Here is a 288,358-nt window from a genome sequence, read left to right as displayed (position 1 = left end):
GCCAACTCTGTTGCAGGTAAGGAAATCAACTGTAATCAAACGTATGGCAACAGCCAGAACCACACAGCCATCTGGATATACAGGTGTACAACACTGATATATAACTAGTTAGGGGTCCATGCAAACGAAGTTGCAGGATCCCTATTGATTTTGTTGCGATTTATATTCTTATTATTATTATTATAATAATGATTTATCTTTTTCTGCGTTGCTGCGTGTCTGCCCAGGACAAACTGCAAGGGCGAAAGGCATCAAACCTGGCAACTTGGTAGAAGTCCTAGCATGTCACTTTGCCAAGGTGTCATCAACTCCTCCTAGCCCGTTCATCCAATTCTCACCAAACTTGGCATGTATCATTTATGGACAAAGATAATGAAAAGTTCTCAAAAGAACTTTAGCAGGGTTATTGATTACAAATTTAATGACTAATTAATTTTTACGGCGTGGCGAAGTATAACTCCCAAGCTCATATTTTGTGAAGTATATACCCAAACTTAATCAAACTTCATATCATTGATAATAATAAGATTCTGTACAAGCACCCCAACTTTTATGACCCTTAGTCTCTAGGGGGCGCTACAAAAGCAGCATTTCAATATCTCCAAAACTGCAATAGCTAACTTCATGACATTTGGCATACACAATCTGTAACATATTGTGTAGACGCCCATCAAGTTGCGTGACATTACGTCTACAGGGGGCGCTACAGGTGATATGGAAACATTTCATATGACTTTAAGGCCTATGACTTTGGAAGTATTCACCCAATCCTCATGAAACTTAGCAACCGTCATTATAATATGCTTGCGTACAATCATGCCAACTATATGTTTATATCTCACAAACCACCACAGTAAACTGCTTGAAATTTGACAATAATAATCTGTGGATGACTCCTTACAAGCCCACCAAGTTTTGTGCAATACAGTCTATAGGGGGCGCTACTGGTGACTCATGCTTCTGCGTCCCGCTTGGGGATGACTTCGCCATAACATGGACCCTTTATGATCATTTGCGATCATCTAGTTTTAAAGAGAGATTTGCAGCAATGTGGTGACAGGACGAGACCCAAAGAGGCAGCTACCTTGTGGAGCTAATCTCAACTTTGTGGCAACACGTTTGAGGCAATCTCTTGGAGCTGCAGTGTCATTGACGGAATTTCCTTTTCAAACATGGAGCGGCGGCAAGAAGAGCCTGCTCCGTCCGTACGCCAGCAATATTTTTTATGTTCTGCATGTTTCACTCGGAAACATCTGGCGTGGGAAACGTACAGGAGGGTTACTAAGGCAACCGGATCCCGGAATGCTCCCCAGCGACCCCCTGTCAGCTACAAAGCTATGGCCTACGACCGAATTAGTTTATATGTGGACAACCTTAAGGTTTACTACTAAAGCTGGGTTCAGATAGGTGGAGGCAACGCCATCAATTCTGACACAAACCTGGACGTTCATCATGTCGTTCCTGCGGAGCATATCTCATGAATTTATAATGTAAAGCTACGTATGTGTTCCTGAAAAACAACTGTATGTGTACAGTATCTGCACATATGAGTTGACTTCTGGAGCAGCTACAGCAACCATGCCGAAGGAAGGAATTGGACTGTGGGGAGAGGAGGAAGGAAAAACATTTGCGCGCATGGCGCACACATTTCATGCTTTTACATAATTAGATCATTTATATCTTATACAGTATGTAATTTACAGTGGGTTATTGGTGTGTTTTTTTACCATACCATACGCTCATGGGGCCGTGAGGAAGTAAACCCTATGCAGTAACTATTGCTGCCGAATGCAAGCCTGAATGCACAGAGGTCAGCGTGCATCCTGTCTGTGTTTTTTCAGTCTGTACATGTAGCTGTATAACTTTTCTTAATGTGTGCAAACCAAGTGGAAACATCCAGAGCTGAATAAAGAAAGACTGCAGTTCCTCAAATGGTCATTTTAGGCTGGCTCCAGAAACAAGTGTATTTCCATAGGCTTCCATGTTAAAATGCCTGACTCTGCAGCAGAACTTAGCATGTTAACACCCTGGCACAAAAACCTTGTTGTTTCTATAGCTAAGTTACTCAGACATTTATTGCAAATGTACAGCTGTTATGCATAATTAAGGGTATAGCTGCTTTGAGTGACAAGTGGGTGCATCGGTGTCATCTGCCCACCTCATCTCCACTCAGACTTCAGCTCTGTGCCCGTTTCTCATTTGGCCATTTCACGCATGGACGGCCCTCTTTATATCCTGTATATTTCATGATGCAAACCACAGACATGTACGTGTTAAACCGTGCGCTCACTTTCTGCACCATGCTCTGGATTTACATCACCGCTAAAGGACTGCACTCATTTAAGGCTCGGACTTTATTTATTCACGTGTTCTACATGATGAGAATCGCATTTGGCAACGTGTTTCTTCTAGATAAAGATTTGTATCAGTGTTGTGACATATGCACACAGGCGTATACGTACGTGCACACAGGCGAACGCATTCCTAATGACTACATGTTTCCCTAAGAGCCGTATTACCTGTTTTACACGGAGACTTGCGTCGCAGTCTGACATTTTCCTTTTCATCACCTCATACATTATGAATGAATCATAACATAAATAACAAATGTCTGACAGGCATTTAAACATGGCATTTTTCATTTTATTATGGATTAAACCGACTCTGCGAGCTTGTGGAGACAGTGGCAGGATTTCGTGTTCTCATTTCATTTGCCTTGTATTGTATTTTTCTTACAACTCCTGACACGTACGTATACAGATAGATGTTCTGTCGTAGTAAAAATTTAAAGATGATCCACAAATGTAGATGCCTTAATGAAATTGCATCTTTATTTTCTAAAAAATGGATGTACATTCAGTCACTCCTTACAATTACCAGATTATTAATTCACAGCGTATTGACAGCAAGGCAGCCGAACATGTTAAGGTCACCATGGCAACAGCAAAAGAAGCCTGAAGTTCATCCTTAGTCCTTTAAGTAGTTCTTGGCTTTCATTGTCGTCCCTGGCTTTCTGTGTTGCTCTGTGGCCGCCGTGCACAGCTACGCCTTCCTCATTAATAGCAGGGTAAATGCCATTTGCATTAACCAAAAATTGTGATGGATTTTCCTTGTCAAACATGCATGTATTCTGTCCCGGCATAATCAAATATTTATTCAAATGTTCCTGAAATAGTGCAATAGTTAACGCTTCACTTAGTGGGTGGGTGTTGTGGGGGTCGTTGGGTTTCAGTATTGATTAATATTCCTCGTTTCATTTGCATGCAGCCTACTGCGTCCTGACTGGTGCAGATATAATTTTAAACTGAATCCTTTGAGCTGGTGGTGGGATTATTCATCATGGAAATAAATGCGTCAACATTACAAAGTTGTTTTCACAGACGACATTTATAACACGAAAATATTAGCTGAACTCACAGTGTCACTTTTGTTTGCACTGTGGTTGTCAAATTACCTGTCTGTGGCATCCTTTATACGAGATGTGCTCTCAGTTGTGAGGGCATCCTTCATGCACGGCTCCTTGAAAATTTCAAATTAGAATCCAGCCGGGACACCTATTCTTTCAGCGCAGCAGGGCGGTCTTGGCTTCACAATAGTATGGAGATGTCAGTGTCTCACGAGGCCAGTGTTGGAGGGGATACACAGAGCCCTTCCTTTCAGTTCAGGGCTGTCTCTCTGTGGAAAGAGCTCCTGCCTTGTCACATTCTGACTGATGGATGGCAGGTCAGAACAATCATTCAAACTGAGTCCTGTGCCTGCCAAAGACCTCAGACCTGCCGGATCACTATCCATTAGTCACATCATCGTCTTGATCATAGCCAACCAGGCTCTTAGGCCATCTAAGGCATCACAGAGTCAGTGGAAAAACAAACAAACAAACAAAAAAACGATGTTGTTAGAGCTTCCTTACATTTGGGGAAATTGTAAAATGTAGCATCCATATTTTATTTGGGTTTGTGCCTTGTCTGCAATCCCTTGGGTCTCTCTCCGTCCAAGGAAGTCTAAGCAAAGTGAGGTCATCCTGTGGTTTTTCTGTCAACAACTGTTGTTGTCTTCTGCTGCACATTCTACTGACATTCAGCGTAGCGGGCTGAATAGCACAGGTGGAGGGACCTGATGTCAGATTGACAGTCATAAATAATGGAACCAAGCAGGGTTCACACCGCCCAGGGACAGCCAGCCACCCAAGAGTGATGAAAGCAGCTCAGGAGCCCAAGGACACTCATCTAATGGGCCACAGTCACCAGTGCTACTGTCGCATATCTCAATCAAACCACACAGCCACCGCCCACACACGCAGATAGACTTGGGGGGGAAAAATATCCTGTCGTGTACATTTGACTGAGATGAAGATGAAATGCCCCCCCGGACATGTATGTTTTAACACCGACCACCTCACAGCTGTAGACGACAAAGTTCCTTATCAAAGAAGAAGGAAAAAAATTTCATGATTAAAGGCCTAGCTAAGTAGACACTGGTCAGTTTTCAGTGACAGAGCACCGGGTCCTTGAGAGGGAATCCTGCTCTGTGATCATTAGGAGGTCCGTGTGGTGAGTCCAGATGGAGCTGTCACTGTGAAGCATGCCTACACATGTCCTCGGTGTCTTTGGGATCCATTGCTCTGGGCTAAATCGGAAGGAAGGAAAACCAACATAACCTTGCGCCAAAGGATTTGCTCATATTGAAAGAATGATTGCTTATTGCAGGAAACGGTGTCCTTCAGGAGTCTAAGACAAATAATACTTAGGCACACAGCCCCAGTCAAGTGCCTTTCCCTATCAGAGGAACATCTCTTTAGTTATTGGTTAAAACTGGCTGTACAACAGTAACATCCAAGGCAAGACAAGATGATTGTTGATTTGCTGTAAGTCTTAATAACACATTATAATGTCCTGTACCTGGAGTCATAAACCATTAGATGTGATTTCATTTCTGTACAGTCAGGTAATTCTGAAGCAGTCAGATATTACATTGACATGACAATATGTTTACATTGTCATTACACAATTGAACAGAGAATTAGTAACTACTTGGTTAATAAAAAAGATCGTGGTTTGGGTTCAGATGCACCGTTTCAGATTGACGGTCACTAAAACTCAGTGTACCACATTGTCAATGTCCTAATGAAAACATGCTCTGTAATGAGTGTAAGGAAATTAGACTCTAGAAAAGAATCCACTCCCCCTTGATTTCATAGTCATTAAATCCAAAAGCCTACCAAATTGCACTGATAACTGGTTGCAGCTGGACTGGACACACCCAGGCCTGATTACTGCCGCCCTGTTCAATCAAATCCCAACGGAGCATTGTGAGCCACATGAAGTTGGCTAAAGAGTCTCATCAAAATGGAACTAGACTGAAATAAAAATAGTAATAATGAGCGATAAAGACTCTGGGACCCTATAGATACACAAGGGGAGACATTATCTACAAATGGAGACAACTTAGGGCAATAGTGACCCTTCCCAAAAGTGGTTGACCTTCCAACAACTCATCATGGAAGCCCCAAAAGATCCAAGGAAATCCCTCGGACAGTCCAAGGAACTGAAGGTTTCTTTTATGTCAGTAAATTTAAGTCTTCTTTCCTTCATGACTTTCTGAAAGACACCATCTAAGGCTCATCTGAATGTTGCCAGAACACACCTTAATCAGCCTCAAACATTTTTGAGAGACCTTTAGGCTAAAGTTGAACTGTTTGGAAGATTCGGTCAAGTGTAGAGGCTCTGGTGTAATGTGTGGATGCTTTTCTGCTTCAGGACGACTTGCCATAAGACGGGGAAAGAATGATCTCTGCTCTCTGACGGAATATCCCGGGAAGATGACGTAACCTTTATCAATCCGAGAGTTGAAGCTCATGCACAGCTGGGTTATAGAGCTACACAGTGAACCTAAGCCTTAGAGTAAGCCCCCCCACTGAACGGCTCAAAAGGAATTAGATTAAAGTTTCCGAATGGCCTAGTCAAAATCCAGACCTGAAGCCGGTTGCGATGCTGTGGGACATGAAAAGAGCAGTTCATGCTGTAACTGCTCCAATGTGGCTGTACTAAAGCAGTTGAGCAAAGAGGAGTCCACCACAGCGTCGTTACACACTGGTCTCCAGTTATGCAAAGTGATGGTTTCAGTTGTTGCTGATGAGTGGCACGAGTAGACTTATACTTTTTTTAAGTAGGTCCCATTAAGAATTGGATATCCTGTTTGATTTAGGAAATACTATTTAAAATTGTGTTTACTCAGGTTGTGTTTGTTTTATTATGATTATGGTTTGAAGAGCGTTTAGTGTGAGATACACTAAAATAGATGAAATAATGCTTGTCCGCCCTCAGTTCAGTTAATGAGAGACGTTCTCTGGACAGGGCTGTGTGTTTGTTCTGTTCACTGTACAGCTACATTTCCACCCCAGTGTCATTTATTTATATATATACATAATATATACAGTGCTTTCTCAAGGTTTTGAACCTGGACTCAAGTGTCAGGATCAGCCAAGTACCTGCAGTGACAAACAGTGTGATGTTCATGTCCTGCCTGTCAGAGCTTCGCAGAATACCTGCTGGAGGTAAATCCACACTTTGCTTACCTGGTGCCAACAATAAGCAATGTGTAACCACAGTCTGTCCACTGTACACACAGAAAGCACCAATATACTTACACTGATTATGTAATAACATAATCATCTTTTAGATAAAATTGTGAAACCATACTTCATAACACATTTGAACCCTTATGTGTCAGATGTTTTTACTACTATAACAGTAATTTCCTTCCATCCATCTATTATCTATTACCGCTTATAGAAGGTCGTCGGTGGGGTGGAACATATTCCAGCTGTCACTGGGCGAGAGGTGCAAAACCCTGGACAGTCGACCAGTTTAACAAATGCGTAAATTAATATATTTGTCATTTATTTTCAAAAACATTCAAAAGTATCTTACATCGTTTCTGTTCTAGAATTGCATAAACAGTAAACAAGCCTTTAGACGTAAACTGTGGACTGTATTAATCAAAATTACTGGTCAGGAGGGATACATACCTTTTCGTTACTTCCTCAGTAGCATATTTATTCATCCGGCTTCGTAACGCCTGCATTAATTGATTAGTTTTGAAGGTGCAACAAGCCGACAGAACCGCACCAACACTGACACATTATTCATCCGTCCAAGACGCACACAAAACAAAATTTGCATTGATTTAGAGTTGCGTTTCTTGCCATCTGTCAAAATGTCCAACAGCAGTCTGGTTGCAGAAATGTCCGCAGGTCTACTACCTGACTAATATTAGACTTTCTACCACCCCCTGTCAAATTGTCAAATGGTAGTCAGGTGGTAGAAAGTCTAATGTTCGCCTGGCCACAACATACGCCGCAATGTTATAGGGATAGTAATAGTATAGTATAGTAACTTATAGTAACGTACGTGTCTGTTGTTGGACAGACGGTTTATTGGTGCCCTTTCTGAAACTGCCCATTGAGACTGGATTGATGAGGGACCAAACCAAAAAGGCTACTTCTCACAAAAACAAAAACAGCGAGTGGAGAAAGACTTCACTGAGAGAGTTGGAGGATAATATGGGATATTTCAAGAGCAAACCATCACCAGGCAGTCATAGAAATATTTAGAACACAGTCTGAACCGAAGGGCACAGATCTCAGATGTCATTTTTGGGTGAAATTTTTCATTTTGGAACTTGGTTTACTCCAGAACACAGTCTGGACAAATTATAGCGTATCAGAATGACAGCTAATAGCGCTGCTTGAATAACCGTGATACGTAGCCCTCCTTTTTAGCTCATTTCAGAAGCATTATGCATTCTTCTTCACTCCTTTTATTTCCAAACGTAAGTTATATGACCGTGTGCTTTGAAAGAAATGAGATGGAATTCTAGTCTTTGCACCCACACTTGTGTATTTTGATATGTTAAGTGGTTCATTGCATAAATGTTTTATGGATAAAGAAATGCAGTATGTATGATGTGGTTCTCTCTTCTTAGCCTTTCAGATACCGTGACCGTATGAGAAACTGGAGTCTCTGATCTCATTGTTTCATCACTATTTGTTTGCATAATTTAATAACACACTATAATTAGTTTGCCGAGTTGTGCAGTATAGCTTGATTAAGTAACTCACGGGTGGCGTATATCCTTCAGTATCCTACAAGTGTTTTCCAGTGTGAGTGATGTTAATCGGCGGTATGTTCAGAGCAGAGATTCACACAGGGATCTTTCCTAGTAGATGCCGTAATGAAACCATAAATCACAGCATCATTGGACATCTTCCCAGCCTCTGATATTTCCCCAGACACTTTCAGTTCAACCATTTCACTCTGCTTACAGTGTTAAATAGATTGACCATGGAAGATAAAGTTAAATGTGACTTTCTTCCGGTGCCTCTGACTCAACAAGAAATGAGGAGGAAAAAGAGCAGTTATATACTCCACGAGTGTGGGCTTTAATACTAATATTTTGGTACTGCTGAAAGCGAGAAGCAGCAGAATAGGCAGTATTAAACACATTTCCTCTGCATTGTGCTGGATGATAGGGATGGAATGGTATTTAAATGTCAATGAAAGAGCCTTTTATAGTAGAACATATTATCTGCCTAAGTGGCGGCACAGTCGCTCCCTTTGAAGATTTTCACCTAACGTTGGTTTTGTGATGCGTAAACAGGCAATGATGGCTTGCAGGTTGGGCCTGAGTGATATCTTACTCTCCCTCAGGTGCTAACGAGATGAGGGTAAAAGGAAATGGACTACATTCAACATGGCAGGAATTTGTGGCATGTTTCCACTGTTAGAGAGAAAACATCATACTACATCATTCTTCTTTCACCTGACTCTGAGGGCTTTGTGGTAATGGGCCTTTCATGAATGAGGAGCAGATAGAAAACCGGGCATGTGCGGTTGTAAGGCCCACAATGAATACAGGACCTGCCAGTCCAGTAATTAGTTTAGGCTGTGGTTGGCTGTGGCTGTGATGGAGGCCGTTTATTACCCCTGAGACACAGACTGCATAAGAACTGCCAAAACAAGGCCGTTTTTTTTTTTTTTTTGGTTGTTTTTTTTTTTGTGCTGTAGCTTTGGAAGCTAAAATGGCTCTCCGAGGCATCGTGGGAGTTAACTGTCAGATTTTCACTGGCATTTCCACTACTGTGTGTCTCCTTAACTCGAGACAGATGAACAATATTATAGCACAGGGTCAGTGCTGGTAGTGGCGTTTGCTTCATTTGCGACAGATAAGGGCGATATTTCAAGTAGTGGGTGAATGGAGCAGACGGCAGAATGATTTTTCAAATTATTCAACGGCAAACCTTGATGGTTCTACAACAAAAAAAACCCTCATGGTGCACTTGAACACACACCTATTACTAACAAAGCTACATTTGTCACTAAGCTACTGACTGTCCTACAAGACAGTCGCGAATAAGTACTCATGGGATCGGTACAGAAAACACATGCATTGTACGGCGGTGCAGGAAATGGTGAAAACGTCTAAAAGCACGGGCGGATTTTCTTTATATGATCACATATTATTGTGTGGCTTCAGGGAATTCTGGTCATGTGATAAGAAACCATCTCCATGACAACCGTGGAAGGCCAAAAAAGTGCAGACTTTATTGTGAAAAAAAAATGGAAATTTCCAAGGTTGGAAAGAAAAAAAAAAAACCTTCCGGCGCATCTCAAAGATAAATTTAGTCCTCTACCACAAATAGCTGTTATCACACTCATCGTCACTGGTTATCAGTTTATCAGCTAACAAACAGATCAGCTGATAACGTAGCCTCCTCGATACGTATTGGATAAGTGTCTAGTAATGAATTTTAATTGCAGACCGTGTAGAGTCTACACTGGGCGCACTCTTTCACGTGAGCCAGGGATTGTACATTAGACCATTTGCTGGATATGGTGCAATAAACCAATCACGGATTAGAACTTTAAAGGACCCACTGCATTATAAATCATGAAATTAGATTTGAAGCAGACTCCACTTTTGCGCCCAAGCTATTCAAAGCCTCACGCCTTAGGGGAGCTTCGGTGCACAGGATGATGCAGAGGCAGAGAAAGGGCGTTTGACACAGTGAACTGATGTGGAAGAAACAAGTCAAGGTTGTGTGACTGCTGAAAGGGCTGCTAAGAAATGAGAAGCAGAGACTTTTGCGAGCATACCTTGCGTATGTGTGATGGCAGGCCTATGTAGCCTTTTTTTTTTTTTTTCTGCCTCGTTAGAAATATTAGCTTTTGAAATATGTAGACAGGAGAAGCTTTTTCACCCGTCAGTGAAAATGAGATGTGAAGTGGCCCGATGCTGCACTTTTGATCGTAGTCGCCCGGTTTGTGATCTATGACTGCTATCTTCTGACCTGCACGGTCAAGGCCAAACAGTTTGAAGTCTTTCTGGACAGGACAGTTAACCTTTCCCCTTGGATGCAGAGCAAGCATGTTATGTCTTGGCAATCTGCCACAGCCATCTCTTCAGCTTCCTTGCCAATCAAGTGATTTAATCCAGTTCCAGAGGATGGACTAGCCTTGACCCTCACACTCTAATCCAGGGAAATCCACGTTCTTTTCTAAAAGCCTGAGCATCAAGTGTTGTCAATTATAGCCTGAAAAAGCTTAAAGAAAAGGGGAGGCTTTTTGAGTCTCAGCCCACGCCCAAAAGAGCGAAAATAGTCTCCTGTTCATCAATGACTGAGCATGTAAAATGAACATTTACTGTCATTGTGCTTCAACAACGCTTTAATTACATGAGCTGGCCAGCTGCTACTAATCTCTCTGTGTTTACCTATGTAGAAGACTTCTTTTAATAGATTCTCATTGGGTTGGCCGTGTTAAAGCTTTGTGCAGGGTGTCCAGCTGTGTCCATACAAGTAGAATTACAGCTCATCAGAGAATAGTGTGTGATGTAGTTAATAATAAATGTGGAGTCAGTTCCTTGGTCCTGTCACTGTGGCTGGCCTCGGTTTACTGAAAGATAAAAGAGCTAAGTAGGGTGCAAATCTATAATCATCCTTGAAATCAGCTGTAATAATGCTATATGTCAGATTACAGTTCACATCACGGTTGTATTTTTAGAAGTGGGTTAACTCTCAGATCACATGCATGGTTTAAATAATGCATGTCGATGCTTGATACTGATCTGGGGCGTTGAGGTCTTTTGGGCGTATGACTCAACATTAAAAATGACAACGGCTCATTTCTGGTATGTCTGGTCCGCACTTTGGAAAGTGACTAGAAAGGAGCAAACGTGTCACATTTTGAGATGGTGGAATGGAGGCGGTGAGATTGCTGGAATGATTACTCTTTCGGTCCTTTCTGTGTTCACTCTTGACCGCGTCCACGCCTCAATTTAGATGACTGCAGCTGAAAGCAAGTTTCTTTTTCAGTCCAAAAGACCAAATCAGTTCTAGTGCAGTGGATTTATAGACATCCAGTCTGCAACGAGCGTCCTATTATGTAATGGTACATTTAATTATTGAAAACCCCTGACCTGTATTTCATATTTATCGACAAAATGACGGTCTATTCATCCCGACAGCAGGTAGTGAGTTTGTGCCACACAGCAAGAGAGTGCTGATTATCTATAGGCAACAGCATATTTGTTTGAAGCCAAACCACCGCCTCTCTCTAAACCTGTCAGAACCTGATGCAAATGAACCCTGTTTCTGGCTCACTGCACCTCACAAATTAATAACTGTGCACACCCCGCATTACAGTACAATTAGATTGTCCATTATTTTGTAAACGCCAGCAGAATCATTCCATCCTCTCAAGCATATTGTCATGTGGCTGCATTTGCCTAACAAACGTGAGATCAAAGGCGTATTTTTGAATCCTAATCAAATCTATTTCAAGTCCCATGCTGGCGCCGGATGGCAGGATGCGGTCGGTGGCTGGCACGGTTTGAGGCCCTGTCTGAATACCTGCAACCATAAATAGATGGGCGGGAAGGATGATTTGCATATAAAAAGGAGCAATGATAAAAGAAAGTACTTAACCTGGAGTTTCTCACCATCCAACACTCTGGCACCTCCAACAGAATGACAGAAGACGGCTTTTTATCAAAGGGGATCCCATTAGAAGATAATTGTATTTATTCTGGATGGAGAGTAAAAAGAAAAGGAGAAACAAAAGAACTCGGTCGGCTGCGCTGTAGACCAGGACACGCACCTGTAAGAAAGCAAAGAACCACTCATGTTAAATGCAAAGAAGTGGGAGTGCAGAGATGTCTGTAGTGTCAATGTGCATTTGTTACGGGCCCTGTTTTGTACCAAGATGGCTGCTTTGAACTTGTTGGAATCCTATAAGGTATAATTCACGTCGTGTCAGTTACTAAGCAGCAGATGTAATGAGGTGAACAGAGGGAGTCCCAAACCATAACTCTTCAAACGGTATACCCTCACTTCTCCACCCTGTTAACACTCCTCTTGTCAGTCATTGCAGTTAGATCAATGCTGCAACACTTGAAGGTTTCGGTCCTGGTTTGGAAGATTTGTTTGTAGACTCTGAGAGGGGGCGGCAACCTCATATTAGATGCACACTTCTAGTTCCACTTTTCTTTTTTTTCTCTCACAGCTTGTGTTAACAAGACTAAGTTCCTGCAACCATGCTAGCAGTTCATTTAAGGTCTACTTAGGCACAATGCATAATCCACACAATGCCTGCATTTCTAAGGACACGTGTATTCCACTAATGACTGGAAAAATAGCCCCATGAGAATGTAAATGCAACCTCAATCAAAATATACTGGAATAATCCAATCAGGTCAGAAAGAACTTTCAATCGGAAATGCAATTAGGGTTGAATTCCTCTAAGGCAACCCTAATAACTTTGCGGCCTTTTGTCTCACGTTGGGAGAAATGCATTCTTTCTGTTCACAATTGCCCCGCATAAGGTAAACATACGGTCCAACTTTCTGTGAGGGGGAAAAAAAATATATATATCGTGGTAGCAAAGCAACAAGTTTTCATGTAAAATCGTCATGGGAAGTTGAGATGAAACGTAGGTTAGTCTTGGTCAACATAACATCATATAAAACCAGACAAATCCATGGATTTTCTCTTCTTAAAGATTCTCTGCTGACCTATTTTCATCTTGAAACCCTTTGTGTGAAAACACGAATGCTGTACTTATCAGTACACTATATACCATGTGCTTACTTTGCTCGGCTGTGAGTAGATCCATGTGACATTTCAGTTGCTGTTCAACAGATGACCAGCATTATGAGCATGTCATCAAAACATCTCCAGGCTACATTCAATGTCAAAGTCTGCACATATCTACCGCCTCCCCAGAATGAGGGACAGCTGGCTGCTCGTGCTGGAGGGGATCACAATGAGCCGCGTGTCCCTGAAGGCTTCGAGTCGGTCTTCAAGTAACCACAAGGACATTTGCCTGATCTCTCATGGGTCTCTTTTAATGAACCACAGTCCTTATGTGTTGTGGTGAAGCCTTACATGCGTCTAAGCTCGTGAAAATGTCAACATTTCTAAACGGGAAGGAGCGAGTTTTGCCTGGTTTCCTTTGGACAGATCTTCCTGTGTGATGTTCTTCAGGTTGGTGCGATGCATCACATAATCGCTGTGGCCGCGAGGTGACCTTGACGATCAGTGCTGTTGCAGCCTCCCCTCATCTCAGTAACAGCAGTTAGGCAGAGCAAGCCTCCAGGGAGCCGTTCATCTAGATAGGAGACCCATCAGTCAGGGCGGCCATTGATCGGCACGTCAGATGGCTTGATTTCCTTGTGTAATAATCGGCTCAGTTTTGACACCCTCCCTAATGTGTAAACAGGAAGAGAAGAACAGGGCAAATGGATTGTGAAGGGCAGCCCTATCCATTGTCTACAGGTGCATTAATACAATGGAAATCACTCTGATATGTGTGTCCTGACTAATCGCACACGTGTGTTTAATTTCCTTGTGCGTTGGAGCGCGGTTCCTGTTGAGACGTTGAAGAGGATGGTCAAATTAATCCACACTGCGTACAGAGCTGGGCAAATACACTGTTATTGCCTTCTGCAGAATAAGACATACTCTCAGCAACCTCATGTGAGTGCTGCAAATGCCAAGCAATTGTTCAGGATCCATTTTGAGACCGCGGTGGATTAGTGCGTTCGGTTCCCTGTTGTGGTCAGTGTGCTACTAGGACAGTTAGAGGCAGGCTGACATGTGTTGGGCATTGATAATGACTGGTGAATCACAACGGACCCACTGGAGTGCCGGGTAAAATAAAAGCGCACAACCGTATCAGTCCCAAGCATGGCAGCAATCGCCCACAACAAAGAGCAGTGTCTTGCATGCAGGGCTAAGCTGATGGGTTTTATATTCAAATAATGAGGACAGGGAGGAATACCAGCAGCATGGGATTTCTTCCTACATTAGACTATCTTCAGCTACCATGTACTTGGTTACAGCGATATTATAGGCAGCATGATTCATAATTTCTCCATGATCCTCACCAGAAAGAAGACGGTTTCCACAAAGCCACCGACTCAAAGATGCATTCAACAATAGCGAGCAATTCAAGTTTAATTCCTTTAAGCTGGCTGTTTGGCAAGATGTAACATGTTCCCATCAATAAGTTGTTGATTTTCAATGGACTCAGTATTTAATGAGGGGGACGTGTATAACATCTTGTTTTGTTTACCAGTGCTTTGCTATCTGCTTGGTCAATAGGTTCAATTTGATTCAAACTGTGGGTGGGAAAACATTGGAATTGTAACGGGGGTTGCGTTGGACACGGTTCAGTTTGTTTCCGTGCTTATCGCTCTCAACAAGTTGATGTGGCCGTACCATTAAATTACCATCTTTAATTACATTTCAGAAGCCAGCTAGGGATAGAAACATACATACAAAGAGAATATTCGCTGAAGAGATTATATGTCACGGTCACCCAGGCTCAGTGCGTGAGTCTTGGAGATGCAACATTTTTATCGTTTCTCTAAATAAGTTGCCTCACTTCCTCCTCTGCTACCATCATTAATACCGTGTCCACTGGTGGATTCAGTTGAAATGAAACACAACTATAATTAGGGCTGTTCAATTACAAATTCAGTTGGGTCAAATTTTAACACAAGAAATGTGGCCTGGCCAGACAAATTTCAAACCAATACAGATCTATGTGATGAAAAATATGCACTTTTTATCCACAGTGGGATAAATTAAAGGATTTTCTTATCTTTTAAAATTGGTAGCATGACAAAGGCACATCCAAAAACACAATAACAGAACCGAACCCGATGTGGTAGAAATATTTTTTCTCTTGAATAAAAATAAAGTAAATAGAATAATAAATAAATAAAATTCTGTATATAATAATTTTGGTCACATCTTACCCAGGCATATCTCAAAGTGCATAAAAACTAAATATACGCACTTTTAGCAATAACATTTGTTTCTGGTCATATCTGAAGTGCGTTCAACTGAATAAAAATACTGTAGCCCCCCCAACCCAACAGTGCGTTGAGTTGGGGGGGCTCATGGCAAATTAAACACATAAATTTGGCATTTAAACTTGATTGTAAAATAAAATTGATTGTAAAATTCTCTGTTTCAGAGTTTAAAAGGACATGTTTTAGCCAAAACAACACGGAGGCTACGCGGAGTGAAACAAGTAGCCCTCCACATGCTTCAATTCAATTCAGTTCAGGTGTGCGGGACCACAGGCTGGGCCACTCGGGGGTTGGTTCTGTACCGCATGTGACCTGTGGGACACGCCGTGGGCTATGTCATGAGAGGCTGCTTGAACAAATGACCTATGTGTTCATTTATTTAGACAATCTCTGATCAATACGTGGCTTATCTGAAAACTGACTTTTCAAGGTATGCTATTACTCAAAGGCTCACTAGAACATACAAACATACAAGCCTAGATTCAATATTAGCCTTCACATTTAAAAAGACATTGGCCTTCAAGGGTGTAGTCAGTAGTAAATATAATGTGTGTGTTTTAGCTGGTGTTTTTAACTGACCATGTCCCTCTCGTCAAACACCACATATTTTGCAGTATTTAGAGGCATCTGTAGAAAATCTCTCCCTGTCCCTTTCCTTTTTCTCCCGACTGTCCACTTTGCTGGGCAACTTGTCTATAGGTTATCAGTAATCGGTTGCTATGTGTGTTGCCAAGAAACATGATGTCATTTTTGGTTTGTGCACCCTCGGGGAGAGGGAGAGTCACGCCTGGTGTGTGGATTCAGAGATAACCATCAAGCCATTCTGGCTTCCTATATTGACGCTAGGCAAGTTTACTGTTCGTTGCATGTCAAAACGACCCTCGGGGTAGCGGGAAATGTCCCGGAGCTCCTGATGGTAAGATTGCACCAGGGTGAAAACTAATGAAAGATCAATTTTTTCTCTCAGATGCTTAATTACTGTCATTTTTCAAATGAGAACAATATGAAGGCCCATGTATTAAAGAGAATTGTTCCTTATCTCAGTGATGACAAGTTTTTTTTTTTTACCCTGCCTTGTGAGTACAAATGTGTTTTTTTTATTTTACCATAAGCATAAAATCTTTCTTCAAAAATAAACTGGTTAATTTCACCTTCAGTTATTAATCTATACAAACACTGCCAAAGCTGACACCTTTGGATACATCCCTGACTGTATCTCTCAAAGATAATCTTGAGAATCAATAAAACACAGCGCCGTCTCAGGCAGGTTCTGATTGCCATCATTTGGAAAGAGCACCGTGTTTCCTGGAACAAGCTCAGCAGCGCCCTGACCTCTTGTTCCTTTCTCTTTCCATTGTTCGCCGCTATTTCCCTAGTTTAGCTCTGACAGGCTGATACAATGAATTGGAGGCTCCACAAAAGAGACTTTTACGCTACATTAGGCAAGGGTCCCACATGTTTCTCCGACGCAAAAAATACAATTTATTGAGACGGACCTGTTCATCTTGGCAGAATCTCTGCTGATATAATAGGCTCCGTCCTAAGCACTAACTGCTCTGTTGAAGATGAAGTTAACATTAATTCTAAGCATGTGGTCTTATCAGAGACATTCAAAGAATGTACGACAATTGAGAGGAAGCAGTTTTGCAGAATTAATGACTTCTCATGAATTACCTGTGACCTTATTTCACTGAACTATTAACCCAACTACAAAGCAGGAGATTTTGAACAGTGAAACATACCTGCTGCAGTAACATCCTTTTTAATAATTTTTTTAATAAAGTAGGTTGTTGCTCGTGAATTTCTGTTTTTTATGGGATATGTCCGCTCTGTACCTGTCAAGCTATGCGAAGCAGCTGATTAATCACAGCTGTAGAAGTGACCCAAACGCCACTGGTGGGCTTCCAGGTCATCACGTCAATGAATCAATTCGCTGTGTGCTCACTCATGAAATAAGACCTAATGAGAAGAGCCTCAACCTCAATCACAGGGCAACAAAGGAAATCACTATTGTCATCCCCATGCCCCCCCCAATGCTGAGTGGTCTATAGAGGAGCAAATCTTTTATTTTTTTCTCCGTTCCCTAACGCGTTGATTATCTCCGTTAGAGCTGTTTTCAAAATGGTTCTGTCAGAGATTTGATGAATTGAGCATGAAGTTGCCCCGCTTTACAAACTTCTTATGTTTCCACTCCGACCACTTCTACTGCGCAATCAACAGATCTCCATCACACACACCATGTTCTGCCTGTATGTGCTGACTGGATAAGTGCACCGTGGATGCACAACACGCAATCTGTACATAAAATTGCAGGCCTCGGTCTTTCTGTGGGAGTGTAACGTAAATTGACTTGTTTTGATTGAAGCTGTTTGGGGGACATTTGAGAAAGTTTACTGGTGTATTTTTGTTCACCAGTGAAGCCTTTGAAATTGATGGGCAGGTGTGTCGAGGGTAATAAGTAGCTGGAGAGAGAATGCACTGACAGAACCCATTACCTCGGCTTGAGAATACTTCACATATCCACTCAAATCGTGAAACATGAGGATATAAATAGGAAAACGCTCGTTGGACTCAGTGTTGCCGCTGGAAAATTGAACATTATCTGGCTGCTATATGTCTTCTAAATGGGTCTGTGATATTCTTATGTTTATGCTGTTTGCAGAAGAAAGCTGTCAATCAGCACAGAACAAGATGGCGCCGCTTTACTTCAGGCTGTTGTTTCTAGACCCAGCAAGATCATTACTCAAACCTGACGATCCATATGTCATGACGTAAATTGAAGTCTAGTGAGCCAAGTGGAGCAGCAGGACCGCAGACAGAGCCTGTGGGGAAGCATTGCTCATTATGATAATTCAGCTCGTGGTTTTGCTTCAAAAATGGACTCACTTTACACAAAGAATTCAAAAATGCACAGGGGCAACAAATTCAAGAATGGTACTATACAATATACTAATGGTGGGGAATCCATATTAATGCAGAGATTCTTCTCTGTGGTGGTTAATACTTGCAGATTAAAAGTAACACAGTTGTGTTTTGGCTCTTTCATTTAAAAAACGGGAGTGGCATCCACGCGTCGGCTTGCTTAATTCAAAGGTCCTCATATCGGCTCTTCTGCGAGCCCGCGCGACCTACAGTAACCCATATCACTCCTCTCTTCTCGCATAGACTGAAACATTTATGTGCATCTGTGGAGGCCTGTAATTTCACTCTTAGAAGCCGAGCGATCGCCCCCCCTTTAAGCAGGTCTTTTTCTGGAAGTTAATCAGCCTTTGCTGCATTTTCTCCCAAATAATCATGTCGCTGTGATGGCGCATTTAATCACCCCCATGTTCTCATTTTAGATAATTAAATAATGAAAGCCTCATTATCAGTGGTCAGCTGCAACCTCTTTGAATTAAGGAAGCTCCCTCTACATCAGCGCCACACTTTGTAGACTGCCTGATGCAGCTAAGTTGCCCAATTAATTAAAAGTCTAATTAAAAAGCAAGTCTCCACAATTTAAAAAAAAAATATTTTTAAATACAAAAGAGTCTAAACGTAAGATTATTGCAGTCAGCTTAACTTTCTACAGTTGTTGATACGTGTCGGCTTTGAAATGTGAACAAGGCCTTCTAATGTAAAATAGTAAAATAATATCCAAATGAAAGGGACAGGGAATAGAATAAGATGCAAGTGAAGTCTGTTTTTGGGTGGGTTTACTCTTTAAGTCTATTCTGGGAACCTGAGATTGACACTCTTTAAGGTTGCAAAACATATGGCCCAATAAACAAGCACAAACGCTTGCACTAAACACAGCTCTTCTGATGAGATCTAACCTACTATCAATCTAAACCAGAGCTTAAGGCAAAAATTAGAACTCCTGAAAGGCTATTTCCAGTCCCCAGATTGTTAACGTCTGAAAGGGTAATTCCAGGCCCTCCGTTTTTTTGGAGTTTCAGTGAAATTTGATGAGTTCTGATGTGGTTTCTGATCAGTGGGGTTTTGAGCAGGAAACTCCCTTGGTGGTTCTTGGCTTCCTCAGAGAATCGGAATGAAGCTCTTAAAAAATTCCTGCACCACAATTACAAGGCAGACGTGCAGCAGGTCAGAGAAAGGACAGACATGACTGCAATATCCGAAACATGAATCATATTTTCATCACCGCAGACACTGACACAGAGGGATAAATAAATCACAATTACAAAGTCAGCCGCAGACATCAGGCTGTCTCTTTTGGCCATAGTTTGACATCACCGATTTATATTCACTCTTCAGTTTTCAAAGATAAATGGCAACGAGCAAGAATCCCGGCGAGGCAAAACAGTGCACAAATTGCAGGAAGAATTGCAGTTTGAAAGTTGCAAAATATAACAAGGGACATGATCTTGTCTCGGAATAAATGAAAAAACAATACACAGTTTAAACTTTCAGTACAACCGTTTCCGCACATTTACACAGCAAAAGCAAAAGTATGCCAACATCTCACAAAGTCTCACCAACTAATGCGCATGGTGGTGGACCTGCGGTGATATACGCAGCCAGGGGAAACATTAGGTGTGATGATGGCTCTGTGAGGTGATATAACAGCCAAGGAATATGATAGCATTTAATGGAAGCACCCTGTGGTGCAAAACCTGTTCTCGTATGACATGTCTGGTATTCCGAGAAGGTAGCGCCTCAATACACTCGACAAAATCAATGCAGTGATAGTCTGCTGAACAGCAGAATGGTGTCACATGCAGTTCAGTCCTTTTACAGTGGCCAGATTTGAATAAAATAGATCTGTTATTGAAAGCAGATGCCACGCTTTTTGGACATTCATCCTGAAAGATTGGTCCCAAACTTTTACCCTACTGTTTGCAAGTTTTAAGAACAAACTTTTAAGCTTGGATTGTTTTGACTACGCTGACACATAACACTTGGAAAATGGATTAGGGTTAAGGTTAGGGGTTACTTTGTCAAAATAGAATTGTGTGGGTTGTTTTTGTGCTCAGGATATACACCGCTCAGCCACAACATTATGACCACTGACAGGAAAAGTAAATAACATTGACCATCTTGTGACAATTCAGTGTTCTGCTGGGAAATATTTGGACGTGGCATTCGTTTGGATTATACTTAGACATGTACCACCCACCTAGACCAGACCAGGCAAAAAATGGTTTAGAAACAACTCACTTCACTAGATCCCAAACTGATCAAGTATCTGTGGGATGATCCACAGAGGCCCCTCCCCTCAACCCATAAGACCCAAAGGCCTCCACTAACAACATTGTGTTACCAGACACCACAGGACACCCTCAGAAGGCCCATGTCCATTCTCTGATGAGTCACAACTGTTTTGGAGGCACAAGGGAGACCTACACAGTATTATCAAGGTGGTCATAATGTTGTGCCTGATCGGTGTACATTATTATAGCTGCAAGTCTTTATTTTAAATATAACGGATTTGGTCACAATGTCCTCCTATTTACCTTGTGCTTTGCCAGTCCTTTCCCTTACCTGGAAGGCTTTTATTGTGAAACAGTTCATCTGCAGGAAGTGTCAAGCTTCATTAGCTTTTAATTCACCATCTCTAATTCATATCTTCTTTTCTCAGCCCACCACTACATTCTTCTTTTCTTTTGCCCATATTTCTTTTATTCAGTCAGAAGATATGCGTCTTGAAAATGTTAACTTGGATCTTTTCAGGGCATTAGGCCAAATTAGCTCATCTCAGATGCAAAATTAGCACACAGATTCCCTGCCCGAGTCGCTGGTAGTGCATCATATTCATCATCATCAAAACTGGAGAGTGAGTGAATTTAGGTGTCTAATCAGCAGGAACAACAAACAGGAAACACTTTACAACAAACCGCAGAATTTCTCTCCAATCAGACGGTTAACAGACCTTCTAATCAGCTTTGCATACTCATCACATCTTGATGATCTACGCTGAAGGCTTAGAGTGCCGCGCATGATATGAAGTACATGGTCTGCACTCGAATGCCGGCTCTAATTTGTGGGTGATGGGTGGGGCAGAGAGGCTGTGGTTGGAGGGGTAATAGAAGTGGTCTGAGTGCAAACAAAGCTCTCCAAACCAAGATAGAAATGACAGAACGGAGGGGTGGAAAGGTGGATAGGTGGAGGGACAGAGGCTACATTCACAAAGTATTGATTTTTCCTTTGAGTTAGAAAGAACAGGAGCGTGTCACTGGGGCCAATGAATGGAGCTCCTTTGTGTTGCATTTTACATGCTTTCTCTGACAATGAAGACAACACAAGCCTTTTCTTCCTTCTCAATCTCTTGCCTTTTGTCGATAATCCAATTGCTCATCAAGTTGGAAAGAAAAGACGACAATGTGATTATGTCTCAGAGCCATATGTCACCTTGGCAAAACAGTTTCTTCTAGTCTCCGCAGGACAAGGAATTCTTAATACAACTTTTTTTTAAACTGTTGAGTTAGTATCTGGCAACCAAGCTTTTAATAGGTCCCTCAAAGGGTTTTTGACAACATCTGTGGATTAGAACTTCCCTCATTGAGCAATCTGCCTGCTTAAGACGGTGAAACCGATAAAGAGGTTCCCGTGAAAGTGGACACAGAGGAACAGTGTGGTAACTGTTGTCATCTCTTATGGCGCTCTGTTGCACACAGGCCTCATCCGTAGGGTCAACAGCTGGTAAATGTTTAGCGGGCCAAACCCCAACTGAGCCCTGTTGACTTGCAGATGCTGCGGAGGAAACTTAAAATTCACACCTCGTAAAGACAGGAGGCAGATGTTTGCATATTAATAGAGATGGGATGTGGAGGGTGTCTGGTAGAGGGAGGCATTACAGCTGCTCCATTACAGTGTACAGTGTACAGTGTATGGCACAGATGGATGTACTCTCGTTTCATCTCAGGAGCATTTTGATCTGGATGCCTTTACATGCCAGATATAAAGACACGTTCAAAAAAAAAATCCTCACTGCAGTCAGAAGACATTTTCCCTTGAAACTTAATCCTTACAAACCACAACTTCTGAAGTAGTGCTTTATATTTTTCGAGCTTATCTTTTAAAAGAAGTACCGACGTGACTTTATGAATTGTTCATTTAAAGAGTCAGTGGTTGCAATAATTGTTCCTCTTTTTCATTCTTAAAACCGTTTCAATCTACTGTACGTGACGGGGACAAAATCCACAGCCCGAATTCATTCTAAATTTAAGATGAAAGTAATATTTGGCTTGAGCAGTCTGTGCTAGACAAATCAAGTGGTTTTCTTTCGAAGTTGTAATCTTTTTTTTATTATTATTCTCAATTCTGTCTTTGTGCAGGCTCAGATATTTTACTTTTTGTAGCAGATATTTGGTTCCAATATGAATACAAGTGGGAGGATACACACTGGATTTGTTAAAATCAAACTGCATAATCCACTAAAGAACTTTTAGGATGCATATTTAACTATGAATTAGGACAAGGAACCCTTGATGGTCACCACTGAGTAGAATCATTAGAGATCTTCATCTTACAAGTATCGTATAAAGTTAAATTTAGAAAAGAAATATGGATGCATCGTCCAGCAAACCATTTCAATTCTTCTTTTTTTAATCATCCGGCTAAGTACTAACATGTATGGCTTTGGCGATCATCTGTCTATTATTGATTATTACCTCCTCAGTAAGCATGTATATAGTTTGTGAGTATTTATATATTTCTATAATGTAGGGGGTTTCGATAGTACACCGATCATGACCTAATGTCCTAATATTGTGTAGGTCTCCCTTGTGCTTCCAAAACAGTTGTGACTCATCAGAGAATAGACATGGGCCTTCTGAGGGTGTCCTGTGGTGTCTGGCAACAGGATATTAGTGGGGGGGCTTTGGGCCCTATGGGTTGAGGGGAAGTAACTTATTTAGAGTTACTGATTAGGATTTCATACAATTCGTGAAGAAAGTTTGTCTCAACACCCACTAAATAAAGTGACTGTCACTCAAATACAAATGACCAATAATTAATTCATTTCTTTGGTGCATTTAATATAGCTAGTTGCAGAATCGTCAATGCAGCACTTGTGTTAATAATATAACTCTAAACGCAGGTGGAGAAATGACTGTTGTTATCTGGATCAAAATCAGTCACCTCATTGTGTTTTCGGGGATTCAGAAAAAGGCACAAAGGCCCGTTATCAGAGGTGTGCTGTGAATGTCATGTCTCACATGAGCTTCCTCGAATGACTATGAGGAATTGTCTTTCTTGGACGTGGAAGGAGAACAATGGTGCATGGAGGTGTTTCTGAATGCAACACACTATATCAGACACAAATCTATTGATTTGCTCATTCAACACCTTTACTAGGCCATAAATCTCACTTCGCAGACGCACCAACCACAAGGGCAATCTGTTACCAGAGACTTTGCTTGATTGCTGGAAACCGTGAATGGGATATGCACTGTAATGTCATTCAATTAATTTTTTTCAGAAATGACTCTGAATTGTAACCAGTCTTTGCAGTGATAGTGTGAAGTGGTCATTTGAACTGCAATCAGCATTCTCTAAGTGCTATAGTTGGGAACAAAATCAGTGCAAATCAGACCGAGTGAAACTTTGGCATGCTTCGGTTCTGAATGCAAATTTCCACATATAAAGACGAGAGGGGACGCTGAAAGCAAGATTAGGCATTGTCGGCAGATAGACGGTGTTAAGGCTAGCTTCTTTTACTCTTGAGTTTGGCTCCATGCTGTGTACACACTCACTGACAGACACACAGAGGGAAAGCATCACACAGCAAACATGGACTGAGGGAAATGGGGCCCACCCATTCCTAGAAGCTGCAGAGAAAATCTGAGGTTACAGGCTAATAACCATGCAGCTTCTTTGTGAGTCAATTGTCAACAAGTCCACCAGTCAACAAGATTAGAGGAGATGAGATATTGGTGTTTGAAGTTTGAATGCTTCCAGTGCATTAAGCCCTAATGGTTTTTCTTCTAAAACAAGATTTGCATAGGAATTACCAGTCTGAATTGACAGCCGCACGGCATGTGGTCCAGTGATGGCCTCAGGATTGCTTGTGAAACATGGAGTATAAAGATTATGAATAAAATAAAAAGAAAGGTAAGAAAATCAGCAAGAGCAACACAGAAAAAACAGATAATCAACATATATAAACATAGTTAGACCAGATCTCAGGGCAGAGGGGTGGGGGGTGGGGGCTCCTCTGCAGTCTATATTTCCTGGAAACAGTGGAGAATGATGAGAGAGCTGTCATTGTGCCAGGCTGGGAAATGAAATGCAGTGTGTGAGTGTGTGTGTGTGTGTGTGTTTAATCTGTGATTAAACCTTGAGAATGGTAGTCAAGGCACGTCCACTGTGTCAGAGCTACGGCTTCATACTCGGCTCACTTTGGCTCACTTAAAAAAAGACTGTTTCATTCGGCACATTTAGCAGCGATTGGGTAGTAGACTGGGGGAGCGGGCACAGCTCACAGGGTCGCAGATACACTTGAAGGAGGGTTGGTGACTGGATTGCTGCAACCCCCCCCCGCACTCCACATCCACCCTTTTCGACCCCTCTTTTCCTCGGGGGAAGAAAGAAAAAGGGCTCAAAAAAAGGCCCCTTTTTTTTAATGCTTTTTTTCTGAGCAGTGGGCGAGAAAGCGTGAGAACAGTTGGCGCAGGGCTGCAAGAACATTGTATCTGTCTGTAGGATGAAAAGCCTGGCAATAGAAAGAGAGAATGAGAGGCCTTTTACCAGAGACCATCTCATTGAGAGGGGGGAGAGATGACGTGAAAGAGTTCACTACTTCCCACTAAATTAGATTAAGGTGAGTATCGATCGGGTAATAAATGCCAGTAGGCCTATACTACAGCCCCATCTACAACAGAAGCTGTGTCAGCAATGAAGACAATGGAAGTGGTAACGAAAGTCGAGGGCAACTATCTTATTACAGCACATTTCCAACGATGTATCGCACACCAGTAAAACAAATGGAGGCAACAAATACAGCCATTGGTGCCCAGTTCAAGGCGTCGCTGGCCGGAGAACAACACGGAGATAAGTCAAAGGAGCGGTGTAAGCAAACTTGCCGTCTCAGCAGTGTGGAAGATATGTTGCTGATAAACGGGACTCGCTGCACGCTGGTCCCGGTGCCAAAATTCAAGCCAGGACTTCGGTTTTGTGCCCTCGTGGCAAGAACTCTAGGACTCTCCATTAATCTGTGCTTAAGCTGCCTGGCTTCAAAAACAGATGCTTGAGGAGGATAAGGCAACTCAGCGGGAGAGAAGGCACCTAAGCCTTGGCTAGATAAGAAAAAAGGTGGCAGCTTTGCTGTGCACTCTATCTGCTAGATGGGACTTTATAGGAATTTTTATTTTTTTTTAATAGCGTGTGTGCGCTGTCATCTCAACTTTGTCTGCATGAGAACGGCATGTGCTACTTTCAGACTCAACCACTCCTTCGTGTTGATGATGTGAGATGATGTCGGCATTTCATAATCGCCGAGTTCAAATCCAAATAAGCCATATCTGTCAGGAAGAATGTCAGTTGCTGGGATTGCTCATCTTCATGCAGTGATTAAAACTTTTAAACAAAGTCTATTCACAGTTGCATTTGTTACATTTCGCATAGGAAAGATGCACTCGAAATGCATTCCTCTTATCGGGTATTCATAAAGGATGGAAGGAGACTGTGTTTACTTTTCCTGGCGAGGGCCTTTTGTGGTCGTGTAAGTAATGGCCGTTGTCAGTCAAAAGCAAAGGCCGGAGACCTGTGACATTTTGAGGCAGTTGTTTGTTTCTTTCCCCTGCCAACAGTCATCAGTCATTTCTTTTAATTACTATTGCCATGACCCTGGATACACAGCTTCGTGTAGCCTTAACCCAATCCTTTCAGTTGATTTTAAGGCTCAACACAAGGGATTTTAGGAGTTCTTTTGGCAGAAATGAACTATCACTGGTGCATATTCACCTGAAAATAAGCCCTTTACATCTATAGAGTGAGCCAGTCCTACATACAAAGTCCGCCATGTTGCTCTGCTGCCGTGCTTGAAAGGGGAGCGGGCTACAATCTGCAACCTCACCGCTAGATGCCACTAAATTCTACGTACAGGACCTTTGACTTAACAAAGCTCGAACCGCAACGTTGGATCTTAAAATAATCCTTAAACAATCACAGTTCTATCTAACGGCAAAAGCTTTTCTGTGTGTTTGCTCACAGTACGACCCCATTCATGTAGAGTGCTATGAAATCTGTGCGTACCCTGGCTCGGGTTGGCTTTCCTTCCTCTTAGCAGCTAATGCTACCAGCTCCATTGTTGTCCTGTGCACGATCAAGGTCAAGAGAATTTGATAAACCGAAAACGTCACCCCATCAACGGATCAACGCTCTTTTTTTTTTTTTTTCTTTTTCATAGGGACACGGGCCCCTCCGCTCAGTTGTGTCGCCAATGGAGCGTAAGGCAATCTGTGCAGATCATGTGATAATCTACGGGTCATATGACAGATGTAAGAGGCCTAATCAATAGATGTCCTCATGCTTTCAGTTTAAGTGCATCATTTATTATTCAGCAGCGTTATGTATGCATATTGTATTGAATAGCCAATGAGTGGGATTGATGTCTCGTCTTGCCCATCCCTGTAATAAAAATGTCGTACTGCTCATTCTGAGCATGAAGTCTTCTTTTGCGTCCTCCGCCCAGTGTTAGATTGTTGTCACTGATTGCGTTGAATGTGCATCATGGCTTTGCACCTCTAGTCAGTGTAAGCATTTGCATTTTATGTTTTCGTCCCCCTTAGTAATCAGTGTCTGAGGGATCTGCTTAATGGTCTGAGACAATTTAGTCAACAGATCCCGTGATGAACAGCCTATTTCTGCCCAGTCGCTAGATTATGTTTTTTCCGGGAGCGGTGCATCAGCATTCAACAATATGCTATTTCTGTGTGTGTGTGTGTGTGGAACTGCACTGGTGACTCTGAGCATTTAATAAAAACTCGATAAAAAATGATGGTGGTCACGGCGCGGAAGGCAGAGCCGCTAAATCTCGGCTAAAGCATATTCAGATCCGCCCGTGTGCTTGCCCGTCTTCCCGTCATGAAAACACTATTATGTTTAGTCATTGAATTTTATGATTACACATAACAACTGGCCTGAAAGGAAAATATAACAACAGAGACAAAACCCAATTACCGGAGGCCGACACCTACGTTTGTTTGCTTTAATTCATAGGCGGATCGGGCCGTTGGCTTGCTGATGGTAGTAGAGCATGGCAGACCAACAGCTGATATATGCAATAATGTTTGTAGTCAAATTACAGGGTGGGGTGTTCAGGGTTTATTCATATCTCTGACCAGCCTCTTTTCTTTCTTCCCTCATGTATACATAGAATATTGGCCTCATAGTTTAGATAGTAGGGGCGTTGGATGTTTTCTTGTTAAATCCAGTCGCCAAGGTTTTTCTACCTGCACATGGAGATACTTTTTACCTTTTCCACTTGTAGATAAGAGCTCAAATTATCTGCTCTCGCCAAGAGTGGTGTTGGTCTTTAGTACAGCTGCCTAATCTTGTCTCTTGTCAGGGAAAGTAGAAGTTGAGCCGCAGGGATAGCAGGGCTTTAACCTCAAGGGCAACACATCTTTTTTTAAGTTTGGGCTGCATATCACGGCGGATTAAACTGTGTCCAGTATCATTTCGGAGTTTTGTCTCACACTTAAATTAGACACTTGTAATCACGGCTCAGGCACATTCTCCGTGCCTCCCCGGTGGCTCCTAGCAAACCATTTACACTCCTAAAACGGGGCCGAGGGGCCGATGCTGCGGCGGGTCGACGTTTTTTTTTTTTTTTTTTTTCTTTTTTAATACGTGATGAGCAAGGGGGAAAAAGTGATGAGGAATTCAACACTTCCCTCGATACCCTGGCCGTCGTACAAAGGAAACGCTGCAAACTGCGTCCAACCAGACAGGCACGCACACGTACCACGCACAAATGCACACGGAGGCTCCCAATGGAATGTGTGACCCTTAACCCTGATACTTCCAGACAGTAATTAAAGGCAGACAGTGTATTATGTGACCGTGTGCAGTTGGTCAGATGGAGATGGAGTGAGACACAGGGGTAAGGGGCCCTTGGGGACCAATGCGATGTCCAAAATAGACCTTGGAGATTAGGGGCCGTGCTAAAAGCACCCACACTTGTGCGAGAATGTCACAGCTCGTGATAATTTTGTATTAAGGCTGCCGGCATTCTTTTTCCAAAACGACTAAATTGCAGACTGCCTCTGTGAAGGTTAACAGGCGTCTTCATTAGTCGGCCCTCTGCCAGAAAACGTATTACATTCCTATGGCTTCATCTCGATTGGCTCCAAAGGTTCTGATTCACCTGGTCTGGTCAAAGATCAAGAGTAGCGTAACTTGGAAGCTGTCAACAGCATGCATTTTATATAACTCGCTAGTGAAACTCATCCAATTTCGGCTTTCTTTTATTAATGATGTTTTCTTTTTCCTTGTTCTCCAGGAGAAATGTAAGAAGAATTGTTTGACATTTCTCATTTTCTGAGTACCGCGAGTAGACTCTTTCTTTATTGTTTAAATTACATGACAGAGATGGATACTACAAGTATACTCGCTCACTATGCGAAGCCGACGATTTGTGTATCAGGTCACTGTTGTGTGAGACAATGAGCTTCATTATAACAAAGGGTGTTATTATATCTTTCACTCCTCCCTTGACTTGTGTTTGCCAGCAAGCATTATTAAAAACTCACAGCTGGCCGTTTTATCAGCTGTTTGGCAGACAAGGAATCATTTTGGGCGCATTGTTTCAGAGGGGAAAAAATGACGGGTGGCTCCTGTTGGAGGATAATACAGCGCAGAATTGTATTGGCACAAGAGAGTGTGGTTAACTTCTGAGTCATGCTGCAGATTTGGAGGATTAGAGGAAGAACAATGAGAATCTTTCAGGGACTGAGATAAGCATATTGTGAAAGTAGATGTGCAGCGATGGTGCCAGAAACTTTCTCTGGACTTAAAGATAAGAGACTAAGATATGGTCTTAGAAATTTGGGGAACTGAAAAATTTAATTAAACGCTGAATGTGTAAAATCCCTCTGAAGAACAAAAACATCTAATTCCGACTAACAATCTGATACATCAAAAGTCAGGGCAGGAGTAATTGCAGGAGAAGCTGGTAGCGTTTTCTTTTTATAGCACAACTATGCATTAGTAAGTAAGAGACACTGCAGTGTCCAGGCTCAGTTTAAATGAGGAGCAGTCTGCCCGTCTTGCAATGCTGTGTGCACAGTATGCAGTAAAATACATCATCTCCAAGCTGCTACCTGGGAAATGATATTCATTACGTGTGAGCTCTTCCTGGCACCAAATACATCTCTGTGTCTCGCAAATTAACTGAGCGCCAGCCTGCAGACTTGTTTTGACGCAATTTGTCATGCCAGCTTCATTTGCCCTGTTTAAAGCGGCAATTAGAAATTGGCTGCACCGGCTAAGCCCTGGGGTAAGTCACACAGATACAGTTCTCGACCTTCGCACCCCCAGACTCTCAGCTGCCAGTGGCCTCGTTGATGATCAAGAGCGTTACATTTCTGCACCCTGAAGGACGCTCAACATGTTACTCCCTTAGGTGTAATCCAGTGATACATTCTGCTTCATTACCATTTCAAAATGCAGAATTACCTGTCACGGCTCTATTGGGAGCCAGTGTTGCCAGCACTCCCACACCCACAGTAACAAAGGGGACTGCCTCTTAACACATAGATTGTCATTAAACGAAACTGGAGCTATTTGTGGGTTCATTAATTACACCCTTTCACACACCACTTCCCTCTGCCTGGAACAAAGGGAAGGTGAACGAGGACTTCCATTTTTGCTGTACATCAATGTCAGATTACAGCCGTCCTGGCTTCAGCTTGCTTCTCTTGGCGCTCCCTGTGTGCCCCAGAGATATGCGATTAATTATAATGAAAGGGGGGGAGAAAAAAAAGTGACATTGATGTCCACGTGTATACACTGTCAACTTAAACTTTATGCAAGAGCCACGGCCGTGAAATTGAAAGAACTCGCTCAGAATTTTTATGACTGCCACATGTCTGAGTCCTGAGCTCATGATTTCATGGCTGGTTCTGTAACGGGGAGGTTTGATATGTCGTACAAAATGCTGCCCATTTCCTCCAGACGACTGCAATTACTTTAAAGGGTGATATTAGGATCGAGTCATCATCGCAGTGTTGTTCGGTTTTAATGAGTAACTGGAACGTATGTGGTTGTTTGCCGTGGAATGTGATCCTTTACTGTACATTAGGCACTCTAGGCAATAAAGCACTGCAAAGTGAAGCAGTAGGAAAATGGGAGAGGAGTCCATTTCCTACTTTTCATAAACATAAGCTAACGAGCCGCTGAGAGATTGGCCGGCAAACATCCCTCTCTCTGCAATATGTTTGTGCTGAGATTGGGCCGATTGTAAGAAAACGTTCGGTTTGCTCTCAGAATAAGGGGCTTTAGAGTTTGCCATAAGATCACACACACATTGCCTATGGGCACACACATCTGTGGGCTCACCTACCATCCTATACATATGTTCAGATGCGCATGTAATTGCCATGACTAATCTGCCACATTTAACATCTTAATTGAAATAATAAATCATAATACCCCCATGTATCACACTCTTTATTACCACTTGCAATCGCCCTCCAGCGTAACAAATCACAAAGCCAACAAAGCTAATGAAAGTATATCAAACTACATCCCCTTGTTGAACGAGACAAATTTGATCTGTATCTATCAACACACACCAGCTGTCTAAATACATCCCTGAAATGTCGCAGCCTCTAAATTGAAACGGCCGAAGACGGGTAGGCATAAAAAGAATAAAAATAGCTAAGAGTCTATATTATGTCTGCACACATAATAGGTCCCCCCCTTTTTTTTTTTTTTTTTTTTTTTTTACTCGATAATAAACAAACAGAGTGTTTCAGAGGTCGTCACCCTCGGTGCATTATGGGAGAAGTGCTGTGCTGAAGTAATAAACCTCAGTGTGTCTACATCTGATAAGACCTGCGGTTTTTACCTTCGATTTATGGCTTCATTAATCCGCAAGCCTTGTATTTTTCCAGCCTCGCCGAATCTTGTACATTTATCTTGGTCTACCCAGGTGCAGATGTGCGTTTAACAGTGTCTTGATCCATTGTCGCTCAAGTCAAAGAAGAAACGATTCAATCAAGCCTTTGTGCGACTGTATGTTTTCATAACCTGCAGCAAAAGAAGAAGGCACCTCGTCTCATTTGCATTCAACACCTAAATGTTTACCGACACTGGAATGTTAGATGATAAACGGGCAGAACTGAAGAGCGCACTTATTATGTATGCTTTAATTAAATGATACCTTATCTTTGCATGGTTGGATCCTGTGATGTGAATATTGAAAATGACATGTGAAAAACTGCCATAGTGTTCCCTCGCCACCCAGACTTTCTAGTAAGCAGACTAATAGATGGAACTGCAAATCACAGTACTGTTGTGATGATTGCACAGCACAAGGCACAAGTCCTCCACCCATTGCTAGCCTTTTTTTTTTTTTTTCCCCGAAGCAATTTTGACTACAAGAAATGCTTCACATTCTATAGAGGCAAAATAACTTTGATAAAAACACAAACAAAGAAAAAATGAGCAAATCAAAGAAAACAACACCCACAAAAAAAGCAAAATGTGACTGAATTACCACCAAATATCCATAAAACAAAAAATTCTGTCTTTACAAGAAAATATTCTAAGATGGGTACGCCGTTTTGTGTTTGATTTTCTGATCTCCCCTGGTAGGTCTCTGCTAGCAAAAGCTGGGTCACTTTTGTTCTTCAAAACTAGATGCTGGAATAACCCAAAGGATCACATCTGAGGTTCTGCCTGTGAGTCATCCAACATAAACCCAGCTCTTCTTTTAGTGCTGCCAGTAATACAATCTTGTAGATATGCTTGAAAACTTGACGATGACCAGTAAAAGGATACAAAGATTCTGGATTATTTGTTTGCCACAGTTGGTTTAGGTGCATCTTGTTTTAGGTTCAGCCAGTTTTAGAGTTACACCAAGATGGAATAGATGAGCGGTCTTTGATGGAGGTCTCAAAGAAACCAAGTGGCAACAAAGGTACAGCTGGGAGAAATAAACATGCTAACATCAGCATCAAATGTAGCCACATACATACACCGATCAGCCACAACATTACTAATACTGTGTAGGTCTCCCTTGTGCCTCCATAACAGTTTTAATTCATTGAAGAATGGACATGGACCTTCTGAGGGTGTCCTGTGGTGTCTGGCAACACAATGTTGTTAGTGGGGGGCCTTTGGGTCCTATGGGTGGAGGGTCCTCTGTGGATCATCCCACAGATACTTGATCAGTTTGGGATCTAGTGAATTTGGAGGCCAGGTCAACACCTTGTGCTGTTCTTCATGTTTTTTTTAGTTGTTCCTAAACAGTTTTTGTGTGTGTGTCTGTATCAGGCTGCATCCTGCTGGGGATGGCTGCTGCCATCAAGGAGTGCCATTGCTGTGGGGTGGGGGTGCCTGGTCTGATCTAGGTGGGTGGTACATGTCTAAGTAACATCTACACGAATGACAGGTCCCAGCAGTGAAACACTGAATTGTCACAAGATGGTCAATGTTATCAACTTCTCCTGTCAGTGGTTTTAATGTTGTCTCTAATTGGTGAATATGCTTATAGTTATAACACCAAAGCTTACATCAAGTGCATCAGCAGCCAGTGTTAGGAATCAGTAGGATGAAGCAGGATGAATGCAGCGGTAGGGGTTGTGCTGACTAGTCAACTTCACTGCTGTGCCATGACGCTTTAAGCAGGAAGTCGACTAGTCGCTGATCACGTGACCATAACAACACGCACGCCTCGTAGAAGACCGGTGAGGAGCCCAGTGGGTTGTTACAGCAAATTATCAGTTCATCAAGTGTGTGGAAATAATTCACTTAAGATGATGCCCATTCTACCGTGACATGTAGAATATGTAAGTCAGTCCTGAAGTACAACAAGTGTACTACTGCAATTCACACTCATCTGAAAAGGCACCCAGCAGAGGAATGGTCCAGTCAGTTAACAACATCACCTGCAGTAACAATTTGCTGGTGAATTTCATTGTCTAAAGTTGTTAGACTTTTAGCTGCTTAATGCGGAAAACGCTTCAGTGAAATACCACATTTTTGTTTTTTGTTTTTTCCCATCTTACAACACACTGTGAAGTACTATTAACACTATTGACGGTGCCAATTTAAATATATTATACATATCTGCATCGCACAGTATTGATAAGCTCATGTGTTTATGTTCAGTTCGGTTGTCTTCTATTAGTTGACATTGTTGCTGTGGTTGTGAAGCATGTTTTTTGTCCGAGATGTCAGTGAATGCACCATGCGAGTGATGGAAGTTATGGTAGAGCTGAGAGTTTGCCGAGCAAGAGCGGAAGTGTCAGGCTGACGGTTTTTATGGTGTTGGCGTGGACTACAGCCGACAGTAGCCTGTGTTCAAGCTTCAGTAAACTTACAGAAAAGCCTCCGTAGCTTCCTTTCTGTGAGATACTACAATATGTGTTCAGGTCAAGAATATACGGTAGATTTTATTGTTGCAAAGCATTACTTTCTACAGTGTTTTTAGGTTTGTTGACACGACTTTCACAACATATTAGTCCACTTTAAAAAATCGGAAGTCGTTCAGCGCCTGAGAAGAGGCAAATTATAAAACCTCCTGACCCAAACAGACTTCTTTCATTCTGCTTCACCTGGTAGTATGTAGGGTGTTTCTAGACTTAAAAGTATCAGCACTGCACATCCATATTAAATGTGATCTGTCTCTTGCGTCTGACCTTAAAGTTGATGTGAATTCATACACGCTCCATTGAGAGAGCGAGAGAGAACAGGTAGTCTGCTACCTGTTCTCTCTCTCTAGCTGGACCAGTGCTCCCTTTTTTTTTCCTGCCCGCACCAACACGCCGTCTGCCAGCAATTCCCTACTTTGATCTCTGCTATCTGGCTCTCATCTTTTTAGGTGTGTCTTCGGTGGTGATTGAAGGTGATGGGTTGAATATTAGAGACTGACATTTCTCTGTCATCTGACATCACAGGCGGCACCTTTCAGTGTTGGCACTACAGGTGTCGTGTCCTCTGAAGCTCTCCGTTAGACTTCGCGGACACCGATGGCAGACTAAGGACCTTGAGAATTACTTTCTCTATTTTACCTTCCTATTGATTAATTGATCAATCCAGAAACTAATAAAAGGGCACCTCTTCCACACATCTGAGAAACTGGCACCAAATGTTTGGCATTTTTTGCCTGATTTAACGAAATATTAGTTGATTAACTTTCTATTTGATTAGCTATTCAATTAATTGACTTTCTGAAGGCATTTCTCTGATGGATGATCATCGAACCACTCACCGGCTCTTTAACTTTGATTGATGTCATTAGGATTATAATTAATGGCTTTCTGTATTCATCAATTAATGATTGTTTAAGTGCTCCGTGATTTATTTGGAGAAAATAAACTGATTTTATCGCTCAGACAGGTAAACTCTTGAAGGGGGAAACAAATAAGCACCACTCTCACAAAATAAGACTTAGTTTTACTCAGCCTGGTTTAATGAGGCCTAAACCAGGCCTATTTCTCTTGTCACCTTTATCTAGTAAAACGTCCACGTTACATCTTTGCTGACCATGACCGCCCCTGCTTTTTCTCCTCCTTTTAATCTCACTCTAAAGCACAACTGACCCTCCCAGGCTTTCTTCTGCTTGAGGATTCAGATCTGTGTCTTGTCATCTAAAATGGAGATGTATGGGCTTGTGCCGCCAGCCTCGATTGAGGCTTGACGTGTAGCAGGGTCTCAGGTGTCAGGAGCCATTTCCCAACCAGGGTCCCGACCAGAACGAGATTAGGTCCATTTATCTGATTTCAGATTGCTCTAAACCTATTTCAACTGTCATTTGCTCTGCGAGTGGGTCATTAGTCCTACATCTGTTTTGTTTTCTGTCGGGCCTGTGGCTGTGTGTGTGTGTGTGTGCCAGCATGTGTGAGTGTTTGATCAGATTATACTGAGATCAGCAGCACTGCATGAACATATACAATAGAACTAATTTGCCTGTCATATTCTCACCGAGATGAAGCCAAGAATGACATTAATTGCAGTAAACTACTGACTTCTATTTGATGGCATTAAAATAGTGTGTGGGATTTCTTTTTATAAACTTACACGGCATAATAATAATAATAATAATAATAATAGAAAATAGTGCTGCAATGTAAAACCAATACAGATATTAGTGAATATACACAGTGCAGCGTAATAAAAGCTGTATGTCGTTCATAGATGTCACCTTTCTGATGGCTCTTTCTGCTCCTTTTATCATTTGCTGAATGACAAAAACTCCCGAGCTGTGAAGTGAAAAGTGATCTGTGCCGATGCCGGAGTGAAACATTGGTGTTTTGACCTAGCAATTCAATCACACACCATCTTTTCTACTTCACCGATTCTTTTGGAAACGGGGCAAATTGAACCGAGAGCCCCGAAGAAACACTACATAATGCCTCACTTGCTATCCAAAATATAATAGAATACATTGGAAATCACATTGATTTCTTTGGCTGCGCTCGATTGTTCTGCAGTGAAATTCAATTTTGTAAGAAATGAAACCGACTTACTGTTGTGTTAGATTTTCTTTTAAAAGATTACAATGACTGAGTCTTTTACAAATGGCTCTGGAACGGTTTCCACTGCTTAAAGTGGTATTGAACTTCTTTGTTTATACTGTCACATCCTGTCTGGCTGAATTAGCCTTACACTTGATGATGGGTTTCAATCCGGATTTAACTCAAATGCTAATGGTAAACAGCTATTGTTTTGGGGGCTGCTCGCCTCCCATGCAGTCATTGTGGAAGGGTAACGTTTTGATTAATCTGACAAGACTTTCCCGGTGGGATAACAGCAAGCTCGTTCCCAGAAGATTATAGAATTATCTATTTCAGCCAGCAATTACCTTTGCCTGCGAATGACGTAAGACGGCGATCGAGCCAGAGAAACCATCCTTTATTGAAACCAGGTTGCACACATCGCTGGCTAACAGCCTGATAATCTGCTCGCGTAACCAAGAAACAAACAGACCTCATGGGAGCGACCACTGTGAATCTCAAAGACTCATGTAGATGAGTCGATGAATATGGGTCAGAAGGAGCACACTTGTAGGGACATTGCAGGGAGGATAACCACAAAAATGAAATGTTTCTAATACGGACCAGGTAATTGTTTCTAACGTCTAGATGAGATGAGCTTTTTCTGCCAGGTCTGCGGAACATTATAATGAGAGTCCTTGTCCACATATATTTTCGCAGGTGTCCTTGCTTTTCAGTTGTATATCTCTCTTTCCAACTCAAGCATACTGATATTCCCATGTTTTAATTACATTCTGGATATAACCTTTTCCTTTGGATAAGTCTGAGGTGCATCACATTATTCGGCAAACAACGAGACCCGGTCTTAAAGGAAGCAAAGTGCCCATTGAGCTGGTTTGAAAGATCTATGAGCCCAATTAAACCCAATTCACCGTATGGTCGATGCAACCGATTCAACGACCATCTGCCTCAATCTGCAGTTCTGCTTTTAGTGAATATACTTATATTTACCTAGGTTGTAGAGATATTGATGCACAGACCTGAGACCCATGGCACCACTCCACCTGGTCTCAATGTGACTGAAAAACAGTTGGACTTGGCCCATCTTAGTCCTTGTCTTTATTGTTAATGTGAACCAACAGGATCCACTGAAACTTTTCATCCTCCAATATGAGCTTACGCTGAATGCTGTCCATAGCAGAGTGACAGACACCATGAAATAAAATAAGCTCAATGTTAAAGCTAACCATCAGAGTAGAGTTTTTCAGCATCTGCTCACAGTCTTAGATTTCCAGACCACAGGCTTTCTCATCAACCCATTTTCGAGCAGCAGTTTTCTATGCTGCTGTAGTTTACAACTATTAAGCTTTAATAAACCCCACTGTAGGCTACATGCTTGCCACACAACTCCTCTACCATCTAGCAAGTAAACATAGTGAAGCATCAAGCAATTTAATGAGTTGGTGAAGGCCAAAATGGATCTTAAAATGCTGATGTTGCCCCTATGTTGCTGTTAATAATAGTGCCATGATCAGATCTGTTTACATTGTGCTGGTATTGCAGCAGAATGGTTAGAGCTAGAGAAAATGGAGCTGGACTGTAATACAAGCTGGAACATGTTGTACTTTTTAGGCAGCACTGCCCTTGCCTGATTGCATAGAAGGAGTTTTAAATGAACTGGGGAGTGTTGGGTGCTGCAGAACTGTATGGAGTTCCATGTTGTTCTTCGCTCATGTTGTTTTCACAGCTTTGGGGTTAGAGTGACAGAAAACCAATTTGTTGTTAAAGAAATGTGCATCTGTGTCAGTTTGGTTTCATGCTGATTTAGCCTAATTTCCAGCTGTGAGTGGATGTCATTGCCTTACTTAGAAGCTGTTCATCTGGGAGTGAGCTTGCCAAAAGCCTATGAGGCACGTATTTTCTTGTTTGTTGTTCGTTCAAAGAACAGCTCGATGTTTTGTAGAGTTTTGAAAGAAAAAGTTTTACAACTGTTTGAAAATGTACTTGTGTTTCTTCTCTGCCTTCAATTCTAGTTGCAGTCTACACGTATTGTTATTTTCTTCTAATACGAACGAGACTTCCACTTTGTAATTTCAAGAAGATCAGTCTCCGGCCTGTTTCTTGGTTCTGTGGTGCACATTAATTCTCTTTCCGAGCATTCTCATTTTTGTGTGCACATTTCTTCCTTGTTCAGTGTCCAGCTTGTGCTCTTTCTTCCACCGCCCCCCACTCCAAGAGCCCCCAGTCCTTCCCTGTAATGAGGACGTTCTTCCTGTTGGAAGGTTAATGGCAGACAGAGAGAGCTACCTGACAAATCCAAAACCTCATGACTCCTCAGGCAATTTCACACAGAATCTCTCTTTTTTTCCACTGGAGGGAGAGTCCATTCACTGTGTGAATGAGTCAGGTAAATCCAATTCCAAAAGGCAATGGGATTTGAGATGGGGAGCAAATTGCACCAAGGTAATGCTGGACTGGTCAAGAGACCCTTGAGGAAAAAAAAAGTTAGCTGGTTCCAACACAATAGAGGACACTGCTGTTATCTTTGCTGTTAGTCGTGTTTTTATAATTGATTTCCCCCTCTGGCACAATGGCTGGGCAATAAAGAAAAGCCTGTCATTCCTGTTCTTTTGTGTTGTACGTTGATGAGGTCATTGGCTCAAGGTGGCCGGAGCCATCGGCTGCATGGTCCACACAGAAAGTGGTCAAAGGGGTTGAGGACATATAAGCAATCTAAATTCAGAATATCTGGCAAATGTAGAAATACTGTAAATTCAAAATAGCCTGTAGACTGCGGATTGGTCACTCTGTGGTCAGTGGAATGAAGTCAGAGCCCTGTGGTCATGACCTTTGCACAGTTACTGTTGCTTTGTAGTTTTTTTTGTCTGAAACAATATGTCTAAAGTTTGACTGTATTCCCTGCAAGCTCATCCAAATAAAAACATCAGCTAAATGTCTAAAATGCATAAAGGAGGCGCCTATTGTCGTTAGTGAAGTTCAAAATAATTCAGAAGATTGCAGCACTGCGGCATTTCTCCCTAACACCTGAATCAGGGAAATAACAATAAGCTGCATCTTTAATGAAGCAGAAATGGTCATTGAAGGTTTAATTGTTCATAGTAGCACAATTTATCTCAAAGGGGATGCATTGTAAAGTCTTACACTTTGATTGACTAATTCATGTGATCAGAATAGAATAATTAAATTAGCAGTTCTATAGATGGAAATAAGTGAACAGCGTTTTATCTTCTGATGTTCTTTACCCCTGTAATTGCCTCAAGGCAACTTGAGAAAATGTCATTTCGTAGTCATTCTGAAAATCTGTCACATTAATACACTCCAGCCTGTCACATGTCAAATCACTTCAACGAGAGAACTTATGTGATGCAGTCACTAAACCGAAGGTGAAGAGGATTTTTACTGAGAGTGCACATTCGGATGTTAATGTTAGTAAAAGGTTTCTAGTGCTACAAAGGCATCACTTGGCTAAAGGCCTTAATTCAAATCTCGTCGTGATGATTCAAGTCTGGGCTTTGACAAGGCCATTTCAGCTATTTTGCTGGTGTGCCCAGATCACCATCCCATTGAAAGAATCACTTCTGGTTTAGCTTCAACTTTCAGACAGATGCCCACACATTATCTTCAAGTGCTCTTTGATATGATGCAGAATTCATAGTTTAATCAGCAACTTCACAGCTGCCCAGTCTCTGTGGCCATGAAGCGTCCACCGCCGTGATTCACGGTTGGTTCTTGAGGTTCCTCCCTTGAAAATCTGTCTTTGGTGATGCCTACTTTTGCTGTTGCCAAACAATTCTTTGATTCATCGGTCCAGGGCAGATTATGCCAAAATGCCTGGTGGTTGTTTTTGTCATTGTTCTTCTATCAAGCAGTCTGCTCTTTGGTTTGTCCAAATATGTGGCCAGTGTTGCAAAAACCCATTTGAAATCTATTGAACTTGTGGATCATTTTGTGATCATTTAGCAGGATTGGGATATCTTTTTAAAGACTCATGGACGCCCACAAGTTTTTTTTTAAGGCGTTAAGCGGAGTTTATGCCTCTGTGAGACTAGACGGCGTAACTTATGTCTTCAACAATGGCGACTGAAACTTTTGCCGAAATTTGGCTGGAGGCGAGTCACGTAGTTACATTTCTGGGGAGGTACACGTCAGGTTACGCCATTAGGTTCTGCATAGACTCTGGGTAGGCATGACAGGGTTCTAACTGTCACTCCCTAAGGAGGTTCTCATCATTGGCACCTAATATCCAACTAATTGTAATTTTATGGATTTTAAGATATGATAAATGTGTGATTCTGTTTATTTTTTCCCATGTGACTCATCTGTTTTGTTTTTGCATATCACCATTATTAATAGAAACTGCTTCAAAGATGATCAGATGTTTGCTTGCCCAGATATGTAAAAAAAATAGTAATAATAATAATTCAATTCCCATAGGCTGTACTTTTTCCACATTACTGTGTATGATATAGCCTATTCTGAGGAAAAACATGCCCCTAAAGCCACATATCGGCTCATTTACTCCTGGCCCATTTTATTTCTGGAGGCATGCTTAATGATGTCCATTTCCTTCTGCAAGAGAAATAATAATTTAGCATGAAATTTATTGTAGATTAAATTTCTGTGTTGCAAAGGTGACCGACGATGCACTCTATAATACGGCTGGACAGCACGAACGAAGCCATTTTAATTCCATTAGTAACCTGCAGCCTTAATAGCTGATGACACCAGTGCTGGCGAAAGACGTTACAGGAACATTGCATTTTTCAAATCACCTCAGTGGTATTCAACACCATTTTTCCGTCATTCTGTATATGCACTGTAAAAGTTATTTTATTTTATATCATTACATCATGTAATGACAACCAGCAGTGCATTTAGTATGTTTTTAAACACATATTTAATGCAGTTTAAACTCTTTTCAGCAGTTCGTCCCACTAATGGAAAAAGTACTAGCTAGAGTCGCTTAGAGGAGGTTGGGGTAGATGGTGGGTGAAAAAATTGTTTAAGAATTCACTGACACATGGTTCAGGAAAGTTTGTGGATTTAAGTTACTTAAGCCACCGTGACCTTTAGCAAGTGCCAAAAAAAGCAACCAAAAAAAGAAATCTGTGGGTTCAATCAAGATCAAATAATTTCGTAGAAAAATCAGTATGGTATGAACATTTTTGTGACTTGCCAGATACATAAATTGCCAGTGTTTACTCATTACATTAATAGAAAACATAATCTGGCCGCAAAACTAAATAGCTCTTTTAGGTTTTTTAGGGACAACACACATTTAGTTGGCACTTGAGTGAAAAATGGTGCCATGGCAACCAATGTTTTGTCACCTTATTGTCGTTGGTCTGGGGGGGGCGCCTAAGTGTGTTTGCGGGATCTATCAATAATCTAACAATCAAAGGCAGAAAAACACAGTGGTAGTTTCTTCACCTGCGCTTGTTCACCTCATGTTCACCCCTGGAGCTGCAAATCTTTGACATGTCTCTGGGATTATCAGTGGAGTGAAATGATTGTAGCAGAACTCAATACAGCAGTAGAAAAATGGCGGGGGTGGGGCGGGTTGGTGGAGTGCGAAGTTTGCAGTGTACCCTTTTCCATTAGATGAACTGAACCCATCTCTGGAAATCTACAGAACTTGTGGGTGACAAACAGGAGAGTGGATGTTGTTCTGCCTCCCCGCAGAGATACATGGGACACTGTGCCTTGCTAGCTCCACTGTGCAGAGTAGTCACAATATAAGGGCAAAAAAAGTAGTTTGATTTAGTGAGACATTCCATAGCCGGGAGGTTCTGATCCACAGTCCAGATTGTGATGCACAAATGATGCAGGGTTGTGGGGAAGTGATGGGTTTTCCTTGAGTTTTATATCTCCCTCTTCTCCTGCGTAATCTTCGCACGTAATCACTCTCCATGCTGAGCAACGGCACGCTCAACAGTACTGTACGTGAAAAATGAGGAGGTAAAATCATCATGACAGCTTGCAGCTCACTTGTGTGCATGGAGGCACGGCGCACCCGGGCAAGCATGAACACTGATACGTATATTCATCTCGTTCTCGGTATGGCTCACATCTTTCTTTCAAACCGACACGTGTATCCCTCCGACCGGGTCGTTCTGGAGACTCCAGCCCGAGGTGACTGAGGACTAAAGTGACTGAGATGAGAGCAAAATCGCAATTTTCCCTAATGGCTGATGAAGCTCATTTAAATTCTGCCTCACATCTAACATAACGGCTCAGTGGGATTTAGCTGAGGATTGTTTTTACCCTCCCACATCTGTCGTGTGACCCACACAAGACTTTCCCTCCCTTCAGAGGACCTGAAGCAGGTCAGTTCTTTGACTCTCTGAGAAGGGGGCTGGCTAGCATTCTTGTGTATGACCTGGTTTATGACGGCCGTGATTAATTGTTGAAGAACATAAGTCTTGTTGAAACATAGCTTGTGTAATTAACTATCCACTCAGGCCCTGCCTTGAAATTAATAACTGTGATGTTTAATCAGGATTTACATCAAACAGCGGGAATGCTGTATGAATATTTGCTCATACTGTGCCCTATCAGTTTGATGAGAGGCTGTACTCTCTATTATGTTTGTGCCGTATTCCCAGTGGTGATATTACTCAAAATTATGGAAATAAGCCGAACTTGATCAGTTATATGTGGTATCAGCACCTGCCTCTGAGGTACCAGTTCTTTAATTAATTGAACAATAATTAACAGTAGAAGTCAGGATCCTGAGAGAAAGTGAACTTGAAAGGCAAATCTAAACTAATGAGGTTCTACTTTGAAGTAATGAACTCTGGGTTTAGGTTAATCATAGGCTTCTGGGCTTTACTGGATTTATCTAGAAGACAGTGAGCTATATGAGGATGAGCAGTTTTGTTCTGTTGGACTGCTTTAAGTTACGAGCTCAGACTTTCACTTTCTGAGACTTTATAACATGACATTGTTTTTGAGGAGACATCAGCTGCTGAAGGCGAATGTATTATATATTTGAAAATAGAATAAAATAACAACAAAAAAAAAGAATTTGAATCATTTCTGTTTTCTGACAGACTCCACACACTTCAGTGAAAACATGAACTCTTGAAGGAAAAGAATTTGCAGTCTTGCCAGTACTGTAGGCTAGAAATACTGAGACCAATTAAAGTAGCAGCAGTAATTTTAAAGCAGTGGTATAAAGTAAGTAATTGTATTCTGATCGTTATTCTGATAGTTTCCAGATAAGGACTTTAAAAAACACATCATCATATAACAGATTATTTAAAATACATTTAATCATTTTAAAAGCCAATTAACAATACATCAAATTAGTCAAATCTGCTGTGCTGTGAGCACCTACATTACATAAACGTGGCTTGCGTGTTAATGTGTCAGTAATAATAAAGCAATTAATTTTTTTTTTTTTGCAGTGAATACTTGGTACATTTAGCTGATTATAGTTGCGTAGTTCAACTTTGGTAAGGTTTGCAGTGTGGTCAAACTTTTGAGTACTTCTTCCTCCACTGTTTGGAGGTCTAAATAAATGTTAAAAGTCATTTAGTCAGAGGTAAAGTCAAGTCAAAGCTTATTTCTGTAGCACATTTAAAAACAACCTTAGCTGACCGAAATGCTGTGGGCTTCGTGTTTTCGATGATTTAGATATGAGGTCATATAAACTGAGTTAAGTGCAGACCTTTCCTCTTTTATTTGTATCTGGGGTGGCTGGAATAAGATGTGCAAACAACTTTTGTTAACATTTCCAAAATATGTGTACTTTTATTGCATTTCAAAAGCATGACTGCGCTGAATACAGTTTACTTTTAGCTTTTCCTAAAACACCCAGTCGTTGCAGTCGTTGGTGTTTCTAGGACTTTCGTTGCCTCTTGTTGAATATCTTTGTTTTCCATTAATTAACCAGTAAACTCGCAGGAATGGTTTGACATTTTCTTAGCAAACAACAGCTGGGTGCAGTGAATTCCCCGGGTGATGTTGTCACTGTCTAGGTTGTCAGACAGCCAACAGACACATGGCACCAAAGTGACACGGGGCAGATGAATGACTGCTGTTTGGCAAGAAATAGTGAAAACATATTCTTGCACTTGACTTGCACTTTAACCACAAATTACATTTTCTGTGTCTCGATCGATTTAAACAAGCTGGAAACTGCGTTATTAATCGATTAAAGAGTCCAACCCGTATGCTAAGTTGTGCTAATTGCTTCTGATGTCACATAATGTCCCGATATTAATATTCTCATTTAGTTCAGCCAGAAAGACTGTAATCATTTCCCCAAAATGTCAAAGTGTTCCTTTTCAGCTTGCGTAAACTAAGCAATCCATTCCAGGGAATTTACTCTGGCTTGTTTTCCGTTTGGTGGAACATAATACAGTTGAAAATACCAACGAACTAGAAGAGAAAGTTGTTATTTAAAGTCTGGCTCTAGATTTAGATGCACAGCATTACTTAGCACCACAACTTGCAAGAAATCTACATGACAAAAATTCTAATGTGTATCTGACAGCTGTTTCAGATGGTGCATCTCATGTGTCGCTGATGAACTGTTGTTCTCTCAATGCAAGTTTATTTTTTCCTGCCATGGCAATATGTGGGTAGGGAAAACCCTAGTGTGCATGGTAGAAATGTGTTTTTGGGTTATGCAGGTGCAGACACACATGTCCACACATTCACGCTTGGCACTCCCACCAGCAGCCTGTCCACCTGCCTTTTCCAGCAGCACAGAAGAGAGTGAGCAGCGGGGGTTATTATAGCTCTGCTGTCATTAATATCAGGTGTACTTTCTCAGCCATGCAGAGGTGCTGGTGGGTCTTAGTCATTGATGGTGGGGGTCATTACATCTCGCTGGCTCTTGTCTACCTGTCTCTGCCTCCACAGGACACTAACAAACCCTGCTGCCTCCAGTGAACCATCCAGCACAGGAGCACCCAGATAGAAAATAGGTGTGTTGCCAGTCACTGCGGTTACTGACACAGCTCCGGGGGGAAAGAATAAACAGCTCCCTCAACCACTGTAGCATATGAATAATGGTTATTAGACCTGCTATCGCCATGGGACTTAAACTTTGCGGTCATTACTTCTGACGATATGACCGTAAACCATGCCAGCACGTCACTGGGGCTAACTATGGCCAATAAATTTTAATGTTCAACAGCATCTGTGTTGGTCTGTTGTTAAATATCAAAGCTGCGCCGACACTGGAGCTTGTTGTCTTCGCCAGGGTCATCGGACAAAGTGGAAAAAAATTAATGCTGAAATAGGATAAGCGTGCAAGAAAACGATTATGCCTGCAGGATGAACTAATTAATAGCAACTGTTGAAGAAAAACTCTTGTGAATATTTTTTTCCACATAATCACATCCTTTACATTTATAACAGGTTTATGCAACATCAAAATGTAAAAGTTGAGAAACTGCGTCTACTTTCTAATGGATACTTTCAAATTTCATTCTCTCACCATTACACAAAAAAAATCCAGATATACACAAAGTCACCATAATAGAAACACATTAATACAGTATATACTTAGGTATACAGTTCATGAAAACAAGATAAGACCGCATTTTATGTTTTTCAGTTACAATTCCCCTTAAATTTCTGGTTTGGACTACAGAATTTTAAAAAGTTATTGCGCAGTATAAGATTTAATTATGTATTCAAGTTGTTTGTTTGTGTTCTGGAAGGGGGCGACATAAGCGAAGGGGATGGGACCCCTAATTAAAAAAGGCAGAATAACTACAAAGAAGGAAACGTTACAGTATTTGAACAATTTATACAGACTAACTAACACCATGCCATGGGACAGCAGGGTTTGAGAAGCTAGGAACGATTTACAGTTTACCAATTCCTTCTGAGAGGTCTGGACGCATCTAAAGGCTATGTCACTGAGAAATAAATACAAACTTCATTAATAAATGTAGGAAAAATAAAATAAGAGGAAGAAAGTAATGCGGGGGAAGGGATGGCTGAATAGAAGCTTTAAAACTATATATACATACTGTATGTTGCTGTTTATGCACATACATATGTATTTTCTTGTCTACCATCATTTTATTTTATTTATTCCTTTTTACTATCTCTTTCATACATACTAATGCACACATGAATATGTATATTACCATATTTTAACAACACACATTTACATGTACAGATGTTGCCATGATAATAACTCCCATTAACATTACCAACAAAACTCTGTTGCAGCTTGTTTCCTCCATTTGCCAACTCTTACTAGTGTTGTGTTGTCAGTGTACTGTTTTCAGTGTCTGATTAGTTTGGGAAGCCTGAACATCCCCTGCCCGCTAAGTTTGAAGTTGGTCTGGAGTTCGTCCGTTTGGAGTGATCATGCCCCAGCAAAGATGTGACTGGCCAGTCAAATGGTTTGGGTGGGCTTTATGTGGTGAAGAACAGAAGAATAACAGTGACACATCATCTGAGGGTTGTATGAATTTGCTCTGACTGGTTGAAGGACTATATAATTGCTTGCAGAGATATATTTTTTCCTGTATTGGTTGAAACATGCCTCATAATGAAATCCAAATGGCATCTGCACTAAATTAAAGTATTAAAGTGTAAAACCCATCTACATAAACATGCACCACATACATGTTTACGTCCTCACACAAACCAACACGGAGCCATGCGGTGGAGCCCCCGCAGTAGTTCATTGCAGGTGTAGCATTTTTATGGCCTGCCGACAGATTGCGTAGACTTGCGGTTTGCTGAGGAAGGCAGGGAACGGTATTAGTCTCCATCCCCTTACGTCAGTGGTCATAACATTTGCCATTACTTCCCCTGCAAGATTCAATCACAAGTGCACGAAGCCATGCTTCACGCACAATGAAAGGCGAGTGCTTTTTGTCAGGCATTCAGCAGAGTGAATTGCATATAGAGTGACTCCGAGATAGCATTGTTTCTGGCTGCCATAAAAAATCTATTTAAGGCAAATCTAATCTTCATAATCTTCTCCCTCAGAGGTGGTGAACGGTGATGGGAAAGATTTCCATCCAAGTTCTGGGTGTCTGGTTGGCAGCACAGAGGGCTCGAGGATGTAGGAAATTGCTGGGAGCGGAGGATATTAAACTTCAATTTGAGAACACTGATAAGCACAGAATTGGTGATTTATTTAGGCGTATTGTCAACTAAATCAGTCTTAACCACTGGACACTACTATATTCATAAACACAGCCCTCCTGCTTTTTTTACAATCCTGTTTTTTTGTTGTTGTTGTTGTTGTTGTTGTTGTTTTTTTGTCAAATCTTCAATCTGAGCTGTAGGCTAAATACTGTATGTCCTCACAAGTTAGAGATAGGGTTTTGAATGGACATCATTTTCCCGGTGATTAGTTGTGGTGTAGCCTAGCAACTATGAGTGTAAAGCAAGATGGAGAAAGAAAGCAAGATGGAGCCTGCTATCTTTTCTCTTTCCCTTTGTCCTTTCTTTCTTACAGTTTGAATGCGAGGGCCACAGAAGCGGCGCTGAGCGTTGCTCCACCACACGTCATTTTTTGGAGCGTGTAAATGGGCCAGTGTGGTGCAGTAAGGAGAAGCAGGCCCTCCTAAGTCCGCAGCAGTGAATGAATTATTAATGGGTATAAATCTCAAACAGAGGGATGGGGCCGATACTAATGTCCACTGGCATGAGTGCCGTAGAGATGGGCAGCATCTCAAGGATAGCCGGGCGGCCTGGCAGCTTCACACGGCTGTCAGCTGAGGACACTAGATCACCGCAGAGGCAGGGGCACTCAACAACGATCATCCTCACCTCAATGCCGCACTGTAAACTTTGAAAGTGTATGTGTATGTGAGCATGTTTGGGATTCAGGTATAACTTGCGTAATGGGGACCTAGATCTGTTAGCCCAGTCGCATTATGGGGACGTGTCCTCCCTATGATGTAAATTGATGAATTAATTGTTGGGCAAGTAGTAGTTATAGTTAAGAATAGAATTAGTCTCTAGGAAGTGAATATAAGTGTATGTAATGTCCTCTGAAGTCATGGAAGCATCATTGTATTCCTTTATTTTTCTCCTTGTGAGTTTGAAGAGTCCTCTCAGGCATTCTTTAAGGGATTAATTTATGCCCAGGATTAGTTTTGAGGTTAACTTTAGAAGAGGGATTAAGTTGAGTTTAAGGGGTGGTTAAGAGGTCAAGGAGTGAATCTAACCAATTAAGCTATATGAGTAAGAAACACAAGCTATGAATGCAAATTTCCTCCCGTCGTGGACGTGCCTTTGACTGTATATGTGCAGCTATACTGTACATCTGTTCCTGACTCTTCCAGTGTGGGTCTTACTTTAAGTTTATATAAGAATAATGGGGAGAAGGAGTGATGTGTTTTCCGGAAAAATCTGCTAAAATGAAGGAAAAGGAATTTTGCTACACCCGCTGTTTCTGTTAGCAGAGAAAAGCACGGCTATATCCTCATGAATAGTCTCGGCACCTCAGGCTGCCAGAAGCAACCATTTACAGCCCATCCTCATGACTCATCATAATGAAAAATCTTCACACCAAAAAGTCTGTGGTATTGAAAAGAGGAAAGTTTCATTACAGGGTGAAATTCGGAGGAGCGATGCTCTTTTCTTACAAAACTGTTACTGAAATAAAAGTTAAAAACTTGGATTAGATGGATTATAATAAAGTAGTTAGCCGTTGTACAACCTTTAGTTGGAAGATAACATTGGTAAAAATGAAATCATCCATCATCATCAGTTTCAGGGTCTGCGAATATAATTTACTATTATACTCCTAAAATGCTATTATATTTATTGCAGTTTGTGGCTTCTGGTGATTAAATAACCTAATGATATTGGACTTAAACTCTTCCTGTAATATAGATCTTAATTATGAGAGCAAATGGAGCAAGTCCTGTATATGGAAAACCTATTATGACTTTTTTCGTAAAAAAACATCATTTTAAACTAAGTTATTGACTTATATCTGTTGTCACTTTGGAGGATGGATGTTGTAAAGCAAAACATTAAATCAGTCATTATGTAATGACACCCAATACAACACTACAACAGAGCTCTGACTCAGCAATGTACAATCACTCGAAACAGGCTTTTATTTTTGCAACGCAGTGTCCTCCAACAAGGCACTGCAGTGGCCAGTCAAATGCATCCAAGTACACATTCCTGTTGGATTGCGTTGTAACATGAATATTGTATTTCCACTGGAGAGATAAAATAGCTGCTGCTGTGACTGCTTTCCACGCGGCCCTTTCTGTAAATCCACAAACCCATGTGTAGTGTTGTGGCATTTGCGATAAGGCTTACACGTTAATCTGTTAGTCAACCTGGACTTCCTATGTTGTATTTAATGTCTTGCTGATATTTTAAACAACATGCCTTCTCCCAGTGTTGTTTTAACGTGGCACGCTTTCCTGTTTGAATCCCCAGTAAGACCAGACCGATTATAAGTTTGTTGACATAAGATTTGTAAGACTGAAACACCTCATTGAATCATAGAGTCGAAAGTCACTGGAGAAATATTAATAAGTAACCATTTGATAATGTTCTGTTCTGGTTAGGTGTAGGGACAGATTGCAGCTTGGATTAAAATAAGTAAATTTTTAAGGTAACCGCCTCCTATGTTTGGATGACCCACTCGTCCACCCTGACATCCTCCTGCAAACTTTCCTCTCTTGCTCTCAATTTGACAATTTGACACTAAGATGTAAGTTTAGACTGTAATAAGCTAGCAAGGTAGACATCAAGTCCTTGGAGATATTCTTTCAAGGGATGGCAGTGATAGGCAGCCATCCGTTCCAGGCCTTAATATATCAGGAAATTCTGAACTGACATAAATTGTATCCACGTATACACATATAAAATCCATCCCCGCGGCTTCAGCTGTATGTCCAATGCAACTTTGCAAAGCATATTTACATTGTTATTGGGACAATGTTTATCATGTTGACATTAGCATTTAGCTCGAGGAACACGTATGTTGAGAACCAACAGCCTCAGAGATTGAAACCAATGGAGAGTGATATAAATAATCGTTTATCTTACATTCAGTTGTATGTATTGTAATACTTCCTATCTATTGTGTATGCACGGTATACAGTTGTGCATTTTGTATCCTGGTCACTGCATTAAATTTAGCATTAATAGGACAGGCCTTGGTAACAAGGCAAACAGGGAAACCAGCTGTGCCTTTGGGGAGGTTTGCTTATTAACAGGCAGGGAGTCAGAGCACACACTGAGACACAGAGACAGGGATCACTATTGAGCTGTCTGTCACCAGGGAAATTGCTTCTGTCCATACACTGTAAAAATGTCCATCTCTGCAAGTGATTCTATTTCATCCAGTTTTTACAACCACTCCCAACAAGTGTGACCGCCTGCGAGAACCAGTGGGGGCTGTTTATTTATCTGCTCATTACACACTTTCTGTTTTTGTCCTTCTGTCCGTCATGTGTAATAGCCCAGGTGCAGCTGATCGAATCGGAATGAGTCATCACAGCGTTACCTCTTACACAATATCTATAAAAGTGCTCGTTTTAAAAATGTACTCGCAGAATTACGTGTTTGTCCTTGCCATGTTTAATTTTGTTTTGTATCTTCAGGCTTAGCTTTTCTGACTTAATTCTGACAACAGACACAATTCGAAAGCGCTTTCACACGCCTCTTAATTTTTAAGAATAATCAGACAAGTCTAAATGATTTGTTTAATGTTTCCACTTCCACATTTTCTATCTTTTACATTCATCTGAAATACTTCATATTCGACTAAGCATTGGACGTCCTCTGTTTCCTCGCAGGCAGTCATCGCACTGGACCAGCCGTAGGAGGAGAATAATGAAGCACATTGTTTGCTCTGAGAGCTCAGTGGAGATCTGTCACAGCAGGTGAGGCCCTTCCTTTCCAGCTGGTGCTAATGAAGCCTGCTAGTTCTCTCTGTGGCTTCTCGTCTCCGCTGTCAGAACCGGCTTTAGAGATTAAGTCACATAGAGATCGGGTTCTCATTTTGAAGCAAAGTTACATAAGAACACGAGGGCCAAACTGCACGTCACCATCCCACCCTGCTCACCCCGTGTACTGGGATTTCCACGTCATTGTGTGGAATTTTCTGAAATGGACGGTAACTCGACGCGGCACTGACTTCATGGAATGTCGATTAGAGTATAATGGAGGTGATAATTAGAAAATTTCTTCAGAAAAAGGACGTCATTATCTCAGCAGGTGCAGCACAACTTGTGGACTGGTCTGTAGCAGCTAGTTTAACACGAAGAGCAGGAATGCAGCCGATCATTATTTATCTCGACATGAATCCAACAAATAGTCCAAGGTCCAAACATTCGCAGAGATATAAAACAGCTCTCATAGATTTAAGAAGATGGAATCAACTTTTTTTCCTGTTTGACAAATTAAAGACATCACTTTATTCTTAATGTCCATAATTCCGCAACATTTTGCTTTATTAATCCTCTATTCATTAATTTTTCATATTTAATATTATTTAAATGTTCACTTGACCTGTTCGTCTAGACTGAAGATTATGAAAGTAACTCAGTGGAAGTAGTTCATCAGCCATCTGTTTAAAACGTGGTAAATTATTGTGTTTGTTGCACTGTTTATTTGTTTATTTGATCTGTTTCTGGACTGACTAAAAGCAGGGTTCCCTGGAATGAATTCATTAGTGTACTAACTCAACACTTCTCTTTAATTAGTACCAACTGAAATAATTATTTCTGGTCAATTTACCAGCTCACAGAAAAATAAAACGGTAAAAGAAAGCCTTAGCAGAGTGATTGTTCGGTTCAATTAGTTTTGGATTTGTTTTCTGTAGATCACATTGAAGTGTTAGCACTTACCCTGGACTGCTCTTAACGCCTTATCTTAATGTCACTTTAACGTGTTGGGTTATCTTAGGCAAGGTCATTGCATTGATTAATTTGTCTTTTATCAAGAATATCTTCTGACTCAAGGGATCCTGCTCTTGTCATAAAGCTATGTTGGCTAATGGAGGCCTCAATTTAAAAAAATGGGGGTGTTCTGATTATAAAATGACTTTCACGTGCTTCAGGTTTAGATTAGTGCGGTTTCAGCGCCCGTGAAGGTGGAATAATGTGTCTAAAGGTTAGCTTTATTATGTAGGTCTAGGTTTCACCATCCTCTTAGCCTGGACAATGTGAGGCCCAGTTTTGTCACTCTCATGCCTTTGTCTGCTCGCAGGCAGGCCGAAGGTGCAGGGTGAAATGAATCTTGGGTAAAGGCTCAATTAAAAGGCGCGATCCCTCGGCATGCCGGAGGCGCTCTGCGGACTCCCTGGTCTGAATAGAAAGTGTCAGGAGGCGCTAAAGCATTGAGCAGTGACCGTCAACTCAGACTGACAGCGTGTCATCTCTCCTTTTTCAGCTTCACCAAGCAGTGGCCCCTTCTTACCCCCCATTATACAAACCCACACACTAATACACATAATACACAGGCACCGTCCATATCCCCGTCCGTACATACTGTACATACCAAACGCACACAACGAGAGCCTCCCACGCTTTAGCTCTGAGGCTTTTAGTAACTCTGGTGAGTAAGTCATTGACTCAGACAAATATTATCATACTCTCTCTCTCACTCACTCTCCACTGCTGCACACACAGGCACACACACATCTGTGTATCCCTAAGCACATAAAAGCATGCACACACACTCATGCAGAGGAATGCACGTTTACACACATATGTGTACACACACTCACAATGTAATTAGTGGGTAGGAGTTCCGAGTCCTGGTGGTTTGTGGTCTGGTCGCAATAAAAAAAAACTTCAGTTAGCCTCATTAATCTTGGTATCTGCACAGGGGAATTTAAACCACCATCTTTTTTATTTTTTTTCTCACCTGCTACTTTGTACAAAACAAGCATTCAAAGCGCAGACTATCAAATATCCTTTAGAGAGCTCATCCAAAACGCTTGTCATTGTACAATGAGCGTGCCATACAATATAAACGGCCTTGATTCGAACAGGTTTTTATCAACTTCTTTGCGTGGTTTGGGTGCCGGAAGAAACAGAAGCGCTTTGTTAATGCGCTCATTCAGCGAGGTGAAAGCGTTCAAACGGCTGACCCAAATGTGCCCAGCTAAAGCATCATTAGAAAGAAAGCAAAGTGGATCGAGTGGTGTAAATAGCGCAGTCGCTTCTAATACATGAATGTTCGGCGGCGGTGGCACGCTGCCGAGCTGGGACCGTCTCTATTCAAATGGCAGGAGTCACGTGTTTCAAGTAGTTCACGCTTGACTGAGCGCGGCTCCCTGGATTGGATCGCCAATATAAGGCCCCTGATTAGAATGCTAAAGTGGATCAGAAGATGATTCACCTTCCCTTGGCTCTAGCACGAAGCGGTTTGTTTCTGCGGCCCATTCAACACACTTGGCTTATAGTTTAGGCCCGGATGTTGGTCAGTATGATGATGTGTGATAATTAGAACCCAATACTCAGCAGAAATTACTTAAAATCTGGTTGTTGTGTTGTGAACATACTTGAAGTGTCTGTAGATGAAGATGTTTTGTTTTGTTTTTTTTGTCTTTTTGTCTGGGGACAAGACCTACATGGTGACCATTAGTGTAATACTATTGATCCTAACGCCACTGAGGATGTGTTCATTCCTCATTTTACTTCCCAATCAGAAGTGTGGTTACCGTTATGGACACTAGGGTCATGTCCCCAATATTTGTTATGGGACTCTGGGAGTTTTAGCAACTTTGAAGTCATTATTTTTCCATCAGAACTTTATTACTTTATTACCGGCAGCGTGGTGAAGGCTTTGAAACAGAATTAAGATCTTTATTTTACCTAGGCCAGGAGAGACTGTCTTCTGAGTGTACACTACAGATTTTATTTAATAACGTGCACAATAATATGAGAGTCTTTGGCGATAAGACCTTATCATGATGTTATCATATTTGCTAAGTACATTAAACCCCCCCTGACATGTTTGGCTGACTGAGATGACAGAGGTAATGCGAGGTCAGTTCCTTTAGACGTGTCGACTTTATGAGTAGTTTTTTCCACATATTCCCGTTCCAGTTTAAAAAACAGAGACATGTGGAAATGTAGAAATAAAAGCCAGTGAAAGTTGTATAATAGTTGAGACCAGATGTTACCGAGTCCTGACAATGCAAAACAATGCAATGTAGGCCACCGGGTTGTTTTGCAGGGAAGTACCTGGCTGGAATCAAAAGTGTAATATTACAAGTGTGTTCTAACAATCTGCAACAGAAAAAGCGGTACAGTGTGAATTTATTCATACAAAAATTTTGCAGAGCATCACTTCAATAAAGGCAGGCCACCTAAATTCTATTTCATAGTCCAACGAACTGGGAGAGGTTACAGGAATCTGTTCTGTCAAAGCTTGGAGCTGTGAAATGTATTTTTATGAAAGGAGAGAATACACGTTTTGTCGCTCATTTCCAGTCCAGCCCTGTAATTGTTGACGTGCATTCATCTGACCCAAGCACCAGCAATGCATCGTCGATGATTGACGCCTGTAGACAAAACTGGTTTTGATATACTCGGCTGAGCTCACTGGTATATTTTACCCAAATGTATTTAAAGCCATTAATTTTTTATCTTACATTCTGAAATAGTTTGACATGTGTTCGGCAGCTTGCACATGGCCGGCTGCCAAAGTTGCTTCAAATCTCTGTTGGATAGCGCTGATTGGAAACTGGTTCACCGCTGCTTCGCTACGGTTTAGAAACCAATAACATCACTTCCTTTCTAGAAACACTGAAATCATGTGAACGACCAGAGATATCACACGCTCTTTTATTTTCTGCAGCTGCGTGTAACACATTGTGGCAAGTAACATACAAATGTTTCTTCAGCCCTTCACATGTGTTTTTGTTTTCACATTCAAAACTGAGAAAAGAGCCACGCAGCTCTGCATCTGAGGCAGGAGTCAGGTGAAGACGTATTTTATTTAGGATTTAGGTTTGATATCATTATCCGCACGCAGGGCTGAGGAGCTGGTGTTGGTATTCAACTGATAATTTCTCTGACCCACAATCCTCTTTGGTTACCCAGCAACAGGCTGCCTGACGACGTCCCCCAGGAGGGAGATTCGGTTTAGGAAGCGGAGGAAGCAGGAGGAGGCTGGCCCATGGCAGCAGACTGAGAGAAAAGGAGAGAGATGCTATCTTTTATCAAGTACGGCCGTACGAGCCAGCCAGCGCCTACCCCTGTTTCGACTTTATCTAATACAGGTGCCACAGGATGCCTCCCGGTCAGCGTCTGCACGGTCTAAAAAAGAAAGAGGCATTGCAGAAGAACTTGTGCACTGTGCCTAATGGGGGAAAATATATAGCACAGGCAGCTTGGCAAGAGGCTGTCCACGGCCTTCAGTGGTGCCATAAACATTCCACAGCTCAATATTCTTTGTGCAAGAATTTCATGCCGTTATGAAGAAACTTTTTCATGCAATCCAACTATAATTCCTCTTTCTACTCTCAAGGTAATGTTGACAGCGTAAATGCATCACCTGCCCGAGGGCTACGTGTTGCACCGCCGAAATTAAAGTGCATGCAGACGGTGATTTGGAGGGAGGTCTGTGCATACCTGTGAACAACATGCCACTGCTCCGCATTGATCTGCTCTTTGAGAATAGTACAACGTCTGATCGATCGGCTGAACTCGTCGGGACTGTGCTCATCGTGTGCGTCTGAGCAGAACGGGGGGGAAGTCAGAGGTGTTATGGCCGCGTGAGTCAGCAAAGGCAGGCTTTTATCGCGTTTATCCTTACCTGACAGGAAGCAGCATGTAGGGGTGTAAGATCAGTGGATCAGATCATTTTCTTAATGCCACATGCAAAATACTAGTCCATGCGTAAGCGTACCAGACGTTCTAATCCTTTTCAGCCCTAGCCAGTCCTTTTATTTGCTTTCTCTAAAAACATAAAGTAGTTTTTGTGTGTTAGTTGAGTCATATGGCCTTTGCACAAGGGATCCACACGAAAGGATGCATCTATGCTGAATAATTTAACACGCAGTCATAATTTTACCTCATTGATAAGGTACACACCTGCGGTTTAGGGGTTAGCTACCGTGCTTGAGGGCATTTCAGCTGTGGAATCTGTTGAGAAAGGCTTGTTTATTCGCTTATTCATTCAGGCATTTTCTTTCCAGTAAGTCAAACCAGTGACCCTACAGTTCCACTTCTCTCACCCCTAAAACACTCCAAACACTAAAAGTACTAAAAGTAAAGTACACTTACCTCAAATTTGCTCTAAAGCACAGTTCCTGAGTTCATGTACTAAGTTGCGTTACATCATCAGCTTCTTTGTGGCAGTAGCTTTCGCTGTTGTTGTTTGCAATCACAACAACGACTGACTTCAAGTCATTTTGCACTCATTATGCAAACTCAAAAAATGCTTGACGATGCCTGCATCCAAAGGAATCCGCAGGCAGACGTCTGTATTGACGTGCACACCTTTCCCATTGTTGCGGCTGCCCCCAGAACAGACACTGATTCTAAATTCACCCTGCAGACGACTGAGTATTGATCCCTTTTTGTGTCGCCTAGATCTTCTGCCAAGTACAAACCTGGCAAATGTCTCCCTTTCAGCGGCGAGAAAACGACTTTGTGAAAAACGCACGCACACCAACAATGAAGGCAATGTTTTGTTTAGGTTTTTTTTTTTTTGGTTCAGCACCATAATTGAATTTTTTAATAACGCTCACCAGAAGAAGATAGCGCTTGCTCCCTCTCAACTCAGACTCACTTTTGGATTTACAAGGCATTAACATTCTGGAGAGAATGGGCCGCTCTCCTTTGAGAGGAAGGAAAGAAAACATTGTCAGGAAGCAATTGTCTGTAAATGAATGACGGGGTCACCCACCACAGTGAAATGTTAATGAGGAATAGTACACTGGTTCAGAATGCAGGAGGGCTTGAAAGAGGCAGGCTTGAATACAACTAGTAATTGAGGCATACACTCTTTGCCATAAACCGCTGAAAAGAAATGATCAAAACACATTTGGAACAGTTGGTTTTCCCAAAGAAGCCACTTTTATAAAAAAGTTTCAATAAAATTACATTTATATTTTAACATTTAGACTCCTCTGAAGTGACGTGCTGAAGGCTATAATAGAAAAACCTCAACTCTAAGATTAGCAACACCATAGCTAATAGAGATCAGGGCCAAGGTTGAAGCTGTAACCCCTCAACAAAAAAATATAAGCAAGATATTCTTGTGTACCCAGAACATTCATATATATGACAGAAATGCCAGAGAAGAACTGCCAGCCGGAAAACCTTTTTATGCAAGTGATTTGATCGTTTGATTTTCTGTGAAGCTGCACTTGTCAAGGTTACAAAAAGTAAACTTCTTGTGAAGGTTGTGCATCCTGAAGGACGAATTCGCTGAAATGTCACGTCATAACTGGCTTGCAGTGCGGTATAGCTAAAGAAGCGTCACTGCAAGGCGTTTGATCAGCATTTGACGGACACTTTGTAGAAGAAGCACGACCTTTCTGAGGCTTCTCCGGCTATCAGCAGTGTGTGGAGGTGGTACACGACTGAGTTCCTCACGTCCACTGAGCAGATACTATCCTCAGAGAGAGATTCTGTAAAAGTCTCTATCTTGATTAAAGCATGCTACAGACGATTGCCGCCTCAGTGAGAGTATCACTTGTGATTGTGGCTCCCCTGGTCGATCTGTCAAGGCGAATTAAGATGAACACTGGTAGAATAACCATGGATCATAAAAATACAGAACAACAAACACGAAGGACAGCATTTTCCTGACAATAAATATTGCTCATGTAAGCAGAGAAACTAAAAAAACAAAGAAGAAAGGAGAGGGGAAGAGATTCAGTAGATAGACAATGACTGGAGGCCCACATAAATAAAAAGAAACGCTGCAGTTTGAGCCTATAACCAATCACGGACAAACTAATATAGCATAGTCCATTACACATATACAATTTGTTCCTAGATATTATGTGAAATATATTGTTCCTGATGTCCAAGATATATACAGCATATTAATGTCTTCTACTCCGATCAGCCACAACATTAAAACCACTGACAGGAGAAATAAATAACATTGACCATCTTGTGACAATTCATTGTTCTGCTGGGAAACTCTTGGACCTGGCATTCACTCGTGTGGAGGTTACTTAGACGTGTACCGCCCACCTAGACCGGACCAGGCACCCCCACCCCATAGCAATGACACTCCTTGAAGAACAGCACAAGGTGTTGACCTGGCCTCCAAATTCCCTAGATCCCAAACTCATCAAGTATCTGTGGGATGATCCACAGAGGCCCATTTCCTCAACCCACAAACCCCAAAGGCCCCCCACTAACAACACTTTGTTGCCAGACACCACAGGACACCCTCAGAAGACTCATGTTCATTCTCTGATGACTGTTTTGGAGGCACAAGGGAGACCTACACAATATTAGGAAGGTGGTCATGATGTTATGCCTGATCGATGTATTATCGAAACCCCCTACATTATAGAAATATATACATTTTCACCATTAAATATTAGATTACATTGCCATTACGTACATACACAACTCAGAAACATCACATTTTTCTGAAAACAAGCACTGGTCACGGAAAAAGAAAGTGAGGCTCTCTTATACAGGTGGACGAACTGTTAACATCTGTAGAAGCACACAAGTGGAAGTACTTTAAACTGATCCAACCCTGCCAGAAATTACAAGTTACATGAACAGCCCTTATTTAGATGTTTCACAAAGTCAAACTTGCTTATAGTGGGTGAGGGCCAAACTCAGAAATAGTAAAAACAGATTCACTAAGATAAGATCCTTGCACACTCTGCTCCGGGTTGCCTGCACTATACCAGAGTCTTATTGGATTATGAACAAAAGGACATTAAAAAATCAGCAACTATATATATATATTATTCTCTTTCAACTATACCACGTTTTTATAATTATTACTTTACATCGATTCACGTGGGCCGAAACGCTTCCTTCACATTAAATCAGGACATGTTCTTCTGTTGTGTTATGCTAATTAGGATGAGGCAATCGTACCTTTGGAGGTTGTTCATTACCATGACTTGTATTTGTTTCACAAAGTCAAACTCGTGGAGCGTTGCGCAACTCACTCCTGGCAAATATCACAGCTTGTTATATTATTAGTTATCGTGATGTCGGAAAATAAGAGTCAGTCTGTGCACATCTCTGTAGACTCCTGGCTGAAATTCTTGCCGCCGGGTAACCATATTTCTTCTCCTGGCTGCTGAAGTCCACTCTCCATGTGCAGCACTTACCTCACGGGTGGTTGCTGTGGTTACCTGGGGTAAGACACTGCACCTGCAAAGCTGATAGATGTATGCAACACGCGGCACGTACTGCTAAAGTGTGCGGGGATAAACATCTAAAGTAGCGGGATAGGAACATGCTCCTGATGCATTAGTTTCTTAGTTTGGCCCGTGTTAGTAGAAAAACACCAGGACACAACATAATCTCTTCTTCTTCTCCTCAGATAGTCCTGCAGAGCCACATTGTAGATCACTATCAGCCTTGTTCCGCTTAGCTTACAGACGGAAATATCTGTTCCCAACCAACAGCTGTAAAATGTTCTCCAAGGTGCCGTACAGTATGTGGCACGTTAATTGTAAAACCTTGAGGTGGAGGTTCTCTCAGCGAAATCAATCACTTTCCAAAAACGAGTTATTCAAATGTGGTTGCTCTTAATGAACGTGATATATATCATCTGCGGCTCATTAAGTTCAGCGTAAGCACAGTCCATCATGGACTCATATTTAGATGATTCATGTCCTCATAAAATCGGGGAGTGCATCGTTATCTTTGCAGAAGAGTTTTCCGTACTTTGCAGCACAAATGACGATACGATCCTTAATTAGATTAAACTGAGTCTGCGGCCGTTCTACTCTATTTCCTGACAGATGTGGAAAAATACAATATTTGTCAAAAAGGTAGATCTGCACTTATTTCATATTTCAGAAGAACAAACTACATCTTTGAAACGTAATCACTTGCCTTTAAAAACCTTGTTTTCATCTTCAAGATCCACAGCTGAGTCCAATTCTGTTAATGTTTGCAGGCGCCTAAAGCAGGTGCTGTTCAGTTTATACAACCATCTATGCTCAAAAGTGTTTTTTGGAATTTCTTTACTGTTTATCTTGAAAAATATGTGTTTATATACACAGATCTGGAACAGCTTTATGACCACTTACAGGAGAAGTGAATAACACTGAGCATCTTGTGACAATTCAATGTTCTGCTGTGAAACTTTTGGACCTGGCATTCATTTCTGTGGATGTTACTTAGACATGTAGCACCCACTTAGATCAGACCAGGCACCCCCCACCCCATAGCAATGACACTCCTTGATGGCAGCAGCCATCCCCAGCAGGATGCAGCCTGACGCAGAACAACTCAAAATACAGCACAAGGTGTTGACCTGGCCTCCAAATTCACTAGATCCCAAACTGATCAAGTGTCTGTGGGATGCATTGGAACAAGCCTGATCCACAGAGGTCCCTCCTGTCAAGCCATAGGACCCAAAGGCCCCCACTAATGACATTTTGTTGCCAGACACCACAGGACACCCTCGGGAGGCCCATGTCCATTTTCTATGTTCATAATGTGATGTCTGATTGGTGCATGTAGTTTCTCTTTCTTAAAACTGCTGTAATGAATATTTTATATTAACAATTTCAAATTGCAGTGCTTAATGTAAACACAGACAATTGCTGAAATCTACAATTCCTCTCAGCTCCACAAAGTGTATATTTTTGGTGGTTTGACGACCTCTCCTCCTACACAGTCTGACAAAGTAAGCAACTACCTAGCTGAACCTAAAGCATATATCATGTAAAGTTTATAGGTTTATATATATATTTTTTTATTATTACTGAAGCGAGGAAGATATCTTTCACTCGCAGAATGAAAAGCAAATCTGCACATTTTCCAAAACTTTTTCCTAATTTATCCCACTGTGGGGAAATGTTCAGTGTTGCAGCAACAAAAAAAGTATTAAGGCCAGTGCACACAAGACAAGGAAAAGTAAACATTAAATAAATACCAAAAATAGCTAATTAAATGCAACAGTAGTTATCCATATGTGGTCTGCTGGGAGCAGGCTTGGTTGTACAGTCTCACAACAGCAGGAAGGAAATTAGTTCACACAATACTATTTAAGCTAATCAGGCCGATCTCTGTTTCCTGTGGTAGTAATTCCCATGCTGGTGCAGTGATAGTGATGCATTTCACGTCAGCCAGCAACGATTGCTGGTTAAAGACGAAAAGGGAACTAGTCAACAACCTTTTAGGAGCATGGTGGGATCTGTGGCGGGGAAATGGGAGCAATGTAAGAAAAGTTATATGACTTTATAACAATGAAATCAAAAAGTCCATAAAGTTTCTCCACGTAGTAAAGAAGCTGTCTTTAAAGGAAGGATGACAGTCTGAAACATAATAAAAGAAGTAAAGGGGAGGAAAAGATAGATTACTGTTGCTTCTCTTGGTGGGAGATGAAAGAAGAGAATGGACTTACAGGCATCATGCCAGAGACAAAAGCTCCTAAGTGTAACTGTAGGCTATTCCTTTAAATACGTTATACAGTTTAATTTACCTAAAGATGAGTGTAAACTTTGTTCTGCGTTATAAAGATGGGTCAAGACACTTTAGGCTTTGGTTTACGCCCCCCCCACCTCAACCACCTCACTCCAGACGTATGAAGCGGTGTGTATTGGAGGAGACACTGGAGAGCCGGTCAGGTTGTAAGTGCTTTGGTCTGTAGCGTGTGCCATGACCCCTGGCAGGGCCTATTAGAGGAAATGTCTCTGTGGTCTACATGCCTCCAACCTCTCTGGCAGCCACCGAGCAACATCAATTACACCCACAGCAGCTCCAGCCTATAGCTACACTAGTATATTGCCATCACCACAGGGGTAATTGGTCCTCTATATACTTCCAATTCCGAGCAAGTCGCAGCCTATTTTTCCAGTCAGTCGACATTGGTCCATGTTAAAATTGCCATTATAGCCTGCAGCTTCACTATGGGGTCCTGAGATTGAACAAGGAGGAGGGAGGAGCGAAGTAATGTACCAGCGGCGATGACAGTGATCAACTATGAAATATTGATGCATGTTGGACTGATGCGGTTTCTTTTTTTGGCACATGAAACTCGTTTTTTTTACTGCACATACAGACAGACAGTACAGTTTTGTAATGAGGAGATTTCTTTGCACATTCCTCTGAAATGGACGTACATGCCCTCGGCAAGTATGACTTAAATGTCCTCCTCTTCAGCCATGCGCGGATAAACTGTTGTTGGGACTGAACCTGCGACCTTCCCCTTTTCAGTTTCTCTCCACACCAGGCCAGTGGTGCCACTTTAAGGTCACAGGGCAGGTCGTCAACACAACACGATGACAACAATAATTAAGCCGATTCATTAGAGTCCAGGATAATGTAAATGTCTCAAGTCATCTCTTTTTATAATCCTTGACTTGACTGATATTATTCCTGACAGCAAGGGCACACACACACACACACACACACACACACATATATAACAGTACAGTCAACACAGCAGTCGCACACTGCTTAATGGCACACACACGGAGTGAAATGATTTATGTCAACTTAATTCAATGACGCTTTATAGGCATTACATTTTGATCACATTCCGCGCTCTGCATAATGACGGCATATGGTAGGGGGATGAATAAATGTGGCATACATCTACTCGTATGCAGCTAAACACAATTAAAAACCCACCATGTGTGCTACGCGAGTGCGTACGCGCTCAAACTCTGCAGATGAAAGGTCAGAGGAAGTACATCCCGGCCCACAGCGCTGTATGCGGCGTACATTCACAAGATGCGGAGCCACACACACGGCACACCTGAAAACAAACGACACACAAAAAGCAGTTTAGGAATGCAGATGAGACGCCGATGCATGGGGGTTAAAAAAGATTTAAGAAAGAGTTTTTTATATTCTGCACCCAGGGAGAAGACAAACACATGCGCAAACACACAAGGGTGCACACATAGAGAAACACCACGTCCCCTGGCTGAGGCACTGGCTGAGGCACTGGGGCCAATTAGGATGCCAAGGCCAATGCATCATCTGAGGGAGCCAGCTGTCTGTGGGCTGCCCTGATGTGGCTGTCCTCACTGCGCTCTGCAAGCCCTCTGCTCCTGGGGGCCTGGACCAGATCTGACACACACACACACACAAACGCATGCAATCTCGCCCTCGCTCTTTCTCTGTCTCGAGAAACAGGTTAGCTGCTTAACTCATGAAACATTTCCATTTTCCCCCGCTTGAATCATTAATGTCGCAACATTTTGAAACGTTTAAGCCGCGGACAAGGTGATCGGTCTCTCCTTTCTCGCTGCCGCGGTGTTTCTGGTGGCGATGTTTTCAAAAACCTCGTTTCCCATGAATAATGTTACTGCTTCTTCTAGTAAATGTCTCTTTCTTTGTCAGCTTGCAAGTCAGAGATTTTCTTGTTTTTTTCTTTTCCCCCTGCATTTTCCCAGAGTTTCCTTCTCCCTCATCCCACCATCTGCTGTTCAAAAATCTTGAATTTTTTAACCTTGTTTGTGCTGGATAAACATCAGCGACCCACTGGCACATAAAACAAAAGGCGGTATAGAGGCTGGTGGAATGTGGCAGCTCAACGGTTTCCTTTGCTTTTGATAATTATGCTGAAGTCTCAAACTATGTTCAGGCCACAGCATCTCAAGATTTAAGAAAATGGTGACATTTATTATACAATAGGAATGCAGTCAAAATTATTCACACATACTCCACGGTGTGATATTAATCCAAGGGAGGCTGTAATACATTTTTATCGTGACTTAATTTTCAAGACAAAGACACAGTTTGATGTGCAGCTGAATCCAGTTAAGTGCCCAACCTTGACCATCTGCTGGGTGGGAGAACGAAGGCTCCCTGAGGAGATGCAGAGGTGCTGCTGATAGTGAAGGAGAAAGAAAAACTGAACTGACTGACGAGAGGGAAGGGCAAATGCAAGTTGGTTTTTAATACAAAGTATGGCGATATTTAATGTTAAAAATAAATGCAACTTTAGATAAAGCTTTTTATCATGTCAGGGATGAATGTGCATGCAGCGGTTGTACAAAATTATGTAATTCAAACCATTAAGATGCATTTAAGACACTAATGAATGCGCGGTTTATACTTCAACCCAGACCCTAACGCTGTAGCCTGACGTGCACCTCCACAGATACGTAACTGGAGCTGTGATTGGTCCGCTTGGTAGTTGCGTATTTACGCTTTACTATTTCCGGCTGCTTCTTCAGCTCTGCAGTTTTTTGAACTGTGTTGGATCAATACAGTAAAGACGGACCACATCTTGGTTAGATTAACTGAGGAGGTTCGGAGATACAAAGAATATTATGACTCGTCTTGGGCGAAATTTCAGACAAAAAGGTTTCGGTTGCCATTGTTGAAAGTGAAGAAGGATGTAGAAACAAAAAATTAACCCAACTGGCAAAAAAGACACAGCGCTGACTAGCGTTTTGGTGGCGTTTTTACAGAACGAGCCAGACTGACGAGCGCGCAAGTATTAATGGCTCGTACCGGCGTAGGCTATATGCATAGGTTACGCCATCTATGTCCCGCAGAGGCATAAACCACGCTTAAAACATAAACTGCAAATGCAATAATTGCAACATTTGTTTTAAAACCTTTGGATTAGTAAGTAAAAAGTTATGTTGCTTATTAAATAAGTTACATAAGTACATGGTAAATTGCTGTTGGAATTGGTTTGGCTTCAAAAATGAAAGCAATGAAAGTCAATTCCTTACTATTAAAGTTGTAGTTGTTTTTGACCACTAGTAGCACAGTAGGGTGATGTTTTGATGTGGTGTGGCATTTCAGCAGGTACTGTCATCCTATCCCACTGATGGGCAGGTGGCAGTACCGCCAAGAAACACAGCAATGCTCAAGAAAAATCCAAATATTCAAACTAGCAAACATGGACACACACCACAGGGTCCAGATGATGTTGCAGTTTTAATGCTTTCAGTTCAGCAGAGAGGGTTTGTGAAGAAATTGCCGATGTTTTTTGTTATTTTCCCGAGCACTTTAAGCACTTACCATCCAACGGACTTAAAACCTTAGATTTAAAGTTTAGTTTTTACCTTGAAAAGTCTTTAAATAAATAAGTACAAAAGTCGATGGTATAATAGGGTGAGAAGCTCCAGAAGAGCAAACTTACCTTGTTGTAAATCATTTTCTGACAATCATTTGTTTGGCAACGATGGTGAAATCACATCAACCAGCATTATGTGAATGCCACATATGTATTTTAATATGTGGTGTTAAAAATAATATGGGGGGGTTCTTTATGACATAGTATAGGGGAAACACAACAAGCTGCAGTCTGAGGAGCTTCAAAAGACAGCAGGTCAGAAGTGTAGTTCTCAATGGAGTTAGCATATTGGTAGATTTTCACATAAAAGAAACACGCTTCAAAACAGTCCAGTTGAACAGTTGCTTCCTGCTGCCATCACCGTAGACCTTCGTTAAAAACCTAAAACACGCCCGTAGCTCTTTTCTTGGAACCAGGCGAAGTAAGAATCCAGCTGCCTTGCAATATAAGGAGAAAAAAACATCCTCTTTGCAGTTTTATTATATATTACTTGAAAATGTTGACGTAGTTCAACATCAGACTAGCAGATCACAGCTGAATTGTATTTCAAAATATCTCTGTCTGACATTTAGGACACCATAAAAATGCTTGGCGAGCCGAGACAGTCGCAGTAAAATGATTTGAAACCGCTCTGACGTACTGTTCGTCACCTTCGTATTTCTCCCTAAAAGGCAGAACCAACTTTTGAACTCCACCCGTCACCAAGATTTACTCCACTGGCTCTGAACTAATTCTGGCAATGCAGCGCCACTTGAGAGGAGAAACCAGTCCGTTAATGACACCCACTTCTGAAATTATATATTTTGTACGGCCTTGAGCAATTTAGTACTTATTTGAGTTGCTTCCAGGAAAAAAAAATAAAAAATAAAAATTTCTCCAGTATGTGCCAGCAAAGGAAAAATACTTAACAATGAATAAAGAGGCAACTTTACAGTTGCAGTGATGGCCAGGGTAGTTATATGGACACTTTTCCCTGTTAACAACTGTTAGCACTACAGTGAAATCATTTGGTTATAAAAGCTCAGACAAGCGCTCTGTGAGCCAACAGAGAGCAGGCACCAATTAATTGTCAATGGAGTAGCTCCAGGTTTTGTCACAGATCACAGGCTTTCTCGCTCAGTTTCTTGATTTAGTCGACATGTGTTCACTTTAGCAGTTCATGATTTAACTCCATCCTTTATACTGTTTTACAGCTAATATATCTGCAGATTTATTATTTATTTTATTACTTGTTCTTTTTTAGCAAGCATGACTTAAGGGAGATAATCCCTCAGAGGGTTCGTGTCTTTCACAGCCTGTTTATGTGAATCACAGCGCTGTGTTGTTGTGCAGAAATGGATTTTGGTCAAGGTACAGCAAGAGAGCAACGCTGATAAAAAAAAAAATAATAAAAAAAACACGCTAGCTGCTGTGGGTGCGACACAAGTTCCTCTCGAGGGCAAACAACGCAGGGGCCTGTTGCAGAGGATGATAATTGAATGAAATAGAGATTGGATTGGAAGCTCCTGTCAGTGCCAGAAATATCGTCAGGTTGATGACTCGTCGCCCCGGGGCCCCCAGGGTCTGGCTGGTGAGAGAGAAACAGCCTGTTTGGACTGCGCTGTGCTTTTGCCTTTAAACTGTCCTGCTCAGGCCAAGTTTGTAAATACACAAGGACAATTATATTGTTTTGCTCGGCGCAAATGCACGTCTGCAGCCTTGCCTCTTTCAGATATGCAGATGCTCACATAAACTGAGGTTTTCAGTTAAGTACAAATATATATACATACACACACACACATACACACACTGAGCAAAAACAAAGGAGGGAATGGGAACCCTTTCAGTTTTAATTAGTCGCCACTGCTGTGTTTTGGAGGCGGTGCAGGGGTCAACAGTAATTGGGTTGTTTTTTATATTGAGGCATTCAGAGCAGAACGGAGGGATATGGGTCACAGCGAAGTGATCCCAGAATCCCACTGCCTGCTTTCCACTCTTCCTGCCCCCCTCTCCTTCCTGCCCTGGCACCAGTGCGTTAACTGGAAAGACTTGTAGATCCTGGCAGGCCTGGCAGCTGGAGAGGATCCACGGCGCCTCCCTCTCAGCGCAGCTCCAAGTCGGTTCTCACCAAGACCAAATGGAGGAATCTGGAGAGTTCAGCTGTGCCATGAAAGAACAGGCTTCTGGGAACATGTCTGGGAAAATAGAAGGAGTCGAGCACTTAGAACGAGGCGGTGGAATTGAGGAAGCGGTGCCAAGATTTTCTTCAACCAGAAGAACCAGGAGCGCCGAAGTGCGGAGTGCCAAGCCAAACGGAGGGAAGCCAGTTTGGGAATATAGAGAAGGAAATGGGGAGACAACGGAAATGATTCAGTGAGAGCACTGCTCTGGAGGATAGACACCGTCCAGATGGTCAGCTCAGTGGCTTTCAATAAATTATTTATCGACTTCCTTCGTTTTATGATGCCCAAAGCATAAAACTTTGCCTCCACTCAGTATTCATGGATCAAACGAGAAGAAAGAGTATTCCTATGAACTCTTATTTTCTCACAATTGCATCACATTAATACTGAGCGTTAGCATAAATTAGACGCAACAGTGAATGCACATAAGCTCCCCGAGCATTGAAGTACCTCTGAGGGGTATTATGATGCAGTGCGACAATTGCTGTGGACTTTTCTAAGTTGATCGTACTAGGCAGGTTGGAGGGCTACCAAAATAACGTTGGAAGGACCACACTCTGACAGACAAGTATAAAGATGAAATGTCTTGTGTATTGTAAGGATAGTTGTGATAAATTACGAGTCTTTAAGAAGCTCTGCAGTCGGACTGTACCCCTCATGTACAGTAGCTTTTACTCATTTTGTGTTTTTTGCAGATGTACATCACAAAGGACTCCCAAAGGATCAGGTTCTATCAAATTGATAGTTACTCTGATTTGATTTCCCCAGGCGCCCAAACTTCATAGCGTTTCCACCAACTAGACGTCGCTACCTTCCACTGAACGGTGTACTTTTGACAAAAAAATACAAATAAATAAAAATAGGAAGAAAAGGTGGATGACCTGCTGATCAATTTTCTTACAATCATCCCTTCGTGGCAGTTGTGCAGTTGTAGCCTAGCAATCACCAAACCAGATAGGACAGGCCTGCCAACTTTTGGTTTTCTCCGCGAGTTGATTTTGACAGCTGTACAAAACAAACAAAAATAAAACTAAATCTCTGCTGGAGCTGTAGATGTTAGCATTTTTCACTTAAAGATGTGTACCAATAGCAGTAACTTCAAAGTAGATAAAGATTTAGGAATATATTAGCTAATACGTCGTGTTATAGGTTCAAATCCAGGACTGGGGGATGAGAGGAGAGGATCCTTTATTTATCCCACAGTGGGACAATTTGCAGTGTTGCAGCAGCTGACAGTTTAAGGACAGTGCACACAGGAGATAAAAAAGTAAATATTACATAAGTACTCTTTAAAATAAAGCACACAGTATTTAAACGTAACCACAAAAGTAGAGTTTCTGTTGTTTCTGTGCAATATTTGGACACATCCTGAGTCAATGAGCCCCTGGGCATTTAAAGAGTCTCCCAAATTTCGCCCAGAGCTGAAAAGGCTGTGTGGTTTGTCGCCATATTGTTTCTCTTTTTGATCATTTTCCTTCTCTTTGTGGCAATTTTCTATCCACTGTTATGTGTCTGTAGTCATTCTGAAGCAGGTTTAATGGTTTTTCCAACTATGAACGTTTACAGCCACTTCAACTAGAGGCTCTGGGCAATGGTCGCTTTGGCCCGTATGCTTGTGCCAGTATGCCTGCGACCACTAGTGCTTCAGAAGCCTGTTCAAGAATCCATCCCTGCAGGTGTGGCAGCATTAAGCCGGTGGAGCTCAGGAAAGGGTAAATTGTGCAGCAGCTTGAGAGCTTCAAGTTCAAACTCCTCCTGAGAAGTCCACGTTACAAATGTCCTTATGAAATCTACATTTCACACGATTTTTGTGCAACTGGTGCTCTTCGGTTAATCACATTCACATGTTAATATTCTCTGTGCATCAAAAAGAGAGAGCGAGAGAGAGAGATGCTGCATCAATTTCATGTCACGAAAACAGGGGTATGCCACTGCACAGCGACCCTCCTTCCTGTCGTGTGGATGAAAAACATCCATCAGTCCATGCCATGGATGTGACATCTCAACATCTTTCTACTCACCTTCAATCCGTAACAAAGAGAAACTACCGCCGCAATATTCTCACATCCCTCACAGCATCCGCTCTCCCCTCCGCTATATTTCACGTTTGGAGCATTATGTTTGCAGGGAGCCACTCAAAGAGACCCTGTTGCAGCTGGCCAGATTTCAGTTTGAGGGGGGAAACCAGAGGAACAAGCGAAAAAAACTAGAGGAACAGAAGTGATTTTTGCATTCTGCCGGAGTTCACGATTTGAATCATCATTAGTGTGATTAATTTCCCCTCCGGTCCTGCAATCCTCATTGGTGATTCCCCTCCAACACTTTGGCGTGCTCCACAGAAGTGACAAATGCGTTCCCATGGAAACAGACCTGTCATGCCATTGTCACCGCTGGCCTGTAAAATGAAATCCAGCTCCGCCAGAGAGGAACCAGCTGGTGACCCGACTGATCTCACATCAGCACGACAGTGTGACTTTTGACAAGCGAGTTGCTTTTAAACTACATATGAGCTCTCGCTGTCATTGTTAGACACATGTCCATAACAGTTTCTTTTGGTTTCTTTGTCTTTCAGTCTCTGCTCCCACTGCGTCCCTCGCTTTCTCTCGTCACACCCCTCTTTTTCTTTCCTCTCCTACGGCTCGTCCTCTACAAAGGCTCGGCAAATCTCAGTTTGATGGTCGGTTAAAATGCTGCTGCCAAAAGTTTTTCTTTCCTGTTTGGTCTGAATGGTCAGGAAATGGCTTTGAGCGACTCGGAAAGCTTTGAAACCTCTCGGTGATCAGAAATAAAGTGTAACAAGGCTATGACAAAGACAAATCTTTCTCCTTGGAGGGCTGCTCTGACCCCACTTGGAAATTTCTTTATCCTTTCAGACATGAGCCACTGTTGTAGCTACAGGTATTAATTATAGCAGTAGATGTGATTCACAAAAGTATGTAACTTACACCTTTTCCCCTCTCTGAATAATGTAACTTCAGACTCAAAAACACAGTGGTGCACTTATGAAGAGAAAGTAAAATGTGGCTTTGTGAAGGTGAGGAAGAGGTAGATTTAAAAGGAACAAAAAAAAAAAAATGGCCTCCTGCTAGTTTGTATTTTTTATAATTTGATCAAATCCAAATAGACTGGCGACCCGTCCAGGGTGTACCCCACCTCTCGGTGAATGAATAAATGAATAAGTGATTAAATTCAAACCTTGATGGCAATTCTGTTATTAAAAGAATATATATATTTTTTAATATATTGATATTATTAAAATTGTTTAAGTTCAGACAGTGATTGGCTTAGCTTAGCATAAAGTCTGATTGGATAATTAAACACCAAAAGTGCCAATTTTGGGGTGGCACAGTGGCGTGGTGGTTAGCACTGATGCCTCACCGCAAGAAGGTTCTGGGTTCGATTTCAGTCGACCGGGGCCTCCGGCTTCCTCCCACCGTCCAAAGACATGCTCATTAGGTTATTTGGTGATTCTAAATTGCCCGTAGGTGTGAGTGTGAATGGTTGTCTCTATCTCTGTGTTAGCCCTGCGATGGACTGGCAACCTGTCCAGGGTGTACCCTGCCGCTCGCCCAGTGACAGCTGGGATAGGCTCCAGCCCCACCGCATCCCCTTGCTGCAACAAGTCAAATAATTCTGATGGCACTAAAACATTTTTGAGAGCAACTGTGGTCAGATTTTTAATATCGGAGCCTGCAAACCGCAGGACAGATTGAAGGGATTAGAAGGTGTGTATGTTGTCGGCTGCAGCTCCTCATCTAACAGCTCAATGTGGCTGCTCCCACTTGTTCCATTTCTCCGTGCAATATTTCAAACTGATCTGCTGTCAGAAAAAAAAAAAAAGCAATTTGAATTGCTAAGCTCACTGACAAATCACACTGCGTTTGCTGTGACTATTTGATAATAAAAGATAAAAGTCTGCGATTGCTTATGCTGGAAATGTTCTGTTTGAATTAACAGCAATCTATTGGCCAATTCATATCCATTTAAACAGATTACAATAGCAGCAATTTAATACATACACTATTTTTTTCTGGGAATTTAGCCACAGACATAATAGTCTCTATTGTGTTGACTCATTCGATGGATGCACTTAACAGATATTTATTTAAATGATCATCTTTGAGATCACCACTAAAGATTACTAATTAAAAAGACATATCAAGTGGAAATGTAACCCTTGCAAGCAGAAAGGGGCGCCTGAGTGCTTGTTCAAGTGCTGTATACATTGCTGGCTTTTACATAAACATATGGCATGGCAATGTGACAAAATCATAATGAAAGCAATTTGGTTTTAGTGACGAGGTGCATCGCTTATGTATAATATTCTGTGGCTTCATCACACTAGCAGTAGGCAGCAGTTTATATCCTGCACAACTGGAGTTATGATATGAACACCTCTTCCCATTCACTACTGTTTTAATCAGTCTTATTGTGCAGTGACTGTAGGCTGTTTATCTGCGGCTAACTGAGTCTGCCCACAGCTCAGCTCAGGGAGATGCCTCCAGCATATCGACCTCACTCCCCTCTCGTCTTAATCCAACCCTCGGCGAATGTTCCCCTGATTAGACACGGCTTTCAACATACATATCTTTGCTTTGACGAGGTAGGAGGACGCAAATCGATAGCCTGAAAACTGTCTCTGGATTGAAGAAATGAAAGCTCCGGGGAGTTGAGTGTGAGTTGAGTGTGTGCATGTGTGAGGTACTGTAAAATATTTTTTCTCTGACATAAACTGAGCGCATGAGAACGCATAGGCCAGCTCCACGGACCGTGTTTGCATCTTTCAAAGAGACAAATATTGGCGATAGATAGATATTCTTCTCCACAGCTGTCTTTTTCTCTTTTCCCAAAGCAGTTCATTAAAATCGTACAATAGAGGGTACAGCAGTTCCTTTACGAGCTACCGACATTGCTGTAATACCTCTTTTTATTTTAATGGATATGCTGTATGCATCAGCTTACATTTGAAAAACTTCTACTCTGCTATGTAATGAATTGATTAGGAGATATGGACTATGAATTAATGAAAGTCACTTAGAAGATTGTTCATATATGAGCGGTACTAAAGCTCAAGGAGTGGTTACATTTATATGCATTATGCAGAGAAAATAAACCAGATCTCAAACAGGGATTTAAGTTATAAAACAGAAATACTTTTTCTGGTTTCTCTTGCCTCTCTCTGATGACTGTCTGGAGGTCATAGATTACACACCATTTTACTGCCACTACATGACTTGGAAAAGATAGATGTACGACTGGGGCAGCTCGACAGTGGCTATCAGGGCTCCGTCTGCGAACTGCTGTGGACTTGGCCACGGAGATAGGACACGGGACATATTGCTTTGGTTAATGACTGGTGACACTTGTAAGATTTGTGATCTTTGAAGGTCGTGCCCCCGCTGAAGTCACACGAGGAGGGGAATAAGTCGTGGGCCGATCCCCGCTGAAAGCTGCAGGAATGGACATCGTCGTGATTCATCTCTGTCTCATCGCTCCTACTGCTGGGAGATTCCATGCTCGGCCGCTCTCTGTGACACTTTCTTCACTGGCCAGCTCTCAGCCAGTGGCATGAGCGCTGTGCTAAAATGTGGGCGAGTACAGTGTGTTAGAAATGGAGGTACTCTGTCTTTCAGAGATAGCCATAGAACCACTGTTCCACTGCTCCAGTGTATTGACAATCAATATGAAGTTAAGCATTACATTTGTCAAACTGACCACGATTCATATTAATAAAATTATACTCTGCTGTGCTTAGTGAGCAAGACTGATGGTGATTGATTTAAGCTGCTGAGCTTCTTTTTAACTTAATTCTGACATTTTGTGTTAATTGTCTTTCAAAGGCAGCAGCAAGAGGGTTCTGGGTCCTGCAGGGTGTAGAGTTTGTACTCTGTTCAAAAAACTTAATGAAACACTTTGAAAACACATCAGATCTCAATGGGAAAACAAAAATCATGCTCGGTATCTGCACTGATATGGACTGGGTAATGTGTCAGGAACGAAAGGATGCCAATGGAAATAAAAATGATCAACCAACAGAAGGCTTAATTCAAAGATACCCTGAAAATCAAAGAGAAGAAATGATGCAGCAGGCTAGTCCATTTTGCTGATATTTCATTGCAGCAACTCAAAATGGTACTCAGTAATTTGTACGGCCCCCACGTGCTTGTATGCATGCCTGACAACGTAGGGACAACCTCCTAATGAGACGACGGATGGTGTCCTGGGGTATCTCCTCCCAGATCTGGACTAGGGCATCACTGAGATCCTGGACAGTCTGAGGGCCAACCTGGCGGCATCGGATGGACCAGAACATAATGTCCCAGAGGTGTACTATTGGATTTAGGTCAGACGAGTGTGTGGGCCAGTCGATGATATCAGTTCCTCCATCCTCTAGGAACTGCCTGCATACTCTCACCACATGAGGCCCGGGCATTAGATATGCCTGCCCAGACCATCACTGACCCACCACCAAACCGGTCACGCTGAAAGATGTTACAGCATAACGGCTTCTCCAGATCCTTTCACGTCTGTCACATGTGCTCAGGATGAACCTGCTCTCATCTGTGAGAAGCACAGGGCGCCAGTGACGGACCTGCTAATTCTGGTGTTCTATGGCAAATGCCAGTCGAGCTCCACGGTGCCAGGCAGTGAGCAGAGGGCCCACTAGAGGACGTCAGGCCCTCAGGCCACTCTCATGAAGTCTGTTTCTGATTGTTTCGTCAGAGACATTCACAGCAGTGTCCTGCTGGAGGTCATTGTGTAGGGCTCTGGCAGAGCTCATCCTGTTCCTCCTTGCCTAAAGGAGCAGATACCGGTTCTGCTGACTGGTTTGAGCTCCAGCTCTCCTGGAGTAACTGCCTGTCTCCTGTAATCTCCTCCATGCTATTGAGACTCTGCTGAGAGACACGCAAAGAGAGAGACACGTAGAGACACTGACCCTAGCCACACATGCATGTTAGGCTAACTGGTGATTCCAAATAGGCCATTGATGGGAAGGGGGGGGGTTGAAGATGATGGATAGATGTCTTTTGTAGGCACCAGTGAGCTTAATGCCGAGTGTCACAGACCGGGTGGGAACATTGTACCCCTTATGACCACTCACAGATGAAGTGATGGTGCATGTCCAGGTCTGGGACATAGTGGACGGGACATTGATTCTCATAGTCCGAAGTAAAGTGCTTTTGAAGCAGGGTAACATATTCATAGTTCTTTGGAGGAAGTCTCCTTATTGCGGAAACTGAGAATGACCACACACATTTTTTAAAAAGGGTAAATATTGGTTTAATACGATACATAGAAGCAATAACTTATAATGTTAGTCTTATAACAAAAACAACAGAACAAAACACTGAGAAGTAAACACACTGACGTCCAGGCTTTATGGAATCATTATGCTAAGAAGTATGTGATGTTGCCATAACAACTGCCGGCCATCTATTATGTCATTTCAGCATTTTACGACCGCTGGCTCAAATACAAACAGAAAAAATAACGAATCCCTTGAAGGTGTGTAGTTCCTGGGGGATCTCCTCAGCGCGGGTCGTTACCCCTTAGGGAGTCCCTGCAACTGTTTGTTCTGTTCTGTGTTAGATGCAGGAGATATGCGTTGGCGAAAAGATATGAGCGGCTTTGATGAAGATCCAAATCATTATAGCTTTTTACTACTCTGTCGGAGCATGTCTGTAAAAACACAAGTGGTCCACAGCTGTATTTCAACAAGGAGACATCAAATGGGAGTGAGGACTGGACATTTATTGTGGAGTATATGAGCAAGTGGTTTGGCGCATAGACTCCGAGCACCGTCTGCACCGTGGAGCTTAATCCCAGTTCATGAAGGAGGATAGGGACAGGACCCCCCGGACTGTAGACGCTAATGACGGTGGACAGCAGATCAACTTAGCAGGTGGCTGAGGGAGACCTCTCTTGAAGTGTCCTCGGACACCCAAGAAGAGGTGGAGATGGGGGAGGAGTGACAGACATAGAATTAATTTAAAGGCATGGGGACTCCAGGGTGACGTAGGTATTGAGAATGACGTGATTCGGACGGCATGGGAAAGTGGAAGAGATGAGGAAGTAGAGCAGCAAGAGTGGTCCTCATCAATTAGAGAAGATTGACCTTTTACCTAAGCCTCATTTGATGACTTGGTTTAGTTATGCAGTTTGTAGTTTACCAAGCAAAGATATATTACTGCCAACATCTCTGGTCCATTCACATAAGGATTTAGCCCTAAAGTTAGTTGTTAGCAATGGTTCCTCATGTTAAATACATAAGTCATGATTAGAGTATTATTATTACCGATAACAGAGACAGCCAAAATTACCAAAATAAGACCCGAGTTGAAACAAATTGGAATCATTCTTTAGCCCTCCTTTAACTACACAATTGGGTACGAGCCATAATCACCCATTTGTGTGCCAGCTAGTTCTCATTTTCAGTTTCCCCCCCACAGACAAAAATCTCTTTATAATTCTCATTTGTCCCGTTCGCGGTAAATGTATTAAGATTCATGCTGGGATTCCGAGGAATTAACCATGGCTAATTTAAGCACCCTATCTCTTGTGTGCTTTGTCTTCATTAACCCGAAGATCAATATGTCATTGGCTCAATTACGACAGACATTGATGACATTGAGCCCACCGTTCTGTTTGTTCCGAGTCACTTCATCCCACCCTTAACCCCGTTGGCGGGCGATTCCTACGCCGACATCTGCGTCTCCGACGATCCTGCAAGACGATTTTCATAATGGTGTTTGTGGAATAAACAGACCTAGCTAAGATTGTGTTTATGCAAAAGCTTACGCACACACCCCATAGGAGAATTGATAGTTAATAGAGATTAAAGTATGGCAGAAGGAGTGCTGTGGCAAGTAGATAAGCCATTACTGTGCAGGAAATAACCAGTCGGTACTACTACAGCTGTGTGTGTGTGAGGTTTTAGCTGATATTAGCTATGCAGATAAATCAGAGCTGTTAATGGTTTTGCAGTCCAGCACATTCTCCTACTAGCACCTTGATGCAAGCAAATTTACACACTTAAAACATTAGGGTCATTCAAGGTGTTTTTTTCCCAGTCTGGAGAGTCGGTCTTGATAGAATTGTAAGGACCCAAAGAAGACTTCTTAAGAAAATGTGGCAAAAGACAAGTCACAATAACAGACTTTTTTATTTTTTTTTTCTGGATATTGCAGCTTTTGGACGGCCGTATGCATTTCAAAGGATATTTTTTTTTTTTCCCCATTTTCCTTTCTTCCATCGTAGAGCCACTTCAGCCCAGTTCTATAAAGAACCATTTCAAAAGGGCTTTACATTACCCCATTACGTTTTTCAATTTTCACCACGCGGAGGCACAGACAGAAAGGCTCTGATGTAGGATCACAAAAGTGCAGACCGGGGGCTCCTCGTGAAATTCTGGCTCCTCTCCGGCACGTTCGCCGAGCGCCGCTCTTCATCTGCGGGACGACAACGCGGAAAAAAATAAAAAAATAAAAAATGATTCACGCTCGTGTGATGAACATGCAGGTCAGCAGAGCCAGCCGTTTCCTGGCCGGAGCCAAGAGCAGCAGGTGTCACGAAGCTGTGTTTAATAGGATCTCACCAAGCCTCTTAGATATATTCCATGACTCCAGAGCTGTGTCCCACTTTCTGGATGATATTACACCGCATATCTGTCGCCCGTCTGGATTGTTGCTATGAGCTAGTCAGCTGTGTAAACTGTCGTATCCTCTGCCTTTAACTTGCTCTAATGGCACGGCAATTTCTATTACCTTTGAAGATCACGTTTAGCAAGTGTGCTTAGAAAGATTTGACTGTAATGATATGTATTGAAGGCAAACAGGCCAGGCATTTGCAGCAATGAAATATCAGCCTTGTCATACCCTTGCGTAACAGAGATTTATTCAGTTGCTCCATTACATTTTGAACGTATTTAATTAAAGACTCTTGACGGCAAAACAACTTCCCACTTGTTTGCGCTGACCTGCTTTTTTATCCAGCAGTTTAAAAATACAAGCGGCACAAGCGGCTTGTGTCCGACGGCCACGACATAAACAACAAAAATGGACATGCCACATGTCCAGGACCTTAAGAGGCACGTACACAAAAGCGCACACATGCCCGCCCAGCTCACGACCTGCTCAGACGGCCTGGCACACTGAGCCGTCTGCCGATTGTGTGGTCAGCTGTTCATCACAAAGCCTCTTGACAGCTTTTGTCTTTATTTAGTTCTGTCACCTAGCTGGCTGCGGGTGAGCTCTTGCTTGCAAAAGGGCTTATTTCTCTGCTTAGGTTGCCACAGCCTACATCCCCGGAGAGACAAAGGCCGCCATAGACTTTCTGTCCTCACTCGCCAGACTGCCTGCTGGTTCTTGTCAAAGATATGGCTGGGGTTAAATTTAGATTCAGAAGGGCGCTGTGCAATTTTAAAGCTCACAATACCATAGTGGACACTCGAATGCATGCTCAAATATCGTATTAATATCACAGGGGAAATTTAAAACAGATTTTAGAGGAATAGCTTGAGAGTGTGCCCTTAACGATAGTACTCGCAGCATGCAGTAATGAACATATGGGATACCTATATGCAGCATATATGTAACTTAATATTTGCACAGTCCTGAGCTGCTCCATACAGCACTTACTGTAGAGGCGCCTGACCCCTGCATTAACCCCTGCTCTGCTGCCACTTTGGCAAACAGGGAGATAGATATATTCAAGGCAAACACAATTAAAGCTGTGGGTTGAAACACATCAATAGAGGCGATGTGAGGGAGATGCAAGCATCTGTATCCTGACATGTTGTGCAGCTTCCTGCCTCCTCTCACATAATGCTGCACATTTGTCAACCCCCACCACCCCAACTCACCTCCCCCCCCACCCTGCTCCCGCCTACACACTCTGCTGCTGATGTGCAGGAGAGTTCGTGTTCTTTGGAGTGGCAGCCGCACTTTTATAGCAACAAGGTGGCGCGGGGCGGACGCCATCACCGGCGGACGTATTCATTATTCAATAAACATTTTACATATTCCCAGTTATGAAAGCACAGTTCTGTCTTGGTGTGATTATCCTTTGTGGCGGTGTGCCCCGGGCTATAGGGAAAGATAAAGTCGGCATACCAATCATCAGTGGCTCCCAGGAAGGGCAATAATGATGCATTAAGTAGGATTTAATGGAAGCGCAGGGGGGTTTGAATATTTTTCAAATTGCTCAAAAAGTTTTAGTTGGCTGTAAATCAGTGCTAGATATGTTATAGATAATTTATTTTTCAGTGGCTTGACCAACTTCGCTTTGAAATCAGGTCATTGCCACGGCAAGGATACATAGTCTGCATTGCTGTAAATCAGAATTAGCTCAGGTGTTAAGGTAAAGGTTAAGGTTAGGCATCTAATGTTGAAGGTTAGTGGTTCAGAAATAAATAAACTGCATGCCAACAGAGTATCCTCACATAGAGTGACTGTGTGTGTACGTGCTTGTGTGATAGTTTTATATATATATATATATATATATATATATATATATATATATAAATATATGTGGATATGTCTGTTTCTGCGTCGCTGCGCTATATTGAAAAGATAATCTGTGTTTTTGTGCCATTCCTGCCAAAAACAGTAGACTGATAACCTGATTTGCTGGTAACCTTACACTAGGGGGACACAGATGACAAATATCTTCCTGGGAGGCCTTGGCAGCCGCAGCCCATATATTACTGAAGGGTCACCTTGGCCCGGTCCCCATCTCATCACAAAATAGCGTTCAGTACCTTCTCACTGTGGACAAGGCTATACTTCATGCTGCCATATATCTTACCTGCAGGAGCATCTCTGGGTGTATCAATATGAATAGTAGAAAACTGATAAACTCAGACCGGATCCTCGCCGTGTTCTGCAACAGCAATAATATTTTCTACAGCGTTCCATAGATAAAAAGACAAACTGCTCGCTCTCCGGTTCGCATGAGAGATTGGACTCAGTCTGCACAGCTCGTGTAGACACACATAACGGAAATCTTGGAGCCAGGCATACGCGCAGACACGAGGACAGTCATGCAGAGCATCATCTAAGACAAGTATAATGCGAGATTAAGTATTGATGTGTCACAGCACCATAGCCCGAGGTACGAAACTGCATCTGGCGTGCGTTACAGTTAACTACAAAAGACAATATTCCACTTGTGGAACAGGCCTTGGAGCAAGTGTAGGATGCGGCAACTTAAGACGTGCAATAAAAGTAAAAAAGTACAATAAAAATAGTAGAGGGGGCTTGATAAATGCCGGTTACCTAGCAACAAGCTGCATTAGAGGGAGAACTCAAACACTAGCTACGGCTCTCGTTCTGTGGGCAAGTGTCGAACCATTTTTCATGATTAAGCTTACGGAGTCAAGTCAAATTCAGAGACAAACGGTTGGCGTTAATGCCTCGGCTGCTCCTGCCAAACCCCGCCAAACCCCCTACGACGCAAAACCGAGCGCTATTGTTTTGCGGGACCATTTGTGACCCCTGACAGTAACCGAAGATTGTTACTAATTGCGTTCGGTATTCGGCGTGTTTGTTAACATGTAGCCTGTGGTCATTTTCATAGTACGGATTTAATGAAAAGATTGCCCGTGTAATTTGTTTATGCGCGTGTGAGTAGGAGGAAAAGTTTGTGGCTTTACTCGCATGCTAATAAGGAGTGTGTGCGCGTAAACAGTTTTTATGAGTTAACTTGGGTTTGTGTGTGTGTGTGTGGGTGGAATCTGATAGGTGCTCCCTTTTTCCTCAGTGTTTCACCTCCGATCAATGCCCTCCCACAGGAGACCCCATGACTTCACTCACAAAGAGATTTCGTTACCTCCTCCTCCTTTTCTAGGAAACAAGACCCTCTTAAAAAAAAAAAAAAAAAAAGCTTTTTCAACCATTTTCCTTTCGAGGAGCCTCCATTTCATTATCCACTCTTTTGTGTTACCTGCTATCAGATTGGAGGACTCTACAGTTCTGTGCGTACACGTAGAAAAAGGAAAAAAATAACAAAATGCAGAAAATAATCAATGAAAGGCCCACTTGTCTCCTGTTGTCAAATGCATTTGGTCCATTGGTTTGTGTAATAATTTTACATTTTACTGAAATCGGGCTTTGTTACCAACCCGAGTAACTGAGTGATTGTTTGTGTTTCTAGTCCCGTCTGTAATTAACCCTTCATGGGGTGAGGAACTATATTTGGTAACATCCACCCACATTATAAATTGCGTCCCTGTGCCTCTCGGTGAGGTTTAGAAGCATGTGGCTTTCACCCAGCCAATCAGAGAAGGTCATGGCAACATCCTCAGGTCACATCAGGGTCTAATGTGGTCTGCGAGGTCCACCTCTGCATGAACGCTGAGCTTAACTGCTTTATTAGGTACCATGAAGAAGTGGCCTAATGTTGTCTAATGTGATAATGTGCATGTTGACAAGTGCCTGAATCAGCACTAATGCTCTAATGCTCTAAATACATGTTTACACTTGTTTACCACCTCAGGGCAAGGAACCGTATGTGGTAAATTCATTAATCTTGTTTTTCTGAAAATTTCACAAAGTAAAAAAGTCTTCTTATGCCCTACAATAACACTCTAGGGTTGAAATTTTGTGACTCATCAGAGAATGGAGGGTGTCCTGTGGTGTCGGGCAACAGAATATTGTTAGTGGGGGCCTATGGGTTGAGGGGAGGGGCCTCTGTGGATCATCCCACAGGTACTTGATCAGTTTGGGATCTAGTGAATTTGGAGGCCAGGTCAGCACCTTGTGCTGTTCTTCATGTTTTTTTGAGCCATCCTGCTGGGGATAGGGTGCCTGGTCTGGTCTAGGTGGGTGCTACATGTCTACGTAACATCCACACGAATGCCAGGTCCAAAAGTTTCCCAGCAGAGCATTGAATTGTCACAAGATGGTCAATGTTATTTACTTCTCCTGTCAGTGGTTTTAATGTTGTGGCTGATCTGTGTGTAGAATACGTATAAGGGCCGTGACAAACCAAGACAAACAAACTCAGAGGGTGGGCCAACCTGCTAAATCGGGCGAAAAGCCACCAACAGAGGTTTGATTCAGCTGTTGGGCGGTACCGAGCAGACGGTGAATGTCTAGGAGCCTAGAGATCTCTCTGATTGGCTGAGCAGCTTAACAAACCTGTACACAAGAAGAAAAACATTAGCGGTGAAAGTGGATAGTAATTTTCCAAAGTGCTTTCACAACAACATGGCCATCTGAACAGCATGATTCAGGAGAGTCAATGGTTTGTAGCTCTTCCTAGACTCCTAACTAGTACTAGCTCTTTCAGTGCCCCCATCTTAGAAACCAGCACAGGTCTCTGCCTCACCATACTTGCTGCTAAAGAAAGTTATTTCCTCTAATGCAGGCGCCGAACATAGTTGCACGTTGACCATTATCTGTAGTCTTTTTGGTCCGCGCTCACGCGACATGAGGCATTAGCAGCCGGTTGTTCTTTTAATGAGGATTTTTTATTAACTGTGAATCATGCAAATCTACTCTGGAGGACTCCTAGAATAAAAAGAGAGTATGTATTCATGTTGTAATGCATGTTCTTGTTAAAACCATTACTAAAGCGGTGGTTTAGTCCAAAACAAAGTAGAAATATATATATATATATATATATATATATATATATAACAAAGGCGCAGAAGAAAAAGATGGATAAGGAGTGGAGGATTGTTTTTGTGGTAGGCCTTTGTTTCACCCCTTCAGTGAAGTATTCAAGCCGCCTGTAAAAACTAAGTTTGTGCTTACGGTGGCATTTTTAGGGACGCCTGAAAGTGGCTGCCGACTCATGCAGAAGGAGCAGGTTGACAGAATGATGATTTCCAGCCTCTCAGTGCTTAGCAAATACAGATGGTACAGTGTGTAAATGGAGGCTTAAGGACGGAGACAGGGAGGGAAAGCTAGGCGCAAGATGCAATGAGACGTGTTCATCCAAATTGAGACAGTGAGCGGGCTCAAATGAAAGCCGAGCGTGCCTGAATTAAAGGGGAAGATAATGGGTCACAAAGAGGGAGAGAGATGAAGAGAAGCAATCGAGGTGTAGTAGTGAGAGAACTGGAGGAAGATACAGTGAATGGGCAGAGAGTGGGCTGAGCTGAGAAAAAGAGGTGTTTACCGGAGAGAGGAAGGCAGCGAACGAGAAAGAGACTGCAATAGAAGAGAGATAGATAATCGACGTGGGTGAGAGGGAATGAGAGAGGAGGCGGTCGAGAGTGAAACAGACAGTGACAGAGTGCACAACGGGGAAAGAATAAGATAAAGGTAAGCAGGGAGCGGAGGTTGTGAGGGAGAGATTTCGAACACACGGGCAACAGTTGTAAAGAAAAATGAAAAAAAAAGGGTAAAGGAGCGTTCCCGTGGTGCCTCCTGGGTGCAGTCCTTGAGCCGACCAGAGGGCAGCCAGGACGGATGCAGCCCTGGTCGGGGCCGCGGAGGGCATCGGGCGGGACGAGCTCTCGCAATGGGGACATTAACAAAGCGTGAAATTAAAGCTGCCATGCTGCAGGGACCCCGGGCCCTGCCTTAACCCGCCGTCATCATCGCCCCTCCGAGGCCTTCTCGGGGGCTGGAGGGAGGCGGTAGCAGCGGGGCTTTGACAGGATGCTGAGGGGGTAATAGAGCTTGGTGTATTACCGTAATGATGTGTGGAGAAAGGACAGAGGAGGGAGATTATAAAGGGAGGCTCTAATCACTCCTGCGTGACAGCATAGCTCTATCTGGTACCACAGGCTGCAACGCTACCACGCACAGGTGTCCACGGAGTGACAGCCAATCTGAGCTGTGTGTGTGTGTGTGTGCGAATTAAGAAATGCTGACGAGGCGGGTGCATGTGTGCGCCCATGTTTCCCCAATTTGAACAACTGTGCACCTTGTCACTCACTGCACCGCACCTGCACGTCTGCTGTCTGGAGCGGAGCTCAGCTGACAGGATGAGGTGGCATCCTGGTAAACACGCTATTCAGCATTTCGATTTATAACTGACACCGTGACGTGAAATGGCAGCAGACCTAACCTTGAGCTTGGCACATAGTTGTCACTTTTTTAGAGAAATCCTTAAAAAAAAAATAGGAGTAACAAACTCCCGAACATGCTTATCTAAAAATAAAGGACGTACATTCACTGGTTTCAGCAACTAGAAAATAAATGCATGGACTTGTTAAAAGACAACGACAACAAACATTAAAAAAAATGATCTGTTTCTACTGTTGTTTTTCCCACTCACCATTAAAACACGAATTATGTTATTTCCTCAGGTAAACCGTGCACCTTAAGCCTTTTGCATCACTAGATATAATTATGTAGCAATTTTAAACCCCTTTAAAATCCACAGCAGATAACAAAATATGTGTAAACTATACAAAACAGATTTGCACATTGCACAGAGAGGGAAACTTAATATGCATGCCACAGTTATTTATCTGTTAATTTCCTGCCTCGCAACTCCTTGAATCTAAAACTCCCATCTTCCCCCCCTCGTTTTTATCTCCCCACTTGCACCCACACTCTGTTAGAGGAAACTGTGGACAGTATTAGATTTTTGTCCGTGTATGCATCACTGTCAGGGGAGCGCTGGTGCTCTGCTGCAGTAGCGGCCAGTTAATAACCCTAGTGTGAGGTCTAGTGACGGGGCATCATCAGCCGGCTCTGTGCTGCTGTCAGGAGCCATTTTCCCCAAGCAGCTCCTCGCCTAATGGAACATCTGAGTCAATAAAAACAATCATCACTGCCAATTCTTCTGAAAGCAAGGAAATTATTTTAGGTCATCAAGGAAAACATGGCTGAGGTGTTTGGATCTGTCCGTCCATTGAGCGGCTTGACGTGCACTTATCCAGACAACCTATTATAGTCTGTGTCTTTGCTATTTGTCTTGTGTGAATCCATTGATGACCGCAGCAGGGTTTTCTCCGGTGAAAGGCAGCTGCAGCCTCGCGGTGAATCGGCTTGGGCTTATTTTATTTTTTTTGGACCATGCAGATCCCGCGTTTTGATCTCCGCTGGTGGGCCGAGGCTCTTGTTTGGTGGGAAATAGAAATCTATGTCTGACTGTGTCGGACCGGGCGCAGACCTTATCAACTGCCATGTTTTTACTCCCGCCATGGTTTAATGAACCACTCTCAGCATCCACTCAATATCTCTTCAGTGAGGACCTCCATTGTGCTGCCAAAAGGTCAATAGCTGGACAGTGTGTCTTTGAGAGGCTTTCTGCCTTACTTCAAGACTCTTAATGGTGTTCAATGGAGAGACCCACACAGCAGTCTCAAGGGGCCGTTCCCAGATATCCGCCCGTGATACCTAATCCGGGCCCATTAGCTCTCCTTCCAGCCATGAAAGAACGTGGCTCCCTTGCATCTCAGGAATTAAAAATTAACTAGCTAATATCCATTTGTCTGATGGGATGCTCTGCTCGGTTGAAACAGCAGATTCCCCCAGCGATGGTCTGTGAGGGATGGTTTGTGGAACCCAATCTGCTGGAGGGAAAACGCTGACTGAGATGGCAGGAAGAAACAGAGGGGTAATGCCTGTCCATCACATCCATCACGACCGGCTCGCCCCTCTAACAGCTGGCCGCCGAGAGACGACCTCCTCCATAAAGCTGCTCCTGAGCTGTCATGCACCGCGTACGTTGCTCTGAGTCCTGCGCAACATGCGTCGTGACCTTGATCTCGGTGTCCTTACGCGGTCGGCATCTGCGCAGCGCTCTCAGCAGCGTGGGAGTCGCACATGACGCCCGCCGTGCAAAACGTTGCGAAAGCTGTAGTAGATGTTTTTTTACATTTTCATGAATAATTAGTCGTCGCACAAGACGTCGCTCGAGGAAGTGCTGCACTGCAAAAGGAAAACGCCGTATATAGTGTCGTGTTTTGTTTCGTGCAAAAGCAGCGCTCGACACAATCCTCCACAGTGCGGAATAGAAAATAATTTGTGCTGTGTCGCCTCCTATTCCTTCTTAGATCCTTATGCTCAAGGGCCTCGCCAACCTGCTGGCTGCCATGCATCTCTCCTCTATTGCTGAGTGGCTAACTACTCTAACCACAGTGGGGGGAAAGAGAAGGAAAAAAACAAAGAGGAGGAGGACAGGCTTGTTTCTCTGCCCCCATCCCTCTGAAGGAATTTTCCGCCTTTGATTTCTTCTTTTTTTTTTTTTTCAATAACCAAGGGCTCTTTTCACTTTTGCCAACTCAATGAGAGCTTATGTGTCCTTCATCCAATTCCAACCCACCACTCTCACTCTCTCTTTCTCTCTCTGTCTCTTTGCCGGTGCTGTCTCTTCCTCTTCGTCTCTGCATTCTGCCTTTTAAATATAGCTTCTGTGAAAATGCAGCTGTGTTTCTTGTGGATCCAGTCTTTGAAGGAGACTGATCATTCATGCCTGTCTCTCTCTCTCTCCCTCTCTCTCTCTAGTGGCTTAAGAGGTGCGTTTGTGATGCAGGAAAAGGCTGTTTAGCTGATCACATAATATCATCCGCCATACGGCTCTTCAAGGGAATCCACATCTTTGACTGATAGATCATTATTGTAGATATATCTGCCGCGCAATTTGTCGCTTTATTTTCAGCTTGCCGGGAATATTCTGTTTTATATTTGAATGCTCATCTCAGTGAGTACTACGGGAGTCCCTCCTGCTCATTTATGTCACCACCTGCTGCATCCCACACATGCATTTCCTGCTTCCCCTGACAAGCTATCAGACGTCTAATGCAACCTCGCTCTTAGCTGACAGTGCGACAGCATCCTTCCTTAAGAATTTGAGTGAGACGTTGCAGAAACTCAGGGCAACTGCATTAAATTGGGTCCGACTGCTGAGAAACTAACCGCAATCATTAACATGTTTGACTGCATGTTGGTTAATGATACAAGAGCTCTGTGTGTTCTCATCATTAACTTCCATTAACTGTTTTCCTGCCTCATTGCGTCCTGCGTTAATTGTGCAACGGTTATAAGATGAAAGCATCCTGCTATGGAGCCTGCGTAAGGTCTCATTATGTATCAACACCAGTTTGTCAGGTTGGGTTGAAATGTTGGCCGAAACATCTTCTTTGATAAGCTGTCGTTGTTACTTAAGATGCCTCAGCTTCACTGCACATTATGCAAGTGTGTGTGTTTAGAGTTTGACGCTGGAAGGATGCTACCGGATTCATCTGGAAACAACATATTTCCTAGCAGAATTTACAATATCCACTGTATTTTTAAAAGCCAGTCCCTGTCAAATATGCAACTTACAGTGTAGAATATGGGAACTGTGTTTTCAAGTTAGGTATATGGATGCTGCCAAATTTCCCCCCAGGGCAGCACTGATGCCTCACAGCAAGAAGGTCCCGGGTTCGAATCCATTGGCCAACTGGGCCTTCCGGTGTGGAGTTTGCATGTTCTCCCTGTGTCTGCGTGGGTTCTCTCTGGCTTCCTCCCACTGTCCAAAGACATGCTCATTAGGTTAATTGGTGGCTTAAGAGGTTAATTGGTGATTCTAAACTGACCGTAGGTGTGCATGTGAGTGTGAATGTTTGTCTTTCTCTCTGTGTTAGCCCTGGGATAGACTGGCGACCTGCCCAGGGTGTACCCCCTCCTTTCGCCTGATGACATCTGGGATAGGCTCCTTGTAGACAAAAGATGTCCTTCCTTTGTTGCTGTTTTTGCATGCATTTGAATTTGTCTTAGTCTCTGGGAGCAAGAAACATGGCCAGTATACTTCCCGAATAATTCGCAATCTTCATTTTTCTCTTGCAAATTTTGTTTCTCTTTCATGTTGAAATAGTTTTAGCGGTTGGTTGTGTTTAGTTTGAGGTCTCTTCTACTTATTTTCCATGCAACATCGCCTGTACCCTCACCTTCTGATGACACAGACCCAAGTTTACTTGCTTCATGGAAGTTACTGGAAATGCACGTAGTTCATGTTTTCATTTTTGCCTCATTTCAAAAGTCTGTTTCCACTTTGCAGCTGTAGGGAGACAAATCTGCCGATAATTGATGCTCTGTGATGTTATGCGACATCTTACATCCAGTAGTTAAACTTAGAAATGTATATTTGTATATTCTTACAGTGAGAAAAGAGGTGTAGGTATGATATAAAAAGCAGGTAGTTTTTATGCACCATATCAGACAGTATGAAACATAAAAGTCAGAGATCTATATTAGACCAAACCACTAGTCTGTCACTGCTAAACCGTTTCAGTGTAAAGTTTAAATAGTCAGTAACTACATTTCATCATGAAAAATTAAACACTATTTCATTTGCATTGCAGGCAGGATAGATAGCAAAATATGGCTTTTACAGCTGGAACGTTGAGCTGACTATTGTTTTCAAGCTGAGTCTGAGAAAGAGTAGAGTGTTAAGATCTAATGTTTTTTGATGATATGCAGATGGGCTGTATCACAGTAATGACCCAATCAGTCTCATGAGCAAACGATTTTCTGGTGAAAATAAAAAGAATCCAAGAGGAAGTCATTGAAAGAGCAGAGTCTGTCTTGGTTTAATATCCAGTTCAATTCGGTTTTTATTTATGCCGTTCCAGTAACAATACAAATTGTCTCAAGACACTTTACAGAACCCAGAGCCTGAAATAATAGCGCTGATTAAAGCGAGAGATGCAACGCTAAAAATAAAAGCCAAGAACTGGCGCTAATTAAATGATTTTTAAAGGGCTGAGAAGCAAATTTATCTTTTGCTGTGGGATAGAATTAAAATGTATGCTGATAACATTATTGTATGCCGGCGAACGCAAGCCACTTCAAAGCTGTGGATGCTTATTTCTCATTATCCGTGTGGCCGTGGATGGACAAATATATAACTGCAAATGGATGTTTTTTCCAAAAACTCCAAGATCAATGGTGACGTTGATTTTCAAGCTACATTTTTTTTTAAAAAAGGACTTTGTGAGCTTGAGATTTTCAGCTCTAAAACTGACGCTGCTGATTTTTAAAGGGGAATTACTGTTTTTTACAACCTAGACCTTATTTCTGGCATAAAATACAATCGTTTACTCACCCATATAACTTTGGTGTCATTTGGAGTCATTCGGACGATATTTAGATCCAGGAGAGCGTCGCGTATATCCATATAGTGGGAGTGACTGGGGCACCGAAACCTCTAAATAACGCATTATCTGCCGCAAAACTCGTTCATTTCACTAATATTTTGTTATGATATGCTATTCACCGATGAGTCCGGAGTTATCATCATGTTATCTATTCGTGGACGTGCAGCGGTTTGTTGTTCTTTGGCCAGCTGTTCCTCTCTCTGCCTCAGCATCCTCATTTCAACGAGATCCTCATCCATATACTCTGGCTCAAAGCTGTAAGGACGTCCACCATAAACAAAGTCGTCGTCCACAACCTCAGAATCAGAAAAATATTCAGCCATCTTGCAAAAAAACTAGCAGTAGCAAATTACAGGTAAACAAGCCGAGTGTCGCGGGTGCCCGCGGCGCTCAGAGATGACATCATCCAGGTCAGAGGTTAGTAAAGGCCCCGGATGATGATAACTCCGGACTCAATGGGGAGTAGCACTAGCGGATCATAACAAAATATTGGTGCAATTAACGAGTTTCGCGGCAGATAATGCATTATTTAGAGGCTGCGTTTCGGTGCCCCAGTCACTCCCACTATATGGATATACGCGGATCTAAATATCTGACGAACGACTCCAAATAACACAAAAGTTATGTGGGTAAGTAAACGATCGTATTTTATGCCAGAAATAAGGTCCAGGTTGTAAAACACGGTAATTCCCCTTTAAGTGTCATGTGACATTGTGTTTTTTCTCAGATGGATGCGTGTGCTGATGAAAAGCCTAGGTGACCCTTGGCAAATTTGTCCATTTGAAGTGAAAGAAATTAGCATCCTGCAACTTTTTATTCCTTTAATCATATAGTGTACAATGAATTTGGCAGCTTGCAAATACTTTGTGTTGCCAGCTAAGTCTGCCATTTCTTAATTTAGTAATATTCACCTGCTCTTCCTTGCAGATCACTGAAATATTTTGGGCTATCTGGCACAGAAGACGTTTGAGATCTACCCACAGATGATTAATGATGTTCAAGTGAAAAGATTGTGAGGGGCCATTCCAGAATCTTTAGTGTCTCTCGAAGCGGTTTGTGGCGGACTTTTAGGCCAGCTTTGGATCATTGTTCCTGCTGTACAAGCCAGCCTCTTTTCAGTTTGAGTGTCTGACCGGCATTTGCATGCGTCCTGCCTCCCATCTGTGCAAAAGTTTCTCCGAAGCTAGATGTCTCATACAGTTGACCATAATGGCCAGTCCTTTTGGCTAATTTCTCAGTTGGAGTGGTGTAAATTAGACTTTTATTTCTGCAAAATTGGCACGGCCCATATAGCTAGATTTATGGGGAATGTGCTAGGTGGAAATAAACATAAATTTCTGAGAAGTAACTTTTGCACATGCTACAAATTACTGTTCATTTAACGTCGGTGCATCAGCATCTGTAAACTGGAGGGGTTGTATTTATGACTTTCCCCTTTAATAACCAACAGACTTGTTAAAATAACCTGTCAAGAGAAGTTAGTTCTTCTAGCACTCCATATCAACTGCTTAATTATTATGAAATCAAAAGTTCATATAGTTAATGTGCAAATTCCTTTTTCACCATTCAGTTTAAACCGATTCATCGCCTATAGTCTATTTTTAACGACTCTTTGTAATTTGGAGCGTGGACAGAAAAGTAACTGCACCAGTATTAAATCAGCCTTCCAACCATCAAGCACCAACTGAGGGGCTTCTCGATAGAAATGAATCTCTTTACAAGTAATTTCTCTTGACTAATTTCCCCATAGAGTTCAATAAAAAAATTAATAAGGAGGAACAGCTGATAAAGGGATCCATGTATGAAACTTAATTCTAGCAGTGTTATGGTTAGGGGCTGATATGGTACCTCAGACACTTTTTGATTTGCACTAATTTAGCCAACCATTTATTCCAAATCACAGCAATAATTGTGCGCAGGAACTAGTTTCTAGCGGGAGTTTTGTTCCAATCCTCTGATGGATATAAGTTGTTTAATCGACTGAAAGGAATGGGTTTAATTTTCTATATGTTGAGCTTGAATTAATCATAACATTAATGTGCCAAACGCTGGATATTTTCTACGGTACAGTCAATAAAACATGGCAGCTCTTTTTGGACACCTCACTGAATCAAAGCGGGCTCGTGTCGTACAGTTATACTCAAGAGGTCGAGAGTTCACCAGAGACCACAGGATGAAAAAAAAGTCCTACTCAGCAAACGCTGGGTGCTCGGTCTAGAAAATCTCGCAAGGGCAAAGCATAGATGTCCTCTTCGGACAACCTCTTAGCACCATTCCTGCTAAAAAAACAACAAGTCCAGACATCAGCTTTGACCTCCACATGTAAAGGTTGTTTGTAGGTCTCCACCACTGTCCATGTGAGATGTCTAAAGCTGAAAATTAAGGTTGGTTTTGGCCGCTAGAGGTATACAACAACACATGCACCAATTTTTTCTGTCTTGCAACTACATTTTGATGGTTGTTGCATCGTACACAATGGCCTCCCTCTGAGTACAATAACGCCAGCCGGCCCTGCCATTTGTCTTATTACTGGAACAATGTGGGCAGGGTATTATTTGTAAACTAAAAGGAGCAGGATATCCTTTTAGGCACTTTGAGGTCACGTAGCAACTCATTCATTCATTCATTCATCTTCTGTAACCACTTGTTCCTGTGAAGGGTCACGGGGGGGGGGGGCATTGGGCGAGAGGCGGGGTACACCTTGGACAGGGCGGCAGTCTATTGCAGGGCTAACACAGAGAGACAGACAACCGTTCACACTCACATGCACACCTACGGCCAATTTTGAATCACCAATTAACCTAACGAGCCCGGAGAGATACCCACGCAGACACGGGGAGAACATGGATTCGAACCCGAAAACCTTCTTGCTGTGAGGCATCAGCGCTAACCAACACTCCACTGCGCCGCCCCCACGTTTCGACTCATTTTATTAAACCAAGCCCAGCTGAAATCATGTGTGTACCTGCGCGTGTGCTGGACGGAGGATTTACTTGATCGCCCACTTCAGCGAAGACGTTTATGGCGGGGTAAAACCTTGTGTAAACGTCATTTGCACCAGTTATTAGGGAGGTGTGTTGGGGTAGCCGGGGCTGCAGTTCAGCAGGGGTTCTGCCAAGCTAACGATTGATCATGGTAAGGTTAGGAGGCGGAGTAGATGGGTTGTCAGAATCCTGAAGATATTCAGGTCCTCATTACCGGGGGTCACAGCATCCCTGGCCCGCACGTTCAGCCGAGTCGCTTGAGTGCCCATGCACTAACAGCCGAGCTGCACTGTAAGCAGAGCCCATTCTCTGTCCCCCTAACAAAGCTTCACTTGTGAGGTCTGCAGTTCCCACAATCTGTCATGACTGCCAGTGGGCTCGGCTATAATGAATGAAGTGTTTTGAAACACTGAAGGTTTGAGCAGCATACAGTCTTTCTCCTTATCTGTCCTAATAATTACAGAAGGAACTTTCAAATCATTGCAGTATTCCCCGTTAAAGACATGCAACCCAACCCTCTCCCAGTGCCGTCTTGAAAACATTTTCAACTACTTGGACAGAAAGTTGGCTTCTTGCACTTATAAATGATATATTACCCTCTTGTCCCGAGTCTTTACAAGGTGAGAGCAAGGACGAAGAGTCGGGGCTCCGGATGCGCTTTTATTTGCTCAAGTAAATGAAGATAATGGGGTGGTATTTATAAATTTTCTATTCTCAGTGATGATTCATGACTTTGCTCGTTGCAGAGGCTCCCAGAGTGAGATCTGAGGGGGTGGGCGACTAGATTAGCTTCAGGGGCCCCTCAGGAAAATGAGGAGCAGCTTTAATTCCACTGTTATGAGGAGCATTGTTTACCCCCCAAATTATTTAATCTGAATCCTAATTTTGTTGCAGATTCGCTTCCTTGTGCAAAAAAAAATAAAAAAAATATAGTGTTTTTGAAACAAATAAGTATGGGTGGGGAGGGGGTTGAGAAAGCTTTGTGTTTCAGAGGCTGCAGGACTTGAGGGGCAGCGATGAACGGACACGGACGCGAGTGTAGCCGAGTGAATCCGAAAATCCTGCTGACCGACCTGCATGTGTTTCCTCCACAGACTAGGCAGCGAGAAGCGTGACCGTGAGGGGGGGGGCGGGTGGAGGACTGCGTGGAGGGAGACGTAACAACAACTCCCTGCCGTCCACAGCTCCTGCTTCTGCAGCGAAGGACCCTGCGCTGAGTTCTGTGAGGAATTAACTTGCAAGAAAGGAGAAGCAAGATTCATATATATATATATGAATATATAAAATAAGCGGGGGGACGTTTGTTCTCGCGTGTGTCCGCAGCGGCGCTGAACACTTTGAGCGTGGCTGACGTTAACCCGTTAGCGGCGAGACACGGGAGCTGCCACGAATAGATCCAGTATCCACGACCCCCGGCCGGCCGACCGACCGACCGGGACAGGACCTCGTGTTTCCCTGGCAGAGGACTCGTATCTTTCCCCTTCCTCCCTCCTCTTCCTCTTCTTTTTTTTTTTTTTCTTTTACTGTGGCTCAAAACTCCCGTGGCTGCTTATGCGTTACATGAAGTGGATTGCTACAAACTGAAGACGGGACTAAACGCGGTGGCTCAGAGGAGCAGAGAGAAATGCCAACGGCGGTGACAAAGAGGAGATTCAGTAAGTGTGCACCGTTATCTTCTTTTCAATTGAACTTGAGACGCAGCTCCTTTTCTTTCTTTCTCCCTTTCTTTCTTTCCTCGTCAAGTTGAGCCGAACTTAATGGTGTTTCGCCAGCAGCATGGGTGTTTTATGGGAACGCTTTGTGGACCGGGAAACACTTCGAAAAACGCTGGAAAGTGTTGAGACGGTCAAATAATATCGCTCCGTCTGTGGGGAGAAGGGGGCTGTAACGCCAGGCAGCCACGCACACAGTTGGTTGCTGTTTTAGTCGTGCAAACACCTCAATTTATTGCAACTTTTATTTAAAAAATATAAAAAATAAAATAAGCAGAGACGCGCTGAAATGTTCGGGTTTCGTTTCTGCAAAGACGTTGAGGTGAAGGTAGAGAAGAGGAGGCTGGATACGAACCCCGGTCACTCGGTTCGGGAGTGATTGTCGATGCCTGCGCACACTTGGCAGCGGAACTGATTTGAATGCACTTTTTAAGTGAGCACAAATAATAATAATAATAATAAAATAATAAATGAATGGACGTGTGTGCAGTCTGAGACCGGGGGTGAAATCTCCAATGAAGCAGAAAATCTGTCGAGAATAAATAATAAATGGGAGCAGTGGTGGTCTGCGGGGTGCGAGCCCGTCGTCACCCTGATTTTTTTTTTTTTTTTTTTTGTGCCTAATTGCGTTGTAATGATTTGCTCCCATTTTCTGACCCGTTATATTAGAAATGATTTGCCAGAAGGTCCCGGCTCTCTGCAGACCTTCCTTCTTCTTCTTTTTTTTTTTTTTAACACTTATAGTGTGCGCGTCCACGACACCGAGCGCCCCCGACGCACGAAATCTTTGCCCTTTCTTTATTTATCATGATCAGACACAGAGTCTGGGAGTTCTCCTGTGCCCATCAGTTGCAGAATCTCCTGTCATGTACGTGTCAAGTCGTGCTGCTTTTAAAATGTGTGCTGCTGCTGCTGCAGCACCGGCTGCAGAGGCAGGTTTGATGTCTGTGCTCCTTGCAGCTGTGGCCAAAATAATAATAATAATAATAATAATGTTCCGGTTCAATCGCATTTTTGTGACAGCATTTACAGGTGGCTCACTTCACGTTATAACAGAGAGGCCCATTCAGGTCTTGAACACGTCTGAATTTAGTATTTTTTTCCCCCTCCTAACTGGGTGGACATACAGAAAGGATTCTCCTCAGCATTGCATCAATCCCTCTGCCCTCTTGGGTTTATTTAAAGAAGGGACTGGGAGCACTTTTGCAGGGTGAGTGACATGCCGAAGTAGCCTCATGGCTATCATTTATCAATACACGGATCCGTTTAAAGCTGTCACGGGCACAATGAAGAGACCTAACCGTGAGCCAAACTGTAACAGGGTGGTACAGGGTGGGTTAGTTTCTTGGAATTGCATCAGAGACTCTCTGCAACTGAAAGCTAGGCCCTGCTGCATGTCTGAGTTTCTAACCTTCAGCTCCTGCTGACTGAAAAGAAAGTGACGTGGTTTAATTCAGTTCTCGGTTCAGGGTACTTTTATACATAAATGTCCTATAGGTTGCAGTCTATGCATTATGACTGTATGTAGCTTTTGCATCTAGATTATCTCACCAGACGACGTGCTGCTTAATGTGACGCCTTCCCTAAAGCAAGGTGGCTCTTTCTACATCTGTTCTGCTCTAGCATTCTGATGTATGTGTTGTTTTCTAGTGGACAGATATGTTATCATTTAAACCTGTGTTGACAGGCCTGATAGATGCCGTGTTGCTGAAGCATGTTTGATTGATCGTGGATCGTAGGCGAAGCTGTGGGGTTTCTTTGCTGTATTCATCCTGGCTCATTTTCTTATTTAGTCTCTCTTCTTGTGCACCGGGAAAGTTAACGCACAAGGAATTTCGGCTTTTTCTTTGAAGCGCATTAATATTTTCACCAAGATGTTTATATGCTGTATAATGACTCATTCCCACAAGCTATTAGGCCTACTTTATACTCAAACCAAAACTGATTCCAGTGGAGACTTATTTGACCATGACTCCTGAGGGGTTTACAGAGTGGCCCACAATGGATGGCTGCATTGCTTTCTTCTTTTGTTTCCTAGTGCCAGAAAGGTCTTTCTCCCGGACTCATTTGATGGAGCGGCGTGCAGGCCCTTAGCTGGTGACGTCATCTGCGAGGCATACATAGTAACAAAAGCTGCAGAGAAACACTTAGGCAAGTTTAGCTGACGGTTGAGCCATCTTGACGGCAAAGCTTGTGCTGTCGTTGCCTGCGTGTTCGCTCATTTGCCAGTTCATGAGGTGCACTAATAAAAACAAATACGCTATAATGTAATAGTCCTGCACTAAATCCTCCTTCGCGGCTGTTGTAATGTTCAGTTTAATGTTGAAACAGCGTAAGGAAGGTGGTGATTTAACAGCATCATCATTGTGGAGGGTGTACTTTGTGGTGCTGTTAACCTGTATTGTATTAAACACAAAAGTGTTCCTGTTATTTAACCTAGCCCATTGACTAAAATGAGGTCATCAAAATATTAGAAACATGCGTCGCTACTACACGATACAACTCAATAGTACTACTTGCTGCAGCCTCCGTGATGAAGTTGAATCAACAGCTCTTTATGTTATTTTAAATAAATGCTGAATACCGTAACCTTCATGAAGCTAAGACTGAGTCTAGGCCTGTAATATTTCAATGAGTTCTTTTTCACTAGTGTACCCAATGAACTGGCAGGTGAGTGTATGGCTTAGAAGGAGAAGCAGCATTTTATTTATTTCTCAGCTGAGCATAATTGAAAATCTCGTCTTACTTCTGTTTTCTCTGCCGATGGTGAAAAGAATCACATAACCTTAAGGTCGCTCTCCACTCAGAAATGCGCTTTGGTGTAACTCGTACGTCTGAGCTTCACTGTACAGAATGACGTACATTTGGAGCATGACCCCCGAGCAAGCTGTTTTAAAATCCGCCTGCTGAAAGTGGAACTTTTCTACGAGCAGGATTTCAGACATCACAACTATCCTGAAAGGCAGTAGTGGTCAAACAGGCGACGTACACCGATCAGCCACAACATTAAAACCACTGATAGGAGAAGTGAATAACACTAACCATCTTGTGACAATTCAGTGTTCTGCTGGGAAACTTTTGGACCTGGTGGGTGGTACACTTACACATGTACCACCCACCTAGACCAGACCAGACCAGACCAGACCAGGCACCCCCACCCCATAGCAATGACAGTCCTTGATGGCAGCAGGATGCAACCTGACACAGGCACACACACACGCACAAAAACAAGAAAAACAGCACAACACGAGTATCTGTGGGATGCATTGCAACAAGCCTGATCCACAGAGGACCCTCCCCTCAACCCATAGGACCCAAAGACCCCCCACTATCAACATTGTGTTGCCAGACACCACAGGACACCCTCAGAAGGCCCATGTCCATTCTCTGATGAGTCAGAACGGTTGTGGATGCATAAGGGAGACCTACACAACATTAGTCAGATGGTCATAATGTTATGCCTGATTGGTGTACAATGTCATGTGGAGACATTAAGCATGCATTGCACACTGAAAGTTGAGTTTCTGTGATATTGAATTCAGTAGTTAAGCATGAACACTTCATATTTGCATGTTCATAGATTCAGGACGTCCGGGGAGGGTCTTTAACATCTCAGTTTCAGTTGTTTTGGGGTAATTTGTTTTCGTTTCATGGAAAGTAAGGTCACTTGTGTTGCATGTTTCAAGTATTTTTAAAACACTTAAAAGGCACAGACTGCTTTCCAGTGGCTGTATCAACATTTTTCTGCTGTATTTTTTATTTGTTGTTTTAGTTGGTCTGCGTACATCCCCTGGCCCGTGTGAATGTTTGTATGTTCTTAGGGTATTTCCTAGCAGGCCTGGTCTGGGGCCGCTAGCCAGAGCATCTGCCTCGGCTTCCTCCTGTACGGTGCTCGCTGGCATGGCCCGCGCTGAATGGCACTGTTAAAGAGCTCCAGCTCCTCTGTGGCCACATGCTGAAAAACCACTCGGCACAACCCTCTCCCAGCTGACGCGTTCTCATGCTTTCCATATGGGTAAAATCTTGGTAATTTCAGGGCCCTGGAGTTCTAATGAAAGGTTTTGCCCATAGTGTGTTGGTCTGTGGTGGGCGGGATCAGCGTTTCTCTGGTTTATGGGGGATTATAACTACTCCGAGATGCCTCACTGGCCCACTGTCAGGGCGTTGGCACAGAGAAACCAAGAACTCTTTTTTAACCAGGCAAACTGGTTCAGACTGGTTGTGATGGTTCTCTGGCACAGGCATTGCAGCAGCTAGTTTCTAAGCTTAAATGTGCATCCACTATTGCAAATCAGGCCGGTTACTGTAGGTATCAGGCTTCAGAGACAGATACGAAGTGTGCTGAATTTTCTGCCTAGGGGATCAGGATGTTTTTTCTCTTGCATCAATAGGGATGCTGCAAGCGTCTGCTATTGTCCTGCTTAGCATCCCATCCCCACATAGAGACAGGGTGCTCTTAGTAGCACGCATGGTGGATTTTTAACAATGCCTGCTCCTTAACGTCAGCAGCATAGAGGCAAAGAGTGATTTACTACTCAGTCTACGAGGGTAATGTAGGAGCAATTTGACTGCTGATTGAAACCAGGTCTCCCATTTCAGAGTCCACTGGTGACATTATAAACCATTTACACCAGTGTTTTACAGGGCACCCCTGCATTTGGGAAAGTGGAAACAGACACATGCTCTAAAAATGGCCCGTGCTACCGCGAGCGCTCCCTTTTCATCAAATCCTTGTGTGATTTGTTGTTTTTTTTTTTTTTTAACTTGAAAGTATGTGCGTGCTGCAGACTGGATATGTGCATATAGATGACATTGCAAGGTCAAATGTTAGGTTAATCAGTTCTGTCTGTTTTTCATTTAGACAGAAGGAGCTAGATGCAGGGGGGCTGTCTGCTTTTGATTATGCAGCCTCCTCTATAAGTGGATAAGCTGTTTTCTTCAGCCATTAGGAGTGAGTCAGAACTGTGGTGCAAATCCTTGGTCCAAACCTTGGGACATTTAGTCTTGTGCTGACTTTGTTGGAAGATAGCTGTTGCTTAAATGGCCCGAGCAGCCTTAATTAAGTTCTCACCATCTAAATCACGTGGTTTATTACAGAGTCAAAGTGCTAATGATAGGCGAGGGGACGAGATTTCCATTTAGATAAAAGTGTAAAGACTAACGAGGAAAGTTTGTCGGTATTTGATGCATGAACCTCTGATTTCTGTTAATGCCACTGTTAATGACTAAAACTCAACAGTGAGTGCAGCTGCTTCATAGTCCACCAGCAAAGAATATTGACTGTGGGTGAGATGGTGGTGTTGCAGTACCTATCATTAAATTAGGTGTCCAAAAACGTTAAAGATGGTCTGAATCCGCAAATCTGCAACTTTCTGTTTACCAGTTACCATTATAAATATGACAAAGTGAAAATAACACAATCAATACGGCCTCAGTTGGCATTAAAGCTGCATAATCTTTTCATATTTGCCTCACTGAATTGGATTTCTCATGCAAATTTCCGAATTTATAGATCACGACTTCAATATTTTAGCTCCTTAGATTATTACTTGCCAACAGCCCCAAAATATCACTGCTCTTTTTTTTCTGCTTCTTTCCCCCGTTGAGAGATTTTCTGATGTGAGAAAGAGAACTCAAGACAACTGTGGAATATCATGCACACATTGTGCAGTTAGCCCATTGGTATGCATAACAAAGTCCACAGTGAGATGTAGAAACTGTTGCTATTCATCTGCCGTCCCTGTGATCTCAGATGGTCCCAGATGGCTTTGCATTCTCACCACACAGGCCATCTAATTAAAACCTGAAACCGGCAAGCACATAAAAGAGCATTGTTTCCGGCGTTTGTCATTGTTTCATAATCTATCCTTGGTTCTCTTATTAGAATATCTATATATCTGTTTGTTTGCTTTACCTGTCTTTACTGATGTTCTCAAGCGTTTCATTCTTCATTCTCCAAGATACAAAAAGATGATGACAGTGATGACGATACATTTGAAATTTGTTGGGATTATATTCATGACATTATTGTTAGGTACTACTGATGCTTAAATATCAATAATTATGTGATTATCACACTGGTCTTAACTTCAGCAGAAAAATAAATTATTGTTCTTCTAACCCAACCTAGTAATTACAGATTTGTGCTGTGTGCTTGATGAGTGAAGTGATTACACATGACAATGCTGCTGATAGTGTGGGAAAAAAAGGGGTTTTCATTAAAGTAATACAGTACAGTGTGAGTTTTGTACCTGCAGTGCATTCATCTTAAAACCTTTTAAAAGTTTAACTAAAACAAAAATGAAAAGTTTGATAACTTATCGATCTTTGAGAAAAAAATGTGAGGTATTTGCTCGTCCAAGCATCTCAAGTACTTGAGTGCACCCTTGAGGTTATGTAACTGCTTCTCCTATGGTGTTTTATAGATTCCTCAACTAAACTGAACCACACAATCAAACGTTAAACTGACTTTATGATTCATTAATGCTACGTCCACACTAGCCGCGAGAGAGTACCAAGCTACAATGCATTTTCAGTGGAAGAGATGGCGACAAACTGATGTCTCACTTGCTAATATGCCATTATGTGACGGGCGAGACGCAACAACTTTTTTTTTTTTTTGTTGCTCCACTTGCTCGGTCACACGTCAACCAATTGTGTGTTTGCTTCTCCCATTTCCGAGTCATACACACATATATCCTACGCCGGTGCGAGCCGTTTGTACTTGTGCACTCGTCAGTCTGGCTCGCCACTCAAAATTTTGTCAAGATTTTGCAGAAATTTCGCGCAAGACAAGTCAGAGTTAACCTTTCCTCGATGTGTTCCATCTTTATTCATCCAAAACAATCACTTTGAAAATTGCGGAGCTGGAGAAGTAGCTGTAAATACTAAAGCGGAAACATGCAACTACAAAGTGGACCAATCACAGCTCTTGTGGTCTACGTCGCGTAGTTACATTTCTGGGGAGGTGCATGTCAGGCTATGACGTTGGGGTCTGCCTATGGTCTGGGCTGTTGCTGTAGCTACGGCGTCAAATTGACGCAGAAGTCCAAACCGCCTGTTACACTCAAATACAACTGGAAGTTGCCGGCAACTTTAAGGTGGAATGTTTTTTTTACATATTACGCTGCATGAGTTGACGTCATGAATCAATTCACAAACCTTAAATATAAATTTGACATCCCTGACCACTAAGTTTGTTTTTTATTGGCTGTCTTGTATATATACATTCACATATACTTCAGGGCTCATTGGTATTATTTCTATTCTGTTTCCTGTCTTGGAGAAAACAGTGATGGACAGTCATTCTGTTGCGCTCTGGCAAAACTACACCTATTGTTAAATGCCTTCATCCTTCAGAAGAGTAAACCCAAAGGCTTGTTTCCGTCATTATTAAATCAGTGTGGCCATAAGTTGCATATTGGAATTAATAAGTGGAACTATCTGTGTGTAGATTGATGACAACGCCTCCTTTGGGTGCAAAAATACGTTGTACAATTTAACACCACTTGGTGCAGTGTGTCTGGTTGGATACATGTGATGAATCAAACAAGTGACCATTCAGTCCGAGTCTGTTCATCCATCCGTCCATCTGAAGTGTGTCTCCTGGTTGGCCGCTGCGTGTGCTCTTTTTTTTTTTTTTTTTTTCTGTTTTTCTCAGTGCCGCTTTTGTTTTGTGTCATCCCGCTGAGAAACCACTTGAAATGGGACAAAACTCCCATTGTTTCATTTCGCACTCGGATATTACACTTTTATACTTTCATAAAGTTGAGTGCCATGGTAAACTGACAATGGAAACACGAGCCTCGTTCTCATGCGGCCCCTTTTTCGTTTCGCGGGGTTGAAAATATATGAAATCATAATGCCACTGTAATGCATCAAATCCAAGTGCGAATTTTATGAATCATTAGAGTCCAAATAGCTTCGTGTCAGTTGCCGCTTGTGGGTTATTACCTCTTTGGTTGGAGATGCTAACATATATTCTGTGCATGCTCAGCCTAGGTTATGGCACTGTAGACACTTTTATCACATCTTATGTATTGTTAAATGCACCAGGGTGTTGACAGGAGTATGCGACACACGTGTTAAGACCTCGGTGCATTGGCTGTTCATCTATCTGCCCAGTCAGCAGAAGTGCACAGATGATGCACTCTTTCATTTGAGGCAAGCGCAGGATGGGGACAAATGTAGCAACGGTTCACCGGCTGGTGTCATTCGTTTCGCTTGTCATTGTCTACCTACACTTTTCAGGTTCTCATCTAATTACGTACTCTCACAAACACACAGGTTGCGTCCCAGAATTGATGCAGAACATTACTTGAAGGTCAAACAGCCAGCCTTCTTATCGAGCTGGATCAAAATGTCACATGCATAGATTAAAGATTGAGTGTAGTTAACAGTGAGACAGTTTTCTCCAATGAACATTGATTCAGTGGTTAAGATTAACTGTCCTTCAAGAGACGGTGGACATGTCCTTCTTTATTATTCACCATTCATAATGAACATGCTGTGACGCAGTTGCATGACGGGCAGTATTTGACAGTGTTAATGGAGTTTTTCCATTTATGTTAAGAATCGTGGCTCTGCAGGTTGCATCTTGTGCGCTTTCTTTCACAAGGAGACTGTCAGCACACTATAGCTTTTTTCTCTAAAAGCTCTTTTGCTCACGGGAATATCTGTCGAAGCCATTACCGTTTTTTTTTTGCCGAGAATACGGTTATACAAGCACACACAGATTTCGTGTGCACTTTTAAGGTGAAAAAGAAATGATGCTGACTGCTGGGGAAAAAAAGGGGATTAAAAATCAGTATATCATGACATTTTGTCAGGATACTCACTGAGTTGCATTAGCCTATAGCTGATGGCTGACAGTTTGATTTGTAAAGACTGAAAATATGGTGATTTTGTCCAGACGAGCCAAATGCTTTTTTTTATTTTTTTCCCCCGACAGAGGAACAAAAATTCAGTTCCTGACCATGTGTTGATTGTGGCAAGTGAAGCTTCTGACACAGGAGCTTCCGTCGCCACTAGCTGGGCGTGCTAAAGCACAACAGTAAATGGCCGAAAAGTGCATGCCTTGCACTCCGTCTGTCCCACGGATATGGCAGATGGATAGGATTTTAGGGAGGTGGGGGTGGGGCCCTTTGGCAGTGAGGGACGGAGATGACAGCTCTTCGTCCGTGGAGGGCTACCAAGGGCCTTGGCTCTGAGCACCCACTGTGTCCTCTTGACAGGGCATTGATGCCATCAGAGACCATTAGCGTTGACAGCATGTCATTGTGTCAGACTGGAGCTCATGGTGAAGTAATGAATAAGTAAAAACAGCAAATAAAGATGGCGCACTTGGTAATAAACAAGAAGATTTTTCTTGCCCGAAACACTTTTACATTAAAGCCATTAGAGCTTATTAACGCAGCACAGATGACGCTTCACTTTACAAAAGATTGCAGCCACTTCACATAAATCACAGCACACACAAAACAACGTGATGGACACACAAAACAAATACAATAAAGACTAAATTATATGCTGTTCAAATCCTGTCTTGGCTTTTGGCCTTTGCTTTGAGCATTGACTTTCTCCAAAGCCTCCACAGCTAGTGTTGTGACACAAGTGAAGACTAGTGACTCTAATAAAGCCATGTAATGTAATAATTCAGTGACTGAATTAAGGACGGAGCAATGCTTAAAAGAGCACTATTCCCACAGCTAAATTTTTTTTTTAAATACTTAAGTGTGAGACCACTTACTGTAAATAATTTACTCCCAGGGCTGTACGTAGATTGTGCTTGTGAAATGTTTAAATGTGTGAGGAATGTTTCACACGGTCAGACTGTAAAGAATTAGTCTTGTGCTGTTAAACGAGATGTCCCAATTGGTATCTCAAGCTCGATACTGGGGCAGGCATTTTTTGAAATGATCGATTCAGAACGGTATTGGGCTTCAGCCAAGCCCGATCTTTTGTAGTTACTTATTGTAGGTCCACCATAAACCAAAACCCCGTCCCTGTAGCATCGAAACATCTTCGTCGTTTTCTGTTCTATCGACAATTGGCTAGCGTCAAAGCTGCCAAAATCAAAGAAAAAGAAGACCCAAAATCACTTGACTAAACATGTCTGCTCTATGGAAGTGCTTTGCTGTGAATGAAATGAAGTCAGTCAGACAGAAATTTGTAAATTGTGCAAAGTGGATGTTTCGCAAGGTGGTTGCAAGAGAGTACGGTCAGGGAAAAGCAGCACAGAAGCAACAGCAAACACTGAACGCTACGTTTAAAATAAGTTTGCTATAGATTCCATCTAGGCGAACAAATATTACAAAGACTGTTATGGAGTTTATCGTCTATTGGAGCTAAACTCTCCTCGTTACGTTAGCTTTGACAACGCTATTCTAGCCTCACAGTGCATACCTGATATAGGAAAATACAAAGACCTGGATCGGCCGATACTGAATATTAAAAGATCAGTATCAGGAAAAAAAAAAAGGGTCTGGACATCCCTAATAAATACTTAGAGTGGTGACATTACAGCAGAGATGGATGCACATGTAAAAAGTTTTGGAGCTGCAAATAGTTTTGTGCTTTTAGACCATCAATATTAATGGTGCATCACTGAAATTAATCACTATTTAAATTTAGAAAATTGCCCACAGATAAGGCAGCAGCGCATAATGCTTTCCATCAGGGATGCGTTTTACTTTGCCATTTCTCTTCAACAGGGAACGGAGAAGCACTGGGACTTTGAACTTGCTTTTAATGGAATGTCTTTGCAGTGGCCAACATGATAAGTTGTTTCCTGTATCCTGTATATATATAATATATATATATATATATATATAATATATATATATATATAAATATGGACTATGATAATATAAATGACCTAGTGCGCAGTTGCACATTACCAGCATTCATCAGATTCACAATAAGTACATTTCAAGGTTACACACCACAGTGCAGAGCTGAAATCATGTCGAATTTTCCTAACTGTAGTCAGAAAGTAATGGAATATCACAGCATGAGGTTAGAGAGTGGTTTAGGTGGTGGTGGGAGGGGAGCTCATTTTGCTCTGTCTCCACTAAATGGAATTTATTGTATATTTAATGTCTACGGACATGGGATAAAAGGCTGTTTTCCATTTCAGCAAGGTCTACAGGTTATTTTCCGTCTCTGCATTTTCACGGGTGCCGTAGATCGTCTATATACCTGTATATAAGTATTTATTTATTCATTTTTATGCGTCTGTTTATCATAACAGATGCATATGAACAAAAAACACTGATCTCACAGGAGTAAAGCCTGTGCTAATTTGCTGAAATTGCTACGAGACAGATTTTAGCTACAAATATAGTGTTATCCATTATCCAAAACACATGCATGGATATAAAGTACACATTCAAATAAATGTACCATTAAAGGACATGAAATCCTTTGGGATGACACTTGATCATCCATGACTGCATGCCTGATCAGATTCAGAAAGTTAAAGTGATCCCAGTTTTGATCCATTGCAAGCTCGGAGGATAAAGACTTCCTCATATCAAACCCCTGAAGGGAGGAAGCTGCTGTCCAATGACGTCTTTATGAAAGGATAAACCCAGAATTACTGAGACACAGAGTTTGCATTTGTACATTCAATGATGGCATTGCCTTAGACCATGGTGAAGCTATCTCTCTAATCTATTATGTTATTGCATGCATCCTATGGTATTACCAAAAAAAAGTTTTGCAATTTGTGTTTTGTAATAAATTGTGATAAAGATTTGTGTGACATTTATGCTCATATCTGCATTTTTCCTTTAAAACTTCCTCCGTCCCGTCACTATGACATGAATACACTCAAGCGATGATGTCTCATTGCAATCACATAGTAAAATTGCCTGATTCAGTGGCACTAATACACCGATATGGTGGATTTACATGTTTCATTTACTGAGCAGATGTGAAATCTTTCTTTTTGTTACTGTCACTTACTCCCCTATCCCCTTGGGTGTTTGGCAGTATTGTATTCCTACACAGCAGCGTGGCAGTAGTTTACTGTAGAGGTCTCACTGCCTCCTTCATCATCTAAACCTGGTTATTGTCTGCTCTCAGTCATTATGTTTCCATAACTTAATTTTTTGGATCTCTTGGTCGTAGTTCAAATATTTTCCTCCACCGCCACCCTTTGTTCCTGCCCACTAGGAAGAGTCAAGAGGACCCCATGGACACAGCAAGGTGAGCTCCATGCTGCCGCTCCTCTAAAAGGGCAATGATTCATGAGGCTGGCTCTCCCGTCCCTGGGGCTGGGAGGAATAGCTGGCATTATCTTCTGCAAATGGGTTTGAAAATGCTCTTGGCCAGGTTGACCAAGGCCTGATTTATAGCTCAAGAGTGGTTAGGCGCTCGTTTCCGGCATAGGTATGAGCCCCTACATCCACTGCATGCCTGAACATGCACACTAACACACAAGTGCACTCACACCTCCCCACTTCACTGCACACGGCCTGTGCAGCTGTGCAGTTTAAGTTTACTCCGGCCATGCATCTAAAAGAGGAAATAGAAAGAGAGATGCCAAGAGGGTGTAGTCGTAGAGCAGAAGCAGCGGCCTATTGTTCTTAATGTGTCAGCGCAAAGATAAGCAGTTTTTCACCTTTATCTTTCTTTGTCATAGCTTATATATAGATATGAATCTTATTCTTGACTTGAAGTAGGAACCATTGTCAAAGAGGAAGAAATTGCCTCCTGCAAATTGTTCTTTTTAATCTTGAATCTGAGAAGAGAATACCTCCCTGTAAAACAGTGTGTGGTTAAGCTCCTTTGGACGGTCAAGTCTTAAGAAAGTCTGCTGCTTGCATTTGCGTGTTTTCCAACCATTATATTCACGTCTGAACTTTGGGGGCCTCCGAGCCGCTCAAAATTTCTGTCAGCCAGGTAATATTACTACCTATGGTATGTGACACAATTAATTTGCAGGGTAAACTGGAACTATTTGAAAAAGCTTAAGTCACTTCAAATGGTGCAGATTTATTTTAAGCCCTCAATTGTCACAAAGCAATTAGCGTGGCAAACAACTTCACAGAGCCTCTCAGAAGGGCTAAGAATGTTCTAGACCGTTTTATGTCAAACTCCTGTCTGATTCCCACGCTGGATCCTCTGCATTAGACGGAGATGGTCTTACGCTTCACACGCAAAAGGGGTATCAGTTACTCATTGTTAAGTCAACAAGGATTACACAGAAACAGACAGACTGTGCCGTGAAGTGGTAGTCGTGAGGGAATAACCAGCACATTTGCACATCAAGTTTGCCCTTTTCTGTCATCAGAAGTACAGTTCCTGGTAGAACCAGAGGGTGGGGAAAGTCAGATTGCAAGCAAGGCCTGCACAAACTGGATTTGACTTACTTTGTCAAGCGTCTAAAATGCAAACTGACAGCGAATGTTTTAGCTAACATCACCTGCTTCTGGTGTAGCAGTCTGTCCCAATACAAAGTCCCAAGTTCCGTCTCTCGCCACCGTTACGCAAGATCTTCGTGAAGGTGGAAGGGGAGCCTGCGTGTCGTCTCTGAGGAGACTCTGGATCACCAGCACAGGCTTTGGGTTTTAATGAGTGACATTTTAAGTCTGTTTGTTTTAGAGGTCTCCGCATGAAGTCTGACCAACCTCATCCATCTTCTAAACGTCCCGTAACCCTACCCCCACCCTCGTCAGAACATCACCTTTTCCAAGCTGGTTGTTAATGTTTCTAAATGGTGTACTTAACAAGTGGATTATTTAAAAGGCCCTGTGTCAGACAGATCTTTATCTGGCGGCTTGGCAGCTTGACTCCAACTCACTCGGCTTCCTGTCTCTGCATGTTGATTAGCTTGTTTTTCTCCCCCTTTCCGTGCTTTGCTGTGTAGTCTTCTGTGCTAACTCACCTCATGTGATTTGGGCCAAAGTTTGAGAACTCCCAGGGAATGGTTAATCCTTTATTTCTTCCTTGTAAGGAAGTGAACTGAGCACTGTAAAGGCTAACTTTATGTTTGACGCATGAAATAGAAAATGTTGTGGGCTTTCTCTCATTCTGTAGCAGTGTGATGGATCATATTTTAGCTTAATGTGCCTCTACAGAGGAGTCGTTAAATCTCTTGCACCTGATAATGCGCCTGTCGGGCCTATTAATGCTTGTTGGCTTTTTGTGCACTCACTGGTTTGGGGCTGGTGAAGTGAAAACAAAACGCTAAATGGAAATATACTCAAGAAGCTTTTGAGATATTATGCAGTGTAATATTTAGCAGAAAAATGTACATTTACTCATTGATGTTTGGTTTGTTAAAATTTAACCCTGAGTATTACACCAAGGTTAGTCAGCTCCAAATGAACCGCCTGTGCCACATTTAGCTTTGTTCTCAGGGAACATTTTCAGAGTAATTGGGGAAGGAGATTGATGGCAGTGTGCATGATTGCTTTTCATGTATGAAACTCTGAAGTGACAGAGGAAAGAGTCAAGACTTGCCCACCCGTGCAGAGCTCACGAGAAGGGATTTGAAGTGAAAAGCAAGGGAACTGCTGAGAGTCTTATCCAATGACAATAAAGAAAGCTGTTTAAGTTTGTGTCATCTTCTTGAAAGTAGGAAAAAGATAATCAGTCTTTGATTTGAGAAAGCCCTATGCAATATATCAGTTGCCTTTACTCTTTCCTGACATTGAATTCTTGTCTTTTCACCGTGCAGTGACAGTCATGACTTTGTCCATGCTTTGTATATATTCTACTCTTTTTAAAAAAAATAGGCTAATGCAGGTATAATTACTTATTAACAAGACATACACTAATATGTATCTTCATTTCTCATTTTCTCTTTTGCTTGCTGCAAGCGTTATCTAGGCTTTTGTGCTTGCACAAATCTGAGACTCTTTGATCTGATCAGGAAGTAATACTTTATCTGCCCAAGTACCACAACCAGCCAAACAGACATCAAAGTAAAGTCCAGCAAGTTAGGAAATAAGTGAGATTATTTTAATTGAAAAATTAATTGGACCTCCAATTGACTAACCTTTGGAGGTTATCTGATAGAAGGCGGCAATATAAGGTACGACACCAAGCAGTCAGGTTACAATTAGCTTAATTCGTTGCTGGTAGTTCATAAACCACGGCTTACAGAACTGCTTCGACGTGTGTTTTGCACAGTGTCAAATTCCAGGTGACCAGTTTTTCTTACCTTGGTCCCAAACTGGTTGGTTTGCAAAATGTAAAAAAAAAAAGAATCCAAATGTTGACGCTGCCATTTTCATTCAGCAAAATTGGAGTGGGGGTTTTTATAAGTCAGCAGAAAAGTGCTCGGGGAGTGGGTTCGAAAGTTTTGATCGAAGATTAGAACGGGCTATGCGCAGACGTGGTACCTTTTATTTTATCCGTGCACCGGTCCTTTGATGTTGGGTTGAATCCAATCTGATATATACAATCTCTTATATAATACAGCTCCGCAGTGCACACGTAACTTAAAGAGGGTCTAATTTAAGCTCACTTAAGCGTTGTAGATCTCTTTTACAGCTGCATAGCTCTGCATTGACAGCCTGTAGCTAGCGTTGCCTTTCATTTTGATGGCATTATATCATCATATAGTACTCTATATGGTTTCAAATAAAGCTCAGTTATTGAAGGGTATCTGTCTTAATACTGTGACAGTTTCAGACAACCTTTTGCTGATACACCGATCAGGCATAACATTATGAAAACCTTCCTAATATTGTGTAGGTCTACCTTGTGCCTCAAACAGTTGTGGCTCATCAGAGAATGGACATAGGCCTTCTGTGGGTGTCCTGTGGTGTCTGGTAACACAATGTTGTTAGTGGAGGGGCTTTGGGTCCTTTGGGTTGAGGGGAGGAGCCTCTGTGTATCATACCACAAATACTTGATCAGTTTGGGATCTAGTGAATTTGAAGGCCAGGTCAACACCTTGTGCAGTTCTTCATGTTTTTTTTTAGTTGTTCCTGAAGCGTTTTTGTGTGCGTGGCTGCATCCTGCTGGGGATGGCTGCTGCCATCAAGGAGTGTCATTGCTATGGGGTGGGGGTGCCTGGTCTGGTTTAGGTGGGTGGTACTTGTCTCAGTAACATCCACATGAATGAATGCCAGGTCCAAAAGTTTCCCAGCAGAACACTGAATTGTGACAAGATGGTCAATGTTATCTACTTCTCCTGTCAGTGGTTTTAATGATATGGCTGATCGGTGTGTGAAGAAAATACTTAACTTTTTATAGAAAAAGGCCAAAGAACAAAGCAGAGCCGGTTTCAATACAATAAATAAATGAACCACTGAGTGGCAGCATTGGTAATAGTTGCAGTGTTTTAATCGAGAGCCAGTGAACTTCTCTTTACAGGTGTGATACCAGAAATAAATGTTCTTTACTTTATGATATATTAATGATCGAAAAGTGGCTGAGTTGTCCCCGATCCTGGCTCAAGACACCGAATGTTTATAGATACCAAGCATGCCAACTTGACAAGTTCGACGCTGGAGTACAGACAGGAGGACACAATGCGGTCATTCTGTAATTGGAACAGCGAGTACTCGATGACACCCACAAAATGGATTCTGGGATACCTGGCTGTCCCAAATCCAGAGCAGTTCCCTTCCAATCTGACCACACAGGCATTTACGACTGTATCACACTGTGGAGTGGTTTAAATGTAGTGATTTTACGAACGCATTTGATTGGGTCGCACTGGGCGACGTCAAGCATATTAAGGTTCCTGGTTTGGATTCAGTATCAACAATCTGGAGTCCTCCAAAATGCCAACAAACAAAAACTGATTTATAAGACAAGCGAAATAATTTGTGCTCGTCTGCATATTCATCGCTGACTTGTCCCATTATTCACAGTCTCATTTACATTTTAAGCAGCATATCATGGTCAAGGACTGTGTGTACTTCTCCTGTGAACTTCTGGAGCATCGCAATGAGTTCACTCTGAGGGAAGAGATGGGCAGATTGATTAAAGACGTCTTGACCTGTGTTGGCAGCAGATGAGCAGTCACTCAGTTCTAAATCTTGAATCAGTGATTCACCTTGATCAAACTAAATTAGGACACCAGAAACGTAAGCATTTATTTTGTAATCGTTCCGTAATATGCATTAATAACTTAATTGGGTTTGTCAGATCAATGGATGCATCCACTGTGAAGTTTTAAGGAAAGGCAAGTCTTTCAACTTCCAATTTGTGCCCTGCCAATTATCTCCTTCCCTCAGGCTTTCATCTGCAGGATTTTTTTTTTGTCGCAGATGTTAAGTGCAAGTAAATGTTTGTCAATAACATGTCGATCCATATGGGCTGATAAACGTACGACTTGCCTCGCTTGGGATGTGTGAAAACATGAATATCAGCAACGAGGGTGACTGTTGCGAATTGTGAAATGCCTTAATGGTTGGTTGTGAGACAAGATCCCGTCAGCGTACTGACTAGCTAGACTCCTTCCATCTTTAAAGAGGAGCTGATACGTTGGGTTAAGGTTAGAGTTGAGTCGGACATGTTTGTACGAGACTGATAAATTATTCACTGATACATTTTAAAATGCAAGCCTTTTGTTTTCCTTAGTTTCAGTCTGCGATGCAGCCAATATTAGGAGATATTAGACTCCTCTTTAGTGGCATATTGTGTGCAGAAGTAAATGTGGTACATATTTGTCTGAGTGCACTCCTCTCTGGAGCTGCTAAGCACCCCAGGCTGCAGAATGATGAATTCATTGTTGCTTCTTCTTCTTCTTCTTCTCCCTCACTGATGTATCTTTTATAACTGTGTTTAAAGACCACACGTCTTGTGCTCTTTGCTTGTTCTAACCCCGCTCTATGTGCACTGGTTGCTGTGTGATACAGCAGCTCTTGTAGCAGCTGGACTCAGTTTCATTCAGCAGTCACTTTGGGGACCGGCGCTTGCTTTTGGTGCATCCGTGGACTATTGGGAAACTCAGACTTGAAACTAAAGTGATAAACCCGATGAGAAAAACGCGCAGCTGGTGTTAAAAAAAATAAATAAATAAATAAATTAATGGCTGTGTGAAATGAATATTTTATGATTGTGGAATGATCCGTCTTTACAGTATTTCGGGTCTCATTGCTCGTTGAGTGTGGATATATTTCAACTAGTGTCAAATAGCAGATGATTTGTATCAGGTTTGATGGAGTAATAATTTGTATGCAGCACCATTGTAGCAGATATGGATTAGCAGTATGTTATTAGACTTGTGTATACAATGATAACCAGCTGCTGACAATATGAGAACATACAGAAGGATGGTTCTATCAGTACTTCAGATGTATTTTATCTAGAGTAGGCTGCACTTTAATGAACACATCCGGGCATGAACTGAATTCAAATCCCGTAAAGCCTTTTGAGCACCCGACATATTGCCGAGCTCCAAATTAGAGACGAAAAGCTGTGAAATTAAACAGTTCCTCGCCTGTGTGATACATTTCAAGGTTATCTCCGTCATTAAACGACAGGAGAGACTGACACTTCAGGGCCCATGCTGGAACCTAAAGAGCTCTGCGGCAGCCACGGGACCGGAGCTCAGTAGGTGTCTGTCTTGAGGCTGTTCTCCCCACTGCTGCGCTCCTCTAATGTAGGCATGTGCTTCTTTGCATTAGCGAGAGCGACAGTGCGGCTGCCATTTTGACTGAGCTGTTTAACAGGCCAAGGCGATGTTTGTGTCTGATGCTGTCAGCGGAGGAGCGGTGGCAGTGTATGCACACGACTGCATCCTCTAGCACATGTCAATAAACAGCCGGGAGAGATGAGAATTATATTGCTGCTGTCAATCTGGAAAGTTGGGGAAGTAAGTGGCAGTTTTGCTTGAGGACAGCGCCGAATGATACAGCGTCTTGGCTCCTGTGTATGTTATTAATCTTTATGATAAGGATTAGGTCCAGCGGAGTGTTTGACAAAAACAATTGTCCTGTCACCCGAGGCCCGTTACTCTAAAGAAAGTATGGTCTTAATATCTGCTACGCCGAGGCCAAGCTCACTCGTCTTGTTTCTTTTTTCCTACCGGTGACACTGGCCACCAGATCCATCAGTCTTTTGAAAGTCCAAACTCATGACGAGAGGCCGTACCATCGCACAAATTCCACCTTGTTTTAATTTGACAAAACGCAACACTTAGATTATTTCGTCAATAATATAAGTTTATTTTGCAGCTGGAATAAGTTTAAAACTGAATTGAACACATTTGCACAGCACTGTAGAAGCCATTGCACAGCTACAAATTGTTATATTTAAATTAATTTATTCTGTATATAACCGTGTATATGCACTATGCAGTGAGAGTTTCAATTTGTGTTATATGGCCTTGTTATTATATAGTGCTTTTCTACCTATTAGTAGGAAAAATACATTCACGCACCACTCGGAGCAACTGGGGGTTCGGGGTTCAGCGTCTTGCTCAAGGACGTCACGGTATGTGGCACATTCCAGGGATCAAACCACTAACCCTCTGGTTCATGGACAACCTTCTCTATCTACTGAGCAACAGCCGCCTCGCCTTAACTATATGTCATACATTAGGGCGGCACAGTTGTGTGGTGGTTAGCGTTGATGCATCACAGCAAGACGGTTCTGGGTTTGAATCCACCGGCCGACCTTTCTGTGTGGAGTTTGCATGCCCTACCTGTCTGGCTTCCTTCCATCGTCCAAAGACATGCTCCTTAGGTTAATTGGTGATTCTAAATTGGCCGTATGTGTGAGTGTGAATGGTTGTCTGTCTCTCTGTGTTTGCCCTGCGATAGACAGACGACCTGTCCAGAGTGTGTCCCTCCAGAGGACAAGCGGCTACATTACTTTTAGTATCAGTAATACAAATTTATTTATGGTGCATTTCACCTATATTTCTCTGGGGGTTTATGATATGAAAGGTTCTTCGGTTATTTATTTAATAAATTCTCTTGTAAATGCCATAGTTTGCACTCGCATGCACCATAGGAGCACTGCAGAGTGTCGCATGATCAGAATAGTTTATACACTCACAGGCTTATTTCATCTGTGAAATTCTAATATGACAAGACATAAAGTCAGCACATTGCAGGGTATGAAATTCTTTTTCATTATTTTTCCGCGAACCCACGCTGCTTTAGACTTTGTGCCTGTTAATTAGTGATGCACTGAAGCACGACACAATGAACGCTTCGCGTGTTAGAAACAGTGCCGATTCCATACACTTGGCCTTTCAGTTGGAGTCGATGTTTTTTCAAATTTTTGCTTTTCACACGTGAGAGTTGAAGTGTCTCATTATTTGTTGGAGCTGTCTGTAAGATCGCAAGAGAGACAATTTAGGGTCTTGTGAAAAAAAAATCTAGAGTTATAATGTCTTTTGTGAGATGCCATTAGATTCAGATTATTAGAATATTTGAAACGCTGAATGTTGTTTGTTTCGCCGTGTAACCAAGAGTAGGGTTGAAAACGATTAACTTTACCACGTGTAGGCGATTACTGCGTGCAGCAGATCTGTGTGGCTGACTTTGTAGGAAAATGACTGCAAACACAGACTAAATGACCACACTGTAACCAGAGCCAGCAGCACCTTGTCTGTATGTTGGCATTGCAGCTTTCTCACACCCCCACATCAGGTCTCATTAATGTACTGGCAAAATGCACGCGTACTGTATGAATAGGCGTTCTCTGGGATTTTCCATGTTGCTGCTGATTACATTTAGAGACGGGCTTCTGTTAGGTAACAAGCCTTACTCATGAATACGAAAATTTGCAGCGAGCACCAATTAATATTATGGAGTTGTTAAAAATAATACATTTTAAATTATTCACAGCCAGTTAAAGTAACACTGAGGGATTTTCCCAAGGACTTTCCCTGAAGGCTCTTGCTTTGCCCTGTAAAACAGCCAGTATAGCATGGCATATCAATTAATGAAAGGATTAATCTGGAAAGTCAGAAGAGATTAATTCAGTTTGTTGCTTATCCAGCCGAAACAAACTCTTCTGCTTCGACTCAAAGTCCAATATTTAGAGCTTTCAATCTTAAAAAAAAAAAAATAAATGCCATACAAATATCTTTGTTTAATGCCTTTGATAGTCTCAGAAGTTGTGTTCTTTTATTTCTCAATCTGGTAACTTTCCGAAACTGGCGATCCAACGTTCACACCCACTTCACGCTGTGATTGGCCAGCTGTGTGGTGTTGACAAATGGGCCGGGCATTAAGCCTCTCTTTCTTGCTCCTTTTTCTTTATTACTCAGCTATTCGTGGCACTTACCTGATACAACAATGTCAGATTGTCTGAAAGTGTGAGGTTGGTAAAGTACTTGCACAGCCCGTCCTTTGTAGTCTTCTGTTAGTCATAGCCGCTTTCTACTCACCTGTATTGAGACATGCTAATGGTGTTTCACAACTGACTCAATAGCCAGCTAGCATGTGCTGAAAACACAATATTTGCACAGCCTCTTGACCTTCAGAAAGTTTGTATTCCTTTTATTTGCACTTGTCTGGCCTCTGTGAAGCTGTAACTCAAGTTGTATCTTCGCCGCTGTAAAAGAATATTTTGTGCAGCATTAAACACGAGAAAATGAGCGTTGGCCACCGGGGACGAATAAAACCGAAGCTGATGACACAGCCGGATGAGCATCTCATGGTTGAAGTGCAGAAATGCTGTCTTAGTGAAACACAATTTGGCAGCAAAAGCGTACACAGACTGAGCTCAAAGGCCAGGTTTTAAGCGTCGTATGGCATCAAAGTTTTTTGTTGGTATGTTTGTCTTGATGTGGAATGCCTCATGAACTGACCCAAGATTTGTCCCATCAATCTACCGCGAGAGAGCGGGCTTCTTCACAGGCTGTCTGCCATTCTTTCATCGCGGCCCTGTTGGGAATGGTGATTGGATCCCAGTCAACCAGCGATAGATGGATTGGCCCTCGACCAGGATGATTGAGTGGCGCTGCTGTCTATGCACGTGTATATGGCTTTGTGTGCGGCGGCGGCGGTGTGTGCTCGCCCCGTATGCACGCCGCTCTCTCCGAACAACGGCACATCTGTTTCACTCCATCTCCTCTCTCTCATTTGAATTTTGAGTTCTTTCAATCATTGCCAGTGCTGCTGTCCTCTGTCTCTGGCTTTGGGGGGGGAGTACGGAGTAGGACGGGATTCCTGCGAACGAGCAGTCTTGACTTAGCCGTCAAAATATTATCAGGCAACAACCGAATGCAGTCCCAGTGGAAATTAATTAGCATTCAAGCTGATGCTATTAGATCGTCTGTTGTGTGAGACGGGGGGAAGCAGCACAACATGTGGAAAAAGCAGGCAAATTTTGTTTCATATTCATGAAACAGAGTGATTTCAATGCAAATGCTCTGGCTACGAGAACATATCTAAACTAAATCCGTGCCAGATTGCACAGAAATGTAATCCCGAGAGTTCCACAGAATGCAAAGCTTCTGTGCACGCACATATCGTTTTTATTTAAAGGAAACGTTCGCACAGACTGATCTCAAGGCATGTCATTCACACTCGCGTGCACCATGTTGTATTAGTCCATTTCTTTTTTAATGACTTGGTAATTGCTTTGTCCCTGGTTATGGAGATGACTGCCATGCACTATTACACCAGTTTAATGGTGCGTAACTATTCTTCTTAACAAAGCCATCACTCACAGGTGTTTCTATGGCAACAGCATTAGCCGTTATGCAGGCGCTTTAGTTGAATGTATGTCCCACCTGCGGAGGCACAACTCCTGCATGCATGTTCCACTTCTTGAGGTAGCCAGGCTTTATGAGTTTTGTGAAGGATAAGGGGTGGCTGTAGATTTATTTATTTATTTTTTTTGAATGTTCTCTCTTCTGTGGATGCTATTTACGGTCTTATCGAAATGAGGTCTCAAAACTGTCGGCCGTTTTTTCTTCTTCCCTCCACGCTTGATATTCGCTTTATGAAAATTTACTCAGCCTGTGGAGCAATCAGGAGAAATTCAATCATCTGTTTTTGTGCAGAAGGGGCCAAGTTATTACAATCAGAGCTCTTTAAACCTTGGACTCCTTTTTGCTCCTCTTGAGTTGTTTGAATGTTTTTTATACTTCAGTGTTTATCTAAACCTCTGCTGCCCATTCTCGCCTCAGAAAATGGAACACGGCGATACGACAAAATTGAGGGTATTTATTCTTTGGCCAGATTAATAGATGATGCACACGCGTTGGATATTTTGTTATGGATGGCCATGGTTTAAGTACTGTGTGGTGCTGACCTTCTGGTCAAAGCTAAGAGGATAAAGGCCTGAGGTTTTCTCCTGCAAAGATGTTTCATTCAAAGTTATAGTGCACAGCTTGAGAAGATATGAGTGCCAGTCAGCATGCTACATACTGGCTTGTTACAGAAAACCTGAAATGCTTTTGTAATGTATCCTTCATAGCTTTAGAATAAGTTCTATTCAGAGGACCTTTCAGTCTTGAGCAATTTTCCCTTTTGTTACATTTTCCCATGACTATACTAAAACGTGATCCTATCACTTATAGTAGAGAAATAAAATTCATTTATTCAGTTTTTTTCGCTGCCTGCTTTTGTCCCATTCACCATAATTTGGATCTTGTTTCTCCCACATCTTGAACCAGGATGTGACGTAATTGCAAGTACTGGTTGCCATGCCAGCGGTTCCGTAGGACAATTAAAATAATAAGTACAGCGTATAATCCAACATATCCTTGTAACTGGTGGAGGTAGAGTGAAGTATTAATTAAACATAAACGCGCGTGAGTCTGCCGGAAGTGCGGTGGGGTCATCGATATCGCGGCTCCGCGTGGTTCCACTCTCGGACCGTAATGCGCAGACTCTGGCTCCAAAGTCGCAAGATGTATCCCCGGGAAAATAGGGTCAGTTTGGCCAATGCGAGGAAGTGGCGATACGTTGTCCATATTTATATACAGTCTATGCTTTGTACCCACCCAGTTTGCGTCGCCAAAGGTTTTTTTTTTCTTCAGATTCCATGGTTTTCATCACGTTGCCGCTAATCTCCTTTTTGTGTGTGCACCCATTTTCTCACCTGCTCTTCATTCCCTCATTAGCTCCCTTTGTATTCATGTCCCTTTCTGCTTCCTCTGTGCCGGATTGTCTTAGCTGCGATACCTCCCGTTTCTCTCCAGCCTTTGTTCCTGATTTGCTTTAGCCTGTGTTTTGTTTTCCCTGCCTTTTCTTAGACTTTTATCTTTTTGCCTTTCTGTTGACTTCGCTCTTGCCCTTTTGCCAGATGCTGTCTGCTGTCTGCATTACCTTTAATTAAGGGGAACTCTTGCAACTTTTTATCTCTATCTGAGTTGTGCATTTGGACCTTGTCTCTTTCTGAGCTGTGACAATTTATGACAATCGTAATAATTTAATAAACCCATAAATCTTTTCAATTAATTCACGAAACAATGCGAATAATGGCAAAAGCATTTCACAAGCTCCCTTAAACCAAGGAAAATGTCTTCAACTAATTATTCAACTGGTTTGTTTTAAGTCCCACTAAACTAATGGTATGAGCATATTTTACAGACAGCTCAGTACAGTCTGTTTGGCTTCTTATATTAGTCAGTTTTGTATACCAAACACTAGCAGCTTGTACTGTCACTCTGAGCTCTTTTACCCATGTTGACAGTATTTTTGCCATAAATTACATCAGATTATATTCTAATGTCTGTGTGTATTGCCATAAGGCATGCTATCACAGTGTGTCTTAGTCAGGCACAAAAAGTGGGCAACTGTGGCAAGACAAGCGTCACAATACCCATGGAATATTTTGCAGAGCTTCCTAAAATAGAGCTAATGTTTGAAATGTTGTTAGATGGTAAAACTGCAACCCTTCCGGTATGGCAGGAATCATGTGTGACTTCCTGGTGGTCACACAATTGTGAATTTGATTTAAGAAATCCACCTGTAAAGCAGGTAAATCTCTAGTCTGAGCTAATGATACCGTTCGACCTTTATCACAATTAAATATTACTTGACATCACTTAAGTTTCTAAGATAAAAATGCCTCGGGCAGATTGGCAGGCCTGTATTATAATGAAAGTCACAAACTCTTCTTTCTGTTTCCGAGAAAACATTCGTTTTGTTTTGATGTTGAAACGTCAAGTACGCATCCAGGTCTGATTTGTAATTAGTCAGAGCTACTTCACTGTGTGAAACATGAAAAGTCCTCAGTGTGAGAACATACTGAATGCGAATAGCTTAAGTTGCACTCCTGGCAACTAGAAAAAAAAAAAAAACACTTGCCCTAGACACATGTTTGCAAATTTAATGGACAATGAGTCACAAGTTAAGGAATAAATAATAAAACTGCTCTATTCTTCTGTTTTCTTTGTTACACTGAAAACGAATCAATGACCTCAAAACCAACATGCAAGCTGTGAATTTAGTGTAACATTACACTCCTCCAAGGAAGGTTTACAATGCTCAACTCTGTTTATATGTAAATAATCAAGCTCCACTCGGGATGCGTATTTATTTGCCATAAAGTAAACCTGTTTCCTGTAGTTTTTGTGTAAGGGATTAGAGAAACCTGATTTCCCCAGGTAGATTTCTCACAGACTTCTCTGCCATGTCTGCCATTTAAATCGTTTATGTGCATGACAAGAGACAAGAAAGAGAACGTGGCTAGAAGACAAGAAGAAACCGCATGCTCGCATTGTCTGTCTAAAATCCGACTAAAACCGAAACCGTCACAAAAAGCGGTTTGACAAAATCTAAATAAGTTGGTTTCCACCGGAGGACATTGCAGTTTTTGTGAAATTCACATGCTGTGAAGACGCTCCATTCTGTCTGGCTGCCTGTCACACTTGCAGCAAAAGGAAAAAGTCAGGAAGCAGTGTCCTTTGTCACTATATAGTAAGTCTGTGAGACATGACTCCAGGAATCTGGGGTAAAGGAGTAATCCAGTGACTGGTTCGAAGCACTTAAAGTTACTACAGTGCATATAAATACATTCCCTTATTGCCTGCACTGTCTAATTGAATAACTACTTACTTAAAGGACCAGCGTGTAGGATTAAGTGACATCTAGTGGGGAGATTGCGAATTGCAACATACTGTCAACAGTGGTCTTCAGATTTGGTTGTGTGCTTGGCTACCGTAAAAAAATGGTGGCTAAACATGGCAAATGATATGAAAGTCTCAAGCTAAAAAAATACAAATTCTTAATTGCAGGTGGCTATACACAAATGGAAACAGTTATAAATGCTATATTCCATTTCTGATAATAGATAACACTAAGTTACACATACTGGTCCCTCGAGTGCATGCACAGTCCTTTGGCTAAAAGGAGAAAAGCTTGACTTTATACTGGAAGAGGTTGGCTTTGTGATATTTGTAGATTCAAAAAACCTTTGATTTCCAAGTATTTTGTTATTCTTTTTAGTGTGCTTCTCTAACCTGGGCTGGAAACTCTTGGCATGTTGGTTGGTGTATTACACAGCGCTGATCTCATGAGTGTCTGGCCAGAAATACTCCTAAAACCTGGCTGACGTTGGCATATTCCACATTTCTAATGTGGAAAAGGACGTCAATGGAATATTGGTATCCATGCAAATGTACTAAGTGATTAACCTACCATGTGTTGGATAACATGTCTGATAATGAATGAGATGGCTTTGACATTGTGACAATCTTGGCTATGCTCTATTTACCCCCTCCCCACCCCCGCCCCTTGACCTCTTCATTAGATAAATAGGGCAGTCCATTCTCCGGCCTTCACTTGTGATTGACAGCATCTGGCTGTTTCCGATACCAGCCGTGAGAAATGCGGAGACAAAAGCCTCCGTCTCCTCCCCTTTCTCACAGTTTCCTCTCTTTTCTTGCTCCCTTCTCTGCGTCTCCCTGAAACCGGGCATGCACGGTATCATATGTCTTTGAATGGTCCGCAGATGTAACGGAGGGTGGGACGCGACAGATGCCGATTTTCCCCACTCTGGGTGTTGTTTTTCAAGAACAAGTTGAATTGATTGGTCACACTTCGCACAAGGATGGTGGTAACACGTCCTCATATGACAACAATGCTGTATTGGATGCCGTGTCTCCATGCATTCCTGTGAGGATTTAGGCACATTACTAGAAGTATTTAGTGGCTCAAGTCAATGCACCAGTATCGGCTCCTCAGCTGATGTTCTCTTCACGTCCTGGAAACTCCTTCTCCTTCATTTTGTTTATAATATTAGAGGAAGTTTTAAACTCCTGTTAATTGTTGTCTGCAACAAAATTCACTGTACTGTACAGTTTATTCCGCTTCTGACAATTCTACTAATTGATTTTACGGTTTGTAAATAGTTTATTTGGAAAAACACAACCTACCAATAGTACAAAACCCAAAATATAATCCAGTCATAATGATTTGAAGGAGAGAAAAAGCAGAAAATCATCAAATTGTTCCACCTGAACCAATGAATAAATGTCAAACAGGTTTACTTGATGAATTTCTACTCATTGATCCTCAGAATTATTATTTCCAGCACTAATCCAATATGGTATTTGTTCTTATGCTGTATAGTGCCATAGAACTATGAAACTCAGTTTGTCAGCTTTCAAAGCCTCACATTGCGTATATTCTGTCCTTCAGCAGACAAAAGGACAAAACAAACACAGCCAGGCCACATTCATTTAGAAAGTTTGAGCCTGTATCACAAAAAAAAACTACTAAACTGTGTCGTGAAAAGTGCCGACCGAGGCCCACGTGTTATGATGTGCTTGAAAGCTAAGCATTTTATCAGCACTTCTGTCTCCTGTACTGTATGTGCGACAGCGGCGGGCAGACATGCAATCTATCAGCAGGCAAATATAGTACGTGTCACTGAGAGAAGTGCTCCAACAGAGTGAGTGCCACACACACACATCAATATGTTTAATGTCTGGTCTCCTTGGCTTAGAAATTCAAAACCTTGAGTCTCTTTTGAAGCGTGACATCTAATTTGGTGAAAGCTTTTTATGATATCTTTTTTTGTCGTTACTGCGTACATTTAAATTTTTTTTTAGACATGTTTTATGGAAATAAAACTAAAGCACGCCTATTATGATGCACATGGCAGTAATTGCTAATTGCTTTCATGAGTCCTAAGACATTTTTCACCGTGGGATGAGAATTTAAAGAGGAGGGGGGTGGCACCTTTAAAAAAAAATAGATTTTTTCATATTCAACCAGCTTCACTAATATGGTACATTACCAAATGAGGCTCATGCTTATTGTTAGATTAGAAGTGCTTTCCGAAAGAATGTTTGCGCCCTCCTCCTTTGCAGCTCATTTGGTGCAGGGCAGGCTGACAGTTTTGAAAGAACAAGCCTCGGGGAATGCAGCGCATACGTCTGATGTCATATCTTCTTGGTCCAGCACTTGTTCTTTTGGAGCTCTGCTGAACCAAATCCTGCTCCCCATCCTTACCAGACCCTCAGGCCCCACTTTGATCTCCCTTAACAACCAGGACAGCAGTTCAAGCATCTTGTTATATTTGACTGTTTAATCCATCAAATGTGTTTGTCTCAGCAATAGGCTAATGAACATCTCTATCTAGGCCTCGCCACTGTAGAATCGCTCCTGTGATAGCAGGTTTATGTGGGATAACATTTTAAAAGGGTAACTGCTTGTTTCTGCAAATTGCTTGTGTCCTTACATTGTTACATTTTACGTTTTTACTCCTTTACTTAAATACCATGACTTTGCATGAAGGGCGGCAAAGCCCTCCCCCTCGTTTCATGTAGCATGGAGTTTGAATGGCGTGTTCTCTGCTTTTGGTTGTTTGGCAGGGTTTTACGCAATTTTTAGTCGAGCAAAGGCTCTGGACTCCTGATTCAGCCTTTTAGGTTGTGTCCTTTTGCTAGAATGTCCAATACAATCTACTGTATCAGCCCCCCTGTGGCTAAAATGCCAAGCCACTAAGCAAAATGTCTCAACTAATTAGGAGCTTTAGAGCAAAGCTGTAGAAATGCATCATATGACTAACTTTTCTTTCTTCCTTTTCCCCTCCCCGTTTTTGCTTCGCATGAGCAGCTTCTGCACATTGAAAACCAAGGCAATTAGACGCCGGCGTGACTGACGGGTGATCTGTGTTATTCCTTCTGTTCTTAAATTCCCAGGTGAACCGCACAGGCCTAAATACCTTTACCTGCGTTCACATAGGCATCAACCATAATTTAAGAGGACTGATGCTATTTGTAGAAGAAAGCGTTCGTATTACGATCGCATGGATTTCACGAGGAAATATCTTCAGCAGGGGAATATGTTCGTACTGAAGGGAAACAATACATTGCATGTATTGTTCATCATCTTTTAAACAAGTTTATTTAATAAGTTGTCGGGTGTAATGGTGTAATGATGTAATGATTCCGGTCGTGGCGATTCGCTGATACACCAGATCTTTCCTTAAACTGTGAAAATGTCGTACAAATTTGATAACTATTATAGTTAAATGCATTTATTTTTTAAGCACATCCTTATTCTCTCCCGCTCGTCTGTTACAGATCCCACTGGGAGCCATACATTGTTGCAACTAACACAATTTCTCCGCTCTTCAAGGTCTGTTTCAACTCCTGACAGACATTTTACTAGTTCATGTTCTCAGCGCTGCTGCTCCCAGATGCTCAATATATCTGATCTGTACTTCATAGCCGTTTACAGAGCACGCTTCCTGTCACTTTTTCTTTTTTTTTTGCAGGAACCTTCAATTAACTATTTTTATATCTTTGGGGAGGTGCTTATTTTTTTCGCAGTAAAGCCTTTCCTTGCCAAAAACTAAGCCACCTGGATTCTGTGTGAAATCCATAGGGGTTGGGATAGAGCAGACGAAGGATGTATCCCGTTCATGAGGATGTATGGACCATCACAAGGATTGTCAGTTCTCATTTGTTTGTTTCACTGCGAGCGCTCGGGTGAACCAAACTGACTGGCTCTCCTTGAGAGTATCTTGTGCATGTCAGTCTGTATTATTGATGCAGAGAAGCATGTAGAAAGGATAGGCCTCAAGGATGTCGGTCTTGTAAGTAGGAAAACCTCTGTTGGCCCTATTTTCCAACCTTTGTGAACCCAGCAAGGATTCACGAGGCTATTTCCCATATGTATCAAGTTACAATCTGATCCCGGTTCTCTTTTTTTCTCCCCCCTTTAGAATAAAATATCTGCGTTTGGAAACTGGTAATGTTTCTCCACAAGTAAAGACTGTTTTTGAACTTGAACAAATTGATTGGTATTCATATATATATATAGTAAATCGTCATCGCACATTCACCAAGTCTAACGTAGGATAATTAAATTATTATTTTGATCAGCAGTCCTAACACTTTAATCTATGTACAATGATATAAAAGAGGGGAGGATTACATTTAAGACTCTTGAACCAGGAAATGTTGATAAATGACTCGAACAGGTACTTGTTTATCATTTTTTCTTTCCTAACCACACTGATTAGGAAATCGTATTTAATAGGGATTAGTCTTGTATGACTGTTACCTGATGACCTCATTTAGGTCGGTATCTGTGCCAATCCATTATATCAGGTTGGAACATGTAGCGTTTCACTGTTGAGTCAGCGATCGGGTTCAAGTGAAAATACTGGACGCTGCCTGGAAGTCTTACTTTCTACTTGCCTCAGACTTTCCCAGCTGGCATTCAGACCAGGCTTGGCTACCGCTATCCTCTAATATTCAGCATATATTACCTCTGTTAACAGCTTTCACTGTGTCAAGTGCCTATTAAATTTAGGGCTGACACTAAGCTTGCTAAGGCTGGTTTGCATGAATATAATACCGCTACTTATAATTTTAATGTGGCGCCTTGTATCTTAAGCTTCACACTGACCTAAAATTATGATATTTCATATTTCAAGGTAACGCACAAAAAACTAGGTGAGCCTGTGTGCTTTAATACCCGGGTTTTCTTCCTTAAGTGAAGACATCTCTCGTCTTCATACTTTTCCCGGCATGACTATGAGCCTTCGGCCCCAGTTTCCACCTTTGCAGTTTGCATAGAAGTTCGATAAACATGACACCAGGAGATGGATTTCCCAGCCAACCCAGCTCTGAAGTAATAGGAATCGAGAGCGTAACAAATGGGGGTGCCAGTACCGAGCTGGCTCTGCTGGATGTGCAGGTGGTCCTCCATTCCCCTTGTCAACCCCCCCACTGCTCCCTCAAAGTGGCCATGGAGACTTGAGCAAGATTATTTTGGAGTTCAGGTTACAGACCAGTTCTTTCACTACGTATTAGTCACAGTCCAATTTCTATGATGGGAATTTTCTTTTCTTTTTTTTTTACTGTCCTCTCACATTTTGTAAACGTATACACAGCGTTTCCCCTTTGAAAGGTCACAGCATGTTTTTGTAATTTCTTGTCTGCTCTGATTATTTCCCTCTTAACTAGGCGGCTGCGGTTGTGGAAAGCTCACGTCCTTTAGCCTTTACGTTTCGATATTGTATTGCAGTCTCCGTTTGACATGAATTATGAGTAAAAGGTTTGCAGTGGAGTTAACGGGAAATGTTCATTTCAGATTTTCCGGGAGTTCAAAGAATTTCCCTGTAGACCGGATCTTTGTTTTCTTTCAAATCCTGGCCCTCACCGAGCCAATAATGTGTATTGATTGGATTTTACTGGAGTGTTTGCACTTGCAAATGGAGGCCCGCGTGTTATTGTATCCAGCAAAAGCCGAGAAGAAATTTAGTGGATGTTTTACCATCACTGAGCCGCACAAGATGTATAATGTACTCGCACAAGAATCATAAATCAAAGCTGTAAGCTCTCCTCCTGAACAATTGATAATATAGAACATCCAGCTGGATAACTGACAGTATTTGGATAACCTGCACCTCCTGTCAGTTTTAATAGTTAAGATTTGATGTGGTTGACCAACTTCCTACTTAAAATTTGAGGCATATTTTGCCCCAGAGACTTTTCATTCCCCCACTTGTATTATTTAGTTACTGTTTAGCTGCCTGATTTAAATTGCCAATTTAGTTTAGGGTATTTGACATGTAGACTGCTTTGCATAGCCACTTAAGGGACGCAGGGTTAGTTTAATTCAGCGGCGAACATATTTTGCTGCCATGGTGGCTTGTCCGCCCACAAATATCGGCCATCTGGTGACACAATTTCAAAGCCTCTCCCCAGGAAAATTAGGCGTAGGGTTTCCAGAAGACTTATGTTCCCCGGGAACACAGTTTTATCGCCACTTTAATGTATGAGGGCGAACACAATAACATATACACCTGGACAGTGTAACTGGATCTGATATCGAAGGCTTGGAATGGGCTCCGTCTGCGTGAAGGTTATAATGTTTTCAAGGTTGTGCATCTGTGGTGGTTTTTACATTATAGTGAAGGATAGTCCGGCTGTTCTAGTTTAACTGTAATGTCAAAGCGGCACAATGGTTTACTGCTAATACTGAGTGATGCTATTATACAGTTGCAAAGACTTTCGGAAACTCCACCCTACCCCTCCTGTTGCATTGTTTTTTACCCTCTAGCACGAACCTAGCCTACATGTACATATAATTTAATTATTCAAAAACATAAATCACTCTGAGAAGTGAGACCTAAATAGACATATTTATTTATTATACCTCCTGTTGTGATCTTGTTAGCTAATTCACCTTTTGTTCTTCTCCAGAAGTGGGTCTTAAAATTAGGTTTGAGTAAAAATATGCACTTACTGATACTAACGGTTGTTCATCATTATACATCTAATCCAAAGGAGGCCACACCTGGATTTACAAAACAAACAGTGAAGCGAGGTTAGTTAAAAGAGAACATTCTGCAGATCTCATTAACAGAAGGAAATCATTTTGGCTGCCGTCAATGAGTTGTAAAGATTTATTAATTTATTTATTTTCTACCAAGGATACGTTAAAAACTCAGATCTTATTATATATCTCTACACAGATCGAATTTAAAAGTCAAATGTAGAGGCATCGGCACGGTCAGGCGTGTTTTCCGCTCCGCCACATTCAAACACAAAGGTCACATTGAAAAGACAAGTGTAACCCGGCCCATTGTCACGCAGTGACAGAGGGGTGGCATTTGTCCACTGCAACGCTGTTCTTAATACTGTCAGAGATATAACCCGAGTGGCAAAACTCATTAAAGAGATCCGAATTGATCTGAACATTTTCCTAGCGGGAAGCCCCTTCATAGGTGAACACCGGGCAGAATGCATCAGGAGCTGCTGGGGGGAAACCGCATCACGGTTCATCTACCATTTCGGTTCGGGGCTGTCTGATGGGATCAGCTGCACGCCTCGGAGCGGAGAGATCAAATTGTGGAACAAGTAGCGGCTGTACCTTTTTCAGCAGTCTAACTTTAAACCGCGCTGCACCTCTTAAAGTCTGATCTGTGATCATGATGGCATGCTGTGTTTACTGGGTAGCAATACCCACTGCGTGACCTGCAGTATGGATTTGACCTCCGTCTGCAATATTTGATTTCAGCCAGCGATGGTGGGGCTTGTGTAACGGTGTTTCAGCGTTGCCAACACGGTGGCCCTCTTAATGCCATGCTGGCGCGTCAGACAGTGGGGAGCCTTAATGGAATTTAGAAACTCTAGGAATGCTGATCCCTTTGCCGCGCCCAGTGTGAACACTAATGCAAAACCCATGATAAGAAGAAATCTAATTTAATTTTAGAATCAGCATCTTAACTTGTGCTGAAGATCCTCGAGAAAGCCCATAAAAGGCTGTCAGTTTGATGACATCAATAACTCATATCGTGCTTGTGAATGGATTCAAATGGTACTGCATGTACTGTTTTCAAACTGTCAATGGCGAAAGAAAGGGATAAAATGTAAGCTGATAGATCATCTGAGTCTTACACGTTTGATGGTACACACGAGAAAGTGTCGCTGTCCTTTTAATTTCTGTTGCGTGTGGCCTGTTGCATCCTTGACGTCACTGCTGCTTTTGGGTTTTTTTCCGCACCGTGACGATCTGCTGGTGTCTGAGAGCGATGTGACAGTAGGCCTGACTCGACTGTCAAAGTCCCAGAGGTCTTAGTGAGCTCACACATTGTGCTGAAGGCGAAAAAAAAAATATATATAAGTGAGACATTCTGGGAAACATTTCTTCAGCTTTTCCGTACCCTTACAAAATTTTGCCGATGAGATGATGTAAAACCTGTCAAATGTTAGTGGATCTGCCTTAGGTGTGTTTAGAAATGGAATGTATGGCTGGAATTTTTAGTGCCGTGCGGTGGGATGTGCAGGTATTTCCCCCAGTCTAAAGACATAACTGTCTCTTTCCTTCCGGCGTCAGCCCTGCAATTTAGCACTTCTACATATAGCAGAACTCCCCCCATCCGAAGGTAAAAACGGCACAGAGAGAGCGCTCTGGACCGACGCTCCACCGCCACCCACCCACCCCAGAGCACTTAAGCTCATATCTTTGTCATTATCAGCTTTTTTTTTCCTTCCCTTTAACCTCAAAGTCTTATTTTATAATAATGGAGAGCGATGCCAGGTTGCCTGATCTGCCGTGCACCAGAAATCCCAGGCGCCGGAGATAAGTAATAGAAGGTGAAACTCTTAAAAGGCTAAATGAAGTTGAATTGGAGGAAAGGCAAAGTCTTTCTTCTCCATTAGCACTCAAATTAATCCACTCATTTGTTCTCTATAAATTTATGAGGTGCTGATGCTATAATAAGAAGTTTTATGTTGAATATTTCATTTCCTTAATTATTTTGGGATGGCTTTTTAGGCAGTCCAAGTCCATTTGTTACTTCCTGCTTATGAATGGTTAATGAAGGGAAAGGCACAGAAATGTCCTGTGAGCTGTGGCAGGCTCCGGTTGCTGTTATTTGGTTATTTATTGTTATTTAATATGTTTTAAAAGGCTAGGTATTCATTTACAGGGCGTATCTTTAAAAAAAAAACCACCAACGTTTCATTTGTCCAGCAGCAAGACTTGTTATAATCATTGAGACTAAATGCTAACGTCCACGCAAAACATCTTGTATAGTTGTTTTATTTATTTTATTTTTTTTGGTTTCTTGAAGCTACAGGGTGATGACATGGGCATCGTTTTCCCATTTTACTATTTTGGTCAACAGAGGGCCCTTATCTATCCTTTTCAGTCAAGCCATTGTTGAAGAGAACGACCCTGCTAATGCAAAATGGCGCAAGTGATGGATTACTCTTTCATTTGACAGGCTTTTCATCTGTTCAAACAGTGTGTGTGTGTGTGTGTGTGTGTGTGTGTGGTGGGGGTGCTTACTCTGTGATTGGGTGAACTGGACAGTTTTTATTTTGTGTGCGGCGCATTTTTTTTTTTTTCCTTTAGAAGAACTTAACTAGTGCTGATGTTGCACAAAAAACAACAACAACACAACAACTAAGATTTAAATGCCCATGTGTTATATTCGAACTTTGAAACAGTTCGTTTCTATACGTGACGAGAAAAATAATGCGCATTAGTCTCACCGTTGTTGTTGTTGTTTTGTCGCCTAGCCTGCATCAGACGCTTCACTGTGATATTTCTGATATCCACCATGACATTTTAATGAGTTATTAAACTATTTATTTACAAAGCCAAAGCCACAAGCACTCAGCCCCATTATCAGTTAGTCATGCAAGGAGCCAGCTCATAATTTGTGGTTTATTTCCTTTTTGCTGTGGAAGCAGTTTCTGCAATAGAGGGGATAATTTCCTATCTTTTTTTTTTTTTTTTTTTTTTTTTTTTTTTTTTAACTCCAGCAAAAAAGGATGCACTCTGGTGCAAACCTAGCTCGGGGAGATTTCCTAATGAGAGCCATTTACAATGTTGAGGTTGATTTGTGTTTTTGAATGCATCCCTTTGTGTCCAAGTTGTTTTCCCTGGCAAATTATTAGAATAATAAAGTGCTTTATTAGAGCAACTCTGGTTCGTTCTGAGAGGCCGTATTGCACAGACTGTTTTTCTGCGGTTGGTGTCTTATACATATCGACGTCGCACATCCACGAAGCTTGGAGTTTATTTGAGAAGCATTTGAGACTTTTCCACTGTAGACGGTCGAGGCACTTATTTGCTGAGTGCTAGCACCTTGTCCTCTGTTTGAGGCAGAAAGTTATTGAGGGAAGGCATCTGGAAGGCTGTCCTGTCAGAGACAAAGTGTAGCCTTCTCTGTTTAGGAGAGACTGCTCTGTGGGGCTTTTATTAGGAGCCTCTCACTGAAAGCTTTCCAGATTTATCAAAGTCTCCTCAGTGCATGGTATACTTACTCCATCCGAACCACTGCAGAGACTATTCTTTTCATACGTTACGTGTTTGTGTGTAGCACCCTTGTTTTGATGCTGTTTTTAAACCACGTTTTCCCTTATTATTCACCTCAGCGGGAATATCTCCTTTAAACTAAAAAATGCACCCTAAACACTGTCATTTCACAGTTAATCTCTGTAAACATATTCCTTTTTGGCTGCAGTTTTTTTTTTCCATTTCTCCTTTTCCCCATCTAAGATTAGTGGCCGAGTGCAAATGATAGGCTGCTTTTTTACAAACCGCTGTGCAAAAAGTGATTGCAGTTTGCGGCAGACACTTTCAAACATGAAAATGCTATTTAGGGGGGGAAAAAAAATACTAAAAGAGGCAGAGATTCCTGTTTGTTCATTCACAGTGGCCTTACAAAACAGGGATGCATTGTAGAAACAGCTTGCATCTTTGCAGATCTGTTGACTATAGGCTGTGAAATGTAACACTGCTGAACAGCTGGTCGCAGCGCTGCGCAGCATTGCTCTTTCTCCACGCTGACTTTTTCTTCATCGGAGAACGCACGGGGCCGCTTTCGCTATCACTGTCTCCACCTACGCAGAAGGTGAGACGTCTTGTGATATCCTAGTCTTGTAACCTTTTAGTCGACTTGAAGGAATCTGATGAATGGGATTTTTATTTTTGTGTGCACGCCGGTGCTGAGATGGGTATCTTTTCCAAAAATGCACCTGACTGTAATCTCGGTGGAATGATCATTGATCAAAGAGACAAATAAGGGGTCTGAAAATTAGACCGGAGGGAGTCGCATTCAGGTGAGAAAGGAACTGAATTAAGCCATGTGGGCTTGGGTGCAGGAAGTGGATGACATTGAAGGTCACCTGCTGAGACAAGTTTGGATAAATGGAGCCAGCATCCATAGCATTGATTGCCAACTTACCCTTTGAGGTTACAGAGATGCATCGTGCTCCTTGTCTTGCACGCTGCTCTTGACCCTGTTATATGCCTTGTCACCCATTGGGGTTCCTGCTCAGTGCTCGAGCAAGAGCGCTGAGTAGAAATTAGGCATTCAAGATGAAACGGTATAAATGATGTAATGTCACTCGGGCTCGCTATTGCCTCTCATATTGCATACATCACCTCAACACGACTTCTCTGAGCCACCCACTTCTTTGCTTTCCCCTCCACCCCCGTACCCCTCACTGAGTGCCGCATGCAAGGAAACCAGTCTCCGGAGAGTCTCAGGGAGCACGGGGGGGCCAGAGGGTTGAGAAGGGGCACAGTGCTGTAAAGTGCCTCAATGTCGCCTCATTTCCCCGTTTTAATTGGGCTATCTAAATGCATCCCCGGTTTGTCAATACCCGCCGGGGTCCCAGATAAAAATGATTTGTCTCATGCATTCGGCGGCATGCCCCGCCGTTCCCCTCAGAGAGCGTTCTCCACCAGTTGACAGCAACACAGTGTAATGGAGAGCGCTCGTTGTTTTTGATTTTTCAGCGAGCTGCAGGAAAAGAGGTGCCTTCCCTTTTGTTTTTTCCTTCTGTCATTCTGTCTGTAACTAACAAGTCAATATAGGCACGCGGGCGCTCCCACCTCGACGGAAGCGTTTGGAGACGCAGAGGCACCGGGGGGACACATGCGCAAATTCACATGCTCTACACACACATGGTATCTGCTCGGGCACGTACACATGCCAGCGCTCGCTGAAGGTCAGCACCATGAAGCAAGTCTTATCTGTGTTTTTATGTGCTCTGTTTTCCCACTGCCCTTGTCCTTTTTTTTTTTTTACACCTCCTGTCTCCGTGTACCATCACCTTCTCTCTCAGTGGCGGAGCCAGTGTAATCCTACAGACAGAAAGAATCAGGGGCCAAAAGTGTGTCCTTGGTGTTTGGAGTTTTAAGCAAGAGTATGACGTCTAGAAGTCCATTTTCATTCATTTTTGTTTGGCTGAAGATTAGTGGTCGGACGGTTTTTCAACCGCCTGTGACGTTTATCTCAAAATGCCATTCAATCGGACACTGCAAAGGATTTTATAGTAAGCTGGATATTCTTTGCAAGTGCTGCCCTTCTTAATCTCTTAACTGATGAATGATAAATTGGTGGTTTGCATCAAGGAGATGACATACACACATATAGTTAGATTAAATTAGTTATGTACTTCCACATGCATTGCCTAAGCTCCCCACTGTAACTCATCTCGCCTTACATCTCAGAGTGAGGTTAAATGTTTCAGTGATAATTTGCAAGTACGCTTAACCCGTGCTCATAATACGATCCGTGTGTGTGACATAAATACCAACAAAGGCAATCTGGAGACAAATTAGCTACACAAACTAATGGCAGAAACCAAGCCTCGGTAAATTGTGAACTGGGCAGGGAATTCTGAGCTAACAGGTGTTGGCCAGCTGTGCTTTAGGACATGATGACATAGTGCTAGTCTTAAGAGCCCATCAGCAGCAGCACACTGACTTTCACAGCTCAGTGTTTACGACGCAGGTCAGCATTTTTTCACTGGCGTGCAGCCCGAATTGTGTTTATCAGTGACCCCTGTGAATGGGGAAGCAGAGCACATAATATTTTTAGATGTGCTCTCAGACAACCGTGGGCCGCAGCGTTTCAGAATGCAGCAAATGAGGCATATTTCCGTAATGCGATGATCGTTCGCTCACAGTAAGTGCTCTGCTGAACTTACACCGAGAAACTTATTTTCTTACCTCGAAGCTGGGCCTTGTTAAAGTGTTTCGGCAGAATTGTTAGTGGGTGCAGACAGTTGTATTGATAAAGCCCAAGGCCAGTCTGATTCATCCCGTCTCACAGCAGCCCGCACATCAGATGATCGCTGCGGTTCTTTACCTGCTAATAACCCTGGAGTCGCTCCACAGACTTTTGCACTTGCCAGACAATGAGTGATCTCAACAAAAAATCAAGATTTCTCTAGGATGTATTAGCAGGGTATTGTTAGCAGACTAGCTTAAATCAAGAAGAGGCCGGACTCCTTGAGACTGAAGAGGCTGTCAACCTTTTTTTCAGTCTTAATGAAACGAGCGGGGGATGGGTGGTTGTCACAGTGTTATAAATTCTCAGACGTGGTAGGGGGTGTTTCCAACTCTATTCAAGCTCTTTTTTTGGGGGGGTGGGGCAAAAGATAAGTGCTAAAACTGAGCTGCAAACCCTCACTCGAGGCAACAGTTGTAATCTTGCATTGGAGGTGGGGGGGTTACTGCGCGAGATCCATCTGTGTTTGTAGTTTTACTCTGCACTAAAATGAGATTACACTTTAAATGAAGTGACTCACGTCGTGCAGCTGACACCCTACGCTACATTACTGTAGCTTGCAATTGATATCTGTCTTCCTCTCTGCTGCTAAGACCCTCAGCCAATAATCCTTACTTCTACCTAATGCCGCTGTGCGATTTGTTCAGCGATTGCATCCCAGATTTATGTGACATTTGATTTGGCAAAAACTGTTTACACCCACAAATGTACTTTTATTTCCTCTCCTCGCGGGTGTGTGGGTGTAATAATTATTCTCCAGAAGGTTCCACCAAATTCTCATGACTTCCTGAGGAAATGAGAGTTTCCAAAGTGACCAGATTGGTTGTTCTCCTTTTTTATTTTCATTTATTTCAGACAGTTTTATTGTAGATTTAGATTTAGAGGAAGTTGTAGTCCATGGCGCGTGCTTAACATCCTGTTTTTGCCAGTGTGATTATTGCAGCACGTACAGATTGAAATATATTTATATCTGGGGCCGTTCAAAGTGAATAACTTTTTAATCAGATGACCCACATCCCGTTTGCTCTAAACTAGAAAGAAAGTTAAAGATAAAACAATCCTTTCTCTCGCTGAAAAGTCTGTTGTGTTCACAGATCTGCAGCCTCCAGTCAAATCACACTGTCTCCCATTGTTAACAACAAAGAGAAATGTAGAACACGCTGCAGTTCGCCATTTCCTTCAGCAGAGTTTAAGCCAGAAACAGATTCAGCCTTGCTGCTCGAAGTGGAAACCTTTATAAATGCTTTCCTAGGACCTCATTTTGAATGTCTTTAGTTGCGTTACACCAGTTTAATGTTCAGATACTCGGGCCCTGCTCCGGTTAACAGCAATTGCACTTGCTAACAGCAGCAAATCTTTGGGAAATGATGATGTAGTTGTGTATATTTTAATTATTAATGCTCTCTAGTGTTATTCCCGCATCTGAAAACATTTTTCTCGGTCCAGGTTATGGATTGCGACATCAGCAATGTCAGGAAGGAAAAAAAAATACAACCCAACAACATCGTGTGTGAAACATCGTTGAAGCCTTGCTGGATGAGTCAAGTTACAGTCCACACAGTATTATTGGGATAAATGAGCAAACCTCTCCCCAAGGTCCCCCAGGCTCTGTGATCTATTAAGGCACAGTCGTCTCGGATGGTGAATCTCGGAGAGCGAGGGAATTTTGGGGGAAAGAGAATGGTTGTGCTGACATCCTCTCTCGGTGCAATCCCTTGTCCTTGTAGGACGGAGGAGAAAAACAGCACCAGAGGCTGACTTGGCTGTTCCTCTGAGCTCCGTCATAAATCCGACTGAACATTTCTGAACATCTGTTGTGGATGATTAGCTCCGTGGCTAGCAGAGTTTGACCAGGGGGAGTGCGAACCAGTGTGTTTGCGAGTTGTGTGTGTGTGGATGCTCGACGCCTTGCAGATTTAAGAATGAGGATTTTGCATATTTATCCCCCTCCCCCTGCTTTTTAGATAGCAGTAGACTCCAAATTATTTTTGATCCATGTTACTGGACATATTATCACAGTCCTCTGGGAATTTTGGTATGTCTCAAAGTCGCACTTGGTTTCAGTTTTAGCTAAAAGGCAGACAATAAACTTTGAAATAAAGCAGAAGTGGAGACACTTATAGTCGAGTTTATGATTAACCAGCATGAGCTTAGACTAGGTCTCTCCCTGGAACATGGTCAATAGATAAGACACAATGGAGTCTGCAAGCTGCAGGGATACATAACATCACGTGTATTTGTACCTCAGACTTGTTTCCGCATGCAGGTGAACCGCAGAATTGCCTCTCATTGGGCAGAATTCGAAAAGGTAAGACCCTGCGCCCTCCTCCTCCTCCTCTTCCTCCTCCTCCTTCTTTTCCCTGAAATTTGACACCGGTGACATCACACGGTGGGCTTGGCTTCTCCCGGGCAGTCCCTGAACGCCTGCTCAGTGTGTGAACAAGCTCTGCCTCTGAAGGATCTCTCCCCAAGCCACACTGCTCTATAGCCACAGCTGGAAACCTATTGCTGGAGAGCCAAAGGACAGTCGCTCTGGTTTAATGAAACGCTGCGAATGGAATAACTGAGCAGAAACTGGAGACTACTTTATCTCAGAGTTTTTCATAAGGCGTCGTTCAGGGATAATCTTTTGTGGATACTGCTGGCTTTTCTTTTGTAGGATTTGGGATACTCTCTCTTTCTGGAATAAGTGCCTCGCAATCAAAAGGATTTCTTTATAAGTGGACGTATTTGACATGCATGGGTAAGTGGGAATTTTGCACCACAGATTTTTTTATTTTATTTTATTTTTTTTACGTTTTAGCTTTTCATAAAAGAAAAGCAAATTCAGTACAGGTGCACTTTTTGAAAGTGACTAAACTGAGGATCTGAACTTTATTTGCCTGCCTATCCCTGCTGCTCTGTATCTTTTAATTTTTTTAATCTCAGGATATACCTTTCACAACTTCCTTCTTATGATAAAAGTAACAAAATAAGTTGATGTGTTACACTTCAGCGGTCAGGTATTTTCTTACTACTCTTTTGTCCCCTCTCCTTTTGTCCTTGCTCACTCTTGCTTGTTAAGCCAAAACAATAGTTTAACCTCGTCTTGGCTTGGCTCTATTGGCTGGCTCTCTGGCAAATTGCCCTGTCTGGTGCAAGCCCTCCCCTACGTATTCAGAGGACTTTGAATAGAAGGGCCATAGAATGTCCCTTAGCTACCGCTGCTAAGGTGAGGCACCCCGCCGTTCTCCTGCATTGGGCCTACACTGAGGCCAAACAACCTGTTTTTCCAGTTGTCTTTATCTCCCTGGGCAATCTCAAGGGTAAAGTTTCAACGACAAAAATTCCAGTTGGAAGGAGACACAGACAGGCTTTGAAATCCCAGATAATTGTAGAGGAAGACTTTTGAAAGTCACAAGTTGTGATTTTTAGAAAATGTTTGGGCATAAGCTTCAGCAAAGCGTGCTCTGTTACACGTGAGTTAAAATGATAAAGTTTGCTGTTTCATTAACTGATTGTCCTTGCGCCGTATCATTGTTGACTCAAGGCACATGTTGTACTTTACTTTTAATGAAGAATAAGCGGCTCTGAACGTCCCCTTCAGCTGTAATTATGTGTTGTGTGTCTTTTTTTTTTTTTTTTGTTCCAACATAAAACTTTTATAACTTGTGTGCGAAGCTGTTGGACCGAGGTTCTTATTATTGGTCACAATAGATGTGGCAATTGTTGCACAGAAGTGTTGTTGCTCAATGCAAGGAGCTGATGTCAGTGACAAAATATGGTTTTTGTATTTTGCCCTTTTCCTTCAAAGCTGACTTAAGCTTTCAGGAGAAAAAAAAAAAAACCTAGTGTACACAACATGGTGTCTCATTTTATTTGGCCTTTGAAACGGCTAGACTTCTCCACATGCCTCCCTCACTGCAACGTGAACTTTTTTCTCTTTACCTGTACAAAAAAAAAATTGAATTTGATGTTGTTTTTCCTTTTAGTTCATGAATATATAGTCTGTAGTTGTGTTTTGACATCCTTGAGGTGAAACTCAAGATGGACACCACTTTTAAAATGTCCCCTCAGCTGCTCTGTAGCATAAACAAACAAGACAAAAAACTGTCAGCCGTGGTTATTTGTTCAAACAAAGCCGATCCCCTATTCGTACCCGGTGACCTGCAGGTTGTCCTCCTTCACCGCCACCATCCAGGCCGCTGGCCCTTCATTCCACATTCTCGGCTGGGCCTCAGTCACTTCGTCACCAGCGACGTCCCAGTAGAAGCATTAAGTGATGTCTGGGACGTGACCTGCGGAAATAACTATGGTCATTTGTGCGCTGCTGCTCTTTATTAGATTCCTCAACCAACCAAACATACATAACATCCTTTGGTTAAATGGCTGTCTTGGCTGAAGTCTTTCCTTCTGAATAAATTACCCTGTGAGGAACAGTCAGTCAGTCAATCTCTCCCCCCATTGGATTCCTCAAAAGTAATTATGGGCTGAGCATATGGATTTTTCCATAGGACTTGATTTCTCATCATCGGTGAATTGGGTGATGTGTAATGGCCTGTTAACGCATGATGGATTTCGCTTAATCACTCTCGTCCCAGTTGGGACATGAAAAGAGGCTGCTTACAATCACAGATCAATGTCTGAGAAGGCGATTCTGTCAGTGGAGTCAGACATTTGTCCGTGACACGCGCTGTAAATAGACAGACAACCTAGTAGCTGTGATTGGGTTAATAAAGCTTTGATCCAGAAGTTATTTATGATTCGGTCTCAGACTTTAAAAACACAGTCAGAGGAGACCTTTCAGTTGTTATGTGTCAGGAATTGTTTCCTGATGTTGACAAGGTCATAGGTAGTTGTTTTATGATGACAAGGCCTAATTGTCAATCCTCTGTTCGGCACTATGTTTACACAGCTACATGTTTATGTGTGTGCCGGATAGGTCTTGCGTAATATGCGATGTCAATCAGCGGGCACTCTTAGCTGTGCTGATAGTCACTTTCTGGTTTGAGTTGTGACATTTCTCTCATGCAGACAGCTGCTCATTCGGTTTGACAGGTGCTGAGGAGATGGTTTAGAAAAAAGGGCTTTTTTTTTAACCGCTAACATTACCAGTGTTTTGACAAGAAGCCTTTTGTCAGCTGATTGAACTAGGCCTGTGCCTGTCCTTTGACTTCTGCACAAGATTGCTAAACACACTTTAAGGGTTTGATATGAGATCATATCCAAAACAAAAAGAAAGTAGAAAGACAGGTTCGTTTTCAGGAAGGTGATGTTATTTTTTTGTTGCTAGTAAGTGATAAATGGGAACCCACTGCATCTTTAGCTCATAAAGTGAACGGAGGTAAATCAACGTGCTCAAATCTTACATTATACTCGGATATTTTCTTTACATTAGTCCTGTTCTGTTCCCTTTCTAGACTATATATTCTGTTCTGCAGTTCAAAAGCATCTTTTATGGCCAGTTATAGCCAGCCATCAGGGGTCTGTTTTGTGCTCATAGCCTTGCACCTTTCATTTAAACCATAGCTCGGTGCGTTACATCCATGGGTTTCTCAATGGAAACACAAATCCGCTTTGTCAGAGAGGACATTTCCCTCCTTGAGCAGAAACTCATTTCAATTCCACATCATCCCATTACGCCTCCACGTTGATTGAAACAGCCTCCATTTCCAGGGCCAGCTGCATTTTCTTGTACTCTGCATGCATGTCAAGGCTGTTTTGCTCGGGAGCCTATTTTCTGAGTCTAGGAATCATTGTTTTTATTTGTTGTTGCTTGATGTTACATCACTTATGATACATACTGTAGTTGTCTTATATCCGGTATAGTTTCCGTTTCCGACGGCAAGGTCAAATTGGTAACTTGACTGCCATTACAGGGAATTAAAGGTTGCAGCTTTACCATCATCTTGAGCACGAGGGGATAACTGTGATGCTAAACTGCAGAAAAGCTAATAAAACTGAATGTAGGCTTGATTTATTTGGTGCTTGCTTCTGAAAGTATAATCATGTGGCTGATTTATTCCTATGCCTGCAACTGCACCGTTGTTTGCTCAGCCTCACAATTTCCTCAAATGCCTTGCTCGGACCCGACATTCTACTTCATTACTTTATCTGCCTCCCTGTCACTTCCTTTATCAAGCCACTCCTGCCACGTCTAATGTAATAATAAGTCTTCACAGCCCCTGCTACTCATACACAGAGTTGGACATACTCATACTTACATCTGCGAGAAAACCAAGTGTGTTTTATATAGAGGGATGTATTTAACATCATACCATTTAGCTTTTCTCATCTCGTAGTTTTGTCCTTAAACACAGGCGATGACTCTTCCTCCTGCAGAACTCAGAGGTCCCTAGCTTGTTTTGGGAAGATGGATGGAGATTCATTTGGTTTCATTATAACGCCTGACTTATTTATAGCTTGCCTGTGCAGCGCCTCTTGGCCCACTGTGGACTGGTAAGGATGCTGGGGGCTGAAGGCGTTGATGAAACATTCCTGTGTCCAGGGGGTATTCTCTGAGGAGAGCACTGCTTGTTTAAGGGAGGGCAGTGGGGTGACAATACAAGAGCCACGGGCAAGGCCACTGAAATCTAATTCCACCCACCCTGCCCAGCTACAGCATTCCTGTCTTTTCCTTTACCCCTATCAGAAGTCTTGGACTGTGGTCTGTCGGGCTATGTAGCGATGCCACTTAACCCAACAACATGAAAGAAAGTACATGATGTGGTCTGGTCCTTTAAATGTAAACCCTTAGGGGGGGAAAAGGAGCCCTCTTGATACACACTTTTATATGTAACTTATGCACAGTTTGGGAACTTGGAGTTCCACTGCACCAATCCCAAACCTTTATCTGGATCTCCCCCTTCAGCCTTAGAGATTACTGCTTCACAACCCTGGAGCAGGGATGCTGTCTGCCTGGTAATTTGATGGCTAATCCCCTGCCTCTTCCCTACAAATCTCTTCCCTGATAAAGGGGTTGCTTCTACATTAGTAAACATGGGGAGGCTTGGCTCCCTGTGCTGACAGTTAGACATTAGGACTGGTTGAGGAAAGGGGGAAGTCAATGGATAACTAGTTTTTTCTTTATACAAGCACCTTTGCATCGTCTGTTGGGAAATTTCAAGTGCCAAGTAGGACATTTGGACCAAGACATTGCGTGTGAACCTGCTGGTAAGGCATTCCATTGATGTAAATAAAGCAAAGTGCACTTGGTCATTAAAATATCAAAAGTCAGTTCTGAGTGTTTCAAGGTCTTACAAAGGGAATCCAAACAGTAAATGCACATTTATTAGCTTTTTGATCCAAACATATTATTCCAGTGATTATCATAGTACTACCATGACTAGACACGATGGCTCACTTGAAAGGGATACGCTTCCTCAGATGTTTCCTCACAGGCTTACAGTGAGCTGCAGGGGATGACTACGTGACCAAGCATTGTCAGATTGCAGATTATAGTCCTCATAATAGTTTTATTAGGGGGCTGACCTGTACCTTTTGCACACTTTCAGTTTCCTGGCTGGCTATTCACCTCCTACGACTGTGCACAAACAAAGCACTAAACCAGACAATCAAAAATGGCGCTTTGAGCCAAAACACGAACATGAACTAGGTCAAATGGGACCTGGCAAAGTGGCATTTAACCAGTCTAGGAAATGACTTTAGCTTGATGTCTGCAACATTGGCTGTGATGGCTTTTTCATTTGTTGACCTGACAGAGGCACTTTAGGGCGTCAGGGTGGATCTGGTGCGATGAGTGACAAGTCCCCGTCCCTGGGTGACTTCCCGTGCGTGGAACGGGCCGGTGTTGGGTCTAATTGTCGTCAGAGAGTGGGATGACATGTCAGGAGGAATTTGGGGAGATTGCCGTTTTTCCTCACATTGCAAACCAGTCAAACATCACAACTATACAAATGATCCATAGTGAAGTTGCCAAGTTGTTCATTTTTTTTACATTGCAAGCGCTACACTTTTGTCTCTCCCACTTCTGTTCCTCTGAACGGCATATTATAGTGAGTCAAAGGTTTGCCTACAGCTAGTCCTCACATGATCATACGTAATCGCCTGATCGCAGTTTTTGATAACTTTGCATAATTAATAGAAATGCTTTCATTCACCTGCCTAAAAAAATGATGTAACTGTCGGAAATTTCACATTTCCACCACAATTTTCACATTGTTTTCCACTGTTTGAGGTTTGACTGATGTCATTGCACCCACATCTTCTGCTGTGGTTTAATGGTGCATGTTTTTCTTGAGGCGCTAGAAAAAAACGCCCTTCTAATATGGCCACGAGATTTAGTCCAAGAAATGCAGCCATTCAATACGGTTGAAAAACAAGAATTGTAAGAAATGTTGCAAAAGGTTCGACAAATAAACGGTTAATATCAATTAATTGGAGCTAAATCATCAAAAACATAATGATCATGCGGCTCATAGTTGCACTGATTCATCTACTGTTTCTTTTAATGTATTTTTCAACAGGGATGTGCAGTGCCTGAAATGACCTATTTATTACGATTTACTGGGTTTTTCATGAACAATGATTCATTTTCTAAAGATGATATCGCTGGCATCTTCACTTATAATTAATGCGCCACTGTGATAGTACACTTCTCACGTCTAAACACCAGTCTGCTTGATTGGACGTATTTGTGCTTGCTCTGAATCTTTGGAGAAGCTCTTGTCTAGATTTTATATTCATGAAGTGGATTTTTTTTTTACAGAACTATTTGATTAGTCATTATGAATGTGAGGCCATGGTCAAACCCAGAATTTCTCTAACTGGATGAGTCCATGCGATATGTGAGCGTGCTGGGTGTATGTGTTGTGTGGGTATGCCTCGTTAGTCAAGCTACAGAACAGTGACTCTACACTGGTGGTAATTGATAGTCTGGAGGCTGTCTCAGCTGCAGGTAAATCCTCTCTGTGTGGAAGAAGGTGGGGTAGGGGAGAGCATAAATAAGTCTTCCAAGGACTCAGGATTTCAGTATAAGTAGAAGGAAAGGTTGATGGTGGGGGACGTGTTTGAATATGGTCGAGGTTTTCCCTAAATTTCTCCAAGCTAGCACGGGCTTAAATATACGTTTCGGCCGCATTCACCGCAAGAACGCTGCTGTGAAGAGATGTGTATTACCCCCTGCTGTCTTTGTCTCTGCGTCCACTGTTGGCCTGGTGCATGAAAGGAAGTGGACTGGCTTAGGTGTGGCTCCTGCCTCTTTTGAAACACTTCCATCAGACTGACAGAGTAAAATTCAGCTCTGTGTTTTGCCCGGGGAGCTGTACTGTAGAGACAAAAGCAACTAAGAGCAAGAAGGGGGGAGAGGGCCAGAGAGATTGGTCCCAGCGAGAGATTCATAGGTAGTAATGAGAACGTTGGTGAAGTGCAGGTCGTCGTGTAGTGGCTCCGGCCTGTCAGTATAATGGACCTCGCTAGTCAGCTGGCAATCGATTGTACTGCTCACGACCTCGTCCGCCTGTTGTTCTTCACTCTTCCTGTCTGTCAACCTGCCACCCAGAGATGGAGGACGAAGCAGAATCTTCTCCCGGACGACAGATGCGGTGTCCAGATACTTTCTCATTACCCCGAAAGGTGGCCTGGGGTGAGGTGTGGAGGAAGGCAGGCCTGACTCCACATTTCCAGCTAACATGACCTCGAGAGAAAGTTGCACCCTAATGAATTCCTGTTTATTTTTGCCCATGGCAGGTAACCACAACCGGTTTTTAGTTATTTACCTTTATTTTTAACGAGTAGCTCGAGTCCCGTTCTTTTTATTATGAAGAAGAATTTAACAACATTTAATTTACGGCAATAAAGACGCTAGGAGTGGAGGTACAGCCAGTAAATATTTGCATTTTGTTCTTGATAAAGGCGTCTATTATGAACTGATATCATATGTTCATGTCATGTGGGATTACTAGTTACTAGTTGAGGAATGGCACGCCAGGTTGGTTTCAAATCCACATCTTTGTAATTTATTGCGCTTTACGGCGCTGCCACCGTTTTTCTTAGTAGTATTGCTCCTGTTTGAGGTTTAAGCCGAGAGCCCCTGCTCCTCTTGCCCTTTATTGACTGGCCCCTGCCTATTCCACACACTTCTATTTTACATTTTAAATCCTCGGGCCTCCAGAGAGCGATGGGGATATATGGTTCCATCTGCTCCAACAGGCTGGTGCATGGCTCAGACGGAGGGAAAGAGAAGGAGACATGGTCAGGAAGAGAGAGAGAGGGAAAGAGAGAGAGAGAGAGAGAGAGAGAGAGAGAGACAGAAGAGCAAGCAGGGGGATGGAGAGAAACCCAGACTGACAGAAAGACAGAGCGGCTTATTAGAATCTGCCTCTTTTCACTAGTTAGACAGGGGCTCTGAGGCTAGCCGTCTGGAATTGAAGGCAGGAGTTGGATTAGGACCTTGGGGATCTCCTTTTTTTTTATTCTCCACATTTGAAATCGCATCTAACCCATGTGAAATCTGGTGGGTCTTAACTGTTTGGAGTGGACCAGGAATCTCGTGTCTCTTCTTTGTGTAACACATTTTGTTTCAAGGTACACCTTAGAGTCGCATATGCTTGTGTGCCTTGTAGATTGCTACAAACACATTTCCCGTCATGGGGGTCCTCCTACCTAAACAGAACCTTCTGCTTTGCCCCAGACACCATAAGGCGCAGCATTTCTGTGCCCCGCCACAAATGCCTGATTATATAGGAGGTGCTTTTCCCAGCCTTAGTCTAACCCTTCCCTGTGTCAACATCGGGTTTTGTTCTCCTGTACCTCAGACCGCAGAGGATTGGCTTCCCCCTTTTTTGCATGCTCCCTTGTGAGGTGAAATAATAAATTGTGTCAATACACGGTTTCGCTACTGTGCGCTTCAGCTCTGACTGGAGACAAACAAGCCCATCCATTACAGTGTGATAAATCTTGGGCAGCTGCATGTCCTCACCTCCGTGTTTAGGGGTTGTATTTTCCGAGAGAATACTGTGGCTGACAAAGCACTTCCTCAGAAGTAGATTTGCATAAACGGATGTAGTGAGATAAGGGCCCGCTTTTAAAAATCGCTGTTGGACGAGCACAGGCCATCCACCCGAGTGTCCAACAGCGGCCAATGGCAGCAGTCTGGCTGCTCCACCTACGGCCTACTTTGAATTTTGGTAAAATGAGTAGGCAGACTCTAATTTCTCTATAAACTCCTTGAGAAAAGAACCATGCCGGAGTATCTATTTTGGAAATCCTGCAAATCCATTATTGCCTTAAAGCAGCCCTGCATCATTTTCAATAGTAAGACTTAATAAAGGGAGGGAAAGCGGGATAGCTCACCGTCTGCCAGTCTCACAGTGTACATCCTCATACAGCCCAGCCTTAGTTTAGCATTGTGGCAAACAATTACAAGAGTTGCTGCCCTGTCATTGAGCACTGACATAGGCGTCTGGAGGGTCCACGCTGACCAAAGAACTTCACTCCCAGCTCTTTACAGTCTCTAATCTGGCCTGACACCAAGCTGATTTACAATACCCCCTACCCTAAGCACTGCCTGACTGGAGGTAATTGATTTAGAACAGTGGAGACACCTGCTGAATAGTATGAAGCCCTCATAAGCCCCCTCTTATACTCTTATACAAAGTTTTGCCCAATATTCTCAGCTCGGTGTCGCCTGTAAAAAGGAATATTAATCAGAAAAATATGCTGTTATTGTATCGCTGCGCTGTCACGTATCTTTGCAATGCTTAATATTTCTTCCTGGTTGCTAGAATCTATCCACGTTATATCTATGGATTGAGCTGAGCCTGAACAACTGCTTCTGTTTGGCCAGCTATTGATCTGTGGAGCTCTGTATTTGCCAGTCTTTCTGCTCACATGCCTTCACTCTGTTTGTCTTTTACTGGCGGAGACGAGGCTTTCTGCCCAGGGGGTGGTGGCGGCGGCGGCGGCGGCGGCGGAGGGGGTAGAAGTCCTCTCAGTGCATGGTGGGAAGAGTGTGTTTGTGTGTGTGTGTGTGTGTGCATGGGGTGGGGGGCCTGGGTTGGGGTTCTTTGCCGTCTGTGCTGCCTGCCTAGTCATTTTATGGCACCATCTGTCCACAAGCAAACCGTCAAGTGGTGACGTCTCAGCTCATCTTTCTTGCCTGACAGTGTGAATTTCCTTTCTGATATATGTGCACATCTGCTGCTGAGATTGTGTCTCGGTTTATTTGTTGCTAATTTAACGTTTGGCCGTAGCGCAGAATCACTCCTAATTATTCAGTCACTTGTGTGTAAAATATTAACAAGAAGAAATATTAAAACGTCTTTCAGTTTTTGACCTAGGGCGAGGCTGTTGGCGTCATACATTTTGTATAACCTCAGCTGGATAGAAACCTCTGCTATTTTATTATTTTCGTTTTTTGGGGGGGAGACGTCACATTGAGCAAGTACTTTCTTTGAGATTGTAGGTATGTTAATATGCACCGATCACCCACAACATTAAAAACACTGACAGGAGAAGTGAATAACATTGACCATCTTGTAACAATTCAATGTTCTGCTGGGAAACTTTTGGACCTGGCTTTCATGTGGATGTTACTTAGACATGTAGCACCCACCTAGACCAGACCAGGCACCCCCACCCCATAGCAATGACACTCCTTGATGGCAGCAGCCATCCCCAGCAGGATGCAGCCTGACACAGACACACACACAAAAACGCTTTAGGAACAACTCAAAAAAACATGAAGAACAGCACAAGGTGTTGACCTGGCCTCCAAATTCACTAGATCCCAAACTGAACAAGTATCTGTGGGATGATCCACAGAGTCCCCTCCCCTCAGAGGCCCCCCACTAACAGTATTCTGTTGCCAGACACCACAGGACACCCTCAGAAGGCCCGTGTCCATTCTCTGATGAGTCACAACTATTCTGGAGGCACAAGGGAGACCTACACAATATCAGGAATGTGGTCATAATGTTATGCCTGATCGGTGTATACAGCTTGTCAAAACAAAGATCTAAGACAACAGAAATAAAAAAAATAAAGAATTAAATAGTACAAGATTGATAATCATGTCAATAATCAGGGTAGAAATATGAAATTAATCAAATATGTTAAATTAAAATGTCAACAAAGTGGATGAAATTAAGAAAAAACGAATTCAATATTTACAATAAGTTTTCCATTGAGCAAGAAACTGTGTACGGCGTTGTGTTTGCAAGTTATTTTTTTAATCAATTATTTTTATTTTTTTTAACTGAGCTGAGATTTATATTCTGCAGCCGTGGCTCCTGAGGTCGGTGCTACTTTACAGAGAGCAGTTTCATACACTCGATTGGTCTTTTATTTGATGAATGTCTGTTTTACATCGAGCCTGCTTTTTGATTTATTGCAGGCCTTTTGCCCGGCACTTTGTAGTGCAAGCCATTTTCTCCTTGCTCTGCAGCTCGACAACGCCAATAATCACTCTTCAATAAATTCAAATGGAAGTGGCACTCTGGTATGTCTCTTCTACTCTGTGTAATACATATCAGTGTAATACATATCACCTTTCATTCCCAGATTGATTTGCTGCTGAAAAGATTGCCAGCCCCCAGAGGTGATTGTAAATCCCTACTTCTGTGGGAATTTATGGAGGTGCTTGAGTTTTGTTAAATGTTCGCTCAACCAGACTAAATGCCAATCGACACTGTATCATATGAGTATAGCCACTACGCTGTGGTCTTCCGCTGAGAGGGAAGTTAGTGCCTTTGTCACACATTATCAGGAGCATTAAGTCTAGATTGCACCCCAATGCGTCATGGAGACTCTCTGCTGTAAATGTCTGCATATATTTTACTTGGCAGTAATATAACTTATCAAACTGTGTTAAATGAACTACCGGATGGGTTCCTTTGAGTCATCCACACAGGCTATACTCGCGTGATTAATAACACGAGGGCTTTCATTATAGGTCAGCATAATCAGCACTCCCTTCTTTCCATTGCTCAACTTGAGGAAGTGCACTCATCCTTTATAGGTGTCTTTCAGTCTCTCTCAGTCTTGTGCTCGGCAGTTAAGCGTTAACAATTAACTTGGTGGGATCGGCTTGTAAACACAAGTGTTGTAAAACTCGATAGGTCACAGGACATTACCCTTTGTTAGGTGAATTTCAGTGCAAGCCCCGTAAAGAAAAGGCACGCACCACCAAGTCTGTGGATACAGCGCGGCTTTTGGAGCTGGAGAGAGAAAAACCCCTAATTTGGTTACTTTTCATTTTACAATAAACCAGCTTGCAAGTAATTCCTCTGGGGTTTTTTTGGTACACGTTCGCTGCGGAGGTAAAAAAAAAAAAAAGAAGAAGCGCAGGTTCGTGAGGGCGAGCCTTCTAGGGCGCGGAAAACTAATCAAAGGCCAAAACACTGGTGTTGAAATTCAGCTTGTAACTGTGTTTATGGAGCTGTTGCAGGCTTCGCCAACACAAACCTCTCCGGTCTGGGTTTATCACCCCGAGAGACGGCCATGATTAGCTCCCCGCACTGCTAGCCATATATCTCAGCTGTCCCACCCCCCCCTTCTGCGTGCAGGATGACCCATTAAATAGAGACGGAGAAAGAGAGAGAGAGAGAGAGAGAGAGAGAGAGAGAGAGAACATGAGTAGGAGGGATGGAAGCGGTGGAGAGCAGAAACGCTACCTGCAGTTAGCGTAATAGCAGTGTTTACTCAGCCTCTGTGCTCTCTCTCTGCGCGCTCTTGCATTGTCTGTCTGCAGATTGCCATCTCTGTATGGGTGGCCACTCCCTTGCCACACACGTACACGGGGGGTAATAAGTTGAATGACAGGCACCTGACGTGGGTGGCAAATGAGCAAACAGGATAGGTGCGTATTAGGTGTGTGTATATACTCCTCCCTGTTGAGCTCTCTCAGGAGCTCTTTTGTCCTGCGCAGTTTACCGTTTCAGATGTTTCTATCCCTTTTGTTCCTGTGTTAATTACTTGACTAAACCTCTTATTCTTCTGCCTATTGTGCGCCGTATATGCAGTATACTGTATACGTCACGCTTGGTATTACACAGAAATCCCCAGGCGGTTAAGACTCATAGGGTTCTTCCTAAGGGAACTTAGAGAGTGGATGACCTTTGAGTGGGGAGGTATTAGGTTTAGGGTTATTTCCACTTCCTTATCAGCTCTCTAACCTTTTCTTCTCCTTAACAACGTCTTTGTATTTAGACACTACTGAATCATCCCTGTATATCAGACACACAATGCTGACATACACCGATCAGCCACAACAATAAAACCACTGACAGGAGAACTAACTAACATTGACCATCTTCTGACAATTCAGGGAAACTTTTGGACCTGGCATACGTTCATGTGGATGTTACTTAGACATGTAGCACCCACCTAGACCAGACCAGGCACCCCCACCCCATAGCAATGGCACTCCTTGATGGCAGCAGCCATCCCCAGCAGGATGCAGCCTGACAAACACACACACAAAATGGTTTAGGAACAACTCAATAAAACAAGAAGAACAGCACAAGGTGTTGACCTGGCCTCCTAATTCACTAGATCCCAAACTGATCAAGTATTTGTGGGATGATCCACAGAGGCCCCTCCCCTCAAAGCCCCCCCCACTAACAACATCCTGTTGCCAGACACCACAGGACACCCCCGGAAGGCCCATGTCCATTCTCTGATGAGTCACAACTGTTTTGGAGGCACAAGGGAGACCTGCACGATATTAGTCAGGTGGTCATAATGTTATGCCTGATCGGTGTATTGACTAATTGGGGACCAATTACTGCACCATAAGTTGTGCTCAACCCGTGCTGCAGATCTTCCACCTATGTACGTCTCATCCTGCGTGGAGTGGCTCAGCTTGTCAGCCCAGGCTTCATTAAACACAGCCTGTCATTTGTTTATGTAAAAACTAAGGCGATAATGAGGAGGAGAAGCTTCGGCTCTGATATTTTCCTACACCTTGTCAGTGGTAGTTAGCAAATTGTGTTTCCATAAACTCTGTATATTTGCAAATTCTGGCCGGTGGGGACGAAATGGAATAATAGAAAATAGCCGACAAGAAGACGGTGTCGGTTCAAATTGTGTGAGCTGGAAGACATAAATTTCACACTTTTGGAAGTATTGCAGGACTTTGATATATGTTGTGAGTCACTTGTTTATTAGGCATTAGCTTAGTTTGTGCATCGCTTTCAGTTTATATTCATTTAAATCAGCAACTGTGGCTGTGAAACAATTTAGCTCCTGAACGCCTTCTGACTAATTATCGTGAATATTAATTAAGCTCTTAGTTTCTGGTGAAATAATCTGGATGATCATTTTAGCAGTAATTATTCACTGCTCTCTCGTTCGCTCTCGCTCACACAAACCAGGCTTCGGAAATGAAATCATTAGCGGGACATTCTCATACGCTCTCGCAAGGGCACAGACAATCCACTCCCACTGTTTTTGTCTTGCTCTCCCACACACTTGCAAACAATCGCTTCTTGTGTGCTCAGCCACTTGCTCACATTTTGGATCAGGCCGCGCCGTTTCCACGCCGGTGCCCCGTGCCTCCTCCCGTTCGCACCCAACGCCGCGGCGCAAAACGCACACAGTGGAAAGTGTTGTTCCCGTAGTATTTCGTGTGCAGCTGGGAGCGACCGTGCTGCACTGGGATAAATAAGTAGCTAAATAAATAAAGAATAAGCCTCGCTCTAGGAATTTGTCTCATTGAAGATGAAAAGCATCTGCCTCTCGCTGGCATCTGCTGTGAAAGATATCCCTCCACCGCCAAGGGTTTGGAGCACGGCGAGTAGCCAGCTCTATCTATGAGCCTCTCTCTCTCTCTCTTTCTCTACACACCAACATGAACCAGCGCAGCAGTGGCGTACATAAAAATGAGTGTCAAAACAATTTTGTCAGCCAACAAACTTGACGTGACTAACTTGGGGTATTAGCTTGAAATAAAAAATGGGGGTCTAAATGTCTTTAATTCTGGCGGCAGAGTGGGGGTGTGATCCAGTTCTCTGGCACGCTGAGCAGAGTATTTGTGTTTCTTTTTCTTCTCCACACTGCTGCAGCTTAACACGCCAACAATAAACCGCTTTCTCATTAGCAGTGAAGGTGAAGACACAGAGGGAGGCTTTCTTTTTATTTATTTTTTTTTTCCCCCTCCTTCTTCCAGAGGTTTTAAATTATTTTCGCTGCACTCGCGAGTATTTCGCCATGCAGGGAGGAGTATAATACAGTCTGATATGATCACAGCTTGAACTTTCACTGACGATAGATGATGTTGACTCGGCACAGTGTCTGGAAATTCCTTAGATGCAAGGTGTGTTCGGAATTGGAAATTGCTTTCGCAGACATGAAAGCCTAGAGGCGCATTCCTGCAAGTGACAAACCGTGATGAACGGCTAGCTGCCAGTGATACCTGTCTACGTCTTGACGCGCCGGGCCTGAGTCACGCGCGTTGCTTCACGTAGTTTTTTCCGCAGCCATGCTTGTTTGCTTTGCGAGGTCAAAGGAGCTCAAAGCAGAGTTCAGACCAAGAAAATTGAACTATTGAAAATTTGCTTTGCTAAGATCTCTGCCTAACCGAGTGTTTCCATTGTTTAACAAAGAGGGTGGTCGAAGAGTCGTCCGCTGTGTGCGTTTCTCTCTGTTTCCACCCGCATTGAAATAGCCACATGAGTAATGGGCTGCTCAACACCTCTACAGGCTTAAGAATGTTTTTTTTTTTCTCCACACAAGATACTGGGGGCATTGTGTCCCTGACACTCTAACTTATTTAGCTGAACTGAATAGACTAAAGCTGACCGGCCACCCAGCAAGCCTTAAGATATTCCGCATTGTGAGCATCTCCTTCGTGAAATATCAGCAATCAGCATTGTTTAGTCGCACTGTAAAAACCGGGCAGTGAGACTGAACAGCTGGGAAGGTTTTCAATTCAATTCCAAACGGTCTCTTTCAAAAGCTCTGCACGGAGTCGTTGTCAGGGCGCTCTCGAAGACTTTAAGACTTTCAAAACTTTTCTCATTTTAGTTTTTTTTTCCCCCTCCCAAAGTCCGCTGGAGATACCGCTTTAATTCCATCAAAAGAGAGCTATCTATCCTTAACATGCCGCGGTCTCCTTTTACAGCGCTATGATTACTCATCACAGATGGCCACGGGCAAGAGAGCAGGGATAAGAAATTTAGTTAGCTCAATTTATGAGGATACACAGTTACTTTGTTTATAATAGCATTAGACGTTGAAACTGGAGGCTATAACAAACTTAAGGTCATATATCTTAAATCTAATTCCTAAAAAGACAAAGCGTCAGTGCTTGCGTAGTTTCTCTTGAGGATCCGCCTTTGTTTTAGTGTCTCGGGCCTCCGACTCGAGACAACAGAGCGCTGCCTTCTGTTTCGTAGCTTGGTTAATTATGGTTAATTTGTGGTACACCTGCTGCCACTTTGTTGACCGGCCATGCCCCAGGGGCGTGTTGTATGTTTATGCATGCATACATGTTGTCATTGTATGAGATCATGGCACTTTGCGTGATTTGAAACCATCTGGAAGACACAGTTTCAATTTCCTAATGGGGGGACATTAAGTAGGCGGTGGTCCTTAGGGAGTGGTGTTTAGGAGGTCCTCTGGGTTTTTTTTACTGATCCTCATTGTGAGACGGTGGCTGAGAAGCTTAAGCCATGTCCTGACCTCTTCTTTGTTCTCCCCCCCCCCCCAATAATTTCTCTTTGCAGAACTGTACTGCATTTGTTTCCCAACTCGTCTGCTGATGTAGCTTTGGTGTTACATTCTCTCCGCTTGTATTTTCCTCTGCCCCCGGGCAGGATTTGTTGTGGGTATTAGGTGCCTTGTTGATCGCGACCAAAGATCTCCAGCGGTGTGTGCTGTTGTTGTTTTCTTACAATTATACAAAATTTCTGTCTCTTTCGGTTCTGCTCTTTGACTTGCGTTTGATTTTGCTGCTTTACTGTGTTATTATGCTCATTCAAATATATGCAAATCTACGGTGAGTTTGAATACTAATGCTGCTGTACTCCTGCTCTGCATGTGTTTTCTCTCCCAGGTGTTAGTCTTTGATCCTGTCAGAGTGGGACGTGTCTAGCAGGGGACTGAGGAGGAAGCAGTGCCAACTTGGAACATGGTGCCTAATATTCACCTGGCAGTGCCCCTCCTGCCCAGAGGGGCGTTGCTGTTCCTGCTTCTACTCAGCTGCGTGGTGTTCTCCTCTCTGGCAGACAGTAAGTACTCACCCCATTCACCTGAGAAGTTCTGCCGTCGCTTCCTCACAATCCGATGACTCATTAAGCTCCATAAGTATTTTGACACTAAGAGCGTTTTAGCTCATATAAAGGAAATTGCACACAATGAGAGGTTAAATAGTGAGATCTTTTCAGAATCATTTCAAGTGCATTGGCATATGCAGTGATCCGGGTTACAATAGGTGCCCCTATAGAGACGTTCTCTTGATTTAAAAGGACAGATTGTCATCTTATGTTGAATTTAACTCACTCTGTTGTTGCACACGAACTGAATGTATAGGAGTTCATGGAGAACAGGCTTCCGTGCAGCGCAGCGTAGAGCATCATTTAAAATAGAATATAGATTCCATTTCCATTTCATGTCTTTGGTAGATTCCAGCAAACAGAAATAGCCGCTTGCCTAATGCGTGTCCTCACGTATAAAGAGCTTTAGAATCTGAACTAAAAATAAGCGCACAATGCAGGCGGCGGAGATCCATCGGCCTCTGTGCCCGGTTGTCAGTCAGAATGACAGTTTTTGGCTGGAAGAAGACGCTCCGAAAGATGCGTCACCGCTGCTGCACCTTCGGGTCTCGGGGGCAGCCAAGAGCCGCAGCCCTGCCGACGACGGGGTCAGGGACGGAATTAATTCAACACATGACCTCACCTATAGTGCTGTCACGGGGTCACTGTAATTCAATTATACCCCATCCCCTCCCATCCCCTCCCATTCCCCCGCCCCGGCCACGCCAACTGCTCTGTCCTTTCAAACATGAATCGAATAGGGTGTTGTTTTTCCTGTACCCTTTGCCTTTTTTCCTCGCCCTGCCCTGCGTTATCAACTTTTGCTCTCGCCGCGTGTCTACTTTTGCACAGTATCACTGTGAACTCGACCTTGCAGAAAAAGTTTTGCAGGCCCGTCTCTTTTCTTGTGGTCTGGCAAGACATTCTCCGCTCTGCTTGTAATTTGATCGTCCCAAATCGAACTGGAGCAGAAGTGCTTAAGTAAGATGTTAAACATGTGCCCGGCTGCACCAAACCCATTCTCAGACGTGTATTTATCCAGTTGTTTTTGCATGCTGTTGCATTCAAGGTATAATAAAACAAACTCTGGATTTTAACAGTTGCTCAAAAATTCCGATGATTAATTATACATTCATCATCTATTACCGCTCATGCATTAGAGGGTCAGGGGTGCGACTGGAGCCTCTTCTAGTTATCACTGGGCTAGAGGTTGGGTTGCCAGTATATCACAAGGCTAACACAGAAAGACAATGAATCATTCACACTCGCATGTACGCCCGCGGCCAATTTTGAAAGACTAATTAATCCAACAAGGATGTCTTCGGACCCACAGTAAACCCACGCATGCCTCTCTGTGCAGACATGGAAACTCTGCGCAGGTCCGTCAGGTCTGGACCCAGAGCCTTCTAGCTGCGAGGCTTTAATGCTAACAGCTGCATCGGTGTGTTGTCCCTGACGATTAATCAACAGAGAGAACTATATTAAATAAATGTAATACACTTTCTGCTTGGTTTATGAAAAATTGGCATTGTGGGTGTCTGTTTACTAGTTGTACACTTACATTAGTGTTATATTACATTGTGTGCATCTGCTCTTTAATTGCCAACAAGGGAATGAACCAGACTGATTCGATTTGATGCAATTTTTTCTTTTAGCGATCATCAAGTAAAAAAGTAAACAGTGTGGGTATTTAAGGTGCAAAGATGTGATTTAAATGTGCTGAATCTGTCGGATTCCTGGTGCAGCCCGGAGTTTTAATGGGACCTTGATTATTAAGGTGTGCCTTCTTTAATCTGTACTGTGCAGACAGCTTCATGCAAAGGTGAAAAATGAGCACGTATGCTAAATGCCAAAAGTCATTTACTTGTGTTTGAAGTTAGATGTTGCCGAAACGTCTGCTTTCATAGAGTTATTTATAGATGCACACACAGCTAGGTAAATTGCGTGTTACTGTCTTTAATCTGTGAACAATACAGTAAGTCAGTGCATAATGTAAAGGAACTTTTCTGAATCCTTGTTTGCTCTCTGCCTCTGTGTCTCCACGACGGCTACTGTAGATTGCCCTAGTCTCTAATTTCAGTAATCATATCGTTTACGGATAAAAACACAGAGCCAAGCATTTTAATTAGCGGACAAAGATACTCTGATGTAACAAGCTGGCACAAGCGTTTTCAGTGAAACCCAAAGGCTGATACATGAACAAGGGGCACAAGAGAAGAGAAAAAAAAAATGGCAATAAGTTATGAAAAAGGCTGGCTCTGCTCTGGGGATAACCTATGGTTGTAGTTTAATGTAAGCACACATGGGAAAAGACCTAGCACTGCTATTACCAGGCTGCAAAGCAAACAGACGTAGAATTAAAATAAGCAAGTTGGGGGGCAAAAATAACACCTACCACTAATGGCAGGGTTGTGTGCCTTTGGTGTCTATAATTTGTATGCAACTTAGTTATGTGAACTTGATAGTTCGGGTTTGGATTTCCTGTATTACAGGGCAGACACCAGACAGATATTTTGGGTGGGGTGTCTGCTAAGTTTCTGATTACATGGGTTCAGTCTGGTGTCTTTGTTTCCCTCTTGAAAGCGGGCGAAGAAACCACAGGTAGCAAACTGAATGGACGTCGTAGCTGCTGGTGTTGTACCGCTGTTTGTTTGTCGTAACACGCGGTTCATCATGATTTAGCAGGACAAATAAATACAAGGAACCCTCCACCAGCGCTATCAGTGTTACAGCCCCGTGGCATCATTCATCTTATATCATCATTGAGTAGGCTCACAATACAGTGTGATTACTGTGAGTGCTGATCACAGACGTCCCATCGATCCCCGGGGAGCTCAGCCTAATCAACCGAGCTTTCTATACCGCCTCCTTGTACACAATGGGCCACTGGCCCACAAGGTCAGCCTCAAAGTCGCACATACCCAGCACTTAGATGTAATGGTTATCTTTTTGTAGGGCTGTCATTGTGAGTTATTTCATTGGCTTTAATAAGCTTTTGATGTATGTGTCCCCTCTAGTTCCTTGTGTGTTATAATCTTGGGTAGCTTTTTTTTTTTAATACTAGGTGCAGCGAGACCACTGAGGCCCCCCTTTGTCTACTCTTTTCACTCCCAGTGGCAGGAAGATTACAGTGGCACCATAATTAACTTTTAAAAAGACTTTTGTATCAAATCACTGTCTCATGCCGCAACTTTCTAGTGTTTTATTTGTGATCCTCCGTGTAACACCACTGGATTAGCTGCAGTTTATTATTTCTTTTGGTCCTTTTGTTCCTTTATTGCCTGATGGCTTGAGCATCCAGACCATAAACAGGACACTGTGCTAAATATATATATACTCTTGGCTCCGCAGGAGAACTAATATAGAACATTTTACTAGAATCTCAACAAAGTTTTAAAAGCCTTTAAATCCTTGTAAACTGCCATGTACTGCATGAGCCTATACGATAATCCTTTTAGATTGATTTGGCAATTTCTATCGCTCCTACAATGGAGTGATGCAATGGAAGCACTAAAGTGGTTTGGAGATGGGTGGCCAGATGAGGGGGCTGGGTGCCTGGAAATTGGATTGTATTTTTAAGTGTCCATATGGTCGCCCAGTTCAAAAAAACTGACAGGGACAGAAATGGATTCTTTTTTAATTAAAAGTAACCATATCCACCTTGGAGAGCCACTTGGAGAGTAATGCAGTTAGCTCACAGCTGTGTTCCACACACATCATACGGACAGGCGCGCTGGGAGAAAGGCCGAGGCGCAGGGAGAGCTAAACAGTAGAAAATGCACTCTGAGGAGGCAGCAGGGAGAGTGCGGTGTACGTGAGAACAGCGTCTGAAAGAAAGATAAAGTGTTGGAGGAACGCGCTTTTTCGGGGCTGGAGAAGTTTGATGGGAACTTGTTTTCATGCGTCAGTGCAGCAATGTCAGAATGGAGGGAGGAAAGGATCTTCGGAGGTTAATGATGTGAGATTAATAGTTTAATTAGGGAGCTCAATACCGGGGCCAGAGGCGGTCGCCCAAACTCTCTGCCGCGTCCCGGTTTCAGCTGTGCCACAGGATAAGTGTCCTTCTAGAAAAGGGCATACGGAGAAAGACATGAATCATTGTCTTTATTGACAAGAAGAAGTTCAAATCCTCACTGTTTCTTAGTACTTTTTACTTCTAACATTATTAGATAATCCACAATTAGCCAAGATTTAAGAGGTAATGTGGATTTAATTTGGGTTGAGATAATAACTAGAGGCAATAAATGATGCCCGTATTGTTATTTCTTTGTAGTAGTTTCCGATTATTGGTCACATGGGAGAAAGTAAAGATAGCTGGCATTAAACTGGATTCAATCCAGGAACTTACAAGGCACGTGGCCACACATTCATGTATTTGTAGCATCCTCTAAGGTGCAATTTAAAGCATTTCAGTCAACCCAAACAGCCTGTGGACACAGAACAGAATAAAACACGGTTCAATCCCAAGTGGGATCTATTTCATGGGTAAATGGCCACCTTAGGTTTTCAAACAGGCTAAATCTTAAGGGAGGCAACAAAGGGTGTGTTGGCACCTCTTAAGCCAGAATCCGTTTGTTGTTCAATGCCCCTATCGTAACATAATTTAATTTCCTCCTCAATTTGGGCAATTGGAAAGTTGAATTACTTAAGACCTCCAGGTCGTGTGGGTAAGAAGATGAGAACAATGGCAGCGGCTCTTTGTGGTCTCAGAGGGACGGCTAATCTAGGGGAGGCAAATTAATGAGGTTAGTGGGGTCACGAGGGGCTGTGTGGTGATGGATGGTCGGCAAACCCCAAAATGGGATCTCAGAAGGAGCTCGGAGCCATCTCAGCAGCTGAGCCCCCCGACCAAGCGCCTCCCGGGATCACTTAACACACTTAACATTTTCTCCACAATGGTCTATTAATGTCAGGGTCCAAGCCAAGGTTGGACATGGCGGCATTCATAAAAGCCCCCCACCAGTTGCCCGAAGCTTCTCCCATGCGCCCGCAGCAACTTCACTGAGTGTAGCTTGGATTTCCATTATAAAGATGGCACTCTCCATACTTCATTACATATTCAAGCTGCATTCAAAATGTACTTTTCCCTTCCTGTATATAGTTTTGCATGCCAGTATCCCTAGGTTGACGCCCACGCACGCATTCAAAAGCAAAACTCGGCCATCCGTCTTAGTTTCACATTTAAAAGAAAAAAGAAAAAACTAAATTCAGTTTCATTCATGACAAGCGCAAATGAGAACATTTCATGAAGAGAGGTAAATGAACATCGGAGGTGATGTTACAGCACCCGGGGGTTATGCAGATGAGGTTTGCATTTCAGCCGACACATTAGCAGGCTTGTCTTGTTAGTTAGGGCCACATATAGAAAGAGCTTGTTCGCCGGGGCTGCGGAGCGGTTTTGAATTTTTTTCATTTGCAAAGTCCACATTCCAGGCTCGTCTGTACGTCGGTAGTTTTGAGGTAAAGACATGTTGTGTCTCCAAACAGCGAGCAATTACGTGCGAGGAAAGGAAACTGTAAAACATATACTATAGTTTGCCCTCGTTTTATAACCACAACTTGAAACGGCATCGGTGGCAAAAAAAAAGAGTTTTATCTGGAGGAAGCACAACAAAGAAGTCATAGAGCAGCGCCTACCTTTATCTAATGTCTGTTAAAGTGTACCTTAAGGAATCTGGCTGGTTGAAAGAAGCCACTAATGGTGAGTCATCTTTGACTAGATCTGGGTCGGGGCGCCAGTTTAAAAACCACAGGTAATGTAACACCTCAGACTGCCTGTCGTGTGATACGAACAACACCCACATTCTCACCATCAGAGAGTACACAATGGAGCATTTAGCCCTGCATATTTATTTAAACAGCTGCTTTAAATGCCCGTGCAGCAGTCACCTAAGAGCATTGTTTCTCTTTCAAATGTCACACGTTGACTGACAGTGGAGAAGAGAGAGAGCCGACTCGAGAGATCCTTCCCTCGTTCTTAATCGGCTTGAGAAGATGAAAGCCATTACATTAATGTTGCTCACACTGGGAAGAGAGGAGTGAAGGGTAATTGCACTTAGACTTCTTTTTCTTTTCCACTGTCTTGAATAATTCAGAGAAGGCTGGAAGGCCTGATAGAAAGCCTGCCTTTGCAGTCCACGGGGGTATTGAAAGTTTGATGTTTTTCCTCTTTTCTCCCCCCGTCTATAGGTTTAGACATCTTGTCTTAAGTATAGTATCTCAGTAATGATGAATTACATTGCTCTTGCAATTTCACTTAAGCTCTGATAACGCTTATGAAGCTCCTTCAGCCTTTGGCCAGTGCACTGTCATTCTAAGAAAAAAAACTTCTTTGGTTTCTGTGTTATCATAAGTGAATGCGGTGTGAACTGAGTATTAATGAGTCGGGGAGGACGCCGATAAAAACATTTGCTCTGTCCGATTCCAGGATGAGTTGGCGATACTAAACACAAACCTTAGGCTAAAAGAGATTCAGGCCAATTCACCAGAACTTAACAACATCCGTGCCGTTTCCCACTCATCTTACTCTGTATCTGATTAGTAGTGAATTGCTTCATAGCTGCAAAGATCATTTAATTCATGATTAGTCCATCGGCTGAAAATTAAGATGCTAGTTATCGTTTCTTTGTAATTTGTAAGCAAAAATATCGAAACATTAACCAGTTTCAGCTCCAGAAAGCTGAGGATTTGATGCTTTTCTTTCCAAACATTTGAGCTGATAATGAAAAAATTATGTTGCTGTTGTTTGGAGCTGTTAATTATTCACTCTAGACTGCACATTGACAGTTGCACTTACAATACGAGCACAAATTGACAGATTTGAGGTTTAAAGTCTAAAACTACGTAGAAAAATAAATCGTTTTGTCAGTATAGACTGACCAAGTTGTGAGACTAAGTAAAACGCTGCTTCACTTTATTCAGTCCTGCGTTCTTTCTACATAAATTGTGCTGTATGCTGTGTACACGTGTCATTTCCCGAAAACAAATACCACAGTGCTCCTCGGTGTTCAGCTGTAAAACAGAACTGCAGATAGAAAACATGATGTTTATTGGTTTAAACAAACAGCCCGAAGTGCAGTTGACTTTATCGGGGTAAATAACTTGCAGGGGAGGCAGCTTTATATGGAATTAATTGCAAACAAGTTCCCTGCTAATGGCCTGAAAAGGCCTTAATGGAAGTATTCCATTAAAACAACCAGTACTGATGCCATCAGACAAATTTCCACTAAGTGTTGCCTTGTGAAAATGATAACTTGCTAATCCATTATTAATAGGAATTAATGGTTTTCTCTCTGCCGCGCACGTATCGATCCCTGATACTCTACACTACAGAGTAGCTCTCACTGGGCACTCTGGCAGGCTTGGGAATACACTAATTGTTAGCCACACAAGTGCCATTTACGCAGCTCTCCCTGCTGTCTCTGCATTTATTACAAGGCTTGCTCTGAGGCCCCCGACAAGGAAAACAGAGAAAACTGCACGGCTGCTTTGAAAAATATCTGCTTTGTTCATGTCAGAACAGAGAACAAATATATATAATTAATATCTTAGTAAACCATTTTCCATTTTATTGAGTCTCCATTTGGCACACCCCTGCCCTTGTCACTGGTTTATACTTCAGACTTTCTTGTGTTGTCTTTGATGAAGATGATTGCTGTGTACTGTACAGGTGTTCCTCATCCCCCCCCCCCCCCCCCCCCCCCCCCGTCCCAGCACCTGAAAGATCTGTAGCACCGCTGGAGTTCAGGCACCCTCACAGCTTTCATCTCTCTAATGACCTCAGACCCCCCAAATGCTGCTGCAGGCGTTAGGTTAATTCAGAGAAGCGGTTTAATCCCCCCTCACACACTGAGCAATCAGCAGCCTTTAGGCTCCTTCAGTGCTTTCTGAAACCAGGATCTATGGAGATTAGTCAATCGCCTGCACTCAGGGTCACATTTAAATTTTTACATCAGCAGGACGCAACTATGCCTCGCAAAGATGTCACTACGCTAAATCATTACATCGCAAGTACTGGATTAAGAAAGCACTTTATATTACGCCTTTTAAAGCATTAAAAGGGTTTGAATTTATTTCCCTAATAGTCCTATGATTTGTTTGATAAAGAGGTTAATGGTTATCAGGAATAAAGAAACACCTATTAGTCCCACAAAATAGGTAAAGGGAAACTTGTCGTGTGGTTGTATTGCTTTTTGCTTTGATTAATTAATTCACTCCGTTCATTAGTTTTAGCATGAATGGCTTTTTGCTCTTGTAACAAAAAGTGCGTTTGTTCTTACTCGCTCAGCCACCAGCTATGCCGCCGCTTGTCTACAGCAACACTGTTTTGCATGTAGATCCCTTTTTTTGATATTTCTGGTGCATTCATTTGGTAATTAAAGTCTGAATGATTGAGTGGTAATCCAGACATGTTTGTCAGCCTTGATTTTTAATGAGATCGCGCAGTTTAGTGTTTACACTGTCGTAATTAGAGCATTGTTGTAATTTCGACAAAATGTGCTAAATTGGAAGTTTTTTCCGGAGCCAGTAACCTCGATTCTGAAAATTCTGGCAGTTTCCACCCAAAAATGTTCTTGACAGTTGTGGCGGGTACTTTCTGCACTTTGCCAGGGAGAAGAGAGCGTGCGCTAAAGCCTTGTCACGATAGGAGTTTTGAATGTGATGTATCAAAGCATATACAGAGTGCAGCTCAAAGCTTGCAGGCAGTGGCTGAGGGAAGGATTTGCATAGGTAGGCTTATGTGTTTTCCACCTCGTCCTTGCCATTGTTTTCATGTGACAACTCCCTGACAGCCGGGAAAATGGGACACAGGCGAGGGAGAAAAAAGGTTGAGTCTGGATTTTGTCTCTCTAAGAAAAGAACTGACAAACCCAACAGTTTGATATCCGCAGCCACTCAGTGGTGGCACAGTGATGGAGGAACACAAACTCTTGCAATCCAGAAATAAATGCCTTTGCCCTTTCATTGGAGTGTGTTAGGACCACTATTAACCCCAGCTAGCAGTCAACGGTTTAGGGTCGCCACAGCCCCTTTGGAGATTTTTGTGATTGAATGCTTGGTGAGATCTGGATTAACGACGGACAGCGACGAATTTGCCATAGTTTAGCCTTTGAGTCATAGGTCAGCTATCGAAATTCTGGGCAAGCTTGTTTAAGAGGATTAATAAGGAAAAAGCACGGGGAGGCCAGTTTGCCCCGTTTGTCTGTTTATCCTTAAAAATCCGTATGATTTCTAAGATCCTGTGCTGCCTGGCTTAAATGTTTGTGGCAACACACGGGCTTACATCCTTTAATTTGAAGCATGTGCAGAGAACTGTTTAATGCTGCCCGATCTCCGTCTGAGCAACAAAGTGGAAAGCCCTCACATCGACTTAAATGCAACCGCTATGGACAGATGTTAGCTTGAAAGTCAGATTGGTGATAATCAGGTCTTGAGGATTCCAACTCACCACCCATGCACGCACTGATGCATGCTCAGGCATACACTCTTAAAGCTTATCAGGTTAGAATCGTTAACGCAGCGTTCCTGTTGCCTCCTGCATGTGTGTCACTGTCACACCGTGATGCTATAGAAAAGGATTTATCGCAGCTGTTGCAGCTTAAATCTTGAACTCCGAAGAAACAAGCAAAAAATCTCGATCACATGTCTGGTCCGCACGGCCATGAAAGGGTCATGGGTCATAATTGGATTGACGAATGTGTTTGGACTATTGTGCTATCGTCAAGCTTGCTTAACTACTTGTTGACACACTACACCTGTGCTGCAGTCCGTTTCCTTTGTTTGTCATTGTTAGCTTATCATAATTGTTTTTAAATGGCCAATTTAGCTTTAATCTGTTACGCCTATTAGACAGTTAGATTATGTTTCCCTCTGTTTGTTCCTAAGTCAACTGTATGAAACAGTTTTAATGTGTTTTCTTGAGTCTGAATGAGGCTGCAGAGGTATCTTAATTCGGTTGTAGACCCAGTTGTGTGAGGTACTTGGGTTTCCATTCCATTTGGTATTCGTTTGACGGTAGGCGGTGGAAAATATATTTCTACAAAGAGCCACGTGCCGAGACTGTGGCAGAGAAACAAGTTACGAATGTAACTACGGCTCTATGAATTCACTGGTGCTTGGAAGTATCCAAGAACAGCTTCTGGTGCTCAGTATCATGAATAAAGGCGGCATTCAAAGGAAGGATTACGGTCTAAAAAAGAAAAGACTGCCAAACAAACATTGCCATTTGAGTGGATTTTCTTTGTTATAGAGAAAGAAGAAAATGGGCTGAGGGACTGGAGACCGTAGTCGTACATCAACAGTGTTTTTATAATTACGTTCATCGCCCGAAAGGAGAGACAAAGGTTGAAGAATCATCTTAAACAGACAGTCATGTCCATATATCCATTAGGCGAATGAGAAAATATTAGTTGACTCCACTAAATTGATGTCTGGCGTTTTACAGTGCATAGCAAGTCTCCATCTCCAGCCAGTTGCATTTGAATGTGTGCAACCGTCTCACATCAAAGTGTTATATATGCATGCACACTTCACTGCTCGCAGGCTTGCAGTATCCCTTTTATTGTGGATAGCTGTATTGCTTAAAGAAAGCTCCACTGCAGATACTGTATGTCCTCGAGCAAGGACAGCGAGCACCACCTCTCTTTCTCCAGCCAAGTGAGGGCAGAGAGTGATGATATAAAAGGTGGACCTGGAGCCCCATCCATATCTGAAGGAGGTACAATGTTATGCTAACCAGAAAGTGACCCCCCCACCCCACTTTCTTCCACCAGTGTTATGTTAAAACACATAAAAAAAAAAAAAGAGAAGAATGGTGGCAGCCATTGCTAGATCCTCCCCAGCGTGTGCTCAGTGAGGGAAGGCTGGCGTCTCCTGTGTGTACACAGCATAACGATTTACCCCTTTGAGTACGTCTCCATGGGGCAGTCTGCTCGACTGTGGTTTGGGTGTTCCCCACCTCCCTCTTTAATGACTCTGGAGATGAAACGTGAGCTGACGGAGCTGGTAACAAGGACATTGTGTCGTGTTACCAAAGCCTCATCTGAGACTGTAAATACAGCTGAAAGCACGACGGGCCGTAGCGCGGAGCTAAGGTGTGCTCATTGTAGTGTCCTGTCAGCTTTGACAGGTTGTCGATGAAACACACACTCCATTGTCCTATGCACAGTGATGCTGGGTGTGGTGCTCTGTAAAACCCTGAAGGCAAACAGGGGATAGACGTGTTTTCCAAGGTAGTCCGCACATGTTCTAAGAACGCAGTAGTTATAACCAGTTTAAAAACCTTATCAGACACAAATTACCATTTGAATTCTTAATGTGAAATGTAAAAGTGTCGTCTTCTTCTTTGTCCTGCGTGTCAACATGATACAGTGACAGACAGGCACATGAAGATTAAAATGTTTTTCGTGACGTGAGCTGCAGGTGTGCGCAGCAACAATGCCTGTCGTGAGTTTTCTCATGGTCGCCTTTGTGTGGAGAAACTGATACCCTTAGATAAGTTTTACATGCTGATGTGGCAGATGCACTAACGTCACCTTCACCCCTCCCTCTCCCTTCTGCTCTCCGTCTCCCTCGCCCCTCTACCTCTTTCCCCCTCGTTAACTTCTTCCCCTCCCTTCCCCCTCCCCCCCCCCCCCCTGCCCGCTCCGTCTTCCCCAGGCTTGCCAAGTTTCGTCAAATCCCCCGAGGACCAGACGGGCATCTCAGGCGGAGTCGCATCGTTTGTGTGCCAGGCCACCGGGGAGCCCAAACCCAGAATCACCTGGATGAAGAAAGGCAAGAAAGTCAGCTCCCAGCGCTTCGAGGTGGGCACTCATGCGTGACTCTCAGATTTCTGAGCACTCTCACACACACACACACACACACACACACACACACACACACACACACACACACACACACAATACAGGCAGACCCAAACACACATGGCAAAACAGTTCAGGCGTGGGCTTTAGACTTCTTTTGTAAGCCCCTCTCATTAAGACCGATGCAGCCACACATGAACGCGCACTTGAAGCATTCGCACGACTCACGCCGCGCACACAATGAATCTGTCTGTTATTGAGAATCAGACCAACTTCCCTTCTCTTTTCCAAGCAAAACCAGACAGGCTTTTCTTCTCTTTAATCTCCCTGCGTCTTGATTTATAGAGTCCGCTTCATCTCTTTCCGTCTTTTCACACCCTCATCCTTCCACTCCTATTTCTCAGCTACGCCATCTCTGGCCGTACGCCCCCTTGATGTGCTACTTGATGTATTTCCCCTCCCTCTTTTTGAACCCACGAACAGAAGGGAAATGCCGTAGGTGGGAGCTCTCTCTGTTTCTGATCAGTCTCACCTCTGTAACATAGCTGTAGTAGCCGGGGGAACTATTAGTTCTGCTCCCAGTTCCTTAATATGGTCCCGGTGCATCAGTGTGTCTTGATGTGTCTTCATATTATCATTCACTCCAAATATTATGATTGATTCTCGTGTTGAAGAGGACGTTTTGGTAATTTGTCTTGTGTTGCTGCAGGACATGGAAGCATGGTCTTAGTAGAGCTAGACTAGTAGAGCAGTACAACCGGCATATATTTAATTTTTTCCCCTCTTACGTCAGAAAACACAAAAAATCAAGAAAACTGTGCAAGTAAAAATCTTGCAATAAAGTAATCTTTGCCAAAGAAAAAGAGGCCTTTAAATATAACTCTCCTGGCCTTTTGCTTTTTGCCGTGACTCTCCCAGGTGATTGAATTCGATGACGGCTCGGGCTCCGTACTGCGGATCCAGCCGCTGCGCACACACAGGGACGAAGCCATTTACGAGTGCACAGCCGCTAACAGTGTTGGCGAGATCAACACCAGTGCCAAGCTCACAGTGCTTGAAGGTAAGATAAGTCTTTCTTTTTTTTATTTTATTATTTTTTATTTTTTCGCTCGGTTTCTCTTCTCAATCTTGCTTTCGCTCTCACTCTTTAAAATAGTTTCCCTCCTTTTCCTCCCAGCTGCTTGTGGTTATAGAATCTTTTATTCCGGCATATCCAAAAGCAAATATGAGCGCTTGCCTTAATAATTCATACATTAACATTTGCAAAGTCTCCAGATTCCTGGTGTTGGCAGTGCCGTGGAAGAGCAGATACTGTATGTCTTAATGTAAACTCTGCAAGGAGAATAAAAAAAATGCGAGGAATGTGATTTTTTAAAAAGATAGCATGGCAGTCCAGCTATTCAGCAAATGTATAGCTTGGAATTTAGTTATTTATGAAGAAATATTTGCGGTTTATTGGGTAAAACGCAACATTTTCTTGTTGTCTGAATCATTTTCTTGTAACAAAGCAGTCCCATAATCAGTTACAAAAGATAAGCAGTTGTGAATACTCACTGGGGCTAAAATATGTAAACATTTATGAATAATTTAATCACAATTTTTGAGTCTCCATGTGAGGATACCCTTCATGCCTGCAGGCTAGCTTGACCACCCCGGACCTCCTTTCCCTTCTTGCCCATAGTTAATGTATGTGACTGATATGGACAGAGGTTCCTGTGCAGTCTCCCATATCACTTTTTGAGTTGTGAGCATAGATTTCTTCTTCAATTGATTGTAATTTTGTCACATGGGTGCTAGTCCACCACAGGAGGAGTTGATTTCATTAGCAACTCTGAAGAGAAAAATAAATTAAAAAATCTCCGGAGATAGCCAGAGGGAGGATTAAGGCCGTCCATAGCCATTACGCTGGCATTAAAGCAGATCTCCTCTCATTCAAATACAGCCTTCCCATCCCCTGTCTGAATCCCGTCTTTCTTACACCCACCTCCTCTTTCTCCTCCGTCCACGCTGATTTGATGATATCACTGACTGGGCTTGCGTAATCCCCCCGTAGGGCTTCTCTGCACTGAAAAGAAAGCTTTCATTTTTACCCTTCTTTTCCACTGTATCACGAAGACAGCCATGGTCGGCACAAACAAACGCGACTAACGGGACATAAAGCTCACGCAAATTCTATAACATTAATCATCTTAGTTAGTGTTGAGTGGCCGGGCTCGGCTTCCCTCAGATACTAAAATAAAGATGGACAACAGTCTTACTCAACAGTGAGCAACTACTGTTCTCGCCAGCAGACGTGCTTTGCATGAAGTCGTCTCCTCTCACGCTGTGATGCTGTTCTCAGTGTGCTAGCTGCTAGCTCCACAGTAAAACACCACACAGACTCATGCCATATGATGCTTTATCTGTTGGGCTTTAACAGTACATACTGTATTTACTGCATACATTTTGAGCAAGGGATGTTTTTTAATACTCTGCATTAAATTTTCATAGCACCTTCTCGAGGCTGCATTAAGGAACAGTGTTTATGATAATGTTGCGCCTCCAACTCATTGTTTTAGTCTCGCAAACCAAAATTGGAGACATTCTCAGGACGGGATCACTCCAGCATCGACACCTTTTAACGTATCGATTATTCAGCACGCCTGTAAAGTTCTGCGAAGGCTTCTTGAACGTTTGTCATTACGACGTCGACGCTACCCACCCACAGACAGACAGTAGAAATCCTTGCACTCAACCCAAGCCTTTGTGGTTGTTCCTGCTACCGTAGGAGACTCCAGGACCGTATTTTCTACAGTGATGACACACACACCGACTCACAAGGTGAAAACAATACCAGACACTCTATCGCGGGTTAACAATGTGGGCTCATAAAAACCGCGGACAGCTGTTCTCTGTCTACAAACTCAAGCAAGCCTCTGCTATGCTACCTGCCCAGAGTGAAATGGCAGACTGCCAAAGTAAATGAAACACTGGTGGATTTGAGTTCTTCGTCAAACCTTTGGCAAGGAAAACAGAGACATATTTACTTCTGAATCTGGACTCCGATAGGACTTTTCCAGTTTGTTTTATGTCGGAAGCAGGCAACCTTCTGCCAAGAGATTATTAACTGATACAGCGTAAAGCTTGCCGCGGCGAGAGCGTTCCTGAATCTTTGTGCCTGTTACTGCCGAAAGTATCTTCATTATGTTTGAACGGTAACAGTAAATGGCGAAAAAAAAGTGATAACCTTTCGATTAGTCTGTGAAATTATTCCTTTTCCCTTAATGCAGGCTGAAGAAGAACAGCACGACACGTCATATCTAATCAAAGTAATTCTTTGAGTCTGCTCGTCCAGATCCGATGCACGCAAACGCACCGCCGTGCCGCACACATCCATACATATTCACTGACACAGACACACTCGGTGCAAACACACATACACATAACGGAGCAATGACGTCAGCCCTGCTCTATTTTTAGGCTATTGTTTGTAGCCCGGTGATACATCAAGTTCATATCAGCGGTACTAGACGAGAAAACACCAATACAGCAGCAAACACATGGAGACAAATGATCCTTCTCCTTTAATGGGCAAGTGGTTGCCTGATAGTGCGAGAACTCGTTGTCACGTCCGAGTGCTGCTTTTATTTTATGTCTTTAGCCAAATTATAAAATCCGGAGTAAAACGACTGAGATGACGTATGTAAACTCAGTTCATCGTGGCGTCCTTGAGTAGAGCGCAGAACCTGTAAAGCTGCTCGGTGAATGTAAAGAAAACTGAAGCTGAGCAATGCTGAGAAAACACGTCACGTCTCAGTTAAGCTTCGCCAATTTTTCTTGCAATCCTAAAGAAAAACTTCTCATGTGAAGTAAAGTACATGTGACTTTGCATCCACATGAAGTTGTCACAATACACCGAGCGCCCCTCATCCAGAGAGAGGCAGCGTGCAACGGTGAATTCATTAGAGCGCTAAGTCGATCTGGATTATAGGTTTTAGCAGAGCAAAGGAAGGTCGAGCATTAATTATGATTATTTCATATACTGGCTCTTTATTATTGTTATGCCAATCCTGCAAAATATGGATTATGACAGCCACACCGTGGGCGGCTTTGCACGTGCTTTCAGTGTTCGCATAGGACGGCTACTGTGTTAGGGAAAGTGTCATGGATCAGGAGTGCATTATAGTGTCTGGATCACTTTCTTGTGATTTTTAGCTTAATAATAAAAATCCGTCCGTGTTTATTTGGTGCGAGTAAACCCAACACGTTGTGCAACACCAGGGGACTCCAAGTGCTGTGTTAAGATTGTGATTTTATTATTTTAGGTTGACCTCACTGGCGCCTAATTCACTTTCTGAGTCATTGTATTTGCGTCAAAGGCTGTCACACGATGACTAAGACGAACATTGCTCATCTTTCTATTGAAAATCCAGTTTGTATGGGAATAAAATATATACCGTAGTGGACCTGTTCGGACCTGTTCTCGGAGACGCGTCCGCAGATGTCATCACGCTGCGAGCCGTTCACCTGCGGGGAGTCGTGGCGGCGTGTTTTCATGCCGGCCGAGTCGGGCTTTTGCACTTTTGCAGTCATGAGTCTCGAGTCACTCTGTAATTCTGTCACGCCGTAACAGCCTCGCTCTTTGTTCGTCGCAGTTCTCACGACCCTGCCCGAGAGGTCACACCACTGAGACTTACATACGGGCCCAAAGTCAGCGCAGCCATTCGTCATTGTGTGTGCGCGCGGCAGAGAGAGTCACACACGCAGACGCTGATACAGAACCAAATCTGTGGAGTTGCTCCTCTATTGTTGCCGCACTGTCATAGGTCAACTTATGAAGACTCGTCTTTCTTATTCCACTGTGATGTTTTGAACAATGGTCTTACATGCAAAACTACTTTCCATGTGTGCAACTATGTGTGTGTGTGTGTGAGAGAGAGAGAGAGTCTGAGGGCTGTGTGTAGGTCTGACCTGTATGGATAAATAATGATGCAGACATTGCTGAGAGCAGAGGGGGAGTTTAGATTGAGAAATATTGTTGCAGCCTCTAATTCCCCCTTACTCTCATCCTTTCGTTCATTTTCCGTTTCTGCCTACTTGTATCTATGATCTCTTCGTATCTCTTCGCGTCTGTGCTATAGTGGACCGTGTGGAGGCGCTTTGACGTTGTAGCAGCGTAGTATATAGTGATGACCAGAGGGAACAATGACTCATTACACGGGTAACGATGCCAATGTTCTGACCTTGAGCCCTCCTCCACCCCCCCATCCTCTCCCCCTCCTTGTATTGAACTGCCTCAGTAAATGTCCAGGTAAATGGTGCTTGTCTCAGTGATGTATGAAATAAACTACTGCCGGCCAGAAAAGACATCTCAGCTCACAACATCAGTCTTAAATGCAGTGCGCTGCCACTTCTTCGTGTCAAGGCAATATTTCACATTTTCCTCTGCGTTAACATTTGATGATGGTGTAAAAATGTAAAACGCAGTGACTCAGATCAAGAAATGACTAACGTGGTGTCGAAACCGTGCCGTGACACTAATGGTGATGAGAAAACTGATGGGAGTTTTTCGCAATTGGAATTTGACTATTTTCCTCCAGAACCGAATTCTGATGAAACTGCCTTGAGCAAAAACTTTAAAAACACATGGTTGTAATTGGCTTCTATCTAGCGACCGGGGAATTGCAAAAGTTCTGGGAAAGGCCTACAGTGATGGAGACCGAGAAATAACAAGCCAACACGAATCGCTGTGTTTTCTTTTTTTTTGTTAGCGCAGAGATTCAACACAAACATCTAATTGGAGGTCACATATCACAGGGGAAAGCAGCGCTGCCTTCATGGCATGAGAATGAAATGACTCACATAACTGTTTGCTTTGAATTAGTTCTGTGTTTCCAGACAGAGAACATAAGTGATGTGTTGAGAGCTAGAAATTTCCACAAAGTGGTTGCAGTCATTTGTATTAATCAAATATTAAATCCCAGGAAAGAGAAAATATGATTGCCTATCAGCTTCGACTTACCGACTTAAGTCTGCAATATTCCTCTAGCACGAAGAGCTAAAACAAACCAAAATGTCAAGCTGGTATCTGCAGAGTGACTAATAGAAGAAATATGAGCAGAGAGTCAGGTATGTTCTGCGGCTTTTCCGCCTCTTGTCCTCTGGGACACGGCGGACCTGTCTCCAGAAAGGAGGAATGTTATCTCATGGTACCAGATCAAAAGCCCCATCATTACCAGAATCCTCCTCTGTCAGACCGCGAATTAGAAAGCCTCTCCTGTAGACCAGAAGTTTTTGAAGTTCCCTGGAAACTCGTTTCGGAACATGTGACACCAAGACGGAGAAGAAGAAGAAAAAAAAAAGTAATTTCTGGAAAGGTCAAGCGAGAAATATGCAAGCATTCAAAGCTTCTGCGGTCGATAAAAAATAGTCCCTTGCTTGGTGAAAACATGCCAAACATCAAGCAGTGGAGTGATATAGCTCCCTGTAATACTAATAGAGTTCTGCCCTATGAGTCAATTTTATGCCTCTCTAATTCTAAGACGGGAAGGGAGGCCGTAATTATACAGCGGTGTGGAAAACTCTTGAAAATGTTCAAAATGGAATTCAGTACACTGTCTCAGCTTTAGTGCGTTGACTGTATTTAGTGGTCCTTGTGTTTGGTGGCAGTAAACAAATTACAGCCTCACCGGTTAGAGGAAAAAAGAAAAAGAAAAAAGAAAAAGGGGGAGCCTTTATTTGCTTGCCACGCATTACAGTCCCTGGTGCAGAGGCAGAAAATGACTGCGACACAATGCCAGTAATAAATATCTCAGGAGCCAGGCAAGTGCGGACAACAAACCTGACTGGATAAACAGCACAGAAATCTCATTGCGCCTCTTCCCGGGCAAGATAAATACATACAGAAGCTATATCGGAATGATTAAATACCGAACCCTGCTCCTCTAACAACTTAATCCCCTCCTTTTTCTTCGCGCTATTCAAATAATTCACAATGACCAAAATAAGGTCTGTTGTGTAACTGCGGTTCCCCACACTACTATTTTACTCTCCGATTCTCTTCTTGAATGCCGGTGGGTTTTTCCTACCTTTTTGTTAGCCCTTATATTGTACAAGAAGGTGAGCTGACGGTCCGCGTTTAACAATGCATGCTATAGTTGTTGATGAAAGTGATATAGGGTATGAAGGTTTGGTTTTAGCTTTGCTACAACGGGGCTGTTATCTGTCGAAACATGCTAAAGGACTTGCAGTGGCGCAAGCCCGCACTCACACAAAGGCATTCAGGCACACACACCTTCTACAGGTGTACCCCACGCACACACAGATTGTATTTTTGAGCTCCATTGTGACAGTCACAGATTTAATTTCTCCCACCATCTGCTGGCTGGAGGCCCAGCGTCGTAGATCATATCCAGCCTGACAGATACAAACTGCATCTGTCTATGCATGCTTCTCCCAAGGACTCGCACAATATGGCTGGGTGGAATCGGTCTCCTGACCACCCAATCTGCATCCTTACACCCTCTCTTCCAAGGACTTGGACATGTTATAAGTAGGGCAGGAGGATTTTTTTTTTTTTTGTAGACTTCTTCACTACACCTTGTTTTCCAACAGAATACACAGGAAATTAACAGGAAACACAAACAGGAACAACCTGGCCAACGGGATGATTAATCTATTTATTGTATTTGTACCAACCCACACGTTCCACGCCTTATCCTGTCTCAACTAGTCAATCATTTGTTCAGTGCGCTGAAATACCCTTGAGTTATTGTAGATACTAGTGATGGGCAATTCATAAACCATAAAGCTTCTGCAAACTATTACCTAGAAACCTGGGCTCCAAGAAACCCTGCCAACGTGGACTTGTGCACCCATCTTCGCGTGATCAATAAATTACCATTAAAAAACAAAACCGGTAATCTCCAAAAACATCCTTCTAAGTGGATTTATCTTACGCGGTTATGATCGATAAATGGAATCCATTTGCCGTCGAAATTCACCCCGGTTAATTGATCCGTCCGGCGAGATTTATTATCCAGTGGACTGAGTTTTTCATATTATATGTAAGACGTCATGGATGGAGTTGTGTTTTTTTGCTTTGAGGCATTTTATCATCTGTACTTGTCAATCAATTGCTGCCTGCTTTTGGCAAGCTGTGTCTGCAATGTCTGGTATGTCTGCGCCGTCAGTACTGATCATGTCTGTGGCCTCAGGGGGGAGAGAGATGGGGGAGACAGAGAGAGAGAGAGATGGGGGAGAGAGAGGGCATAGACAAGGCACAACATTAGAAAAGTGGTTACTAGAAGAAAAAAATAATAGGAGACCCAGGCGAGTCAGACGTTTAATTATTACTTCGAAAAATTAAGAGGTTTTTTTTTTGTTGTTGTTGCGCAGGTGGTGAATTCGACTAGTTCTTTAAAAGGCACTTGTTCATTACAGGCTTGGGCCGCTTCCCACCACTTTCCAAATTGTCGAAAGCATGCAATTTGGTATTAAAACCTGAAAACACATCTGCAGACTGTCCTAATGAGTCAAGAGCGGATTTAAATTTCTCTTAATTTACACCACAACTTCAGCCACTTTGCTAAAAGATTCTGCTTCCAGAAAGATGTGAAGACAAGCCCAAGTGTTGGGACGTATTTACCCTGTTTTAAGTGGGCCAGTTATTTTTGAAAACCGGCTTTTAACACAAAAGGTTCCCCAAAATGAACACATTTTTCTAGGCTTCTAAGGAGCAAAAAGGAAAAAAAAGCTAAACGAATATAGATGAAAATCTTCCTCTGATTCATTTATGATGTTGATGTGAGCTGGGAAGACGTCGGGACTTTTCCCTTCGCTCGACTTAAAGCAATTAGAAATAATAAAAGTCATCTTTGTTGTCTTTTGTGTACAGACAAATACGCAGGGTGGACACAGTAAATGAGTGAAATACAGAGCACACAACAACAGAAGCAGCAGATTTAAATAGAGCGAAGAGTTAAATCATCTATTCCTTGACTTCATTAGCTTCCCAGTAAGTGTTTATTCTATTGTACCGGATTTCACAGTATTGCATAGGTGTTCCTATTATTGTGTCGACGCTGTGCTTGCACACTGACACTTTGTCACCATTTGAAACATGGAGTTATGGCCTCTGTTGATTGTCAGGACTTATTGCGCTCCTTATCTGGACACAGTCTCTGCGTTTCAGGAGATATTGGAGATGTGACAAGACATTCACATCTGTTAATATCTGAGCGTCTCGTCAGGGAACAGAAGGGGATATCCATGAATTGCCGTCTCCTGGTAAATATCTACCACAAAACAGCAGCAACGGGCCTTATACCGTTCAATTACAGACCTAACTTGTTTGTGAGGCCGCGGCTTACACGATTATCGATAGCTCTGCCTCCATTCGTGCTCCTTTCATTAGAGTGTCAAACAAGTTGTCAGGTCGTCTTTTTTTGCCTAGGAAGTTTTTGTTTGTCCCTTGAGTGCTTTTACTCTTGGTCATCTGAGCCCCAAATGCTTTTAGTTTTTATTGGAGTGCCGTGACTTACTCTAAACCAGAGCGAGTCAAGCATCAAAATGTGAAGATCCAATCACTTTTCTTTTTTCTTTTTCCAGAATTATAAGCCGTCTCTCAGAAGATAAACGGACACAGTGATGGAAACTGTCACTCATAAATGTGCTCCTGAATCAAATATATGATATTTTAAGGATCAAATGGAAGTCGTTGTGTACTTAGACCTGAGCGCTCTGAGAAAAAGCTGCAGTGCAATTTCGCATCAAATCAATTTGTTCATTGCTTCACGCTGTTGTTCTTGTTTCTTGCTTTAGTTAAAAGCGCACGATAAACGCTCAAAGTCTCGGCCGAGCTCGGCGGCGTTCTGCATTTCTCTGAATTCATCAGTTGTTAATGAAGACATCTGTTTTCCACGGCGTAAAAGAAAAAGCCATAACGACACAAATGATGAATCTGATATGGGCTGAGATTGCTTTTGATTTCATAGATTTCCAAACCAGTGATTAATAGTGGTTGGTTTATTATAGATGATTTCATCCACAGTGAAAGCCGTCCAGTGTCAACGACTCGAGAGCTCTCCATGAAAAAGAAAGAAAGCCCCGTACAGTGGAAAACAATTAGCAATCTAATATAAAACCCTGCAAATGGATTTACTTGTGTGGCCTATTTTAGCCCACAGATATTTAAAGTGTTGTGTTAAAGAGGAATATCTTCTGTACTATATTTTTATTGCACCACAGATTAATAAAGTAAAAACAACTTGGAAAAATCCCCACCTGACATTTTTCTATCCTTTAATTTCTCAACTACATCCTGGGCCTTTACCGGTGCAGGTAAAGAACAAGGTCTACCTCAAAGCTCTGCAGGCCAAAGAGTCAACAGCTCCCCAGGCCCTGACTGGCTATGGATGGATGGGCCTGCTGCATGTCAAGGGGGCTTCTAATACCTACACTCAATGAGCTGGCTAATGGGAGTCCTTTCACCCTGACCCCTTTTCCTCACACATTTACACACCAAGCCCCCTTGGCTTATCCACTGGGCCACACAAGGCACGGGAGAGCGGCTTGACTCACCATCGGCCTTATAGCTTGGCATTAAGCTTCACATTTTTCTCGTGTTTAAGAGGTCCCATTTGCGCTTAAGCTGCTAGGCTATGTTTTTCAAGGTTGCAGTTGATCGGTCCACTTACAGCTGTCAGAGGCACTGTTGATTTTGCATGCATCTCCCACTATATATTTCCCCCCTCTGTTTTGCAAGCGATGGATGACTGAGCAATCACGCTCAGATTCAGGCCTGAACTCCTTAACCCGCACAGTGTCGGAGCTTGTTGGCTCTAAGCAGTGAAGAGAACTCTCTCGTCCTTTAATTATTCCTAAACTTTTGTGTTTGCTCACTTATTGACTTGGTTCGTGTCCCTTCCTGATGAGGTTTAAGTGAGGTTAGATCAACAATGGTGATTAAACCAACTACAGAAAATTGTAAACGGTGAACAATTAAATCAGTTCTGGTTTTCTGTCAGTTAATATGTCACTGTTAAATAGGTGCAATTTCGTTCTTCCTTAACCCTCTGACTCCTATAATGACTTCCAACCTCGCTGGTGGGGTTTAAAACATCAAACACGGTGTCGCGTAACACAGAAATGCGTAACATGCGACAGAATGTGTGGAAAATATACAAACCCAGCGTTTATGGTGAATTATGTCCACAGAGACAGCTACATAGGCTATATATACTGTAACCAGACACGGGGGCATGCATAAACTGCGTATAATCAGTGATCATATGCAAATAAGATAATTTATGGTTCACAAGTCTAGTATTTATTTCAGCACTCCATGTACATCTATGTGTTTGGCTGTTTGCTTTTGTATATCTTCTATTACATTGAGACACACTACACCCGCAGTACTTGACCAGTAAAGATCCAATTCAACTATAAGTAGTAGAATAAGGCTTGTGTTTACTCTCGGCATAAGAAAGTGAAAATCTAATACGCTGATACGCCGCATGCAGATTCACTATATCCACAGAACGGAAACTATTCATCAAACAATATGCGGCAGAATGTCATGTTTGTCTTGGCTCTCTGCAAAGGCCGCCCGCTGATGGAATGACTGCATTTAGCCTCTTCTGAGGGGAGAAGTTAACAGGTCCCGCCACGATGTGATACTTTCAAACACCCATCACTTCTGCAAACCTCTACATAATCAAAGTTGAGGCTGTCGACACTGACTCGCAGACACTGTGTATTATTCATTATCTCTGACTGAGAGAATAAGTAAAGGCTGTCACAGGAGCCCGGTCAGTGAGGATTTAATTAACAGAACCTGCCACATTCCACTACATCCACTGCCTTTCTCGCGACTCATAAAAGCCGTCCCTATCTGCCGTAATTACACTAAACATGTCACAATAAAGCTCCGCCGATGATTAATTTGAGTTGTGGAGAGGATCAATTAATTCATTTATTTGCAAACCGCCGCTCTACTTCCTTTTGTAGACAGATTGCATTAACCGTCACGCTTTCTGATTTTTGGTCCTGTCCTTGTTCTTCTTTTTTTTTTTCCCCAAGACACCTGGAGGTATAGCCTGTCTTATTAGCCACATCGCATTACTACAGACATTTACCATGAGCCCTGAGGTTTTTCCATCTTAGAGGCAGTTACATTAATATGAGTAGTAAACCTCAAACCGTGTACTCTGTAATACCATAATCTCAAGGGTCTTCAATCAAACTCCTGTTAGTAGGACCACAAGGCAAGAAGTAGAGCTGTAATCTCAAAATGAAAGCCTACAGCTGTGCTGTACTCATATAGCGTAGTTAATGGAGGATGTGATTCTGTGCAGCAGTGCTTGTAGCACAAGGTGACTCGGTCAGCATAACCATGTGAATTCAGAAGACCACCCTTGGGTTGCAGTAATGGGTCAGAGGCCAGACTGATGTACTAACTGGTGCGCCGCAGCATAAATAACAGGCACAGGGCATTTGGCAGGCCCGTAGATCATACTGACGACTGTGGAAGTATGATATCAGATAGGAGAAAGAGGGAGAAGTAGAGATAAATAGGAAAGTGGAGGGAGAGATGATAAAAAGAGTGGGAGGGAAGGAAGGAGAGGAAGGATTGGGGGGGAATTAGATGACTGTTATTGATTATCTGCCTGTAGGCGAGGAAGTGAGGCCAAATGTTCTGCTCAGCCAGACAAAAAAAGTGTATTATTTCAAAGGTCATGGCATGCATTACAGTCTTTTTACTCCGAGTACTCTTGGATAAACAGCAGAATAAATGCGCAGTGATACCGCCGGTAGCAGTTCCAGCATTAACAACCGCATTAGCAGTGTTTTTGTTATGGCTGTACTTTTGTGATGGTCCGTTGCGTGCAGGTGTGTCTGTGCCTGCAGTTCATTCACTGTTTGTTTAAGGCACTATCTCCATAGCGACTGCCATAACACCTGGTGTAAGAGATAGCGTGCCAGAGACAACAGGCTTGACAAGATGTTCAGATGTGTTTTAATGCACGATTCAAGGCGCATTGTACGCTTTCATTCATATTCCCTCCTAAATGTAGTAAACAGAATTATCTGTCTATCTGTTGAAGACGTTATGTAATAACCCACTGCTTCACTGCTCACACTTACTCAGGTCCATCTGTGGAAATAATTGGTTGAGATTCACATCTTCTTGTCTTTGTTTTTCGTCCTTCTCATTATTTTCAATGGAGATTTTCCCCATTTTCACATCATTACAGCAGTATTACACCAATGGCCTCCTTGCCAGGTCTTTGATGTTGGAGTGTACCATGTCATGAGGACACCTCTGCAGTGGGAGATCTGCCAGCTAGCATTTCTCTAAAGAGCAGAAACGTCTTGCTCACATGCCCCTCGTGGCAAAACATGTGAGAAAAATCTTTACCTCTGACATTTTTTTTTGTTTTTTCAAGTTAAAAACATAAAGGCGGTTACATGAATACCAGCCAGGTCAGTGTGCCTTTCTGTGGGGTGTGTTAGTCACTGCTTGCTTCACACCAGATATCAGAAATAAAAACAACATTTGTAAGTGCTACGGTGTTGATCAAACACATGCAAGGGTAAACGTGACTAAACCAGAGGATTAGGATGTTAATAATCCCGTGATCTTTAGTTCATTAACACCATTACCTTTGCGGTTAAACGTGAACTTGCTGAATGTTTTGCACACCACCAGCGCTCCGACTATTCATAGAGCTCTTTCAGTTGAACTCGTGCTAGCTTTGGCTTTCTGTTTCCACCTCCTGCCGCCGTTGACACCTCTCACAACACTTCCGCGTCTCAGGCAGATGCAAATGTCTGTCTCGACAATGTTCTTGGCCAGAAACAGCTGCAGGCCATGTGCTTCGTTTCAACACACCGTTTATCTGCTTCTCGGAGCCAAACTGACCCCAGACTATCAGAGACGACGCTCAAGGCGCTATATTTAGATCCATGTACAGTTTAGGAGGCAAGAAAGGTGAACCATTAAAAATGTATGAACATGGGGATTTAATCTTTGCACTTACAAAGAAACTAACAAATTTAAGAAAATGTAAATTTCTTTTGCATACATTTATCCATCAGTTGAGAGGCAAATGTTTGTGCATGTTTTCACACAAATTGAATCCAAAAATCGTCTCCACACTCTCCAGAAGCGCATAAACCTTTTGTTACCTGTGAAGGCAGTGCAGTGATGTATGACTAAAAAGGGTAGATTTTAGAGCAGTAATATTTCATGAGGCAAGAGACTATGTTGCTGCCACAGTGGCCCTTTGGTTCACGCTATCAAAGGAGACATAACCTTTAATTGTTGTCATCCATCACTTGGCAACAGGCACACGTGGAGATCATAAGGGCTTTTATTTCTTGTTGGAAATGAGATCAACCCAGATCAAGAACACGGGGAAGGCTCATTTTATTTTGAAGGCAAACATTGATGCAGAATCAGGTCAACTATCGATTCGTATCGACACAACTCTGCCCGGTGCTGGATACCATATGCTTTCCTTCACGGGTACATGTTCTTTCCAGTGGTGGTCTAATCCTCACTTAAACATTCACAGCGGCACATGACATTAACCCCTTCTCGTACTTATGATTACAAGGAGGAAGGAGATAGCAGGACATGCGGAAATGGAAATGAGGCTGGCATTTTTTTTATTCAGAAGCCTCTTGTATCTCGTGGCACTATGTCAGGGCTCCCCCGTTAAGAGGGAAGTGGGGTGTCTGGAGTGTTTCCCCCCATTGAGATGAGTGTGTTTGGGTTGTGGGAAAACGCTGGCTGACGTTAGTGTGGGATTGAGCTCCAGCAGCCTCCCAGTGGGACAGGAGGACAGGGATGGGTCTCTTTCAGCAGGGCTCTGATTAGACCCATCGCCCTAGCTGCCACGCTCCACTCACACTGGTAATTGGAGCTGGCAGGAGGTTGGCATGCAACCCTCCTCTGTCCCCTCCTCTTCTCCTCCCTCCCCCTCTCCTTCCCTCCTTCGTCTCTCATCTAAATCTTACTCCACCTGCCTATGGCTGTCGCGGAGACATTCCTCCCAGACGCAAGAGTGTAAGATTACTTTATCGTCACTTAATTTCACTAATTACCACGGTACTAGTGCCTCTTCTAAATAATGTTGCCGTACCCTGGCACGCTTCCCCATGCCTTTTGTGTATAATCAAGGCCCCCACTGCTAACCTAATTGAATAGTACAGCCACAAAACCATATTAAGCCCCCCCACCCCCCCACCCCTTCTGCCCTTTCTTTTCTACTGTACAGCTATAAACACCGTAAACTGCAAGTTCATCTGCTTAGCTGCTGGTGTTGCATGACTCAGTGCGTGATAAATGGCTGTTGAGAGAACAATGGTCCTATTTATTTTTCCCAATATGGAAGAACCAGTTCATGCGTACCTAGCTTTACGCCTCATGCTTTCTGGCGCTGCCTCCGGCCGTACTCATTTGCAAATCCAGGGCGTTTCTCCTGCCTTTTGTTGTGACAACTGCATCACACATGCTCTATACAAACTAAGTAAAGTTCCACCGGTTCACGACAGATTTGTGTTCTCAGTATGAGAAATCTACCAACATCACGATAGATCAGCAGCAGAATAAGGGTTTGCATGCAGCATGCACGATTGTGTAGTCTGCATACAAACTCAGAAAAAGTAGAGCACATTAATCTCCTCACAGGTTTATCTTATGATATTAGTATTTTTGTTTTTTTTCCCCCTGCACTCCTGTTCATCTTAGTAATGGAGCGCCTACGTGACATTATCACAGGATTTTTTGCCTTACTCGTATTTTCCTGCTTGGACTAGACAGGGGAGTTTTGTTTTTCTTTTTCCCTTTTTTTTTGAAGAATTACACTCCAGCACCAGAGAGCCTTTTTTTATTAAAAATTCCCTCTATCTTGACAAACATCAACCTGCATTGCCCGCATTTCATTGGATCCTCTCCAAATTTCCCCCATCCCCTTCCCTTTTCCCTTCAAATTAAAGAGGACCGAACAAAGGCATGTCTTTGTCTTCCCAAATGACAAGTTGGCAGACAAGGCCAGCTGCAGGAGTTGCAATAGTAGAAGTAGACAGACGGGGCCCAAATCTTACCCAATAGCTTGACACGATCTTTGACAAATATATAGAAAGAACGCTCAATTATTCTTTTTTTTTTCTTTTGCCAAGGACATAACGCAGCCGTCTGTGTTAGATGTTGGCTGAGCCCTTTTACAGCCTTTGCATAAAATACACCTTTTCACAGTGAAATATGCAATTTAACCAATTTAATACAATGAACCGGTAAGCCTTTTGCATTCAGACCCCTTCTACATGTAACAGACATGCTCACTCAATATAACTATGGCTTTAAAATACTTGAATTCCTTTTTAATGATTTATGCAATTTTACATTGCATAAAAGAATGTGATTTAAGAAAAAAACATTTAATACGCTTGCTTTTAACATCATGTTTTGATATCTTTGGTTTCTGTAACAAGAACCCATTTTGGTTGCTTTTCTTTGTTTCCCTGGTTACGCCACTTCAAATGCATGTAACCTTGGACGTTTCCTGCTCCCGTAACAGTAAACACTATTGAAGGAATGCGCTGCAGCCTCCTACATATGTTTAACATGTACTGTGCATGCACCATTCCCTATGTAGGGAATGAAACACGACCGTGAAAAAGTGCCAGTTGTAATAACGGTTCACCTGCGATGCAAACATTAACCAGAAGTCAAGGATAGATTCATATATATATATATATATATATATATATATATATATATTTATATATACTGTAAGCTTTGCAGCAGCTTTTAAATTATTCCCTGTTTGTGCTCCCTGATATGACAGAGCCACTGACTCGTGTAATAACTCCTTTGGGGTCTCTCACCCTGTTTTACCAATGGTTTGCATTTTTCACAGCCTAGGAACATTTGCCAATAATGATAATCGTATATATTCTATAGGCAGCAATACACACTGGCTGGGTAGGAAGTATCCTGCAGTATACCAGTGAAAGGCATGGTACAGGATAATATATGTTCCAGACTTTAACATTGCTACAGGTATATTTAGGAGGAAATAGATCAGACTTTACTTCAAAGTAGTGTATGGATGATGTTTCGGTTTTCCTGTGCAACCCCACTGGCTGTAATTGACACTACAGTGTCGTGCTTCATTGAATCGATTGGTTTCTGCTGTGACTAGAGAAGCTGCACAGTTTTCTGGCTGAGATTGTTTTCATTCAGGGGGGTCCAGTCATGTGCTTACATGTCCAAACTGCATGCATGCGTTGACACGAGGCATGAACATCAGCAATCAGTGGTGTACGGTAGATGGGCTTTAATGTACAGATTTATCGTCATATGCCTGCTTGATTACTTCTCGCCGATTAAACAGAAAATGTCATTAATATTAATTGATTAATACAAAATACAAAATAATCGTATAAAATGCACTTATGTGGAAGATATTTCAGTGTGTAATCGTGTTAGTGTACGAGCAAGCATAGCGTTTAATTTAGCTCCCAACCCCAAACCTGCTGTCCTGAAGACCAGGACCAACACCAGCTGGCCAACCCAGTTATTGCATGCATGAGAAAATTGGGTTCATGTCCGCAGCCACAAAGGGGCTTCCTCTGAAGGGTGAGTTATGAACATATTCTAAGAGATTCAAAAGTAGGTTGAGAGGAGAGTTCAGCCCCCGCTTGGTTTGGCGTAATTCACTGCTTTCCCCACATTTCATCTCAAAAGGGCAGAGGAATTTATTTCTTTAAAACCACAAAACCGTTCATTTAAAAATAATTTCTTTCTAATAAACCCTTATTGAGACAAGTGCTGCAGCTTCTGTGTTTCTACCAGGCAATTTTCTCCCCCACTCTGTTCTTCCAACTCTCTCTACCTTTGCCCTTCTCTTTGTGTTTGAAGGTTAGCGAGAACAAACCACAGAGGAGCAAGGGGCACTACAGTGCCTTTACATCACTCATACGGTGACACACTGTACAGTGTTATTCATTGTTTTGTAGAGGTATCCTCTTCTGTGGAGGCACGGGTTAGGATGTCTGAAAACTAATTGTATAGCGCTAGACAGGAAGCGAGCCTCGCCACAAAAGATAAGAAGCCGCGCAGAGATCTGTCAACTGCATCTGAATACGAGACGATCCGGGCTACAGGCCAAACACTAGGGGTTAGAGGAGGAACAACTGCTCCGCCGAGGATCAGAACAAACCTCGCACTCCTCCTAGTCGTGCTCCAGACGTATAAGTTTACATATGGATTTCTGACTCGGGCAAGTCAAGCGAGGGGAGGAAGCAGAGAAAATCCTATTCAACGCATCCTTTAAGACACGCTGATGTGATTTTAAGGGATCTGAATGATGTAAAATATCTGCTTAAGAAAGTAGAAAAAAAATGCACCATTAAAGTGGAGCAAATATAGATAGTAATGAATGAGTCAGTAGTAGATTTAAAATGGTATTTAGTGGGATTTAGACATCCATTAAGTAAAAAGGACTAAGAGGACTACCTAAAGTGCAACGCTTACTCTTAATGCAGACTCTTCTAATTGCTAATGATGACCTTGCGCTTTTATGGACAATCCTAGCAGGAAGTGTTTTTCTCTGGTAATCAAATAATTGGAGATTTGCGGAGAATGCTGTTTTTTTTCTTTTTCTTTTAAATCTACATCCTTTTCTTTAATACGTGCCTGCAGTTACAGTCCCATTCCAGTGGGGTAGTTTGAGATTTGACACCCTGGGGAGTTAATTTTTAGCTAATCGTTCCGTCATGCCTTTCAGCTAATGTTAGCTAGAATAGGCTCCCTGTAAAGAATGAGTGGGTATAGATAATTGATGAATGGATGAGTAGGTGAATTGACATTATCATTCCATTCTGGACGTCTTTTTTTCTATTAATTAGGTTCCTCCCTGCAAGCCGGCTATCCTTTGCTTAGTGTTAGATAACCTGCAGTTAAGTAAATCTTTTCATGGACCACCAAAGGCAGAAGTTAAAATCGTTTGGGGCTTTTTTTTGCTTCTTCATCTTAACACACTGGCCCCAAAAAAACAAAAAAACCCCGACACATCTACATATGAACAGAGGGGTGAAATAGATTACCGCTTCAAGAGCCAGCTGATAATAACACCTCTCAAGGGCTATCATGTTTCCTCTTTATTACCGCTGTCTAGAGGTTAAATTAGGATTTATTATGAGTTTAAGGTTGAGGGCTTCGCAGGTTTCTTTCCTTTTTTTCGGCACACTTAAGTCATGTCACTGACAATTTTTGTGACAAATGCAGCTTCAAAACCGAGTGAACGCTTCATTGTTTTGACACCGATGCATGTTACGCATGGCGAGATGACATTTGGAATCCCACACGCCATATCAGAGGTAGTCTGTATGAGATTTTGGAACATATTTTGATGATGTGGTATGATTCCGGCAAACATTCAAGACTATTTTCTTTCCTTTCGGATCTCCAACACCGCTTTAAGGATTATGCTTTATGTGTTGTCATGGATATGCCGTTACATTCATTATGATGAGTTGGATTATTCAAATAGGTTTGTTTCGTTTGCTAAGCCTAAGGCGGCTCATCCATGCATGGCTACCCAGAGGCAGATTGAAACTATCCTTCTTCTGTCTGAACCTCAGACTCCCTCTGCTGTGTAATAAGCCTGCTATGATAATCAATCACAAGCAGGATTCTTTCTTTTTTTTCCCAGTGAAATCTAAATCAGCACCAGATCTAATATTCCCTTCTCCACTACAGTTTTGTTTTGTATGCGTATTCTCTGATTACTGTTTGGCCCGTAGCGCCTAAAATGTATTTGCTCTCGTTCAATCCTCTCCTCTGTCCTTGCCAGCTCGACAGCTTTGAAGAACTCAACTCCTCTCATAGCAAGTGAAAGCTTATTCGTGTCCGAATCTTTTCGTGAAAAAACGTCTTTCCTCCTCTTGTTCGGTTTTATTATTATTTATTTTTTACTCTTTGTGTCTGTGTCTATACTAAAATCTGCTTTTTCCAAAAATTTTCAGAGAACCAGGTCCCCCACGGCTTCCCCTCCATTGATATGGGCCCCCAGCTGAAGGTGGTTGAAAAGACCAGAACTGCCACGATGCTGTGCGCCGCCAGCGGAAACCCAGACCCAGAAATCTCCTGGTTCAAGGACATGCTTCCCGTGGACATCAGCAGCAGCAACGGGCGCATCAAACAACTCCGCTCAGGTGCAGTTTGATCCGATTTCTTTAATGATTTACTGATGTAAATGCAGCAAAGGCAAGATGCAAGGTGTTAGTGCAAACCAACAGACGTGTTAGACACGAGGATAATGTGGAAAAACAAAGGCCCTTTGTTCTCTTGTATGTTTTAATGTATTCGCTTTCATCACACAGGGTATGAAAGTTTTATTCAGCTTGTCATTGTCACCTTGATTACTTGGCTGACAGAATTTTTATTCCTCAAACGGTGTAGCAGCCCCTTACATGGAAGCCAAACTTGCAACGACATTGTTCCTGCGTTCCTCAAATCTTTGACAGTGATCCATGAGCTCTGTAACCTTTTAAAGTGCCGAAAGAGAATTTTTCACCATATTAAATAATCCTTAATCCCCTCATAAACATGCAGCAGGGTCACAGTGAGGCCAGCCGATGATGCATTAGCTCGAGTTCAACCTTGTGCGAAATGAAAAAAAAAAAAAAAAATCAATGAGGTTCTCTCTTTGTTCACCGTAGCGGTCCCATTGATTAATAAACAGTTCTTGCCAGACCTGGATCAGAAGGAAAAAGTGCAAGGTGGAATTAGTTATCGAGTTCAATCTTTAACTATTAAATCTACCTCGCTTAGATCCTGCAGTGAATTTCACCAAGGGCCTGTTCAGACGTTGCATTGACATCCGATCTGGGGGATCCGATCACGTAAAGGACCCCCCAGGACGCACTGAGATTGCATTTGAGAGATCTGATCTCTGACGGAGCTCTGGAGGTGGTCTTGTTCTTGTAATGAAAGTATTTAATATGAGAGCAGGAGTGTGATTCTGTCTTTATTTATTATTATTGTTAATTACTGATACAGTCATGTGGATGTATGAGGAGCAGCTTGTGGTTAAGTTATGTATCTCCTCAATCTCTGATGTCTTTATTTTCATTTATTACCAGAGAGAGTCACAGTCCCTGGGAAGTTCCCAGGGTTGGAGTTATAATCTGAGTTTTGTGCCGGTCTAACTAACGTCAGGATGGACATCAATAAATAATAACTTAACGTGTGAGTCAAAGTCGTGACGCACACTCATAAAACCATGCTATTCTCGGTTCTGGAGCGGCGGTAGAGATCCATTAGAGACAGACGCTGTTAAAATATTCTATTGCGCCTCGGATGATGTCGGGGTTTATTTGCATACAGAGCGTGAAATTGAGATCGGATCTGGAGGGGCTTGCGGTCGTCCAGGTAGGATGCACCTTAATGCAAGGTCTGAACAGACCCTAAGTGAGGTAGATTTGACTATAGGGGAGAGAGTAGCCAGGCTGCAGCTCAGAGGACACACAGATTAAAGATGAGAGCTACTCTAGTCAAAACCTTTGGCTAGATCTGACCAGTGGAAGCCGACCACATGTTCACTTGAACACTCTTAGGGTCTAGCAATATTAAAATACGGCTCAAAGACAAGCTCAGCCCAAATTAGACACCTATTTCTACACAGTCGACACTAACACAACTCCCGCATTGTTTGACAATGTTTGCTTTTTTAATTGTGCATAAAACTGTGGATTTATTTTTTACTTCCAGCAACAAACTTTTAATTAGTTTTCTTTCGCACATACGTTGAGGGGTGCCTGAAAATGTGCTGATATGTAATGCCTTCAGACTAACAATTCCTTTTATCCACTAGCCTTTCCATGACATCTGCTAGTGTATCAGGATTTACATTACTCCACGTGACCTGAAATCAGGCCAGGGGAAAAAAATAAAAAATAAATAAAGCACATTCATTTTCTGCCGTAGTTTAAACAGAAAAAGCAGTTCCTCTCATTGCATCACACTCGCTCGATTTTCACCGAGCACGCAGGCACATTTATTCTCTTTTCCCGCCATCCGAATCATTCACTCTGCAGAGATACTAACTCCTTTTCCGATTTAATACCTCCGACGTGGATACTTCTTGCTGTCCGTCACATTATTTACTGTGTTTGACTTTTCATTAATTTCTCCTGCCCATTTTACTAACTGCTGATTACACAAAGAGTGGGTGCCATCTTAAATTTGGAAGCGTAACAAAAGCAGGTCATGAATATTTTAACGCCGCTGTGAAGCAAGGGTGAATGTGGTTGTCGCTATTGTCTACAGATGCAAAAGTAGGAGCGTTACACTTAAAGATGTCATTTACAGACAACATTTAAATGTATACTTGCTTCACAGCGCTGATTCCTAGCACGTTTATTTGTTGCATTTAAGTGGCTTCTACTCTGTATCAGTTTATTTGCTTTTTTTTTTATCTGTGGCATATCAGAAGCCATGCTTTTTCTCTCCCACTGTTCTAAGTAGATTACTAACTAATCTCTCAACCCTGTTTGCATCGAAATTACTCCCACCTAGGTGGTACACCAATTAGAGGTAAGAATCATGAATAAAATGTATTGGAAACTATCACGTCCGCGTCATTCCCTCGCACCCACATCAGACCCTCTGCATTTTCCCCGACACCACATCACCAGGTTCATCCACGCTGTAGGCGCCAGCCCACCCTTCGTCTCCCCCCCCCCCCCCCCCCCACACCCCCAACGTGTTCTGTCTGCTGTCTGCTCCTTAACAAACAAATGATCACCAACCTCGACCAGAATGGGAAAGCAAAGACTCCAGTGTGTTAGCTTGTGAATGAGCTATTTTTCAAGGCTTTTCTTACACCGAATTATTTTTGAGGACACACACACACACACACGTTCACATAGAGAAACAAGCATCTTGTGGCCTCAGTCTCTCCTCTGCCTCTTCTGCACAAAGGGGCCAGCAGTTGCATTTTAAACTAAAGGTCACCGTCACCACAAGAGGATCTACCTGCCTCCTTTATGCAGCCTCAATGTAAATTGAAATGACTGCATTTGCAAACAGCCTATGCAGCTTTGGCCCCCAGCATGGGAACTGAATGCCGGGTTGAGATTGTTAAGGTGGAAGCTTCACCTCCTTTCTATGGAAATGACCTGCTTTTCCCCCCCGAGAGTGAAAGTGTGATTTCCCTCCAACCACAGTGAGGTAAACAGTGGAAGTCCGGCGCAAGCTGAATACATTTCAAACTATCTGTGTGTCCGTGGCTCCTAATAAAGCCCACTTTCAATTAGATTCTCAAAGAGGTGACCCTAATGCAGCATCTGTATCCATGTGGTGTTACCTGCTCTGCTTTAAAACAGTGAAGTGACCTTGTAGATGATCCACCCTTGTCTGGGTAGTTGGGAGTAACTGGAGGAGGTTAGAGTTGCAGTCTGACAACTGCCACAGCTGTAACCTTCCACAATCCCGTAGCATTCACACTGTTTTCTCCCATGGGAGAGCTGGCAGATTGACAGATTGGTGACAACGACATTAATATGCAGGTGCATGTCAGTGCTGAATCAGACAGCGATGAGCTCAGCAAGCCGAGCAAACACCTCCGAGGGATGTGTTGTCGTGAGATCTGAAGTGGTATTATCACATGTCACTGCCCCGCCCCGTTTCACTTCTGTTTTTGGTCTCGTCTTGATCCGAGTCCCCCTATGGTTGGTGGTGAACCTGTTTGTTGCATTCATCTCATACTGCATGATGTGAAAAATGTATCCTGACATCATCTTATGCCGAGTATTTTTGTCACTTTCAAACTGCATGGTGGCTGGCTGCCTTTCCGTGCTAGTACCATGTTGCTTTGGAGACGTGATAACTGTTATCACTCACCTGTGACACACACACATATGCTGCCGAGATAAGTGGTTTTGTTTTTTGAAAATGTGTTTTCCGCGGCGCTGGTAAGTTTCCTGTTGCTCTTCGCAATGTGTCGAGTTGTAACGTGCTTCATCCGTCAGCCATTTGCAATTGAATGGCAGTAGTTAAATGATGGCTGTAGACACGGAGCGCCAAAATGACCGCACCGAGACGTCTCCTGGGCTTTTATGCTTTGTTAGGAACAACATGTTAGCCTTCTCTCTGATGACTACGGCTACTTGGGAATAATAATCAAAGCCATCTGGAAGAGGAGCTTTCCCCTGTGGTGGTTAATAATGACCTGACTGCTGAATGTGTGCTCAACAGCGACTGAGGAATAGATACCTGCAGTCAGCTGTTGACTGAGGAGAACGGTTCAGTCATCAGTTACATTTAACTCGCGCTGATTTGAATTTTGTTTCAACAGAATACAAAAAAAAAATATTACTTTCTCTCAACTTCTTCTTGAAGCTTCAAATAATGTCCTTTGGTAAAACTGCACGATATTAAACAGCAGTTTGATTGCAGCTGTATGCGTTACATTCATTCTTCTGCCTTTGATGTGGCATAGCTTAGCAGCGTGCTAACATCTGGCTGACTCTGATAACTCTCCGTGACGCAAACACTATGGCTTGCCAGTTATTTCCATAAGCAGAAGGCCTAATCAGAATGTGATGGTTTTGACATGTTATTCAAACGGTTAATTGACCTTCAGTCATGGTCTTTTTTTCCCCCCTAACGCGACTACACAAACACTCATTTAGCAGCTTTCTTAAATTTGCCACATCTGCTAAATACTCGTGTTGCCTTAAGAATTTTCTTGACAAAACTGTGTCCGTGTTTCGAGCATGAAGTGGGTTACACTAGTTGACTGCGGGCTCTCTAGCGAGGCAACAGCGCGGATATCTACTGTGGTTTCGTGCCAAGTTGCATCTCATATTCCACAACTGTCAAAACAGCTAAATTTGTTAATCCTCTGCACAGGAGCTCTGCAAATTGAGAACAGCGAGGAGTCGGACCAGGGGAAATACGAATGCGTTGCCATGAACAGTGCTGGGACCCGCTATTCTGCGCCTGCCAATCTCTACGTACGAGGTAAAGTCAAATGTCTCTCTCAATTGTGGAGTTAATCAATCATTAATACCATTTCTGTTGTCTCTAGCACTTGGAAATCACAAGGAACTATTCATGTCTCCAGGTTAAATTCCCTATTTGCATATAATATGCTACGATTCAAGCACTTCTCCAGAGTGTGTAGGAGTGCCGACTGCGTTTGTTGCACCTGAAAAAGTGGGACAAATTACACCTTATAATAGATTTTTAATTCTTGTGGATGAATGGAGTTTTTCCCTGCATAGCTCTGCTCGCCTTCAACATTGTGAAGAGTTCTAATCAGCCTGGATATGTGAAAACAACTGTGGAAAACGCTTTTATTTGTGTCATTTCCAATACCGTCATTTCGACAACTATTTCTGTCTGTCTCTGCTTCACGAATTCTCTCACCATTATCCTTACCGTGCAAGTTCTCCCATACCAATGAGCTGAACTAACCTCAACCTCCTGTTTGGCTGCGAAGGCGACCAGGTGTGGCCTCTGAGAAAACAGCTGCATTGAAACCGTTTCCTCTGCTGGCATTGATGCCAGGACTCCTTTCTCTTTTATTTTGACTGTATCGAAAGGCTCCATTATTCCCCCCCGCACAACCCAGAGCTCCCTAAAGGCACCGTGGGGTCTGGAGTTTCAGGGTTTGTTTTTGTTGCGGCGTGTCTCTGTGAGCAGACTAATGCAGGGCAAGGGTAGAGTTGTACCCACCCTGGAAAAAGCTGGTATAGGGGAGAGAGTAGTCTAGGTCAGCCCCTGCGGATAACACCAGCATGTCTGATGTACATGAAACAGAATTGCTGCTCCAGTTGTTAGTGTGGGTGGAGGAGGGGGAAAAGGAGGGAGTGAAGGTGTCATGGTAAGAAAGAGACATGCTTGGCTATCATTTTATGATTTTGTTAAAAGCGTGCAGTAGTGTAGCATACAGGCTATATTCTGGATAAATTATTACTATGGCATCGAGATGAAATGAATGTATTAGGGTTAATTTTTACCTGTCTACTAAAAAAACTAATTAAATTAAGTAAACTCAGGTATGAGCTATTAATATTTAACATAATTTTTTTCCTTAGGCAAGTATCCACGATAAATGTTTTTGCTACTCCTCTCCTGGATCAGAGCAATCAGAGGTAAAATCATCCTCAAAGACCACAGTGGAATTAAATTCACAGATTAAACACGGTGTGCTGCAGAAGGTTTAGATCTTAAATCTTGACAGGGGGAGGTAGTCAGCCGAACAGCAAAGGCAAGGAAGGGATGCGAGTCTTGTCTATTAATCAGGACACGTCTGTCACAGGTGCAGACGCTGCCTTTTTTCCCCCTCCTCACAGGTAATTACAGTAGTTGTGTGGCTTGGCGCCAGCAGGGCCCCCGGGCCCAGCTAGTCTGTAACACCACCCAGGTAGCTGTCAACCCGTTGGCCTTAACACCAACTTTTCCGCCAGCCTCACCACACCAGTGGAGAGATAGAAATCAAACCAACCGTAACCTTTTAAAAGCCGACTTGTCTGGAACGGAGAACAAAGGCTCCAGCCATGTTTTCACTCCATCTTTGTTACCGCCGTAAGAATGAGGAGAGGAGACCTGGGGCTGTGCTATCACTGGGCGGCTAGATTGGGTTTAAAACATGAGGGACTCGAGACACGTGGCCTTTGACATGCCTTTCTTCCTTTCCTCTTGTTATGAGTTTTTCCTTTTCATTCAGAGACTCAAGAGGGGGGGAGTTTGGAGCTTTCGGTATCTGCTGTCAAATTTAAACATAACAAACAAGGGAAGCAAGCAATTCATTGATGTACGGAAGTTTTGCAATTCAACGCTCCTCCATTTTTTTTTCTTAACATTCAAGTGCATTATAAAATTCTGGCTTGATTCAATTCAACACCTTCTAAAAATCCCATCGTCCCTGTGTAGAACAATAATCCAGAGTCTTGAAATGCCAATAAAGTCTGTGCTATTTCAAGGTGACGTAGGATTATCATGAGACGGAGAACAGTGGTATTATTCTCCATCAACACCCTTCCAACACCCACCCACATGCACGCACACACACTCCTGTCAGACTTGCATTAAATGTGCTTGTTATGGGTGTTTTGTGTCTCCGAGTGTGTTTCTGTTTCTTTTTCCATTCACCGTCGCCGCCACATCCGATTCCTGTCTGCGGCAGGTACACCAACACGCTGCCTGCACCGCCGTCCCCACCCCTTGTCTTGACATTTCAGAGCCACCAGAGAGTGATGTCCTCATATTTCTGTGTGGGTGGGGGGGGTGAGACTGAAGGCGGAGGCGGTTTTGAGGATGAGATGGTCCGCTCACGGATTGTTTTTTTTTTGTTTGTTTTTTTTCCTTTCCTGTCTTCGTATCTATTTATGTCCTTCCACTTCTCATCCATTAAGAGCGTGCGTGTGTTTGTAGGTGTGCAAGTGCGCCCAGTTTGCTGCGGGTCGCCTTTGGTGACCCTCCTCTAAAGGAGGACTCCATCAACGTGGGCAGAATCACAAGCGTGCTGTGATTGTGCATGAGCGCTCATTTGTCAAGTGCTTATCCCACAACGGAGGAGGGATGTCAGCTTCTGTCTGCTGGCACTCCTTCATATATCCATGTGACATGTCAATATGTCACCGAGGATAAAGTGCCGCGGCTCGGCTTTTCTCTCAACAAAGTATCTTCATGCTGTTCTTTGTGTGCCAAGGAGGGAAACTTGCAAAATAATCAATTCAGGTCAGTTTTATTAAGCTGCAAGAGCACATCCAGCAACTCATACATCACCTGGTGCTCACGAAAGGGAGAGAAATAATTTAAAATAGAAAATAAATGACATCACAGGTGGCTAGATGGATGAAATGATTAAAGCAAAAGTCTGAAATTATCAGTATTTTACGCCTCACATTATTATTAAAAGTGAGTTTCTCTCCTTGGGACGGTATCTATGCATTACTCTGCCACTCTGTGCCATGTCACTAACCTCCACTGTGTCTACGGAAACACTGTTCTGTTTCACTGTCTTGTCTTCCTCTTCACTCTGTGTCCTTTCATTCCACCGCTCACCTCCATCAAATCACTCCATCCGCAAACAGATCAGCGTGAAGGTTGGTCACTTTAACTCTTTGTCATTTTTTTTTAGGCGAGGTCGTCCGTCCCTTCTTCCCCAAAGACTCTGAAAAACACAAATATGAAAGAATAGCTCTCCCTAATCCTCCCTAGTGTAAACGTGCGGTGCTGTCTACTTGTTTGCATGAATCCCCGAATTGTTCTTGCATGCCTTCCCGTGCCACTCCCGCAGATTTGTGTTTCGATTAGTCTTGCCAAAACATACAAAGTCCTCGAGCAGTTAGCTTAAGTCTTTATTAGATTTGTGCCGTGTTGTGTTGCTGTGCATCCTTCCCCGCCGCGCCCATATTGTCCCCGTCAACTGCTTCCACTGTAAAACTATGGCGGCTTTCACTCTCAGACTTCTGCATCCGCCTTTGTAGGCCCATCAGAGGCGTGTGATGGATTACTCCGGTATTCAGGTGGCAACCGGATTTGTCAGGTATTTAGGCAGCAACACCCCTGCTCCCCCACTGAGGGACATGGGTATCAGAACTGACAAAGCCGTTCTTAGAGGATTATGTCTGTTTTACTACTGTGGGCATCCTCCGCCCAGAGACTGAAGGATGTGATGGGCACATGTTAGACTAATGACTGACTTCCCCAAGTGTGACGCCGTAAAACGTGTTGTTGCATGCCTCTTTCTTAAGCAATATACACACAGATTGGTAAAAGCAACAAACTGAATATGCTTAACTTTCACATGTACATATACTTAGCAGTTTATTTTTGGTCCCCTCCTCGACATATTTACAGACTTAACCTTGCTTTATAGTTAAAGAAGGATGACATTCACGGTGTCCGTGATAGAGGTAATGTTTTGGAAATTATCTCTCCTCATGTACCATTTGTAAAGCTCTGCCACGCAAAGAGCTGACCTGCGGAATATTTAAGAATGAGCTGGCAGTTTGCTGACAGGGAGGATGATCAGCCATCATGGTAGCCCGGCGCTGCTGCCAGGAAGCCTTGGAGCCTGCTGACTCCGTGCCAGTTTGTGCCAGATATTGATTGACCGAACAGGTTCTGCTATACTTGGGCACTTTGTCAAGGCAGTTAAATTTATAGGTATCTAGCAAGCAGGCAAGCAGAGTGGAGACAGGGCTTATTTTGTGGTTTTGATAGAGTCCCGGAGCCCATCTCTCCAAGCAGCTCTCAACAGGAGAGAGGCTTCGGGGGAATCGATAACAATTACCTGCCCTCTAGTCATTTTGTTCCACAGCACCTCTCCAAACTTAACCGCACGCCATGAATTATTCACAGCATTAAGTGTTCAATATACACGGGCCCCATTGACTGACTGCTCTTAGCACTGTTTAGTCTATGGAATCATGAAAGAATAACAGACACTTTGCGCTTAATGGTTTCGCATCAGACCAGCGTCTCTCAGGTTTCTCTCTTTCATGCGCATGTGTTGTGAAAAATAGCTGCACTTGGAGAATTTCTCTGTTCTTGTGCGAGAAGACACCAGCATGAATGGAATACGGACACTTCTCCCTCAGAGTACTCAAAGGAAAGAGCGTTGTGCATTAGTCACGGTGAAAATCAGATGTTAAGTCATTTATATGAGAAAATTGGACCAAGTCCTTTCTTTATCTTCTTCCCCCAGTGTACTCTGGCTCCCGATCCCATATCTTTCCTCAGCTCCTGTGCATGCTTTCCTTGAGAATGTCGTCCCCGTCCCGTTCCCAGGCTGGTAACATTACTCAGCCTATCCAGCATGTAAAAATCACCCATATTCCCATGAATGTCAGTGATCAGAAGTTGTGGTTGATGTAAATCTTTCCGAACATTTAATGTGTACTACCTTATTCCAGGATAAAGCCCTTCAAATGACGTTATTGTTAATATAAGTCATCATTACTCCGTCCTAAAGCTTGTCTTACCTCTTTACTGTTCCCGGTGTAACATTTCTACGATTTGCACAGTTGCGTTGATTAAGACAGGGGAATGTCTGTGCGCCGCACCTCCCTTATTATGGGAAAATTCGGATGAATGTGAACCAGGTCCCCTCTTATTGTACCGTAGTGCGGTCCAGAGAACCAGCCTTTTTCCTGACTGGAATCTCAAAAGGTGCTTTTGTGTTTTTCCATTTCACCACATAATGAGGGGAATAACAAGCATGGCTGTAACGACGTTCCGGTTCAAATTAGATCGGGGAGGGAGGGGTGAAGGGTGGGGGGAGGAAGAGAAGGTGGAGGGAGACTCATATTTGAAAATCCATTTTCATGTAGACCGGTGCAAAAGAGCAATTACAGTCAAGGGCTTTTTTTTTTTTTTTTTTTCTCTCCCCGCCACCCCCCCGGACAGACACAGAGATGTTGTAGTGCATTAGGGAAAGCAACCTGCATGAATTCTACTGGGATAGTTTCATGCAAAACATATGACCAGCGGTAGTTGGATGACAATAATGCATCCTCAGTAGGGAGCTAGAAGTCTGGCCTGGCTTCACGTTCTCCATAATAAAGGTTAAAGAAGACAGAGCACCCTCTCCTCAGCACATGCCACGATAACATTCAGCATGTCATAAATTTAACAGGTCTGACACTGATGGATGCTGCAAGTTCTTCTTTACCACGTCGAAGCGGATAAGTTTGTTGTGGTTGCCAAAAGTTGCCAGAAAAAACATCTAAAATGTGTAAATACGGCTGGCGTTTCTTGTGCATCTTTATTTAGATAGAAAACAAGTCATATGTAAATGCTGGCTGCCTGTTTATTCTAGGCTAGCTTTTCAGTATTGCATGGAGCCTCTACATTGGTGTTTGCCTTGTCCCTGGCGACGTCAACGGGCCCTTCTTGTCTCCATGGGAACCCCTTTTTAATGTCAGCCTATCTGCATATCAGAACTGCACAAAGAGAGAGAGAGAGAGAGAGAGAGAGAGAGGCTGAGCAGAAGGAGCTAGAGAGGAGAGGGAGGAGAAATCAAACAATGGCATCTCCACAGGGTCCCTCAATGATGCAACTCTCGCCACCATTTGACACCCTGACAAAAGAGGGCCAGACACAGTCTCCAGCAAAACTGGGCTATTTTTGATTATATTCTCTTTTGTAGGCAAGAGGATAAAACACCCCCTCAAAGATTTCTTTACAATTTCCCGAGCCATTTTCTGACAGTCCTATTATTCCCATTGTGCGCCGCACATTTGGACAAAAGCGATCAGCCCTCCTTTCTATTAGCTTTTCTGAGTCAGCTTTTAGCCTTGTGGTGTCGGATGGGGTAAGATCATTCGTGCAGTCGCGAAAAAAAAAATGTTCACCTTACCTATTCCCACCCCATTCACCCCTCTCTCTGTTCCTCCTTCTCTTCGTCACCTTAGTGCGGAGAGTCCCACCCAGATTCTCCATCCCGCCCACCAACCAAGAGGTGATGCCGGGCGGCAGCGTCAACCTGACGTGCGTGGCGGTGGGCTCGCCGATGCCCTACGTCAAGTGGACCAAGGGCCAGGTGGAGCTGACCAAAGAGGAAGACATGCCGATGGGACGCAACGTGCTGGAGGTCACCAACATTCGTGAATCCGCCAACTACACGTGTGTGGCGATGTCTTCTCTGGGCGTGATTGAAGCCACTGCTCAGGTTACTGTCAAAGGTGAGAGCGATGTGACCTTGACTTGAGTCATCCACAGATTCACGTACAGATCATGAAACGTACGCAAAGCAGAATAAACAACTTTCAAAAGGCCTCTGAACCTTCTGTTACATAGACGAAGCTGTTATGTGCCTCTGTCTGCATCTTTTTATTTTTTTTCCACAGCCAGGTATTTGTGTAAACGTGCTTCTACAGTATGCACCTGTGTGACTTTGTTTCTGCGTCGTCTACACACTACAGCCTCTCTTATCAGTTATTGTCTGTATTGATTTCACTCTCCCTTCAACTGATCGATACACGAAATGTCACAGTCATTAGAGGCACCACAGACATACGGACCCCCTTCTTCAAGGAAGCCATAATACAGACCCTCTGTTTTGTGTGCATTTGTCACAACAGGAACCACTCTTGCAATTTTCTGCTTTTGTCAGTAATGGCCGGGTCCGTTATTAAACACAAAATTGGGACTTCAGTTTAGCTTTTCTATTCATCCTAGGATAATGGCTGCTGACAGTACTATAAGAATTAGCATAGGAAACAGTCACTTTAGCGCTATTAGTTACAGAACAGAGAATTACATGACCAGTCATGTCTTTTCTTCAGAGGAGCTGTGTTTAGTTGTATTGTGTCTACATTTTGTGAACTGTGGTATCAAATGTGTCAGGTGTCCAATTTTTCCCTGCAGTCTATTCCTAATAATTAAAAATGAATACTTTGCTTCTCCCTCTGCAGCCTTACCAAAACCCCCCACCTCACTGATTGTGACTGAGACCACTGCCACCAGTGTGACTCTCACGTGGGATTCTGGAAACCCAGAACCTGTCTCCTACTACATGATCCAATACAGAGCCAAGTCCTTAGACACGGGCTTCCAGGAAGTGGAGGGGGTAGCTACCACCCGCTACAGCATCGGCGGACTCAGCCCCTACTCTGAGTACGAGTTTCGTGTCATGGCTGTCAACAACATTGGCCGCGGGCCTCCCAGCGACTCCGTGGAGACACGCACCGGTGAACAGGCCCCCTCCTCGCCACCCCTGCACGTCCAAGCACGCATGCTGAGCGCCAGCACAATGCTGGTCCAGTGGGCGCCACCTGATGAACCCAATGGGCAGATTAGGGGCTACCGTGTCTACTACAGCTCCGACATGACGGCTCCTCTCAGCGCCTGGCAGAAACACAACACTGACGACAGCAGCCTGACTACCATCTCAGGCCTGACTCCTGATATCACCTACAGCCTCAGGGTGCTGGGCTTCACCTCTGTAGGAGACGGGCCACCTTCTGACATCCTGCAAGTCAAAACCCAGCAGGGAGGTGAGCAGTAACCACTGTGTACAACTTTGAATGTCTGTAAGTGTAGTTAACTGAAGGTCTTATATTCTTCTGGTTAATGTTTTGTGTATTGTATACAGCATTTGTGACACAGCTCATAAGGCTATTTGTGTTTTTGTTTGTTCTCCGCCATCCAGTCAGAGTTGTGGAGGTGATAATTGCTGCTGTCAACATGGAGAACATTAGTGATGTTCTCTTTTTGCACGTTATATTCTTCAACCTCTGTCTTTTCATCTGCTTTTTTTCCAGTCCCTGCACAGCCGTCCAGCTTTGAGGCTGAAGCCGAGCTGGACACCCGTATTGTACTAACGTGGTTGTGGCCCGTGCAGGACCCCATCACCAAGTACGAGCTGCAGTACTGGGAGACTGGCTCAGAAAACAAGGTTCGAATTCTTAAAAAAAATATTGTGTAATAATTTTTTTTCTTATACTATTTCTCCGTTTGTCTGTCTCTCTCACACTGCCATAATCAACTGTGAGACTGCAGACAAATTTATTTAGCCTTTTATGATCCATTTTCTCTGCATGGGAAGTTTCAGATAAAACAGTGTTATTGTAGCGATGCATTCAGATTTACTGGAGTAACACACAACACAACAGCTCATTTATGTCTTGCTGCTGTGGCCTTTCACTCAACTCTGTTGGACCGCTGCACCAGCTGTAAACTAGAGGGCAAATTGTTTTTGGAACATGCTCCTCTCAAATTTGGCTGTATTCTGCAGTTTCCATGGATATATGAAGGAGAGACGGCGGTTTAGGCTGCAGGATTTTCAGTGGAACATTAATCCAGCTCACCACATGAGCAGACGTCTGTGATTGTCTTTAATTTTAATTAATTTTAATTGCATTTCTCTGTCCATTTCTAAAACCTCCTCCAGAAACACGTGATCATCGACCCAGCAGGCTCCTACGCTGTGGATGGTTTGAAGCCTGACACCTTGTACCGTTTCTCCCTGGCAGCCCGCTCTGAAATGGGTTTAGGTGTCTACACCCAGCCCATCGAGGCCCGCACCGCCCAGTCCAGTAAGTGCGCCATCTTTCTCCTTTGTTTTGACTCTCTGGTCTGTCTTATATACTCGTTACCCACTAACCAGTGATTTTGGAGAGTCGGCCCATTCAGCGAGCGAGACAAAAGTTGAGTTTCGTAGAGCTTAATTCAGAGCGCGTGGGCAACTTGAATGTCAAGTCAATTTCAGCACAACATAAAACGCTGACGGTGCAGTCGCCCCGGTCAGCTTCACGCTTCCACCACCTCCCCTCTGTCACCAACACTAACCCCCCCCCCGTCCGTCTATCTGAGGGCAGGCCCTGTGTCAAAGGTACGTTTAATGTGTCTTGTTCCCACCTCTGTGAGCCGTGCTGTGTTGTTTTGCCTCATATCATTATGTGCTTTTACAGTTCCAGCTCTCAAAATGTCACTCTCTGCCAGCTGACATATTTTCTTGCTGCAGTGGCACAATGCTAATGCCACATCACCCAGAGGAGCTTATGTACATAACAATAGCATAAATGCCACTTCTTCGTTTTTTTTTTTTTTGGAATGTGATCGGAATGTAATGATAATCATGGAAATGATTTGCACGCACATTCAAGCACTAACTTTAACTTGCATAATGCTGCTTATGTGTGGCTGTTGAGCAGCGCTGCAACGCTACCATTATCTGGTGGACAAATCACAGCCGAGTCCAGTGAGGGAAGATTTTTATTGGCTTTATTTTAGCAGTTGCATACTCTTTCAAAATAAGCCTGGATTGTCCCTGAACCAAAGAATTATTCCGCGACATCCCTATGCACTTATTGGCCATGCTGCTCATTGTGTTTAACATCGCAGTGGCCTCTTCAAACCCCAAACAAGCAATCTTGGCATAATGTGTTCATTTTTTAATAGACGGCCTTTGAAAATAACATCAAATTGACACTAATAATCTATATTATTAAGTTTCTGTCCAGTCGCTAACGAGGTAACCGTGGCAGTTCAGTACAACTAGAGTAGACTCGACAGGGGGTATGTGTATATCTCCCCATCAGGACAGAGAAAATGAATAATAATCTCTTACCCCTTAGTTGAGACCTAGAGTGGTGATGAGTTTATGTCCCCCTGCTGAAAGCCGACACAAAATTTGGTGAAAAGAATTCGGATTTCATGCAGGAGAAGGATGGTGTGCATGAAATAAACAGCAGCCTTGGGAAAGTTCTGAGGGAAACCAGACGGTGGGAAAGTGTGACATTTTCCAGGGCTGCATTTAAATGTTTAGTGTCATTTTTTTTTTCTTTCTTTTTTTTTAAGAGTCAGAGCAATGAACAGAATTGAGCTCTATTCATATTTTTGCTGCTGTGTATAAACTCTACCACTCCGCCAAGGACTTGACAGTCTGTAAAGGCTGCCAGAAACTTTTACCTAATGGGAAAGGATGTAAGTAACAATGGTTTAGTCGAAAATCATTATTCCGGGGGGGAAAAAAAATAAGAATAATCTCCATCAATGCCAACAGATAGAACAAAGGATGAATGCCAAATCTTCTACAGTAGCACATGAGGGCGGAAAAAAGGTCAACAGCAAAACTTTTATTTTTGTTTTCACCATTTTTAGATAGACTGACGGTGCTTTATTCGTTCCAAGGGGGGGAATATCTCTGTTACATCCACAAGACTGAGTGTCACTTTGCACCAATACTAAAATTGCACTAATACAATGCAACTAACACAAGCGGTGCTGCATATGTCGCAATTAATAGAACAGAAAATTACAACACTGAGAAAACTTATCTAATCTAATTATCTAATTTGTTAGAAAAAGTGTAAATTGCACACGATACTGACCGAAAAGGAGCAAAGGTGTAGATTCAGTGCTAGAAATTGGTAATGAACTGAGGTTTATGGGGTGGTGTTTCTGATATTTATAACCATCGAGGCGTCTCAAAGTTCTTGTCCTGTATCGCATGGCAGAGGGTCAAAATCTGAACCGGCCGGGCGTGTGCAGGGTGTGATGTGAGGGGGTTTCTTATTATTCTCCCAGCCTGTTAGCTGACATGTACAGGTGCTGCAGAGAGGGCAGCTCGGTCCGGCTTGATGATACGCTTTGCGACCCTTACTGCCCCGTTGGAGTCCGACCTTGTCCCGTTGTGTGGCGTTGAAATTGCGTCATCCGCTGTTCTGTCTTTGTGATGGCAGCGACGTTCCTCTCTCCCTGCAAGATGTTAGGGACAATGGACTTGCAAGGATTCATTGCTGGACTGTGCAGCTGTAGATTGTGAGTGGAGGAGATGTGTAGCGTCTATTTTAAAGTCCAGTATCACTGATGTTTAGCTCCAGGTTGTTGTAGCAACAAAAGAAAGAGCTGGTCCTCCTCCCGTCTTTTTGGTAGAATCTACAGCTGGGACTGTGGTGTCACCAGCACATTTTAGGATTGTGACAGATGAGTACAGGGCGTGCAGTCATTTTGTACGCAGAGAAGAGCCGAGGTAAGAGTACAGAAACCTGAGGATGCTATGGAAGTGGATGTGATTTCTCCTGGTGATTTCACCTGGTGAACTCTGCTGGTGAGGAAGCTGCAGATATTATTGCTCTAAAGGCTGAGCTGATGTGCACATGCACCTCCACTTGATCCGTTTGATCCATTTGAATTGACGAAGGGGTGCCGCATTGAGTCTGCGCTGCTGGGGCAACTCATCGGAAGTCGTTTAGTCCCAAGACGCAGGCTTTTTTTGGACACTGTAATTATGCAGTGCGCTTTAGGCATGTTGGGAGCACGGTCAGTTCCATTTATGTGTGTTTTCTCCTTTTTTTTTTTTGTGCGTGTAAAGATGGGGACTAGCTGGTCTGCACGGGAGAGAGACACCTGGTTGGGGCTGGGGGCCTTTCATGCTCTTTTGTCCTGACAACTTCTTCACAGATCATTGGAAGTGGTTTGGAGGCGAGGGGGTGGATAGAGGCAGGGTAGAGGACAGAAGGAGAGGGGAGAGGTGTCGATTTTAGATGGGATGGGTTTTCTCAATTGGGTTACACTTACGCTACACAGTAAATTCGATAAATTAAGGTTTAGAGGACATACATATTATATTTATTCACTATGTAGCAATAAAGGTAAATGCACTCGAGTCAACCAGCTGTGAATAAGAGGCTGATACGTTAAGTTTGAGACAGAAATATTTTCTGTGTATTTCTGTGGTACAACAGGGCAGGAGGAGTCTGTCACTGAACATGCCTCCGCTGCTGTTCTCTGTCTGGTGTAGTGGGTGAGTGGGGGTTGTCCAAGATCTCCAGAAGCTTGTCGTCTTCTCAGCGACCACCTTCAGTGGGACCCGGGCTGACTCCCCCAAGATATATCCTGCCGTCCTCAGCAGTTACTCAACCCTGTACTCATCAATGCATGCACATGCAGTATTTACCACACATTGATAAGATGTTCAGTATTGTAATGGATGCATTAAATGTCCTGAAGAAAGCAAAGTGGATTCATGCAATTCTTGTGGATGTGTTGATTATTGCTCACACCAATTTATTATCCAGCTACACTCGTAGGTATTTATAGGACTGTACCTTATAAACATCCACCCCTTTGGATGGATTCAAAACAAGATTTAATGAGGACTTCTTCCGTCCAAAGTCCAATTCTGAAGTAAAGGCAGTATAAAACTTAACTATGAGAAACAGACATGATGCCAAATTTACATCTATAAACTAAAACATTCAGCTGTGTGTGAATATACCTTAAATGTATGATCACATGTACTATGTGTTATAACCTAACATGTATCGGGCTTTAACGTTTATTATTTTAGCTCCGGTGTAGCCCTCTTTTTTTCCCCCTCCCTGATTTTTGGCCTCTGAGTTGTTTGCATCTCCTGTGGCGTTGTCCTCCCCCCTTCGTCCAATTTTACTTTGATCCGGCAGATTTCTCATCAGGAGCTCAATACCACAATCTATTCTGCAAATCGTCACCATTGTTGTGATTCACACTGACACATTTTTATTAATTTTTTTCCCAGTACATGGAGTGTTTGTAGTTTTTCTGTCCACTCTCTTGTGGATCAGCGACCGCCTGATGAGACTCACTTCTCCTTTGTTAAGTCCTAATGATTTGTAAAGGTGGAGTTTCGTGTTTCTGGCATTACTTTACCGGATTCGTATTTGAGCTCACTGTTCATTGCTCTGCTTATTAAAAAATAAGTTCCATGGGCATGCTCTGCAACAACACATTGCTTTGAATTTTGTTTTTTTGTTCATTGTTATTCTCTTCTGAGGCCTTTCTTGTAGAGTTCGTGATTCGGTTAGGTGCATGAAATATGTGAACGCTGTCGTGTTTATTTTCAGTTTTGTTCTTGTTCCTTATTTTAAAGTTGTTTATTGGTTCTCTGTTTTTACCTCTAGACTGGAGAGAGTTTGCATATATTTTATACTGCAGCTGTAGTAAATATTTTAATCCTATTTATTGGAGTAATCTTATTATTCCAGGCAGAAGGTGTAGCTAGAGATTTCCAGCCCTGTAGAGCTCTATAGAGATACTGTAGAACTTATTTGTGTCTCTTACTGAGACATGACAGTCCAGTGTAATTATAAAACATAAAAGGGTGAGGTGGATTTAGTTGCTCATGTCTATGTCATTTCAGGACAATAACCATAACAATATAAGATAAGATAAGACCTAAGATAATCCTTTAATTGACCCCACAGAGGGAATTCCTGCTTTGATTTTAGCCATTCAAACCCAAGGACTAATATCAGAACAACATGTTTTGCAGTAAATCCTGCACATTTGGGATTTGTTTTCCCATCTAACAGAAATAAAAATGTTCCATGGCTTCTAACCAGATGTTGACACTGGCTGGAATGTTCTTAGCAGTTAATGATTATGAAATTACAGCTTCACTTAACGCCGTCCAGCGTTTCTCCGCTGTGGCCAACCGTTGCAATAGAGCCCAGAGCTTCTGCTATCAACTGGCGAAAAACAGTCAACACTGTCGAGCACAACTACGTCGCACGCTCACACGTCTACGCCCCGTTTATTGCTTGCTCTGTTCGCTGGCTCCTAGAGCCAGCGCAGAGGGCGGCTAGGGACAAGCTACGTCTTTAGAAAAGCATTGCCTTGTAAAAGTTTTTGGCGTGTTTTATAATCTGGTCACCTCACCCTGCAGTCTCATGGCCTCCCGCATAAATGCAGTGCCAAACTCAGCTGTAGCAGTGGCCTGGTATTGTGTTTTTGCATCCAATCTCTCAGTCTAGAGGCTGCATCCTGTTTTAGTATGGAAGCTTTTTGTGTTCAGTATAAAAACTCAAAATGTCATATTTAAACTTATAATGGTATTTTTAAATATGTTTATCATTTGTCCGATACACAAATGTACATTTAATGTTGAAACACTACAACACTGCTGCCATTTTGATCCCATTTTAGTTTTTATATTGATAAAGTCACAAAAAGCTTCCGCAGTTTTGCCTTATTTTTCTTCATGTCTTAGTTTATTTTTGTTTGCTTGATCCGTGCCCTTCCTCCGTGTGGTTTTGCTCCCCTCCCCTCCCCCCCTGCAGCCCCGTCCGCCCCCCCTCAGGAGGTACAGCTTGTCAGCCTGACCTCCACCAGCCTCAAGGTGAGTTGGGTGGCACCGCCTGCTGCCAGCCGCCACGGCGCCATTGTGCGCTACTCAATCAGCTACCAAGCCCTGGCTGGAGAAGACACGGACCGGCATGAGGTGCCGGGCATCGGTGCGGACGCCACCAGCTATTTGCTGGAGGGCCTGGAGAAGTGGACAGAGTATCAGGTGTGGGTGAGGGCGCACACTGATGTGGGCCCAGGCCCTGAGAGTGCCCCAGTCAGGATGAGAACCAAAGAAGATGGTAGGTTGACACCTCCCTTGAAGCAAAGTGCTCTTCGACTGTTAAAGTCTCTGTTGCTTGCCGCAGTCTGTCTCTCTTTTCCTTCACCCTCTTCGATTTTTACTGCACAGCTTTCTTTGTCCTGTTGATCAATTATAAGTTAATGAGACTCCACTTGCAGCAGAAGGGGTCACCTTTTATTCTTTCCTCTTTCCAGCTTGTTCTCTATTGCTTTAACACTTTAAATCTATGGCAGGTTAAGGCTCGTCACTCCTGGGCCTCCGTTCTGCACCACTTTCCTCTGCTTTCGCTGTGTAAATGCCTCCCTGTGTTCTTTTTCTGTTCTGGGGAATAGAAGTGGAGCAGAGCTTCCCTTCTTCGTTCAGTCACTCTTGCCTCTTTTTCTCACTCTTCCCTCGTTTTGTTTGCAGTGTGATGGAGGGCGGCTTCTCCTAAGAGAGAGTCGTCTATAATTAATGTGTTTGAAGTTTGCTGCAACACAGCTAATTTCATACTGGAATTAAGGGCATTATAGACATCACTAGACCACATGCTGCCCTGCATAGGGTTTTTTGAGGACAGAGCAGTCTTAGAAAGTCTGAAGTGAGTGGAGATGTTTTGATTCACGGCCTGTTCTTGTATCTCTTCCCTTTCTACAGCGCCCTAGTCTATAAAAAAACCCAGAAGTTATTATTTTGATCATTTTTGGCTCCTCATCACAAAACACAGTGAACCGGAGAAAATCACCAGCTCGGCATATTTCTTACTCTTTATTTTCTCCCTTTCTTTCTCACTCTCTATGCCTCTCTCTCTCTCTCTCAGTGCCAGGAGCACCACCCAGGAAGCTGGAGGTTGAGGCCATAAATTCCACGGCCATCCGAGTCACCTGGAAGCCGCCGGTGCAGGGGAAGCAGCACGGGCAAATCCGGGGCTACCAAGTCATCTTCTCCCGGCTTGAAAACGGGGAACCTCGAGGCCAGCCTAACATTATGGACATTGCTTTGCCAGAGGCGCAGGTACTAGATGATATCTTACTCTTGTCCAGTCTTTCTCTGTCTCCTTTTTTACCCTCTTCACTTCCCATTATTTTTATCCTCCATCACTCCCCTATTCCCTTCCATTGTCTGAATTCACACTTCATTTCCTCTATACTGGGTGACACACATGGAATTTTCTATCTGTCGACTGTAATATCCTTCCTCCCCCCTCTTTTTTAAAAAAAATTCTTTCCCCACATGTGACATTTGACTCGAAATTGGTGCCCTGCTCCCATGGCTTGGGATTAGCTGCCATAACAAGATCCAGTTTAATTCTACAGTAATAGCTATTAAATATTTTATATGTGTTACATCAGGATGTGGCTTAGTGGAATCAATGCACCTCTCTCAGCGGTTTTAGCAGAAATATATATGCACTGCCTTGTTACTATGTTTATAAATTAGAGTTTTTTTTTTCCCTGACACCGTCCTTTACACATTAATGCAGGCTCTGAATTGCCCAAAGCTGCGCGACACCATGAGATGGATGAGAGATTGTAATCCTTAAGAGGGATTCAGAGATTCATGAATATCTTAAAACCAAAAACCCCACTCTCACTTCTTTCCTCTGTGTGAGAGAGAGGGGAGACCAGCTTAAGAACCCTCCTTCGGATAGTTTGCCGGGAGTAACGTTTGCGAGAGCACGCATTCACTACCACCCTCCACGGCCTTCAACAAAAGCATCTAATTTCGAACAAGTAAATGCTCCCCGGCTGCAGACACTCAGCAAAAAATCCCGAACTGTCATCTGTGCTTGCTGCAGCATTTAGAGCAACCAGCAGGTTGCTGGTTCAGTTCCCAGTCTGTGTGCACAGCTGTGCCCTTGAGTGGAGCTATTAACCCTCGTTTGCTTTAGCAAACACCCCGCTGTCTATCATCTCATCATCACAGAAGAGGAAACCCGGTTGAAGTCACCTTGACGTGATGTATACACTGTATACATCCCGAGAGAGTGAGTGATAAGTAGGATCCCAGTTGGCATTTTATGATAAATATATAATGCATGATTTTTATGTGGTTGTCAAAACACCGGACATGGGTCATGTCACATTCCCCCATAGCAACTTAAATTAACATTAAAAGGAGGGAGCGAGGGAGCGAGAGAGCTCAGAATAAACGTATATTATAGCTCTCTGAGAGTAAATTACAGCCTGTCTGTGTCTCTACACCTGGTCAAAGGTGTGCCCCCCCTACTCTCAAACACAGTCCGAGCTTTGTTTTACAGCAGGTTTCTGGCGGCTGCTGCTGACAGTTCATTGTTATCTGACTGTGTACGAGAGTGTCTGACAGCCTGGACAGCATCGTTTGGTCTGGAGGAGGAGAAAAAAAACACGGTGGCTGCTTGTCTTCCTGGAAGTGGTTTCTCTGCGCGTCGACACGTTTTTTGGCGTGATTTTGTTTTGCGCTCCGACAACTGAACTGAACGTGACCCTACTTGTTATGCAAACAATACTCCCCGCCACGTCTCATTTGTGCCATGTTCACACAATAAACACAAAGACACGCTGTAATTTGGCCCCCAGGTTGGCTCTCGTGTTCCAGGACACCTATCAAACACACGGTCGCATCCCTGGCAGACACCGGTGTTTCATGTCGCACCCGCTACGTTTTTTCCTTCTTCCTCTCCTTTCCCTCAGTTCCCTCTCCCGTGGCCTCCTTTTGCACTGTTCTTGCTTGAGAAGCTGGTTGAGTAATTACCAGAAGCTTGCGTGCAGGTTGGTTACCCTTGACTGAGTCATCTCAACAGACTGTTTTCTGTGAGACACCACTGAGTAGCCAACCTGCATGGACCTGCCCAGACGTCATTAAAGACCACACAGCCAGCCAACGGTCCCTCATCCACGTTCGCCCAACTGGTTTTAGAACAATCCCTCCTTTTTACGCTCATCTTTCCATTGACTTACCACGGCAGCGAGTGGAAAGAAAACAACGGAGATAACATGAGCAAACATGCTTGTGACTTACATCGACCTTGTAGTAGGCGTTCCAGCTGGCCGAGAAGAGTTGACTCATCCAAGAGTCATGCAATTCCCTCCAACACACACCTGTAATTGATGAGGAATAAAAGGAAAAGAAAAACAATTTTCTTCTGTCTTGGCTCATCCCCTAGTGTTTTTCCTCAAGAATTTCCCTAATGTGTTGTGAAATCAGTTCCATATCCACCCTTTCACTTGAATTTGATGCACAATAAGCCTGCCAGGAGGAAAAGAGAAATCCGAATTTTCCAGGGCTCTCGCAACAAACCGACGAGCTCACCTTAGACTTCAATCACAACTCTAAGCTGACTGATTGAATTGCAGATCCTGTCAAAAATCGCTATCACCTTTCCCCTTCTCTTTGTCTCTGTGTTTCTGGCTCCTTCTATCCCTTTCACCCTCTCTCAGGGCTGAAATGCTGGGAGGAGAGCTCGGAGAGCAGCTTGCCTGCGCGGGGGCGGTTTAAGCGCCTCTTTTCTTTTCGAGCAGGAGCCCACACAGCGCCCTCATTTCCCTGCTAAATTTAAACCAGAGGCCATGTTAACAGTGCGATGTTATCGACCCCTTCGCAGCCATGCATGCTTCTGTTGGAGAAGTGGCCTGAACCTGAGTTGGCAACTCCACACCGCACAGCCCGCCCCGTCACTCTGCTCTCACGGCAACCTCTAGGCTCATATGCACGTCCATAAAAGTTTGCAAACGGTGTGATTGGGTTTAAAGCCATTAGCCACTACTGTCAGTACTTCTTAAGATTTTCTGCACATGTTTGCTTTCCTGCACCAGTTTGCCTTTATTCAGCAATACTTTCCCGGTTCATTTTGTTTGACCAGTCATGCGTTTTTGTAGTTTGTGTGAGCAAGGTGACGCTCCACTGCCTCCACGGCCTTCGCCGCCTCAGATTGGGATTGAATGGGAATCGAGAAAGAAAAAAAAAAAAAGAGAGAGAGAGAGAGAAAAGAAGCACCTCAGCCCGTTTCACTCCATCAATCATGACAGCTCCTTCTCTTCCACATCACTCGTCCTCACCCTCGTTCCCATTTTTATAGCCACGCGTCCCAGCCCATGTCATCACATTTGCATTCATTCGCCTGCAAATTATACCGCTCGGTTTCCACAAACGACGCTTATCAGCAATGATGTGTTTTCAGCTTGCGTTGGCATTCGAAATATAAATGGAGGATAATTTATAATTCTCCCATGGATTTAAGCTGAAAGCAGAAGCAGTTGTGATAGAAAGGGATTAAGCCCAAGATGAGATAGGAACTCTTGCGAACCTTAATGTGTACGCTGCTCCGTTGACGCACTGAGTGGAGCTGACGGTAAACAAATTAAGCAATTAGAGACATTGCAAACTGTTATTCACAGAGTTAAATAGCAGCTGTTCTTAAATGGTGCTCTTTAGTGCCCCGCTATGTCAGGGGAGCACGAGGCAGCCGTTTTTTGATGTGCCATGTGTCTCGACCAGTCGCGACTGGGACCTAAGAGAGGCCTAGCTCATGCTTCGCTTAACTGGCTGGTAATAAACACCATCCAGGGGGAGGGGGACGGAGAAGTCGGGTCTTTTGTCTTTTCATATGCCAGCAGTCAATAGAAGATGATGAACGCCGTCTCTCCACTGCACAATGAATCAGCAGTGTGTGAGGCTCGCTCCCTTTGTTTGTCAAAGTCTAGAAGGGAAAGATTGGTGATCAGGAAAGTAGGAATATTTTAATGAAGGTATAAACTTTGTGCAAGATTTTTTTTTTCTTGTTTAGTAATGATTGCGTCAAGGAAAATATACGGATTTACTTTTTGGGATTTTATTTTGAGGGATAGTTTCTGACTCCTCATCATAAAAAAACAAGGTTAAATCCTAGCTCAGCATATTTAGACTCTTTATTCTCCTCTCTCCCTGTGTGTCTTACTCTTTCATTCTGCCCTCGCTCCTTATCTGGTGTCAGAGCTCTGTACCTGACATGCACCTCCTCTCAGAACTACACATTGTGGGCACGCAGACTGCAATAGCCTGAATCTCTGCAGACCGAAATGCATTTTCTTGTTCGTGCGTCTCAGTGGCCGGACTATGGCGCGGAAAAGTCTCCCTCGTTCAGCCTCGTGCAGACCGTCTGCTCGGACGCCATCTCTCTTTTCTGCATTGCAGTGATTGCAGCAAGAGTAGCTTCACCTCCAACATGAGCCACTCAGATCCAATCTCCATTGTTTCGCAGAGAAACTCAACAAAGCTGACCAGCCGCCAACTGGTGTTTTAGCAGCGTAATTGCAGAACACACCAGTGTGGTATACATGCATTACCATAATTATAAGTAGAAATGCACACGCCGGTGAATGTGAACAAATAAACCCAAAACTAAACTCCTTTTTGGATCCCTTCCTGTCTCATGCCATCTCCTCTTCTCCCGCTGCACACACCACCACCAGCAGCTGTTGCAATAGTTGCACATCCTCATGATCAAATACGATTGTATGGCAGCACCATCCTCACCCAGCGTTCCTCCTCATTCCTCACCCCACCCCTCTTTTTACGCTCTCCACTTTGTCCCTCATCAGTGTCACCAGCGTCATCTCCTCTACTCCTTGTCGGCCAGGCCACCCATCAGTGAACTCCTCTGCAGCTACTGAACTGTGGAGCGCGTTGCTGGTAAACGCCAGCAGTCGCGTTCTGCATCGATGGGGTTTGATGTCACTGGGCTAGCATAGCGGCGGCGGTAATAGGATTTCATGCTCGGCACTGACGGAGCCCCGCGGCACGAAATGGGCTTTCACTTCCCCCAGGAATCACTCGGCCAAACACAGTGAGCAGGGAGAACATTTTGAAAACATATTGAAATATAATGAATAAAAAGGTCCTCCCTGCATTTCGGCAGGGAAAGAGGAGAGGCTTCATAGATTCTGCGTAGTTTATGATTCACGTCCGCAGTGAGATACTTATCACGCTGAGATACAGAGAAAGAAATTCAAGATTAAGAAAATCCCTTTACCTATGGATTTATAGCTGCAGCAAATAGGAAACAAGGCAGTGCATCATAGGCGAAATGAATTTCACAACAGTTGCCGACCTCGGTTCTGCAATTAGTTTCGAGCGGCTCAATGTGTGTTAATTTCTCTTCTCTTCTTTCGGCTGCGCCTCTGCCATCACACTCTATCACAGTTCCTTTGTACCGCATGACTCTCCTGACACCTACATTCATCCGTCTGCGAAAAAAAGACCAGTGCTTTTTTTCCGTGCCTGTTGTGTTGTTTCTGACTCATTTCTCTCCCCGCCCTGTGTCCTGTGTCTTCTCTCCCATCAGTGGAATATTGAGGAGTCCACCGAGCATGTGAGTAACTCTCATGTGTGCTGCTGGGTTGTCTTGCAGGGCAGACTCTTCTCCCCTCTGCAGTTTTTGGGGTTGCAGTGTGTGCTTACGTTTTTTTTTTTGTTGATTTGAGTTTTGTGTGTGTGTGTGTGTGTGTGATTGTGCGTGAGTGTGTGTCTTTATTTCTGTGTAAGCCATGCCTGTAATCCACTCGGCGTGAATCCTCGTGAAAGATTGTAACCCAATCCTAACCACAGCAAGCAATGTATGTCCAAATGGGTTTTATGTGTGCGGTTCTGTCTGAGAGCTACTTCGGCCGAAAGCGTGAGTATTATTTCTAGTGATGATTGAGGTCTAACAATTCAACATTTTACCGTAAGACAAATTCGTCGTAAGTGATAGGCGCTTCACAAGTGATCTGAGGCACTTAGTACAGCGTGCGTGGAGTGCTTTCACCCAGTCAGGGGCTGTGTGTCACCATCCCGATGTGATGCTGACATTAATCAGGCTCACCTAACCTCCTGTCTCCCCTACTGTTCCGGATGACATGTCTATCTGAGGGGAGGAGCTGTGTGTTTTATCAGCTCCACACATCTCCCAGATTGCCACCAGCCTTTTATGTTCTCTTCATTTGCCTGGATGGCAGCTCACTGCTCCATGGCTGTCATGCAGCCCTTTGTTATGGCTTATTATCCCCTAGACGCCATATTGCAGCAGCATAAATGCAGAGCTTTATACTGCTCCAAGTCAGAAATCCACCTTTGCCACCTGCAAAGATTGAGGGATGCAGATTTTATTTTTTTTCATTAGCGTCAATAACACTTTTATTTTTTTAACACAGTTTTGTTCTAAATACTTTCTCCAAACGAGCCTGAGGGATCTGTGCAGGCTGTTGTGTTTATCTGATAGCGCCAAGTTAAACAGAAATCTGGTGGAGCAGCACACAGTTTCCTCCAGCTACACCCACATGGCGTGAGTCAAGCCTGCCTCCCCTCCCTCTCCTTTTAATGTGTTGATTAACACCTGACAGACACAGAGCTCGACGCTGTCAGAGGAGGACAGCTGTTCGCACATCTTTATTTTTTGTCTGCAGCACCCATATTTAGGCGCTAGCAGCCCGTGTGCCAGGTAGCTAATGTAGTGTGACTAGCCACGGACAGATGTCAACAGCTAAAACATTAGCATGTCTCGCTGACCCGTGGCTTGTTGAAGATTTTGAAGCGCTTTTTAATTTTTCTGTAAGGCAAAGCGGACACGTAGAGAACATCAGATGTTGTAGTTTAGAAGACTGTTATCTCAAGCGATTACATCTGTTTGAACAGAGATGTTCATTCTTCTCCTGGTATTTTCCACTAAAGTGAGGATAGCGGTGTTGGGAGGCTTGTAGAGAAGAATTCATTTCTATAACTAGTCGACTTGATAATCTCTGTAATGCCCTTTGGTGCTGCTCCAAGCATTTGCTCAGAAGGAAACTTTGAATCCTTTTTTTTTATTTTTTTTTTTAATGCTGAGTGTTACTAGACCTGAATCGACCTTGCCAGAACAGTGCGAAGAGCGATCTCTGCAGCTGCCACTGCTGAGACTCTTAAAGCCATTTTGTATGATTAAAGTAATGAGACTTCCTCCATAAAGTTAAAATGGTTTTATGATACAGCAATTTAGCATTTCTCCCTCCCCCCCTCCCGTCTCTCTTAAAGGCCAGAATGGGAACACCCAAATGTCCCTTAAAGAGAGATGCCGTAAAAAAGCGTTGTCAAGCGGAGCTGGCTTACGCAGACTGTTAAATGTTCTTCTATGGTTTGGAAATTAAAACTTCATTAGTTAGAGAAACAACATTAGGGCAAAGCCGTAAAATATTCCAAGAGTCTGAGAAGTTTGCGTGGAGATCCAGCAGGAAGGCTTGTAGGCATCTGTGTATTCGTCCTCTCAGTGGCCCCAGTCAGACGCAGACGACTCCGGCGTGTGTGCTCAAGCTGCAGGCATTAATTTGTTCTCGGGTGTGTGTGCTGATGCCTGTGTGTATCATTGTTGTCTGTGTGTGTCTGAACATGCATGCATATATTTGTATGTGTTATATAATGTATGTATACACGGTGAGTATGTGCGTTCACATATATGTGTGTGTTTGTTTACATACGGGCTTTGTGCAAGCTCAGAGAGTGTTTAATTCCAGTGTGTGGGTGTGTTTTTATTCAGACTGATGCAGTCTGGTGAAGTGAGTGCCAGCACTGCAGCAGGTTACCAATAACATTGTGTTACCTCAGTTGTTTTTTTTTTCTGTCTGTTTGTTCCTTACTGCTGAGTTGCTGATTTGTTCAAACACCTTAGTGTGTCTGTGTTTTTGTGTAGAGATTGGGAATTCAGCCAGAGGTCAATAAATAAAAAATAAATAATAAAAAAATAATTAAAAAAGAAGAAATCTTTAACAATCAGTCTGACGTTTATTTACCTTAAGGATTTATGTTTACCAGACTGCAGTGTAGTGATGATCCTAAGCTCCTCTGGCCATAATCTCATGCTTATCCATGCAGCAGACATGAACACTGACACACTGGTGATGTTCTGGTTCATTTGGTTGGTTTGTTGATTAATGGGTGCAGCGTGTGCCTTACAGTCGGGTCCAGGAGTTTTTCTTGACAAAGAAAAGTTCCTGGTCCTGTTTGTGTGCCTTTCTGTTTATATTATTATTTTGTTTTGTTTTGTTTATAGGGAAATTGATTCAGACACTACAAGTGGATGGAGAAGGGGATTTAATCTCGTCACGGTTTCTTTTGGTGCTGCGTGTTTTGTCAGGGGATAGGAGCTTGTGTGAGGGGCGTGTGTGTTTTGCCACTGACGAGGTGTCGACGAAGGCTTACCGATTCCTCTTAATGTCTGACCTTGTGATTTTTTTTCCCCGTTACTGCAGGAGGCCGTCATTAACGGACTGCAGTCTGAAACCACCTACTCTGTCACTGTGGCAGCGTACACAACCAAAGGAGACGGAGCTCGTAGCAAAGCTAAAGTCATCACCACAACCGGAGCAGGTCAGAATCTATGTTATCGGGATTTTCATGTAAAAAGCTGAGAACGTATGAGATATAGGATATCTATATCTTTAAGGCTTAACACAGATGACCTCCGCCTTACTCATTCATCAGTGTACTAGGATTACAAGCCTTTGCACATGACTGAAATGTCATATTAGTTTCAGTGGAATGCTATATGTTAGCTTTCAACAGTCAAACTGGATAGACCTTGAAGTGTCATGTCACCTGTAGTCTGCTCTATCTATTGTAAGCTGTTCTTCTTTTCTTCAGTACCAGGCAAGCCGACTATGATGATCAGCACCACCATGGGCAACACGGCGCTGATCCAGTGGCAGCCGCCTAAGGAAATGGTGGGCGAGCTGATGGGCTACCAGCTGCAGTACAAACGCAACGATGAGGAAACCTACACGTCACGCGAGCTGAAAAAGACAGACGACCACTTCACCGCCACCAGCCTGCACAAAGGCGCCACCTACATCTTCCGCCTCAGCGCCCGTAACCGCGCGGGCATAGGCGAGGCCTACGTGAAGGAGATCAGCACCCCGGAGGACGTGCCCTCGGGCTACCCGTCCAACCTCCAAGTAACGGGACTCACCCAGTCCAGCACCCAGCTCACCTGGGAGCCCCCGCCGCTGGAAGAAAGGAATGGCAAGATCGTACACTACATGGTGGTGTACAGGGACATCAACAGTCAGCAAAACAGCACCAACCGCACGTCGGACACGCACATGACTATCCAGGGCCTTAATCCTGACACCACCTACGACATCCGGGTGCAGGCGTTTACAAGCAAGGGCGGGGGACCGCTCAGCCCCAGCATCCAGAGCAGGACCATGTCGAACGGTAGGAAAAGTGGTGAAACACCTGAATGACATTTAGACATAAACACAACAGGGATGTTTGATTTGAAAACACAATATCAGGGTTTAATACATGAATACATAAACAGAGGCTTGCCCACAACATGCATAATATCATTTGCTTGTTTTAAACTATAACTGGCTCTGCCATTACTGGTGCAATGTCTTTCTCATCTTCTACTCAGTACAGTGCAGCACTGTGTTTATTGATTTATAGGGTACTAATCTCATTACATGCTACAGTCACATTGCCATGCCTCCTCATCCTCCCTCCCATTACACACAAATCTAAAGCGTGCCCAGCATGTACCTCCTCATGCATTTTATAATCTTATAAATGTACGATTTCTTATTTATAACCGCGCACGATGCCTATTTTAAGACACATGTTGCCACTCCCACTGCCCTCTACATTCCCTCGGTAATCAGAGATGTCGGCCTGTACCTAATGTCTTTTTGTGAATGGGGTGGAATAAATTGAACGGGCTTAGGGAGACGAAGGCTATATTTGTGATCTGTAATCAAGCGTGAACGAAACTGTTAATGTTCTTTGAACACCCCATGGCTTCTCAGGTTTGGTCATAAGGTATCTGCTGCAGAATGTGTTCACATTGTTTACCAAGCGGGGGTGACTTGCTTTACAGAAGTGTGAAATTAAATTACGCACAGAGATTATATTCGGTGGTGCACAACATGTCTTACTTGAGATATTAATCGGAGGGTTTTCCCATCCCAGATTTTCCCACCCTGAACTTTGGCGTCAAGTCTGTCATGAAAACATCTGTTCTCCTCACCTGGGATTTGCCTCCAAACTACAAGTCCCAAGCGCTTTTCAAGGTAAGCCGATGAAATCTGAAACAGAAACATGTCATCGTGAACACAATTTGAATCAGCAGACTGTATAAATAGGGATGGTGGAACTGCTTCTCAAAAGTGAAGCCAAGGCAAGTAGAGCTCCCCCTGGTGGCTGGTTGCAGTATAAGTATAAGCTCCACTAAAATACACGTCAAATAACTTTTTTTCAAGGATGGTTTCTGTCATTTTAGGTACTTAATATTTAATAATGTTATAGTTATTATATAGAAACAGGATGTGACATAATGGCGACCACCAGTTGCCATGCCAACCACTCTGTAGCGCGGCTGGTGAGACCGTGAGAGTTGTAAAAACAATTTTTAAAAGTAAGTGCAGTGTATAATCCAACATTTCCTTGCAACTGGTGGAGGCAGAGCAGAGCGTATTATTAATTCAACGAAACGTGAGTGGAGGAAGCGAGGTCGGGTCATAGATACTGCTCCAAAGTTGCAAGATGGCGCCGACCGTATCTCTGGGAAAGTAGTGTCAGTTTGGCCAATGCAAGGAAGCGGGAACGCTTTGTCCATATTTATACAGCCTATGGTTTGAATCAACAACTACTAAATGCATATATTTTTTTCTTCAGCAGTTTAAGAAACTACAATACTTTGCAATAATAGTTAGCATTATACATAATTATACATTATATGATATTGATTAAGTAACATAGCAATACAGCAATGATATCTGGATGCTTTCTTTGGAAAGCTTTTATCACAATACTGTTTAATATGTACTGTACAAACAGTTTTAATATAAGTGCATTGCAGCAGAACTCTGTTTGCTCTTAACGCTTACAGTAAGGTGTGATTCGGTGGCTTTCACAGTTTTTTTGCACTAAAATGCTCATTTGTGACGTGTAATAATCTGTCAAAATGATATTTTATCAATTCTCACTCCATGTTAGAGGAGAAAAGACAATCTGGAGTGTTAATAATACTAAAATGGACCAGTGGGCACGTGTGACACTGAGGCACATGAAATGAGGTGTCTGATGAGACGGGCATCTCCCAGAGGAACATACTGCTTTTGACATTTTCCTTTTTCATGTGTGTTTAGAGTGATAAGTATATTAGTATTAATGGTGTGGATTCTGTGTTCTTGTATGTATGCTACCTTAAACCATAACTCTTTATTCCCACTGTGTTCCTACAGATCTTGTATAACCAGCAAAGCGTGGAAGTGCTGGGAAACCTGAAGAGGAAGCTGATCACACAGCTGCAGCCAGACACAGACTACTCTTTTGTACTGATCAGTAGGGGCAACAGTGCTGGAGGTCTGCAGCAGCAGGTGTCCATCCGCACCGCCCCCGACCTCATCAAGAACAAACCCAGTACGCATCTGGCTCAAGGTGGCAAGATGACTGTCAACCTTCCCAAGGTCCAGGCCACCACACGAGTCAGGTTGGTGCAGAGCGTAGTGGGACTGAATCTGCTCGGATTCTGGGACTAAACCTGATCATGTCTGATGTTAGCCGATAGTTTTTGATCATTATAACAGTTACAAAAAAACAAGGAAAACATCAAATTCAATTGACGTTGTTAATGAATGGTTTGGGGCTAGTTTGTGACCCTCTGCCCCAAAAACAAAACACATTTGATCTAATTAACCCGCAGTTCTAGAAACCGAACAGCTCGCCTAAGAGACTTGTATCAAACTATTCTCAAACTCTGAACTTCAACTTTTAGTCTCAGCCATCTTTATCACCCAGCAGCTGATGATAATTGAGACTTAACATCAGGTCGAGCTGTATTATCTTTCGACTCAAAGTGTTTAGAGCAGAACTGTGCCTGACCCTTTGTGAGTAAAGCCTTTCCTTCAGACGCACACACATCTGTGTAGGGGGAGTGCTCTGGGTTGATTGGTAAAAAGATTACAGGGTGTCAGGGCTGGCCAAGGTCCAGCACAGATTGACAGGCAAAAAGTGCAGGTGATTGGGAATGGGAGAGTTGAAGCTTGTGTATGCGTGGCGGAGAGGAGGAAGGGGAGTGGGGTGAGGATTCTTGTTATACATGTCTTCTCCCACTCTCGGAGCTGAGTGACTGTTGAATCACAGACCGGAGGCCTGGAGAAGAGCAGCTGCTTTCACTGTCTGCTGCAGCTGATTTTACAAGTAGTTGAATGCCGCAATGGGGGAAAAACTTTTATCTGGGAGAAGACAGAGAGGAGAACAGAGGAGAGAAAGCAGGAGAGAGCCAACACATGAGTAAACAGAGACAGACGTTTGTACATTGTGTACTCACTGGCATGCTCTTTCATTCGTTACCCTCCATCTCCTTAATTTGACCCTAAATGTCTTTCTAATGTCTTCCATCTATTTTGGTCCTTATAATGAAAAAGAACACACGAGCAGTCACATAGCTGTTCCTATTAACCTAAGAAATCCTATGGGGAGCTCTATTAACTGAATGCTCCCCTCACTGGGATAGTGTTTGTTCCAGTCTACATGGCAGATGTTCTTAGTGATTAGCCATTAATTGGAGACTGCAGTGCCAATCTGCTGGTGTCCGACCTTGGGTGGACCCTCACGTGTAGCGCTCAAATTGTAAATTCAGTCCAACGAGCCTCGCAGTGAAATCTTTCTCCATGTTTTTGTCAGTGTTATTAACGGCCCACTTTGATCTCAGCGTGCATGTGCTTCCGTCGGCCTGTCTTAACACAGCCCTCATTTTTCCTGGCAGGTGGTACTACATCGTGGTGGTGCCGGGGTCCCAGTCAACGCGGCAGTGGAAGAATCCAGACGAGATGGACCTGGACGAGGTGAGCGCCAGCCGGTGGCTGATTGGCTAATGTGCCAGGTCAGGGGTCACAGATAGCATCTTCCGTTCCAACTGGCTAGGAAGTCGCTGGTTGTAGTTTAATTGGCTGTGCCCTCCTGGGCTTGGGACGGAAGAGGTGGTAGAGAGATTTTAAACAATAGGCGCGTTCGACTTCATGCAGATCTGTGCAGATCTGACTTGACGTGATGCATGCTGGGATGGACGCAATGCATACTGGGATGGACGCAATGCATACTGGTTAGAAATCCTGTCCGACTTGTGTCAGCCGGGGAGGGACTTACCACCACGTCACCATGTCACATGACCTTAAAATATCGCGGGAGTCTTCGCCTGCAGTCAGATCTTGCAGTTGCTTTCCACGAACTGCACGACCGGAAACCCGCCCTCATGACGTCAGTTCAAAGACGTGATTGGGCAGTTTGGGAGGAATCTCCTCATGACGATTTTGACATTTCTCGCTTCGTATGTTGGAATATGCGAAAATGAACAGAAATCGAAGGGATACCTTCTTATATGTGATTTCTGCAACAATGGTAGGCTGGCCTACTGAAAACGTTGTACATCTGACTGCAGTTCAATGCAGTGTTCATTTCTTCGATTAAACAGTAAAAAGGCATTTTTAACATGTTGGTTACAGTAGAATAAGCGGGATAATGGACTTCACTCCATTAGACTATCCGAAAAAAAATAGTCTGGCCTATTGGCTCAACTGTCAGCACGCTCGCCTCCCGATCTGTGGTGCTGCTGGTTCGAGTCCGGGCGTGTGCAGCGCTGAATCGCGCAGGTTCAACACAACGCAGGTTACATTCTAAGGCTTCGCGTTAGGCCGTTTTACCATCTAGAACGCGTGCATTAAATTTGTAGAAGTGTCGTCCATTATCCTTTACTTATATCGTAGCACTGCTTCTTCAGTATCATCCTAAATTGGTTTAGTGGGTAACGCGTCAGTCTGGCGATCGGCCGTCCGTAGTTCAAATCTTGTTAACGGTTAGTAGATTTTTGGGGTTCTTCTTCACACCTGTCTGTCCGAAAATGAAAACAAATGGCATTTAATCTCCATCTCAATATCTTTCTGTGAATTCGTTTCATGGTTGAGTTACAGGTGCTAAACGACTTTGGGTGTAAAAGTAAATTTTCAAATAAGTAGCCTAATCAGCAGTTCATTTTCGCCAAGATTGGAGACCAAAGCACTATGCTACTTGATCCTTATTCAGTAGATTTGCTGCTATTCACAATCCTTTGCATACAGCATGCTTGTTGTAACACGGGTATAAATTCCGGTAACTCCAAAGCTTCTATTTCGTCGGCAAAAACGAATGCAAACGCCGCGAGATCCGCCATTGTTTACACGAAGTTGACCGTGTCCGACTTGTCTGCAGCCGTTTTATGCTCCACCCCTACAGTCGCCGTAAGTTCACGTTGACGTATGCACCTAAGCCTCAGACAGGCGCAGACATCTCAAACGAGCCTAATAACTCACTGGGGAAGGTGAGGAGTTACCTGATTGGATGCCAGGTCAGCAGGCAGTCTCATCTGTTGAATCTAACGGTTTGCATCCACAGAAAATAGTCTTAATGTTATTTAACTACTACTGTAGATGTTAAGCAGTTAAACTTTAATTAAACAGTACTTTCAGACCTGTATTTACAAAGTATTGCTGTACACAGGGCAGGAATTTCATGGCCCTCGTGACGTGCCCTCGCAATATGGCCTTGTGCCCTTGAAAAAAATATCTGCCCTAAGGCCACGGTGGCCTTGATGCCCCGCCCGCACTGCCTGGCATGAACCGCTCCGACGGGCTATAATAACTGTTCGACACCAATCTATCACCGGCCGGCCAAGGAGACTTCAGCAAACGCACCCCCACCCCACCCCACCCTCTTGTGTCCGCGTCCGCGACTGAACTGAAGAGAGGGAAAAAGTCACCGGGACTGAGGTAAGACAGTGTGGTAAATTAGCGAACGAATAAGATAGGAATTTCAACATATAAGTTAGTTAACGTTAAATTGCTTGTACGGTAACGTTATATCAGTACAACGTTGGCCCAGTTTTAACATGCCGACCACAGCCTGCAATATTAACGTCAACAAACGCTTGCTAGCTTGCTGTCAAGTAACCGTAATTTGTAATTTTTATGTATTTATGATCTTGGTGTTGCTACTTTGGTAACTTGGTTGATGTGTGCTGGCTGTAGTCGCTTTAATCTATGTTTACTGTTTAACCGACGTGTAACTGTATGGAATTAGATTTGGCCAGATCACCATCGCAAAAGTCTAGCCTGAATGTTAATGCAGCTCGGGGAAGGACGAACTGCACTGTTTTGCTGCTAAACTTGCTTATTCGTTTTGAATAAATTATATAGACGAACCTAAAATAGCGGACATTTTGTCGAAGGGGTCGTTTTCTTTTTCCACGTTTTTTTCCGGCTAGTTAAACATTAGGGCTAGTGCCATAGCTTCTGCTAGCTGACCATTGGCGTGTTTTTTCCTGCTGGCTTGGCAATTGCAGATGTATCGTGCTTCAGTCCAAAAATAGCGTTTTAAAAGGCAACTGTGGACTTGTAGAGAATCTTAAAGAGTTATTTTTATTGATTACATTATGATACTGACTACTGACAGTTTGTGTAACACTGTAAATCCTTGTTTTTGCATGTACATAAGTTAAAAATCTGAGTTGAAATGTCTTCTACAAAGCAGTAGATGTCGGGGAAACACTTGAGATCTGACACCAGAATATTGTCACATTTGCACATTTGTGCTTTGTGTGTGTATGTTTCAGCGGCTGTAAGGCCTAACTGCCTAACATTTGGGGCCACAGACCAGCCAGTCGACTCTCCAGGTAGACATGGTGGCAGACTGAAGAGGATGAAGAGAAAGCAGGGAATGGACAGCACCGGACATGTGTAAAATCTAGGGCCGGGACTCGATTTAAAAAATTAATCTAATTAATTAGAGGCTTTGTAATTAATTAATCGAAATTAATCACATTTTAATCGCATATAAATATTTGACCTGAGAACAGTGAGAAGTAATTTTTAAATGGATTTTTAGTATACCATTGAATAATGACTGAAATTTCCCATCCACGGGGCCAACCAAAGCGGTCTCATCAGCTTCTTCGTTCATGTTCACTGTGGTTTGTTGTTGTCTGAAGTAATGAACGCTAGTTGGTGCTCCAGTATAATCGGTCCGCCGAAACTCATCCAGTGAGAAACGTTCCGCGGTGCAAAAATAAGTGTGATTAAAATGCGTAAAAAAATTTTAACGCGTTATTTTTGTGTAATTAATTAATCTTAACGTTAAAGTCCCGGCCCTAGTAAAATCATAAATGTACAGTTTTTAAATATGTTAAATGTGCAGGTGTGTGTACTGTGTTGACATGACAAAAAAAAATAAACATAAACATTTGCTTATAATACTGTACTTGTTTTTTTTTTATGTTTATATATATATATATATATATATATATATATATATATAATATGGCATATAAATTAAGTGGCTGAGTAAAGGTTGAATTAAGGCTGACATCAGGAACCACTTCTGAAAATGGTTTGGCCCACCTTGGGGCCAGATTGGGGCCAGCTCTGGTTGCAGTTCGGCTGAGTTGTGGGCCTTATGTGGCCCACGTTGGATGCCAGACGTGGGCCACATAAGGGCCGGAATTCATTCATGTGGGTTGTGTGGCCCACCACTGGGCCAGACCAGTTTTGCTATGGGGGGAGACTTTATCTCAATGGGTTTTTTCTGGTTAAATAAAAATTAAGACAGGTAGGATAACACCGGTGGCTGGCTACAATACTGTTTACAAGCATTTTTAGTCCTTACATTTAATTCATTATGGACGTGGACTTAAAATCATTGTTTTATTTTATGGCCTTGGTGCCCTGGCTTTTGGCCTTTGTGCCCTCAAAAAATTGACAAGACAAAAGGCCAAGTGGCCTTGACCCTAAAATGACGAAATTCCAGGCCTGCCTGTACCTCTAAATTATTTTATAGTTACAAACAAAGTTTTACATGGGGTATTCAAATAAGGATAAAGATTTATGACTGCTTTATTATTCCGATGAATAAAGGTCTTCCTTGTCCATGAGGGAATTTAAGCTAAATGACATGCTAGAATATTAATAGCCTGATTTTTAAGTAAACTGCGAGGCTCGCTGGTTTGAATTGCTATTGTTTAAGCTCCCTGCAGAAATAACTGGAGAGACTGAGAGGGAGAGGGATGGGACTCCCTGAGTCATTAAACACTGAGCAGGCCATTGTCTCCTCCCTCCGACATAATGATTTAATAAAGCTACATCTGGAGCAGCACATGAGACATCACTGACAGAAAACAAAATGCCGCTGCAAACACAATGCTGCAGTGCTGTACGCTCCTGCTCATTTATTAACCAGGCAGGCAGTCATGCTGAGATTGTGTGCTGGAGCAAGCGCTAATTGCTCACTTCGTAACTTGGCTGCATTGTTTGCAGTTGTATCTCTGTGCAAAGGGCATTTTAGCTGTGTGGGATCATTATCTCTTACTTGGAGGCATGCTGAGAACCAGGCCAATGGGCATATAGTGTCAATGAAAAGGCTTGGGAGATTTTAGGGGTTGTTGAAATTTAAGAAATTCTGTTGCTGTGCTGTATTTTATTTTTCACCCACACAAGACCTCAGAAAACATTTTTCAGTGACTATTTGTCCTTTTACAAACCATGAGTTGTGAATTCAGACTCTTTGTTACTGAGATTTCCTTTCCTTTCCTATTAATATTCTCTTTGTCCTTAATTTTGACCATAACCTTTACTCTCTGCATTTTATCCAGTTGCTCAAATCAATTGAAGGTCCGGTCCTGAGACGCAGGCGTCACTTGGATTCCTCCAAGCCGTACGTTGCTGCCAAGTTGGCGTCACTGCCAGCCACCTTCACGCTGGGCGACGAGAAGAGGTACAACGGCTTCTACAACAAACCCCTGACCAGCCCGCAGGAGTACCTCTGCTTCGTCCTGGCTGTACTCCGAAATGAGGAGACAGACAACACTGCTAATTATGTAAGACACACACAAACACACAAAGTAAAACTTCCATTTACTGATTGAGGGCACACAATCGTTGTTGACGGCATGAGTAAATACTTAGGATTTCTTATAAAACTAAATTCACCTGCTGTGCATTAGTGCATGTCACAATTTCTTTTTTCAAACAGACTATTAAAGTTTATCATCCATCCTCAACCTCTAACCACCCCACGCCTCAAGCATTTCCAAAATGGCAGTGGCGAGCCAAATTGTTGTTTTTATTGCCACTTGCCTTTTAACACGGCCATCTGTAAAAGTCATTGCAGCCTGTTTGGATAACTCCCTTATCGGTTGACAATGACATCAGACATCCAGCTTCACTATTTGAGCAGCCAGCAGGGTTCCCGCGCAGATCTCTTTACAATGCTAATACGAGACTCTCGACTTTCTAAGTGGGGGCCCCATGTACTCGTCAAACAGCGCTAACACGGAGGCCCGGGTCTCCCTGGGATGGTCTGGGGTAAACTTCACTGCAGGAAGAATGAGAGTCTGCGATTGCTCTGGGCTCCTCTGCTTCCCGGGACATGCATATTCAGTAGCTGGGCCCAGGGTGACTGTAGAAGGGGAGAGAGCGAGTGCTCCAAGTCCGAAACCAAATCCCAGACTTTTCACCTACTTCTTTCTCTTTACTCTCTCAGCTCTTTTTCTTTCACTCTCGCTCTGCCTCTCCTTTCCCTCTCCACATCTTTCTGCACCATGAAGACAGCAGAGGAGATTGATTAGTGCAGCTGGAGTTAAGAGGGAGATGAGGGCCTGGTCTCGGGGCCTAGGGAGTCTGTAAAGCAGGCCTGATTCCCTTGAAATGCTGCTTTACGTGTCCCTAAAGCCCCCCCTTCCCCCTGTAATCCCCCCACTCCTTCACTCAGAGGAGGGGAGGGACGCGCAAAGGAGGCTATAGTGGGCAGCCATGATACACTTTACTTCAAAGGAGATGCTTAAATCCCATCGCTGCACAACACTCTCACCGTCCCTGCAAGACACAACATGTTGGATCAGTGTTTGCTCAAGTCTCTCACCGTGTACTCCCCCTCCTTAAACTGTGTAGAACCCACCTCCCTTCGAACTTAATCACTTGGATTAATCATGCTTGACTCACGGGCTGAGTCTGCGTGTTTACCTTCATTTCAGCAACCTGGTTATAGACAGCTTTCTGCAATAACCTGACTACTTAAACTTCATGCAAACACGGCACCCAGCTTCCTGCACTGCAGCGGGGGATTAACACAGACTTGGTTAATAAGGCAGTGCAAGTTTTGATCGTGTATAAACTGAAATGGTTTTCTTATAAAGCTTTTACATTGGTGTATGAGAAAGGCGTCGCTGCGATGCAAAAACAATAACATACCTGCAGCTAAAACTGGATTCAAAAACTAAATGTAAATAAGAACCAAAAAAATAAATCTTCAGGCTGCAGCATCGTGCTGTTTCTACAAGTTTCTCCAATCACTGACCTTCTTCATATAATAAGCAGTGACAGGATTATCTCAATGCATGTAAAGTATTTACTAATACTGTCACATTTCTGCACGCGTGCCTTTAAACACAGTGAATTGTGAGGTGGCTACTCCCGGCTGGCTGTCATTGATTGCCTTGCAAATCCCCTCACTGCACTCGTTGGGAAACTCAGACACCACGGCAGTGTTTGTTTTTGTCACCCCCAATGCGGCACTTGCAGCCGTTTATTTCCAAACACACGGGTGCAGGAGGTAAAAGTGTGCAGCAAGATCGAGCAGTCGGCAGAAGCTGCCTCAAGCAGGATCTTCACCAGACCCAGGAGAATAAGACAACAAGTACTGGAATAAACGACTTGTGTCTTTACTACACTTCCTCGCCACCACCCAAACTCCCCCAGTGTAGATCAAACAAGACCGCCAGGGTTTAATAAGCCCTCGTATATCAATGGCCACAAGCAGCCAGCAGTGGTTGCAGGGAAGGAGAGAAGGAAGGAAGTCAAAGGGGAATGAGAGAGGGAGAAAAAAAAAAGAAGAAGAGACTGTGCCTTCATGTCTCCCCAGCACCCAAGGCAGATAAACAAGCCGGGGGAAGTGTGAAATGGGATGATAGATGCTGGGTGTGTATAAACAGTATCATTTAATGCAAGAAGAGAGTGAGGGAGGGAGGTAGCATGAAATATTGTGTGATGTGAGACACAGAGGAAAAGAGGATGGCAACATTTTTGTCTTGTGTCCTGTCCAGGCTGTGAAGCTCGGATGAGAGCAAAGTGAACTGGTGGTAGGGGAGGAGATTGCACTAATGCGTGCTTTTCTTTTGATAAGGAAAAGGTGAGCTCCTGGCGCAGAGCAAACCCAAAGCAAAGGGTGTTCAAATGTGTTTACCACAGTTTGCAGTGCCATCCCGGCATTTATATTCCACTCACTCTCAAGAAGAATTGGCTTTGTAGCACTAATTCTGTTGGTGCTCTGGGCTTAAAACACCCTTAACATGGAAGACTGGCTTCTTGCGAAATTTAAAAGGCTTTGACAAACAATATCAAGAGGGAATTACGAAAACAAGATGTTTTCTTTTTCTGGCAGGGAACACGAGCGCGCTGAACTTTTTTTTTCCAAGGGTGGCAGGAATATAGGCGAGATCGATGGGATGCTCTGTTGAACTGTGCTGTGTCACTTCCGCTCCTAGAAGTGTCTCCCTCTAGCGATGCCTCCAGACATCTCGGGAGTGCAGTTTATGCAGCTGAGCGGGGAAGAGGAAGCGGAGGACAAATATGAATAAAGAATTACAGAATGAAAGAGCGGGGTCATCATACGGGGTAGACTAGAACCTGCAGCCATATTTCTGTTCCTCAAAGATAAAGGCATACCCACACATAGTATCATATTTCTCTCTCACTTTTCTTCCTCAATTTTTGTCTTTATATCTCTTCCTCCTCCCTCCCTCCCTCCCTCTTTCACTATGTCATGCAGCATTGAGGAGCGTGTGGGCTTTCTCTATGTCCCCGGGGACGCAGAGTGAGAGCAGCAGATGCATAATAGCCGTCTTTGCCTGTTTGTTTGTTTGTCTGGCTCACACCCTGCGGCTTATTTAAGCCACTTTTGGACAGCCGGGGAGCTAGCAGGGTCAACGGCAAGTTGAAACAAATGTGCCTGTGCAGCGTGTAGCGGATTCCGTGCTCAGGGGATGGCAGAGCGGCGGCTGACTGGGGAGGCTGTGCAGCCCACGGGCCAGATAGCAGCCCGGATACACTGCTACTACCGCGGCACCTCTCTGTCTCCTCGCTCTCTGTCATCTCTCATCACCCACTCTGCCTCTCTCTTTCGCTTGCTCCGTCTCAGACAAACACTTACGATCGTACACACAAACTCTCAGCCCCTGCGACCTAGACAAACACATTCACTTGTGGAGGCTCAGAGGAGTTTGAGAAAAGGCTCAGAAAAACCGATGTTCCACATACGCTCACACGTACACACAGTTGTTTACACACAATGGTACTCTTTCTCTTACTGACAGATGCACACAGCAAATACTCTACTGTACATTTAATTACTCATAATACTTGTAGTTGTATAAACGGTACAATGTATTACAATAAAAATCCATATTCCTAGCAAAGTCATAGTCACCGCTCTCTCTTCTGTCTCGTCTCAGTAGAGGATGGGATTCAGTAGAAATCTGATCAAACTGCCTCTGATATCTAATTCACTTTCTAAATTTGATTGCCTTATGAAATCTATTTCGATTCACCTCGCTATTTTTGCGCGGCTGTTGATGGAGTAGTCACTTGAGTTCATTTAAAATGAGTCCTACTACTGCTACTACTTTGAATCTCCGAATACTGGTACTCGTTTCAAATATTGGAGAATATGATATGATTTGATTGGTATTATATTTATAAAGTGACACACAGTCCACTCCCGGTCCTTGAGCTGCGTTACAGTTTATTGTTTACCTTCTCTGCTAGTCTTTGGTTAGCAAGAAATACAAGTTTACAAGACAAAAAAACTGAAATCTTCCCTTTGGCCTGAGTGTAAATATCTTATGTAAATATTGTATGCAGTAAATGTCAATTTGCTTCAGCTGAGACATTTCAAAACACAAAATGATGGATGGTTAAAAATGCAAAGCTTGCTGCCTGGATGTCATGTACACAACATTGATCATACATACGCTGTGAGGATTTACACTGTACCTCTCTCCTACCCAAACCCAGCCATGTGCATCCTGTACACAGAAACACGCACAGATCCCTAGTTGTAACAGATACACTTACGTCTCCCACTGACTCACTCTCGGGCTCACACATTCCTTCACTGCACCATTACTCCATTGTGACAGCGCTGTGCGCAGGCAGAGGCATTAGGAGCTGCGTGACTGAGCTTTTATCAGATATTAGGGCCGTTCAAATGGATGATCCCACTACTTCGCCGTGACCAACAGACAAAAAGCCCTCTCTTTTTGTTCAGCCCTCTCCTCTGCTTTTGCTCTTCCTCCCTTATCCGTCTCTGAAAGCACAGCTGCAGTCATTTGTTACACCAGTTAAAAAAAAAAGTTTTTCCCAGGATTCCCTGCAGGGCCATATCCTCCAGCCTTTTTTGGGCCCTCCTGAAAGAACAGGAAGGCTTGTGGTGTCGTCATATCAGCAGTGTCCCATCACTGAGTTGTTTCTCTTTGTTCTTAGATAATGGGTTCCTCCCAAAGGAATACCGAATGGCAGAGATCTAGTCACATGTGCCTGGTGTGTCTGTCTGTGTGTGCATGTATATGTGTGTGTGGGAGGACAAAGACAAATGGAAAACATTACATCCTTAAACTACAGCTGTTATATGAAAATGTAAATCTTTTCACTCTCCTGTTTGAGATATCTCGCGTCTGTGCCTAATATCAGAGAACGCTGGTTTGCGTTCGTACACGATTGAGACATAGTTTGATGCACACACCCACAGTGTAAATTTTTGCAGCGGTTGCCCAAGAGTGTGAGAGATAACCGAACTATATGACAGAGCGCAGGACTCTTTGAGCTCATCTCAGCTTATCTTTCCAATTAATATCTGCCTGTGTGCCGAAGAGCAGGCTGCTGTGCAGCTAATGATCCGGATTACTGCTGCCTGCTGCCCCGCCACTCCTGCTGCATGCTGGGAGCTCAATTCCCTTCGAGGTCTGCGATCTGTCACCCATACCCCTCGGTACACCCCTCTCCCTTCCCCAACCTGCATCTCCCATCGTCATTCAATAGGTGGCATGCCGAGCGCTAATGACAGATGCCTCGCACCTCCCTCTTTCTCTTTCTCATCTGTCAGCTTGCTCTCTCGCAGTTGGGCTCCCTCTATTCCAGACATTTTTTTAAACACCATACGGCATCGCTTCGTGTACACACTCCTCAAATACGCACTCACACGCACCTACGTGCCTCGCTCACCCCCTGCCCCGCCGTCATTTGGAGACGTGAAGTAGAAAGATGTCTCATTTACAACCAAGGTGGAAACGCACCCTCGCCGTCACCTCCTCCTCCTCTTCCGTCACGGTGTGAACACTAATGAAGAAGAGATGAGTCCTCTCCTGTTGCCCCCATTTATCTCTTCGACCAAGGGACATGTACACTTATCCCTGTCTCTACCCATCTCGCTGGCTTGTCTCACACTGGCTCTGCCATACACTGCCACAGTGCCTTCTTCTACTTCTTGTATGCAAATATAGGAAAGTCATTATCCAAGGTGTTATTGTTGTTGAGAATGTAATTTGAGCTTACTCACTGACTCTTACACTGTGGCCTGTAACTTAATAAACTCTATATTTTTAGAATTACATTGTTTCCAACAATGTTACTTCAGCTGCAGAAAATACTGCTAATAAATGTCTTGTAGAAATGACAGGACAATAGACCAGAACCCTGTGTAGCATTATGAGTTTGTGTTAGCAGCATGCTAGCACCCATTCCATTTCTTTGAGATAAGAATAGAAAGCCTTGCATAGATAAGTGGCTTGGCTCTAATTCACTTCTACTTTCCCTTTTTTTCCTAACAGATGACATTTTCAGCCAGTCCCTACTCAGACCCGATCCAGGTCACTGCAAGTTTGGCTCAGGGGATGGAGCAACCTGAAATGTTGTGGGTCATGGGCCCGGTGTTGGCCGTGGTCCTCATCATCATCATCGTCATCGCCATCCTGCTCTTTAAGAAGTAAGAGGCTGCGCTTCTGTTTATCAGTCATTCTCCTCTGTTTGTTTGAGGTCGAACTGCAGTGACACTTGTGATTGTAGGTTTCTTTTGGTTGCATCAGGAATGGTAATGAGAGATGCCTCCCTTCTGCCACTTGCACCAGGCTGCTCATGCACCAAACTGTAACATCCAATTTCCGTACCATCGTATACAGTGCGATGGGAGAGGAACCAAACGCACATTGACTTGTGTTTCAAACAGAAGATTTTGGCCCAGTTGGCCGTTTTCAACAGTGCTATGTGAAGTGTCAGTTAAAATGTCAGCTGACATTGCCTGCCCAGTAAAAAGCACAGCTTGGCTGTCAAAAGCTCTTAGTTAGGAGTGAGAAATGTGTTTTGGCCAACACCATTGGTCATTTCAAATAAGAAACAGAAGGCTGCAACAGAGGGCTTAACCAAAAGCTCTGTCAATATCTCTTTAAAGCACTTCAGCTGCCCCGTGCAGCACACCATGATTATACACAGATTGAGAAAGGTGTTTGGAGGGAACAGATGAGTGGTGAAGGATACTCCTGCAGCAAGCGATCAGCAGCGAAAGATCTGATTTCGTTAATTAGACAGACATTAGAAACGTTTGCTCATTTCTGCTTCTAAACCGTGAGGAGTGGCAGTATTTCTGTTATGTCTCTGCAAGTTGAACAACTTTCCGTCGCCTTGGGCTCTTTGATGGATGCTTCAACATTATTTTATGCAACGAATGAATGATGAGTCAATCACACAACTAACAGACGGAGAGAAGTGAATGACAAATTGCGTTGTAACACAGTAATGGTGCTGCAATTAATTTGTTTTTAAGTTCATCTAAAAATAGTTGCAGAGTGATTTTCTGCTGATAAACGGACTAATTGATTCTTTTGGCGTGTTGGTGCGACACAGCTGTTTTCATGTTAGCAGAACAGACAGTTATTATAACTAAAATGTGCTTTGGGCATAATTGAACTAACTCTGACCTACGAGCCTTTATTTACCTCACTGGATTTCTTCCTGATGAAATTCCACCTCCTATCTCGTCCTGATGGCTCTATTACACGTTCTCCATTTTACATCAAGCCTGTTCTCCAACCTGCTATCCACAGCCTCGCAGACTGCTGTGTGGCTGCCGTCTCCAGCAGTCTTAGAAAGGGACTGGTTAATAATAGGCCTTGAGACAGCTCACTGCTGAGTAGCACATCCTCTGTCTGGAAGCCCTTTCTCCACGTAGACGCAGATTGACAGGAGGGACTGTGGGGAGGTGGCTCTGTGCCCTTTTCATTGCGGACTGGCAGTAAATGTGCAAAGGAATAATCACACTGTAGCTCTGGTTGTTATTGCTACCTGCAGAGTCGCCAAGACCAACACCAGCAGCGAACAATGACGAGGTTATTCTCAAAAAGTCTCCAGTGATTGTTAAGATAACTTCTTATCCGGTGTTTCTGACATTTCGCTTCAATTTCTGGCTTTCAGGAGATAGTACAGAGTGGGAAAAAAGCAAAGAGTTATAAATCGACATGGATAAAAATGACACATTTAACCCCCTCCTTCTTTTTTGCCCCTGTGAATGCAGCAAACAGGAAAGGTGGGTACTGTCACTGTTTCGTCAATCACGACCTCATCTCCCACTACCCAAGTCCTTTCCATTTGTGTTGTGGCATTCGTGGTATTCATCAGCTCTACCGGGTTGCAGAGTTAGCTACGTCTCAGATTCGCTCCAAAAAAAAAATGTATTCAAATGGGACTAAATGGAAACATCTTTAAACAGTCGTGTCTAGTCTGATTCGGTCAGTTCTACGAAACAAGACGTGAGAAGCAGCCGACTCTGCAGCCTTTGATAACTGAGGTCAAAGGACATCCCGGGTCACGTCCGTGTATCAGTGCGTGTTCCACATGTAATGTCAGGGTCCCTCTTCAGATCGTCCTGTCGACCGTGGTTTGTCTCTGTGCTGTGTTTCATTATCCGGCCAGTGTCAGAGCGCCCCTTCAAGATTGGCCCCATCTGAATATGCCAAGGCATCACCTGCTGTTGAATGGGCCATTGTGAAGTAAATGCCAGACGGGGAAACTGCTGAAAAAGAAATGTTCCCATCTTTTAAGCTGACATTTTCCACCGAGACCCATTCCTCCACTTTAAGCCCTTTTTCCTTCTTTCCCTGCGTCCTCGTGGCAGGAGTCTCAACAAAGGGCCCTGTTCTACCCTCATTAAGCACACCCTGTACTGCACTCTGTGTGTGTGTGTCGGACACATTCTCACATGTCTTAACCCTCTGTTTGAGCCTGAAATGAATAACCCCATAGAGATTGCTGCCATGTTTAGTTTAGGCCAGCACTAAAGTGTTATGTACATTGGCATCCAGTGTGGTCAGAGGGATAGATGAGGTGTGCAGAGAACAGATCTCAGATGCTCAGTTCTCTCACCCCCTCTCTCAGCCCTGCCCAGCCCCAGCAGTGATCTCTGGGAAAACCGGATACGGCCCGGCTCAGCTCCCAGCTGGAGATGAAGAGATGCTTGTCATAGATTAGCCGTCATGCAGCTAGCATTAGCTTAAGCCCTTGTAGCATAAGATAACAGGTGGTGGTGAGGCCCAGGCCCTAGCAGCTGAGGTGGACTGGGTTAAGGCTGTGTGTGCACCACCAGCTCTGTGTATTCTCACCACGCTGGGCTTCAACAGAAGGGCCTGCTCCTTCCTAAAATCCACGCTCGCCACTTGCAAATGGTGTGCAATGAGATGTGAAATTTCCACAGGGCACCCTGATGCTTCCTTCCGCCCATTTCCATTTGCAGTCTGAAGGCTTCCGAGTCTGCAGCTGTATCTGTGTGAGCGTGTGTAAAAGTGACAGAGCTGGGAAAGCGTACATCTGTGTGCCTGTTCATGTGTGCACATGTCAACAGATGCTGGCTGTCTGAATACAGGCAGGCTGCGCTTTCTTTTCCTTTTCTCCGCCTGATGGACAAATCCACAGTCGACTGCGCCGAGCCAGTCCGAGCTGTGCTGGTCTGTTCCGCGCTACGCTAGAGTCCGCTAGGCCTAGCTCGGCAGCACAGGTGCTGCAGAACTGGTCTAATTACCCAGTGTTGTGCCACCCAGCTGATGAGCTAATTACAGCATCCGCCTGTTTTCCTCTCAATCTGGAAAGTCAGTAAACACAATGTGTTGTTAGCACATACACACAGAGCAGTGAAAATCACACATTTAAATCTTTACCACACACAAACACACACACACTCGTGTGCACATTCCCACACAGCAGCTGTCACCTATCCAGCGGCAAACAAACCCAACCTAGCCCACTCCAGGAAAATTATGGTGTTTCTTCACACGCATTACACTCCAGTTTTCCAGACTAATGCGGGTAAAGCCCTCGTACCTACTTTCTTTTGAATTGCTGGTCCTTTAAACTACTTTTGAGAACCATTAACTATGCCATTAACCTCATCAAGTGTGCAGCACACTCAAAGTGCTGCATTTTCTCCACTCCTCTTTTTCTAACCGCACAGAGGAATCGTTGATGTCATTTTAAATCATCCTGTCACTCCTACGTTGTTAGCTTGAGGAATTGATGGGTGCATTAGATCTCTTTGTATTTTGGCACGTACAGTTCAGTTAAGGTCTTGCTGTCTTTCTTTTTTGCCACCTCAGGAAGCGTGCGTCGCCCTTACCCAAAGATGAGCACTCAGGCGGGGTGAAAGACTCCCTGCTGGCCAACTCCTCCGACCCTGTGGAGATGAGGAGACTCAACTACCAGACCCCAGGTAATAAAAGTCTGACATATATATGTAGCTACGTACGTCTGATGTACCGTTTGCTCTGCTTTCCCCTGGCAACTGTCCTTGAGAAATGTGATAGATGGCAGAGATGATGCAGGCATCTTGTCATCAAGACAGTGTTGTAATCTTTCAGGGTTGATCTGAGAATTAAAATACTGTCTGATACAGCGTTCAGAGCTTTACCTGTGTGTTGGATGTTGATTAAACCACGTTTGCAAGTCGGAAACTCACAGTCATGATGTGAAATGAACAGACTGTCTGCCTCCACTTGCTCTCATTGTAAAGTGAGGATCGTGATGTCTTGTTATATTGTGCGAAAGTCTGTGGATTTTAATCAGGGAAGAACTGAAAAAAGTTAAAGTTCAGTCAACGTTTGTTCATAAAAAAAAAAAAAAAAAGGAGAAAGAAGAATATTCTGCTTTTGTGACTGAGGAAATGAAAACCCCAAATGAAAATCCTCCTGAAATTCATCAGTCAGTAATTCAAAAACACAGATTCCATCTCCAGCGCTGAAAGGAAATATCTAAAGGTGACTCATAACTTTAACAGTGTTCCTTAATATCTTTTATTTTCAACCTTCTCTCCCTTCAAATGGTAGATATTGCATTTTGAAATGAACCAGAAGCAATCTACTTTTGCAACGAACGCGCCCGCCTTCCTCGTGCGTTTGATGGATCTCTTGTTTATTAGCGCTTTGAAGCAGGTGCTGCTGCATCAAACTCGCATGTCCAGCCTGTTTCGTTATTTATCCCCAGACTGTGAATCTCACCGAAGGCAGAAATGGTCAATAAGAGAAAATAAACGAATAATGTTTGCCGTCATGCCCTGCTGACAGAATCAGTGGAGTTGAGGCCGAGTGAATTCAGATTCCATCCACACACAGACACACACACACACAGTGGGGAAAGTGGGTGGGTTGGGGGAAGTTGTATAAGGGTGCCCGCCTCTGCTCCAGCCTCTCTCTCTTTCCCTTTTTTCCTCCTGATCTTCCTCCTCCTCCTCCTCCTCCTCCTCCTCCTCCTCCTCCTCCTCCCCTGGTCCTCACTCCTCCTCCCTCCCTGAGCTCCTTTCATTCCCCCCAGCTGGTAATGAGTCCTGCTGCCTCTGATGTCAAGGTGAGCCAGGCAGAGGGAACAATGGAGCTGAGAGAAAATGTCAACCCCGGTGCACGTGTGTGTGTGTGTGTGTGTCTGTGTGTCTGTGTGCAAGTGTGCAAGTGTGTGTTTTCTTCTTGTGTGTGTGAGTAGGTGTGTACCCCTTCTCACGGGTTATTAAAGATCCCATTTGCCATATATATACACGCACGCACACTCACAGCCCCTTTGAACCCCTGCAGAGGAATTAAGCAGTGCTGCCGCTCTGAAAGAGCCCTGTTCTCCCATCCTCCCACTCCACCTCTATCGTCTTTTGTCTTCCATATCCCCCTGCAGGGTAATCTCTTTCTTTTTCCCTTTCTCACCCGTCTCCCTCTTTCTTTCTCTCTCTCTCCGTACGTCAACATTTATCTCCTTCTTCTTCTCCTTTTCCACCTCGCTGTTTTGCTTCAAGTGTGCTGATTATCAGAAATCACCAAGGCTGCGTCTAGTTGGTGAAATCGCATCAGACTCCCGAGTCTGAGCTGAGTGAATACCGAGCAGCCTTATTCCTCTGTCCTCGCTCTTTCTCCCTTTGATTCGCCCGCAGCAGGTGAACATTCCTGCTCTGATTCTGATTGTTGTCGAGTGGTTCGACAGATTGCCGCTCATGTCTCCGGCGTGTCGGTTTGCTCAACAGACCTTTGGCTGTTAACGCGTGTGGCTCTCCAGGAGCAGGCGTGTGGTTCCAGGAGTGACTGACCTGGTTTTATCCTCGCCAGACCTGGTTCAGATAGTATTTGCAAATATTTATCAATACATGGCACATCATGTTATTTACAGACAATTTAGTCACAGTGGAGTACTTTTAAGGGAAATACACATTTTATACGACCTGGGTTGCAGTTTTTGCACCTCTTCCATCACTAATAACAATAATACTGGACTAGCTGATATCTGGGAATGTGGTGACATAGCTAAAAGTAAGTTCAGTAGAGCCGTCATTCTGGGTTTAAAGCATCTTCCAGGTTTAGAAAACAAAGGCAATTTTAAAATTATAACCGGTTATAAACATGTATTGTAGTTTAAAGACTACAATTTGAACAACCTCTTGCTGCTAAGTGAACTTATGCATGCAAACAGTTTGTGTGCAATGATGTGATGATTGCCGACACATTCGATGGACTGAGTTTTATTTTGCCCTCAAATAGACCTTTTTCAGTCTATTTCAAGTTCCCAGATCTCAGTATTTCTTTGCTAACGATTATCTGACTGATTACCAAACCCAGAATAACACCCAAGCTGTCCTTTAAGATGAACTATGTACCTACTCAGCAGTGCAGTACTCTGAGTTTACACGTGCACTCACAGGAGAGTATTTTAAAATCAACCTTTGTTTGCACTTTTGTTTAACTGTTTAAACTGCGCTGCTTGAGGTTGTCCTGAGAGGGCAAACAGCACCTGCTCCACACTCCGGCTAGCTCCAAAGGTTATTTGCAGATACTGTTTGGCCCCAGTCTGGTCCTGAGCCACCTTCCTTGATTGATTGAGTGTTCTTCTTCCTCCCTCCTTCACTCTCCTCTCTCTACAGGTCCCAGCTCTCATCGCTGCCCCAACACTCCAAGTTAGTCTGCTTTCTCGCCTACTGTGTATTTCCCCCACACATGCAGTATTTCCTCCTCTCTCACTTGTACCCAAACCCATTCCCCTTGTTGCAGTCCTGACAGACATCACAAGCCTTCAAGCTTGTAGCCTCTGGTACTCCAAGGATGCAGCAATGTCCTCCTTTGACTGTGAACTTGTCACAACACCTTTATTATGTGCAAGCGGAAGACTAGATGGTTTCATGGACAGTTGAGCAGTGCGGACATTACACTTGGCGTACATTAGCCGATGGCTTCACCCTCCATTTAGCCAACAACATGGTTGTAAAAGACCTGGCGGAACATGCACTGACACATACACACTGATGTTAATGTGTTCACTAGTCCCTCTGTGTGATAGTATTAAATTTGTGTAATTGGTCAGGTCTCATCTTGTACAGTGGCCATAGTTATCAGCCATTAGCCATTAGCATTACAGCGATAATAAGCTCGCAGCTGAAAGCCTGACCCATGACCTCACAGATGCGCTCAGCCAAAAGGCAGTAATGGTTAATATTCATACCTTTTTAAAGTGTCAGATCTACGTGACTTCAAGGCTATATGTAAGGTTAATGATGCTCCGTGTGTAACTTTAAAGTGCTGCCATGCATTGCGTACAGTTAACTTTTAACACATAAGGCAAGTTCCCGGCAATCCGTTTAAGTACATAGCTTTGCCAAGTTCAGAGGCACAGGGGGAATTTGTGTCGGTAGATTAGCAATAAATCATCCAATAACCCAGCGATGAGAAATCTAGAGAGCGGCAGAGGGGTCGTTTGAAATTAATCCAGCCCAAGCGCTGCAGGCTGTAAGATAGTCTATTGTGAGGAAAGGGATTTTCAAAGAAATGAGTTTTGGCTGGTGACCAGTCAGTTTTTTTTTCCTCCATAGGAAGTGACAGTGTGACTGATTTATAGAGACTTGTGGATGCTTGCTCTGGCCCCACCTCTGCCACCAATTGAGCTTCGTGGAGTCAGAGAGATGTCTGCCTCCTGCTTCCTTCAAGGAGCAGGCTCACCTAGTCACTCATGTGCATCTCAGTGCCAGCCCCACCTCTGTCCTCCTCACTTAGCATGACGACATCACCAAATGTCACCAAATGTCACCAGCCTGTTTCAACTTGTGCCCTGGCTCTCTCTCTCGCTCTCTCTCTTCTCTCTCTTCTCTCTCTCTTCTCTCTCTTTTCTCTCCCTCTCCTCATGCATTGTTGAACAAAGTGCACTCTCCTCACCGTTACACAGCCACCTCATGGTCCCACTGGCAGCCTCACTCACCCTGTGGTCCAACCAGTGTTTGTGTAAGTCGACGTGAATGTTTGATTTATGAACAGCCAGGTCTCACTCTTTCCCCCTTCCTCCCCCCTCCCCCCTCCCCCCTCTCTCCCAGGAATGAGGGAGCACCCGCCCATTCCAGTTGTTGACCTGGCTGACCACATAGAGCGACTCAAGGCCAACGATGGCCTCCGATTTTCCCAAGAGTACGAGGTAAGAGCCGTGCACTAATGCTGTATCAGTGATTCCAGCTCTTTCGAGCATATAAATGTGTTTCTTTGTTATCTAGGAGGAAGTTTCCCTCTTTGATCCAATATGCATGTATTCTAATGGATTATGGGAGACTTCTTTCACAGACATTCTTCAGTCATTTTTACAACTCCATTACCAAACCCACCAGGACACCAACACTTACATTAAATGCTGTGAGATGCTTTTCATAAAACTAGCAGGTGGCGAGTTGCTTAAACAATCCGCGTGCGTCTTGATGTTTCCCCAAAGAAGGTTATTTTGCAGGCGGTCTATCCAATACTACACGGTGAGGGATTATCTCTTGCCAGTGTTCTTCCGCAGAAAAAAAGAAAGGTAGAAAATCTGCATTTAAAGTGGCACATAGTTGGTTCGGAGACCATTCAAGGCCAGATGGAGAAGGCGAGGCATCCTTGAATACAGAAAAGAACAGGACCTGCCTTTCATTTATTTGCTCTGATCTGTTTCGTCTAATCAGCTCCGTTCCACTGCTGGATCCAACAAAGCTGTCGCAGTGATTGCGGCTCTGCTTCTATATTGATCTAGAAGGTTGTGTTTTGGCAGTTGGTTTTGTTTGGGCCCGGCATATGTTGCCGGGTCAAGAAAATGTTCCCTGCACAGTTTCACACTACTGAGGGAAACAGCAGATTTATTTCGGTGACTTTGTGACTTTTTCCAAAGCAACACCACGAGCCCAGACATTAGCCAACAACTGTTCCTGTTATCCAATGTTCAATCTTTTTTTTTATCACTATATATTTCATTGCATATCGTGCATGAAGCAGGAAACAGTGAATATAAGTGAATAAGGCTTTATCCTCTCAGATTTCTTAAGGATTTTCTGTTATTGCCAGATAAAACAAAACAGCTCTAACACCATTCAGTAAATCATTTCATTCTGTTAAAATGTTAAATCCTTTTGCTCTAATTTTATGCATATATTGTTTTGTTTTTTTTCATAGTTTTTTTTTTATATAAATGATAAGAAAACATAACATTGTATGAAATCTGTAAGAAGTGGCCATTATCATGTTTAAGTCTCATATTTTCTAACATACATTGTATGTTTTAATGGATTTTTCTGGCTCGCTTGTGAAATTAACAGCTAACTGGGGAGATAATTAGGCCTGGGTAAAAATCTGCACTCAATAAAGTGCTTTCTTGTGTTGCTCAGTGCCTCTCCAGCGTATCGTCCTCCCGGTCTGTTGAGTTAGTGTAAACGAATCAAGCCAGAGAAATGCCTCGTATGACTGCAGGCAACCAGCCCGGCACCATTCCCTCTCTGCAACAGTCAATCCAAGCCAGGGAAGACCCCCTCCATCGCCCGGCAGATGGCCATTCGTCTCCGTGCCAGCCGAGGCGCTGTGGCAGGGCTCGTGGCGCTTTGTCACAGTCACGTTCGCCGGCTGCTCCCATCGCGCCGTACCCCAAGGCACAGAATTTGTCGAGGCTTCGCCACTTCCTCTCCCCGATGTTTTAGGCGGCCTGACACTTCCTTTACCACCAATGCCACTCCGCATCACACTGAGCGATGAGCACACTGGGTAATGAGCAGAATTTGTCAATCAGGCATGCTCCAGCTCCTTTGGCACTCTTTTTTATCGCAAGGAAGCGATATCACGCTGCAGTCATCATACCGCTATCATTATGTTCATTTGAAAGTGTTTTCAGTGTGTCGCTGAAAATACTTTCTCGCCCCTTTCTACCACGTCTACCTAACTTGTTTGCTAGTTGTCATAAGTCTGGTGTGCCCGCTGTGTTCACTAAGCTCTCAAATGGATATGACATGTTTTGACTGCAATTGAAATCTTTCTCCTCACATGGGCAGAGAAATTGGCAGTGCTGAGCTCATCAGCAGAAACGGGGGCCTGTGCAACTTTGACTCTCAGCGCTGAGCAATTCGGAGTCGTAGCATGTGTGCACATTTTTCATATCTTGTTCAGAAATAAATAGTATCTACATGACTTTTGTTTTTCCGGAAACAAACTTGGAGTCAAAAAAATACGATATTTTGTTAATCAGTTTATGATTAAAAGATCTAGTTTCTATTCCTCCAGGCACTGCACTCAGTTTTATTCTTTATCCGATAATTATTTTTATTACATTTGACCATTTGAACCAATAACCTCTAATAATTACTCGTGTGCTACGTCCACTTAAAGTCAGAGGCATCGGTCTGAAACCTGGCAGATTTGTGAGGTGAAAGGTCTGGGGAATTACTGGACCCGGTTCTGCTGCGAGCTGAGGGAGGTCGATACGGAATAACAAGAGACTCTGTGACATTATCTAGCAAGGGATAGTAGGCCATCACATATCTCCCCAGATCAATATGTATGCAGTCTGCTGTCGTCTTATCCCAAGGAGACAAATGACGCAAGAGGGGAAAGGGTTAGAAGCGGAGAGAGTGGCTGAAAGGGAGAGGGTGGAACAAAAATACGAGAAAGCAAACGGCATCCAAAATAGACGATGCATCAGACTTTTCAGAATAAGGGAATTCAATAGGGCCATTAAAATGGGAGAGGAAGTGTTTGTGGCCCGCAAGCTCCTGCCAAACCTTAACCCATTTCCTAGCTAAAACAAACACACTCGCCGTGTTGAGTGTAGAAATGTAAGCAGTGCGTTGGTTCCCTTTCATTTTATGGGCGAGGTCCTTTTTTGCGAGGGGAGGGCGGGGGGTTAAATTACCAAAACAAGTGCCTTTGGATTTCTATTTAATTAGCATTCAAGACCTCAAATGTCATACAAATATCTAACCTTTTAATCCATCAACAGCAGCTGCAGCATATCCAGCAATTTGTCACTTCGTTAACAGGTTTCCTCAGTCTGCACAATGTCAACCGCAGTATGAAACCTCAGAGACATGATGTGGCCATATGTTCCATTTAAAGGCTTTGTTGTCCGCAGCCTACTGCTGCTGAATGAGTGACAGCGGGGTAATTTCGCCTTGTCCCCTTACCCGTGTAACACTCAAGAGTCTCCTTTTGTGCCTCTATTTGCTTTCCCTTGCACCACGACTCCGTCCGTTCTCTTATAATCACTGTCGTTCTCTCTCCACGCTCTCTCACAGTCCATCGATCCTGGCCAGCAGTTTACCTGGGAAAACTCCAACATGGAAGTCAACAAGCCAAAGAACCGCTATGCAAACGTCATCGCCTATGACCACTCCAGAGTGGTCCTGACCTCCGTTGATGGTAAGAGCTCGTGAAGCCTTTCAGATACACTATATTACCAAAAGTATTCGCTCACCCATTCAAATGATCAGAATCAGGTGTTCTAATCACTTGGCCTGGCCCCAGGTGTATAAATTCAAGCACTCAGGCATGCAGACTGTGAAACAAGACATTTGTGAAAGAATGGGCCGCTCTCAGGAGCTCAGTGAATTCCAGCGTGGAACTGTCATAGGATGCCACTTGTGCAACAAATCCAGTCGTGAAATTTCCTCGCTCCTAAATATTCCACAGTCAACTGTCAGCTCTATTATAACAAAATGGAAGCGTTTGGGAAAAACAGCAACTCAGCCACGAAGTGGTAGGCCACGTAAAGTGACGGAGAGGGGTCAGCGGATGCTGAAGCGCATAGTGCAAAGAGGTCGCCGACTTTCTGCACAGTCAATTGCTACAGAGCTACAAACTTCATGTGACCTTCAGATTAGCCCAAGTACAGTACGCAGAGAGCTTCATGGAATGGGTTTCCATGGCCGAGCAGCTGCAGCCAAGCCACACATCACCAAGTGCAATGCAAGGCGTCGGATGCAATGGTGTAAAGCACACCGCCACTGGCCTCTAGAGCAGTGGAGACGCGTTCTCTGGAGTGATGAATCACGCTTTACCATCTGGCAATCTGATGGACGAGTCTGGGTCTGGAGGTTGCCAGGAGAACGGTACATTTCAGATTGCATTGTGCCAACTGTGAAATTTGGTGGAGGAGGAATTATGGTATGGGGTTGTTTTTCAGGAGCTGGGCTTGGCCCCTTAGTTCCAGTGAAAGGAACATTGAATGCTTCAGGATACCAAAACATTTTGGACAATTCCATGCTCCCAACCTTGTGGGAACAGTTTGGAGCGGGCCCCTTCCTCTTCCAACATGACTGTGCACCAGTGCACAAAGCAAGGTCCATAAAGACGTGGATGACAGAGTCTGGTGTGGATGAACTTGACTGGCCTGCACAGAGTCCTGACCTGAACCCGATAGAACACCTTTGGGATGAATTAGAGCGGAGACTGAGAGCCAGGCCTTCTCGACCAACATCAGTGTGTGACCTCACCAATGCGCTTTTGGAAGAATGGTCAAAAATTCCTATAAACACTCTCCTCAACCTTGTGGACAGTCTTCCCAGAAGAGTTGAAGCTGTAATAGCTGCAAAAGGTGGACCGACATCATATTGAATTCTATGAGTTAGGAATGGGATGGCACTTCAGTTCATAGAATGAGTAAAGGCAGGTGAGCGAATACTTTTGGTAATATAGTGTAGCTGTTGAGGCTGCAGATCAATTGAGGCCTACTTTGAATACGCCAAGGGCATTTTGTTGTTTCTGCAGCTGCTGCTTTAAAAACAGTTTTACCCACAAGACCCTACCTATCCTTTTATGGCTCAATATGTATTGTTAATTATAAAATGCAAATTGGGGAGCACTAGGCGTCACAGGTCAATGTGCTCAAAATAAAAAATTTAAAATCCATAAATTATCATTCATCTTGATTAAAATAACTCTAAAATGCTTGCCGCTTTTTATGTTGCAGCCGTTCCAGGCAGCGACTACATTAATGCCAACTACATCGACGGCTACAGGAAGCAGAATGCCTACATCGCCACTCAGGGGCCTCTGCCGGAGACGCTGAGCGACTTCTGGAGGATGGTGTGGGAGCAGAGGTCCAGCACCATCGTCATGATGACCAGACTGGAGGAGAAGTCGCGGGTAAAGAGAGACGCGTTGTCATTCACTATGCAACGAATAAGGCAATCCATCATTGACGCCGGTTAATTCCTGCCCAGTCCATCAGTTTTCCGTGGCTCTATTGACAAGTGTGTGCTCAAATAATGATTTACATACATTAATAACAGTAAACAACTAGATTACTATAAATGATTCATTGTGAATGAACAATGATGCCGTCATAATTGATAAATAACAAAGACCATAGCCAGATATATCATCAATATTGTGGAATTGAAGGTTTTCATTCTCTTTATTGTGTGATACCACGTCCTTCACCACTGCTGAGTGACCAAACCGACCAGCTGCAGCTATGAAGGAGGCACAGTGACGTACTAAGAGGAAATCGAATGGCTGTTTTGTAGAACTAAAAGCTACTGAAGCTGACAATTCTGCAACACACACAACCGCTGGTGTTTGAAAACGGAAAGGTGGCCAGAAGAAGTGGAGTTTCCTGACATGTTTATGTATATATTTATGTAGGTCGACACTGAGGAACTCTACACCCAACAAAGCCTGAAGGCATATAGACACTCTGTCCTACTTTAAAGCAGGATTTGTCAGCCTGATCAAAGTCACAAGGACTTCAAAGGATATGTTGGTTGTCTGTGGACAGTATCGCTTCATGTTGCTTCTCAGGCTTCACAAATCTCTAAAAACTTCTGCATGACTTCTTTCTAAATCTGTTTGTGATGTACTGTTGTTTTTTTCCCCGCCGCCGTTGTTTGTTGCCACGTTTGATGGAGTTACCCTGGCAACTTTGCATATGAAAACAACACGTGCACGCTCGCTATTGAGAGTAAGAACAATTTCCAGCCAAATTATGCACACGCACAGTGCAGTTATATTTAGATTTTCATAATAGTGCAAACTCGCTTTCATTATTTAGAAACTGCTCAGAGAATTCAATACCCTTGATTGCTGCATGTTTATTTTTGCAATACCTAACCGCGGCCTTGTTTGTGTTTGCGCTATCCGAATTTGGCCCACCAAAGCCACAGCACAGTAATGAAATGAAGTCGGACTTAAATGGGATTGTCACCCGACAACATTTGTATGCTCCTAAAATACACTCGCACTAATAAAGGGGGGGGGGGCACGTGGCAACTTGAGAATACCATCACAAAATCATGCTCATGAATTCCTTAGAGATGCTAAAAAATAATAATAATTCACATGGAGCCCTGCCAGTGTGTGGTGCTTTGTTAGTGGGTAAATGTGGTGCCATAATGAAAGATAGTCCCCCAGACTAAGAGCTGGAAGTAACAGGAAATTTAAAGGAAAGCATTAATTTCCAAAAAATCCACAACATTGATGTTTTTGGGGGAGAAAATCATTACCTGACGCCCGTAGCTCGAAGCTCGAAGCTCGCTGTATATACATCCTCCTAAACATATCATCTGTTTTAATTTTGAGGAATCGGTGCGATCAATCACTTAGGCAAATTGAGAGCACGCTGTGTCATCTCAGACCAGAGCTCGTTTGTTTGTACCTTGGAGAGCATCTCCAGCAGGAATATGTTTCACGGGGATGACTTTTACTACACGTTCTCTCCGTTCCTCTGCAGTGTAGTTAGCGAGTCTGAGTGGCAATTTCATCTCGCAAACGAACAGGCGCGTACTACATACGTGAGGATTAAAAAAAACAAAACATCACAACATAAGGAACTTAAAGAGAGATGCTCCAGAGCTTATCCCCCACCTCCTACGGACGCTTCAAAATCAACTAACGTGCCAACGCTGTGGAGATACACACAAAACAATGAACCTGTCTTCTGCCAGCTGGGGGTGGAGACATGCTTTTCCCACTTGTGCCACGCTACTCTGAAAGCTTTAGTATGACATCACAGAAGGGTTGGAGTAAGCTTCGGGGGCAGCAGTTCCACTTCCAAACCAGGAGAGGGTGACTAACTCCAGTGTTAAACCCCCCCTAGAAAAACTGTTTTATGTCCATTAGTTTGATAGAAATGATATAAATATGCCCCGCAACAATCCATCTGTTCTCTTTAAACAGCGGTGCATATAAATCACAATCACCCTCTTTGATATGCAGAAGACATGTGTAATTAAATGACAGGAATTGACTAATTGTTGCAGCTTTAAAAGACTTTTTTCAGTGCAATATGCTGACCGTGAATCAAACCATATTTGATAATTGATTCTATTCTGCCCAAGCTCCTAATTAGACACATGGTACTGTTTCGGATTTTCAGAGATGTCCACTGCCTGGACGGAAATACACATTCTTTATTTCTCACACATGGTGAGTGAGTCAACCTCCCACCACTCAGCTAGACTGGATGTCTTACGCCAAACAGAGGAAGAGCTTGACAAACACGACGAGACTCGGCAAGCCGGCGAATTTCTACTTCCTCTTGCGCAATCATTACCAGCTAGTAAAATCCTGAAAGGTCAGGGCTCGAAATGAGACCAGAGGTATTGCTCACTTGTGTGCTTGCGTCGATAAGAGGTCCGCGCCCACCGCGAAAGGCCAGGTGACGACATCTGAGAGGCAAGGTTCAAAGCAGAAGCAGATGACATTGAAAAACCTGCGCGCGCGTGTGTGTGTGTGTTTGTGTCGCTGCATCTGTTTGTGTGGCTTCGTTGCAAGAGAGAATATGCCACCCAACCTCAGACAGCGCCGAGATATTCATTACACTGGTGACTGCTAATCCATATGTTTGTACTGCAAGCGGTTCGCCATCACTCAATTGAGTTTCTCCTGCAAGGTCTGCCTCCGAATGGGAGCTGTCACCAGGGGAGGTGAAATGTGAGGGGGTGAATTTCAGCGCATTTTGTTTGTCAATTTGTACCAGCTCACAGAGACAGCCAAAGTGCTTCCAAATGTCAGCGCAGTGCCGCAGTATCAATATGATTAGCTTACCCACGCCACGTCTCTTCCTCTCATGTTATTCACATCAATAGAAAGTAAGTTCTAGTCCCAGCAGTTCTGACATTAAAACCGCTTCTCTCTTTTTTTTTTCGGGAAAATCTGAGCCAAGTAGAGTTTTGGTGTCTCTGTGCATTGACTGATTTTGCCAACGTTTAGTTTTATCAGTGCCTTCAACTGACGAAAATTGTGGTTTTAAACCTTTTGTTTAAGACGCACAGTCAGCAAACTGAACTTGAAGTGCTTCCAAACATGATTTAACATCTTATGAGAACAAATTGAGCCCCGCGGCTAGAGCCAATTCGCCGAGTGATGTGATTCATCGTCTGAACAACTATTAAACTGTATGTTACACAATTCAAATGAAGCGTCGTTGTACAATTGCATGACCTATTTTTGACTCAATATCTGGAACCATTTACCCAACGTATGCAAACTAGACGTCCTCTCACTGGGGTTTGAAAACCAAATTTCGAAGACACCCAGTAATGCATTTCATCAGCCTGGTGAAGAACGTTCACGTTTTGTGTCTGAGCGAGGAGCACGTCTCTCTGCAATCTTTTCTTTTTTGTTCCAATCTAACGTCAATTGCACCTTGCCAAGCCACAAGGAGAAAAGTAAATATTATGGTAAAGGCCAGTCTGTCATTTTCACAGATACACAGAGAGGAGCACAGCCACTTCGGAGCCAGTGTTTGGAGAATCTTACATCTCATCCACAGTGAAGTTTGCTCTGTGCACATATGTAGCCAGGTGGCCCAACCTGCTGTCCCTCCACGACAGGCCAGAACTGGCTTTTAGACACGTCTCCCTCCACGATGCACCAGCCAAATTAACACAAATGCGCCAAAAGCATACATGACAAAGGGTTGCTAACTACCCGACAATTAGCTAATTGAAAATGATCACAGACTGGTAAAGACAAAGCAGGCTTTTTAATGCTCTTTTGAAGCCCGCTTCAAATGCAGACACACATGAATGCACGTGCAAATGCCCTATTCGCCGGCGTTCATTTTTTTAGCGGACACAGGAGCTGACTCTTGAGTCTTCAGTTTTTAATTGGACGGTGGACTGAGGCTTTGATCTGACCTCTTTAATGTTCCCTCCTTGTTAATCAGTGTGATCCTACAAGCCTCTCGCTAGCCTTGTGGTGGATGTTAGCAGCAGTTCACGCCTGACAGTGTGCCCTCTCATTTCCCTGCCAGGTGAAGTGTGACCAGTATTGGCCGTCACGAGGAACAGAGACCTACGGGATGATCCAGGTCACCATGTTGGACACTGTGGAGCTGGCCACTTACAGCGTCCGCACGTTCGCCCTCTATAAGGTAGAGTGCTGCCTTTTTCAATTCGCAGTTTAGCATATAGCGAGGCACATCCATGAATGACATGTTCCCAGCAGGTAATTGCAGTTCAGCAGAACTGGGGTCACATTATAAAATGTAATTTCTCATTCTTCTCAAGACGAATACAGGCCTATTACCACTGGAATCATTTTTTCCCTGAAGTAATTGTTTTTTAACTTCCAAGATTTATCTCTCATTTTCTAAGTAGCAGTGACTTTTTTTTTCACTTTGATTCATGTACTTCACTGCAGTCATGATGTGACCGCTGGCCTGCCCTTTATTTCTCCTCTTCCATTTCTTTTTCCATTACGAACTTCATAATTTCAAACATTATTAGAATTCCTAATTAAATGCTCGTCTCTAGCTGGAGCGATTACTTGGTTTCTATCAGGAACGGCGACGATGCCAAGAAACCGTTTCAGAGAAACCTGCCAGAGTTCAGTTCCAAAATTATTCATGCTATCTACACCTACACTCGCGGAAAGATCACAGGCCTAAAAGCAGAGTGCATTATGAGCTGCTATCAAAGTTACAAGTTAACTTGAGACCGTAGCTCAAAATAGTTGCGGTTTTGACAATCAAACCACTTGCTCTTTTTGCATTTTAACCGTAGAATTTCATCTCCCTTCATCAAAACAGTATGACCTTTACTTGTTAAAAAAAAAAATAATCGGCCAGCATGAAAAGTTTCTCTTTGAAAAGCAGCCAATTGCGTTTCACTATGCCGGGTATCCAGTATCCCTCTAAGCTCACGCTGACACCTCCCTGCTTTACTGACTCGACTGATTCTCGTGCAGAACGGCTCCAGCGAGAAGCGAGAGATGAGACAGTTCCAGTTCATGGCCTGGCCGGACCACGGCGTGCCCGAGTATCCCACCCCCATCTTGGCCTTCCTACGACGGGTAAAGGCCTGCAATCCTCCAGATGCAGGACCCATGGTGGTCCACTGCAGGTGGGTTATACTGTGAGATTATACTAGAAAAGTGACCGACCTCCTCTTCATGCAAACAGTTCTGTGTAGCGGTAATTGCTTAATTTACAGATTTTTTTATTGTTTCAGTTCATATAGATGAAATCTATGACACCAAATCTTTTCTCGATCCATTAATTTGAATGTGTCACTGTGTTGCATGTGTTACAGCCATGATGCAGCAACAGTTTCTTTATTCTCCTACATTTATGCTAGCAGGTATAAATCAGCTGTCATTATGGAAAGTATAATGAGCAGTTCACAGCTGTCAATCACAGAGAGAGAGAGCATAACAGTGCTAGGAAACAGTTTGACACGTCTTTTAACCACATTGTTATAGTTTTCTGCACAAACACTGTAAGCCATTATTCCTCTCCCCATCAGTGCGGGCGTGGGCAGGACCGGCTGCTTCATCGTGATCGACGCCATGCTCGAGCGCATGAAGCACGAGAAGTCCGTGGACATCTACGGCCACGTGACGTGCATGCGCGCCCAGAGGAACTACATGGTCCAGACCGAGGACCAGTACATCTTCATCCACGAAGCCCTGCTGGAGGCCGCCACCTGTGGCAACACTGAGGTCCCGGCTCGCAACCTGTACGCCCACATCCAGAAACTCACCCAGCCCCCGTCCGGCGAAACAGTCACTGCTATGGAGCTGGAGTTCAAGGTGAAGCGAACATATCATGCAGATGCTGTTTGATGCTTTGTGTGATGACAAATAGCTTTTACCAGTTATTTCCATCCTTTTATATCAGCTTTATCTGACTCATGCAGCACTCAATATTCCATTATGGGGCGCGCTGTATTACTGCACAAGAAGTGAAGTTACCAGAAGGCTGCACCAACTTTGTTTATTGTCTTAAAAATGCAGCAGACTGTCATTCCAGAGTGTCGCTGTTTGACCAAGTTTAAGCATCCCTGCACGTCACTGTCGGAAATCATTAATTCACCAAATCAGCCGATGCACAGGAATTTATCTCGGTGACACCGGTGCTGAGGCATCACAGCATCTTGCACAGCAACATCGTCATCTTCACAGACGCACGTTTCAGGGACAAGCTCACCGGAACTAACGCAAACACGTCGACACGTCGACACACCTACACGTGGAGACGCAGAAAATGACTGACACTCGCACATACACACAGCCGCCGTTCAAGGTCGCAGTCTCATGCACACCTTCTGTCAATAGCCATCCACTGTGATGTTATTACACACTTTCCTCCCAGCGCAGCTCTGCCATTAGCCCTCTTATGACCATGATCCATTCTGTTTGAAGTGATAATAGCATCTACACTCCTGCCAACAAAGGAGAATGAAAGAGTGAGAGAATGATTGCGGCGTACGTAGAGGCCGCAGCCTCCGTGCCCACACAGTCTGGCCACGACGCGCACACACACATTCTCCTGGAGTACTATGACTGTCCATACACACTCCTGTGCTGTCCATCTGTGCTCTGTCCACTGCCAGCGCAGAGCTTGTCACGCCTACGGTCCTCCAAACAAGCTCTGGGACCACTACATTTGGCTCTGCCCGTCAGCAGATCTCTAGCTGAATATCTTATTCACCATGACGGAAAAAGTCTGAATGTTTAAAGCTGGAGTTCGTTAACTCCAAGTCACTCATTTTTGTCTGGTTTCTCCTTCCCACCTTTCATTAAACAGAGACTGGCCAACTCCAAAGCCCACACGTCACGGTTCATCAGCGCAAACTTGCCCTGCAACAAGTTCAAGAACCGCCTGGTCAACATCATGCCTTTTGAGTCCACACGAGTCTGCCTGCAGCCCATCCGCGGCGTCGAGGGCTCCGACTACATCAACGCCAGCTGCATCGATGGCTACAGGTCAGCAAAGCATTTCATCTTCAAGATCTGGGCTGAATCCAGTGACTGTGACGTTAAAGAGTTGACACTGAGTGTGGCGTTATTCTCTCATTTCTGAGAACTAAAGAAAAAAATTATTAGCCTTACTAGAGGTGTAGTAAACCTTTTTTCCCAACTCTATATGTAAAAGGTACATTAAAAAAAAAAAAGTCACAGCCATGCGGCTACAAGCCCAGATCATTCCTCTAAAAAGCAGGGTAGTGTAGTTTTTAGCAGACATAACAGGAGTAAATGGAACATTTGTTGGAAAATGTTTTTAGATGGCGTGGGTAGTAGGCAAGTGTGCCCCATGTCGGGAAAATGACAACTTATTTCCTGCACCATTTTCCTCATGCCTCAAACTGTTATTCAGAGCAGATTGTATGCCACAATCTACTGCGCCGCACCAGTCGGCAGTAACACGCAGGCCAGGTGTAAGCACTTTACGTCTGTGGCCTTAGGACAGACCGTCGATGCTGGATTGGCTGAAAATGAACTGCAGTTTGAGCGTTCATCTTAATAAATCAACGCGTCAATCAATGCAACAGTGTGTTGGACAACAATAAAGATTTATAGCACAGAAAAAAGGCTGTATAAGGCAGCTTAATGCTGGGTTTGGTTCTATCTTTTGAGTCATTGACATTCAACAAATACAGAGTAACTGAAGCCTTATCAGTCATGGTTGTTAGAGGGATCCACTTTGTGGCAACAGTAAATTACTCAGGGCCCTACTAAAAGTAGAAAATGATGATGAATGCGTCTGCAGGCCAGCACAGCATCACCAGGGAAGATACCGCAACGACTTCAGTTTTATTTTTACAACTTTAGTTTTATCTCAGCCTTTACAATGACACTCCTCACTCACACACCTTTACATGAAAAGGTTTCCGGCCCCCAAATGGCTCCTCTGATGTGGATGTAAACATCCTTAAATCTGATCTGAGATTCTGCACTTTGACTCGGCAGCCACTGATTTCTTTCAAACCCGACACCCTGGAGTACAGACACAACACAACAGAAATTGCACCGTTATCCTGATGCTTTCACTGTAACAGATCTGGCATCAAAGGTTCTTACGAGTGTGGAAAATACTATACGTATTCACAGTGGACTTGATAAAAACGAATGGGAGTGGATTGAAGATGGGGTCACAGTCGGCACAATCCTGTAGCAAGAATTACTCCGGGCTCTGTCAATGTGGCTTTCGTTGGCTGAGCCGCCGCCGCTTTTATATGGAAGCTGCTGCATATCCTCGTGTGCTCCGTCTAAATTGCTTCCTAGAGGGAGGAAGATGAAAAGGCAGCTCTCTGTTTTATATCTATATAAGTATGGGCAGTGACAGACAGAGCTGACTCCTCAGTGGTTTAAGTGGAGGGATGGATTTAGCGAGTGTGAAATGCCATTTAGTCCACACGGGGTTCTGCTCCATATTGGGCCGTGACAGAGGCAACACCTCCGCTCCCACCTCCCGACTCCCCCCTCTTTCTCCAGTCCTGTTGTTAATGAGAAGGTGCTCCGCAGAGGCCCACCCTCCATTGTTGCTGTGTAAATAGCATAATTGCAGCAACTGAGTATTGTAATGAAGCGTTTTCCAGAACCCTCATTCCCTTTTTTTTTCCTTCTCTCCTCCATATTCCCTGACTCTTCCTCCTCATTTCCTCTTTTCCGCGTTCCCTCTTTATTTTTACCCCCTTCTATCTCCGTCTCTCCCTGCGCTCCTCCTTAATCTTTCTCCTTTGCACTTTTATCCTCTCTCTCTCGCTCCCTCCTCCCTCCCTCTTCTTCCCCTCGCCATCTTAATTTTCCGTCCAAACATCATGGCAAAGACAGACATCCGGGTAGGGACCTGTTGTGTGCACCAGCGGCACTGTGTAATTAAGCCGCTTTTAAAACGCGGGCATAAATAAAACCTAAACAGGGGCCTCCAGTGCCCTCCACCCCAGCGCCTTCAAGAAAAGCCAATAATATGCTAAGCTAATGAGAGGCGAACCATTGATTCTAGCCATGCTATCAGGGGCGCAAGCCTTGGATATGCTCCGATGCAGGCTGGAGTTTCAGCATTGTAATGAGGTTGAAATGAAACACTATGTCCTCAAGCACTGCAGTCATGTGGGATGATGCAGAGAGTGCTCTGTGCAGTTTGGCAGCACGCTCATCGGGACACTGTGTGCAGAGAAGTCAGTATTGTAAGATACGGTTAGAATTGTTTTTTGTTTTGGCTAGGGGCCATTTTAAGAGGAGGTTAGAGGGGTCCACCAGACCAATTTCAAACTTAGCATTCATCCCCAGCTTCCCCCTCCTACTACCCTTTCTTCTCCTGCTCTCAAATTCCCTTTTTCTGCATTCTTGTTTCCGTCTACTCCTCTCGTCATGTTTTCTCTCTTCTCGTTCTCTGGAGTGAGTCTTACATTGCACTCTGATGACTGGCTGGAGAGAGCAGTGCTCACTCTTTTCATCTCCTCCCCACATCCTCTCTCTGTGCTTCGCACATCCCCGCTCCATACTTTGCCTTTTTTTTTTTTTTCCTTTCCTCCGTTTTCATCTTTTTAATTTAATTCCCCACACTGTTGCCTCCCCCTCTTCGCGTGTCATCTCCTCTCCGCCAATCTGTTGTTCCTGTGTTTGTGTGAGCGAGGCCCTGAGCATATTCTAATCTCCCGGTTCCACATTAGTTCCTCGCCTGCAGCGCCTTCATTAGCCGTTCAGCCGCTGCTCACCGCGTGACCGAGTGTGTACGAGTGGCAGCCCATCTGAATATACATGCGAGCATAAAAGCCTACACCTGGATGCAGGGCTTACATGTGCAGCAAACATGTGAGTTTGCACAATTATGCATGTGTGCGTGTGTTGGATTTCTCGGCTCCCTCTCGCCGCGTTGGTCAGCGTGCTGCTGCCACCTGCTGTTTGACAAAAGAACTGCTCTGCTGGACCAAAGTCACGTAGGACACCAGCACAGCTCTGGCACCTCAGTGGATGAGCTCATCTCTAGTTTGTGAGCATATCAAGTGCTCTCTCTCTCTAAATCCGTGTTGTGGTACAGAGAGGAAGGAGGAAGAGGCGGAGGATCTGTATAGGGTTGAATTGCTCAAGGATGACGATAGTTGCTATGGATCATTAAACGAGCAGGCAGTGTCTCGCTGGCATTGTCACATTTGAAGAAGAATACAAAGACAACAGGACCTCAGATACTCAGCATGGTTGTATGGGTTTTATCACCTATGTAAGCTATGTAATCTTATGGGGTATAAATGTCCAATAAATGTGAAAACTGAATACATTTGTGTCTGAATATATTTTACAGCTTTAGAAGACATCCGTTTTAACTTGCACGTTGAAGTAATAGCATTTTCTCCCAACACTCCTTCATTGGGTTCCTGCTTTGTGCTGTTCCATGTTTAACCTCTGCCACCTCTGTGTGAATTTGCATCTTCAGACAGCAGAAAGCCTACCTGGCCACGCAGGGTCCCCTGGCCGAGACCACTGAAGACTTCTGGAGGATGCTGTGGGAACACAACTCCACCATTGTTGTCATGCTCACCAAGCTACGAGAGATGGGACGGGTAAGGGGCGCAACACGCACACATGCACACACACAGGATCAACAAAAACACAAACAGCTCTTGTCCAGGTCACTGAGCCGCTGCGTCACGCTGGTCAAATATTAATTCATTCCAAAGCTGAACAATAGCCCTAGTTGAAAGTTAACTCGCTTATCACTATGACGGGAGTGCACCTGGGCGGAATCTAGCAATGCGTCACTGTGTTGGAAATGTCAATGATAGGTTGCATTCCAATCCGTCTGATGAAACTGCATGAACTTATTGCACTTGCATAAGAAATTTGTTCATTTCAGTAGATTAAAACACAAAGTTTAGTTTTTAATTTGCTTTCTTGTTGAGGAAGTTGTTTCTAAAGCGTGAGCGGCAGTTAGCTTAGCTTAGCATAAAGACTGGAAACAACAGGAAACAGCTTGCCTCCAACAGAAGTGACTTTATGGATTCTCCTCCAGTTTGCTTTTCATTCCAGCTGGAGATCCCTGTTAACTCTGGACACAGTCAGGCTAGCTGTTTTCCTTTGTATTCAGTCTTTACGCCAAGCTAAAACAGCCTCTCAGCTTCACATTTAAGAGACAGGTGAGGGCGGTATTGATCGTCTCAACTAATTTTCTGCAAGACTGCGAATAAAACCGTAGCCGTTTAAGAAAAGAAATCTGTACGTTCATACTGATGCCGGTTTAATGCAATCCATAATATCTGAGGTGTTCTTTGTGATTGTGCCGTTCTGACAGTCCTCGTCCGCATTATGGAGCTTTTATCACCCTCTTAGCCGTAATCACAGCTGATGACAAAAAGCCCTTGTGCACATCATCGCTGCAGTTAAAACAAACAAATTATGTAAATATTTTGCCGCCTCAGATCAATCGGAGAAAATTTCAAAACCCCCGGAATAGTCTACAGAGATTTTTTTGTTTTGTACTCAGAGACGTTCTCATGACTCAGAATGATTGATAACGCACAAAAATATCATGCACGTGTTTGCCTGGCAGTCATTATGCAGAAGTCTTTTTATTTATTTATTTCAGTGCTGAAAATATTTGGTCTCTCTTTTCTCTTGTAGGAGAAGTGCCATCAGTACTGGCCAGCAGAGCGTTCAGCCAGGTACCAGTACTTTGTGGTGGATCCGATGGCCGAGTACAACATGCCTCAGTACATCCTGAGAGAGTTCAAAGTCACAGATGCCAGGGTACGTATCTCTGGGTTTTGCCCTTGTGTGTGCGTGCCTGTGTGCACGTGTAGGCGTTAGGGGCGAGGATTGATTGGCATTTTACCCAAATACAACTTTCAAATTCATCTTAATTTTAGGTTCTCGCAGACGCGCAGACGGCCGCGCTAAGTGTTAAGAATTACAGCGACTGTGATTTCAAGGTGGAGATGGATGATCAGAACGCGTCCCGTGTTATTTTTCCCTGACAGGCTGGCATCAAGTGCGCGCGCCATCAAACATGTTTACCCGGATTTAGTAACAGTATGCTCGCGCTATGGGTTGTGTGTTTGTGGACGCGCGTGTGTGCGCATCGAGATCACTGTGAAAATACATGAAAAGCATAGCCTTCAATCCCCGAGGGCCAGCACTGGAACTCCCTGTGATGCAGTAGTTTCAATGAGCTATAAATATACTCTACTGTCATCTGAAGGCTCACGGCCCAGCAACACTCTAATCCCACATCCACCCTTTCCTTTATATATAGTATATGCGTGTGTGTCTGTATGTTCTTCCCTGCTCTTCTCTACAATGTTTGTCTAAATATGAACCAGTTTTTATGATGGTGTGGGCCCTGCAAAAGAAAGAGGGTGAAATTGGACCATTTAAACCAAGGATGAGTAAATAATTGCAACTTTAAATATTCGCTCAGAAACAACACCACCGCTGTCAAATGTGCAACTCGTCCGCCGTGCCGCAGCCCTGCAGCTTTTTCTTCCTCCCGTCCAGGTCGTCAGCTTTCTTCGTATCACATCCCACGTGGTAACGAGATGATTAGACGGCTGCGGGGACGGCCGACGTTGTTTTTGGTCCTTGTGGAGCTCGGCCCCGGAGCCTCTGCAGCGGGGCTTTTTGTGGTTGAGCTCACAGACAAATTCAGAGATCTGTGAAGCACAAACTGCAAAGTGCAGCAGGGTCTTATCCAGAGACTTAAATGTACTTAAACTCCTTATTTGCCGCCCCCGTTAGGATGGACAGTCCAGAACAATCCGCCAGTTCCAGTTCACTGACTGGCCCGAGCAAGGAGTGCCAAAAACCGGAGAGGGCTTCATTGATTTCATCGGACAAGTGCACAAAACCAAGGAGCAGTTTGGACAGGATGGACCAATCACTGTACACTGCAGGTAAAGAGGAACACTAGCTCAGATTAGGACTTACTTTTAAAAGTTTTTCTTTTAAGCTTGTGCTGTTAAGAATTCAGTAAACCGAAATGAATAATGTATAGCATAAAAAATTTACATAACTGTAGATTCGAGGCTCTTCTTCTTCCTCCTTCGGAACAACTTGAAATAACTTGCCAGTGAGATTTAATTTCGGGCATTACGGTATTAAATAGTTAAACAGCTCAAACCTGAACATCCAGACTTTATGTAAGAATGAATATGCGTGTGTTTTAGCGCCGGGGTTGGCAGGACCGGAGTCTTCATCACCCTCAGCATCGTGCTGGAGAGGATGAGGTACGAAGGCGTGGTCGACCTCTTCCAGACAGTGAAGACACTTCGCACCCAGCGGCCCGCCATGGTGCAGACCGAGGTAAGGACGACACCCGGACGAGGACACTGTTCAGACTTACTGGCGTTTCAATGTCATGTATTTTTTTTTTTCCGTTTCAAAGTTTTGATGTTATCTGAAGCGTCCCTTTTTTCCCCGTAGACGGCTCCACAAAAACAAAGACTTAGTGACAAATCCTTTTTTAATAGAGGTTTTAGAGGCGCATCAGAAAATCCCACCACAAACTCATCTGGTGTTATCGCAGTGGCCCAGTGTCAGATTCTCCTCAAATTAAGAAGTGATAAATATAATACATAAAACTGTCATGGTGTTAATTTAAATGAGTTCATAGATGTTTTGAGATTTAAAAACTGAAACTGTCCTAACTTCTAGTGAAAATACTCCAAATTACTACAGTTCCTTACAAGTCATAAATGTCACTTTACTGCTTTGGTTCACATAAAGTTACTGTTTCCTGGGAATCGATTTGCTCACAGTCGTCTTCTTCTTCTCTCTAGGACCAGTACCAGTTGTGCTACAGGGCAGCGTTGGAGTACCTGGGGAGCTTTGACCACTATGCAACGTAACCACTCCCACCGAGCAGCTTCCCTGGTCAAACCTCTCAGGAGTGTGCCAAGTGTCCCATCTCAGCCGCCATCCACTCACTTGACCCCCCTTAAAAAACCCGATCCCCTCGCCAGCTACCGGAGGGGTGGAGAGCGGGGCGAGCTCGCAGACCCGCCGACGGTTTTAACCAATCACCGAGATATACGAGTTAACCAACCACCTGAGATTTTTTTTTTTTTTTGCTTTAAAAAAAACAATGCCGGAAACATTACAGTGACTGTGACAAACGTGACAACTCTTGTACAGATACGACAGCGCAGACCGGCAGCTCGCCTCTCTGCTCTGTCGAAGCCAAACCTCCCTGATTGTCAAAGGCTACTGGTAGCACTAAGAGAGAATTCTCTTTTCTTTTTTTTTATCGTCAATATTATGATTCATTACGTCAAATGTTATTGTTTAGTATACTTTTTTTTGTTGTTTTGAATAATCATTTTAATACCAGACATTTTTTCTGTCTTACACGGCCCAGCATTGGGCACGCATTATTTTCCTAATCAGTTTTAGGGTACGTTAACACAAGGGACATGTGTTTTCATCATGTTCCTAGATACTAATACGGGAGGACCACTGTTCTCTGAGCTGCTGTCAGATTTTCTTTGTCACACGACGTTATTGTTGTTATTCATTTTTTAAGTGTCATAAACATTGTTTTTGGTGGTTCTCAGTTCAATAACAACTCAACTTGCCTTTCTCACTTAGCATTTCAGACAAAAAAAATCAACTTTGAGAGCATTGATTTAAAAGCACAGACTTGCTGTGGTTGTCCTTCTGTAAAACATGGTAGCTAGCTAAAAGAATGACCTAACAAGACACTAAATCAGAGGTGTACAGAAACACGGTGTAAAGAAAGCACATTATTTGTATGTTTTTTGTTTTTTTTCTCGTCTGTTCTTTTTTTAATTTTGTTTTTCATCAGAAGCCTACGGCATTGAGGCCTTCATGCTCCACAACGGAGAACTTTACCTGAGGAAAACTGACTTTTGTACCCAAAGGGTAGGCGACAGAAAATAAACTCTTGATCTCTGAATATAGATGCTCTTCAAGTCCCTCCCATCTCCGCGCTCGCCTCTAGCCCGGCCGTTTTTTTTGCTGGAGTGGAACCACGCAGGCCGTAAAGGAGCGGAAGTGGTTCACGTGGGCTGAGGAGCAGAGCCATCGACGTCAGTACCTGTACAGAATCAACCATTCCTAACAGAGGGACAGAGACTCGGCCCTTTGGACTGAAACCTGATATTATTTTATACAGAAATAGAACTATAAATATATATATAATTATGATTGATTATATATATGTACAATTACACATAGATATATACACAGCTTCAAAAGTATATTGTTAAAAAGGATTAATTCTGCTGATCTACCTAGAGACACTGCAGAGAGCCTGCTGTCCTAGAGTGTGTATTAATGGAAACACCGTTGTATCTACTGTACTACCATAGTAATTTCGACAGCTGGTTGTCCGTCCGACTGAGGAAAAAACAGCACAACCCCCCCCCCCCCCACCACCCCACCCATCCAAATGGACGACTCTTCACTCAGCACGAGCCATCGCACCACTCAAGCACACATCTTCTCCCACCCGAACCGCAGGAGGGGAGCGTCTGATCCGAGAGGCCTACGCAGTAGTACTTGTAGAAGTGGTGGTGGTGGTGGCGGTGGCAGGGAGGGGGGACTTGAAAATGTGGCAAAAAAAACAAAAATGTTCATTTTTACCTTGTGAATGCTTAGTGCTGTAGGGGTTCGATCTGTTGTACACACAGTCTGTTTTCTATTTGTTGATAATAAACTGGAATTTAAAAAGAACCTGTTGATGAAAAAGAAAAAAACATTGATGTTAATAAAGTTAAATAATTGGGTTTTTGTACAAAGACTGGCTTGTGGCGCTTCGTTTCTTGATCTTGCAGTTTCACAGTTTAAACTGTGGCATTTCGGGGACACCTGGAACTTTGTTTGTTTTAATCTCAGAGTTATTCTGCCCCAAACTATTTCCTGGTGAGCAATTTACTGCTGTGACACTTGAAAGAGGATGTTTTTGTGATTAGTTTGTTTTTGTTTGTGTTTTTGTTGCAGAGGCCAAATTCCAAAAGATATCCACCGACCTCCTAACCCTAATCCTTTTTAGAGTCCCTCCTAAAAAATATTTTCTTTTATCACCAAATACGAAATGTTATTAAAGGACCACTGCGTAGGACGTAGTGACATCTAGTGGTGAGACTGCACATTGCAACCGACTGATGTGCTGGATTAGTTGTCATTAACCCATCCCTAATTATTTCTTTTAAGAATATTTCTGGTTATTTCATAATAGAGATCACTGGTTGTGTTTTTGCCATTGGTTTGAAGTGGGTGGGGCTCCGCTGGGGAAAAATTTAAAGGTGTGTCCACATATAAGGTGATTTGCTCATTTCCCATCTCCTTGTAGCTGACAGTTGTTCTCTAGTGTACGTTTCAGGCTCTGGTTGCCAAGGTTACCCTATTGTATAATTCCCACCCCAAATGTTTTCAACATAAACTGACATTACTGATTATCACAAACTAGCTGTTGTTGCCATTTATGAGCATGGTGAATTTGGTGGTGGGAAACAAACTTGTGGACAAAGTTAAGATTGAGTTCAACTTGCTTTTTTTTTTAATCACCATTAGCATTTCTTGGTCTCTTGTCACAACATCCTTACCAGTCTCTTCCTGTGTGTAATCATTAGATTGTATCACAATCTAGTGATTGGTTTTAGGTGTTACTCTTGTTGCCATGGAGATATTAAACCACACCCACCCTCAGGGAGTTCTAATGAAACAGATTAATTTAGCTGTTTTTTTGTTTGTTTTTTACCATTTAATATCTAAATACAGTGAAAGGGCAGATTAAAATATTTCTTAATCCGCTTCTTAAGTGGAGTCTTACACAAACAGTATATTTTTGGCCAATAATAAAACATTTTCTGTCCTAAGGCTGACAGTGTTTTTCAACTAAATGTCACCGTATTCAGCAGCAGATGCCGTTTGCTCAGTTGTCGTAGTGATTTTTTTTTTCCCGCTTGGTTGTCAACACAAATTATTCCACTTTAGACATTTTTTTGTTGTTTTTAGATTATATTTTTAGGATTTTACAATGCAATGCACCACACAGGTGTTAAAAATACTTGTTTGATTGCTGTCAGCGATGACACACAACAACAATGATCTCTCTTCACTAATACGCAAGCTGCTGTGGGCCCATTAGATGAAGAGGACCGAATGAGTGGTCATTTCTCAGACACAGTCTTTGTGTTTCTATAATCCAATGGTTGACTTGAAGTGGGCGGAGCTCTGTTGAAATAACGATGACATCATGTCTGTACATGGACCAATCAGAACTGAGCACTTAAAGAATTTAATGACTGTCGATGGAGTGTTTGTTTGCTTGTGTTTTCCCGCTGAGGGACCATTATCCACATTTACTATCTTGAGCACTATATTTACCGTGTCCAGCTTTTTGAGTGCGGAGAAGTGAAAAAGCGGTGGCCGTGGTATCTGCCGCTAACAATCCACAATGTTGGTGCATCTGTGGATTTATGTGTCTGAAAGCTCAATTTACAGCTCACTTTAGAGGGATGTGGTGGAAGAGTCAGGGGGCATCTCTCACACAAGCTGTTGATTGTTTGCGTCGCTGTGGAGACAGCACTCAAATCTGACCAAACCCACCAACACTAGTCCTTATGAGTGTTGCAATCTTAACAAGTAATACGTAAATATGATTTTTTTGATTTTTTTAAATCTCTTGAACGCTTTTAATCAAAAAATAATTATTATTATCTCCTCTATTATGTGGATGTGTATACGTCCATGTGGGTGTGAATGCACATAATAAAAGCTTCACCGTCCCCCGTCCCCTTTGGAAAGTTGTTCAGTTTCTCACCAGCAAACCCACACGGCCTATTAAATCCCAACCTGCTGAAAACAAGACTACCATGCATACAGTGAGTGTGGCATGAGGAAATGATGCTGACTAAAAACAAGGAAACAAACCGTTTTTGTGTAAGTGATGGATTCAGCACGCGGCAGCAGATCAGTGCTGAAAAGAACTGGGACATGATGCAAACCAGGATTTAAATAATTTTTTTTTTTTATGCTATTTTTATTCTGAAGTGCTGCTGTGTGTGTGTGTGTGTGTGTGTGTGTGTGAGTCAAAGCAGTGTCACAATTTCCTTTTTCTTAATTTCTCAAAGCTGCATTGCAGAAATTCACACCTTTAATGATGTTACTGTGTTGCTGCTATTTCTGTTGTGCAGACTGGACCTTAGCTTAGCTTACTTTAATGTTGGCGAGTTTGAACTCTGGAACGTGGAATTTTGTTTGCAGCATTTTACAAAATATTGTGATTGTATAAACGGTGTCCAGGTGCATTTTGTTCCCCCCTCCATTCCAGTAGCGTTACTGTAACTGCTGGTCCTCCTCAGCGCCTGTCTTGACTTCACTAGAAAACATCATAAAACAACATCACAGTTTAGTGTCCTGTTACCACTATCCTTAGGAGTTGCCATGAGTGATCCAATGGGGTAAGGACATTTCTTGTTGCCTAATGTACACTGCTGGTTTTAGAGTGGATGTTGACGCCGAGTCATGTGTTGTAGAGATGATGTAGAGTCTTTCCAAAATGAAGAAGACCCTGAAGGTGAGCAGCTCTGCTTGCAGATTAAAGCCCTCCTGGAGGATTTGTTCTCTGACAGTCACCTGGCAGAAGACGGCTTCCTGCTGAAACATGTGCAGAAGAACAAGCAGGGCTACGTCAGTCTCAAGCTCCTCACTTGTTTGAAAAAGGTAAATAATATTTCTTCGGTTTAGCAAGACTCTGCGTGCTTTCTGTGGTGTTTGCATTCCAGTTGTTTGAATGAAAACAGTCCAGTTACAATGGGAATAACGCTGAGTTTGCCAATGTTTGTCGCAGATAAAGGCCCTGACCACGAACTGGTACATGACTCTGGCGGGAGCGATACACTCAGACCTTCTGGAAGTGAATGACGAATTTACCAAAGTGAGGCGCGTACAGCCGCTTCCCAAATGGCTGCTGTGCTGTCCCACCAGCAAGCTCCTCCTCGTTTGGAACATTTCTGAGTTGCAAAGCCACGACGAAGACGCAGAGGAGCATCCTTCGCTCTCAGAGAGGATTCTCCAGAAGTTCAGTGTTCATGGCGTCATTACTTCAGTCTGGGTCCTGCATCCTGGTGAAGAACTCCCCAGGGAGCTGCAATGCTATGCCAAACGGCACAAGGAGCTTGGCCAACATTTATGTGCGGTGGTTAAGTTTGATAGTTTGGAGGCGGTCCGTAAGGCCTACAATGCCCTGAAGGCAGAAGAGGAGCAGTCTAATGGGAAGGCCATGTGTGTGATGTCTTTGGGATTCCAGTCAATGCATCACTTCCCCAAAGAGGAATCATCAGCAGAAGAAAACAGGGACCGGCCTGGAGAGGACACGCCTTCTCAAGAAAATCCACCTGAAACATCCAAGGATTTAATACAGCAGAAACCTCCTTCACCAGTTAAGGTTTCTGATGAAACCCCAGACACATATCAGACCCAGACATACTCGGATAACTGCATGGAAGGCTCCTTTGACCAGGTTTTCCCCAGCTGTAAAGCCAGCCAGTCTGGTTTGAATCAGAGGTATAGTACGAAGAGCTTGTGCTCTGGAGACGGCAAAGAGTATTCTTGCAGCCCGTGGGTGCTCAGGCGCAAATTTGAGGCCAGTGCGTTAAACCCAAAGGGGGCTGGTCACAAGAACGCACTGCTCTCCTCGACGCAAAAGGTGCTGCGTCAGCCCCTCGGCCCTGATGGCACGAGGGGGTTTCAGCACAGAATGGAGTCACTGCAGCGGAAAGAGATACGACTCCGGTCTATGATGCACCATTAGCTGATTGCTGATGTGAAGCAACACTTTACTTTATTTTAGAAAGAAAAGAAAATATCGTTTGCATTAAACAACTCAATCTTTTTAAGCCTTGGCATCGCTTTTTATGATTTTTATTCAGTGGCGTGTAGTTATAAACCAGTGACAGATGGGGGCAGCATTTAGCTGTGTTCACAAACCTGTAAAAAATGTTTGTCAAGCTGCATAATACTCTAGTTAGGTAGGAAATAAATACAGAGCTGTGCATGTAGACGACAATACATATTAGCTGGAGGTACAAATTGTAAGCTAAACTTAGGGTGGTTTAAAAGCCGAGGGGGAAAGTGTCTCAGAGTCTACGAGCCTCTTTTGAAACACGAGTGCCCTCTGCGCCCCTGGGGCCTCAGCTCGTCTGGTAGCAGCCGAAAATTGCAATGTATATTTGTTCTCTGGCCAGGATGGATTTACCTTGTTACCACGTCCTCAGAAAAAAAGAACGGCTGTCTTTCAACATGAAAAAGCCCTCATTGTCCTCCTGCATCATTTTCACAAATGCCTGTTTGGATTTCGGTTCTCGAAGAAGTAGTTTTCCACTCACTGAGATGACATTTGGCTACGGGCTACTTGTCCAATCATCCAACCGCATCTTGTGCAAGACGGCGAGCGTAGTAGCAACGTTTGTGCCTTATTTCCAGCCGTTGTAATCACACCTCGACTGGAATGGTCTGTTTATAGTGTTACTGATTGAGGGCTTCCTTAAATTCTTGCCTGAACCTAAACAAAATGTGTTTCTCCACTTATCCACGCCCAGTGGAAAAGATTCTATGTGTATGGGATTCTATGATATTAAAATTGGAAACATACTCTTGTGTAACCTCATGTCAGACATCCCCCATGACTAATGCAACCTCAGGTGGTGACTGAGCCTTTCCCTTGCGTACAGATCAAGTGTATCACTCGTTGCTGTCTCTGACTTGATTTACCAATTAACAGCTGTTGGATATTCCTTGCAGTCGGGCCGGGTCTTAAAGACAACTTTACACATCTGCGAACAATATGTATGGAGGAGAAATGTTCCCGCCTCATGTCAGGAAATGTCTCTGTGTTGATAGTTCCTGTTCAAGGTCAGAAAAGCAACACATGCCCCGCTGACTGGAAGTCATTATGATTTTAAATCCACTCCTCTGGCCAATAATTGAGGTGTTTGTTGTAAAAATGTCAGTGAGTTTTATCCAGGTGAGATGTGGATTATTTTGCACCTGCTGAAGAAGATGTCTTAATCTGTGGCACAGTGTTCATTTTGATGTTTTCAAGCGAGCGCTGGCTTCACTTCAGACTATAAGAGAAATTTACCCTCTAGGTCACTGCGATAAAAAGAGCCATAGAAAATCCATCTACACACATCGTTGGAATGACACAAAGCCTGGGCAAAGATTCCTTTGGTTTTTCCCCTTTTTCTCTCGGTCAACACCAACGGAATTTTAAGTCCTAGAAAGTTTGTGTTCGGCCACGTCTCTGCCTCGCTGGTGGAATTCTGCAAAGCGTGATTTGTGTATAATTTGGCCCGGGGCTATCGGAATGACTCATGTTGTTAGAATGGGATATTTGTTAGCAAATGGTTTGTTTCCTGTTGTGGCGCTGGCTTCAGAGACTGCTGTTTTATATCATCATCATCTGAACATCCAGCCACCTTTCTGAACAATCATCGACGGCATACCCGAAGTCCGATTTGACCGGTTTACGGTTCCCTACAGCACCTGTAAGGCTTTATCCCTCCCAGGTCCCTCCGTTGGCTCAAACTGGCTGGCTTTTGTTTATATACCACTGACCCCACACACCTGACGCATTTCCTTCGTAGATGGAGTATTTATTTAGATTGCAGTCTGGAGTGCCTGATACCTTCCAAAAGCACGGCCATCTGCTCCTCGTTTGCCGCTCAAGGCTCTGAGGCTAAAATACTGGTTTGTATTGGAGGAGACGTGAGTGTGAGATCCTCAACAACAACACCCCTGGTTTTATCTCCGGCCAACTGTAGATTGAATCATTGCGAAATACCTCTGCTGTGATAATTCTATTTAGCGGGGGTTAATGTTGTCTTAGCCCTATTTAAACCAATTGTGAACTTTCTTAATTCCCCCTAAAAGATTGGAAGACGCTCGCTTTAGCAGACCCTCTAACTGCACTGATCTCTGCCCAATTGAGGCTATTACCAATTGCCTGCTTAAGATGGCAGACTCTCTAGCGGCAGAAGGTAAATGTAAGCCCTTGCTCAGGCCAAAGCATCCTTTAGTGCTCCTGGAGTTAGAGCCAGGGAGATTATCATGTCAGGAGTAATCCGACTCGGCCCACAAGCACAACTATTGAGGAGGAGGAGCAACAGTTGAGGGGGGGAAGCAGGCAGAGGCATCAGAGAAGCTCTACGCTCCACTTACGGTAACCACGCTCTCCCTCCTCACCCTAACCCATCCTCTCAACCCGCAGAGTCCCCCTCCTCGGAGCTGAAGAGAAGACCTGCTGCTGGAAAGAGGGTAAGGAGATGTGCGTTATCCTTCAATCCGTCCTGTTCTGTGGAATCAAACTTGTGAAGGGGAGAGTCGCAGCTGAAGGGATAAAGTTGTGGTCTTTTTTTTTTTTATGACATGCCGCTGTACCTCGTTTCTGCTCCGTTGTTCTGTTTTAGGTTCACGTTTGTGCATAAGGGGACCAGAAGCTCTCTGTGGACGCGCATGAAGGCAGAAGCTTTCCCGAAGTGAGCACGATGCCAAGTCAGGGACTCCTCTAATCACCCAACGTTCCTCGTTTTGGATGGATCTTACTGAGTGCATGTTTGCTATCAGAGGAATGCTGATTCAGATCTTTGTGACCTGAAAGAGTTCTATGGAAGTGCAAAAATGATAAAAGAATAAGACACCCTGGACCTGAATCAAGTCAGGACACCTCCCCTACTTGCAGGCGCAGGGAGTTGTGATGATTTTCATGGAAACAAGCAGGAGTCCTGCCTTCACTCCTCGCCTGTGATGATGATGGACTTACCCAGCCAGCACTTGCCTGTGGAGGTCAGCTGAAGACGACGCCACGCAGCTAAGTCTGGATTAGCCGGCCGAACGGTAAGGACACCACATCTTCTTTTGTTAGTTTAAGCCGGCGGCTTATGAGGAAGGCGTTAGGTGCCACTGACAGAGATGCCTCACCAAGTGCTTGAGTGGCAGAAAACACACGTTGGATAATCTGTATCAACAAGCGCCCCTTTCTGGAACCACATGACAGTAGTGCACTGCGGCCTGTCACGATATGTTTGCCGAGCGGTTGCCGTAGATTACCAGTGGCATGCCTTCATGTTGGAGGGACAGCGGGAAGAAGAAGAAGTGATTATTATAATTTTCTTGCACAACTTGAACAAGCGCTCGCCACACTGACTGAAGTCTGTTTTGTCTGTGAGAAATATTTTCTTTTCCTGTCACTTGTCCAGCATGGTGGTTTGCCTCATTCCCACGCGTGATTGCTCTCCAAATACTCCCGGGTTTTTCTTCACCGAATGTTAGTCCACAACTTGGACATTTTATGAAATAGTGTTTTCAGATCATTTTTTTCTTCTCTCTATTCATCGTTGCCGAGATTTTATATTATTTTTTTTTTTTTTTGCAGAGCTGCTCCTTTAATATTTTAAATAATTAGGGAATAAGGATCACAGTAACTAAAGGTGCTATGAGATTTTGCATTTCACTGATCCCCTTTGCACTAAGCCCATATCATATGTGGAGATTATACTGTATCTAGCTGTGCACTGAGAGGCCGGATAGAGGTTAAGCCTAAAGTCAATTGAGCTGTTCAACTTTCATAACTTGCCATCATAACGGCAGGAAGCTGAAGCTGCACTGATGCATCAGTGTCTCATCCGCTCTTTGCTTTTTTTTGTCCTTTTGCCATGTTTGTGTTGAAATGCAACGCCGTGCATGCAAATGAACGAGATGTTAATGGTTTCAAGCACGCATAAGCGAGCACTTATGGGAAACCTCGTCATGTCTACGACGCCTGTACTTGCTTGTGCTTGCTCGATTGTATTTGAAAGTGGTATTCAGCGTGTGCCAGGTGGCCGTCAACCTTTTGTAACATCAACATCGACATGTTTAACATGGGTTTAGAGGCGATGCTGTTGTGCTAAAAGAGGATCTTCCATAGATAGATTAGCAGCCGGAATAGCAGCTCATTGGGTTGTTCTTTAGAAAGTGGCGCCGGGAACATCAATCACGCTCGCGCACACACAAAAATGATGAGGCATGGTTCCCTCTCTCTGCCTCCTGCAAAACCTCTTTGTCTGTGAAAAGGGGGCTATTTCAAAGTATTGTGAGAGCCGTACCTTGACTCCACTCTTCGCATAAGAGCAAGGGGGCAGATAAATTAAGACGAGAGCCAAATGTGCATCTATAAATGCATCTTCCCCTCGCCCCTCATTGATGCTGCCTGAACAGCAACAGGTTTGAGTCGTGAGATTCCGTGCTGAAGGCTGTTGGGTCACTGGATTAATCAGAACTAATCCATGTGACATGATAGTACACTTTCCAAAATAAAACAGAAGCTTTTTAAGCCACTTACCCTCCACCAGCACTTTAAAAGAGCTCAGTATATGTTCAGAATTCGCAGGAATGTGCGTAAAAATGATCACTATTTTTCTGGTATTTCCCACAGATGTTTGCCCCCCGTCCTTTTTTTTTTTCTCAATAATGAACAGCAGCTTTCTCACTAACAAGAAACAGGCTTGTTTTAATTATCCTATGGTTACTGAGCGACAGAGCTTGAGCCAACCAATGTGGCTGCCCAGCAAAATTACAGCGCAGTCTAACCTAAGCCTTTTTCAGTTGCATTAGAAACCAGGGCTGGATTTAGAACAGCCAATCCTGGCTCAGAACATCCACTTTGTTTTACAGCCATTTGGCCCACCCTGGTGCCAACACAACAGATTTCACTCACCAAGCTTGTCACTTTTCTTCGTTATTCGTACTTTCTCAGTGCACGCTATAAAGGTAAGAAAACGCCCTCTCGGTGCTCTTTCTCGGTGGGCCCCGCATGCAGGTCTAACCCCTGAGTTAGAGGTGTCTGATGGATTAACACATACACATAAGGCAAGCCCTGGGCTCCACCACCAACGCTGCAGCCAGGTGTTAACCCACGTGACTGCAGATAAAGCCGGCAGGCATTAGTGCTAATCCCGCCCTGATCTTTGGAATATGTCCCTATTACCTTCCCAAGCACTCTCTAGCTGTCCTCAGGCCTCCTGATGCCCACTTAAGAGGGAAAAGACAAGACAAGGCCTCTCTAGGACTCCATAAAGCACGTTGTTTCCTTGCAACAACAACAGTAGGTGCCTTTCCCGCTGTTTGTTACGCTACTGTTATCTTTTCAGTGAAGGTATTTGTGGGGTGTGTTCAGAGTAGCGCAGACAGGCGGTCACATGGGTGGAGCAGAGCTGAAAAACACAGCGTTGCAATAATGTTCTGTAGGTAAAGGCCTCAGATTGTGCAACATCCACAGGTACACCCACTGTGGACATGCTGCTGTCCACAGTGGGTGTACCTGTGGATGTTTCTAGATATTAAGAAGCAGCAGGTATTATGCAAGCTGGATTATAATGTTTTGTGATGCTGGGGATGCACACTGGAACTGAAGTGGCCAGCAAGAGGAAGGTCGGACTTTGTCTGAGTTTCTACAGTGCGTCAGATGATTTGGGGAAAAGTGAAACCACGCAAGTGCTGTAGTGTTTATGGTATACATGAGTCACTGCGATGAGGCAGAGAGTGAGACAGACCAGGCTGTATTTGGGGAAGATATAGGAAGAAGTTCTACACAGTGGTGGGACATAAAAGTCGGTATCTGCTTTTTTTCCCAGCACAAAGAAGCTCTTCATTCACGCCTTTCTGTGATCTTCTCTCGCTGTAATCATGTCACACTGGTTGAGATCCAAGCGAGCTGACAAGAAAGCCCCCCTGTCTGCTGGCTTCATTGAAAAGTTTTAACCACAGACGCCCCTTATCCCCGTTTTGACAGATCTCTAGTTCATCTTTCTATAGGCTGTGGCATTCTGTCTCCTTCTGGCATGGGAGGGGAGGGGTGGACACGAGTGCCATGCCGCTGTAATTACATTACCACCAGCTTAGCAGCACCATGGCCACTGACCCAATTATTTCTGGACAACATCAATTTTATTGTGTCATTTGAAATAATGCGATCTTTGAGTTACAACAAGAGCCTGGTTGATGGTTGACGACCGGGCTCCGACTGTGCGATGCGTGAGTTGGAGAATACATAACGTCTCAGGAATGGCTTTGACAGGCCCGGGGATTCTTGGTGCTAAACGGTTCACGCTCATGGCACGCCTCAAAAAAAACGTTAATGACCTTCTCAGGCTGCTCTGGTGGTAGCTCTTCAGGTGAGAATGGACGGACAGGAAACAACAGGTGCGCTGTTTCTTCCAGTGCATACCTCACGGTCGCTCCCACTCCTCCCCAGAGACACAGAATCTTTATGAAGACGTTCACGCCTGAGAACTCGTGTCTCCCTGTGAATAGATGGTTCTCTGTGTTTGTTTTGGGCCTCGCTCGTTTGACCGACCCACAGGAGCGTGCATAGGCACATCGGCCCGCGATGCTCTGTGAGGCAACCAGGCACGCTGCGGATGTGTAGGAGCTGGTTTAGTTGTCTTTGCAGCTCATCTGCACTTTTATGTCTTGGTTTGAGGATGGGTTTTCCTTCTGCTGGAGTGGCCTCTGGGGTTCGACTATATCCTCTGCGTTGTTCCTCTTCTCTCTTTGCTGGAAAACAGCAGCACTTGTCTTCTCAGGAAGTCAGCTCCTTGAAAGAAAACCAGTGCCCCCTTCTCCCTATCAATATCTGTGTATTTACATCGTTAGCAGAGGGGCCCGGTGATAGATATTAAATGTCTGTGCAGACGAATCATCCGTGACCCTCCGAACAAGCCGCAAAATGCTCCTTGGCACCTTTATTGCCGCCAATCGCCCGCAGATGTGACTAATGTGTTTTTGAGTGGAGCAATTACGAGAATCAAAGTGTTTTCAGGAATATGAGGTCAGTGTTTGGTGACCAGGCTTCGTCCAGTACAAGCAGCCGAGACAGTGGAGGACTCGTCTGTTCTTCATGAGGTAATTGTTTTATCAAGATGAGCCGCAGAGCTAACAGGCCGAGGACACTGATGTATCGCTGCTGTGTGAAAATGCTAACTCCGAGCATGACTAATTGTCCCAAGCTCACCTATTAATAGTTTAAGGCAACAATGATCTCATCCTCAGCTATACATCATAACAAACTGGCCCTTATAAAGCGGAGAATTTATCATTTTTCAGAGCAGGAGCTGCGAGATTACTGGTGTTAGGAGTTGGTGTTGACCCAACAGAAACAAAATGAAAGTTTCCACTCAGGCTTCTATATATCACGCCTTGTAATTAAATTCAACGGCGAGAAACAAACGTCAGACACGAAGACGCGCGCCGGGTAACGCTCTGCCGCAGTTTCACATTGTTTCCATAGACGCCGTGCGTCAAAATGGGGCCGTTAGCTGAAATGTTTGACTTCCAAATGAATGCCATTCTACCCCTTCATTGTGCACGGGCTGCTCGCCGAGTCAAACCCATGTGGAATTATGAGTGATGAGTCAAGCTGTGACTGATACGACTGGTTATACCTGTTTATATGATGTTTATACCACTGCAAGTCAAGTGTGCAGTTTCTTTGTATTTTTCCTCTGCGGTGAACAAACCCCTAAAATGCAGCGGAGTACCGTCTGAATGCACCTATAGTTCTTCTGTTTTGTTTGACTTTTTTTTTGAGTATTTCCCACAAACGCTGACCGTGTTTAACGTGATCTACAGGAGCTGCACGCATGCTGTGAACAAATTAATGTCAGATTTTTCTTTCTGCAATCAACCACACAAAAATATGCGACATTTTGTCTCATTGTAAACAACCCGGCAGCCTGTATATATACGTACTCTACAGAATCCAGTCTGGCAAAACACTTTGTAAAGCCTGGTCTGGATTTGCTGTTAGTCACTGCCAGTGTACCATTTCCGGCTCTGGGGAAATGTTTTGCTCACTGGTGACATGATATGAAAAATACAAAGAAGCCGAGCGTATAGACCTTCTCAAATACCGGGTGGCTTGACATTAAGGAAAGAAGGGGAAGACAAGAGTCCTCCAAATTGAGTTTTTCGGCTGCTGCGTTGCTGTGTCTGTTGGAAAAGGAGGAGCCTCCTAAGGTGAAGGGATGAACACATGTTCAGTGAGGCTTCATCATACATTGCAAATAGGTGTGGTGGGTAAGAAATTCCTGAAAAGGACGGAATGTGTTTCAGTCTTTAAAAGGATATTTACCTTTACAATAAAGCAGCTTATATTGTCATTCACATCAGGTGTTTCATTTTCTTTCTTATTTTTGTAATGCACAATTTCCTTTAACAGTTTTCAAGCGGTGAGGGCGCGGGAGGGGTCACAAAATTAATTCTGCATTTCTTGAATTGAAATGAAAAACTAGCACTAGTCGTGTCTTTTTTTTTTTTTTTTTTTTTTTCTCCCCAGGCTGCAGCGAAACAACTTTAAACACACACGGCATTCTCAGGTGTCAGCAAGCGATGTCGGGCTCACAGATCCTGAACCCACTTAGAGTGAAAATGAGCTGACAGCAGAATCAGAAAAAGTAAACTGTAGGGGTAAAAGGGAAGCCCTGTCAGAGAAGGCTCAGATGAGAGACGCGGATTTATGGAAAGGTCACGAGAATGTGACTGTATGTATGAAAAAAATAACGTGACAAGATGAGGAGATGGTATACGTGACTGAAGGTGTGACTGTTTAAACATGTCTGAAGGTGGTTCATTTTCTCTCTCTCTTTCTCTCTCTCTCTCTCAACAGAGTTTCAATGCTCCTCCACGTTCTAAGATGAAGTTATGGAAAGGTGCTACTTTTGCCTTCGTGCTCTGTGGTGCAGCCCTGTCCACCATCCTCGTTAGAAGCATGGCCACTATCGGACAGTTCCAGCTCAAGACAAAACACCCGCACATATCTTCACCCTCATCGAGATCGTCTTCATCGCCAGAAGAGTCGACATCCAGAACCTCATCTGCAACATCCCCGTCCCCCTCCCGAGCAGAATCGCCAGTTTTGTCCCAGCAGACGGGTGGTCTCCATCGACGGGTCCGCTCAACGGACAACATGAACTCCCTCCTTTCAGAGCGTAAGACAAACTGTTTTTCTTTCTTCCTTGTCTACTCAGTGATAAGGTGTCGTGTGAAAGGGTTGCTAGGGTTCAGACAGAACACTTAAAATCCCGAGTGTGTTGTTTATAGAGAAAGTTTTAATGTCTCTCACAATAGCCTGGAGTCAATTAGCACCTCATAGTTCACTGCTGTTCCACAGAACTACTAAAACCTCCAGCAGAGGACGGTGTATCACATGTTCTTTTCTCTTCACATGACCCATTGATAGACATCCATCAACGAAATTGGCTCTGTGGAATTATACCACCTGTCATGCTGGTTGTGATAAGAGCTGACTTTCATTATCCAGTCATCTACAATCTCTGTGGACAATCTGTTTTGTTGGAATTTCACATTGTCAAAAATTACCCAGAAACCAGATAATCCCTTCCTCATCACTTGTCGATAATGCTTCCGTTGGTTTATCTTGTCTCTGCCAGTTTCCACGATGTTCCAGAGCTTCACGGAGGGCGAGCTTCAGCATGTGGTCGAAACCTTACTAAACAGGAAGAGAAGGAAAAGCCAGCGCCTGGGGAAGAACCCGGCCCGAAGGACTAAAAGAGCCCGCAGGTCTAAGCCCTGCTCTCTGAGGAAGCTGGAGCTGACAGTGAACGAACTGGGTCTCGGCTACAAGAGCGACGAGACCGTGCTGCTGCACTACTGCACTGGCCATTGCCAGGCAGAGCGGCACAACTATGACGTCACCATGAAGCACATGAGGGAGATAGTGTTCAGGAAGAAGGGCCGCAAGGACAAAGTTAGCACGGGGCCCTGCTGCAGACCGACTGCATTTGAAAAGAACTTTTCCTTCCTGGATAACGAAAGCCACTACCACACGATACACAACGTGTCTGCAAAGACTTGCGGGTGTGTATGACCCAGAGAAACGGACTCATCACTACTTCATGCTGCTCTCAGCCTCAAACTTGGATGCTGTTAAAAGACAAAACTATGGAATATAAACTCAAGGAGACGAGGAAAGGAAAGGGAATATGGTCATGACTGCTCCACAGCAGCCTTTTTTCACAGACAACTGGACACAGCAAGGGCTGTTTGGATCCCATGTAAAAAAAAAAAAATTTAAAAAAAAGGCAGAAAGTGACTGTTTACACCAAGACGTTTTTATCTTTTCTATCTGTGTAGTAACACTGTAAACTGTGGTGTAACAAAAATGTAGCAGCATAATGTTTGTGGTATTATATTTGAGTAGTCGTACATGCAATAGAATCATGACGATGAGACATGTGGGACTAGATTGTTTCTGTTACTGCAGATGTTCACTTCAGTAAGTCCAAACCTCTTAGTTTACACGGTTATATCGACGGAAATCACGGATACACTGCACCAATGTTTACTTTACCTCCTGCACGGCACAGTTTGACCCGTTAACCTGATTATGACACGTTGCGATCAGCTGTCTTCGGAAAAGATATTGACTTAAAGGTGTGTGGAGTTGCTGTTATGACTTTGCAAGCCTGCTCGTTGGCATTACTGTTACTGATTGCAGTGTTATTACACAGGTAAGACAACAAGCTTTACTGATAGGAACTTCGACAATAGGAAAAAAAAACGTTTTTACCGTAGCTCCAGGTTTAATACCCACCCTTATAAACTGTGTTTTATACGTTAATTATTATTATTATTATTTGTATTCTTTTGGGAGATTAAGAACGAGGGAATTCTTCAACACACATAAATACACTCTCACTTTAGCTATAGAACCACGTCAACATTTCAACCATTTGTTCTCCGTAGAATTATTTTTCCTCAATTAATTGCCAAAACACACCAAGTCAAATCACAGCATGTGATGAATTCACAAAGTTGGATTTATAAAGGTTTATAAGGTGTGTGATCCTTCTCCCCCAGATGTAATTTGTGAACATTTTAAGAGGTTTTAAATGAAACCTAAAGGCATTTTTTTCTGAAATAGATGCTGGAATCTGAAGTTGCGTTTGCACCCATCCATAAAACCATGTAATCTTTTTTTAACACAAAACCCACAGCACAGCCTTCTACTGGCCCTGCATATGCCTCCTTGTTGTATTGCCTGGTAGACCATTAGGGGAAATATGAGCTGTTGAAATGAACTATGAAGCATCTGTCTCACCTTCAACGTCATTTATTTGGTTTGAACCCATTGCAGCTGCCTGAAGTACATTGAATTTGTTTCTTTGTTTTTCTTTTTTTCTTCCGGAGGAGGTGAAGTGTGGGGTGCAGATGCGGTGCATCTTTATTGTAGTTTATATTGTATTTATTTGGGAAATAAATTATGGTTTTGCATATTTATTTAGATTACGACACAGAAACGGGACAGCTTATCATCATTAAGCAACTGTGCCAAAAAATGTTTTATCTAACGTTCTATATTGACTGCTGAATAAATATAATTTCAGAGCTATGGATGTTCATCATTTCTCCCAAGACATTACTCTGGGGGCGTCAAATGTTCTGTACTCAGATTGTATTTAAAATAAATAAAATAATAAACTCCAACGACACACAATGCTGTTAATTATGATGTAGATAACGACAAGAAGGTGATCCCTGGGGAGAGGGCTCGGATGAGGCAGATTCCAATAAATAAACCGAAACACAGAAACGTTGTCATGCTAATATATTTTTCTGTGACAGTTCATTGAGCGAAACCATCTGTTACACAGCAGCCACTGTACGGAGCGACGGCGGTGACATAAGCTCATACCACAGGGCAGACAAATGAGCAGACAAACAAATTCAGCAAACAAAGACCCCTCTCCTTCATCTCATCTCAGACAATATGGTTATAATATTCTCTTTTATTGTCAATCCAAAAACAACCATGAGCCGAAAGTACAGTCTGTGTTCTCAAAGCAGCCAAATCATTGTTTTCCAAAGAAATGGCACAAAAAAATACACATCAATGAGTCAGTCCCACATGTATCGGAAACAGCCAGCTTGAACATGTATTAATGTGAGGCGGAGACCAGTCCCAACAATCCACAAATTACTCCATTATAAACAGCACGTAGCTGTTTCAAAAGCTGTTTACAACCTGGACCTTATATCTGGCATAAAATACAATCGTTTACTCACCCATATAACTTTTGTGTAATTTGTACTCCTTCGGGGGATATTTACATGAGCGTATATCCATATAGTTGGAGTGACTGGGGCACCGAAACGCAGCCTCTAAATAACGCATTATCTGCCGCGAAACTCGTTAATTTCACCAATATTTTGTTATCATACGCCAGTCTATTCCCCGCTGAGTCCGGAGTTACCTGTTATCATCATCTGCTATGGTTCGTCCACGACCTCAGAATCAGTAAAATATTCAGCCATGTTGCAAAAAACTGGCTGTAGTAAATTACAGGTAAACAAGCCGACCATCGCGGGTGCACGTGGTGCTCAGAGATGACATCATCCAGGTCAGAAAACATCGTCCTGTCTCGGGTCTGTAGGCCGATCTACATACCCTGGATTTAGAGGCTGCGTTTCGGTGCCCCAGTCACTCCCACTATATGGATACACGCAGAAGTAAATATCTCCCGAACGAGTACAAACTACACAAAAGTTATATGGGTGAGTAAACGATCATATTTTATGCCAGAAATAGGGTCCAGATTGTAAAAAACAGTAGTTCCCCTTTAAAGCTGGAATATTTTATGTAAATCTATTTTAGAGCAGAATGCTGTAAAATTCCCAAAGGTGAACATAGACCGCCTCACTTCTGTCGCTCACCTTTGGGTTTATCAGAAAGGTTTGATGAGGACTTTGTCATGGTGCATGATTTGTAGAGCTTTCTTGACACATATGAGGACAATTGCAATCCCAGATAAAGGGTGGTTGCACATTAAATAACACATTACCATTAACTTCCAGCAATATTTAGCAATGGCGGAGAACAGTTCATTTCTGGAAAAATTCTCCAGCAAGTTACCTTTACAGAATCGGCGGTCCAGTAAATATGGATAATCCACGCAACATGCCGAACACAATGTGAAGTTCCTGTGAAACTGTCAAGAGTGAAGCGGATCATCCATTAATACTTGATTTTCATTTCAGTGGAATGAAGGAATGGCTTGTTTGTGTTACCTATTTAATGCGTGAGAGCTTCTCCCGTAACAAATCACTTAGGATGAGTAATGAGTTGATTTAAGAGTTGTTTTTCTGGCCATTGACGTATAGCTGCGTTGATCTCAACTTCATTGGTTAAGCATATTTATATTTTTCTGCCTTTTGCATGTTGAGGGGATGCTCCAGTGCTTATCCATAAAGCTTGGATTCATTTGGATTGCTGAAGACATTGTGTGGGTTTTAAGGCCAGATTCTATGTTACCGTGTTGAATCTGTTACCGCTCCATGTCCTGCACATGACAAGCACCTCCTCTCCTGAGAAATTTAGTTTAATGGCTATAACTGTTATTGTTACTGTCATTTAATTGCTCCAACTACATTGTTTGAACTATATATAGAAAAAAATATCACAACCAGCTAGTGCTTCAGCAGCGTAATTACGGAACAATGCCACCTGAGCAGGGCAGGATGTTTGCCACTTGCTTTGCTACTAATCTATTGCAGAGGTATAAACCAAGCTTTAGACATGGAAAGTTTCTCTTTTAATCATTTATTTTATTAAGTTAATTTATAAGATCTGTGGTCACTCACTTGTTCATTCATTTCACCCCCAAGCTAAACAATCGCATCACAAAAAAAAAAAAAAAAAACCTCAGCACACACTCTGAATGAAGAGTGACGGTCAGTGTTGATTCTGACTTCTTTTCACTGGTACACTCTGTTTAAACCGCTTCAGTAGAAATTCTGTAGAAACCGAAAGCCAGTTGTTTATAAGTCTAATAGCCTAGTGAGCTAAATATAGTCAGTGATAATAGTATACACCGACCAGACATAACTTTCTAACCACTGACAGGAGATGTAAATAACATCGACCATCTTGTGACAATACGCCGTTCATTCGTGTGGATGTTACTTAGTCATGTACCACCCACCAAGACCAGGCCAGGGTTAGGGTTTTGAGGAGCTGCCACTTAACCATGAAGACTACTGTTTAGAATAATCATGTAGCATTGATGTTTCAGCACGTCGAGACATACACGTGTAGCTGAAACACAAAATTCAAAAGTAATGGTCAAATTAGCAGAGCAGGAGCTAATAGAGTCATAACATATCTTTAGCTAAAGGGCATAACTCTTGATATTTGTGCACAGGGTCACTGACATTTGACACTTTGACACATATCAAGTTAAGTACATGTGTGATTGATCTCATTAATCGCGGCTGCGGTCCTTCCACGTGACTGCCTCGCAGACATTGCTAATATCTAAATGGAGCCGAGCCAAGGCCAAATGTTAGGTGTGAGAAAGCTCTGGGGGATTGCACTAACTAGAGGGAAAGCCGACAAGGCACGTTTGGGGAACGAGGTTCAATCGGAAAAAGTTAATAACACCACTTCATGACAACGCCACTCAACGGCACGAGAGAATCTGAGCAGGAATTTGGCTTTAAATTAAAGTCAGAAGGTTTTATTTTCATTTGGCTGCAGAGTGTTGTTTTGGAAATAAACCTTTTCATGTGGCGGTAATTCAAGTGAAGTATTTGTTTGAGGTATATGCCCAGCAGATGCCAGCTCTGGCCACAAACAGTCTGTCCCGAAGGTCTAGCAGACAGGAATAGTGTATGTTGCAATGAGAGGGTTTTCTCACTTTGCTAGAAATCTGTGCACTTGATTGCACTCTGAGTTTAATTTATCTCAAATGTAATATGTTATCACCATATTTCATCCCTCGAATAACCGTTAAATTAAGCAAGAAAATCTCTTCCTGAGTTGTACATGCCTCGACTTTGCGCTTGTTATCCCCAGGAGACAGAAATCCCAGCAAATTCCAGACAACACGACTTCTACAACTTCCTGCTCGCTTTCAATGAGGCAACACCATCTCTCGGAGTTTAGACTCGAACCATGACTGCAAGGCGCTTGAAGGTAGCGCAGAAGTCAGCTTGAGTTCCTTGAGTTTAGAGAATCGCGTGGCTGATGTATGGTCCCCGGGAAACTTTTGTGTATTTGTGAGTAAAAAAAATAATCTTTCTCCCTTTGGGTTTTATTTGGCCGAGTGCGCACATGTTTCAGCTTGACTGCGAGTTAGTGTATTTACTACAGCTGTGGGGGTGAAATGATTTCAACAGTTTGTATTTCGAGCAATTTCACATTTTAAAGCCAGCTAGAAGAATAACAGAGAGCTACGCAGCTCTGTCACATCAAAGGCACATCTCCCTCAGACATTTGGATCTAATTAAATGCTGAATGTTGAGAATTTCTGCCTGAAATGACAACTTTCACTCCAGTTGGAGGAACTCCGGCAGTGTTCGTCCAGCATGTCGTAGTTACATTGTTTTCTTCGTGTACTTTCCTCACAATCTGTCATACACTAAGTGCTCAGAATTTGCTCTAACTTGTTTATAACTGCGCTGAAAAAGGTGTCCCTTTCCCGCCCACATAAACAGATATTTCCGCTACTTGCCACTTGCAGCAAATGGTCTTCAACCAAGACGCCCGCACATGCACAGCAGAGGGCTGGAAGACCTGCGGGGAAAGAAAAAGCAGATAGCCGGTTTAATCAAAGCAACACTGGTGGGAAAATCAGACTGCATAATAACACATGGCATTCATTTGATCACAACGTATGATTCAGCTAGAGGAATCTGTGCCGCTTTTGGACTGCGGTTTGACATTTTCAAAGAAATAATCATTACAGCTGTTTGTTTTCCTGAACATACTTCTCATGTGGTGATAATAGCAGGTTAGACCTTGGGCCAGCAGGAGCTAATGAGGTCCAATTTGAAAGACGTGCAACTCACCGCCAGCAAGTAACTTAAACTGAACCGAGAAGATGGTTTTGCCGATCATGTGTATGTTTTTTTTTCCTGCAGGTTTCTAGCCTGCCCTCTGCTTGTAAAATCGACCGTCAGCTCTCGGCACATGGCGTTTGAGAATAGCACGTTTTAGCTGAAACTGATCGCTGTTCGTGTTTGCAGATCTGAAAGGAAACCCCCTCAATGCTCATATCAACATCGGAGGATAATGGTGTTAGTGTATACAAGACATCTGTTGTTGGTAACGGCGCTGACAAGATCTACAATAAACAGGCCAAAGTTTTACAACCCCCTCCCATCTCCAGCTGCAGCATGTTGGTGAGTTCTTGAGAGGGAGATGGAGGGACGGACGGAGGACGCAGCGGCGACTCTGGAGAACCCAGACGGGCCGAACAACTGCAGCGAGCAGGTGTTTCTCCTCTTCCTAAACAACTCTGAACTCTCCAAAGATGAATTAACACAATCCATTTTGCGCCCCCCCCCTTTTTTTTCTTAAATAATAATAAAACAATTACATTAAGACACTGGGCGTTGCAGTTTTAATTACATTATAAGATTTATACAGGATATGTTTAAGGGGGATATGTTAGATCATGGATAAATCATTTTATATTAAGAATAGAATAGATGTGTGCAAGTCATAGAAATGTGGCCGATGACTCATTCATAGTTCAAATTCATTTGGCTATCCTCATCCATAAATATTTAAAGACTTAAACCTAAATAATCATCAATAATTCACTAAACCCGTGAAAAAGATGACAATTTATGTGTACAGTTTGAGATCCTGAAAAACATCTATTCAGTGTGTTATCTGGTATCTGTTATTTGAAAGTGTCCAGGCGGTGGTACGGCTCTCTGTTTGGCTTTTCTGTGCCGGAGCTTTGTTGCTGGAGGTGCAAAGGTTGCTCAATTTCAGCAGCGTTGTCTCCAAACAGATCTCAGATGGCCCCGTCGCTGCTCCTGAACAATAATGACGGGCATTCTGCGGGCAGGCTGGCGTGAGTGCGGCTGAATAGAGGAGCTTCTGTTTCGCGGCTGTGACGTCCTTCAGTCTGACTCAGTGTCTGCAAACAGTCCCCGCTTCCTGAGGTGGCTGTGGTTGCGGAGATGCCACTGATTGCTGTTTCTCTGGAGGGCTGACACTTTGCAAATGGGCGCATTGTTAAACAATGTGATATTAGTGATCGTATGCAGAGATAGGTCAGGCTTTCGTGGTAAAGCTAACACAATTATCTTTGCCTCAGGATATTCCTTTTATGATTTCTGTGGTAGCCTACTGGCTGTGACGCTATGGTTATCATCTCTTTTTTTATTCATAAGGTAAGAACATGCTCCACACCTTTGAGCTACAAGCCACTCATTGACTCTCTTTATATCAGGGCTGCACAGTTCAAACACTGCATGGGCAGGGAAGAGATGTTCTAACTTAAAATGCTTTTGATTTGAGTCAGATATAAAACAGGGGCGTGCGTGCTGAGATGTTTATTTTTCCATGCTCGGAGGGTGTGCGAGTGTTTGTTGTGTGCACAAGCGTTTTGTAGGGGCTTTTGGGTGGGGTTATCACCCAAAGGGAGTGGCTGGATTTGATGGAAAAGGGGGATTAAGGGGCGGAGAGAAAGAGAAATCGGGCCCGAGGTGTAGAGCTGGAAGGCCGCAGGAAGTGATGATCCTGCACCTTAGCCCTTCCAGCATGCTGCACACACTCTCTCCATCTTGTTTACGACCAGACCAGATGATTAACCAGACATTTTGGAGGGTAAGGTGCTTAGATTGACTGCGTTAGACTAATCAAACATAAAATAAATCTAAAACACCCCTTCGGAAGATGATTCAGCTGTATTAGAGCTGTTAATCATAACATTTAACTGAAATCGGGATTAAAATACGAGGTGATCAGAGTGTGATCACTTGGTTTTGACAGGTGTGCACAATTGTCCTTCTCCATATTTGATGCTTCTGGTGAGTGCATGCCCTGCGCCTCTTCTCGGAAGACAATATAATCTCCCACCCTGTTCAGCTTGTAAATTTTGCACCTCGAAGCACTTATAAACTTTAAGCAATTTAAAATCCGAGAATAAATCATGCAGTGTTAAAACACAAAATGCAGCGTTTATGAATTTGAGATATTTTAGTTTTTCACCTCACAGCTCCGCCTTGTGGAGGAATAGAGGAATGACAGTTAAAACCTAACTGGGGTTACCATAGGCCACAGTTAAAAGCAGCACAAGAACACACATTTTAAACAGAATAAAGATTTAAATGCGGTTTTAAGGTTACTTTTTGACATCTATGTCACACGTTTGTGTTATTAAGGTCCAAAATAACTTTCATTCTCAACCTTTGAGGTAAATTTGAAGAAATATTTTTTATGGACATTGCAATATCTAAACTTTATCCTGTGAGGAAGATGTAGGGAAAAGAGTCAAATGCAGCTGATACGTAAACTAAATAATTTTATCTGTTTTTTCTGACTAATATCTTACAAAAAACAAAATAGTATACAAGCATATCTCAGTATGTTCATGTTAACTATACGTTGTGTATTAAATGAGGTTTGCAAATGTATCTAAAATCTTGATTTCTACAACATCCTGAAGGAAGATGTCTCTCGTAACGGCCTTGTCATCTACTGTATATATGATGTTGAAGTTATTTTTATTTTCCCAGCCCTCCTCGGAGCAGAGGACTCCTTGTAAGGAAATAAATGACACAAATAAAGAAGAATCAGAGCCCCTTTATGGGAGACGATATAAATATCACTCTGCTTTTTATGTGGCACCTGCTGTTTACCTAAGCTGCTCAGAAGGTAGAATATACCACGACTTTGACTAATATTTACCTCTGTCCACTGATGTAAAAACACGACTCCCTCCTCTCCGTCGGAGCATTCCTTGAATTCTCATTTTTGAGTGTGTTCACCTCGATCTTTTATCAAGTTCTTCCTCTGAACTTAATCCCTCCTGACACGACCGTTCTTAAAGCTTTGCCAGAACTTCTCCAAGTCAACCAGAACTACATGACTCAACTACGGAGCTGCCTTTTGTAAATAAGCTTCAGCTCGCAGGTGATAACAGGCCTTTTTTTTTTTTTTTTTTAAAGTCTGCATCCCTTTGAGTTAAAACAGCAGAGTCGACCATGTGAAGAAGAGCAATGAGAGTCGTGTTAGCAGCTGTAATTTGTATTCGCTAAGGAATTCATGAAAGAAGCTCTCTGAGTAATGACTTAAGAGGTTAATTCCTGGGCTTTTACTGGTTTAACATTGCATATTAGGTGCTTCTCATTCTGACATCATGACATGTATCGGCTTGAACGTCGTCCAAGTCCACGAGAAAAACTCAGGAGCTGCTGCAAGTCAGAGGGATCACGTTACAACAGCTTCCACCTGGTCTGAGGTAATGTGTTTGATTTGCATTCGCTGGGCAGGAAAAACAGAGTCTGAATATTCATTTGAGACTAAATCAATGCAAACAGATTCGTGTAGAAACAGAGAGGGGGCCTTTTTTTTTCATTTTTTGACCAGAAACGACAAAGACAAAGGACCATACACTGCCTAGCCAAAAAAAAGGCCACACACCTCAATATTTTGTTGAACCGTCTTTATCTTTGATTACGGCACACATTCTCTGTGGCATTGTTTCGATAAGCTTCTGCATTGTCACCAGATTTATTTCCATCCAGTGTTGCATTCATTTTTCACCAAGATCTTGTATTGATGATGGGAGACTCTGACCACTGCTCAAAGCCTTCTCCAGCACATCCCAAAGATTCTCAATGGGGTTAAGGTCTGGACTCTGTGGTGGCCAATCAGTGTGTGAAAATGATGTCTCATGCTCCCTGAACCACTCTTTCACAATCTGAGCCCCATGAATCCTGGCATTATCATCTCGGAATATGCCCGTGAACATCAGGGAAGAAAACATCCATTGATGTAATAACCTGGTCATTCAGTATATTCAGGTAGTCAGCTGACCTCATTCTTTGGGCACATAATGTTGCTGAACCTAGACCTGAGCAACTGCAGCATCCCCAGATCATAGCACTGCCCCCACAGGCTTGTACAGTAGACACTAGGCATGATGGGTGCATCACTTCATCTGCCTCTCTTCTTACCCTGATGCCCCCATCACTCTGGAACAGGGTAAATCTGGACTCATCAGACCACATGACCTTCTTCCATTGCTCCAGAGTCCAATTTTTATGCTCCCTAGCAAATTGAAGCCATTTTTCCCAGTTAGGTTCACTGATTAGTGGTTTTCTTAAGGCTACACAGCTGTTCAGTCCCAATCCCTTGAGTTCCCTTCTTGTTATACATGTGGAAATGCTCTTACTTCCACTGTAGCCCTGAGTTCTAATGTTGTTCTTCTTCGATTTGATTTCATCAAACGTTTAAGTGATCACAGATCACGAACAATCAGGATTTTTTTCCGACCACATTTCTTCCTGGAAGACAATGGTTCCCCACTATCCTTCCAGTTTTTAATAATACGTTGGACAAGTTCTTAACCCAATTTTAGTAGTTTATACAATCTCCTTAGATGTTTCCTCTGCTTGATGCATGCCAATAATTTGACCCTTCTCAAACAGACTAACATCTCTTTCACGACCACAGGATGTGTCTTTAGACATGGTTGTTTAAGAAATGAGAAGCTATTCATTGCATCGGTTGGGGTTAAATAACTTGTTGCCAGCTGAATGATAATCATCCATGCAGCAATTATCCAGTAGGAGGCTTGTACCGATTTGCTTAGTCAAATCCAGGTGGCGACATTCTTTTTGGCCAGGCAGTGTATTTTCTAAGACCGGCCACTGGTTGGTTTCCAAATTGGGGTAAGGGACTAATATTTGAATCCTGAGGTTATCTACAAAGGTTACAAGACAATAAAAGCAGAACATATATGCAGTTAGGTTATAAAAAAACATTTCTATTAAATTCTAAATATCCTGTAAATGAAACAATCAGCGCTTCGACAACACAAAACAATGAAGGTCTGTGAGACTGTGGCTGGAATGAGTCTTCGTTTATTTAATTTAATCTAAGAAGAATAAAACAAACCTCCTCATGTTGGCAGTGAAATATAACATGCGGCAAGGAGATCTGACATGATATGGGTAACTACTGCTTCTACCATAAAGTGTTTCCTAGTGTTCATGACAACAACGCAATGATTTTTATCTCTTCATGACCTTGATGCCTGAGGCCTCCCAATAAAACGGAAAGAAATGAATCTCATTACAGCGTTGTGTTGCAACATGATGTTGCCGAACCGGCACCGTATTTGAATATTAACGTTTCTCCAAAGTAAATCAACTGTTGTGTAATATTCCCAAAGCTCTTTAATCAACAAAGACTGCAAGAGAAGAATGAGCTTCATTTTCCACCCTATAAAGAGAGAAAATAACTAAATAAATTGAAACCCTCTTCTTGAAACACTTCTGCTTAGATTTGATTTATTTTCTTGTAGACTTTGATATTTATATATAGTTAAATAACTTTTTATTACAGTACAAGGTGGAATTTACAACATATCAAAAGGAATAAGGAGGAGAACTGGAGGTAACTGAGGAACACAGGAATAATGCATGAGGTAAGGTTGAATAAGTCTGGTTGTAGTTCTGGTGGAAGAACATAATCCAATATTTAGTGACTCCAAAACTCAAAATAATGCACGATACGCGTCACTGGTGACCAACAAAAGCTAAGGGCATTTCGAGACTTGACTTTGAATTTCAGTTTCAGCCCTTTTTAATATGTTTTAGTATTTTCTGGTTTATGTTGAGCTAAACTGAGCGTCCTGAGATTCTGTAATGTTGCCCGGGACACATTTGAAGACATCACTTTTGAGAAAATCTTTCGCCTGCAGAGATGATTTCCAAACTGAGGTGAAAATAGCTAAAGGCAAGATTCAGTTCAACGTTTCCGCCGCCCTTTGCTTTTGTCTCGTGAAGTGCCGAATTTATTTCATATCTCCGGGGCTTCTAAATGTTCAAACAGCAGCGAGAGGAAAGTTAATTGAGCTGTAGACAAGTCATATACATGCATCCTGCGATAAGAGTTTTCAATTAAGGGTTTTTAATTAAGGAGTCACAGGCTGTCAACATGTAAACCCATGCACAGTAACGAAGAAGAAGAAGAAGATGGGTGAAACAAAAAACTGCTTTGCACCTGTGGAGGATGAGCAAGCTCGCTAAGACGAACAGATGCTGGGATAAAAACAAGAACAATAACAAATGTGTTCTCCTTCGCTTTACATTGTCTCACAAGCTCCTCCATTTGTCATTCTGTCCCTTGTCTTCGTGCTGAGCTCTTAACAGTCCCCTGCATGTGACTGATGGCCTGTCGATTCTCTGTGACACAACAACAAGATGCTGGTTCTTCATTTTGAGCCACACGTGAAATCACTTTTCCAGAGTAGAGCATAGCAAAATCAGACTATTTCTGAACAATTTCAATAAACGTCTATTATGTTTTTATTATATGCAACGTGACTAAACAGAAGGCCTTGTTCCTTTGTCTCGACGCCAACCGATCTAGAGCAGGGACCTGATTTACACAAAAGCTAAGCATAAACCACATGCTGATCTCGCTTTTGCTTTTCTGACATGAGTCTTCTGCAGCTTTCTCTTGATTTTACACCCGGCGTTCTGAAGGATGCACTCTTTTTATGTTTCACCTTCCCCTTTGTTCTTCCAGTAACGCTTTGTAACCAACTGGGAAAACATCTACATGCTTTATATCTGCCTCTTTCTTTAGTAAAGTGTTATCTTTACATGGACCTTAAGTTTGTGTATTTGAAATCACAGTGAGGTGAAGATATTTGCAGATGACACCCCAGTTTATGTTGACAGTAGCAGGTGCTTGCAAAATATGTGTTCACAAGTTCAAGATTTCCCAAAATGTAAACATACAGCATGTGTATATATTCGGACACGGACGGAGTTATTATTTTAGCTGTTTATCAAATCATACTCAAGTTGCTTTTAGTGCAGATTCTTTGAGATGCAAACTGGAGGAGACGGGCGAGGAACTGAATGATTTTTGAAGTTTTTTAAGGGACTCAAACACAGTTGGATAATTGACCCAAAAGCTGTCTTATGGACAGGTGTGAGATTTTCGGATCATTAGTGTTTAATGGTGCCGTGATAGAAAGACAGAAGCCAAGAGAGGAATTCTGAAGTCTGCTCAGAATCAGTCAAATGAAGCAAAGTTGATTGGATGGTACAGATGGACAATGACCCGAAGCACTCCGTGGATGCAGCCCAGGAGATTCTGAGGGTAAAGAAGTGGAATATTCTGCAGATGTCTGACTCGGTGAACTGTTCTCGCCTCGAACAAACCTGCATGTCAGCTCACTTGAAGACAAAACTAAAGAAAGAAAGAGCCACAACGACAGCTTCAGTAAAGACCTGGCAAAGCATCTCAAAGGAGAAAACTTAAAATTAACATTTTATTTATGATTATGTTAAATTGTGCAATAACTTTTGAATCCCTGAAAATAGGTGACTCTGGGTAAAAACGGTTGTAATTCCTAAACCCTTCATCTGAATTTGGATGTACAGTATGTACACTGCTCAGGCATAACATTATGACTGGTGAAGTAAAAGCATTGACCAACATGTGACAGTTCAATGTTCTGCTGGCATTCATGTGGACGTAACTTAGACATGTACCACCCACCTAAACCAGACCAGGCCCCCCCACCCCAAAGCAATGGCACTCCTTGATGGCACAAGGTGTTGACCTGGCCTCCAAATTCACTAGATCCCAAACTGATCAAGTATCTGTGGGTGATGATTAACAGAGGCCCCTCCCCTCAACCCATAGGACCCAAAGGCCCCCACTAATATCCTGTTGCCAGACACCACAGGACACCCTCAGAAGGTCCATGTCCATTCTCTGATGAGTCACAACTGTTTTGGAGGCACAAGGGAGACCTACACAATATTAGACAGGTGGTCATGGTATTGTATTGTATTTTTCTTTGTATATTTCACCCGAATGACTACACCATTATCATATATATATTTTTTTTTTTTTATCAAACCCAGGATGAAGGAGAATCTTTGTGAAGGTTGTCAAGGCCTCAAGTATGACTACACTTAAACTCCTACGTGTCCATAAATCTAAAGTCAGAATATGATGAATATTACCCATTTCTTTAGTCAACTTTATGTTGACCGTGACAAGTACTATGGTAGGAACTTGTTTTGCTTTGACTTTCACTACACAACACTCTCTCCTGCCGAGTCACCACAGAAGGGCAGATAAGGCAGACTTTAAGAGTGGCGGTACTTATATTTCTAGTTTGGATGTATATGATTGCATTGGGTTCTTATGATAGGTACATGCATCAAATATTCATGACCTTGCGCCTGATGAATACTGTATATAAGCAAGACTCAGTGCGGTGCGGTCACGGCGCAGCATACATCAACCTGTAAGCCAGAGGCAAAACATGAATACAAAACAGTTGAGCCACTCTTATTCCATGTATTCACTTATGTCCAAGGTTGAAATCTGCTCTATTTGGCTTTAGTTATTCATTACTGTAGTGTTACCTGGAGCGGCAACACCATTCTTTAAAACGCAGGTGTCAAACATAAGGCCTGCGGGGCAATAGCGGCCCGCCAGATGGTCTAATTTGGGCTGTGCGAAAGTGCAAAAACTACAAAGAAGACTGTAATTTTTCAATGAAAATAACTGCTATTCCTAATTTGTTCACTGTTTTAGAAAGAAAGGACCCAAGACTAAACAGCAGGCTGCAACGTGCCCAAATTTACTTATTTTTAAAGGTTAGCTTATCAAATGTAAACGTCCTCCTATTTTACTTGTTCTTCTTTGCACTAAAACAAACGGAAAAAATCTGGAGTTGCCGTTACTTATAGGTTATTATTCTGTTATGTTACTGGTCTGGCGGAAATTGAGCTTTTAGCGTTTAACCTATAAAAAAAAAAAATGAATAATCAAGTTTCAGAGGAAGAAAAATCTGTCAGTCCAAAATGGTTTATTTTGTAAAGGGGGCAGTTGGAGGAGATGAGAAAACATGGTGCGCTACTAAATGATATATTCAAATGTACATGACATTCAAAGGGTATTACAGTTATAACTCAAATTTTCCACACATGAAGTCTTCATTCCAACATTTTTTCCAAATGTAAATGGATAAAAAGTCTGTATAGTTCAACATAAAAATATGTATCAACACAATAAACCCTTGGGATGCTGAAAAGAAAAAAAAAAAAAAAAAGAAGAAGCAACAGTTACATGCAGAATGTAGACTGATGGGTTAACTTTTCTTGATCTGGAAAAAAAATAAAAACTCACAAGGTGAATGACTAACATCTTATTAATTTAAAGATCTGATGTGAATCCTTCTGCCCTTTTGTCCTCACATCATTAACTCACATTAGCAGAAACGACACTGTTTCAGTCTTTTATTCACTATAATATAGGTCAATAGGAAATATAAGAAACTGCTATTAATGACAACTTGAGTGGTCTTGGCTAGCCATTACAAACAGCACATATGTGTTGAGATAACTCGTGAAAATGACGGCCCAAAATAAATTACATTTGCCAAAACCTAACGCACAGACTGGTCGGTATGGATATGGGAGAAGGTGGGGGGGCGGGGGGCGGGGGGCGAGAGGAAGGTTGGACTTGATGTAGGAACAAGCGACCGGATGATTTAGTCAAATACACTGTGAATGAAGCTCCTCTGGATGTGTGGCGTCCAGAGGTACGACTGTAGAGTGAGTATAAAGGTCCCCAAGTAGAAACTGCAGTCTTAACATGTGCCATACTTTAAAATGTAGAGGAAAACACCCTTACACTCATCAATATGATGAGCAGAAAAGTCCCAAACCAAAGCTTTGAAGTCTTTATTTTTGCTATCGGGGAGAGGAAAAAAAAAAAATACTCGAAAACAAAAATAAAACACAAAACAGGAGAGGGAGGGAAGAAACAACTCCAGATATTACGTTGAATGCAGAGAAGATGAACTGCACGAGTTGGGTGAGACACTCCGGCACGGGGGGTTATTTCCTGGAGCTAGACTTCTAATATCCAAAAGTACTGGTCTGGAGGACCCATGTTGGTCAAGGGATGTCCATGGAGGTGCCTACAGCAAAATGCCTCAATAGTGGCATTTTAGCAGGCTATCCAAGTGTGACGCTATGTGCTTCCTGCTGCCTGGCTCTCTCCTCCCTCTGAATTACCTGCAAGGAACAGGTTGACAAAGGCATTGTAGGTGAGTGGCCTCAGTATGTGACTACTCAAATCACACACACACACAGCAAATCCACTGGTGTATGAAGAAGCAAAACGCAGCAGTAAAACCACAGACCCTGTCAATCACGGCATAAGTTTAAGAGAAAGCCAAACGTGAAATATGCAAAACACATTCAAATTTAGTAATAAAAAAATCACTGACATGTAGCAGGAGTGGAGGCGGAAGCAGAGGCAGAAGCATTGTCTTCCTCGTCGCTGTCTTCCTCATTGGACTGCGGTACCTCGGCTTCAGGGATGGTCGTTGCCGGGGTCTCGGGCTCCTGCTCCGCCCGACTCTTCAGGGCTAAGATACGGTGATGTAACGCTGCAGCCAGTTGACCTATGTCCTTAGAGCTAGCCTGAAGGCGTGGAGAAAAGGGCAGACACAGCTCAGCCACACTGACAAAACACATTCGCATCACATCAATATCTGCAGATGTTTCGCATTAAATGCCTGCTGGGGAAGACAAGGAATCTGCACTTTATGGCACTGGAAGGCGCTTAATGTGAAACATCTGGGCAGGAAGTTTTGAATTTATAAACGGATTATAAACGGTAGCTTGGTAATATTAACTGAAATATAGGATTTAAATCAGGGCTTATGTTGAAAAAGACAAACTGGGGGCGTTAAAGTGTCAAATATGATGAGACAATACAATGAATTGTTGCAATTAGTGTTGTGGGAACGTACTCAGCCCGGGTTCATTGTAATTTTACTGAAAGCAGAATTAAATTTAGAAAGGTAAAATTGGCAAGGATCAGACAACAGTGAAGTTATTTTCTTGCCAAGGAGTAATAGCTGTAATTAATGTGAAAAATTTCAGCTTCTGCATTTCAAACTGAAGATAATAAACTGGATGTCTCTGCTCTACTTCAGTAAAACATCTGGAAGTGCCATTCTACAGCTGGTGTCTTTGTGTAACCTGAACATAAATACTGCACGCCCTCCTATAAAAATACCGATAAACATACCGATATTAGGAAGACCTTGACCCCCTGGTCCTCCGTGTCCATGGCAGTGATTCGTACGCTCTTCTCGCTGGCCTTGTCCACTTGCATCTGAGGCCAAAGTTTAGTGTTGAGGATCAACCGGAGGCTGCCCTGGGTCCTCATCACTGAAAGGATTGGACCACAAACACACACACACACACATAGCCGCAGTGAACGACAGGTCCAAAACGCCACTTGTTATATGGTCTATTTAGACAAATGGTATTCCACTTGACTCAGGGGAGCTGCTTTGTGCCATATAATAAATTAAACAGGAGCAATTGCTATTAGTAATAACTACAGAGATATAATTCTAGCATAAAAACAGTGAAAAGACATTTACAGTCAAAATCCAAACTATTTGGAAATAAAATAACTTGTTAAATGTTTCTTGCTTCACCATAGTAGTGGCTGTCAGA

At 43.2% G+C, this 288,358-nt stretch overlaps 4 protein-coding genes across 8 annotated transcripts in view; 3 read left to right on the top strand and 1 right to left on the bottom strand.

The window, feature by feature from the left end:
- The first annotated feature begins 92,545 nt into the window (after nt 1-92,545).
- On the top strand, nt 92,546-256,551 carry LOC311489465 (receptor-type tyrosine-protein phosphatase F). Of its 3 annotated transcripts, none has more exons than XM_084546553.1 (33): nt 92,546-92,979; nt 150,917-151,091; nt 162,774-162,919; nt 163,838-163,979; nt 182,939-183,127; nt 187,830-187,940; nt 194,348-194,617; nt 195,350-195,931; nt 196,199-196,332; nt 196,828-196,972; nt 202,478-202,783; nt 203,585-203,778; nt 209,066-209,092; nt 211,980-212,097; nt 212,371-212,943; nt 213,697-213,797; nt 214,971-215,218; nt 216,497-216,575; nt 221,405-221,629; nt 227,633-227,787; nt 231,440-231,552; nt 235,669-235,766; nt 238,870-238,993; nt 240,543-240,718; nt 244,830-244,949; nt 245,765-245,919; nt 246,322-246,607; nt 247,605-247,783; nt 251,235-251,361; nt 252,419-252,544; nt 253,532-253,686; nt 253,960-254,095; nt 254,572-256,551. In XM_084546553.1, exons 2-33 carry the CDS (start codon nt 150,992-150,994, stop codon nt 254,638-254,640), a joined length of 5,709 nt encoding a protein of 1,902 aa, XP_084402679.1. In that variant the 5' UTR covers nt 92,546-92,979; nt 150,917-150,991; the 3' UTR covers nt 254,641-256,551. The 3 variants fall into 3 exon arrangements, with proteins under 3 accessions (XP_084402679.1, XP_084402678.1, XP_084402680.1); XM_084546552.1 differs by lacking the exon at nt 92,546-92,979 and adding an exon at nt 133,944-134,665; XM_084546554.1 differs by lacking the exons at nt 92,546-92,979; nt 209,066-209,092 and adding an exon at nt 133,944-134,665.
- Nucleotides 256,552-259,256: 2,705 nt separating this feature from the next.
- On the top strand, nt 259,257-260,919 carry larp6b (La ribonucleoprotein 6, translational regulator b). The gene is made up of 2 exons (XM_084547477.1): nt 259,257-259,480; nt 259,608-260,919. Exons 1-2 carry the CDS (start codon nt 259,283-259,285, stop codon nt 260,568-260,570), a joined length of 1,161 nt encoding a protein of 386 aa, XP_084403603.1. The 5' UTR covers nt 259,257-259,282; the 3' UTR covers nt 260,571-260,919.
- A 1,989-nt stretch (nt 260,920-262,908) lies between these two features.
- Nucleotides 262,909-270,694, top strand: LOC311490015 (uncharacterized protein). The gene is made up of 3 exons (XM_084547350.1): nt 262,909-263,653; nt 269,463-269,784; nt 270,247-270,694. The coding sequence occupies exons 2-3, from the start codon at nt 269,490-269,492 to the stop codon at nt 270,681-270,683; spliced, it is 732 nt and encodes a 243-aa protein (XP_084403476.1). The 5' UTR covers nt 262,909-263,653; nt 269,463-269,489; the 3' UTR covers nt 270,684-270,694.
- A 14,954-nt stretch (nt 270,695-285,648) lies between these two features.
- Nucleotides 285,649-288,358, bottom strand: part of ranbp3b (RAN binding protein 3b) — a 12,240-nt gene continuing 9,530 nt past the window's right edge. For all 3 annotated transcript variants that reach the window (XM_084546898.1, XM_084546896.1, XM_084546897.1), the window contains 3 exons: nt 287,922-288,064; nt 287,113-287,308; nt 285,649-286,897 (listed from right to left, as the gene is read on the bottom strand). In XM_084546898.1, the coding sequence (XP_084403024.1) occupies nt 286,854-286,897; nt 287,113-287,308; nt 287,922-288,064 (383 nt within the window). In that variant the 3' untranslated portion in view covers nt 285,649-286,853. The remainder of the gene's footprint in view (nt 286,898-287,112; nt 287,309-287,921; nt 288,065-288,358) is intronic.

The sequence above is a fragment of the Chelon labrosus genome (assembly GCF_963514085.1).
Source record: "Chelon labrosus genome assembly, chromosome: 6".
Lineage (NCBI taxonomy): Eukaryota > Metazoa > Chordata > Actinopteri > Mugiliformes > Mugilidae > Chelon > Chelon labrosus.
Note: the sequence above shows the minus strand (reverse complement) of the source record. Positions and strands in the feature narration are given on the sequence as shown.

Bases quoted from the DNA above. Each gene is read 5' to 3' on its own strand.
- LOC311489465 (XM_084546553.1), top strand. From the start codon at position 150,992: ATGGTGCCTAATATTCACCTGGCAGTGCCCCTCCTGCCCAGAGGGGCG. The intron at 221,630-227,632 runs GTAAGACACACA...TTTTCCTAACAG, and splicing joins CAGACAACACTGCTAATTAT to ATGACATTTTCAGCCAGTCC. The intron at 253,687-253,959 runs GTAAAGAGGAAC...CGTGTGTTTTAG, and splicing joins CCAATCACTGTACACTGCAG to CGCCGGGGTTGGCAGGACCG.
- larp6b (XM_084547477.1), top strand. From the start codon at position 259,283: ATGTGTTGTAGAGATGATGTAGAGTCTTTCCAAAATGAAGAAGACCCT. The intron at 259,481-259,607 runs GTAAATAATATT...TGTTTGTCGCAG, and splicing joins TCCTCACTTGTTTGAAAAAG to ATAAAGGCCCTGACCACGAA.
- LOC311490015 (XM_084547350.1), top strand. From the start codon at position 269,490: ATGAAGTTATGGAAAGGTGCTACTTTTGCCTTCGTGCTCTGTGGTGCA. The intron at 269,785-270,246 runs GTAAGACAAACT...TGTCTCTGCCAG, and splicing joins GAACTCCCTCCTTTCAGAGC to TTTCCACGATGTTCCAGAGC.